This window comes from Callorhinchus milii, unplaced genomic scaffold (genome assembly GCF_018977255.1).
Source record: "Callorhinchus milii isolate IMCB2004 unplaced genomic scaffold, IMCB_Cmil_1.0 Scaffold1, whole genome shotgun sequence".
Lineage (NCBI taxonomy): Eukaryota > Metazoa > Chordata > Chondrichthyes > Chimaeriformes > Callorhinchidae > Callorhinchus > Callorhinchus milii.
Window position 1 is genome coordinate 3,131,482 of NW_024704742.1, and position 245,652 is coordinate 3,377,133.

A 245,652-nucleotide genomic window follows, 5' to 3' on the forward strand; every position below is an offset into this window, starting at 1 on the left:
TTAAGCAGCTGAATTAATAGTGAGCGATGAACTGGAATGTGCATCAATGTATTATTAATGCACTGACCTGTTGTTAGTGGTATTGGGACAACCTTGAAATGCCTCCCCACAGGACAACAAAAAAGGTTTTCAGCCGGAGACAATTTAACCAAAACTGAATTTTAAAAAAATAATGTTCACCGCTCAGGTTGGGTGTTGTTAATTCTTGCAGCACTGCACATATTTTGTCATCTGACAGAACAGAGTGAGGGCTGTAAAGGACAAATTTAGGCCAGGCATCAAGAAATATTTCTTTCCATACACAGTAATTAATAGCAAGCTGCAACACACATTGCCCTTTCCTCTCTTACCCGCATTCTCACTGTTTTCGAACCAAAACACATTCCATTTGTTTTTAAAAAATAAATAATTATCATTGCATTTGATATTGTGCCTTGCCGTGTCATCGAGACATCTGAAAGCGCCTCACAGGATGTACTGCAAAGTAGTTTGACTGTGGATTTTGTAGGTGAAATGTGGCAGCCAGTTGTGCATAGCAATATCCAACAAACAGCCATGGAGTGAGTGAGGGACCAACCAATTTGATTTGGGGAATTGTTGACCAGCACACCAGGAGAAATTCCCTTCTCTTTTCGAATAGTATCACAGGATCTTTAACATCCACCTGAACAGGCGGATGGGACCTCGGTTTAACATATCATCCGAAGGACGGCATTTCCAATAGCGTAGCATACTCCCAGTGCTGCGTTGGTGTGTCAGCTTAGACTGTATGAGGTTAAGTTCCAACGTGGGGCTTGATTCTGACACAGGAGCGAGAGTGCTACCACTGAGCAATGCTGACACACATCTTTGACTGTATCTCACATATTCTCAGCAACTCAAGACAATGAAACTCTTTCGTCAGTTAGTCAAAACAGTGTTCACTGTTTTCATTGGAGCAAAGAAGATTGAGATGGGACCTGATAGAGGTGTACGCAGTTATGAGAGGTTTGACAGAGTAAATTGTGATATTTCCACTGGTAGAGAAGTCAGTGACTAGTGGAGATAGACATAAGAAGAGTGAAAGGAGAGCTTGGGATGTTTCACACGGGGAATTGTTGGGATGTGGAATGCACTTACCAAGTAAAGTGGTGGAATTGTGTCCATTGTGGGTTTCAAGAGGGAAATAAATAGGTATATAACAATATATAACAATATCGGCCTCAATGGCTGAGGATAAAATAGAGCTTATTTGCTGTAAGTGATGAAGCTCACATTCCAACACGCTCAACACATCACACATCAGCATAATGGGATTTTTGGGGCTATTACCAATATTCATGAGGCCAAGGTCTTCTCTTTGTCCTTCATCCAAACATATAAAGGTTAAAAATTAATGAGTGGGCCTCAGTGGAGTCTTTGCCCTTGTGAATATGTAACAGACAGAAGTGCTATGAAATGATGGTATGCATTGTTTCATTGACTGGATAACATGGTTTTACTCCTGTATAATCTACAACAAAAACGCTTTTATTTAAATAAATGTAGCAGGGAGCATTTACACCTTCTTGCCTCTATACAGATTCAGCTTCTTTTTTCATTTGTATTCTTTGAGTAGTTGGTGTCTGTCTCGCTCAGTTGGTGGCACTCTCACCTCTGGGTCCAACTGTTTGCCATCCTCCCTTGACAGGGTTCCTGTGGAGCTGAACAGCGTATCCTGCTTTGCATTGAAATGTCAGAATCGAGCTGGACCTCACGTACAGTGCAGGAAGTCACATCAACGACCATCTGATAACCCAGAAGTCTGCCATTTTCTAATGCGGAAAGATGGGGAGTTGGGGCTAAAAAGCCAGATGTACCATTCTTCCGGTTAGCACACTCTTTTGAGCAAATCCTCATTCAACTGCGGAGTGTTCTAATGGGGCAGCCACGTACATAGTCACTACCCTCGGCAGTAATTCCTGAAAACCTCTGCGCGACATTTTGACATTGTAACACATACAAAAATAGCAAGGGATAGCTGACAAGGCTTTTTTTTTTTTCGCGTGGGAGGAGGAAGGAAATTGAGAATGTGTTGCGACCATCTATATCCTCAGTGTTTCCACGCGGATCTGCTGACAGTGCTGGCTGAGTTGTGTAAAATGGCCGTGTCATCTTGAAATAAACGTGATAGACAGTTAAATCAGTGCTCTGCCAAACCAATCCTGTGAATTCTAATTGACTGATTGATGACTGACTCTCTCTGTTGATGTCTTCACTGGTTTTCAAATGCAGTGATGGATATTTGGTGGAGAGTTTACTACCTACAACACATATTACAATTAAATGGTGACAATTTGGGTCACCGTTTCAAAATTATATATTTGCATTTAAGATATTTAATAGATTGTGATCGTTGGTGGATGCTATATCTCTCCCTAATCTCACTTCAAGTTATTCACCTATCAGGATAGAGGCATTAATTGTCATTCAGGTTTTGCGTTTACAAATTGAAAACGTCCAAGGTTTGGCACTGCGTCCAATCTCCTGCGTGTGTTTTGTTCAAACATGGTCACAATACTTCTGATGTTTAATATTGCCTTCTGTGTTTGCTTACCATTGGCTTTCCTGTCCTAGCTGTGTGCAGCCATTGCATATCCCTATACCCTGCTCGCTCAGACCACATAAGCATGAATAATAATAATTCTTGCATTTAATAAAGCACCTTATCACATCTTAAGACGTCTCAAAGTGCTTCACACAATATACTGTGAAGTGAATTGACCCTATATTTTTGTGGGCGAAACGTGGCAGCCAATTGCGCACAGGAGCGTCCCACAAGCCATTATTTTTTTTAAGGGATTATTATTATTATTATTTCTTTTTTTTAAGGAATTATTACACCCGGAAAAGCAAATTGCCAATCGACTAACAACCGGTTTCCTAGGTAAGCAGAGGCATGTGGAGTAAGGAAACTTGCCCAACGTTCGCCCTGCCGGGAATCGAACCTAAGTTCTCTCGCTTCGCCCTGCCGGGAATCGAACCTAAGTTCTCTCGCTTCGCCCTGCCGGGAATCGAACCTGAGTTCTCTCGCTTGCGAGGCGAGTGCTCTAACCACAAAGCTACAGGTCTCCACGGTCCTGTATGGCTAATCAAGCCAAATGGCCATATGGCTAATCAAGTCAACTGCTGCCACAGGTTATGCACAAGATGCCCTATGGAGGATTTTACTCCACTCATTCAGGCTCCTCATAGGGACTTCCTGATCCCACAATGTAGCAAGCAAAAGCTTCCAAATTGTTACCACTCCACACATCTCCACTATTCGAGCCTTTTTGTTTTCCGCAGTCAATATCCTGCTGTTCCCAGCAAGACAGAAATCCTAATTTCTCATTTGATCGTTTTGATCTCTCACCGAACCAGACAGCGTGTCCCAACATTTCTGTATTTGCAGATTTTTTTAACACTTATTTGGGTTGCAATACAATAAAGGAATTATGAAATAAGATAGCGTTAAGATCTCTTGTGGTAGACAGCACAAAAACTTGACAGAAACCAAACTCTACATCCTTCTAACTTCTCGAAAGAGTACTTCACATCAACTGAACTTTGGCGAGTGTAAGCAGCACCTGTCTGACTTCCTGATGTAAGGATGCCATGTAGTGTGGAAGTAAAAAAGTACAGTGGATTTGCATGTTCCTGCGGAGAAGTGATGTGAATTACAGTCAGCTGCTGAAACACAAAGTAATTGCATTTGCATACGTTAATTACCTTTAAATTGGCCTTTTCACTGTTTTGATCACTCTCATGAATAAAAGTTGGCATGGCATGTTGCAGTAGTTAAAGGTCAGTAAAGCACAAATGCCATCTATTAATTTCACTACATGGTGAGTTCCCAGTGTTCTCCTGACCATCAAATGGGAGGAAGGAGGGGAAAGCAAAGGGAGAATCCCAAAATCAGGAGACTCTTAAAAGAAGACCCTTTCAGACAATTTGTTTCTGCCCTTCCACAAACGCCCTCTTAACAATCTTTTTGCAATCGCTTGCCAACCTGCACTTAATACTTTCTGGAATTAGGTAAGCAGGATGCATCCCTCCAGGGAGAGAGTGGGATTCCATTCCAGCAATCCTTCTGAGATTTCCATGTGTAGGTGGGCTGCATGAAATTCTCAGTTTGGTTTGGATACTCCTCAGCATGCCTTTGGGTTTCCGCATGTGTCAGACACCCGGCTGACCAACAAAAAAAGGATGGGGGATTGGGAGAGGAAGGGAATGTTGATGGGAAGATCAATGTATATTCTGGAGATTTTCTTTGGGAACCAGAGAGTATCCTTGAACAACTTTTCTTCAATATACTGAGGGTTAAAGTCCACAACGGGGACATTACACATATTTTGAAGAATTGGATGAAATGGGCTGAATGTCTTTTGCCCGGGGGATGTTGTCTTGTCACACGGAGTGTCCTTCAGATGAGAAGTTAATCCAAGGTTCCTGTTTTGCCTGTTCCGGTGGACGTTAAAGAACCCGTGGCACTTTTCAAAAAGAGAAGGGAGTTCCTCCCAGTGTCCTGGTCAACAGTCTCCCAAATAAAGGTTTGCATTGGCTGTTTGTGGGACATTTCTGTGTGTAAATTAGCTGATGGGTTCACTTGCAAAATATGCTTTGCAGTATATCCTGTGGCAACATAATAAGGCACTATATTAAAGGCAAGGATTATTGTTATATGTTTTACGCTTGTTACAGTATATAATATATGGCTTGTCTTTGATTCTGTAATGCCGTACATTCGATTGAATTTTATAAAGTTTGGAAAATACACCATCAAAACGTGTTGCTAAAATTAGTAACAATGATGATAATAATAATAATCCTTGCATTTTTTAGTACTGTACCAAATTAATCCATCTGTGCAACTTCCACACATTCTGTCCCCTATTACCTGCTTCGAAGATATCAACGCTGGTTGCTGGAATTTTAAGCTTAGCCCAAGTAGCCAGCAGAAAACCTCTTCTCACGCTGCAGCCTTAGTTGAAAGAGCGACAAATTGACTCTCCAGAGAATAAACATTATGTGCTGGAGCACAGTAATTTACCCACTGTAGATTCTAATCTGTATTGTCATGCTACAGCGCTCCCAAGGATATCTAGTGTTAAAGGTGATTTAAGTATATCAGACTGGGATTAACTTGCTCCCTGTAGTATATACTGAGATTTATTCTGTTTCAAACACGTTATTTATATATATATGTTATATATACAATAATCCTTGTATATTGATATACATCCACGACACGTCTCAAAGCATTTCACAGAATTTACCGTAACACATAGTGGGGGCTGTGTGTTTGGACGCGAACATTTTGATAATAGCAACGTCCCACAAACAGCCATGAAATGAATGACCGATTTTATTTATCTGGGGGATTGGTAGCCAGACACCGGGAAAAATTCCCTTCTCTTTTTGAAGGAAAGCAGCATTCCCCTTGCACTGAACTGGATTGTCAGCCTGGACTATGTGAGTTCAAATCCCAACATGGGGCTGGAACATGCAGGGAGATTGCTACCAACACGTGTGGTAAGCTATTCCACATCACCTTTTATGTAGTTAGCAAGCAATGAAATGATTAATAATAATCATTATATATCATATATCACCCTTATTCTCACCTCCACTGGCTCCTATCCTCCAGTTCAAGGTGTCAATTTCAAATAACTCCTCTGCATAACCCACCCGACCTCTCCGACCTCCTCAAACCACACCGACCCAGCTGCTCCCTTCACTCAGTGGGCATTGCTTGCATCACATACCCTATCCCACCATTGTTGAGTGGGCTTTCAGCCTATCTACTCCCAACTGGATTTCCTCAGACTTGCCCCCTCCCTCACCTCATTAAAGGTTTGTCTCATATCCGACTTCTTTGACTGAACTTTCATCCATCTTTCCCCTCCACAACCCCCCCTTGGATTTCACTCCCAGCTCAGGTGCCAAGCCAAGACTGTCAAGTGCCTTGGGACGTCCTCCCGAAGTGAAAGACACTATAAATGTAAATTTGCATTCTGTATTTGTAATATTTAGTGTGAGAATATTTAACCATCATAAGCCACTGAGATTGTTCTCATTTCAACAGCTTTAACACAAGTCAATGTTCTACCAATGTTCTAAAAATTAGCCAAAGATTTTGCCACGACGAGAACCTCTGACACCAGCCTCACTCTTCCCATCCCCACCCCCACCCCGCCCTGTCACTTGCTTTATTATTATTGAAGCTTATCACTGAATCAATGAACGCTCAGCAGAGTAGAGAGCTTCACAGCAGACAGACTAGGAAGGGAATGAGCAAGATCATTAGGGTAGGGCAGGCTTTACTCAACAAAACATCAAGATGGAAGGCTATAGCGGTGAGGTTATAATCAGGTTTCAGACACTCAGCTAAATGCAAGGGAATGTCACCGAAATTAATGGTGAGAGAAGATAAGAGGGAGAGAAGCTGAATCAGATTTTGGACAGTTCACTGCTAGGGGGAGAAACGGGATGAGACTCTTTGCAATATTGCACCGTTCAGTGTATTTTTGACAGAAGGGATCAGGTTAAATTGGCACCAGGGGCAGAATTTCCATGGTGACACAGGAGCCTTACACAAAATGTAAACATTTTCTGATCAGATGGAGCAGCGAAAGAACTGGTCTGACACAGAGCGAGTTTGAAGCGGGGGGGGGGGGCATCTGGGGGGAGAGAGGTAGTGAGAAGTGTCATCACTACCAATGCTTTAGGAAAGAAATTGACAGACAAGTAGACTTGAGCCTTTAGTCTTTCTTTAGCTGTACTGTCAGACTAGTGACACTGCTCAGCCCAATAGCCGTCCCTGTCTTTGGCATTCGGAGCACCGCACCATGACCCTAATGATCTTGCTTATTCCTCGCTGCTTATAATTGATCCCAGCAAGCTCCTGTTGATGGGTCAAGATCTTTACTCTGTGAGGCTTTTTCGATTACTTTTTTATCATTATCACAGCCTGTCAATGCAAGTTATCCATCGCCAAGCACTGGATGGGTGGGGGTAGTGGTGTCCAAACCTGGCCTTAAAAAATCTAATTTGAACTTCCCTCTAAACACAGCTAACTCACAGCTTCAAAGTATGTGTAGACACACATGCTCACCAATTTAAGTATAGCAAAGTCCCAGTTTTTTATCTGCAGGGTTTTTGCTCAAGACATCTTCTCTTCTCTTTTTAAATGATATGAAAGGGAAAGAAATCATTCTCCCAAAGTCAGAGGAGTGATCAGTACCAGACCCACCATTAAACACAGCCCATGGATCTCAGCTGGAAATCAGGTCCATATAGTCTATGCTGATACTCCAGTGCGGTGCTGGGAATGTGCTGTATTGTCAGAGGTATCATCCATCAACTGACAGGTTAAACCAAGGTCCTATCTGCCTATCCAGGTGGACGTTAAGGAATCCATGGCACTATTCAAAAAAAGAAGAGAAAATGTTTTCTTCCAATGTCCTGACCAACAGTCCTCCAGATAAAAACTGGGACATTGCTGCACTCAAATGGTTTGCCTACACAAACACTACGCTATACAGAAAATCCTGTGAAGCACCGTGAGACATTTTGATTAAGTGAAAAAGCACTATTTAATGCAAGGACTATTATTACTTTGATAGTATCTGTATTGGCATCCATGCAGCTACCTGAAAGGTTTCTGTTTATTCCAAATCCAGGTGCTAGTGAATTCAATGAAAAGCATTAGAGAATGTCCCTAGCTCCAGACATGACAAAATTAACCTCATAAATTCAGGCCTAGACGGAAGCTTTGTGGAGGGAGATCTGACTGACACCTCCCTATTAGACCAGGTATTGCTACGTTTACGCTTGTATCTGTCTGTGATCTATGTAATCAATGTCATTTACTTTTTGTCATCCGAAGCTCACGACTCCAGCGATAAATTCTTCAAAATCAAGCAACAACAAGTGGGCGTGTTCACAAAGAAGAAGCGTCAGTCTGAGCAACGATGGAAAATGGGGGTTGTGGGGGTGGTGTGGCAAGATCAAAAAAAAATTACAGCAGAAATTAAACAGGACACATGTAAGAACGAGGATAGAGCGCACTATTTTAGCTTTTGGATAATTTGAGCATTTTGGGTTTGGGATGGAAACGAATCGTAGCAGAGCCTGGGTAGCTCAGTTGGAAGCCCGTTCACCTCCGAGTCAGAAGTTTGTGGTGTCCAGCAACACATCAGGACTTTGAGCTCATCGTCCAAGGTGACACTCTAATTGCAGTGCTGAATTGTCGGAATTTCTCCTGGTGGTCTGTCTGGCCAACAACCATCGCCCAGAAAAAAAAAATTGTGTTCATTTCTTAGTTGTTTGGGACATTGCTGAGTGCATTATTATTATTATTATTATTATTATTATTATTATTAAAACTGGCCTCTCAATTGAGTCTGAATCTGAAAATCTTCTATGGATTTTTAAGGCAACTTTATTGGAAAACAGTTTCGAAATTAAGGCGAGGCTTAAACATTCATCAAATTCTGAACGCTCTAACATGTCACCTAAATGAGGAAAACTAGACCCAGATGGAATTGTTCTCCAAAAAAGCTTACAGGCAAAGTCAAGGTGGAATTGCAAGCCTTGGTAGCTATCCTCCAGGTAGAGTTATCTAAAGGCAGCAATGATAGTCATTTGGATGTGATGATGTCAGGGTGGAGTTGGAGACAAAGTCCGTCCATGCTGCTGATGAAATGCACGATGCCGTCGGATGGAATCAGTGTTCTTAAAGGGGAACAATACCCAGAAGCGAAGTAATTTCAATCCAAAGCTTCAATTCCCAGGAGAAACACTGCATTTGACAGAAAAAAAGTGTTTCCCATTTTGTCAATCAAAGAGCAGTCTGCTGGAGACCTGTCTGCCATGTCTCCTGGCCAAGAAAGACTTCATTGAATAGAATATCCAGTAAAATCCTTTTTACCTTCTGTCACTAAAGCCGAACAAGGACATGAGTCCTTCTTTGATCTTAGGCTCATTCGTCCAAAGATCTCTTAAACTGAAACCTTTTGAAGTTGAGCCCCCCTCAGTTAATTATTTATGTCACTTTCACTGCCTACTCCTGTTGCTGGAAAACAAAAGAAATCTGAATTTCTAAAATTACCATTGCTGTCACATCTGTCTCACATTCAGCTATTCATATTCTCTATGACTGTCTCACTGAATCTCACCACCTCACTCACACCCTCTCCGCTTTCTAAAAACCTACCTCTTTGACTCCTTCGCTCCCCTCCTTGAGAAGGACTTATAGGTACTGTATCAAATGAAAGGAGTATTATTATTTGTTGAGTAAGGCTGGTCACGATGCCGTAACCGTGCCAATAACTTCAGTTGCTGTGTGCGTAAACTATGCTGAGGGGAACCTCAAGTTACATTATGCCTTCTTTGAGGAAGCCAGTAAATTATGGGAGAGGGATCATTCGGTGGATCCAATTTGCTTGGAGTTCCTGAAGACATATGATCATCTTCTGCAGCAAGGCATTTAATGAAGGTCAAGGCACACAAAGCAATGGCACATAAAGAAACCAGCTGTGTTGAAAACTGGAATAGAAAGACAATAATACATTGAAAACGTTCCGTCGCAGTAGGAGGTTAGGTCTCATTCTTATTGTATCATTCATGAAGCTATAGCATGAAAAGGAAATTCAGTGCTTGGAAAACTCAGGACTTCGGTTGCAAGAGGACACTTTGGGAAATACTAAACATTGAGGCTATGGAAGAAGGTGCAAGTGAAGTAAAATTAAATAGTGTCACCAAGTAATGTGAGCAATCCATGGATGAAGGGATGATTGTTGGTATTATTCTTATTATTCTTATACAAGAGAATTTGACCATTCAACAAGGATGAATGTCAAGCTTTGCATGTTGGTACAGGAAAGGTGAAATGTGTTCACTTCGTGAAAGGCTGTTCATTGGAAAAGGTGGAATAATAATCCTTGCATTTGATATAGCGCTTATCACGTCATTGAGATGTCTCAAAGCGCTTCACACGACATACCATAAAGTGAATTGACTGTATATTTGTGGACGAAACGCGGCAGCCAATTGCGCACAGCAGCGTCCCCACAGACAGCCGTGGGTTGAGTGACCAAATTATTATTTCTTTTTGGAGGGATTGTTTCCGATCTGCCAATCGACTAACAGTCGGGTTCCTACTTACTGCGAGGTAATCTGAAGGAAAGGATCCGGGTGCGCTTAGCGATAAATATACTGAAAGCACACTGGTGATGAATTGGAATGTGACTCAAGGTATTTGACTATAAATTGAAAGAGGTTTTAACTCCTTGGATAGGTCAGAACACTGGGGTCTAAAATGATTACAATTAGTAGGACTCGTCAAGAATTTCCAACTCTTTAATCCAGACAGCAACAGAATTAGTGCGAGGCAATTTATGGAACTCTAATCTAGCAGTGTTGGAAAATAATAATAATCCTTCCATTTAATATAAAACCTTATCACGTTGCCCGGATGTCTCAAAGGCTCCTTCACAGTAGAGATACTGTAAAGTGGAGTGACTGTGCATTTTGTGGGCACAAAATGGGCTCAGAGTGGAGGTGTGTGGGTCAGCGTGACACATCTCTGCTCAACAGCAGGATTCAATACTTGGGCAGAAATCCTGGGGCAGAAATTCCGGTTTGACAAATGGGATTGGAAAAAAGATCTCTGGACAGCGTTTGAGTATTTCTTGGTTGCCAAAACATTAACAGTCCAAACATTCCTCTTTTCAGTGTTTGTCTCTGGCAAACGGCTTTGAAGCGATTTTCAGAACAAGTCTCTGACATGGCCTTAAATAAACAACAAGAGTGAAGCAACGTTATGTTCGAATGTCTCAAATAATACTATATAATAATCCTTGCATTTGATATAGCGCTTTTCACGTCAGGAGGACGTCCCAAAGTGCTTCACAGAACACACTGTAAAGTGAATTGACTGTATATTTGTGGGCGAACGCGGCAGCCAATTGCGCACAGCAATGTCCCACAAACAGTCGTAGATTGAAAATGACCAATTTATTATTGTTTTTTTTGTTTTTTTGGAGGGATTATTATTAGGCGTGTGGAGTAAGGAAACTTGCCCAAGGTTTCGCCCTGCCGGGAATCGAACTCAGGTCTCTCACTTGCAAAGCGAGTGCTCTAACCACTGAGCTACAGGACTCCGAGTCCAACGGTCAATTGCGCCTTAGTTCAGTGGAGGTCCAAGGGCACATATCCATTGTCCTGCCCCTCTACCCTGGAGGAACATGCCATTGCAGTTCCACCCTCTGTCCCTCTCACACAGATTTTCAATGTAGAGTCAGGCTAACTCTATTCATTTTAGAGCTAGGAAGCAGGATCCCATTGAAGGTCAGGCATAGTACAAAGGTTGTAATATATGTGTGTGTGTGTGTGTATGTGTGTGTGAATGATTATTAATCCATTAACTACGTATAAACATTTTGAGCATCTAATTTGTCCTCAGCAATTTTTCTATGGATATGTTTGATAAGCCGGGTGTCTGACACATGCGGAAATTCATCGCCACTCTTAAGAGTAGCCAAACCAAACTGAGAGTCTCTACACATGGAAATTTCCCTGTGTCTGAAATGAAGTGTGCACTCTTTCTCTGGAGGAATGCACCCTGGTTACCTAATTCCGGATGGTATTAGGCTTAAGTTGGTGACAGCCCAGGCAGAGGGACCTCAGCATGTGTGTTAGGGTATGGCTGGATAGTTTGCCATTGAGAATGCTGCCAGGTAAGCTTCTCACTGCTTATCCAGCTTGCAACCACCATAGCCATTTGGCTTGCAGAGCTGAAACCTGCTCCAAGGTGACCAGATAACCAACACATCCCACTGAGTAGCCCAGTGTTCAAGATGGTGAGTGCAGAGAACAAGTTCGCTAACAGAACAATAGGATCTACAAACAGAAATGTCCCAACTTTGTCAGAATATCCTTACTCCCCCTTTCAAGAGAATTAGGCCCTATAAGTGTGCCTTCAATCCTTACCCAAATCTTGGAGCTAGAGTACACAATTTGAATAAAATCAGAAATGTCACTATGTATTCCTATAGTTTCCAGTTTTGTCAGTTTCAGTTTTCCGCCTTATGGGAATGAATGAACACAACAGGATAGAAGGTGATCGAATGCTATGCTTCCAGTACCATTGGAACTTTTGGGGCTGCAGACTATTGTGATACAGTATCGCTAAATAACCAAGATAGAAAAAGCCATCTAGATCGACACGAATGATTGATTCCTGGAGCAACTTAATTGGAGAGGGCTGGATAACTGAATTCTTTAGTCTGAGGTCTGTTGCACTGTAACCCATGACAGAATGTTGTTCTTGCTTCAGTGACACCTATAATGAGCAGTACCACAGTCGCTAACCATCATGGTACAGTATGTGTGGGGGATGGATATGATAGGACGTAAAGAACAAAATATCATCACGGCACAGTATCTTTGTAAGACTTCAATGCTTTGTGGAAATGTCTGACTACGCCACCAATTTCAATGGAATCCATTCTCTGTGAAACGGACACCAAACAGTTCAATGTGTGTGCGCCTCATGCAAATCAAAGGAAGCAACATTGAACTCTTATTGTCACTTTCTGTTTGCCAATTAGAGTGACAGAGTGGGGAAGAGGGCTGCACAACACTGATGTATCCGTTGTTCATGTGTTTCCTTAAAGGATTGGTGAAATGCATCTGGCAGTATTGGAACAATTTTGAAATCCTGCAGCAGAACTGAATAATTTGACAGTTTTAGATGCCACTCTGGCTCAGTCGGTAGCATTGTCATCTCTAGAGTCTGACATTCGGGCCTTGACGCTCCAATCCAATGCTGGGAGTCTGTTGCATTCTTGGAGGTGCCGCCTTTCAGACGCGATGTTAAACCGAGGTCCAGTCTCCCTGTTCGGATCTCATAACACTATTCGAAAAGAGAAAGGAGTTTCTCCTTGGGTCCTGGCCAACAATCCCCCAATGTAATTGATCACTTCCTTCATGGATGTTTGTGAGACAACGCTATATACAAATTGGCTGCTGTGTTCTTCTACAAGTACAGTCACTGTATAGTAAAATCTTGTGAAGTCCTTTGAGACGTTTCAACGACTTGATAAGGCACTGTATGAAATGCAAGGATTATTATTTTTCATTTGACTACATCCTCATTCATTGCTGGTATAATGACATCACATTTTTCTTCAATCCCTCCTGGCAGTTATGTTTTTTTACAGTAATGTTTCAAGTACATATACGGTTTATTGTCGTTTTTATACTCACTTTAACTACAAAGACATGGGCATACATTTGACAGGAGATTTATTTCTTGCAACTTTTATTCCTGGTTATTGTTTAAAACATTATTATGTTTCATTGATTGATTTGAAACCTGAAAGGCTTGAGAGGAAACACAGTTTTAGAAATAAAGCCTAGGAAAATATAACACACAAGTAAAGTAATATATCACCCACTTGGAATATGTCATCTGTGTACTTTCTCTTTGTTACCTCTCCATTTGCAAATCTGCGTGTCATCAAAATCCTCACACAAATGCAATAAACAAGCTGCTGGGAAACCTGACATGTTTTAGTGGGTTATAGTGGATGGGAATCATCGTGAAAGCTTCTTTAAGATAAAGAAAATTGTGTTGGGATAAATCCCTTGTTATGGATAATACCTACTCAATTGTTATGTCTACCAATTGCATTCAGGTCACCTTGAGGGTAATTTGTGATTCATGAGGTGACCTTCCACCCATAGGGAAAACCCCAACAATCCTTTTGGTTACTTTGTCATATCCACTCTCACCCTTCACCCACCTTTAAAATTGGTTGTGTCTAATATGATAGGCTGATCTCTGTCCACTCTACATGAACACATTGACTGCCACTCTAGACATGAGCTCTTCTACCTCTTTTCCTCCCACCTTCCCTTCATTTCCCTTCTGTTTTCCTGAAATTTCCTTTTATCACGTCCTTCCTGATTTTCTTCGCTGTGCATCTTCTACTCCTTCCCGTTTACTCCCCAGTACAACACTTCTCCCTCTCTTATAGGAACACACATGTAGGAAATGAGGCATGGGAGAAAGCTAGTCAGCCAGTTGAAGCTCAACCATTTCTGTAGCCTACGAACCACAACCTTCCCTAGTCGCAGCTGCCTGCCTTCCCAACAGATCCTTTGCTATTTATATCTTTGAATCTGCCAGTAGTCCAGACTATTCTCTCTCCCAGATAACCTCACAATTTCTCAACCTCTGAGTTCCTTCCCTTCCTTCCCATGTTCAATGTTCATGTCAACTCATGCGGGATAGGAATGCTGGGAGTAATGGAAGCATCTGAAATTCTGTCCCTATTTATGCGCGTCTAAATTTGAGCTAACGTTAGCAGAACGAGTCATTTTAGATGATGAAAAGCATCATCTTCAGTGTCTTCAGAATACAGCTTGAAGCCGGATCTTTCAAGGCCACTTGATGTATTGAGAATATCCTGTTTCACTGGAATGTAGATATTAGACAAAGCCATTGATTTCTGTTACTAGTCTACATGACATGATTGCCCTAGAAAACTAGATCAAGGGCACTCAAAGCATTCAATACTGCTTACATGTATTTTAAAATTACCCCAACACTGGCCACTTATTTTGATTCATTCGGCTCTAATTTGTCGACCTGCAAAAACTCTGCTCTGTGAAGTAGGGGGTTGAGGTTCCATAAAATACACGGGTCCTACGGCAAGTAAGGCAACTGATATCATTTGTAGAGTAACCTACAATGATGACCGTTAAATAATTTTTACGAGCGTCTTAAAAGAGGTTTATAAGTAAAGGTAAAAATCGTTGTGACAATTCTTCCTTCTATAAATATATAAAAAGAATTTGCTTCAAGAAGTAAAGGCTGGAGATATTGACCAAAAACACAGCCACAAAATTTTTTGAAGGGCCTTTAGCAGCATAGAATGCTTCACGTCCCCCGCCTCGCTCGCCCCACCATTGGCGGGCAAGCCTTCAGCCACTCTGCCCCCACCCTCTGGAACTCCATCCCGCAGTTTCTACGACTCGCCCCCTCCCTTACCTCCATCTCAAGACCCTCCTCTTTGACCGTGCCTTCGATCACCCTCCTTCCCTCCTCGATACCGACCTCCAGCTTGAGTCCGAAACTCTGACTGTCCAGCACCCTGGGATGTCCTCCCGACGTGAAAGGCACTTTACACATGTAATTGTGTTGTTGTTGTAGAATGTTACAGTATGGAAGAGGACCATTTGGCCCATCGTATCTTTCAGAGCAATCCTTTCCGTCCCACTTACCTGCCCCTTTTCCCCACTACCCCTATAACTCCTTTTTTGGGTATTTAAAATAATAATAATCCTTGCATTTGATACTGCACTTTGTCATTGTCTTCGAGACATCTCCAAGCGCTTCACTGAATATACCGTAAAGTTTATTGCCTGTATATTTTTGTGAGTGAAAGGCTATTTATCCATTTCTCTTTTGAAAGCTAATTTGGAGTCTGCCTCAACCAATGCTCCCGGCAGAGCATTCTATATCCTAACTACTCTGTGTGTTTAAATAAATATGATTCTCCCAACTTCCCCATTTGCCTGTTTGCTAAATATCTTAATTCCCTTGGATGGAAAAGCTCTATATCCTAAAGGCTGGGAGGTGCAGTGGGGGCACTCATGTTCCACCTCTGGGACCTGGATTCAGATCCAACTCAGACTGATGGAATGCAGGTGTCCTGCAGGCTCCATTTATTGTGAGATAAGCTTTGATAATATTAAGAGCTGGAGACACCGGCATAAGACTGTCCGCCACCGAGCAGGAAATGCCATTAAATTGTCGACGTCATTCAAGGAAGGTCACGTTGACGGCTGGTTGTGGGAAGTGGTGCGGTGAGGAGAGAGAGGTCCTTCTGATCTGCTGGTGAAGGCGCATTAAGTATCGTGGCAGAGTGGATCGAGCTTTACTCTACATCTTCCACGTAGCTAACCATGGAGTGTTGACACTGTGGCCTCTCTCCCACCTCCTCAGCTGCACCCACCCACTTCTAGTCTGGCTGGCGGGGAGGGGGGGGGTTGACTGACATACCCATCGGTCAAGCCTTTCTTCCTGCCTTTGCTTTACTTGGAATGTTTGTGTTTTATTTTAAGCCCTTTTTTTAATGTATATATATATATGTATAATTTTATTTCGTGTTATTTTGTACTTGTGAAAAACCTGGGGTTTTCCCAATGACCAACCGCAACAACAACTTGCGCCCTTTCACGCCGTGTAATATCTTGGAGCGGACCAGCGATACTGATACGTATACGCACATCCCATATACGGTATGCCCAACCTTCACTCCACCTAACCAGTCAACAGTGCCCGCAGCTGAATAGAATCGTAGAACCTAACAGCACGGAAAGAAGCTGTTTACGGCACCTTTTCAGGCAGCGCATTCAAACGTACAGTCGTGGCTCTCAAGGTAGGAGGGCTTTAGTCCTGCCCTCGTTAGATGTCCCCTCACAGGGGCAATGTTCTCGAGGTCTCGCTCTCACTGTGTCCCAAATGCTTCCTCTTCCTGCAGCAGTTTGATCAAGTGCGTTCGCCAAATTAGCCCAACTGGACTGGATAACCCGCTGTATTTTGCGGGCACGATCCTCTCTCCAACTACTGCTTAGGGAGAGTTTCTTTATTTAAAAAAAAAGCACAACTAATTATTCTCAGAGCGCTCTATAAAAGGTTACTTTCCTGCTCTTTCTGTGTTATTTTTAACGAGCTTGCCATCACGTGAGATACAAATACAACAGCGTCTGACTCGACGGTGCAAAGTTGGTTTTGGTCCCGAGTTATTGTGTGTGTGCGTGTGTACGTATGTGCGCGTGTGTACGTATGTGCGCGTGTGTGTGTGTGAGTGTGTATATATGTGTGTGTGAGTGTGTATATATGTGTGTGTGTGTGTGTGTGCCTGCGTGAGTCTCCCTCTGTCTGCACACATGTAAGTGCTGGATGAAGATGAAACGAAAGTTGGGATTCCAATCTTGTCCGGCATTCATCCTCAAGGAACTTCAGTTTGTTCGTCGATCTTAATGTTGAGGGTACATGAAGAAGCTTGTAAGAGCACTTCACAAATCATTCTGCAACGACAGCCACCCTGTCATTGCCCTGTCTCTTCTGTGCTGCTAAACATGCCGTAAGCAGGAGCAGGAATTAACCGCGGGGTGTTCTACATTAACAAAAACGACTGGACGGAATTAGTGAGCCACCAGAAGAGGACCTGCTGTCTGCAACCCAATTCTTTTCTGTCTCGTGCAATACTGCATGCACATGTATTTGGGTGTGGGTTGGTGGTAGGATGGTGTTCACTGTGCTGTTCCACTTGAACTTTGTGCTTGAGTTACCTGAGGAAGCTGGAATTGGTGTGTGTGGTCAGTCCTGCAGATTTTAAGCTTGAGGTTAAAACCTGTAGTTTGTTAAGAGGAAGGCAAGACAAGAAATTATTTTTAAAAATATTTTATATACAATATTTATACACGGGGTTTTTATATATATATATATACAGTGTATTTATATATCGCATGTGTCAGACACCCAGCTGACCGTTGAAATTTTCAAGACGGATGTGGATAGATTTTTATTAGTTAAGGTTATCGAGGGATGTGGGCAAAGGCGGATATTTGGAGTTGACATATAGATCAGTCACGATCTTATAGAATGGCAGAATGGGCTCAAGGGGTTGGATGGCCTACACCTATTTCTGTGTTCCTATGGTTTCCTATGACCAAAGAAATATCGTATAGCACCCGATCATGAAAAAATAAATTTCAGAGTGAATGCTGTCAGGTCTCGTGACTGTCTTTGTAGGCAAACAAGGCAACTATTTTTCATACAGATACGTTTCACAAACAGGCACGAGGTGAATGATCAATATATTTGGAGGACTGTTGACCAGGATAAACTCCTTTCTCTTTCGGAACAGGTTATAGGATATTCAGAGTCTACCTGAAAAGACAGACACAATCTATGTTTTATCTCTGGCAATGCAGCATTCCCCCAATACCGGACTGAAGTGTCAGTCTGGACAGTTGAATCCTGAGCCTTAAACCCCACAATCTTACGGTTCGGGAAGCGATAATGCTGCCAACTCAGCCAGCCTGGCAAATAATAAGGAGATCCCCGTCTTGCAGTCCACGGAAAGAATGAATATAATTAAGAGATAATTAAGAATGTAATTAATATAATTTTAATTTGAGCAAATTGGATGAAGTGTGTGTGGAACAAGAAGAGCATGTAGTTGGCGTTTGACAGGCACCATGAAAAGGAAGTTCGGCGCAGCGAAGACCCTAGTGGTGGTGAAAAATGGAAAAAGACATGAATGTTTGAGATGAGGGGGAAGAAACTGGAATTCAGGAATGAGGGAAGCTTCAGCAATCCGATGACAAGCCTTTATTGTGTTGGTATGGGAGCAGCATTCAAGTCCTGGGTGAACTCAGGCTTAATCAAGTGTTATAATGTACAGGGCGTACCATGGAATGAGATGAATACGATTATCTCGTACAGGGTTTTTGGTTGTAATGAGTTTGTGAAAGCTTGTCTTTTCCTGATGGGAGCTCCTCTACCGGAGTGCCTGACATTCTACCTGGAAGTAAGTATTCTTTCTGCATCGTTGTTTGCCACCTCCATGTGAATCCTTTGCTTTTTTTTAATCTCAGAGAAGTCATTTCCCGCGAACAGGTTTCCACAGCCTCTGTACAGTATGAATGTAAAGAAACAAGGAAACAATGAAATGTTCGTTTATCAAAACAAAACGTGTCCTGTTACATGAAAATAAACTTTGGAAGTGATGTTTCCGTCAAAACATAACTGTTTGTTTGTGTTTCGTCCACAAAAATAAAGAGTCAATTAACTTCACAACAGATCTGTGAAGCACTTCGAGATGTCTCGAAGATGTGATAAGGCACTATATCAAATGCGAGGATTGTTATTATTATAAATGATTTAAAAATTTATCACCGTGATATTGGTGCACAGCGTCATTGTGAGACAGTGACATGGTCTTTTCTGTCTATCTGTCCCTCACGCTCTCATTCTGAACAAAACATGCTAACCAAATGCTTTTATACGGTCTTTACCCCATTAGAAAACACTGGGGGAAAAATACACCATGAGGTAATATCACTGGTGATAATATAATATGCCAGGTTTTGTTTCTCCCGTATCATAAGAACATAGGAAACGTGAGACGAAAAAAGACCAAGGTCCATCTGGTTCACCTTCCACATTCCTGGCGTTCGCACGTAGATAGTCCCGAACTCCCTATGTGCTGTCTCCCATAATGTTATTTCCTAAAAGAAAACTATCTAATCTGTGTTTGAAAGAATTAACACTTCCTGCTTCAACCCGTCTCCCTTGGGAGCATGTTCCAAATGGTTCACTATTTGCTCTCTTGTGCTTGCGTAGATTTGTTCTGAATTTAACCTCCTTTCAATCGCAGGCCGTGTCCTCTGGTTTTACCAGTCTGGACAAGTTGAAACAGCCTGTCGTGATCTATATCGTCTCGCCCCTTTAGAATCATGGCTATCTTATTGAATCAAACAATGTGCAGCTTGAAATGGATTCAGTACAGCATCCGCTGCCTCAGTCTTCATGTAAGAGGTGTCATGGTTTGGATTATTGACCAATAGCACTTTTACATCAATCTTTTGCATCAATAAAATTTGGCAAAGTGTGTGATTTACCATCGGACAGGGACACATTTCAATTTCAGGGAATTCGTCCAAAATACATAGAGTAGTGTTACAGCGCAGAAACAGATTGTGCAAGCCAATTAGTCCATGTCAGTGTTTATACTCCACACTAAAATCCTCTCCTACTAGCCTCCTACTCTCCTCTCCTCTATCTATTCCCTTAATAGTAGGAGACGTGATGAGGTGCTGTATCAAATGCAAGGATTATATTATTATCATAATAAAAATAAAGCTTGCATTTGGAACAGCGTCTTTCGCATCGGGAGGACAAAGGCAAACGCTCTCTTATATAAGTATCCAGTTTCCTCTTAAAAAGTTGATGCTTTCTGCTTGAACTACAGCTTCTGGCAGTAAGTGTCATATTCACTCCACCCTCTGTGAAAATTTTTTCTCTTAAAGTCCCATTTAGATCTGTTACTGGCCATTTTAGGCGTATGCCCCCTCATTTTGGACTCACCGATAAATGGAAACATCCCATTAACGACCAACTAATCAAATTCTTTCATAATTTTGAACACCTCCATCAGGTCCCTTCACAATCTCATTTCCAGATAAAACATACACTTCTTGATAGCTGTATCTACTCAGTGCTGTAACATCCTGGTAAACCATGCTACTTTCTCTCCGGTACCACAAAGAGTCCTGTAGGGTATTGGTTAAAGCACTCGCTTCACAAGTGAGAGGAGGACATGGACTTAATTCCCAAGCAGGGCGAAACCTTAGGCAAGTTTCCTTACTCTATTTACCTAGGAGTAAGTAGGAACCCGGATGTTAATAATAATAATAATAATTCATAATAATCCTCGTGTTCGATATAGAGCCTTATCATGTCTTCGAGACATCTCAAAGCGCTTCACAGAATACACTTTGTGGGCGAACCATAACTTGTTGTCGATTGTCGGATCGCTTTCCCGAGGATAATAATCCCTTCAAAAAAAAATAATAATTTGGTCACTCAATCCACGACTGTTTGTGGGACGCTGCTGTGCACAATTGGCCGCCACTACATCTGCAATTCGCTTGACAGTATATTCTGTGAAGCACGTTGAGACGTCTCGATGACGTGATAGGGCGCTACATCAAACGCAAGGACTATTATTATGATTTCGGATTTCCGAGAACGTTTAAAATTGAACTTACTTTGCACACTCTGCCTGGATAACCCGGGGTGGGGAGAGCAATTCAAACACAGAATGACAAAATACGGCCGAGGAAGGAAGGGAGGGAGGTTTGTAGTGATGGTATCAATTAGCAGTAATGGAATCTCACTGCAGACCAGCACTTTTCAGCTAGTTATTAATTATACTTAGCGGATACCTGTCAGTAAGACATTGAGTACAGCATTTTAACCACACTTGAGAGTTCTAAATAATTTATGACATCAACTCACTTGAGCGCATTCAGTGATTTACTAACTATTCTGCCTTTACCATAAGTACAGAACAAATTGCACTAAAATATAAAGGTGGAAAATGTGACACGGTGCCACAGTTATCGCCGGTGATAATTATTACATCACCACCGAACATTGCTGGCGTGTAATGAAGCGGCTTTCCAGCACCGCTCTCCGAGGATAGCATCAGTGGTGGATCACTGCATCTGCAGGCCAAGCCCTTGTGCCAAAGTTCACACTCATCGCACTGCTTTGGTTATCAACTGCTTTAATTGGGATTTCCATCGATGTGATAATTATCACCAGTGGTAGGCACCACCTCACCACAATTTTCACCCCATTTAGTTATGATTCAATACATTAATTTGGGGTGACTTTAAGCTGGAGGACAGAGAACTTCAATACTAAATGCTGTTCACCTCTCCCTCAGGCTGATATGGTTAAGCTGACCGGATTCACAGGTTTTGAGTGTAACGTGAAGTGACTGTGCTTCTGTAGGCGAATGCGGAAGCCCAATTATGCAGAGCAATGTCCCACAAGCAGCGTGGAGTGAGTGACCCATTATATTTTGGGGATTGTTGATCAGGACAGCAGGAGAATCTCCCTTCCCCTTTCGATTAGTGTCACGGGATCTTTAACATCTCCTGAACAGCTCAGCATTTCATCTGAAGGACAGCACCACTGATAATCCAGCACGCCCCAGCACCGCAGTGGAGGGTCAGGGTAGACCATGCGAGCTCCAATCCTGACTGGGAGTCTGCGAATCCACGAGAAGTGGTCTAACGGGTTAGGATGAGTTGGATTATCCACACTCCAAGCTCACTCCAAAAGTTAAGGGTGTCAGAGTAGAGTACCATTGATTCAATGCAACTTACTTCCAGCTTCCTTCTTACGATATCGCATGAGAAAATTGCTACGTGTTGGGACTCTTTGCTAGAAATATATTTATAAGTTCGCATTGTTGACTCTGCCGGCTCAAAATTTAAATGAGTTGCATGATGTGAATCATGCTCTTTATTGAGTTATTGCTGTGATAGTCATGGGGACCAAAGGGAGAACGTTAATACAAGTTCTGCTCCCTGTAGTTGAATAAATTATGCAAATGAGGCTTTCAAATTAAAATCAATTCAATAGTTTGTACCCACCCCCCCCCCTCCATGTGGCGTTTGCAACCTTGTTCCAAAATAATTGGGAAGAAAATGGGAAATGTTATTTAAAAAGTGTTCAGATTATTCTCTGACTTGCAAGTAATTGAAGATACATTTTATGTAATTATTCCAATGATTTTCTGGCAATTTTAATTTAATAATAATTGAACAATTTCCTAATAATTGTAAAACGGTTGTGCGTTGGCTACTGACGAGCTTTTTCCGAAGATGTTCAATTAACATCCAGTCATCCTTTGTCCTCAAGCGATAACCAGTCAAGTAGATTAATCGGAAAAGTCATTTTACGCGAACAAGTGTTCAGAGAGAAACAATCAGTTATCAGAAGAAGAGGAAACAAGAAAGTCATTCAGACCACCAAACCCTAGTGTTTCAACAAACTATGTAACACCCAAGCTATCCTGAACTCGACCGCTGACCTCGACCCCACCTACTCCACCCTCCACCAACCGCTGCCAACGCTGGGCTGGCACCGGCCTCCTATTTGCCCTTCGTGTCCTCCGTTCCACCATCGGTAGCCTTGCCTTCAGCCACTACGCCCCGAAACTATGGAACTCTCTCGATCAATCCCTCCACCTCGACCCCTCCCTCCTCACCTTCAAATCCCGACTAAAGACCTTCCTTTTTGATGGGGCATACGGTCACCTCCTCAGCCTTCCTCTCCCCACCCCCACCCACCACCCCCGGGTCGTTATCAGACTCCGCCACTGTGAAGCGCTCCGGGATGCTACCTCGGACGAAGGACGCTGTATAAATCCAAGTTGTTGTGGTTGCCCACTCCAGCACCAGGCTTCGATTTTCACCCTGACCTGCCGTCACCTTGCGTTTCCAGTCTTGAGGCCACAGATGGATATCCTTTTATCTTTGGGAGTTTAGAGAACGCAGCTTTTTTTGTTGTTGCTTTTGTTTTAATACGTATTTTCGAATCTAAATCTTGAGGGGAGCGGCGAAATTCATGCTCTTCCTGACCCAGGGAAAGTTGTTTCATGATTGAAGTCTGGGACCTCAGGTTCGGTGGAGGGCTCGGACTTCATTTATGAAACAATGGGATAAAGGTTTCATCCAGCGCTATGTATAGTGCCTTCGACAGTGCCTGGCTATAAAGGAAAATCCTTTTGGTGCCCTTTGGCGATGTGGACAATGCTGAACGATTTTTTTTCGGAGATATTTCCCGGACCGTGGTAAGTATGGTCTCCACCTAGTGGTAAATCAGATTAATACGATACAATGTGATGCTCATGATGCCAAACTCACACTGTACACCACAAACCGCAGCACCCAACTCAAGCCAGCGCTAATTTAAGGGATATCACAAATCTTACCCTTTTTCCGAATGTGCTTTCACCAGCAATCTCTTCGAGATTATTGGAATTTATGTCACCATGACTCCTTCTGTTCCAGCAGGGAAAGCAGCTAAAAGAGCTTGACAACTGCACCAAGGTAGCTCAGGATCCAGTATTTGCTGATATGTGATGGGATTGCCTTAAGAGGGAAGCTGCGTTACATAGAATTAGACAGAACGTTACAGCATGGAAACAGAACACTTGGCCAAACAAATTCATGTTGGACCCTACTCTACACGAGCCTCTTCCTTTCCTAATCCCCTCTCCCACACGACTTGATTCACCTATCTGTCTTAAATATGTTGATCCTTTCAGCTTCCGGCAGTGAGTTCCACATCCCCACCTCTCTCTACGTAAATAAATTCCTCCTAATGTTTGGAAGGCCACCCCCACCGATACTCTCACCAGGTCCGTCAAGTGTGCAGCTCACACTCCACTGGGACAGTACGTTGCGTACGAGCAGAGTCTCCACTGGTGGTTTCTTTATTAAAAGGAATCCGTTTGAAATCAGTGGAGATCAGACACAATCGTCTCCTGTTTATGCAACCGTTTTGAACCGGCCCCGTGTAGCTGAATCCAAACTGTTATCCTGTGGACCACATTTTGAGGTATTTCAGGTATTTTAGTAAGGAAATATCCCCAATGGAGAACAAATTTGCGTCAAGGTTCATCTCAATATCAGTGGTTCTTAGCATTCGCACTTCAGTCTGTCGGGATCAGTGTGGGAAGAGATGATGGAATGCAATACAGTACAATTTACACTCAGCTCCCTGCCCAGCCAGAATTGCCGGGAGCCATTCCCGTCTGGACAACATCCCAAAGCACCTGGTGATTCTGGCTGGCACCAGGGCTGAGGGTAAGAGCTGAGAGGGGGAGCAAGGCGGGGAAAGATGACCAAAAATGCAGTCAACGAGGTAGTATGTTTTGAGGGGGAGCTTCAAAGAAGGAGAGAGGGAGTAAGTTCAGAGGGTCAACAACAACAACATCGAGAACAAAATTACATTCTTATCGCGCCCTTTCACGTGGGGAGGACGTCCCAAGGCGCTGGACAATCAGTGTTTCGGAACCGAGCTGGGGGTCGGGATCGGGAAAGGGTGGAGGACCTGGGCATCGAGTTCCAGAGAGCAGGCTGACAAATGGGATGGATGGAGCAGGCAAACTCCTCGAGCAGGCCAGTGTCAGCTGAGTGAAGGCAACTCAGGTAGAACTGGGATTTGTAACACTGGTTCCAACACTGGAATGGTGATCCCTACAAAAAGGAGAAAAAGTGCATTATTGCTGTCAACTGCAGAGCTTTAGATATTCAAACGTCCCTTCACAGTGCTGCAGGGAATTGGCAGTGCAAGTTCATAACTGGATTTATGTTAGATTTAATATGATTTCTGAGAGTTACACAAGGCAATGAAATTGGACAATAATGTCACTTTAGTGGCTGCCTTTGGTACTGATATCAGGTGTTCTTTATGCAAAGCTGGGTCTCATAGCAGACCTTCAAGTCTGGGCTGGCATTAGCTGCTGCTGCTATGGGTCACTTGTTGTTAGTGGTCTTTTGCACCACTTTTATTGTGTAATTCTGTAATTTCACACAGTGATTTTTAACGTTCTTGATTAATTTAATTTGATTGCTGTGCGCGATTGGCTGCCGCGTCCCGCTCACATAATGTACAGTCAAGGTGACGTCTTGAAGACGTGATAAGGCGCTATGTTTAAATGCAAGGATTATTATCACTATCCACTTGAACAGGCAGACGAGACCTCAGATTAACATCTCATCCACAGGATGGCACCTCTGACAATGAGCACACTCCCAGCACTGCTTTTGGACTGTCAGCTTAGCGTGTATGGGTTTCAAGTCCCAACACGTGGCTTGAACCCACAACCTTCTGACTCAGAGGTGAGAATGCTGCCAACTGAGCCAGGGTAGGATTGTTCCAGAAGGTGGGGCATTTTATCCCAGCTCCTCCTCCCCCCTCCCTCTTCTCCCTCCCATTACAGGGAGTTGTTTCGGAGGGGGAATTGTGCTTCGCGTGTAATATACATAAAAAGAAATCATAAATCCTTAAGATCCTTGGGGTGTTAATTAAAAATCCGAGTAACTTGTTTGCAGGAAGCTGATCTGTTCTTCCGAATGTTTATTGTATGTTTAATTAACCCTCGGAATACTTAATAGCTAACAATTCGTATGTGTATTTGTACACTGGGCAAATTGTCTATGTCTGGAGTCGGGTGAATGGGTCTCAAACTGGAGCTCAGGACCTTTTACAAGGCACAGCCGCCTTCGATTGTGCCAAAGGCAGACCTGAGTCTCCATAGGTGAGAAACTGCAACCAGGACGAGAGTTGTTCGATCTATGGAACATTTCAGAGCATCCACAACTTGACAAATTCTTGAACACGGCCTTTATGTTCAAGTCAGTTTTCTGTAAGAGCCCCTGAAAACCGGCTTTAAAGTCGAGAGTGGATTCAGTGCTTTGCCGAATTCTGAACACTCGGAAAGATTTCTCCCCACATGTGGTCTAAACGCAGATCCTGTTGAACCATTGAATATTGGCCGAGCTGAGATCCGTCTCTCTTGACAGCTCGCCTTCTCGGTTGTCCGGTGAGATAGCGTGAGATAGCGTGTTGGAATGTAACTAAGAGGCAGGATTATCCACAAATCCATCTGAAAGCATTCTATTAAAACTAGAGGATGTCAATTTTTCTCCACTATTATTCCCCCATGTCTTGGCACTTGGCTGAACCAAACTGCATGGAGGCACACTCCACCCCACGGAACCAGTGTGGATCCACTGTGCCTATTCACTTTCTGGCACCTTCCTACCTCCCAGACCTCCTCACCCCCCCAATCCACTACCCAGAACCTCCGCTCGACTGGCACTGGCCTCCTACTTGTCCCTTGCACCCTCTGCTCCACCATCGGAGGTTACTCTTTCAGCCACTACGCCACCAAACTGTGGAACATTCTCCCTCAATCCCTCCACCTTGCCCCTTCTCTCCCTTTTTTCAAGTCCCGCCTGAAAACCTTCCTTTTCGACCATGCTTACGGTCTCCTCCCCCCATGCCCCCCGCCCCGCTCAGAGTCAGGCTCCACCACTGTTAAGCGCTCTGAGATGCTACCCTGGGTGGAGGACGCTATGTAAGTGCAAGTTGTTGCTGTTGTCCTGTTTGACTCCCATCTGTACGATTAAACCCCTAATCCATGCTCAGCATTCCCCACCTCTGAATCGCTGCCCTCCATAACTATCTCTGCCCTCGAGCTGCTGAGACCTGAATCGATGCCTCCATGTCCTGTCATGACAACTTCCCAGCTCTTCCCTACACACGATGCAGATGATAGAGAACTATCCTGCACTAGGCTCCGCAAGCCTATCAGTCCCATCCTAGCCCAGCTCCATTGGCTCCCTATCCCCTTAGATGATCGAGTTCAGGATCCTCATCCTCACCTGTAAATCCTCTCAGTTCTGAAGTGGTGCCTTCTTAATTCATCTTCAATTTACCAGGAGGAGAAAAATTGTCAGGTGACAAACTTTTTTTTTAACCACTATGTGTCTCTTGTCCGATTGCCAACACTGAGTGGTTATTACCCTAGGAGCACGTGAAAAATCACTTTGCAACTCGATATGCTTTTATTTTTCCCCCCTCTCTCTCTATCTCTCTCCAATTAATCAGTGCTACTAGATGATGTCCATTTTTTTCTTATAATGTTCTTCCTTTGCTCCTCCCAAGCTTCAATTACACTGTCTTACGCATCCTTACGTCCTCAATGTGCTAAAATAGCTCTCCTTAACTCATTCTTTCACATGGACCTCCTCAATCATCCTTTCCTTCTACGGGCCTTGAAACCCCAAGCTTAGCTTCATCCATTATTCCCTCACATACCTCGATTCTCTGCTACTTCTTTCAACCGTGGCTATGACCTTATCTTAGAAACCTTAGCTCTTCACCTAAGGTTTTTTTATATAAAAACTTAGTTCTTTCAAGGCCCTTTTAGAACAACATACTGACCTACCTGTAGTTCATTTTAAAGCAGAATACCTTGCTGGAATTCTGTCTTATGTGGGAGGAAAGTATTCCTGTATCCGATTTGCACTTTGATCCGTTGTGTGGTTTGTAAGAAATAATAATAATCCTTGCATTTGATATTTGATATAGCACCTTATCAGTCATTGAGACGTGTCAAAGTGTGACAAATTATTATACCTTAAAGTGCAGTGACTGTATTTTGTAGGTGATCACGATAGCCAGTATGCCCACAGCGATGTCCCCAAACAGGCGTGAATTCAGATTTAATCTGTAAGATTGTTGTCCAGGATACCGGGAGAAACTCACTTCTCTTTAGGAAAAGTGCCATGGGATCTTTGGGCAGGCAGGCAGGACTTGGGTTTAACGAGTCATCCGAAGAATGGCACCTCCATCAATGCAGCATTCCTCTGGAGTGTCAGCCTACACTATATAAGATCAAAGTCCCAATGTTGGCCTGGAACCCACGCCCTTCTGAATCACAGCATTATAATGACTACCAACTGAGCCATTATAAAGCAGTTTTAAATATAGTATGGGAAAGTGCTGTTTAAATACCTTGAATATCACATTTTAACTGGCATATTTTAACAGTGTGCTTTTGCTTTAAACAAACACAGATTTCTCCAAAAAATGTCATACAATCCTCATAAATGTACACTAAATTTAAGTTCATCCTTTTAGTTCGGTTGCACGTTCTGTTTACACGAAGCTCAAGCATTAGGAAATGTTTTGGGTCATTGTTCAAACGGAATTCCCGTTAATAGAGTGAGCAATGTGTTGCGTTTGAGGAACTTATTGCTAGAAGATTGTGAGCCTCCAACAACAACAACCACAGCAACAAAATTACATTTATAGTGCGCCTTTTACGTTGGGAGGACGTCCCAAGGCGCTGGACATCAGGGGTCAGGACCTGAGCATGGGGGGAGGGGTGGTGTAGGGGTGAGGGAAGGCAGAGAGATGGGAGGGAGACCAAAGGCACGGTCGAAGAGAAGGGTCTTGAGACCGGCCTTGAAGGAGGCGAGGGAGGAAGCGAGGCGAAGGGACCGTGGGATGGAGTTCCAGAGTGTGGGGGCAGAGAGGCTGAAAGCCCAGCCACCGATGGTAAGACGGGTTGGGCGGGAGACATGGAGCAGCCCGGAGCTCGCTGAACGGAGGGAGCGGGCAGGTTGGTAGGGAGTCAGCAGGTCAGAGAGGTAGGAGGGGGCGAGGCCATGGATGGCCTTGAAAGTGAGGACAAGGATCTTGAATTCGATCCTCTAAGGGATGGGGAGCCAGTGGAGTCAGCTTCAAGTCAATCCTCTGGTAATCTCAATAGACTGGTTCCTGAATCAGACGAGTTGACAGTACTCCAGGGCATTGTTGATCACAAAACAACCGGCCTCGCCCATCGGCAGATTTGGAGGAACGACTAGTCAATAGGTGCAGGGATTTTACCCACTCGACTTCTGTTAAACCTGCAAGCCAAAATCCTAATGGGTAGGATAGCTCTGGGCGGTTGAGCAGTGAGAAACTTGCCAGACAATGCTTTCAATAGCAAGCCATGCGATTCTAGTTGGTTAAACTCCAGCAGTTCCTAAAGCACACTCTGAAAACCCTCTGGGGATAAAAGTGTGAGAGGAAGTACTGGAAGGAACCTAATGGAGAAAATAGGGACGGGACTATATCAAATAAGCAACCAGATGAAAAACAAGAAATTATAAATATAGTCACATCAGCTACAATTTAGCATTGTATAAAGAGCTGTCTATTGAACATACTGTGGAGTCCTGGAGCTCAGTGGTTAGAGCACTCGCTTTGCAGGCGAGAGACCTGAGTTCCACTCCAGGCAGAGGGCGAAACCTTGGGCAAGTTTCCTTACTCCACACAGAGCGTAATAATAATCCCTCCAAAACCAAAAACAATAATAAAATTGGTCATTTTCAATCTACGACTGTTTGTGGGACATTGCTGTGCGCAATTGGCGGCCGCGTTCGGCCACAAATATACAGTCAATTCACTTTACAGTGTGTTCTGTGAATTGCTTTGGGACGTCCTCCCGATGTGAAAAGCGCTATATCAAATGCAAGGATTATTATTATTATTATTACTGTGGGATGAAGGGGTTACAGCCAGAGTTAGTGAAGCTCACATAAATCAGTGGTGCACAGTAACACAGGCTTCAACAGTAATTTATCACCAACAACAAGACTAATTGTGGCAGTCTCACTATGTATAAATATCATCAGGTTTCCAGTATCTGATAAAACATCTGATTATTTGTTGAGGGTTTGTGTTCCAATTCAGTTTACGATTAACTTCGCCATTATTAATATTTACTGGCAAAGCAATTTCTAGCCCTGTCTATTTTCTAATGCAGCGCATATATGCTGTCATAAACATTACAGGTTTAAATATGACCTATTGGAGTGGCGATGCACCATTACATACTGAGATATGGAATACAAATGTAATGCATCAACATGGGCTCGACAGAAAATTCAAATGTACTGCACCTACATGAACTTCAATAGAGAATTTAAATTGGGAGATTAGGCATAAATAATTTTCCTAGTCACGGATGTGCTCGGAATGTATTTAGTTCAGCGACGTTGCTGAAACAGGTTAAGCGTCTTGTTGATTTCCGCAACAACATCGCTCGCTGTTGTTTAAACTGGTGATTGGAACACACGCGTTACAATGCCAGAGTCCTCTGCTTAATTTGGTCTAAACACACAGATGCAGCGCTAGATAATAATAATAATAATAATAATAATAATAATAATAATAATAATAATAATAATAATAATAATAATAATAATAATAATAATAATAATAATAATAATAATAATAACAATAACAATAATAATCCTTGCATTATTTAAAGTGCCGCTCATACCTGGAGGATGTCTCAAAGCACTTTCCAGGTTTCACTGTAAACTGGGTATTTTTTAAGTGAAAGCAACAGCCGACTAGAATCATAGAAATCTTCGACACAGAAGGAGGTCGATCGGCCCATCGCGTCTGTGCCCAATAGCTTTCTTCTGTGCTGGAAACTTCTATGGTTCTACGGCACACAGCATTATCCCACAAACAGCCATGGAGTGAATGACTAATTGTATAGGTGGGAGATTGTTGGCCAGGACACGCAACTCCTGCTCCGTTACCAACAGTGCCATGAGAACTTTACTGTTAGCAAAGTAATAATAACAATCCTTGCATTTGATATCGCGCCTTATCGCGTCTTCGAGGACGTCTTAAAGCGCTTCCCAGGATGCACTGTAGAGTGGTTCGACCTTATGTAAGTTAGCCTTGAACCTACAACATTCCAACTCAGAGGGCGGAGTGCAACCAACTGAGCCGGGTTGACGCCTGCAAATTCTGCCCGGGAGATTCTTTTGAGTGACGGATTGCATACTGGCAGTGAACATACTCCTCCCTCTCTCTCGCCCTCCGAATTTAATCCTGCGCCCCTCCCATCTCCCGGGGGTGCAAGAGGTGGGCTTCCTAAAATGCGTGACTTCACGAGCTGTGGAGGCAATGGAAAATCAAAGATTTCCTACTTTGATTGGTTTCCAGCATTGATTAAGTGCCTTAATTTTTTTTTAGTAATGCATTCAACAGAACGCTATTTGTCACTTGCACCAAACGGCAGTGCAAAAAAACAGCTTTTAATTAGAAAAATGTCCCGACCACTGAAAAAGCTGATTTTCCTCATTTGTTTATAATTTATACTAACAGGTCAAAATTGCCTTTCAATGCTTGAGAAAGAGCGAGAGGGGGGGTGGGGTGGGGGTGGGGGTTGGTGGAGGGCGAAAAGGGAGGAGAGGGGAAGAGGGTGGGGGCGGTGGGAGGAGAAGGAAGACAACGGAGGGGAGAAGAGAGGCCAAAGAAGGAGAAGAGAGGAGTTAGTGAAGGAGGAAGGGGGGGGAGAGTGCACATATCACCATGTGTGAATTTGTTGCTTGCTGCATTGAGACCATTGGGAAATATAACATTCTTTGCGTTATGTTGAATATTTTGACAGCATCGTGATCGGGTCAGGTTGAGCAGAGGCAACGGCAGGTGAGGATATGGACAGCGGAGTTTTGAATTAGGTAGAATCAGGCAATTGGACTTTGTGAAGAGTGGAGCTAGGGAAACCGGCAATGAGGGCATTGGAGAAAATTGAGGCAGGATACCCAAATCTATTTCACTCAGAACCTTACAATCAGCAAAGAGGAGACTTTCAACCATCAGAATCGGTGCCAAGTCCCAGACTTAAAGGTCCATTTTTTAAAAAAACTTTGTACCAACCAGTGGCTCTGTTTCTCCTCTCCCAATTCTCTTCCCCACCCACCACCATCACCCCCAACTTGAGTTCATCGTCCAGGCTGACACTTCAATGAACTACTAGAGGGTGAAGGGGCTGTACTGTGATGTTGGAGATGGAGGAGTCATCTTTTGAATGAGATGTTAACGGTCAGGTGAACACTCAAGTTTCCGTAACACTATTCAAAAAGAGAAGGGCCTTTCTCTCTTGAGTCCTGGCCAACAGTCCTCCAAATGAATCAGTCATTCGTCTAGTAGCTGTGTTGGCCCTCGTTGACGCAAATGGCTGCTGCGTCCACCTTCGAAATCACACTTGACCGCAACACGCTCGTGAGTAATTACCTGTGAAGAGCTCTGAGATGTTCCGAAGCAATAAATACTATGAAAATGCAAGTTCTTTCTAACTTCATTTCATGGCTGCTTGTGAGGAATTTGTCGGGCACAAATCGGCTGCCATGGACGCCTGCAAAATACTGTCACTGCACTTCACAGTAAATCCTATGAAGCACTTTGAGATGTCCTCCTTTATGCACCATGCACTGTATCAAATGCAAGGATTATTATTCTATTCTAGTCCTGGCACTCCCTGCAGCCCAACGGAGGAGGAAGCAGACTCCTGTAGCGAGCTAGAAATCTTTATCATCGGCGGAAGACAGCTCCTGCTTACTGTCAGCTGCAAAATCTATCTCATTGTGCGGAGACATCAAATTTTCCACTACAATGCTTGTGCCGCTACCCGGAGAGAAGCAGAACGCTCGGAAATTCTAACTGATAATGCAGAACAAAATAATTGTTGGGAGAAAGTTGGAGAGACGATCAATTATGATAAAAACAATATTTTTCGGGGGGGGGTCCGGTCGGGTGTCTGACCCATGCGGAAACCCATCACCGTTGCGTAAGAGTTTCCAAAGCCGAACTGCGAATTCTACGGGTCCCACCTTACACAAGGGAATTCCAGAGACAGATTGTTGGAATGGATGCGCTCTCTCTCTCTCTCCCTGGAGGGATGCATCCTGCTTACCTGTATACCGGAAAGTGTTAGGCGCAGGTTGGCAGTTGGAGGCAATCCTTAAGCAGATCGAGACGGAGGGAGTTCCAGTGGTTAGGGACTTAGGGTATCGAATTCCTTAGAATTTGTAAGCGAAGGGCTTTGAGACTTTTTGACGTCACAGGTGCTGTAGACAAAGCCACAAATTCGCAACCTCCGCTGCATGAGACAGCACCGCTCAATTCAGATTGCGGTGCCTGACCGAAAGAGCTGAGTGGGTGGACAAGCTGGTGAGCGGCATGCTCTCCAGTCTAAGCTGCGCGGGTCCTGAATGCTGAGGCTAGTTGTGGAGTTTGCCACAATGGCAGTCAGCGGCGATACATATTGTAGGATTGGATTGATGTGCCAGCGTATCAAAGGGCAGAACCTTTCACACGCTTTACATCAATGCTCAGCGGCATCGAGAAGCTCTCAGCCTTACAGGGCGCTGATGGTGAACGCTGCGTGTTTGATGAGTAATGCATGAGCTTGTGAACTGGCCTGTTACTTCCTTTCATTTATTTAAACGTCCATCGACAGAGTCCGTGGTATTGTCTGCCTGTGGTTCCGCCCACTTCATTTTTTCTGAAAGATTTTATTCTCGTTTCCGCTTCCCTCCGAGATCACGACACGAGACAACGGGGAAAAGACCACCCTAGCCATCCAGCAAGCCCCGTAAAGCTGCCCTGCCATGGACTGCACCCCCAACCACTCCATCTCATAGAAACCGTGCAATTGCGGTGCCCAGAGAGGAGGTCAATGTTGCCACTGCGATGCTTTCTTTGTCAGTCTTTTTTGTTATTCACCTGACTGACTCCTTCCATCTCTGCTTTCACACCCGACTTCTAGACATTCGACATTCGCTTAGTGGCTTTTGTGGGAAACTACTCTGCCACCCTCGCCCGCAAAAACACAGTCACTGCACCGTACGGTGCATCCTGTGAAACGGTTTGAGTCGTCCTCCCAAGGTGAAAGGCACTTTGCCGAATGGAAGGATTATTAGTGTTATTATTAGACCTCCGAGCTCTTCGACTGCGCTATTGACTGTCCAGAGGATCTGAGAGTCCACCTGGTAGAGAAATGGCCAGCGGTGAAGCCTAAGACATTTCCAGTGTCATTTCTCAATGATTAACACACTGCTATAAGGCTTCTGCATGTTCACATCATTCCTCAAAGTGCCCGACCTCCACTCTGATGCATTTTACCATCCAGTGACAATACAGTTTACATTTGCAGTCGCGTCTTTCGCATCAGGAGGTCATCTCAAAGCACTTTTACGTAGCCGCTAAGGCAACTGTAGGGGGGACAATACTGAGGTGGGTGGGGGTGTGGAGGGGGGGGGGGGGACAGAAGGATGACTGAAAGCACGGTCAAAGAATTAAGTCGTGAGAGTTTTTTTTTATTGAAGAAAAAGTCTAATAAAGGAATTTATGGATCATGGTGCACAACACCACTGAGATCGAAAATAGTGGCAGAGAAACGGGACGGTGTTAGGTGACACCAAGCTAACCTTTTGAAGGTACTATTGATTACAGGAATGATTATTAATGGTGTGGTGCACGTTCCCAGAATAAAAGAAATAATACTAATAATTTGGTCACTCAATCCCCGACTGTCTGTGGGACGCCGCTGTGCGCAACGGGCTGCCGCGTTTCGCCCACAAACCATACAGTCTATTCACTTCACAGTCTATTCTGTGAAGCGCTTTGAGACGTCAGTGTGTGCATTTGGTGCTGCTGGAGCTTAACACACTAATTCCACACAGCTTGCCAACTAATTCCACTGGCAAGCTTTCCCGCTGCTTGACCAGCTCGGACTACCGTTAGAGTTTTGGCTTGCGGGGTTAACAGCTGAGCTGAGTGAGAGCTCAGTGCCTTCCCCCAGTGACTGGTCTGCCCTTCCAAGTCCTACAGATGAGTCAGGCTGGGCCGTGCTGTCATCAGCAGTGCCCTGGAATACAGCAGACCCTCCTGACGATCTTCTTTTAAAATTTAACAACAATTTCCTAAGAAGCGATGGGCAGACAAACCAGGATTTGCGTACCTCGGTTGTTCCACTTGTTCCCATCCCCGCATTATTCTCCGTTGCTCTAGTTTAGTGCATTTTTTTTTGTTTCTCATGTGCAGAACTCTTTTTCTTTGTTTGTCTTATTGCATTTGATCTCCTCCGCCGGCCTGTTACACTGCTGGTCTAGTTATTAACTGCTAGTTCACACCTACTTCTCCCTGCGTCCTGCAGTTACGGTTTAATTGATCCGAGTTCTTTGATCTCCCTGGTAATCCTCTTAAATGCCCCACCTTTTCCGTTGGCTTTAGTTTTCGTGGTGTGGGCTTTGAATCGGCGAGCCTGTGCGTTGTGGTGGCAATTGCCCCTCCTATAGCAGAGAAGATGCGTATATAAAACAAAGGACTGCTCTGTTCCATTCTGGACTGGCCCTGCGCTTCAGAAAGTCGCCTCTTAAAGAATGACGTATTATCTCATTTCAGAGTTGGTTAGCCTTCTCTATCTGTATCTGCCTCCCCCGAATGGCAGTCACCTTTTCTTTATTTTGTTGTGTGTCTCTCCCCCCAAGTTCCTGAGCGCATAACATCCACATTCCCATCTACCCTACTCCCCCACTCCCACCCAACACCCCTCTCCCTCCCTGTACCTCACTCAAATGATTATTTTCCATAGCGAATCTCCATAAACAGTGAGCGCTGACAGGATTCGGTGGGGCGGAGGGCGGGGGGGGGGGGGGAAATAGGGAGATCACAACTCAGTCTGACCCAATGCTTACACTTCCATTTTCCAGCGGAAATCTCTGGCTGGCAATAAGTAAGCAGAAGACATGGCTGATTTTCCCTCACCTAACCGTAGTATCCCGACGACTGTCCAGGTTGACCCTCCAGTACAGTGCTGAGGGGGGGGGGGGGTGAGGGGGGAGCACTGCATTGTTGGAGGTGTTGTCCTTCATTTGGTGAAGTTAAACCAAGGATCCGTCTACCTGTTCACGTGGAAGATAAAGATCCTATGGCACTGTTCAAAAAAACGAGTGGAGTTTCTCCTGGTATCCTGGCCAAAATCTCTCAGATAATAATTATCAGTCACCTCACGACCGTTTACGGGACAATGCTGTGCACAAAATGGCTGCCGAGTTGGCCTGCAGGATGCTCAGTCACTACACTTTGCAATAAAATCCCGTGAAGCGCTACCCGAAGTGCCGATCAAAGCAGACAGTCCGGATGGATTTAAGAGGAAGCTAGAGATGCAGGTGAGGGGGAAGGGAGTAGAAGGGTCTGGGAGGGAGTAAGGAGTGGGCGGAGACTCTTGTAAAGTCTGAACGCCCTCAGACTCATTGGGCTGAACGGTCTGTTGTCACGCTGTGCAAATCGAAAAGTAAGCACTTTTAGAAACCACCCGAAGTGGAGCGCGGTTTGTCAAAGGCAAGGATTATTATTCCTGGGGGCCAACCGAGATCAGCTAGCTCAGCGTTGACCAACCAGGGATTACGTATGGCTCAACGCTGAGCAGAGCCACGAGGGAAGCTGACACCGTCCGACTTGGCACACAATTCTACATCTTTCTCTCTCACAACACCCAAAGCACAGTGGGCAGAGTGGGGCCACACAGTGGTAGGATGAGGTGATGCACCTATAATTCCCCGATTTCCCCACGTGAGAAGTTTCTGAGCTGAATTCTGCCTGGCGAGGGGAGCGGGCAGTGGGTGGTGGTGGTGGTGGGGGGGGAGGGGTTGGAGGGAGGTCAGGTATCCCATCACTTACGTACACTTACAAACCTCGGCTCTGACCTTAACAGCGGCTCTCCCAGGCAAACGAGGCGGTCACCTCCTCTGCCATCATTCTCCGAAGCTCCTGAGTATAACAGAGAGCAAAGCGTTCACTTCTGAGCGGGACAGTCAAGTTTCCGACCCTGCCAAGCCATCCATCACCGAACTCTGCTCGTCACCGCGGGCTGGCAGTTCAGGTTTAGCTGCCGTCGCTCAGGCCACTGGAAAGAACAGCCAACACATCACGGACAGCTCAGCAGATAATGTTTCAAGGGCGGCTCCGATAGATTCATCTCCACAGGTGCGTGTGGCAGTCTCAGTCAGGCATCCAGGTCTCGCCCAGTTGATCCCTGTCTTAAGACGATTGGGTGTGTCCCTGGGTGGGGGTGTGGGGTGGGGGGGAATGAGAAAGAAAGAAAATCCAGTCTTAGCGCTGAACGCATTCCTGCTGCAAACAGAGCAAAAAAATTAAACCACCTACAGTTCTACAGGGTGTCCAAAATAGTCGTGTTACCATTGAAAAAATGTCTCATAAATCTTAAAGAAATGATGATTTTGTTTTGAAGATGATAGGCCGGCAGGAAAGTAAGACTATTTGGTCGCCCTGCACATCAGGGTCTAAACTGCGACATTCACAAACCGGATTTATTGCCGGAACTGACTGTGAATATTGGATTTCGCGGTTCAGGCCAATGTTTGTCAGTGACCAATCCTAAAATTCCTACACCGACAAAATCTGTATGTATATATATATATGTATATTTTTTTTAAAAAAGTCCGCCAACAAAACACCAGCGGGCAGACGGTTGGCACATCACACGCCGGCCTTTTCGCGGAGTTGACGCCGGCTTGGGATCTGCGATTGGGTCCGACCTGCCAATTTATTTCACCGAAGAAGCTCGCCCTCTGACATTCCGAAAGCGGACGTCGCTATCGATGCGTTCGGCCCCGTGTGTCGAGAGCGCGGGTTAGCACTGCCCTGCCCGCTTCACCGCACCAAGGGACTTTAAACAGCCGGACGCACCTCGGCCGCCGAAGAAGGTGACATGAGCCGAGGAGCAGCCGCCAGTGAAGAGCACGGAGTTTGACACGACAAGAAAAATGGCCAAGTCCATGTGTTTTATGACTTGGAAATTAGTGACAATAATTAATGGGAACACATTTTGGGGCATAATGCAAGCCACCTGGTTGCAGTCTCCTTAGGTTCTCTCTGGTATGCCCTGAATAAGGCCTGCAATGCACAGAGGAAATGCTTTAATCAGCCAGCTTGTACATTTTATGATCTGTCCGATTAAGAAAGCGAGCCAATGGAGGCCCCAGAAAAGACAATTAGTAGATGCTGTAAAAAGAAAACTGATGCCAATGTACTTGTGTAGTCAGTGGGACAAATTGCTCGGGCGGTACTAAAAACCCGGAGCCAGGATTCGCAGCACTCGGTGAACATGAACAAAAGAGCGCGGGGCTGAGCTGGCGAATCGGCACTGCAGCCGTGAGGCTAACCGGCCGGCGCACAAAAACCTTTCTGCAGTGCGGGAAATTACACGAGCGGGCCTTAAAACGGGAGTTGCTTTCAAGAGCACTTGGCGGAAGTCCTGGCCGCTGACGTCTCTCTGCGTCTTCACGGACTTTGGTGTACCACGTGCTACCGTCATCCTCAAAGAGTTCATAATGAAGCAAGGTCCCCTCCTGTGCAGTTTATTACTTTCTTTGAATGAATGTCTCCTCGCTCCCGTTATTTTATTTTATTTTTAGCCGGTTGATGAATGATTCAATTATTCCCTCAAAGTCTGCTCGCGAGCCCTCCAGATCTTTTTTTTTGTTGAAAAAAGACAACCTCAGTCTTAGTTTTCTAATTGCCGGCAAAGCGATATCAAACGCCACGTACGCTGCTCGTCACTCTGGTGTTCGTCTTGAGGCCGGGAGGTGGAGCTTTCCTGCTGTTGCCATTTTGCCCGCTTTCTTCTCCAAATCGCAAGCTTAAGTAACCCATTTAATGACAGATTATAGTCAGTACCGGGCGCTTGGGAAATAAAGAGAAGGCCGAACGTGAACCCTATCTGAGCACAGCAAGGAAACCGGAGCACGGCGGTGTCTCATTGTCCTGGCTCAGTCGGTAGCACTCTCGGCTCCGAGTCCAAGGGTGGTGGGTTCAAGCCCCACATCAACACTTGGAACCCACATCAATCCAAGCTGACACTCCCAGCGCAGTGCTGTGAGAGTGCTGTATTGTTGGAGGTGCAGTGCTTCTTTGGATGAGACGCTAAACCAAGGTCCGGTGTGTCTGTACAGACGGGACTTCAAAACTCCCGCGGCACCGTTCGAAAAGAGAAAAGAGTCTCTTCCCCGTGCGGTGGCCGACGGTTTCTCAAATTAAATTGGTCATTCACTTTACGGCTGTTTGTGGGACATTGCTGCCATTTTTGTCCACAAATACGCAGTCACACAACTTTACGGTATATACTATAATAATAATAATCCTCGCATTTGATATAGCGCTTTATCATGTCTTCGAGACGTCCCAAAGCGCTTCACAGAATATACTGCAAAGTGAATTGACTGTATACTTTGTCGGCGAAAACACTATGAAACACTTTGGGACGTCCTCCTGCCATGAAGTTATTATTGTTGTGATGATTGTCATATAAAAAGTGGATAATCATTTCTGGCTGCCTCAGAAATGCCTCACCCATGACATTATTCGAAAAGACAAGTATGTTTCTTCTCGTGTCCTAGTCAGCAATCCTTCAGATAATCCCCTTATCACATCAAAACATCTCAAAGCACTTCACAGGTAATTACTCTCAAGTAGTGATTGTACAGTGACCTTGGCATTCAGTTTGACCCTCAGCTGACTTTCCTCCTTCACACTTGATCCCCAGTAAGGACCACATTTTTGCACCTTTGCCTCATCGTCCACCTCCATCCCTATTTCACCCCATCACTGCCAAAAAAATCTCGTTCGTGCCTTTGTTGCCTTCAGACCGTGACTTTTCAACTGCCCTCTTCGCTGGCCTCCCAATTGCTCCAAATCACAGACTCCAACTTCTCCTCCTTTGCACGACCTTGAAGGGGTGTGTGGATAAGGAAGGGTGGAGGGATTACAGCGATATCCTTGCTCTGTCAGACAGTGCAGACTCGGAGGGCCAAATGGCCCATCTTCTGAGCTGTAGGTTTCCATGTGTCATGTTACCCCCATTTAGATCTGCCAATGAGCAAGAGGTGATCATAAGATCAGCCCAGCTATCCAGATTCTAAACATGGAAAGAGCTTTTGACTTTACCTGTTGTGTACCCCACGTACGGTTGCATTACCTTCTCTTGGCCCCCAAAAATCAACCCACATTATATTCTACGTTTCCAAGGTCCGAGCATTAACCTCATGTGCCCTTAACTCTGAGACCTTTATAAAGGAGTTAAAGGGACTTCAGGGGTTATGGGCTTTGGGGGAAATCTTCCCTAAATTCAGAGCATTTTTACCAGGTTTGTTACGGATGTGATCCCTAACTGTAGTCCACACCAAGTGATTGACCAGCACTTGATTCCAACAGTGTCTACACTTCCCAGGTGATGTTCCTTGCAAGTTGGGCTGACTGAAAATCTCTGTTCTTCCAGACCAGACAGATGCTGTATAATATTGCCTCAGTTAATTCACTTCTGGTATCACGTTGTATCCCAGGAGATTCCCTCCTGTGAGAACTTTCAGAGGATAGCTGTCATCTTTATCTTGGCGTTCGCCAACAGATGCTACGGCAGAATAGCTAGAAAGGTGCCATGGTTGTCCAGGCACCCTGGTAGCAAGCACTAGGTCATTAACTACAGCTTCTTTCATTTGGCTTAAAGTCTTTCCTAAACTATGCTTATTCTTCAAGCTGCTGATTCCAACAATGCTCCCATTTTAACATGCCCACGCCCAACTGCTGCTCGTTCAACACTCCCCTCCTTCACCTACTTCTCTGGAACTTGTTCCCTGAAGCCCTCCATCTCGCTCCCTCTCTGTACGCCATCAAAGGCCACCGAGAAGCCTATTCCTTTGACTGTGCCTCTCTCTTCCCCATTCTCTCTGCATGGTGTCTGACACGGTCTCTGTTAAGTGCCCCAAGACATTACTCTGTGTGAAGGGCACAGTGAAAATGCAAGTTGTTACTGTTGTAGATTGAATCACCCGACAGATTCATTTGTTGACGTCCTGGCATGTTTTAAGGCTGGGCGGGCTGCTGGTACCAAAAGATTTTTTTTTAAAAAAACATTGTTTTATAAGATGTATAAATCTTTTACTTTTTCTTTAATGCTGCTTTGATAATTTGTCACATTCCGTAAAAAAGCTGAGAGATAAGATAGCTTTGCTGAAGTCTGTCTACACTTAACATTTCACATCCATTCCTTAGAGAGTTTACAGTCTGCTCTGGGGCTCTATTGACAGAGAGAGAAAATATTAGATCTCTGATCCCCGGTCAAATATTCGTCCAATGAATCATGACGTTCTCCTTCCTGCCTCTTGTTTGGTTATAGAGATTAGAGATTGATAGCGCGGAGAACTTGAGTTTTCATCTGTGAAGCTAAACCAGTCGGAGGTATTTCAGTCGTAGATGAAGTAGATTTTCTAGTGTGGATGTGTCAGCTTGGCTTAGCCGGTAGTACTCTGGTCCCTGTATCAGAGATTATGGATTCAAGCCTTATGTCACAACATTCTGCGTCTAGTTCATTGCTTCATCGAGCAGCCTGATCAAGAACTGGTGAAACAAGTATTTACAGTATTTATATATATACATAAAGAAGTAATTAGATCACATTCCAGGATGACTCTCCAGTGCAATACCGAGGGAACACTGTATTGTCAGAGGTGCCAAACATTAAACCAAGGGTCCATCCACTGTTGAATTGGACATTAAACATCCCATGTCAAAAAAGAGAGTTCTTCTTGGTGCACTAGTTCGGTAAGTTTGGGAGGAAAACCAGGGAAGTTGATGAGATCAGAGCCATAATTGAGGAGACATTGGTGGGAGCTGAGGAGAATAGCTTTGGTCTTGTCCATGTTAAGATGCAAGAAATTGAGGCTGATCTATGTCTTGTTGTCTGACACATGGGCAGGACATCAGAGGCCTTGGAATCAAGAGTAGAAGTGGAAAAGTAGACATGAATGTCTTCGCATGACATGTGGAAATTAATTGGATGTCTGCGGATGTCGTCACCAAGAGAGAGCATGTAGATCAAATGCAAGGATTAGTATTTACTGTATTTACCACGATGGAGTCAAGATGAGAATGTGGACATTTCTGCTATTTCTGTCAGTCGCTTGTTGCTATGTAGTCAGGTTCACATTGCTTTCTCAGGTCTTGTTGAGAACCACAATCCCAGAGAGAATTAATTCAGCAGAAGAGGCCGACAGGTTAATATTAGGGCGTGATATTCTAGTTTTAAATGTATCATTAAACAGTCAATTGTAATTGCATCGGGAGATGAACTGAATTTGCCATTAATTTCGGAACAATTCAGCTGTTTCGAGGTAAAACATAACTCGTCTGATCGGTTTTCTATCTAAGATGAAGGGTTTCACTGTTCTTCAGTCAGTCAAGGCTAGAAGTCTAAGTTACCGAAAGACACCAAAATAAATACATATCCAACAGCAAGTTTGCAGGTGTTTACACGTGAGCATTTGGATGAAGAATAGGTCGGTAAATCAGGAGGCTGGGAATTTTCTTTTTGAAAAAACATTCTACGCCTAGTTCATTGCTTCATCGAGCAGCCTGATCAAGAACTGGTGAAAAAAGTATTTACAGTATTTTTATATATATATATATATATATATAAAGAAGTAACCAGAGGAGGTTGTGTTGCCTTGGCAATGTGTAGTATCCCACACTTTAAGCGACTGCACAGTGAGGTGCCACAACACATTCAGTGACACAACAACATCACCTCCTGGGCCACAAACAAGTTTTAATTTTATTCTCACCAGGAAGCAACGGAAACGGGTGAGGCTGCACTGAGAATGTTTGCTCCTCGGCAGATTCGGTGGGATCGCAGTTCCCGGGGCGCAGGGCAAGTCACCGGGAAGTATGTCTTCGCATACTCCACATAGATCCACAGCCGGAATGGGTATTCAGGAAGTGCCGGGGTGAAGCCAGAGAACTGGACTCATTTAAGAGGTGGCAGCGTGGGTATTCCGGAAGGATAAGATCAAATGGGTCGAACAACGACGACGACAACTTGAATCGTGTATGGGGCCCCTCCACGGAGAGTAGCGTCTCAGAGCGCTTGTATTCTTCCAATTTTATGTGCTGCCAAAGCGAGCACGAAAGGTCTTCAGCCAAATCTCTCTCGTGCCCTCTCCCTCGTTGACCTCACAAAACGGTTGTCTGTAAATTCACCCTCTGAATGTCATGCGCTTTCTCGCACATTTACAAAAGCACATGGTTTCACGATGAACCAGATCCAAATGCAGACACCTCGTCCCTGTCACAGGGAAATCTCGCCTTTGGGGGTTCTACTCCACAAACAATTAGCGGAGAGGGTTGAAAGCGCCAGACCAGTGAGATGCTAGCCGAGAGACTGGGGAGCTGCACAAATACGTGCTGATGGATCTTATACTTTGCGCTCAGGGAATAAAAAAGAACAGCTTTCCATTCAGGACGTCATTACCTACTAATTTCAACAACAATAACCATAGCAAATTTAAGGTGGGTGTTAAAGATCCCGTGGCACTATTCGAAGAGGGAGTTTCTTCTGGTTTTCTTGGGCAACAATGTTGTGTGAAATGCTTTGAGGCGTCAAATTATTACGACGACAGTATTCCAGGAAGCGTTCAGGAATGCTGCAAATTTGACTCCGATTATGTTATTGTATATACTAACCAAGAAGTATATATATATATACAGGACTCAGTAGGCACGTGACTCTGGGTCTAGTCAGTGACTACAGAAATATAAGGCATAAACACAGACGTGGCGATCTTGTAGAAAGGAGTGCATTTTCTTCATAGAGTACATGGGAAATTTGTGGGAGGCTGGGAAATCTGGGAGGAAAAAACACAAGAGAATGCCAGAAGTCTGCAGCAGATCAATCAGACTGCGAAAGAGAAAAAAAAATAGGTTAAAGCTTCTCGCGTGACTCTTCATGACGGGTCCTTTAGAAACTGCTTGACCTGTGTAAGGTTTCCAGGATCTGTTTTTATTTCTGATCATTTCTTCCAGTTTCTTCAAAACCAAGTTAAACACACACACACACGCACACGCACACGCACACAACACTGGAGACAACGATAAACAAAAGCAGTTACTGCAGCGTTACAAATCCCTGTCAAAATTTACGAACGATCATTGTCTCAGTGATGTCTTTGGCTCCGCGGGATTTGACGTGGCTTCTCACACCATTTGCACTGGTCGAAGTGGCTGCAGACATTTGAAAAGGTGACAATTCGAATGGAACAAGTCAGCGCTGGAATAGAGAGAAAGTTCTGCCGACGTGATACAGTGGGGAGGAACCGCAGAGCACTTTCAATACTCTGATTCATGCAGCGAAAATGACAATTATAACAGTGCCTAAAAAAACACCTAGCAATCATTTCACACACACACCCAAAAGAACATGCCCACGACGCATTCCTCTTGCGTTGGTGCTCCACTCACGGAAGAGGAACAGTGGGATCGAACGTGCGAGAGTCACACAGTGATCTGGAACTTTTCGCCCACAAAATACGCAGTCAATCCACTTCACAGTAGACCCTGTGAAGCGCTTGGAGACATCTCGACAAAGCGATAAGGCGCTGTGTCAAATACCAGGCTTCGAATACAGTTCTGTCAAGGCTTTAGCGCACATGCAAGATCAATAAAGGAGAAAGGAGAATCGCAACCAGCCACGTACGTGTTGCAAAAGGGAATGCCTTTCTAAGCACATGCCACAACGGCTGACCAGAAATGACGGGGTAAACAGCTAGTAAAATATTCAAGCGATTTCTAAACGGCTTCAAAGGATTGCTCAGCTGAAGGCGGGCAAGAAGTGAAACTGCACGGAGATGAATGCACGCGGCCACTCGACCGTCTGGATGGAGCAAATAATTATTGCATCAAAATTTTGTGGTCATTCGTTAATTTTATGGCTGTTTCTGGGACAATGCATTTGGACTGCTGCGTTTACCTACAAAATGCAGTCCCTACACTTTACAATAAATCTCGCAAAGCACTTTGGGGTTTCCTCCTGATGTGAAAAGCGCTATATCAAACGCGAGAATTATATGGCTATTTTTGTGTAACTGCGTATGTACCCAACTGAGAGAGCTAGTCATTTTATTGAGTAAAATTCTGCCTGGGAGGTTTATAGTCAGGAGATGTACGCTCACGAGAGTGAGTGTAAAAAAAAAACAGAGACAGTGATACGTAATAAGGTTTCTCTTCTCAATTATACTCACAGCCCAGTTCCACCCGCTCAACTCGCATCACCAGGGATGAAAATAAGAAAGACAAAATGATTTAACTGGAACAAATACATACTCCACTAGAAAGCCACCGGGGATAAAATGTCAAAACTGTGACAAGTGTGGCAGGAGTTGGAAGCCTCTCAAGACTACCAGCAAGCATACAATAGAACACAAATTAAAAACACTAAAACATTATTTAAAGCTACAACCATTTCTCCGACTACAACCATAGACAAGTTGTTAGTCCTGTAGCTCAGTGGTTAGAGCACTCGCTTTGCAAGCGAGAGACCTGAGTTCAACTCCAGGCAGAGGGCGAAACCTTGGGCAAGTTTCCTTACTCCACACAGAGCCTAATAATAATCCCTCCAAAACCAAAAACAATAATAAATTGGTCATCTTCAATCTACGACTGTTTGTGCGACATTGCTGTGCGCAATTGGCTGCCCCGTTCGCCCACAAATATACAGTCAATTCACTTTACAGTGTGTTCTGTGAAGCGCTTTGGGACGTCCTCCCGACGTGAAAAGCGCTATATCAAATGCAAGGATTATTATTATTATTATTATTATTATTAGGGGACCTGGGTTGCAATGAGGGAAGGTATTAAGTGAAGTGTCTCAGAGGATCTGGACTGGGATCCCTCCTGTTCCTCAAATATATATTAATGATCTGGATTCACCGACCCATTTGCAGATGACACCAAGTTGGGAGGAACCATGGAATCAGAGGAGGCAGTAAAGAGAGTGCTACAAAGAGAGCTTGCTAGCATACACATGTGGGCTGATATCTGCCGAATGAAGTCTAATTCAGATTAATGCAAGGCGCAAGATGTAGGAGCCAAGAATAGGAAACACGAGTGCTCCACGAATGGGAAAGAACTTGCTAAAGGGGAAGCTGAAAGAGATCTAGGGGTACTAGTTGACTCGTCGCGCACGCTGTCAACACAGTGTGAGGCAGTAATGAACAAGGAAAACATGATGTTGGGGTTTATTGCTAAATCAGTTGTGTTCAGATGTCATACTCAAGCTGAACAGCGCTCTGGTCAGGCTCAACCTTGAGTACTATATACAGTTCGGGTCTCCTGATAAGACATAAGGGGTTTGCTCAGACTGTAGACATAGTGCAGAGGAGAGCAACAAAAATAATACCTAGCAATACAGGAATGAACTATGAATAATCATCAAACGCACGAGGGCTATTCACTCTTCCAAGGAAATGTCTCATCGGGGACCTCACAGAGGTATATAAAATTTTAAATGAGATTCACAAAGTAAAGCCAAAGCAATACTTTCAGATGCATAAAGGCAGCAGAACAAGGTGACACCGGTTTGAAGTTGTAAAAGACAAATGCAGTAGAGATAGATACCAGTATTTCTTTATCCAAAGGCCAAGTAACAAGTGTTTGGAAGGGCAGTTGAGACCAGGACACTGGACTCATTTTAAAAAGAAAGCTCAACCCAGTGATGGGAGGTCAAACTGTCCGAAATATCTTCTTCATCCGAACCAATTTGACCTTTGGATGATGGTGCACATTGTAAATGTTGCTACACTTTCTACCATGAAGGTTTTATTTTCTTATAATCACATTTAAAATTTAAACCGGATACTGCATCCAACAATAATAATTATCCTTGCGTTTGACACAGCGCCTTATCACGTGGTCGAAACATCTCAGAGTGCTTCACAGGATTTTTGTTGTAACGTGTAGTAACTGTATGTTTGTGAGCGAACGCAACAGTCAATTTGAACAATTTCCCACAAAAACCCATGAAGTCAACGACAAATTTAATCTTGGAGGTTTGCGGGTCAGGACATAGTTTCAAGTAACGCAATGGGATCTTTAACGTCCTCCTGAACAGGCAGACAGGACATCAATTTAACATCCTATCTTAAGGGTGGCACCTCCAGCAATATACCACACCCCCAACACCGGATTGGAGTGTCAGCCTACGACACGAACATATCATATCTAAGCCTTAAGCGGTCCAAATCGGACCACATTTCCAAGTAAACCAAAAATCCCCAATTATCAATGGGCAAGTCCCACTCTCGTCTTTAGAACAAGCAGCAAAAGTAGCTCTGTTTCCTATCAGTTCTATCGTTTGCTGAAATCCGGGTAACAGTGTCCCGATTGCAGACACCGTAGCCCAGAAGAATTCTTCGTCAAATTAAAATGCAGTACAATCAAACAGCAACCTGTTTCCGCCAGTCAGTGGTGATATTTGTTCCCTTACCCTACGATTCAGCAAAATACACTTGATTACAGAGCCACAGATGGCACGCTTGCCAATTATCAGTTTCCCATATTAATTTTGATGCATAGTCCTGATCACAGGAGGGAAGATGGTTGCTGTTTGGATCAACAACAACGTACATTCATATTGTGCTTTTCATTGCAAAAGATACATCCCGAAGCACTTTGCCAAGTGAGATTAATTAGAAATGAAACAAATCTTGTTATGAAAGCAAACTCGGTAGCTAATTTGCACCAGTGATGTCCCACAAACAATGAAGAGATAAGTAGCCAATTCATTTGGATTTGGACGGGGCTTAAATTTGAACAGGGTCAACACTGGAGAAGCATCTCAACATTTCTTTGAGGTAGTAGCAGCGTCTGAACCACAAGGCAGATAGAATCGAAACAGAACCCAAAGGACTGCGGAAGTATAAAAGATGGCCACTTGGCCCATCGTATCTGGGCTGGCTCTTGGAAAGAGCAAACTTAATGATGAAGTCACAAAAAGGGATGTTGATCTGCAAATGGACAATCAACCTGGATGTAATACAGAATGTCCTTGTGCATTCGTGCTGTCACCGATGACATCTTGCAGGCAAATGAGTCTCCCAGGGCTGCGATCCTGAAATGAAGGCTTCACCATTTTCTGCAACATGGCAGAAATAAGTAGGTAGAGATGCATTGTGTGCTGCCAGATACTGTGGCTGGGTACGGTGCGGTTTTGATCGCATGGGATATCAGGTTCTTATCTATCGCTGAGCTCATGCCGCTTTTAATGGCACTAATAAAATCTTCTGCGAAGTCTCTGACTGGCTAGTGGTTTGCAATTTACATTAGGGGCATCGAACGTTCTAACATGTCGGCAATTCCCAACAGTCAGAGGAGAAACCTCAAAAAGTAGCTTCAATAATCATTAGCAAAACGTGTATCAACGGGAGCCGTAGCCTCTACTCTGTACTAAATAATAATAATAATTAATAATAATAATCCTTGCATTTTCTACAGCACCTTATCACATCTTCGAAATAGCTCAAAGAGCTTCACAGACTATACTGTAAAGCGAATCGACTGTTTATTTTGTGGCAGCCACTTGCGGACAACAGTGTCTAGAGCTTTTAATGTTTTTATTTGATTTCACATAAAGGAGGCTGAGCTGACCACCGCTTACAGCTGTCAGCCTCTGCACGCTCTCCTCCATAGCCCTATTATAATAAATGTTGAAACTGTTCAGAGTTATGGCAAACCTCTTAAGAATACATTGAACTATGTAGGAATCTGTTTTAAAGAGGCCCAGTCTATCGCAGAACGCAGGTTTTCCATTACTTATTCTGCAAAATATTTAACTTCTCCGGCCTGCGAAAAGCTGTTTGGCAACCGATAACATTAGTCATGTGAAAAACGTGCCTCCTCAGCTGTGATGGTGCGCTGCACCTCCGCTGGATGCCTCGGTGTTATCTTTTCCCATTAAGCTCTACTTTGCAAGTGCAGGTAACTGGAAAAGTGCCACCTGTTCCGGGCATTCTCAGCTTTTTTCCAAGCCACCGATTACCAGGTTTGCAAGTGGTGGGGGTGGGGGAGTTCACGATAAAACGAATGCGGTGGGAACCGCACTCCAGAGCAAATAAAATACACTGTGAAATGAATCACGTGAAGTGAATGGACTGGATATGTTGTGGACAAAACGTAGCGGCCAATTCTTCGCAAACATTCGCGGGTTTGGTGACCGAATCTTTTTTAAAAAGGGGTTTAATAACCCCCGGAAAAGCGACCCGCCAGTCGACCAACAACCGGGTTCCTACTTGCTGTTCGCTTAACAGAGGGCGTGTGGAGTACGGAAACTCGCCACTGTTACGCCCTGCCGGGAATCAAACCCCGGGTCCTCTCGCTTACGGGGCGAGTTGCTCTTACCAATAACACTACGGAAACTCCACAATATCGCTCTGCTTGCGGGGTTTCACACTGGTCCGACTCCCGATCGACTCCTTTGATCCCTACAGGACTCCTGCGTCTGGAGGACACCAGCGGGAGGGTTCGAGTCACAACTCCGTGCTGGTGCTGTGCATCTGTAATAATTGCGGCTCAGAAGTCTGGAGTCTGCAGCCTTGTCAGCACACCACCCCTCAAGTTGATACCCAGCATGGGGTAGCTGCTGTTACTGCACATACCAGTGCACACATTCTGTTGCAGGCGGAGAGCTCCCTTTTAACATTCTCTAACCAGCACCTTCCTTTTCTTACCAGCCTCATTCGTTCATCCCTTCCATCCCCCACCCCCCCCCAACCCCCCACCCCATCCGTCCCGCATTGAGGTTTGAAGAAACACGTTTCTCTTTGGTTGCTTCAGCGAGGATCAGGGTTGTCAGAAACAAACAGGTCCTGATTTAACCCCGGCCACCGGGCTAATCAAACCCTGTCCATCGGCACAAGGCATCACACAGGCGTGTTGCCTCTTTGTGTAGGGTTTCAGTCTAACAATGACTGCGTTTACTCCGATTCTTCGTTTGCAGACTGTTTTAAAAGCGGACCCAGCCCTATGTGCAGTGATGTCTCATGGCACTCCTTAGTAAGGAGACTGATAGATGTTTACGCTTTGGCTCCCAAGCCATCGACTTTTGGAGCACAGTTTTCCCGTCCCCCCCCGGATCAGCGAGACCTAGTGCACTTCCAGTTCCTCACACTGGGGAGTCATTTGTATTATTCATTGATTGATCTGTAAAACACTGGTGCTAGAGTAACGTCGAGCTCCCAGATATGTCCCCAGCCAACCCTCCCGACCTCCGCACGGCCAGCCAGATCCACCAATCTCCTCCTCCTGCGGTCACAATCTGAATTCCAGGGATTCAATGCCGAGGTTGTCAATGAATGTGCGAGGCAGAGAGCAGAGAGAGAGGGAGAGAGACACGCAAAAGTGGACCACAAGCCATTCGGTTACCGTAGCTCTATATCGGCACTCAAGCAGAATTTCAGATGGTCGGCTTGAGTCACGTTTGGGCAAGAGACAAGTCTGGATATGGTGCAAAACACATTTGGGTGCAATGCTCTGCCCTTTAGCTGTACCGTTCATAAGAACATAAGAACATAAGAATTAGCAGCAGGAGTAGGCCATTCGGCCCCTCGAGCCTGTGCCCCGCCATTCGATAAGATCACGGCTGATCTTCTGACCTGACTCTAATTACCTGCCCTCTCCCCATATCCCCTAATCCCTCTGTTTTTTTAAAAAATCTATCAGTCTCAGCCTTGAAAATGTTCAATACATCTACCGCCGAAGTACCTGTCTCTACTATTGGGACTCGATAGGGAGAGAACGGCAGGCGCAGCCCTTCTACACGTCTCTCACTTCACCACCAGTGGCTGTGCTGTCAGCTACTGAGCCCCAACTGTCTAGAATTCCCGCCCTGAACACACCCCACCCCACCGCCCCACCCCACCCCTCCCCCCCCCCACCCCTCCCTCCCACCCCTGCCCCCCCGACCCCATCCCTTACCCTCTCTTTGCCCGTCTTCATCTCGGGCCCGAAGACTTTGACCTCTTTGACCGTGCCTAGGGCCACCCCCCCCAGCCCCCCTTTCCTCTCCCTGGCTCGTCGTCCAACTCCGCCGCCGTGTTAAGCGCTCCAAGACAACCGGGCACGCGAAAGGCGCAGTGTAAAGCCGAGCCGTCGTTGTAGCAATAACAATAACACTAATACTAATAACAATCATAACAATAACAACAATAATAATCCTTGCGTTCCATGCAACGCCTCATCACGTCGTCGAGACGTCATCCAAACTTTTCGCGGGTCATACGGTAAAGCGGGTCGCGGAACGCGACAGCCGGTAGCGCTCAGCAGTCACCCCCCCCCCACACTTCCCCCGCCCCCACCCCGCGCCCCCCGCAAAAAAAGCCGCGGGAGGGAGAGGGCGACGGCACCGTTTCCTCGCTCGGAGGATTGTCGGGGACATTTTATTCTAAAAAAAAAGACAAAAGAGTGAGAAAAATCACACCGCTGCCTGGTGTCCGGGGTCAAAGCCGGGCGCGCTGTGACGCACGTTGATGGGGAGGTAGTGCGGGGGGTAGGTGGGGGGTGTGGGGGTCGTTGGGGATGGTTGGGGGCTCTTTGGGCAGAGCGGTTTAGTGGGGGGGGGACCAGAAAAAACCTCCCTACAGGTATTTGTTTAAAAAACAACTCATCGGCTCCAGCTCCTGTTGGATTCCGTCCCAGGTTTTCATTCTCTACCAGTGGGACCAAGGCAGGAAAATCCTCAGCATCATTGGATGGTTAAGTGTGTCTAAGACCAGAGCTCTCTCTCTCTCTCTCTCCCTCTTGTGCTTTCTCTCTTTCTCTCTCTCATTCTCTTCCCTCTAAGTGTTTGCACCTCTCTTTCTCTTTATCTCTCTCTCTCTCTCTCATTCACAGTCACACACACACACACACACACAGAGAGACACACACACACACAGAGAGAGACACACACACACACACATCTGGAGTGAAGAAGATCAGAGTTGCAGTAAAAGCTGTTAGAATAAGATGCTCTGAATCAAACACCTCCTCCACCACCCCCTCCCCATCATCATCATCATCATCATCTCCTTGTGGAGGAAGAGTTGGTTGGCAGCTCAGATCATGGACCTTTGCAACAGATCTCCACACACTTGACACCCCTCTCCTGCCATCCAGAGCATTGAGAAGCAGCAGCAGAAGAAGAAGAAGAAGAAGAAGAAGAAGAAGAAGAAGAAGAAGAAGAAGAAGAAGAAGAAGAAGAAGAAGGAGGAGGAGGAAGAAAAGAAAAGAAAAAGAAAAAGAAAAAGAAAAGAAAAAAGGACAGAAAGCAAACTTTTTTTTCTTGGGAGAGAAGGGGAGGAAAGGGAGGGGAGTGTGTGTGTGTGTGTGTGTGTGTGGGTGGGTGTGGGGGTGGGTGGGGAGGGTGGGGGTAGAGGACAATCCCTCTTATTTTTAAGTCCTCTTTGCATTTGGATGAAGGGGAAGAAAACAACCAGAGTTTAAAGGGCTGTGGCATTCGCTCATCCTAAAGAGGCTTTGCGTCCATCCATCCATCCATCGCGAAAGGAAGAACCTGGAACCAGATCCCCCTTTTGAGAAGCTTTTTCTCCACCTCCAAACCCCCCCCCAAAAAAAAACACACAGATGTGCAGATGTGTTTAGGACTTGAACGTATGTAGTGTTTCAAGTTCCTTTTTTTTTCCCCATCGTATTGATCAGCTCTCCACACAGGGCATTTAAAGGGAGAGACAAGACACAAGAGACAAGGTTTTTCCCCTCTTTCCCCCCCCCCCCCCCTTCCCTGGCTTTTTCCTTGTCGACGAGAAGAAGAAAAAATAACCCCATCCATCACCACCACCACCACCAAAAGAAACCACAGACACACCATCAGCACCAACACCAACAAGAACACCATGGGGCAAAGTGGAGTAAGACTGGGACGCCTCCTACCAATGTTGCTGCTGTCCATCCTGACTGCCATCGGGGGACTGAGAGGGAATAAAGGTAAGAGAAGGAGATAACTCAGAGAGAGAGAGAGAGATTGAGTGAGAGAGAGAGATTGAGTGAGATGTTGAGTGAGAGAGAGAGAGAGATTGAGTGAGAGAGAGAGATTGAGTGAGAGAGAGAGAGAGAGATTGAGTGAGAGAGAGAGATTGAGTGAGAGAGAGATATTGGAGTGGGTATGGAGTGAGAAAGAGATATTGAGTGAGACGTTGAGTAAGGGAGAGAGATGTTGAGTGAGATATTGAGTGAGAGGGAGATATTGAGTGAGATATTGAGTGAGATATTGAGTGAGATATTGAGTGAGATATTGAGTGAGATATTGAGTGAGATATTGAGTGAGATATTGAGTGGATATTGAGTGAGAAAGAGATATTGAGTGAGATATTGAGTAAGAGAGAGATATTGAGTGAGATATTGAGTGAGAGAGAGATATTGAGTGAGATATTGAGTGAGAGAGAGATTCAGTAAGAGAGAGATATTGAGTGAGAGAGAGGGAGAGATATTGAGTGCGAGAGAACTATGGAGTGAAAGAGAGATATTGAGTAAAAGAGAGAGATTGAGTGAGATAGAAAGGGGTGGGGGAGAGAGAGAGAGAGAGAGAGAGAGAAAAAGAGCTATCTGAGCCCAATAGGCAGACAACAAACAGCCTCTGTACTGTGCTGTGTTAAGTAGAGCTGGAATATAACTACACCACAGGTTTGTGTGTGTAGAGGAGAGAGAGAGAGAGAGAGCTTGCAGACACACAGCTCCAGTGCAATGAGAGAGAGAGAGAGAGAGAGTGACTGAGAGAGAGTGACTGAGTGAGTGAGATTGAGAGTGACTGAGGGAGTGAGAGAGCCTTTGAGTTGGCTTTTCTCTCTCCCTCTCCAGTGTCAGGTCATTGCAAATGGGAGCAAAGGAGGGCAATGGATAGGAAGTCAGACCTCCAGCAATCATCAGTCTCTCTCTCTCTCTCTCTCTCTCAGATGGCTTTGAACTGTGCATATAAATAGATATACCTTGTATGTGTGTGTGTGTATATATATACATATGTGTGTGTGAATGTGTGGCAGAGAGAGAGAGAGTCCAGTTCACAGAGGGTGATTTGGGATGGAATCCCCATCATTGGGGGGGTGGTGGGATGGGGAAGATTGTCACTGTGTTAGGGAAGAGATATGTGTGTGTGTGTGGTTGGGTGTTAGACACACACACACACACACTGGCTTGGCTGTGTGTGGTGTGCAAGGCTTTGGTGTGGGCTGGTGGGTTGTGTTCAGTGGTGCACAGAGAGCTAAAGAGATTGGGAAACACTGACACACACTCACCCTCCACTCCCTGCATTGGGAAGGAGGAAGATCAGATGGGATGAGTTTTGCCCTCTGTTCCCTTTTTCCCAGTGGAGGGGTAGAGGGGGAAAGAGAGAGGGTGGAAGGAGGAATCCTGTCTCTCCAGATAAATCAAACCCCCTTTTAAACGAGTTTTATTCTCACTCCCCCCAAAAAAAAATTGAATTCTGATTTTTTAATCCTTAATTTTTTTTAACCCCCTCCACCCCCCCCAAAAAAAAATCATCTTGCTTACGTTTTCCAACAACCCTGATGATAATTCTCTCTGGACATCTTGCATTCATTCATCCATTCCCCTTCTACCCCCCACGTATCATCCCTCTATCCACAACTAAACAGATTAATTAAGTAAGGCTTCCTTGCTGGATTTATTATTAATATTAATATTATTATCATTACTATTACCAGCACTGCCATCGTTATAGTGACATGCATCATTGATGGGGGGGTGGGGGGTGGGGGGGGTGAGGCACTTGATTGGGAATAAAAAAAATCTCTCTCCACAGCCCTTCAGTATCACAAATTGACCGATCAGCAATTTGCCTGTGAATTTTGTGTTGCAAAAACAAAAAAACGGGTGCCCTCGCAAATCTTACTTTGCAATGTATCATGTGAAGCGCTGCGAGACGTCTCGAAGACGCGATAAGGCACTCTAGCAATTGCAATGATTATTACTCGTATTAATAGTATTATTATTAGTTGTATTTAATCTACAAGGTGACCAGAAAGTCGTGATACCATTACAATGTCCATTCTAATACGTCTTAGAGAAATGATGAGATTTTAGGGGTGTTTGTTTCACTGTGAGATAACAAGATATGAGATAAGATGACTTTTTTTTGATCACCCTGGTACTTAATCTTAAAGCAAATAGCATTTCCAGCTTCATTGATAAGAGCATTTTCCCCTGTGTGTTTGTCTTACATTGAACGAATTGATATGTGGTTGCATTTTTATGCATGATATATATATACATATATACAATAATAATAAAAAAAACACACACACACAATGGGAAATACATTATTCCAAAGGATTTTTATCATCAGTCGTATAGAACACCGAACCGTCTTCGTGGCTCAAAGGATGAATGAAGTGGTGGAGGGTTGGAGAGGCGAAGGGTTAAGTTGCACAAGGTGAGGTGGGAGGGGGAGAAGAATGGGAGTCAGAGCGAATGGAGCCAAAAAGTAATGAGTATTTAATTGCAATGTGTCAGTACTTTGTTGTCGCTTTACCCTTCTCCTCCCCATCGTTTTTTGGTCAAATTAATTGTCAAACCCCCATGTAAGGGATGTAGAGGAATCCAGGATTGTTGGATGGATGGATGGATGGATGGAAAGAGAGAGAGAGAGAGATGTCTGTCTATTCATTCATTTCATTCATTCATTTCATTCATTACAAGTAGAAGGGCTTTTTTTTTGGAGGGTGGGGGGGGGGCTGCCTGTGGGAAGCTCTCAAACCTCTTTTTTTGTGTTGAAAACATGTAGAAATGGGTCTGTGAGGTTTAGGCGAGTGGCGCCGATGGTGATAGTAATTATATTGGATGTCAGTTTTGTTACCTGATCTTGGCTCCGGGATGGGTGGGAGTGGGGGGGGGGAGGTGAATGCCTGCAGTAACGAGGGAGGGAGGGAAGGAGAGAGAGAGAGAGAGAGAGAAAGAGCCTAATCTGTTTTTTTTTGGATGGGGTGAGGGTTTAAGAGCCAGTGATCAGCTGCAAGGAAGTGGGAGATGCAGAGACAGCCACTTAACCAGTGAATGTGGAGCCCAGTATCTCACCAGCATTGCCGTGTGCTCTAAAGGAGTCAGATTAGTGCAGGAAGGAACACACAAACTATAGAGACCACCTCACACATTGCAGACACAAGCCCTGGTATTAACTCTCTCTCTCTCTCTCCCCACCCCCAGACACACACACACACTAGTTTGGCTGCTCAAGAGGTCAACCAAGGTGAGAATTGCAACCTACCCCCCACCACCCACCAAAATCAAATCCGATACTTCAAAGGTTTTCGCATTTAAAAGGGTTTTCGGATCCCGTCGGAAGGAAACTTTGTGTTTCTTTGCTCTGCAGGAATAATTCGAGTCTCCTAACGTTAGACCTCCGGTGATATCGGAAGACCGCATTGTATCCAGAAGGCGTGAAAAGCGCTATATCAAATGCAAGGATTATTATTATAATTATCATTTCCCTCTGCTCCCAAAACCCCTATCGATCCTAATGTTGCATTCAATCTTTTTTTTCGGGCGGCTAAGCTTAACCCTCTCTTTAATGTCCAGCGTTATATTTGTGGCGATTTCCCACAAATTCATTAAAAAGTTGTAAACTCGTTCAAAACATGGCACAGAGCAAATTCATTGATTACAACGTTATTTTATGCATCAATATTTTTAACAAAGCAAATCCCCCCCCACCCCCCAAAAAAAATGTTTGGAAGCAATAGAAAAAGAGAAAGCGCTCCCTTTACAACTGCCACGATATGATTGATCTACTGTATATCTCTTCTAGTTGGTAGGAATTTTCATTGACTTTTACATAAATGAGTGAAAGAGTAATAAAACGAGTGTTGAACACATAACTTTAAGGTGTTCTGAACCCCAGTACCAATAAGGCACCTTTCCTTTCGCTGTTCTGTATATGATCCATTGCCATTTCCCATCCACTATCTTCCCCCACTAACTTTATGTGAAATCCATTATTTTTGTAGAGTTTATATCTTTCTTATCTGGAGGAGGAGGAGGAGGAAGAGAAAGTATATATTGGCCCAGAAAATGCTTCAAAATAGTGAGCGAGCAACCCTTTAATATCTCCCAACCCTTTAATATCTCCCAACCCTTTAATATCTCCCAACCCCTTAATATCTCCCAACCCCTTAATGTCTCCCAACCCCTTAATGTCTCCCAACCCTTTAATGTCCCCCAACCCTTTAATATGTCCCAAACGTCTCCCAGATGGAGACTGTGGAGCATACGTAGCAATGGGGGTATTTGAGTGAGGTTTAAGGTTTCCCAGTGCGTGCTTGTGTTTCCTACCCTTGGGGCCTGCTTTTTCGTTCAGTCAAGTGGCTATTCCGATCCTTTGATAGGGTTTACAAAAAAAATGAAGGGTGATCAAATGATCACATTCAATTCTCTGAATCAATGGAAAAACAGCCCTGCTCAGCAGTACAATAAATATTACCATAAATGCTGTGAAGCAACAGTGATCCTCTGATCGCCTATCACTTGATTTGACCCTAAAGCCCCCCACCTCCGCTCCCAATTCTGTGTGCGATTGGCTCCTGTTCTTTCCACAGTTGTTTGCACGTATTATCAGCTTATAACAATATTATCTTTTCATATATAAAACCTTGGCAGTAACGGCGTGATAGGTTTCTTTCCTTTGACCGTGCTAAATAATCATTGTTTCAGCCACGCTCCCTGCACCTCGTGCCAAGTGAGTTGGAACCCTCTCCTCGCAAGCGAGGAACGGGGTGGGGGGGGTGGGTGGGGGGGGGGTTCTATTCCCAGTCGGGGTGAAACGTTGGGCAAGTTTCCTTACTCCACACGCCTCTGTTTACCGAGCAGTAAGTCGATTGGCGGATCGCTTTTCCGTGGGGGTAATAATTCCATCACAAAAAATAATAATAAATTGGTCACTCAGTCCGCGACCGTTTGTGGGGACGCTGCTCTGCGTAACTGGCTGCCGTGCCTCGCCCACAAAAATATGCAGTCAATTCACTTCACAGTGTATTCTGCGAAGCCCTTTGAGACGTCTCGAAGACATGATGAGGCGCTGTATCAAATGCAAGGATTATTGTTATTAAGTCAGTGGCTCTGGTTTGGTTAAACAAACTAGCCACATGCACAGTTTGTCTTTCATTACTGGCCAGGCAGAGCAGAGTTTGTGTGTGGTGGAAGAGGATATTTTGGTACCACGTTTTAAGTTACGAATTGCAATGCCTTTTTTTTTTCAAATTGTCTCAAACGGGTCCTGGCGAACAACTGTCTGTTCTACGTTAAAATTGACCTCATTCACTTTGTGGCTGTTTGTGAGACATTGGCGGACGCAAATTGGCTACTGGGTTCAAACCACAAAATACCCGGTAATTGCACTTTACGGTAACTGCTGTGAAATGCTTTGAGGTATCCTCCAGACAGGGACACTCATAAAGTGCAAGGGTTATTATAATAAAATGATAATAATCCTTGCATTTAACATAGTGCCTTATTGGGTCGTTGAAACATCTCAAAGCGCTTCACAGAACACAGTGTAAAGTGCGTGTCTATTTTGTGTGTGTATTTTGTGACTGCATTTTGTGGGTGAAATCACGATAATAAATTAAAACAGCGTTTAGAAAGCTCGGCAGGTTTGGTCTGGTCATTTGTGTAAATTCATTGTTTCTAAATGTCTCTGGAACGACTGTTTGAAGTTTATCGCGAGGAGGTTAGGAGGACAGACCATCCCATTCCCTAACTCCATCTCAGATGCCTGGATTAATCTGTGGTTCTGAATTGATTTTCTAATCCTGAATTTGCGGGCGTGCGTCTGACTGTTGAAAACGCTTCCTCTTCAATCAGGTTGATGGTCGCCTCTCCCTTCTCCCTTGCTCAACGCTATACAGTTGCGAGTTGCTTTTTTTTTGGGTGTTGGTATGTGGATGAGAAAAAGGTGAGGTCCAGATATCAGAGGCTTCAAATGCCAAGACCAGCTGAATGAATGGACTGTTTCTTTAACTCTGTCCACTGTGGATTTTTTACATGTCTAGGGATCTTGTCACTTTAGTGATAGTGTCACGGAAGACAAGCACTATGGTCCGTGATTGATGACTACGGACCCGATTGATTATTAAACACTTAATCAAATAATCATTGTCAGGATTCCTGTGTTACACTGGAGATCCTGTTAATCCAAACAGCCCAATGACAGCTAATACTGTGGCTAATGGTCTGTAATAATACAAATCCATTAGCTGGACCTCGTTGACAAGAATTTAAAGAATGGGTCATACCAATCATTTTTTACAAACACACCCCTTTTCCTTTCCAGCGCTGCCTTCATATTTTCTGTAAATTATTGTTGAAACCTTCTCAGGATCACGTGAAAGTTCAGAGTTCCAGGCTAAGTGCCATGTGATGGAAAACCCGCACAAAGGAGAGAGTGAAAGTTAATTAAAACTATTTCTAAACCCAGACACTCAGTTCCAGCTAAGCTCTTAACGCAACCACTACCATAACTATCTGGTGCGGCGCATTATATCCCTCGCTGATAACAGTCCATTAGTTAAGACCAGTTTAGACAGCGAGCCATTTTGTTTATGTTCTTAAACACAGAGGAAATGCAAATCCTTTGCGTTTCTCTGCTGGGGGAAAAAAAAGTGCTTACGGATCTGTGCAAGATCACAGAAACCGCCTGCTTTTCGTGACCTTTTAGCCTCTTAGTGAAAGAGATGGAATGCTGAGTACATTTGGAGATCGCAGGTAGACTGTACGTTGGGAGGTTAATTCCTCCATTTACCACAGCACTCACAACTAATGAATCCACGTTCCATCAAGCGTGTGTGGGCAAATGGCATGCGTACTTGCCTATCGGTCACTTGGCGAGCTGGCTGTTGGGTACAATTGCCTTTTTTTAAAAAATATTAGTTTCTTGATATTATCTCTCTCGCTTTCCTTCCTGTTTTCTCCCCGTCGGCCACTCACAATCTACGGCGCCGAGGGAGGGAGGCAGGCAGGGGAAGCCTGTTCTGCTAATGCCGGTGTAAATCCGAATACTAGGAGACAGCCCAGGGTCAGAGACAGCTCAGGAAGTATCTCTCCCTCCCTGAGGAGAAGCAAACAGGCTCTACCTGATGTCTTCTCACAGTGGAAAATTGGGAAGTCAGCATGTGAGGTACCAGCATCCTGATTCCAGGCGCTATTACACTATAATGTGAAAACTGTAAAAGTTCTGTAGCTCAGTGGTTAGAGCACTCGCTTTGCAAGCGAGACACCCGGGTTCAATTCCAGGCAGAGGGCGAAACCTTGGGCAAGTTTCCTTACTCCACACAGAGCCTAATAATAATCCTCCAAAACCAAAACAATAATAAATTGGTCATTTTCAATCCACGACTGTTTGTGGGACATTGCTGTGCGCAATTGGCTGCCGCGTTTCGCCCACAAATATACAGTCAATTCATTTTACAGTCTATTCTGTGAAGCGCTTTGAGACGTGCAGAAAACGTGAAAAGCGCTATATCGAATGCAAGGATTATTATTATTATTAACTAATGTGCCATTATACCATAGCGTGAATCTATGCGCCATTACTCTCTGAGGCATAGGATCTTCGTGCCAGCTTCGGAATTGTTTCTCCACATCCGTCTGAAAGTTCTCCTTTGCTTAATCCCCATCACAGCGGGAACAGAAAATCGGTTTTAGATATATTTAATAAAAAGATACGGCATCCTGCCCAACAACCTGTTCCCCGACTCTTCCCTCCCGCCCGGACAGCGAACACGCTTTGACCGCTGTGTGAAGGGATTACAGTTAACGATAGCCCCCAGTTTAGAGTTATGCGCTCCAAGGGACGAGTTGGAGAGATGCCCTTTTCTTTCTCCTGCAACCTGGAGGCTTTTCGCAAACCGGTTCCAAAGTCAGAGTCTTCGTGAAGTAAATTCTCTTTAACGGTTCGCTTCTAATTTTTTTTTAGATAATTTGAGTTTGCTGTCCCTTACAATAAATGGTTTTCTCCAACGCAGCCTGTGTTCGTGTGGGTGGCTGATGATTGAAGCGATGAAACTGAGCTGAAAGTGACATTTGAGTCATTCAAAAGAAAACGTATGGCTTGGGTAGAGAGACACTGATCATTTCTAAACCCTGCTGGCTGATGCTGTGTGAGACATCCTCTCCATGGCATCTCTTTCATTATCCCTTCTCCTCAAAAAGTCCATTTTTTAAATAAAAAAATCAATCCCCCCGTTCATTTGTGTGTGATGATTCCCCGTTTTCATCGCTGGCCTCTGCTTCTCTGACGCCTTGTATGCACTCGTGCTCATGCACACTTTATCACTCTGATGTCAGGTTGGTCAGAACACAGTGCCCGCAGCCCCCTTTGAAACACATTAAAACCTCAGCATCAGTCAACTGAAAAGACAAAAAAAAAGACGTATTTATCTGACAGTGATTTTTGCCATTAACACGGTCTTTTGTCATTGATTTTTTTTCAAAATCCTTTTTGAGGGGGAAACTCACAAATTGAAAGAGACGAACAATATGAGCCCTATTGCGTTTAGGACCCGTTCGTAATTGTCATGCTTTCACGAGAGTACAAAGGGTTGCAGTGGGATGACTGACTGAGGCTCCATATTTGTACTTGGCCACATTCACGTAGAGAGAGAGAAAGAGAGAGAGAGATAGAGAAACGGCAAACGATTTTCATTTTTGTTACAGTGTGCTTTTAGACAGCTGCGGAGGTAAGGCGAGAAGACTCTTTGTCTTCTCTTGAAAAGAGCAAGAAATTGCAGGTGGCTCCGTTGCTTACAAAATAAACTCCATTCAGCCCCAATCCACACATTCTGTTATCAAAATCGGCGCCTGATCGGGAGAAAAGCATTTCAGTGGAGTGCGCGCCCGTAAAGTCACAACAGCTGACGCTTAGTTAGTTGTCAATAAAAGGCAATTGTATGTTAATTAGAGCCAAAGCAACCCTGTCGGGAAGAAATTTTGTTAGATAAGGTTTATCATTTCTTTGCGGGGTTTAGTTATCAGGTGACTCAGTTGGTAGCATTCTTGTCAATGGGTCAGAGGCTGTGGTATGAGGCACTATACAAATGTAATCTTGTTTTTGTTGTTGTTGTATCCAAATCCAATGGTGCACTTTGATGTCATAGGCTGCGTTGGGTCTCCAAAGTCTTAACAGGGTGATGCTCTGCATTGCTACACAATAATAGATAGTAATAATCATAATAATCCTTGCGTTTGATATAGTTCCTTATCACCTCATCGAGACGCCTCAAAGCGCTTCAGAGGGTATACTGTAAAGCGGTTTTGACTCTGTGTTTTGTGGGCGAAACGCAGGTGTCGCAGTCGCTGTCGTTTGGATGAGAATTGAAGCCGAGGTCCCACGGACTTGTCTTCAGGTAGATGCTAAAGATTCTGTGGCGGTGTTTGGAAAGAGATGGGAGTTTTTCTCCTGCTGTCCTGGGCCATAAATTGGTCGTTTTACCTCATTGGCTGTTTGTGTGACTTTGCTATCCACTTGCCCATAAACAAAAAAAGTCACTGCAGACCAGAACTATAAGCAGTACGCACCTCAACCGGAGTAATATTGCAATCAGTTTGAGTACGATGTGCGGGTATCTGAACGCTACTAATTTAGCAATATAGGTCAGTATCTTGTCTGTCTTGTCGGCCTTCCCGACTCCTCCCTCCACAGGTTGTAGATAATCCAGAACTCTGCAGCCCGTGTCCTCTCCCGCACCAAACTCCGTGATCCCATCTCCCCCACTCTCGCCCGACTCCACTGTCTCCCTATCCTTCAGAGGATCCAGTTCAAGATCCTGGTCCTCACATACAAAGCCCTTCATGGCCTCGCCCCACCCTACCTCTGCGACCTCCTAACCCCCTAACAACCTGCCCGCTCCCTCCGCTCAGCCGGCTCTGGCTGCTCCACGTCCCCCGACCCACCCGCCCCATTGGTGGGAGAGCCTTCAGCCTCTCTGCCCCCAACCTCTGGTATTCCATCCCCCAGTCACTCACTTCGCCCCCTCCTTAGCCTCCTTCAAGTCCCGACCTTCTCTTCGACCATGCCATCGGCCACCCACCTTCCCCTCCCCTCCCTTACCCCCCCAACCCCAGCTTAGGTCTGAAATGCTGTACACTGTCCAGCGCCTTGGGATGTCCTCCCGACGTGAAAGGCGCTATACAAATGTAATCTTGTTGTTGTTGTTGTCTTACTCTTTGCTTCCTCACACTGTTTTGGTACAGTGAGCCATCAGTTATCTGAACACCCCTAGATCACTTTCATCTGCCCCTTGGCAAGTTCTTTTGCCATCCATGAAATTCCTATGTTTCTTATTCTTGCATCCTATACGTAATACTGTGCATTTATCTTTATCAAACAAAGAAATCAAACAAATTACAATTGTGTAGCGCCTTTCACGTCAGGAGGACATCCCAACTTGAACTTCATGTGCCAGTTATCAGCTCATGTGCATTTCCTATCAAGCTCTCCTTGTAGGACCTTTGCTGTCTTCTCTGATTCTACATCTCCCCCCAACTTGGAGTCACCTGCAAGTTTATCTATCTTACACTGGCACCTTTCACATTGGGAGGAAAGCTCAGAGAGCTGCACTGGATTTAATGTAGCGTGCAATGATTGTATTCAGTGATTTGTTATCGCAGCAGCCAAGTTTGCACACAGCAATGTTCCACAAACAGCCGTGCTGCCTCACAGTGAATGATAATTTGCTTTGGGGGCTCGTTGACCAGGTCACCAAGGGAAACTCTCTTTTCGAATCGTGCCTCGCTATTTTTAATGTCCATCGGAACAGGCAGACGGAACCTCGGTTTAACGGCACTTCCGGCATTACAACACAACCCCAACACTGTCAATATAGACTATATGGGTTCAAACTCCTGACATGGGGCTTGAACCAGTTGACTCAGAGACGAGAGCGCTACCAACTGGGCTGACACCGAATGGTGCTTTTTAAAAGGAGTTTTAATACTTCTTTATCGTCGGTAAATGAATGTTTCCCTCCACAGATATCTTCTCTTTTTTTATTTTCTCCCGTAAACTGTTAGAACATGTTAAATTTTCCCGAGCACCTTCAGTTATAACAGGTCGCACGGAGACCCAGATATCTGACTTCCTGAAGATCTCACAATATTTCCGTTGAAATACTAAGTGATCCGACGTTTATTCAAGTCTAAAAATAATACTCTTGACTCGATGCAAGTGCTTCTGAACACTCCACCTGTTGGATTGTGCACCACCCGTCTGCGCAACTGTTTCCGTGCGACAGGTAGCCTCGCTGCCTGCTCTGTGAACTCGTTCACTTATTCAAATCCAAATCAGTCAAAGGACAAAAAAAAAGCGTTTCTTCCGACTATCCCCACTCGCTGCACTCTATGAAATAATAGACTTGCGTTGACGGAACTGAGTGATGCACTTCATATTTCTTTTGAGAAAGGAAAACTTTGTTTTGCAATTTTATTTTTTAAATTAAAAAAAACTGTTAAAAAAACTGTGCAGAGTTGGAAGGCGGTGGGAATGAAACATTTCTCCGATTGAGGTTAAAGCAGTGGATAACATCCCTAAAGTGCATTTCCATTACCCGCAAGCAACTGCAAACATAAACAACAAACAAACAAACAAACGAAATTGAATGTGAATGGGTTGAAAAATCTCTTGCTTGCTCACTCTGACAACTATTAGGGTTCCCGAGTTATGGTATTGTGGGTACTAATTGCCCAACAGGTCCGTTATTCTAACATGAGCCACTATGGTTGATTACGATCCCTGTTTTAGTCCAGGTCAAGTGTTGATCCCCTGTTATCTTCCCCATCTGAGATCAGTTAGCTCGCAAGTATTGAACTTGTTAACAGTGCTAACTGATTCGTTCGAGTCCCAAATACTGTGGACTGTTAGCCACGAAGGACGGAGAAAAATACCAGCCTCTGGACAGTCGTTTCATTTTACGGTTTTATTAAACCACTGCTTGTTAAATGAGAGGTAACCAGTGGAAATGTCTGCCCATATAATGGCCGTTTGAATTCGTATAAAGTAGGCTCAGTCGCATTTACTTGTCACTGAAAGAAAGACCCAAGCAACAATTTTGTAGTCAGGGCAGAGAAAATAAAAGACGGGTAAATGGCGTGGATTTGGAGTCTAAATCATGGATTCGCAGCCGACAAGACATCTTAATGATAGATTATTAGAGGTGCTACTGAACTACTGTCTCAGCCAGTGAGGCAGACACACGCCACACAAACGGTCTCCGCTGTGGTAGATGGGTCATGCAAACTCCGAACATGTGCCTTTGCAGATTTATTATTGAGTGGGAAACATTGCTATCTCTCAGCACCGAGGCAGGTGGATGAGTCCTTTCACCTGAGGTGCTCATGGTGTGCTGAGAATGAGCTTGATAATTACTGCCATTTCTGTCTGTGCTTCTTAAATGAATCAATCGCTGCAAGTCATGAGGGTTGCAGCTATTTACTGACTAATACATGTCCTGGGAATAGCATCCTTGAGTAATGTACTGTATTAGTGTATAACATGACGATTGTGCATAGAGTTGAGGAATCCTTAGGGGACATTGGAAAATATATACAGAGAACTGGAAGGTTTTCACTAAGCAAATCTAGGTAGCTTTGGCAAGGTGTCTTCCTTTAGCTCCTGACCCTTGTGGTGAGGTTGAAAATGTGCTTGTTGTTACAGGGAATCTTAGAAGATTGCAGGACAGAAAGTCATCCATTTGGCCCATTGTCTCCTTTGGTTCTTTGAAAGAGCAATCCTTTCAATCCCATTTACTTGCCTTTTCCGTGTATCCCTGTAGATTTTTTTTTCTTTTCAGATATATATTTATAGTTGCCTCTTGAAAGCTAAAATGGGTTTCGCTCTGACCGCCACATCAAACAGGGCATTCTGTACACTAACAGTTCTCTCTGTAAAACAAAATTCCTCCTAATCTTCCCCCCTCTTTTGTTCCTTTGTTAACTATTTTAAATCGATGCCCTCCTCGTCATTCACTCACCAGTGGAAATCATTTCCAGTGAAAATGGTCCAGTCACTGCTCAAAACTCCTTGGTCACTATTTGGAATGAAAAAGGAGTTTCTCCTGGTGTCCTGGCCAACAATCCTCCCGATGAGATCGGTCACTCATGTGGCGGCTGGTTGTGGAACGTTGACCAGAATTTCAACCCTGGACACGTTCCCTTTTCTCACTGAGCGTCTTTCTGACATGAAGTCCGGGATGAGCCATGACTTTCTGCAGGCCAAACGTGATTCTAGCCAGTAACTGTGTGTCTGGCTTAGTTATTCAATCTCACCGGCTGCCTGTTCAGGCTGAAATAGGTGGCGGGTGACCTTATCATTCTGCTTTACCCTGAGTTTAGTTTCAAATCCCACACTCGGCCCAGCGTCAAGACCTCACTTTCATTTCGAGGCCATTGCTTGCTTGAACCCTTACTTCAGCCCCACTGCTGCAAACATCCTCATTCATTCTGCTGCCACCTGAAGGATAGACTTCTCCAGTGCTTTCCTTGCCGGCCTCTCCAGCTCCACTCCACAGAAGCTTCATCTCATCCACAAAACTATGCAGCCCGGGTTCTCTCACACAATATAGTTCAACACCGGCAGCTGGTTTTCGTATTAATACTCGAAGATACAGAAGATACTGGCCGGATTATGAGACCACAATCCAATCAAAAGTTCAGATGACATTGTAAACCACAAGAGCAATGCTGGAGCAGTTTGTTAAGTCACCTGAAGCCTGAGATTGAATTACTTCCTGTAATCCTCCCCCACTGGTATTGTGTCTCTTTCTTTTATTTTATATGTAATTTGTTTTAACCATTTGTGGCTCCTTCTGTTTTTCTGCTGCTACCGTCGTTGGGTGGGAATGTCAAGTGCTTCAGGGTTTCACAAAGCAGTGGGTTGTTGACAAAATAGAATAATCCTTTAATTTGGTATCAATACCTACAAAATCAGAAGGTCTCAAAGAACTTCTAAGATATGTAAAGTGCAGTATAAACATGACAAGTAATTTGTACGCAGCAATGTCGCACATGCAGCCACAAAGTGAATGTCCGATTGATTTGGCCAGGACACCAGGAGAAACTCCCTTCTCTTTTCGAATAGCGCTGTAGGATCTTTAATGCCCACCTGAACAGACAAACAGGATCTCGGTTTATCATCTCATCTGAAGGAGGCTGCCTATGACAATACAGCGCTTGTTTTATTAGCCTCCTTAGCCTCCGTCAAGTCCTGCCTCAAGACCCTCCTCTTCGACCATGCCATCAACCACCCCACTTCCCCTCCCCTCCCTTCTCCCCCTCCCCCTCCCTCCCCCCGACCCCAGCTCGGGTCTGAAATGCTGTCAATGTCCAGTGCCTTGGGATGTCCTCCTGACGTGAAAAGCACTATACACATGTAATCTTGTTGTTGTTGTTCCCCCAACACTGCACTGGAGCGCTAGCCTGGACTGATCTCAAAGTTCCAATGTTGGGTTTGAACCCACAACCTTCTCAACCAAGCGGACAGGGTGCTACTGAGTGGGAAAAGGCTGACAAATTAAGACCTACAAAGGATTTTGAATGGTGAACTGCAGAGGGATAATTTGTACAATACGAGGCCTCTATCTCACAATGTGATCTAACTTGTGGTATTTCTTAACCGAAGTACTTCATGAGAAATATGAGCGGCCCAAAGGGGAAAGGTGTCAACGAAAATGTGTGACTGTTTAGGGTTTTTTTTTGGATATACTATTGTCGCCGGCTGTGAAAGGGAGATCAGAGGACCAGTGAACTGCGAGCCCAGTCCACAGCAGCAATTGGAAGGGTTTAGGGTTAGACCATGTGGGTGTTCTCCTGCCCAGAGATGGCACACACCCCAAGGAGAAAATAATGATATTAACATGCCTTTCCGCTGCGCCCACCTGCCCTGCCAAACACACACACACTGATATCGTGTACAGCAGCCCCGTTGTACAGGCTTATAGGGGACTGCTGCATTGATTTAGGAGGTTCTGTCGAACTCATCTTAGAGATGATTAACAGCCTAAGCTTTTGTAATTCATAGCCGTGCTGTACAGTGTTAGTTGCTTGTCTCTTAACTCTGTTTTTATTGAAAGAGATTCAAGTCCTCCGAGATATAATTGATTTGCTGTGACATTTATGCACTTGCAAAGGATATGGACTTACCATTTTTGTTCTATATATAATTAAATTCCGCAAGTTTGCGAGGTATAATTGCAAGTCCATAACCGCATCAGGCACCTTATAGCTTTCTGTTAGCACCTACAAAGGAGTGGGATGTTGGGGGTGGCAGTGGGTGGGCGGTGGGGGTGGGGGAGATGCTTTTCGTTTAATGCTATAGTGAATGTTTTACTGTGACATGGCTCGGTTTCTCTGAGGATCAAACAATTTATTGATCCAAAATCTGGAACAGCGAAGTAAATAATGCAAGATCTGTGTACTTACCTCGTAGTGGTCGAGAGGCACGGGAACCTGACATTAGGAGATAATGAGAGAAATGCCGGTGCTTATAACATTTAGTTAGTTATCTACTTTTCCTCAGCCTTGGACATGTTAGTGCATTATTGGGTTGCTAGATTATTTGACCACTATTTGTCACTGTAACCATCACAGGACCTTTAAGAAGATGCCAGTTTTTTCTGCTTGACTACATTATTTCAAAGTATCACATTTTTTAATATATATCAATAATACTTGGATTTGATACAGGGCCTTATCTCGTTGAAGCATCTCGAAACTTCACACAGTGAGTTTATTTTGAAGTGTGGTGGCTATTATGTTGGCAAATGCGCCAGTTAATCTTCCCCACGGCAATGTCCCAGAAAACAGCAACACAATCAATGACCGATTAATCTGTTCAGGTTTTGTGCTCACGTTGTGTGCTCGACTTGGATTGGGAAGAGATATTGGCTGCTACACCCGGACACAATACTGCCAGGCGATCTTTAACATCCACTTCAAATATCAAACAAGACTCTTGATTTGGCATCTCATGCAAAGGATAGCATTACTGTGGCAGTTTTTCCTCACTATTGCCTGGCCTACGAGATCAAATCTCGTACTAAAGCTAAAAGCCCACGGCCTTCTGACAACGATTCCGCCACCTGAGCCAAACTATGTCAAAGTACAAATGGAAAATGATAGAACAATATATGATCCAGTGACCTGGGTAAGCGGAGGGCACCCGTAAACGAAACTGCACTTGCACAGTCAGTCGTTTTCTTCTAAGGATCACAGTTTGCAACTCCGCTGGTAAAGCGATAGTGAGCGGGTTTCGGCGGAGTAGAGACAGCACTGTGACTCGGAGAGAAACTGCGCGGTTACAGCCAGTGAAACCCTAGACGGTGATTTAAGCTCTCCAGGGCCTGTGGGAGCTGGTGAGAGGTGTCGTGGTCAAGAGGAACCAGGGTGAGAGAGGTTCTGAACGCGAGTTCGTGTGCGTGTAGCAGTGATCGTTTCACAGAATGGCATCAGCAGGGACCATCGCCTGTCTCCCATTCAACTGCTGCAAAGAGAAGTGGAAATTCTTACTTAAAACCCATAAGCATTGTATTAATGGGGTCTAATATCTCTTAATGTGATTTATAATAAGGATTCGGAGTTGAACAGATGGGGAATTAGATGACTCCGAGCTGTAGGAACACCACTCTGATTTCACTCTGACTCGATCTACTTCCAGACTGGCGTTTCCATGGATCAGTGGGATTTCTAACATGATTCCTTATTCCGTAAACTAGACCTCCTGTTATAGACCTTATTCAGTGTTGGCTGTACTGAGTGGAAGTCAAAGCTAAAAGCCCAGCACCACACACGCATATATATATAATATATAATATATATAGCTTGTATTTCACTGTATAATGGTGCTGATATAACTAAAATAAACACCAGCTAATAGACTCAAATTGGTTAGCACATTGCGTTGCTATAAAAATGGCATAAACATCATAAATAATGTTCGAAATGTAATGCTTGCCAGATTCACTGTCTGTCCGGTATTGACAGCTAGGTCTTGCTTCCAAACCATATAAGGCTGGGTTCTCGCACAGCGAGGACACGTTTCAGCACCGAGTTTCCGAGTCACACAGCAGCACGCAGAGGGTGTCTGCAGGGGAACACAAGTGAGCTGAGTCAGGCAGGGGAGAGCATCCAGGACAAATAGCAACAGGGAAGTTAGATTCAGACAGGAAGAGCGTACCGGGGACAGACAGGGACAAAATTGGGTGGCCATCGGGGTCTCTTTATAAGTTGAAACGTACTTGTTCATTTGCCCTCAAAACCCCCAGCGTTGCAAAAGAACGGTTTACGACTGTTTGTGGGACATTGCTGTGCGCAATTGGCTGCCGCGTTCGCCCACAAATATACAGTCAATTCACTTTACAGTGTGTTCTGTGAAGCGCTTTGGGACGTCCTCCCGACGTGAAAAGCGCTATATCAAATGCAAGGATTATTATTATTATTATAAATGGTTCGGGATTATCCAGAATAGTCATATTTTTTCAAAGCAGGACCAGAGCCTGCAGTTTTTTTTTGGGCTGTTCCCCTTTTTGTTTAGGATGGTGCGTGACTTTTTAAGACTTGATGTTGATGCGCGCGAAGCATTGGGTGCAGGTTTAAATCCCGGCCTGTGTTAGTTTAGCTGATCTCAGTTGGGGCGCGACAATATCCTTTGCGCCCTTTGGAATAAGGAGGGAATGTTCCCATTGCTGATCACTGGCCTGTGACCTCTCCTAGAATGTATTCCACAAGAGGTAAGGGCAGGATTGGCGTGAACAGATTCGTTCACTTTCAAGACCATTTTCAAGAGCAGTGGATACGTCCGCGAGATGCTAAGGAAAATAATAACTTAGCCCGATTTTGCTTTCTTAGAAGAATGTTGGGAAGGCTACGAAAAAACACGTCAGATACAGTACGTTCTTGAAAAGGCAAAGCCCTGGTTCTTGACAGCTCGTTGGAAAGAAAGGTTCGCCACTTCCCTGAGTAGGTGTGTTTTATTCTACATGATGAGTTTCTCACTGGCCTCAAATGCATCACATTTTACCTTAATACGAGCATTTGTCAAGATCTATTAGGGAAATCGATGACTGTTTCAGGATTAATGCAGATATAAACAGAAACAAGAAGGGAGATTTGCAAGAAAAGATTGGAGGGAACTGAGGATTTCTTCTGGCGGAGGCTATAATTCCACTTCTGTGATCTCTTTATTGATGAAGAACATAAAGTGGTTCTGACAGTAAGTGGCAGTTATGAATGATGCATCCTTAAGGCAGATGTTCATTTTAGTTCAATATTTACTGACCCGCACACACTGTACTTCCAAGGTTTTGAACTGGTTAGAGATCAAGGAAGATGGACGAAGCTGGTTTTAGGTCTCCCGTAAAGCGAAGCACTGGTGGCTGTCCGACCTGATTGAGCCAACAAAATTCCACGTGGTTCTTTCACACCACGGTCCGTGAATTCCACCCAATCTTAGCCTAACTCCACCTAATCTTAGCGAAACCATTTTGTCTTAAAATATTTGCAGAATTTGCAAAACTGTTTAAATTCAGTTTCATTTGGAGATCGGTTATTTATTAAAGACGTTAGAGAAACGACTTCTGAGTTAAGACCAGAGTGAAGAATTTTCCACAACGTGTGTGTGATTTAACTTAAGACCAGAAGGTGACCAGAAAAGCTCAGGGGAATTTTGAGTTTCAGATTCATACCTGTCCTGTCGTGAGTGAAAAATGCAATAGAATATACATTTCTGGTTGTACTGACACACACGTTTAATCGGTTTACAAGTAAAATATAGGCTTAAAATTTCTCCTGGTCTCAGCCTACAAGAACACGTTCTATCTTAAAATTTTAAGAAAATGACGGAAAATGCAGTCTAAATTTTGGAAGCCCAATTGTTTCAGAACAACTGTGGAAATTAAACCCAATTAAAACTACGCCTAAGAAATGTCCGCAGTCATGCACAATCTTGCATTTTAAGGCAGCACAATAGTCATGTCGGCTAAGACTGAGTGGAATCCAGCCAATAATAATACGAACAATGGCTCTTACATTCGGTTTGGTGCCCTTCGCGTCAGGAGGACGTCCCCAAAGTTCTTCACGGAGTATACTGTAAAGCGGAGTGACTTGCGTTTTGTGGGCAAAGCAGCCAATCTGCGCCCAGCAACGTCCCCCGAATAATCCTGATCCCAAGGCCATTTTTTCAGTTGGGCTCGAGGAATACCTTGAGCAGAATAGTACTGTGTTCGCCCTGGACTTTCCTGGCCCTTTAACTTGGGAAAGAGCAGTTGACAGGATCCAGGGAGAACAGCAATAACCTGTCTCTGGGTGACGTTTGCTTCGGTGCCGGAGGAAGGGACGCTGGAACTTAGTTCAGAACGATTCGCCATCCATCATACGGCAGAGGACGTAGTTTAGTAAATGTGTCCCTCTTAGGCGCTGATCCTTCTTGTGTAATTTTGCCTCACTAATGGGGTATGCAGTTTACATCAGTTCACTGTGTTTTTATGATGAAGCCATTTTTCATGTTTACAGAGTAAAAAAGATGGATGACACAGGTTGCTCCACACGTTAATGCAGTCATTTATTGATTTAATTCATAAAACCTTCACGAAATTAGGAAAGAAAGCTGAGATATGCAGAAGGCCCTGTTTTTTTTCCTCTCAGCTTCCAGGCAATTACCCCACAAGATACATGACCCCTTTCAAAAGGGAAAGCCTTTTTTTTTTAACCTTTATTGTTTATCGCATAAAATCCGGCAACCAGTTCCCAGGCAGCCTGTTGGCGCGCAGATGTGCTGGGCTGCCTGTGAGTGTTAAGCTCGGGGTGGGCTGTGGTTGTGGCTGCGATCTCAGCAGTTTGAGTTCCCGATCTCTGACGGTACGTCGGTCGGAGGCAGCCAAGTTGCGCGCAGCAGTGTCCCACACGCAGTCAGTCACGGATTGAGTGACTGTTTTTTTTCCGAGGGACCGTTACCCCCGGAAAGCGATCCGCCAATCCACTAGCAACCCGGTTCCTGCTTGCTGCTAGGTAAACAGAGGCGTGTGTGTGGAGTAAGGAAACTTGTCTAAGGTTTCGTCCCGCCCGGGAATCGAACCCGGGTCCTCCCGCTCGCGAGGCAAGTGCTCTTAACCACGATGCTATGGGACTCCACTTCTTTAAACAACAACAACTGATTGCATATTATAATAATAATAATCCTTCCATTTGATAAAGCGCCCTTTCACTTCTTTGAGATGTCTCAAAGCCCTTCACAGAATATACCGTGAAGAGAATTGACTGTATATTTTTTGGGTGGATCACAGCAGCCAATTGCGCACAGCGGAGTCCCACAAACAGTCGTGGATATACATCGCGCCTTTCACCGCCGTAGCAAATGCAAGGATTGTTATATATCAATAGATCTTTAGCAGTGGGCACGCAGTCAGCATTTCCCAACGGTTTAGAGAAATTCCGGGATGCTGGAATGTGCTGGTATCATTTGATACTGCCCTCAGCACACAGCAGAATGTGTTTGATGCAGTACTGCGGAAATCATGCCAGGATCCGCCAGGACACGCTCAAAAGATGTTGGCTTGTCGCTGGATAACTGTGATACGGTTTTTTTCCGCTGTAGATTTAACCCGAAACTACAGTGGTACAAACCTTTGACAACGGCATCAGACCCCAATCAATGCTAAGCCTCAGTCAATGGCAGATTTTATTTCCTGACTTTCCCCGAATTTACCCGTGGGTTTTTTTTTTTCCGTCGCTTCTTTTCCTTCGTTTTTTCTCCCCTCTTTTGATTACGAAATAGAGAGCTCAACATCCCTGTGCTCTCTCACCGAAAACAACACCGCTGATCAGCCACTGAGTTTGTCTAACGATCAAAAAATATCTTTGTATTTGATATAGTTCCTTTGATGTGGGGAGTACATCTCAAAGCTCAAAATCACTGCTTAGCTTAGACTCCTGTAACTTACAACAACAACTTGCACTTATATAGCTCCCTCCACGGAGAATAGCGCCTCAGAGCGCTCAACAGTGGCGGAGCCTGACTCCGAGCCAGTGGGCAGGGGGAGGTGGCTGTAAGCACGGTCGAAGAGGAAAGTTTTCAGGCGGGGCTTGAAAGAGGGCAGAGAGGGGCGCAAGGCAGAGGGATTGAGGAAGAGTATTCCAGAGTTTCGGGGCGTAGCGGCTGAAAGCGCGGCCTCCGATGGTGGAGCGGAGGGCGCGAGGGATGAGCAGGAGGCCGGTGCCAGTCGAGCGGAGGCCCTGGGTGGTGGATTGGGGAGTAAGGAGGTCGGAGAGGGAGGCAGGTGCCGGGGAGTGAACCACTATAGCTTAGTAGTTAGAGCGCTCGCCTTGCAAGCGAGAGGACCTGAGTTCGATTCTCGAGCAGGACTAAATGTTAGGCGCATTTCCTTACTCCACACGCCTCTGTTGAGCGACAAGAAGTTGGAACCCGGTTGTAAGTCGATTGGCAGATCGCTTTCCGGGGATTATCATCAGTTCAAAAAAAAATTCAGTCACTCAATCCACGACTATTTGTGGGACACTGCTGTGCACAATCGGCTGCCACGTTTCGCCCACGAAATACACAGTTAATTCGCTTTATTCTGTGAAACTTTGAGACATCTCAACAACACGATAAAGCCCTATATCAAATACAAGGATTATTATTATTATTGGTACACCCGACCGACCTGCAGATGGGCTATATGATGCTAAAGGGGGCAAATGATATCGATAGAGGCAGAAATCACAGGCCTCCGATTGTTGATCACCAACAATTGGAGTGAGCGACCAGTGGCACAGAGGGAACACTGGACTCTTATCAAGATCTTATTGATTAATTTAGTGCCGGAGTCTACCCTTTCGGCTTCCAGAGCTACAGAAGTCGTTCAGCTGCTAAATAATGGGCGCTCAGAGCTCAGTTACTTATAAAATGATCTCAGAGCTGCAAGCACAGAACCTCTGTGTTATAGCAATGTCATGTGGAGCTGGAGGGAGATGGTGGGGGGGGGGGCAGAGGGTGGGGGTGGGAAGAGAGGAAAAGGGTTGGACTGTGGCTAGTTAGCGTATGGGTCTGGACAGAATCCAAACACTGGTAGCAGGGGAAGGCAGGAGGAGTTAGCTCTTGTGTTTTCCCTGCTGCAGCTCAGTCCTGTTAACTGCTTAAGGTAAACGGGAGTGTGAGAATGAATTAAGATTTCAGGGCTCCGAAACCCTCGTCCGCATGAGGGCAGCTGTTTTGGATACAAGTTGTTGTTGTCGGCGGCGGTGGTGTAACATTCCCCTAAATATACAAAAAAATTACGGTGTTCAAATTGTCTTTCAGGGGGTCAACAGTTGCAAGAGGCAATGCAGTACAATTTACATTTATGTAGCGTCATTCTCATCAGGAGGACATCTCGAAGTGTAAGGCACGAGTCCCAAAACCTTTGCTAAAATAGAAACAAAGTGAGTTTGGGGTTGTCTGGAGAGCCTTGTATCTCGAGACTGGCACGGAACGTGAACCGTTGTGTCTCCAGCTACATTTACACCGCTTTTCCCCCAAAAAAGATCGCCGCTGTCAGCTTCAGTGGTTTTCTCATCCTGGCGTAGGCTGTCATGAGAATAAACTGGCACCTGTTGACTTGTATGGTCTCCCAGGTTTTCCTCAGCCCCCTCCAAGGATAAGATGGAAGCCATCCTCCTTTGGCTTCCATTAACGTCTTCCTGCCTGCGGCTCTGACCTCCTTAACTTCTCCCGACCTGCCCCTGAGACTCACTGAACCTGTTCCACATCCTAGGGAGTCAGGTTTAATTCCCAGCTGTACTTCCTCCAGGCACAAGGTTGAGAGCGATCCGAATAATGTGAAAGAAATATCTCTAAATCTTCGCACTGTGAGCGCAACAAAAATGGGAAGGGTTTCAAGGTGTTTTGTTATTTTGGGGCCACATTTGAAACACTCGAATTGCACGTTAGGCTCATTCTATCTCCACTCCATCTCAAGCTTCTGAGAAAAATATTTTCCACAATTCTCTGCAAATACGATGCCAACCAACATTTGAGCACCGGGCTCAGATAAGACAGGGAGGCTCGAGGGAAGGGGAAAAAAACATAATAATAGTAATAATAATCCTTGCATTTGATATAGCGCCTTATCCCATCTATGAGACGTCTCTAAGCGCTTCACAGAATACACTGCAAAGTGAACTGACTGTATAATTTGTGGGTGAAACGCAGCAGCCAATTGCGCACAGCAGCGTCCCACAGACAGTCGTGGATGAAGTGACCAAATTATTTTTTCTTTAACTTTTTGAAGGGATTATTAACCTGGATAAAGCGATCCGCCAATCAACTAAAAAACAGGTTCCTACTTACTGCTAGGTAAACAGAGGCGTGTGGAATAACGTTTGGCCCTGCCAGGACTCGAACCCAGGTCACTCGCTTGCGAGGCGAGTGTCCAACCATTAAGCTACAGGACGCCGCATAGTTTGAAATGGTGAATGTTTTAGAGGATCCTTGCCAACTTGTGACTGGACATTGGAATGTACTGATTTCATTTTATTTAAAAAAGAAAACTTCTCATAAAAGTGGAATAGGGCTGCTCTTGTACAAATGTTTTGTTGTTTTTGGCCTCCGTCCCTTGCTTCTGAAAAGCCAGATGAAGATTTGTAGTGTTTTGCTTTGAAAAGGAACAGCCGAACTCCCAAATGGCTCTGTTGGTGGAACCGCAGCCCAGGAGTGAACTTGAAATGTGCGGAGTTGTGAAGTCCCGGGTTCAATCGCTTCTCAATGCTGAGTTAGCCGATCTCGGCTGAGGGGCGGCAAATTAAAGCACGTTGCATTTGGCCTCCTGACACCCCTGGGCAATAGAAGGAGAAAAAGCAGGAGTTCCATGCTTCCCATCGTTTCCAAAGAGCTATGTTGAAAAGTGTAGGTGTGTGGACATTGGGTGAGAATAAGGTCAAGCTTCACTGTACCTCAGCACAAGTCAATGCCTCTGGAATGTAGTGATGGGGGTTAGTGAGGAATGTATGACTGCAGAAAAAAGGCATAGTGTATATGTAAGTATGCCCGGCTGGCTCGCTCTCCTATCAGTCCTCTATCTCTCACCACAATACAGGAACTATTCAAAAGAGCAGTGCTAACCCTGTCAAGTCTGCTCCAGGTGTCGGGTCTGCTCCAGGTAATGCCTTATGCCAGATAAAGGCTGTGATGAATAACGGCTCTGAGTTTGACTTCCATTCCTACAAAGCTCGAGGAGTTGGCAGTTACTTTGTAAAAATGCAACTCAATGCATCCCAGAGTGTGCTGGCTCTGACAGAAGCCAGATCTCTTTTTGAGGGGCAAACTGGTTGCAGCCAAGGATCTCTTCGAAATAGAAGAAATAGAAGCTTCTCAAACCTAAGATGAGTGCGGAAACAGTCCATCATCAGGAACCTTGTGGGTCTACGTTGACTTAGTGTTTCAGAGCGTGTAGAACGTGTCAACTTGTTGAATTTCGTCTGATCTTTGAAGAATTTGCAGAAAGTCAGAAGCTAAGTCTGTATTTTTCCCATAGCTTTCCTTCCCGCAGGCGAGCAGGAAGCAGTGAGGCCAACGACGGTCTTCTTCTCCCTGTGATGTTTTTTTCAGCGATGGTTAAAGATTGACTGGGGCCTCGTTAAACAGTTTCTGGGCAGTGACCGCCTTGCACACTGTTAAATACACGTTCACCTCTCTCTGGCTTCGTAACCGTAACCTTAGTATCAGTATCTTCTATCAGCGCAAAACAGAGAGCAATAAAATTGTCAGCCGGGTGCCAGACACGTGCAGAAACCCGTCGCCGTGGCTTAAGAATATCCCAACCAAGTCTGAGAGATCCATGCATCCCGCACATGGAATGCAAGGAATTCCCATGTATCGGAATAGAATGTACGCTCTCTTCGAAGGCAACACCTCCTGTTTACCTAATTCGGAGAGCAATGGGTGCAGGTTAACGAGATCCAAGGCTTGGGAACCCCAGATTCTGGTGTCACTGCTGGGAGTTTAACCAGCTAACACCAAATAGCTCGCCGGCGAAAGCACTATTCTGGCAAGCTTTTCCTTGCGGCTTGTCCAGCAGGAACCTCGCTAGTAGCTAGAGCTCTGGCTTGTAGGGTTAGAAGGGGCTGAGTGGGAGGATTCCCTACCCCCCCCCCAGTAACTGGTCTGCCCTTCCAAATTCTGACGACGCGCCAGGCTGACTGGACTGTCATCAGCAATGCCCTGGAATACCTCGGAAACCGTCTGGCCGAGGAACACGGCCACAGAGGGTGGATTCAGTTCTGACATTCCGTTGCCCAACATGTCTCCTTGGAGCCAGTTCAGCTCCAGATGGATCTTGCCAATCCCTCCTCCAAGAAGGGGATGAATGAAAAATAATAATGAATAATAATCCTGACATTTGATATAGCACCTGTACTGTGGGAGGACGTCTCCGAGTGCTGCACATGATATGCCGTAAAGTGAAGTGACTATTAATTCTCTAGGCAAATGCAACAGCCAAATTGTGCGCATTTCAACATCCCCCAAGCAGCCATAAAAGTGAATAACCAATTTTACCGGGGTGATTGTCGATCAGGACACTGGGAGAAACTCCCTTCTCTTTTGATCACATCTTTGCGATGTGTATTGGTTCTGTTTTCAATTAATATGCTAATTTTTAGTATGTGGCAAACTTGCTTCTATGTCGTTGGCCACCAAGTTAATTTAGTAAGTACCATGCTAATTCATATTTGGAAGCATGATTGTGCCTTCTTCCTGAGGCCTTCAGACATTTGGCACAAATATTAATATGTAATAACCTCACAGGAGTCCTGTAGTGTAGTGGTTAACGCACTCGTCTCGCAAGCGAGAGGACCCGGGTTCAATTCCCAGGCGGGGCGAAACCTTAGGCAAGTTTCCTTACTCCACACACACCTCTGTTACCTAGCAGTAAGTAGAAACCCAGTTGCTAGTCGATTGGCAGATCGCTTTCAGTGTAATAATCCCTCAAAAATAATCGATCAGTCAATCCACTTTGCAATGTATTCTGTGAAGCGCTTTGAGACATCTCAACGACGTGATAAGGCACTACATCAAATGCAAGGATAATTATTATCCAGATATTAGGTTGAGCTCAGGATCTTTTGAGAAGGCTTGTGATGGATTGGTTGTGCTAACATTTCTGCTGTTGACATTTAAGTTTTGAAGCAGCTGCTTCTGAATATTGCGCTCTGCATCCCATTGGCTTTTTCTAACACTTGGGGAGAGTTACATTGAAATACTCACCTTTTTGACGTGAGGGATCAAAGCGTTATATACTTTGCTGATCTACAATGTTATGCACATTATATCCCCTGAAACACACTTTCAAAGACTGGATAGAATGGGACCCCCCACCCCCACACTAGCAATGCCAACCACAAAGCAGTGAGTTTTAAGCTTGTAAGATATGAAAAAAGGTACAAATCTATGAGTTTACCTCTTAAGGTTTAGCAGGTTTACGTTGTCAGCTTGTGCAATGATCGCTTTCACATCAATTCACTGTGAGCTAAACGTACAAGCTTAGCGAAAGATTGCCTTCTCACTTAACCAAGGGCACGCAATCTAATATCTAATATCCTAGAATGGAGCAATGGTTTATATTCGGGGCGGAGGGCGAGTGGGATGTCTTTTAGTGATCTCTCGCCGAAAGCAGAGGCAGAACACATTGGCAGAAAACCACAGGCACAAACCATTCCTTGTAAATGTTGTTTACGGATGCGATATAAAATGTTCATTGGAATTCTTTTAAGTTTAAAGCAGTGGAAGGGGACGTGGGGGGGGTGGGGGGGACATTAAAAGCCAGAGGCCTTTGATTTATGCTCAGTGATAAGGGGGAGTGTGAGCTGTGCTTTCACAGGCTCCCGTCAGCGCAGCTTCTCTGAGTGACGGAGTGAGAGGAGATTAGGTGGCTCTCTGCTATCAGTTCAGACAGACCAAGTGCCTCCCTCTGGTATTTTATCAGCACTTCAGCAGGGAGTGGCCGCTTCTGATGTGCCCTCACTTTGTTTGCTGCTGCCTTAAATGATCTGCTTGGAGAGAAAATTATTTTCCGACGGTTAAAAAGGAGGAAAGGGGAGGGAGGGAGGGAATAAATGCTTGCTGTTCAGTGCTTGTGACAGATATATATGCTGTGATTAAAATTTACAGTGTTAGTATTGAGCTCTCAACCGTTTATTTTGGAGTTGGAAAGTCTGTACCGTAACACTTTAATGTGGCAATTTAGAAGCTTGAGTGCCAGTCTTACCAGGGATATTGGCTCTCAGGTAAGCATTTCTTTGATGAGCTGGGGTTTCTGACATACGGGGAAACCCATCACCATGCTTAAGAGTATCCAAACCAGACTGAGTATCCCGTGCATCCCACCTCCACGTGAGCATTCCCGTCGCTGCTTAACTAATCCCAGAGAGTATGGGGTGCAAGAGCGAAGGCTTAGGGACCCCAGAGTGCGCGTTCGGGTACTGGCGCTGTTTAATCAGCTACCAATAGCATAACTTGCCGTGGAGAGGACTGTCTGGCGAGATATCTGCTGCTGTCAGTCTAGCTCGTACCACCCTACCCATCAGGGCTTTAGCTTGCAGGGTTAACAGGACCTGAAATGGGAATAAATAAATAAGCTGCAGTGTCCAGTCACCGAACCAGGCTTACTCCACACTTCTAGTGTTCCTCTTTTCCTTGTGTTGAACCTCAGGACTTCTAGCTTCAGCTCATGCGTAGCGCGCGGCGGTGAAAATGCAAACATAACTTAATTGAGCCATTGGGGGAACGTTTCATTCCATATCTTTACAGCCAAGCAGCAAGGTGTAGTGGGTGAAGATACCGGAGTCACAGTCTGGATTTGCAGGGATCCTAAACGCTCCATTGCCAGGAGCATTCAACCATGGGAATGTGGGGTTTGCCATAATACAGGCACCAGGAGTTCATGCCTCTGTAAAACCAACCCTCGTTGATAGATACTGTTCATGCTATCACCAAATTCAGTGTGTGTGCACGGCATGAATTTGCTTCAGCAGACACATTCTTGTCGGTCGTTAGCCCCTAAAGTGCGCCCTAATGCTGAGACTTTGCTCAGTGTTGCCTACGTACTCCGCAACACGAGCAAACCTGGAGTCTTTTTCTTTCTCCAACTTTCACCGCTCTCTCCCCGGAGCAATTATGAGCTGCAAGTTTGCTTTGCCGTTGTTTCTTCGTTGCAAAGGTCTGGTAAAAACGCCCTGCTCTACAGCCTGGCAGGGTGAGCACCTGCACCACTGCCTCGCGCTGCCGACCTCGGGGACTTCTGCTGCAGTTTAACTTGTCTTAATAATTAATGAACCAAAAGGCAGGGAACCCAGCATTCGAAGGCAGGGCCTCTCGTTGTAGATTCCCTGGATTTTCCTGCTTTTCCAGAGTGCAAAGAAACCTTGTATCACCTCACCACTTATTGACTGATTTCACTTTCCCGTCTATCCTTTCAACCTTTGGTGGTATCCTCTTTACCTACTTGTCGGGGGTTGGTGGGGTGGTGGGGGGCAGAAATATTTTTTAAAAAAAGCTTGTGAATAGTCTTTTGAGGTTTAAAGAGAAATGACTTTGTTGCAGGTTCAACCCCCAAACCCACCACCTCCCCCCCCCCCACCCCACCCCATCGCAACTTGAGCTCCCAGTAATGGGCTGACAATCCAACGCAGTGTTGGGGCAATGCCGTATTGTACAATCTCAATCTATGACCGTTTGTGGGGCACTGCTGTGTTTTCGCCCACAAAATGCACGGTTATTCCAGGCGTCATATCAAATGCAATAATTATCATTATTACTTACAGGGCGGGAAGCGGAGATCCGACATGAATTCTGAAGTTGGCTTTTGTTCCGGTAAAAAAAATAATTGAAAGTCTTAATAACCTCAATTATTGTGGAGTCCTGTAGCTCAGTGGTTAGAGCACTCGCTTTGCAAGTGAGAGACCTGAGTTCAATTCCAGGCAGAGGGCGAAACCTTGGGCAAGTTTCCTTACTCCACACAGAGCCTAATAATAATCCCTCCAAAACCAAAAACAATAATAAATTGGTCATTTTCAATCTACGACTGTTTGTGGGACATTGCTGTGCGCAATTGGCCGCCGCGTTCGCCCACAAACATACAGTCAATTCACTTTACAGTGTGTTCTGTGAAGCGCTTTGGGACGTCCTCCCGACGTGAAAAGCGCTATATCAAATGCAAGGATTATTATTATTATTATTATGGTTCCTTAGTTTTGGAGCCTGAGATCAAATTGAAGCAGGTGTGGGGAGCTGGTGGGGGTGGGGGGTGGGGGGGGGGGGTGTGGGGGTGGAATTTGAGGGGAGAAATTGACAAACTTTCCATTTTAAAAATAAATCCCAGCTTGAACCTGCGAGCCTTTTTGTCTTGAAATTTAAGGTCACGCAGAAATGTGGAAAGATTCCTCCATCAAGCTGTAGTGTGGAAATGTCTTACAAATGGTTCTTTGTAAGAACTGGGGAACACCATCATCCCCAAATAAAGGTCTTAGAGGACAAGACTTGGGGAAGTTTTAGGCAACAGACTAACTGGTCCCCAAACCAGACCAATGGCAACCCGAGAGCACTGACTGAGCTTCAGAAGTTCCTGTGAAACATTTCAGTTACGTCCCCGACTGTTTATTTTCACTTCGGGAGACATCCCAGATTCAATTACACAAACATTTACACAGCAGCGCTTTGGTGGTAGCTGCTTAAGAGATGGACATTAGCTCCGTTTGTGACATCCAGGAACGAAAGGCATGTTAATGTACCCATTGACTGAGGCCGTGGTTGATGTCACACTGAACACTCCTGTCTCTGCTGAAGGGCTCGATAGCCTCACCAAGGCGGTGTTACGCCACTATTTAAAACGGCCATCCTACTATCAGATAAGAACGGTTTGAGAATCCTTGCGCTGCAGAGTACACAGACATTGCATTCGGCAACTTCTTGCTATAAAGTTAATTTGCTGTTTTACACTTAGACCATAACGCTTTCAGTCGCTGCAGTTAACGCAGCAGGCAACAGCAACAACAACTTAGGTTTACACAGAGCCTGTCGCCCTGGTTAACATCTCGGGCTGTTAAACAATGGGGTGGTTTAATGCTGAGCCGGGGAGAAAGGGGATGTGACCAAGGAGGGCGGCTTCTGCCATGCCAACATTCAGGTGGGACAGAACATTAGTGGACCTGGGGTCGCGGCTAGAGGAGGAGGAGGAATAGATTCGGGTCTCGTCCACAGACGTGTGGAAATCACCGATAGGGAGCAGGTAAATGAGAAAGTGGGGGGGTGGCGTGGGGTTGGGAGGATGGAGCTTTGGGATGTGATGGAGATGATCGTGTAAGGGCGGGAGAAGAAACCATTAGGAGAGAGACAAAATGATGGCACTGGGTCAAGTTGGACTTGAAGTGTACATTCCCCCTTAGTTGAGCCACCTCCAGATAAGCTCAGACCTGATCTAAGCTGAGTCCTCAGCCGAGGCAGTGAGCAAAGCCACTTTTCAATGCGAGGAACAATTTCCTCTCCATTCCCGAGGTGCTCGTGAGCCCCCAAAACAGAATAGCGTACTCTCCGCTTTACGCACCCGCTTATGTTAATAAAACCACTTGCCCGTCTTTCATCAGGATAATTTAGTAGAAGTTTAGCCACTTTTGTTTAAAACACGTTTTCGTTCAGTGCTCTCTGAGGTTTGGGCTTAGATTGAATTGCTGAGTAAATGATTAAATGGCTTGTGGTACAATGGGTTCGAAAACCGGGTGCTTTTATCAGCACTCGAATCCTCACTGAGACATTGCTTGGCAGAGTTGCGCCGTGTTTCCCAGGTTAGGCGTATAGTGGATGTTAACACACTTCCCAGCCAAGCAGAACTTCTCCTTCATAGCCATGGGTAATTAATTACGGGCAATGCCTTTAATGTAGTGATGCAATGATAACAGCGTGTCCAGCGCCCTACTCCTGCACTGTACACAGGAAATTCCACTCTTAAAGGGACTGCGTCTCTTCTCTGAACACAAGAAATTTCACCCTTAAAATGGGGCATCGCCTCGTCTCCTGGGTCCTCTGTAGAACTGCTCCGCTTCCAACAAACACAGCGCCTTTCAAGGCAGATTAGGGTCTCGGAGCACCGAGAAAAGTGGTGTAATTGGACACCGAGCTGGGGAGAAAGACACAGGCCGGGTCGAAGCGGAAGGTCTTCAAAAGTGCGATCTGAAGATGGGCGAAGAGGGGGGCCAGATGGAAGGATCGAAGCAGCGGTTTCGGTGTCGTGGCTGAAAGCACGGCCATGGCTGGTGGAGTGGAGGGGTTGGTGGGGAGGGGTTGGTGGGGTGGGCGGGGGGGGGGGTGGTGGGGTAGAGGGGCCGGGGTTGGGGGTTGTTCACCGAAGGCCCGAGCTGGCCAAGTGAAAGGGGTGGGTAGAGGAGTGGGGTGTGAGCAGGTTGGGGAGGTACGGGGGGAGGGAGGGCACTCGGGCAGGAAATAATTTGTAGGCGATTGTGAGGAGATCACCCAATTTGCGCTGACTCAAATAACAGCCAACTTGCACACAGCAATGTCCCACAAACAGCCATTAAGGGAATGGCTGTTTTACTTGGGGGATTTTCGGCCAGGACACAGGAAGAACTCCACCGCCTTCAAATGCAAGGATTACTTTCACTGTGTTAAACTGGTGAATAAATCAAGTGTTATTTTTTACGACCTTAAATTATGGTAACATAATCCGGAAACATTTTAGGCTTAAGAGATTCTGAACTCACAGCCCTTAAGGTAGAGTAGCTCCACCTGAATAGCTAAGTAGCTAGATCTGTCTTTCTATCCACCTAAATATACGCCGTACTGTAACATTCACATCATGTGCATATTTTATTGTTGTGTTCAATACAAGTACTGACTGAGCAGAGGGTTCACAATGTGTTTTCCTGGGCTGTAAGTATGCACAGCCGAAATGGTTTCATAAAGAAAACAGATTGCACATTGTTTGTTCGTGTTTTCCTTGAACTAACTGTGGCGGAAACAGCATGCCTGGAGTAAGGGGACAAAGAGACCAGGGAACGGGTGTGGGGGTGGGGGGGGAGAGAGCGAAACCCAATACCTAAAGCTAAAAGGAAATTGGATAAATAATTGAGCACTTTCACACTATGATGATGCTGACAAGATGACAAGATGCAAGAAGCTTTCTGAAATAGATCTTTGGTCACATCACCATTACCCCCAAGTGCTCTCTGTTAAATACCATACAGCATTGATAGCATGTCCCCCACATTCACTCCTTATCGACACTCAGTGTTGGTGTTGGAGTCGGCGTATCTTACCCATCGTCGTGGCCGAGGGAGACTGTTATGGGCTCAGGTCTGTTTGTTTGTGGGATTTTGTTTTGCCTTTAATTTTTCTTTTTGATTTTCCCGGGGTATACCTGGCTCGGAGGGACTTCTTCCATGTTCCTCCTTAAAGCCAAGAAATTAACTTGTAGAGATCTGGTGGGCTGTACTCTTGTAGCGTATCGGTTAGAGCACTCGACCTTTCAAGCGAGAGGACCTGGGTGCATTAATAATAATACTACTAATAATAATCCTTGCATTTGATATAGCGCTGTTCACGTCTTCTAGACGTCTCAAAGCGCTTCACAGAATAGACTGTAAAGTGAATTGACTGTGTATTTTGTGGGTGAAACACTACAGTAGTGTGACAGGGATAAACCAGGTCAATGCTTTTTATGGTTATTGGCGCTCAACCTCTACCTCTCCGACCTACTATCCCCCTACTTACCTGCCCGTACCCTCCGCTCCTCTGGCTCCGGTCTGCTCCACGTCCCCCGCCCCAACCGCCCTACCATCGGTGGTCGGGCCTTCAGCCTCTCAGCCCCGAGGCTCTGGAACTCCATCCCCCAGTGCCTTCGCCGCTTCCTCCCTTTGCTCCTTCAAGGCCGGTCTCAAGACCTTTCTCTTTGACCGAGCCTTCAGCTCCCCTCTCGACTCTCTACCCCCTCCTCACTCCCTCCCCTCACCCTGACCATTTCCCCGCTGCTCGGGTCCCGACCCAACTGTCCGGCGCCTTGGGACGTCCTCCCGACGGGAAAAGGCACTCTATAAATGAAATCTTCTTCTTGTTGTTGTTGTAAAGGGAGCTAATGAGGGCTGGACTCCAATCAGGTTTGATTGGCAATCTAGAGATAAGTGGGCTCCTTACCTCTAGGTAAACAGAGGCGTGTGAAGTTAGGAAACTTGCCCAATATTTCGCCCTGCCGGGAATCAAACCCAGATCAATCGCTTGCGAGATGAGCACTGTAACCAGTGAGCTACAGGACTCCTTATAGCTATAAGGTGCTATATCAAATGCAAGCAGTATTATTATTACTGGAAGCCTCCATGCTGCTGGCTTAAATGTATGCTTGTAGATATAATGAGAGAGAGAGTAGCTTTTAGCTTCTCAAAAAACCTTCCCGAGAGCCATCCCTCTTCCCTAACTACCATCCCATCTCCAACCTGCCTTTCCTGTCGAAGATACTGGAATGAATTGTGGCTTCCCACGTTCGCTTGTCCTAATCCTCGTGCTAACCTTGAAATCCCTCCAAGGTCTTGCCCCACTATTCGTCTGTGACCTCCTCAAACCAAACAAATCCAGCTGCTCCTCCGCTCAACAGCCTGCTTCACGTTCCCACCCTATTCTCCATCATCAGCAGTCGAGCTTTCAACATATCTGCCCCCACTCTCTGGAACTCCATCCCAGAATCCTTATGACTCGCCCTTTCCTTCCCTCCTTCAAGGACCATCTCAAGACCTTCCTCTTTGACTGTGCCTCAGGCTCTTTCTCCAGCTCCTTGCTTCCCACCTCCCTTGGCTCCAACCCCCAGCTCAGGTAGACACCATGGTCCTTCCCTCACCTTGGAATGTGCTGCTGATGTGAAAGGTGCTATACAAATGTAAACTTATTATTGTAATGAGAGGCTGGGTGGACTGAGATGATATTCCTTTGAGCAGAGGAGGTTAAGCAGTGAATTGAAGGAGGTATTTAAAATAACGAAAGAAATTGGCAGAGCAGGTAGTGGAGTGTGCTTCACTCTGGTAAAAGGAGCCATTATCCCGGGGTGGGGGCGAAAGGAACTAACATCATAACCAAGACTGTTAACGCCGCGGTCATTTCTTCACGCACACACACAGGCATGTGCAGATGAGGAACACTCCAGCCCAGAAAGTTGTCGAGACGGAATCAACAGAGATGTTTAAAAGACAGACAGATATTTGAGTAGTAGAGGTATTATAGAGTTTGCCGAAAGGCTGTGGCATTGAGATTAGTCAAGATGTCAGTCAAGATCTCATGCACTGGTGGATCAGGTTTATTACATTTGATCTCCTCCTGTTCCTGTTCTCCTACGTTCCGATATTCTCAGAACAGCGCTCTGGCAGTGGGGCTCGGACTGCTAGCCTGCCCGTGTTCAAATTTGCTATGGTTTATTCAAAGCAGGGCTGGAGGTTGTGTGTAAATCACATCAGCGGGTGGACGTGCAATGCCATTTTGCCGCCAACAGGTGTCTCCAGCCGGCTTCGTGGAACCACGCACGAATGACACAACCCTTCCAGTTTCAGGCTTCGCAGGAAGTGCAGTCCGCACGCCCAGACAATGCACGAGGGAGAAGCAGTCAGAAACGTGCAGAAAATACTTCCTGATATCTGTCCCGAAATTACCCCATTTTGCAACGTTCCCCTCTTATCGCGCTGCCTGGCTTCACACTGAAAAGATTCGCCCGCAAAATACAGTCACTGCACTGTACCGTAAACCCTGTCGAGTAATTTGAGACATCTTTGCGATGTGAAAGACGCTATGTCAATCGTAAGGATTATTATCGCTATTGCTCTGTTAGTTTTTGCAACCCTGGTTAGCATCTCATGTAATTCTATAAGATCCTGTCTGTGATATCCCTCTTGAAGCCTGAAGAGCCCTAGCTTAGCTAATCTTTCCTTCGGGCTCAAACTGTCTAACACTGCGGGGAATCATTCTCAAAGTCTCCCACCTAAGCTACCTCCAGGGTCTAGACAGCTCCTTGACTATCAGCACCAGAAATCTACATAGTCCAGTCTGACCGACCAAGTGGAATCCAAGGGAGCTGCTGACTGAGGTCAAAAAACTGAAATGCACCAACACTACCGACCTGTCTTGCATCAATATAGCACCTTTCACACCAAGTAACCCCCCCCCCCCCCACCACCCCCAGCGCTTGAAAACATCAAAGCAATGCAGAGTTGCTGTTTTTTTCCTGTGCCGCTGCCCCTTAAATTCATTCATTCGTTTGTCTAGAAACCTACTGAGATCAGAGGAAGGTTAGGAGAGGCATTCAGCTGAAGTCGCACAGTTTAAGCCCCCAGAGTCGTGTTTATTTTTTAAGCAAGACGTACGTTTGGAACGAAAGTCAGTGATTGTCACCCCTGACCGACTGAGGCTCAGCAGCCCTGAGTGTCAGTGCTAACCTGAGCCTAGGTGACGTGTGTCCTCAGTATCTGCAGCTGCTGACAGGAATATTAATAATAATAATAATAATCCCTGCCTTTGATATAAGAGCCTTATCATGGCGTCAAGACATGGCAAAGCACTTCACGGGATACACTGTAAAGCGACGGTGTGTGTTTTATGGGCAGAGAAAGCTGCCGGTCACATTCTTGCGAGCGGAGCAGACTTGACCAAAGGGGAGTGGGGGAAGTGGGGGGGTGGGGTTGGGGATTGGCAGAAACTCAGTTACACAAGCTTTTGACTCGCAGTTAGATAAACCGAGTGACATTTGCAGAGATTTGGCCAGTGCTTGTGATCCAGAGTTTCTACTGAACTTGTCACCGGCAGGAGCTTAACCCAGACACATGGACTCTTTCATTTCGTGTGATGCCACCATTGTGGAGAAAGCCTTCGAACTAGAAGCTGAGATACTCAGACCTGAGTGTAATGCCTTATTTATTTTTTGTTTTTCGGTCAAGCCTCCTCTCTCCCCACACATCGCCACCGTCCCACCATTCCCAAAGTGTTGGCTGGTGTCCGCACTCGCAAGGTGGGAGTAAACAAACTATAAGTACGACGTGCTCTGCTCCCTCTGTGGATGTTTCTAGGTATAGCGGCCTACAAAAGACAAAATAATTAAGTCACTCCATTTCACAGTAGATCCTACGTGAACGGCACCATATTAAATGTAAGGATTATTCTTCTTACTCTATATATTTTTTTACCAGCTGACTACACTTCCTGTGAAGCCTAAAGCCGGTAATTTAATGTGTCAGAAGGTATTAGCTCTTCGGGAGGGAGGTGGCATGATGTATGATTGCTTTCCAGGTGAAATAAGGAAGTTGCAGTCATGTCTTAATGTACAGTGTCTACATCAAGAACAGAATGGTATCCATGGGCATTTCAGGGTCCTGTTTGCCCTATTCTAGATGGTAGCTGCGCAAGGAGTTATGTATTATGTGTTGGAAAACGCTAGGATTCACAGGATTGCTCCTTAAAAGGCAATCCCACCAGAACCTCATCCATCCATGGGAACTGTGGATCCAGAATTATATTTTGGTTGCAGTGTAGGTCGGTGTGTTATAATTCCGTTTACTGATGAATGAAACCCAGTAGGAAATAAAAATAAGGTCTGTATGAGTTTGGGACTTGGAACTCATATACCGTCAAACCTGTCTTCAGCAACCGCTCAGGAGATTGGGCCAAAGTAGCCTTTATATAAGGGTGGCCTTTGAGTAAGGGTTCATTGGTGTGTATCTGGGACTGCCTGGGCTGTTCCAAGCGATTATTAACACGGAGTGGTTGCTGAATGGAGATGATTGCTTGAACAGGTTTGACAGTAGTCTAAATTAACACTCCAATGCAGTGCCGTGAATGTATTGCATTGTCGGAATTGCTGTTCTTCAGATGAGACGTTAAGCAGAGGCCTCGTCTGCCTGTTCAGGTGGACGTTAAAGATCCCACAGCACTGTTCGAAAAGAGAAGGGAGTTTCTCCCAGGCTCCTGTACCCCAAAATAAAATTGGTCATTAATTTTGCGGTTCTTTGTGGGTCTTTGCAGTGCACAAATTGGTTGCTGCGATTGTCCACCAAGAAACAGTCACTCCACTTTACAGTAGGTCCTGTGAAGCACTTTGGGACGTCCTCCTGACATGAAAGGCGCTAAATAAAATAGAAGGATTATTAGTATTAATGGCTTATCGCATCGTCAAAACATTTCAAGCGCCTCACAGCTAAAGAGTAAGCTAAAGTCTACCGTAAAGTGTATTTCTGAGCGAACGAGGCAACTTTGCACTGCAATGTACCCCAAATAGCCATGGAGTGAATGGCCATTTTTATCCGAGGGATTGTTGGCCAGGACACGGAAAAAAGAAGGACCCCTTTACAAATAGCGCCATTGGATTTTTAACACCCACCCGAACAGGCAGATAGAAACTCGTTTTAACATCCCACCTGAAGAACGTTACTTCCGGCAATGCAACACCACCCCCCCCCCCTCCCTCAGCACTGGATTGGAACGTCAGTCTCGACTGTATGGGTTCAAAGTTCCAACATGGGGCTTGAATCCACAACCTTCTGACTCGGAGGCAAGAGTGGCACCAACTGAGCCAAAGCTGACACACAGCTGACAGGCTAAATACAATAAGATAGTCTCAAACTACCAGCGTTGATAGGAAATGTAGTAATTCTACTCAGTAGGCTCCATCTCCAAATTGATTCGGAGCATGTGCACTGTATATCTGAGACAATCTTGGAAAGAAACTGACCTGGTGGATCTGATTATTCTTTTCTGTCTGAATAAGGCGTATGAATAGCTTGCGACTTCTTCAAATCTGATTAATACTCTCACCTCCTCCGTTAATTAATTTTTTTTAAGCCTGCTAATGGCTATGTGTTCACGTTGAATTAAGATCTCTTTTTCGCAATATCCGATGTGACAGCTGAATTGATGGCAATGGCACTGGTAAGTAATTTGTCTGTGTTTTGAGTTCTCCAGTGCTGCCTTGTTCAGTCAATAAACTTTTCTCATTAAATCAGAAGCGGAGCTGAGGGCTGCTCATTTCTAAGTTGGTCACCGTAGAGTTATTGTGGGCGCGCTGACTTTTTCGTCCGCGAAGCGCAGTTACTGCACATTTACAGTGTGCAGGGTTTTGAGACGTCCTCCCGACGTCTCAAAGCCACAGTATCAACTGCAAGGATTTCCGATGTTTTATTAAGTGCTGCGCTTAAATGAAATTGGAAGGAGGCAGCGGGTGGAGGGTGGTGGGGGGGGGGGGCGGGTGGAACAGTCCTAAAATCAAACGTGGCTTCATACCTCTTCAGTTCCTCAGCAGACAGTGGATAGGGCAGATGAGTCATAGACGTCAGAACAGTTCCCCCTCCAGTGTGCACACGATTATCTTTCTGATTTCCCACCTATTGTTATATGCCGCTCTGATCTTCTCACGCTGGGTGCGGCTCTACATCTGGTGGTTGCCCTACGGTAAGTTGCCCAAGTGTGAGCCACTCGACCGTAGAGAGCATCGCCTGACATCTCCTCGCCGGGTTGTCCTCATGCACGCACGGTCAACAGACTGTTGAGGAGGTACTAGGAGCAGGTATAGCCCTGGGGAAGCCGGGCAGCCACGTCTGGGAGCCCCAATGTGCCCACAGAACGGGAATCGAACCAGCGATCTCCTGGCCCCTCAGCTGCGAAACCTTCTGCTTTCTTAACCGTGGCTGGTTTGTGGCACAAGGAAGACACCGAGAGGAATACGGGGGAGGGGGAACAGTTGACACATGACCCTTGATATAATTTCCTTTTACGTGGATCTACCGTTTCTTTCATGCTTCACCTCTTGGCAACAGACTATGACACGATTTCTCCTTTACAAATCCAGTTCTTCAAATGAAGACACTTCCTCCTGCTATCTCTATCAATCCTGTTCTGCGTAATAATGTTTTGGACGATGGTGTATTCCTGGACAATGGTATATTTATTAATTAAAACTAATTATTGCCGGCGATCGGCGTTCAATTTAAACCCGTGAGTTGGTTTACGGCGACGTCCCAGGACGGCTTGCGGACACTGCACAACAGGAAACAGAGTGAGCTCAGGACTAAACACAGTGCTGTGTGTGTGTGTCAAACGGCAGCTCCTACTGTTTACCTCTCTTCTGTCGTTCCGTAATAGAGTCCAGACCTCCCTTTGAAAGATCAAAACCACTCGGGGGGGGCTGACCAGTTAGAGAAAAAGAAAATCTTTCAGCCTTGCTCGCAGGAAATTGCAAACCTCCCCCTCTCCTGCCTCCCACGGCTAACAAGGAGAATGAGCTGCTGGTGGCATCCTGTCTGATCAATATCTCCTGTTGGAGTATCTGTGCTAGAAAGGCCCCTTGGGGCTTTCTAAACTGTGTGGCTAACAGTGCTAATGGTGACGCTACTTGGACGCTTTGATTGGCCGTGACATTTCTGGTTGCAGACTGTCTCCTTGCATGCGTGCAGACTAATCTCTTGTCACAGTGCTTTAGCAGGCCCGCAAAGCCATCGAACACCGTGCAGGAGTTGACGTGAAATAGAAGCCGTTCAATCCAGGCGTGTAGCAACGAGCTAAAAAAAAAAATCCTAAGTGGGAATTGGGTGCGTAATGTGGTGCGTTTGTGCTTCCCTAAGCTGTTGGTTATAAAATAGTTTAGACATCGAGACGTCTCAAAGCGCTTCACAGACTGTACTGTAAAGTGAATTGACTATATTTTGTGGGCGAAACGCGGCAGCCAATTGCGCACAGCAGCGTCCCCACAAACAGCCGTGGACTGAGTGACCAAATTATTATTATTAATAGCTGTTGGAGGGATTATTACCCCCAGAAAGCGATCCGCCAGTCGACGAACAACCGGCTTCCTAATTACTGCTGAGTAAACAGAGGCGTGTGGAGTAAGGAAAGTCTAAGGTTTTGCCCTTATTACCCGGGTCCTCTCGCTTGCGAATCGAGTACTCTTAACCAATATGCCACAGAACTCTCGATAAAATATAAAATTACATCCCAAAAGCTTGAGAGCGGATTTTCAATGCAACAATGCAGTGCGGTTTGATCCCAAGTGCCAAAGGTGAAAATGCCAACACTCTACACCCTCTAATCCCCCCAGTAATGTGCTTCCTGTTAACTGTTTGATAGGTGGCAGATAGCACCTATTGAACCATTAAATATTTAATTGTTACAAAAATATTATCGTGTTCTCCATTATTACCTTGAATTTCCCCTTGAAACACCAGAGAGTAGTGCTTTGCAGCTGTCCGCCTCTGCCTTGTAAAATTAATATACCGCTTGATTTCTGGTTAATCAGTGTTTATTTCAAATAGATTTCTTCAAGTTAATCACCGGTCTCGCAAAGTGCTGCCCAGTGAGGAAGTAAGGACCTAAGGTTCCTGATTGTGCGGGAATTGTGGCACTGGTCCAACAAAAGTCCGCTGTTCTGCACCAGTCTATCTCTGTCTCCGAACAAGGCTGACAGTGACTGCAGGTTTTTTACGTTGCCGCAGAGTTTTTACCTGGGCTGTTCTTAAAAAAAACACACACGTGGAAGCTTGACTGTGCATTCATGTGGATTGTGTTGGCTTTTGATAGCCATCAAATCACTAAAGGAGGCCTAACTCTGGGACAGTCCCAACATTGACCTTCACTAGATTACAAGAGAAATCCGGATGAACAGAGTGCAAGGTAAATTTACCAGGATGTTACCAGAGATGAGGGGGATACAAGTATCAGGAAAGTTGGACAGGTGGCTGATAGAGGTGTTTAGTCCTCTGCAAAGATTCGATAAGGTGGACGTTAAATAGACCCCTTTCACTTGTTGGTGAGTCCCTAATGAGAGGGGCATAAAAATAACATCGCCAATAGAAGACCTATCAGAGAGTTTGGGAGAAATGTCTTCATGCAGAAGGTAGTGAGGATGTGGAACTCGCCGCTGGAGGCTTTGGTTGATGTGAAAGGCACTATACAAATGAAATGTGTTGTTGTTGTTGATGCAGAAACATTAAGGTACTCAAGATGAATTACATGATGGTGAAGGGACTAGAGGGATACGGGAGTGGGAAGTTGGAAGGATGGGGCTCATGTGAAGTGTTAACACCAGCACAGCCTGGATGGGCCGAATGATATGTTTCTATGAGGTAATTCCGTGTAGGAATGCCCTCTTGCTATTTGATCTCAATTTCAAGAATACCCACTCTGTCACCTTCCCATAACAGTGTCAAACTGCTTCCTAAAAGCTTCAGTGACTTGGCCTTTACTATTCTTCCCACTAACCTGCCCCAGCTATTCATCCGACCCCCCCGCCTCCCATATAAACAAATAAAACGGCAATCTCTTGCTTTGGGACCATTTCCCGCCCCAGTTTTCAACGGGGAAAATGTCTGCAAATAGCCGTTGCCTCTAAGAAGGATTCAGAACGTTTCTGCAGCCGTTTTAACAAGAACAAACTATTGGAAATAATATCTCTCCTTTCGGGCAGCTTCTGTTTACTGTATTTAAATAACTAGCAGCAAATTGCTTGAATCTCATTAAGTGCCTGGTGGGGAGGGAGGAGGGGGAATAGTTTGAAAGGTTGCAAGTTACCCTTTTGGGGATATATCTGATTTAGGGCTCATTTTAAGTGTTTGACTTGATCGAAAAAGAGTATTACTGTGCATAATCCATAATTAATCAGCAATTGATGGATTCCGAACAGCCTTTCAACCAGCGATTAACTGCTTTCGCTCAGGTGGTTTGTGTAAGTTTGATTCAAAGCTACAAGTCGCACGGGATCGCTGTGGATTGCTGTTTTTTCAGCGGTTCTTGAGAACTCTTATGAGGCAATTCTCGAAGTGAAGCATTCTCCGAGAGGCTGGAAAATCAGATGAATTTTGTGTTAAAATGCACGAAAAATTGCATGGAAATATGGAGGTGGCCCAGGAAGGCACCAGGTTCACACTTAGCTCATGCGCTTTTATTAGACTGTTTCTTCCACCTACTTGAAGGCAACTCAAACTGCTTTCGCGAGTGACACGGAAAAGATAGAAAGAGAAAAGCACAGCCAAGCACTGGCTGTCACGCCCAGTAAAAGTCGTAACCGTAGCAACTCTTCCATTACGACTGGATTCTGAACGAAACCCAGTTATGAGAGAAATGTTTGCACAAACACTCCTTGAATTACGGGTGAACAAATCTCACCACCAAACCCAATTGTCAAGCAGAAAAAGAACTTGGGAGATGTTATACGTGCCGTAGAAGCTTAGAATAAATAATCATAATGCTTAATAATAATAATAATAATAATAGTTGTAAGCCTTGCATTTGATATAGCGCCTTATCACGACTTCGAGACGTCTCAAAGCGCTTCTGTAAAGTGAATCGACTGTGTGTTTTGTGGACGAAACGCGGCAGCCAATTGCACATAGCAGCGTCATACAAACAGTCGTGGATCGAGTGATCAAATGATTATTATTAGTATTTTTTAAAGGATCATTACCCCCGGAAAAGCGATCTGCCAATCGACTAACAACCGGGTTCCTACTTACTGCTAAGTGAACAGAGACGTGTGGAGTAAGGAAATTTGCCCAACATTTTGCCCCCTGCCCGGGAATCGAACCCAGGTCCTCTCGCATTCCCTCTTCACCCCCACCTTGGCTCCCACCCTCATCTCGGGTGCCAATCCAGCAGTCTCAAGCGCCTTGAGACGTCCCCCCTCCGAGAAAGGCGCTATATATAGATGCAGGTCGTATCGTATTCGAAATAGGACCTTTCATGCAGGGAGGGGTGGTTCATCGCGTCTCCCAGGATTCGCTGTAAAGTGCAGCGATCGTGTGTTTTGTTCGCTCGCCACTTTGGAAGGCCTCAAAGTGGTTCGTGAGTGATAATTCTCAAGCGTAGTGATTGCTTTTTGCAGACAAATGATGCAATCATCTGCTCGCAGCAAAGCCCCGCAGGTGATATTTGTAAATGAACTGGTGCTGGTGCTCTGGGAGAGGACAAAAGTACCATTTGTAAACACGCCGTGGTGCACACCGCACCGGTCACACTTATCCGGAAGGATGTGGAAGACAGCAAACCCACGTAACCCTGCAAAGCCGTGTTTATGGTTGAGCCCCACACGCATAAAAAACGATCACATTTTTTTAGCGTCTAAAAGGCGGTCGGTCACACCCCAAAGAATGACACTTGCGATATCCGGCAACCGGTAGCCCCCGAAGCGCGAAGCAAACTGAGATTCAGTGCCGCTTTGGGAGTCAAATACTTGCCAGAGTCGAACCACGATGGTGAGTTTTGCTTAATTGACTCCAGGGGGAAGTCAGGGGAAACTATGTGAAAAGGTTCCCCATTAAAATACTGTAGCGCGAGTCAGGTACCTCCATAAACATATTCACTTCGCTTCACGTCTCGTCGTAACGATTCGAGATGTTTCTGTTACCTTGGCAGGCTCTGCAAGAGTTGTTACATGGTGGGGATCTGTACTATAAGGCAGGTTTTTCAATGCTCTGCGGAAGGAGTGGGTATAATTGGTTGAAGTGTCACATCCGTACTCATTTGAGTCCTTAAGAACGAAATGCATTACACTCGGCGAGAATTTACAGACCCGACGTTTCCCACCTTGTAAAGCGATTTTCTCTTAAAACTCTTTAAGATTGTGCATAATTGCAGAAAACTTCCCAAATCCAGTCCTAATGCGGAAGCCAGATGTACGCCATTCTTAAAGGGGCTGCCTTCCGGACTAAGACTCGCTGGAAGGGATTTTTCCCAATTCTGCACCAATTTAAATGATCGAGCAGGCTAAAACTGGGTAGAATCCCAGACCTTTTGTGTCGTCAAAGATCATGCGTCGATCCTGTTTCCTCTCAAAGGGGATGATCGCCTCGCCTGATGTTTTTCTTCTCGAGGGCTACCTCAATCCAGCAGTGAAATACGCAGCTCTCCGCTGCTGGTGCCTGCTTTTGAAGTATATGTCTTTCCCTTTAAATCGGAAAGCGGAGACAACAAGACGCCCCTTTGAGGGGGAAAAACACGGCCCTTCAGTGGGCGGGGGGGGCAACTTGGTCTAACAGAGATCGTGTTTCTGTCCCAGATAATCTGGTCGGTCAGGCGGCCCACGCAAAGTAAAAGTGCGAACACCTGCTAGAAATCAGAAAGCTTTTGGAAATCCACTGCAGGTCAATCTGGGTCACAGCCCAAGCGTTAACCTATATTTCTCTTTCAGACAGGGGTGGGGTGGGGGGGGGGAAAACTGCTCTGGCTGTGGATTTCCAGCGCTCTCTGTATATTGTTGTTGTTAGGCTTTATAATAGGTGAACAAAAAAACATGTTGCGCTCGCTAGAAGCACATTGAGACTTCACGTTGTGTGTATCGTTCTGAAGAGGAGCCAGTGGGGCCGCATTTACCTTCCGCGAAAGTCAATTTCAGGAACATTGCGTGGCCTTTACTTCTGATTAAATCCCAGATAAAAAGCCAAGGGTCGGGGACGGCAAACCACACTGTTTACCATTTTGAGAGACGCGATGATCATTTCAACCGAACGTCCTTTGTTGCTTTAAGAGTACGGCGAGATGAAATCAGGAGTTTATCGGGGCAGGGGCAGCGAGAGTGTAAGTATCTGGTCAGCGATTTGCTCTATATACATCGCTGCAATTGAAAGGGATAAAAAACAGAATGAAAGACTTAATGCAATTCCACCTGGTGCTTCTCTGTGGTTTACCCGTGGGAGATTTCCTTATTTTCAGGCTGGAAGGAAAGGAGCTGCCCAGCAGAGACGAAGACACGTATCTTGTGTGTCGGTCTGGCTCAGCGATAGCATTCTCTTGCCTCTTGAGTCAAGAGGATTGCGGGTTCAAGCCTCGCTTCGGGACTTGGAACTCGGACTCCAATGCGGAGCTGAGGGTGTGTTTCTTCGTCAGAGGTGCCATCCTTTGGACTGAGGCCCCGGCTGCCTGTTCAGGTGGACGTCAAGGATCCCACGGCACTGTTCGAAAAGAGCAAGGACTTTCTCCCAGTGCCCTGGCCGAAAATCTCCCAAATAAAATCGGTCGATTGTTTCGTGGCTGTTTTTTTTGTGGGGACGTCGCTGCGCGCAAATTGGCTGCCATCATCATCTAGAAATATCCAGTCACTCCACTTTACAGTCGATCCTGTGAAGCGCTTTGGGACCATCCTCCCGATGTGAAAGGCGCTATACCAAATGCAAGGATTATTCTTATCACTCATTGTTATTACCGTCGGGCTCTCTCTTCCGTACACGTGACACCCTCACGCAGTGAAATAACACTTGTGACATCCGGACAGACCTAAATAAAAACCCTCTTAAATTGCTCTTTTTGTGGCGGTGGAGAAGCTCCCAAGATTGAGGAAGCACAGTTTAACTGTCTGGTGACACTGTGTGTGCGTGTGTGTGTGTGTGTGTGTGTGTGCGCGCGGGCCGGGCCCTGTTAGCTGTCATTATTTATGCGTAAAACACAAAAGACATGCGGTCCCCTGAGAACGGAAGCGATTACAGTTTTTAATATTTTCTGTGACATTGGTACCTCTTTTTTTATCTCTAACCAGGAGTTCAGCTGCACACCACTGCAAGTTATCAGGTTTTCTCATAGCAATATTGAGCCTATTTTTTTATCGTGTGTGTGTGTGTGTGTGTGTTTGAAAGGGGTTGGGGGGGTGGGGTTCGGGTGCAGTTACACCTCCGAAATTGAAACGATTGGAAAAAGTCACTTATTATTCTCGCTCTTTGATGTGAAATTGTCGGGGAAAGAGCTTTGAACATGTAGAGAAGTCAAAAATAAATAAGGGCAGAGGAGGCTGCAATTAAATGGTTTTAGGAGCGATCCTTGGGGGGACTGAGTAGATCATGGCATTGTTATTAAACACAGCAGCTATTTGATTAGGAATGCAAGGATTACACGGAGCTGCTTCATTGTTGAGTGCGCTCTTTTATTGACAGATTGGATTTGGAGGTGTGCAGGGCATATGGATTTAGACAAATAATGAAGCTTCATCTGAGAGAGAGAGAGAGAGAGAGAGAGAGAAAGAGAGAGAGTTCTGGTGCCGTGCTACAGAAGAGCTCACAAAACCGGGCTTTCTGCCCTTCGCGACGATGTGCCGACCTATGTTTTTTTCTTGACGGTTCAGAAACAAATCCCCCTTTCCGTTTTCCTCCCACTTAGGTAATATTAATAGCCCTTGCATTTGATATAGCGCCTTATCATGTCATCGAAGCGTCTCAAAGCGCTTCACAGAGCGGATTGTAAAGCGAACTGACTGTGTATTTTGTGGGCGAAACGCGACAGCCAATTGCGCACAGCAGCGTCCCCACAAACAGTCGTGGATTCAGTGACCGCATTTTTTTGGGGGGGGAAGGATTATTCTACCTAGAAAGCGATCTGCCAATCGTCTTAACAACCGAGTTCCTACTTACTGCTAGGTAAACAGAGGCGTGTGGAGTACGGAAACTTGCCTGAGGTTTTGCCCTGCCCGGGGAATCGAACCCAGGTCCTCTCGCTTCTCTCGTAAGAGTCTACAAACACACCCAGCATTGTATCCTGTAAAGCACCTTTGAGTTTTCCTGGTGTGAAAGGAGCTATATCAAATTATATATCTATATCTATATATCATGGATTGCTTTGGTACTCTACTAACCAGAAAGGGTTAGGGTTAGGGCTAAGGCTGTCCTTGGCCAATCTGTTCCTTGCCTTTGCCTTGGATACACGGAAGGATCAATAGAAAGGAAGCTTCAGTGGCTTCCTTTCACGTAGCAGATCCTCATCCTCAAATGTCCCTTCCCCCTTCACTTGCCCCACCCGACCTCTGGTCTCCTGGGATCCTACTCCCTTTTGCAGCCCCTTCTGCTCTGCCACCTCTTCGTGTCCCCACCCGCTTTGCTCAGATGAGCTTTCAGCCACTTTGCCCCCTGCCCTCCGGAACTCTTTTCCACAATCGCCCTGCCTCATTCCTTCCGTATTGACTGTCTGAAGCGGGGAGTGGTCCTATCTGTTTCACTCACCTCGTCCTCACCTTTAAGGCCATCCATGGCCTTGCCCCTTCCTACCTCTCTGACCTGCTGACTCCCTACCCATTCAGCGAGCTCCGGGCTGCTCCATGTCTCCCGCCCGACCCGCCCTACCATCGGTGGCCGGGCTTTCAGCCTCTCTGCCCCCACACTCTGGAACTCCATCCCACGGTCCCTTCGCCTCGCTCCCTCCCTCGCCTCCTTCAAGGCCGGTCTCAGGAACCTTCTCTTCGACCGTGCCTTTGGTCTCCCTCCCACCTCTCTGCCTTCCCTCACCCCTACACCACCCTGGCCCCATGCTCAAGTCCTGACCCCTGACTGTCCAGTGTCTTGGGACGTCCTCCCGACGTGAAAGGCGCTCTATAACCCACGCGAAGGGCACAATGTTTTGAGATAGTCCCCAACATGGTAATTCAGCTTGCATTTTGGGGGGGTTGAACGTTGTATGAGCACAGCTGGTGTCCTGTAGCATAACGTTAGCGACAGTCTATATAAAGTACAAATTGGTAAAGTGATGTTGTTGTAAACGTGCCCTGCGGAAATGGATACACTACAGAGGTTCTGTTCCCTTACATATTCAACCGACTGGCTTCTCCCTGAAGGAAACAGCGCACATTTTTACGGAAATACTTGTTAGTGAGGTTGTAAGACTGGAGCGTACAAGTCACTAGACACAGTAAATTTACCGAGGAGAAGTGAATAAGCTTGGAGAGGTCCCGGTATAATACTAATGCGGCGTGCGCTTTGGGGTTCAACGTTGTACGAGCACAGCGGGTGTCTGTAACACAGCGTTAGCTGCAGACTGTACAGACTGGTGTGGGATGGAGCTCTGCTTCATACAGTGTGACCTACAGAGCCGAGTGTAAACCTTTCAGGCCTGGAACTGAACTCGGAGGCACAGCTTACGCACTGAGGAATCAACTCATAAAATTGTCTGAAGAATTACTGGCCAAATATTATTTGTATGCAGGTTTGGCCCAAAAAAAAAACAAGCACTGGCTTAACCAAGGTGCAATATTAGAAGAATGAATTACACCCTTTGACGGACGGAGTTATTTAACAATGTGACCATTGAGAATACCAGTGTATCTCAATTAACTGTGAGGCTGTTGCAGAGTTTATTTTGTTAGGATGTATTCCCAGCAGCTGGTACTCATAAAACCTAGCTGCGCACACAAGCTGAGAAGGTAGCTTTGAATAGGCCTCTGTTTGTTCAAAGAGAAATGACACGTCTGTGCCTTTCGAGATGGTCATTCTCCGAACGGCTGATCGATGGATTCAGGCTTAATGAATAATTGAAAACCCGAGATGTCAGCAGTGAAACGCCGGTGACAAAGCGAGTGACCTATCTGTACTTGGGATTTTGAAAGCAGAGTGAGGGGTTTTGAAGGGGGTTTGGGGTGGTTGGGGTGGGGGTGGTGGTGGGCGAGGCTGTGTGGTTCTGGAAGAGAATTTCAGAGGGTGGCCACGTGGCTAAGGCTCATAAATAGTGGGGCAAAGCGGGCGAGTTAATGAAGAAGGCCTGAGTTGGCGGAGCAGAGGAGGTGCACGAGGGAGTGGGGTTGCAGGAGATCACAGAGGTTGAGTGGGCCTTGGAGATGGATTACAGTCTCGTTCAGCTTACTCAAACAGACTGCTTTTTAGACTGCCCTCCATTGACCCCTTCCTCCTCCTGCACCACAGGCGGATTTTTGTTTCAAATTATAATTGGGCTCTGAAATGCGACATTTGCGAAACCGGATTTGCCTGAATTATTGCTATGTCTTCTGGATTGCGGATGGCGGGTTGAGAAACTGTAAATCACGTTACCTCGGGGCGGCAAAGTCTTGAGAAAAGGCCGGCCACCAATAAGATCGTGCTTCAGTAAAGGGCAAAAACTCTAGATGTGCGTTTATGCATGGTTTATACCCAGCGCGTGATAGCACCTGCACCTATCCGCGATTTAAGCACAGATTGCACACTGTGGACAGTAGACCCCACCTCAGTGATACTTAAAATAAAAAACAAAGGCCATTTGTTTCGTTCAATGTTGTTCATTTTATTCTAAAACAGACTTCGAAATATGTGGTCCTACAGATATAGATGGTAAATACACCTCTACCTACAATCACAGGACACAGTAACAGAGCAATTACTGTGTGTCTTATGAACAATAAAGAAGATGAGAACGATTTTCAACCAACTTGCTGTCTTGGTTTAACCTTAATTCAACCCAAAATAAACAACCCCAGATATTTATTTGTATCAGCAATCTTTGCATTTGATATAATAATAATTCTCGCATTTGATATGGTGCCTCATCGCATCAGCGAGATGTCTCGAAGCTCTCGACCAGAATTTACTGTGAAACGTAGTGACTGCGATGTCTCGTAGTGCTTCGCAGGACTTTGCAGTGGATCCTAGCGACTGTGTATTTGTGGGCAAGTATTTTACCACTTAAAGGGCAATCTTAATGCCGGCGAGAAGAACCGCAGGCCGCTTGCATTGTTATGATGTTGTCATAAGCGCTCGGAGATGCTACCGGGTGCTATCCAACTGCAAGTTGTTGTTGTTGTCACGAGGGAATGAGGCATTTTAATATAATCGTGCCAAAAACTGATCGTTTGTCGAGCGCTCGACATGGAAGCTCAGCGGACGGCGAGCGCAAATTGTGCTCTTAAACCGTTTCGAAGAAGGCGATCTGGGTTTGTTCGCAATTTTAAAAAGAGCTCGAGAGCTCCCTCTGCAGATCTCAGAGATCCCTGAGCTGCCATGTGTACTGCGCTTACTGTTTGAATCCAGAGGGAAGGAAGCCAGCATTTCAGGGAGTGGGAGAGAGAGAGAGAGAGAGAGCATCTGAAAAGCTCCTGTTTATCAGGTGAAACCCGTGCGCCGAGTTTGATTTCGTCGGTCGTTTAGGTCAAACACCAAGCGCGAAAGCAGGAGGACGCTTTCTGCGGGCTTAATTGTCATTTTGAATAATAATAATAATAATAATAATCCTTGCACTTAGTATAGCGCCTCGAACATCGGGAGGAAGTCCCAAAGCATATACTGTAAAGTGGATTTACTGTGTGTGTTTTTTGTGGGCGAATGTAGCAGCCAATTTGCACGCGGTAATGTCCCACGGGCTGCCACGACGGGAATGACCACTTTTCTTATTTGTGCGCTCGTTGGCCAGGACACGGGGGAAAATCTCCCCCTCTCTTAATGAGGGATCTTTAACATCCACCCGAACAGGCAGGTTCAATGTCTGCGCCCGGACAATCTAACACTAGGTGGGTTCAAAGTCTCGATGTGGGACTTGCGCATTGAAACCTCGCCCTTTCGACCCTGAGGTGAGAGTGCTACGAACTCAGTCAGGCTGACACCAGACTCAGCTGGCGAAACCTTCACCCAGCTGATAATGCATGTTACACCAATCCTACCGGGCTTTCAGCGATGTGAATATGTGGCCGATGGCATGCTTCGGAGAGCAGATGATGCCGTTGTCGCTGTGTACGTTTAAGGCTTCCAACAACGGGGTGACGGGTGTGATGTTTGTTAACCGATTTGACGTGTTAATTGCCGCCAGCGCTAATTAACGTTTCAAATCTGTCCAGAAACATTGCGGTTTCCAACCCAATGAGTGCCCACGGTTCGCCAACATTGGAGCCTCAAAATAGAAACACTGCCAAAAAAAAAAAACAGCATCGGCACCACCATCTGAGGAGAATAAATAGCAGGGCTTGGAGCACAGGCGAAGATCTTAAGAGACAATTATTGAGATGAATATGATAGTGTTACTGCGATAACGACATCTCAATAACTTTCTGCTCTCTACCCATTCACTCCAACCTGGAACTGAAACCACTCAGATCAGTGCAAATCTTTCCACTCAACTCACGTTAAACCTGCAAACTGAAGCCCTAACAGGTAGGGTGGTCCGAGCTGGAGAAGCAATACCGTATACATTTGTGTAGAGTCTTTCATGTCGGAGGACGTCTCAAAGCACTTGACCACTGGTGACTGGGCACCCAAGCTGGTGGGATGGAAGCCAAAAATAGGTGGGAACGGGAAAGATGACTGAAAGCACAAATAAATACGTCTTGAGGTGGGCTTTGAACATGGGGAAGAAGGAAGGGGCAAGGATAGAACCTGAGGAATACCGTATGTGATTGTGCAGGGGCGGAGGAGAAGCTATTAGAAGAGACGGAAGTGAAGACACTGGACTGCTCCACAGTTTGATGAACTGAACTCAGGATTGAGTGCAAACACAATAAAAGATTCATCTGACAAAGTGACAGCAGATTCCAAACCCCTTTGCCTTGCAAATATTTCAGATGCTGCTGCTTGCTTCGAGACAACGAGTACTGTTTAACACTGACTTGCTGTTTCTTCCCTCACTGCCAAAGCAACCCTCCTGCTAGTTAAATGGATCAGTTATTTGAGAGAGCTGTCCGTTGACCTTTCCATTCATGATTGATTGCACAAGGAGTGGAGTTTCCAACTTAGAGAGCAGTTGCTTATCTGTCTGCTGGTTCTTCTCTCCCAGTAGAGCACCGGTTCCCACAGAGACCTAAGTGTCTGCCTGCAACAGCCAGCCCAACCTGTTCTGAAACGCCCTTAATGAAGCTGAAAGCCTCACACCACCCTTCCACGTGTCTCGAGGAATTATTTATGAAGCCCAGAAGCAGACTGAATCCTTCGATTCTGCCCAGCAGCCCTTTCTGCTGAATGGTCCGAATTGAAAGGTCCAAAAGTCAAATGACAGTAGCCTCAGGCTGTCAACTCCGTCTTGAGTCTTCAGAGAAACAGAATGAAATCTTTGGAGGTGGAAAGAGACCAAATGTAATGAGGCAACGATGGTGTGAGCTTCATTTTATTTCTAAATTCACCTTGGTTTTAACACGTCCCATTTTCACCATGCGAACCGGCAAAGGCAGTGACAAATCACATTGTTCACAAGTTCCCAAGATTGGTTTGGACGAAGAAAAAATCCCTTTGGCCTATCTGATCTCATGCTTGCACGACACTCACCTGCTCTTACTCACACCCCACCCCACCCCGCCCCCCAACAAAACATTTGCACTAGTCTTGGTGAGACCGTGTTCAATCCAGAGTGTGGTTTCAGTTTTTTCTGCATTAAATATTTCTTGATTTATAATAATAATAAAATTAATAACCCTTGCATTTGGTACAGCGCTTATCAGGTCTTCTAGACGTCTCAATGCGCTTCACAGAATGTACTGTAAAGTGAATTGTCTGTATGTTTGTGGGCGAAACGCGGCAACCAATTGCGCACAGCAGTGTCCCACAAACAGTCATGGATTGAGTGACCAAATTATTACTGTTTTTTTTTGAGGGATTATCATCCCCAGAAAAGCGATCCCCCAATCATCTAACAACTGGGTTCCTACTTACTGCTTGGTAAAAAGAGGTGCGTGGAGTAAAGAAACTTGCCCAACATTTCGCCCCCTGCCCGGGAATAGAACCCAGGTCTCTCGCTTGCGAATTGCGTGGTTTTTTTTTATGGCACGAGTCAAGAAATATTCAATCAAGAACATGTAGATGTAGGGAATAATCAAACTTGGCTCACTGTCAACACGGACAATCCTACAAGGATAACTAACCAGTTAGTAAATATATGATCCACAACTCAGATAGCAGCTCTGCATAGCCAGTTTTGTTGCAGTAAAAGGTCAGAGCACCTTGGAGAGCTTAGTCTGGAGATTAGCGCTCAGATCTTTACATCACGGAACTGAGGTCTGCATTCAGTGGTGTAGCCTGTTGCAGTGTTAAGATAGTGCTGAAAACTGCTTATTTTACATAGATTTACATAGATTGATACGACACAGAGACAGGCCATTTGGCCCAATTAGTGCACGCTGGTGTTTAGACTCCGTTCACCTATAAATAATAGTAATTACTGTAAAGTGTTTCAAGATGTTTTGACATTGCATGCGCTTTAGCCTGGAGAGTGGTTAGTACAATGTGATTGCCCCTCTCGTGGTTTAATTAAGGATCATTACGAAGAGCTGTATATCTGCAGTAGGTATTGTCATCTCTGTCATCGTCGCTGCAGCAAGAGTATATATTCAGCCCGGACATCTGCCAGCTGAAACTGCACGATCCATAAACTCTACATTCCTCCTGTTCCGTTTCACAAAGCAGCAGAGAAGGGGGTAGCAAGCACGATGATCTCTGATCCACTCGGCCACCTATTTAGCCGAGCCTTCTTTTCAGCAAACAGCGACTGCATTGTCGGTTTACAAAGGCCCCATTATACAATCCCAAACGAAATTGATACAACATCCCCTTTAACACTGCCCGGCGTCCTCACAAGCGTTCTTGTAACCTTTCATAATGGGTTGTCTATGATAGTGTTCTCGCTTATGTGTTCATAAGCCTATTAATTCCACTAGATTGGCCCCCTTGATGAGCCCTTGACTCTGAATGGTCGTGGGTTGAAGCTGAACTAACAAGAGGGCAAGTGTCAAGCAGGGAGGACCTCTGTGCCTAGCAACACTCATCTTTTCATTAGCTGCCACTTTCCCAGTTACAGGGAGGCAGAGAATTGTACGCGCAAAACTTGGGCTTCAGAAACCGGTGGCTTTCCTAATCAATGCAGCGTGTCTTATGCGAAACACTTAGTGGCGTGGGTTTGGATGCTCTTAAGCAAATAATAAATAATAATAATAATAATTTAATCGCTCAATCCACGTCTGTTTGTGGGACGCTGCTGTGTGCAGTTTGGCTACCGCTTTTTGCCCACAAAATATACAGTCAATTCACGTTATAGGATATCCTGTGAAGCGCTTTGAAACGTCCCAACATGCGTGTTGAGGCGCTATATCAAATGCAAGGATTATTATTAATTACATCGATGTTTTTTTTTGCATGACCAAAGGCAAACATACCCTTTCCCATTTCAAACATCCTTGTAATAATTATTCAGCAACTTTATGTAGTTGAGTAGCACTTCGGAACACATTGTGCAAATTACCAATCCCTCTTTAAATTATATCTTGCTCACCAGTGTATTTCCTCTGCATAGCAGATGTCCACAGTATGCTTACTGTAATGAGATTACTGCACTACAAAGGACTACGAAGGGATGATGCATAACCTAAATTTAAAACGGACAAAAATATAATTAATCTGTCTCAACTTGTCTGATAGTTCAAGGCATTTCAAATGTACTTCGTCCTGGATTTCCTTGCAGTAAACAGACAGTACTGATGCGCTCTGAGACGCTGTCGAGACCCTTGTGTGAACATAAATATATCAGTGTAAGTTGTTGTTGGGTCTTACTTATTTACTTGGAAAATGCTACTTGAGGAAGAAGTCAACTCCGGCTTATGAGAAGCTTTCACGTGATTTTCGGACGGTGTCTGGCATATTTATTGAAGAGGGAAAAGCTTGTATTTTTGTGATGCCCTCATCACATCCATTTGTAGATCCATAGAAATTTACAGCACTGAAAAAGGCTGTTTGACCCATTGTGTCTGTGCTGACTCATTGAAAGAGCAATCCATTCAGTCCCATTCACCTGCCTTAACCTCAGACCCTTGCATTATTCCTCATTAGATATATCTTTCTAGTTGCCTGTTGAAAGCTAATAGAGATCCTGCCTTCACCAGAGCGACCCGTCAGGACATTCCCCATTCTAATAAATCCCTTTGGTGAACACTTTCTCCTAATCTCCCCCTTTTTGCTCCCTTGCTAACTATCTTAATTGATGCCCTCCAGTCACTGACTCACTGACCAATGGAAATAATCTCATTTCAAAGGCCTTCGAAAGTAATTGCTGTTAAGTGTAGTGACTGTTTTGAGATTGCTACGTATACAGCCGACTTCCGCAAGCATCTTAACCTTGCCTGCGGATTTCTTTTTTGGCGGTGGTGGGGGGGGGGGTGCGTGTGGTGTGGGCGATTGTGTAGAATCCCGGCTGTAAAACGTGCCACGCGTTTCGAAAATAATTCATATTAATTTTAGAGAATTGTTAATATCAAAGCATTTGCTGTGCTGCAGGGTCGACCGGCTATTGCGTGCGCCTCTAATGTGTCAGTCACGGTTGCTGCTGTTTTGCTGGTGTTAGACTTTCTTAGATTCAGCAAAATCTGTAAATACTGTGTAATACTTTAATCTTAGCCCCCTGAAACAATGATTAATCTGCAGATATTATTTAGAATGAAGAGCGGTACAAGCCCTTCGGAGTAAGTACACACCCTGTTTATAGGGCAGCACATTGTTTGAAAATTCACATCAATTATAAATCAATAAAGTCATTTTGATGTATTGATGTGCTCTTGTTCCCAGCTGAATCGCAAGCTGAGACCATACAATTCAGCAGTACAAAGCAGACATACTCAGGTGGGGAGGGAGGGAAAGGGAAAGGGTGATGGATGGTGTGGGGGGGAGGGAAGAGATTTGAGGGGGAGGAAGTTTAATGCACATTCGGAGGTGAGATTTTTACATTTAAAAATACATTTAAAAACACACAGTCATGACACTCCTTGAAATGTAAATCCAGTGAGGCGCTTTGAGTCATTTCAACAACGTGATATAACAAATAGAAGCATTATTATTATTATTATTATTATTATAGCGAGAAGTGAGAAGAATAAGACTGAGTTACAAACCGAAATGTTCTGGGTTGACTTGCTCTATCTTATTTAACACGAGAGGTATTCAGGGAGGATATAGATTGACACTTCAACTTGAGCGTAAAGGGGAAAGGAGAAAAGGTACTGTATCACAGCTCGAACGATTAACACACGCCTTGAGCTAAGCAATTAGCGAAGAGGTTTCTGGCTTGGCACGAGATCTTTATCACAAGAAATGGAAAAAGAAACATTTGGGCAGGGCAGAGCGTGTGGTTTTTTTTTCTGTCATCTTAAGCACAAAATTAAACTAACAAAAGAAGCTCTGGGGGGTGGGGGGGGGGGGCTACGATTTGAAAGCGGAACTCTACTGCATCAAAAATTAAAACCGTGGTGAGAAAGATTCGAGCGAGAGCAAGAAATCTCAAAAGAGTGGTATCGCCGCCTCCTCTGTGGTTGTGCTTATTGATGGAATGTCAGAACAACGGAAAGCTCTGTAGCCCTTCTCAGTAGTCTGGTTCCTGAGCCAAGAGGGAACTCCAGGTTTGGCTCATCAGCCAGACCCAGAAGGTCAAAACCAGTCCTTTGGCAGCAGGGGTTCTTTCCACTCAGCTCCTGTTTTCCACGCCAAGCCCTCGTGGGTAGTGAGGTCCTAGCTGGACAAGCAGTGAGAGGTTTGCCAGGCAGCGCTTCCAATGGCAAGCTATGTAGTTTTAGCTGGTTAAACTCCAGCAGTAAACGCACACGCACTCTGGGGTCCCCAAGCCTTGGCTCTCGTCACCTTGCATCTAATACTCTCCAGAACTAAGGTAAGCAAAATGCCCCCTTTTGGTGGTGGTGGGGGGAACGGGGGGGGGGGGAACGGGAGTGTGCATTTTGTTACAGGCATAGAAATTTGGATGTATATGGGGCGTAGACAAGTGGAACTTTCAGTCTGGTTTGGTTATTAAGCATCGTGATGGATTTCTGCATGTGTCAGAACTGTGAAAAAAATGCGGCCTTCAGTGTTTCACACTGTGTTTGATGTGAACCTTAAAGATGCTTGGTTTCCTATCGTGAAATGTGGTTGTAATTTACTCCCGACTCCACCAATGGATAATTTTACTCCAGCTTCCTGTTTTTAAGGTCACCCAGTGATCTTTTGGGCAGATATGGGGAAAAGCAAGGAGCTCAAGAATGGGTTGATCAAGTGCAATGGATTGAATTTCCTTTTCTGATTCTTGTTCAGTGCATTGATAATCACATCACATTTGATGCAGCCACCACTTGTTAGGAGGACATCTCAAAACACTTCACAGGTTATACTGTAAAGTTCAATGGCATTGTATTTTGTAGGCAGACTCGGCAGCCAATTTGCACAGAGCAACACAGCCACAAACAGCTGTGAAGTTTTATCCGTCAGTAAGGACACCTGGAGAAGTTCCCCTCTTTTTGAAGGGAGTTTCGCTCTGGAAACTTACTCGCCACCAGTCGCCCTGTAAAATGCAGGAGCACTTCTTTGTGTTCAACAGATGAGCTTTGTTACTTGAATCCTCGGATCCGTTTCATAGTAATTGTCCATCTCATCGATTAGATTGGTGAATAATTGATGGTACGCGGCTAATTTCAAGTGGTAATGCACAGTTGCCATGTTGCTGTTCAGCTGACGTATGCAACTACGACGAGGATGTTCACTGAACAGATTGGATATACGGTACATCAAAAAAGACTTGGAGAGGTTGCAGCACTGAGTCGTTGAGGGTGAAAACTGCAGCAGATGTCATTGAAAATACAAGTAGCCGGGGTCGAAGAGAGCAGAAAGAGGAAACCATCTTTCCATCAACAGTTGGATAAAATTACAGGATCTGTTGAATTCAACAGTCTCTCGGGTTCCTGTCCTGTTTAGCAGTTGTGGGTTCAAGCTCCAACATTGGGAGTTTTAACCCCAAATGTCAGCTAATCCAGTGCGGGGGAGGGGTTGCATTGTTGGAAGTGCAGGTCTTCGGGTGAGCTGTTAAAGCGAGGTCCTGTCTGCCTGCTCGGATGGATGTCAAAGATCGCATGGTACTATTCGAAAAAAGAAGGGAATTTCTCTCTCCCAGTATCCTGATAAAATAGGCCATTCACTTCATGGCTGTTTGTGGAACACTCCTTTGTGCAAATTGCCGCCCTGTTTGTCTACAAATTTGTCTGCACGTGATAAGGCGCTGTATCAAATGCAAGGAATATTATTATGATTAAATACTAATAATTTATGTAAATCCTGGGAAGTACTCTGAGACATTTCATGCGAGAGTTATTATTGTTTCTACCGATGTCATCAGGATCTCAGAGCGGGTAATAGAACATGAAGGGCGATTGTTACAGAGATTTGAATTTGATGCTCAGTAAAATGTAGACCCAAGTTGCCAGACAAAAGGGATATTGTTCCTTTCTTTGTGCCCAATGGGAGGTTGACTGCAAATCAAGGGGTAAGAGCCTTGCAGAGCATTTTGTGTCCGCAAGATAGATGGCTTTTCTTTAACAGACAGTGTTGTCAACGGGGAAAAGGCCGGGAACCTATGGCGCTGGGCAGAGTTCTCACGTTCCCCCAGGAGGTGCCGTGCTGGGTTAGCAGGCTGCCCGAGGTTGGCAGGTGGGAACCGGCCACGGTCCCTTGTGCTGTTTAACTTCGCCTCATTGTTCGGAGGTGCCATGCAGTCCTCTTCGTGCATTCTGACAGAGCTGGCCTGGGACAGACCGCTTTCACATCTGTTGTGTGCCGAGGCAGTTGGCGGACGGTGTATTGGAACTCAGAGGGTGTATTTGTGGGCATTCTGGACATGATGCATTTTTGAGCGGCTGCCAATAGTCTAGATTGAAGGTCATTATTCTACACTGAGACTAATCCAGAATATTGTACACCGAGTAAAATCTCTCATGCATCATCAAACAATAGAGTCTCTTTAAAGTAACAGATGGCTGTTTCATTTTTGGTCTTAATCTTTTCGGAGAATGATGGAGGCTGCCAGGGAGCGATTATGCTTTCACTTGAGCGCAAATAAGGTTCACGTTTTGCGAGGAAAAGTATTTCTTCTTGAATTGATGGAGACGTGACTTGGACTTGAAGGGATTTAGGAAAAGTCTTATTCAAAGGTACGGGGAAAGAGTATGGTATTGGCGTTAGAGTTACAGCTCCAGTGGGGGTGTTAGCACCAGTACAGCCAGACTGGGTGATGGTGACCTTATGTGTCATAAACTATTGCCGCAACATTGCCTGCCTCCACCACTCCCTCTCCCCTCAGGCCACCGAGACTCTCTTTCATTCTTTCCAGCTTGTCCACGGCTTCACTGGCTCCCCATCCCCCCTCTCCCTCACCTTTAAAGCCCTCCACGCTCTTGCTCCTCCTTACCTAATAAAACATTACCAAACCTGTCCGCTCCCTCCGCTTGGCAGACACTGACCTGCCCATCTTAAGACCTTGCTGTCGGGCATCCTCCCACCTGCACCCCCCCCACCCGCGCCCCTTACCCTGAACCCCTTTTGACTCCAATTCCCAGCTCGGCTGCAAACCCTTCACTACCCAGAGCCTTGGGACGTCCTCCCAAAATGAAAGGTTCTCTGTTGCTGTTGTTATTATTACTTGGGGACTGTTACAGACTCGTGTTGAAACACGACACAATTTTAGGTATGTTTTGTAACCCAAAAGCCCAAATGGTTTTCCGAAGACTTCTGATCCTCTCAATTCCCTCGAGGCTAGAATAGGAAATACGGTGCAGATCTGCACAGATGAACAGGTAAACAGTAGTAGACAGCACGTCTGATTGCAGGTCCACCACATTACATCACGGTTGGATTAGTGATAAAACCTTGCTCTCCTGATGGCTCAGCAGATTTGTCCTTTTGAGTAGGTGAACCGTACAAATTGGGAGAGTTGGCATCTCACTCTATGCTGATTTGGCTAATCTCAGCCAGGGCAGCAGTACTCTACTGCAATAAGTCTTAGTAACCCGGGGTGAGTCGGGGGAAAATCAGCAAGCGATTGTGCTCCTGATCCAACATAAAATGAGTCAAAGAACCTTCAGGAGGGGAGGGAGAAAATTGATGAGGAAAAGCATTGCTCAGTACTAATGATCCAGAAATAATTGATCGCTGTTGATAACAGAAGCCAAAATATTTGGGAAATAGCGTCTGCGTGCTCCCACTGACAATCATTCAGGAGGTCCCAGGTTCCTCACAAATCCAAGATCATGTACCGCGTGGGTCTGAGATGTCACGCTTGGTACAGTAAAACTCGCATCGGCCTGATTATTTGACAAACACAGTTTAATCAGAAATCTGCAGCTCATGTCCTCTCCCACAAAGCGTATGATTCGTATAGTCGCCTAAGTCGTACATCTGCCCAAGTCCCGTTCAAGAGTTTATATTCTTTGCAAGTTTGACATAACTCATAGTTTGCATAAGTCATATTAAACGTATGGTCCCAATTGATACGACTTATGTGAAGCTAACTGTATTTAGAATATATTAGAATACATTAGAATATGCAGCACAGAAACAGGCCATTCGGCCCAACTGGTCTACGCCACATGAGCCTCCTCCTGCTCTTCCTCAACTAAACCTGCAAGCATAACCTTCTATTCCTTTCTTCCTCATGTACCTCTTGAGCTTTCCCTTAAATACATCTGTGCTATTTGCCTCAACAACTCCCTGTGGCAGCATGTTCCACATTCCCACTACTCTCCGTGTGAAGAAATTTCTTCTAACTTCCCTATTTGATCTATTTGTGACTGTTTCATATTGATGGCCCCTGGTTTTGGTCTCCCCCACAAGTGGAAACATCGTCCCTATGTCTACCCTATCAAAACCTTTCATCATTTTAAAGCCCTCTATCAGGTCACCCCTTATCCTCATCTTTTCAAGGGCAAAGAGTCCAAGTATGTTCAGCCTTTCCTGATAGGAATAACCTCTCAGTTCTAGGATCATCCTTGTGAATCTCTTTTGCACCCTCTCCAGTGCCTCGAGAGCAACATTTATTGTCTGTTAGCTGTCCTTTCGATTGCATCAGTGATGAAGCACTGTGAGACATCCTCCGGACGTGAAAGGCGCTGTGTAAACGTAAATAAAAACTTGTTGTTGTGTTGCTTTATGCACCTTGTCAAGTATGTCTGGCAGCAGCAAAGCTCGCTCTGCAGATTTGAAAAACATTGGCAACAATTGCACGGTGGCTCGGAATATTTAATTGTGTCCAGCCCGATGTGTGCTGCCCAGTTGGCTGATCAGACCTGAACCCCAGCTGCTGCAACCTTTGGTCGCTACAAGATAATTCGAAAGCCTGCATAAAAAGCCAAGAATTAATGTTTCCAAAATACCTTGAAAAGAATGAGTAGGGGAAAGGGGAAAGGATGGAGCAAAGGAATAAAAAAGAATGCATCGCACCAGAGAAGCTATGATCTCAACAGCAACAAACCGGTCTATGTTTCGTTCTATTTGCATCGTCTGTCAGATAAGCAAGCGTAAACATGTTCCCTAAATGGTGAACCTGCCATCTGGTGTGAAGTCATCAGCAGCAGACAGCTTAACCAAGCTATTTACGTGCCTGGTAGCTGTTCTAGATGGGGGCCTTGGTTGTTATTGTAATAATAACGATCCTTACAGTTGGTGTTGCACCTTTCATGGGAGGATCTCCCAAATTGCTTCACAGGATTTACTGTGAAGTGCAGTAACTGCGTGTTTTGTGGGTGAACACAGCAGCCAATGATGTACGAACAGCTAATGATTTTTTTCCAAATGTAGCCCCAGGACACTGAAGCCAACTGTATCATTCTCGCCCCAGGAGAGATAGGGTAACTATTCACTAAACGAGAGCTAGAGCCTGGCATTGTCCTGGTCTGTGACTCAGTTGCCACACACTGGACAGTGTATTTACCCACTGAGCTATTGAGAAAGCGCAGGGTTATTCGTGGACAAACAGGTTAAAACCGTCAAAGAGTTGTTCATGTTAATCGTGGCTCTTTATAGCTTGACATTAGAAAAAAAGGGCATAGCTCTGTTTAGGATGTCTGATGCCTATTTTAAAAACACTAGCCTAATATTCACCATTAAATCGAATTTTTATGCATTGTATAATCTGCAGCGCGCAGCTGCCAGCTAATAAATCCTGCTGCTGTGTTTAACGTAGGAAATGAAATGATTGTCAGATTATCTGGTTCCGTGACATGCCTGAATGATGCTCGGAATTGGTAGCCCACTAATATGCTATTACTCAGAGTCATTAAGCATTGCAGATGAGTGGCAGGCCTGTTTATGGACGGTGCCGCCGAACATAACAGGACGGAGCATGCCGGGAAACTTATTAACGTTAAAGACTTCATCAAACAGTTTCCAAACCACTGGAGCTGAGGGCTGTTCCCTGGTACTTTCTTCTTTTTTCTTTCGTGGGAGAGCGCACAGGGAACTGGACAACAAGGATCTCCATCTAGCCTCTGCTGTAGACGTCCACACGGTGTGTCCTGTAGACATTTACGGTATCCCCAATAGGAGTTCCAATAGCAAATACTCTCTGCCGAGGGCAAGATGGTACCGTGTAAATTAGTTTTAGTCCCTAGCAAAGGCTGGCGAACAATAAAGTAGGATCCACTGCCGGTGGAAGCACCAATCTTGCACTTGAGCGTGTGAGATCTCTCCAGGTTAAATGCGAGAATAAGTCACATTCGACTTACTGTTGTTCTCTCATTGCCGAGGAGACGTTGAAGGAAATTACTCCGTGGCTTGCGTTCACCGGCACTTGGACGTTTTTAATCAGAATTTCCCTCATGAGTTACGAACTTTTAAGAAATGCAAATGGAAATGAATACATCCCGATGCTCCCAAGAGACCCCCTGTTAATGAGTCATTAGCCGATTCCCTCGATGACTTGAAATATTCCGCCTGTTTGTTCTGTGAAATCACTGAATTTGTGGCAGTTCCACCAGCCAGTGCAGAATGATGACCCCAGTACCGTCTGAATTGTACGAGACGCCTGATGCTGGGTGCGGATTAAGAAGCAGAGGATGAGACGAGGTCTTAGGACCCGTCGAGCACAATTCAAATCAAACTTCCTCCTCGAACCAAAATACACCCTACCATGGAATGGACTGAACCTAACTTCCCACATAGTGGTTCCACAAACCTCAAAGGAAACTGAATAAAGATTCCAGTACAGCAGTCCCACCTGTCCCCTAGTACAGGCTGATCTTCTCACCATAGATAAAATGCCTCCCCTCCTCGCCTGTCCCGACAGCACACTAAAGTCATTGTGTCGTGTGGATTGTTCGACCAAAAGAGCCAGAGGGGAGACGAGGAGAGATTTTCTGGAATGCGCTGCCTGAAAGGATGGTGGAAGCAGCTTCGAGAATAGGTTTCAAAAGGGAATTGGATAGGTTATTAAAAAAGAAAAAAGTTTGCATTGCTATGGGGTAAGAGCGGGGGAGTGGGACTAGTTGGTAGCTCTTTCAAAGAGCTGGCCCAGGCACAGTGGACTGAATGGACTCCTTCTGTGCCTTAAGGTCAGTCCTATGATTCTATGATCTCTCTCGACTCTCCACATGGTCCAAGCCTCTGATCTTCAAGCTACGGTCTAAATGGGCTTCGTGATTTCAAAAGGTGGGGGGGGGTGGGGGATGTAGAAGGGAATGAATTATCACAGTTCTACTATGTGCGAGTGGCACAACATTGCTTAGATGCGAATTCCATTATGATGAGAGATGGGAGATCCTTTAGGTGTCCCGGCCAACAACCCCCCAAGTGAAATTAGCCATTTATTTTCTGGCTCTTTGTGGGACATTATTGGGTGTAAAATTACTGCTGTGTTTATGCAATGCAAATTATACTTGTTTGTCAGACATCAAGGCCTGGATGAGTGCAAACTTCCTGCAGCTGAATGTCCCCACCCCACCACCCTCCGCCTCCCCATAGCTGGCTCCAGTCTCCTGATTGTCCTCGTCCCCTCCATTCCACCATTGGCGGCCATGATTTCAGCCACTATGCCCCGTACTTTGGAACTCTCTCCCTGAATCCCTCTGCCCTGCGCCTTCCTCCTTCCTCATTTTCACATCACAGCCGAAGACATGCTTAAAATCACCTTTCCCCAATTGAGTGTCAGCCTCCGCCACTGTTAAGCGCTCTGAGATGCTACCTGATTGGAGGGCGCTATATAAATAAATGCAAGTTGTTGCTGGTGCCTACCCTTCAGGGCATTGTACAAAGTGTCCCTCGTCCCCTCCACCAGCTCATACAGCAAGTAGGTTTTGTTAAGTGGGTGATATCAGAAGATGGTGCTTTGCAGTGACTCTCTGCTCCATGCCTGGTGTTTTATCAGCTTCGTACCACTCTCCTAAGTTTCATTCGTCAATTTTTCCAGCAGGAACTCCCACGAGAAATAGATCACGGCACAGAGAGTGCAGCTCATGTGTGGGATAAGTGATGTTATTAGAGATGACCTTGAGGCCTGTTCTGCAACAGCACTGGCATTTCAGGAAGAGCGTACTTGTACTTTGATGACTTTGGGGGAATTATAAGCTAAGGATATCGTGCCTCGGCTTTAAATGTTCTTCAGAAATGTACAGATGTAATCGGTTTCTTTCAGCGAATATTCAGAAGTACAGCTTTAGAAGTGATCCCAGTGGAAGACGTACAAAGATGACAGAACATTAAACGCTTAATGTTAAAGGTGCAATTGTTTTTTGTTGAAGCCAAACAAATTTGCCAGGGTAGTGCGTACAGCAGAGCTGAGGCGTGTCTTTGTCACATCGATCGCTGAGGAACATGAAAACGAAGCTGGTCACGTGAAATTTGCAGGCAAACAAGGCAGCTAAACTTGCGCACAGCAACGTCCCACAAACAGCCGTGAAATGAATGAAAAAGTTGTTATGTGGGAGATTTTTGGCCAGGGCACCAGGAGAAACTTCCTCTCTTTTCGAATAGTGCCCCGGGATCTTTAACGTCCACCTGACAGGACAGGCAGACAGGACCTCATCTGAAGAACGGCGTCTCCGACAATGCCACAACCCCCACACCCACCAACTCTCGTGTGTCTAACCTGATACTCCGCTGCAATGGAGTATCAGGTTAGACTCTATGAGTTCAAGTCCCAGTTGGGGCTTGAAACCACAAGCTAGAGGTGAAAGTGCTGCCACCTGAGCCAGGCTGACAGTACTGTACGAGTATTGCATGACTTAAAAGGCAGTTAACCAAAGTAGGCACTGAAAACTTGGGAACGGCTTATACAACAATATATACGAACTTCAGTTTTTTTTTGACACTTTGATGGCAGGAGCCTTCAAGATACGGGGAAGAAAGGTCTTGAAGCTTTTGAAGGAAAGAAGGCAAGAAGTTTCTTGATACTTCAAAGAGGAAAGGTGGGGATGTGAGAGGGTCTTCTATATTCCAGCGGAATTTAACATTAAGTTAGAGAGTGATATAGTTGAATCCGAAGCAGGGTCTTAAATCTAAATAAAGCCAACTTTGCAGATATGAGAGAAGATTTGGCTAAAATAGACTGGGAAATTAGATTAAAAAATATGACCGTAGACCAGCAATGGCAAACGTTTAAAGATACAATACATAATTCCCAGCGATCATATATTCTCTTGAAAAATAAAAATACCACGGGAAAAGTGGTTCAACCTTGGCTAACCAGAGAAGTTAGGGAAAGTATAAAATTAAAAGAAGAGGCCTATAATACTGCCCAAAAGAGCAGTAAACCTGAGGATTGGAGGGTTTTAAAGATCAACACAGGAAAACCAAGAAACTGATTAAGGGAGGAAATGGAATATGAGAGTAAACTAGCTAGGGACATAAAGACAGATTGTAAGAGTTTTTACAAGTACATTAAGAGGAAGAGACGATCAAAAGTGAATGTGGGTCCATTGCAGGCAGAGACGGGAGAAATTACAACGGGGAATAAAGAAATGGCAGAGTCATTAAACAATTATTTTGCTTCTGTCTACACGTTAGAGGACGCTGAAAACTTACTGAAAATAGAGGGAACCCGAAGGCTAATGTTAGTGAGGAACGTAAAGAAATGAATATCAATAAAGCAATAGTGTTAGAGAAATTGATAGGATTAAAAACCCATAAATCCCCTGGACATCATGGTCTGCATCCTAGGGCTCTAAAAGAGGCGGCCGCAGAGATACTGGATGCTTTGTTTTTGATCTTCCAAAATTTCTTCTGGATTGGTTCCCAGTGATTGGAAGGTCGGAAACGTAACATCGATATTTAAGAAGGGTGGGAGACAAAAAATGGGGAACTATAGACTAGTCAGTCTGCCATCGGGGGTAGGGAAAATTCTAGAGTCCTTAACTTAGGGACATGGTCGTGGGATACCTAGAAAATTATAACATGATTAGGCAGAGTCAACGTGGCTTTACGAAAGGGAAATCATGTCTCCAGAATGCTGTGGATGCTCAGTCCTTAAACATATTCAAGACTCAGGTTGATAGATTTCTAAAGGATAGAGGGATTAAGGGATATGGGGACAGGAAGGGTGAATAGAATTAAGTTAGAAGATCAGCCATGATCTTATTAAATGGCGGGACAGGCTCGAGGGGCCGAATGGCCTATTCCTACTCCTATGTCTTATGGTCTTAGGAAGGAATTCTATTAGACTCCAAACAAAGAGCTCTCTTACAATCTCAGGTCATGGATATCCGTTTGATTTTTCCCATACACAGTTATTTGAGCTGCAGGTAATGATTTTCAAACAGTGTCAAGCACCACAAATCTCTTCAGAAGAGATAAGAAAATCATCAGGGCTTCTAACGTAAGTAGTAGCGAAAGAATTACGTTCTACCTTCCTTTGAGGGTCTGTAAGAAAGGGCTAAAATATACAGCCAATTCGCTTTACAGTATATTCCGTGAAGCGCTTTGAGACGTCTCGAAGACGCGATAAGGCGCTGTATCAACTGCAAGGATTATTATTACAATATGAATAAACTTAACAGCAAGCGGTTAGCAGAGCGGGAGTGGACTGATTGAAGTGTCTGGATTCCTAGTACAAGAGCCAAGACATTAACGTGGTTTGATGCTGTTATTCCCTGGAGCTGGTTTTTAACAGTTCTGCCTGCGGGGATCTGGCTCTCCTTTGCTGGTGAGTGCTTTTAACGTTTTGTGCTTCCTTGCATTTTAATTTTTTATTGTTGTGCTCTGTTAGTGTAACCTGCAATTGACCCATACAAATGTAATTTGTGGAGCCGGAGCCATGTGTGCTGTACTGCTTCACACCTCGCAAGAATTAAGCCCCTATCTCCAGACGCATGGTGTTTCTAGACGAGCTGTGAGAATTCAGCTTGTCCAGCCGAGTGAAATAAAATAAAACCATGACTTTTTGGCCCGAAACGCTGACACCTAAGCTGATTATGCGCTCCAGATCGGGTTCTTAATTGTTCACTTTTTTTTTAAACAAAAATCAGATCAGGTCTTTGTTTTATTATTAAAGTGGCCAAAGGCAATTGAGCCATTCCTGCCATACACGATGTACAGCCTCCGCTAGGCTGTGTTGCTGGGAGTTCTGCACAAATTGGCTGCTGCATTCACCCACAGTCACTCCGCTTTACAATACATAAGCTCTTTGAAGCACCTTGACGACGTGATAAGGTGCTGTATTATTCGTATTAATCTATATCTAATGTTGTATCTGGGGTCTATATCCTCCGCCCATGGACTTTCTTGGATTTTTCCATTGTCACAGAGGCTCGTGTCTATATAGGATTACATTGATTGTTACAGTATGGAAAGATGCCATTCGGCCCAACGAGTGCTTGCTTTAAGGTTGAGAGTATCGTTTTTATCATGCGGGTAATTCTTTCAAGCACAAATGGTGGTTTGCTTTGGGAATCTTTGGATGAGGGACCTGACGTTAATTCTGACTTGTTTAAAGTGACCGCTGATATCTTCCGAGACCCCTGGAGGAGGAAAGGGAGAGGGAGAGGCAGTTCTGGAGGTTTGGGGATTTGTAACTTGAGTAAACCAGCAAAAGAGAGACGAGCATGACTGCAATTGGAATAAATACGTCACAGCGTGAGTTCCCTGAGCTACATATGTCACTGTAAGAGATGTTGTTTGTCTGACCGGTGACTTACCCACCGGCTCGGTCGCTTGGAGAAATAATAATAATAATCCTTGTATTTGATATAGCGTTTTTCACGTCGGGAGGACGTCCCAAAGCGCTTCACAGAACACACTGTAAAGTGAATTGACTGTATATTTGTGGGCGAACGCGGCAGCCAATTGCGCACAGCAATGTCCCACAAACAGTCGTAGATTCAAAATGACCAATTTATTATTGTTTTTGGTTTTGGAGGGATTATTATTAGGCTCTGTGTGGAGTAAGGAAACTTGCCCAAGGTTTCGCCCTCTGCCTGGAACTGAACCCAGGTCTCTCGCTTGCAAAGCGAGTGCTCTAACCACTGAGCCACAGGACTCCACAAATTAGGAGGGATCTCACCCCCCGCGATAAATCGTAGTGGTCATAGCACCAGGGGCTCAAGCTGTCTTTTCCGCACAATGCGCTCTCTATGTGTGCCAGCTGAGAGATGCTGCTTCTGTGTGTTGCCACCCCGACGCAGAATGACCCCATTTCTCTAAGCAGCCTCTGGAGCGTGACAGATGCAATAGGCGCACAGCCCACATCTGTCACTCGACTTTGACCCAGACGGCAGATCAGAGAACTCGCTGACCTGCCCGACACAGGGGAACGCTTTAAAAAGGAAGGAGGGCCGTGGTTTTCGTTAGGAAAAAAAAACCAAAAGTCTCCTCAGCCGCTGCGTGGGACGAGTTCATCGAGTCCTCGGTTGCGCAAAGACTGAGAACAGAGCAAAGCTCTCACAAACTGGCGACCAGTGTAATAATTCAGCCCGCCTGACTCTTGACAGGTAACAAGGATCAAGGCTGTGAGTTACGGAAGTACCACACAGCCAATTTTTTTGAAGCTCAGAGCTTCAAAGACGAGGACAGATCAAGCTCTGCTTTCTCGGCTGTGAACTTCCCCCCTCTTCCCTCTGCCCCCCCACCCACCCACCCCACCGCCAAACCACTAGGCTCACGTATAAAAGAGTGGTCGTTTGAGCCAAGGTACCATTGGTGGAACTGAACTCAATCCCAACACAAGAACAGCGCTCTCAGGAAATGAGAGGAGAGGCAGTGGTCGAGGGATTTGGGGTGTGATTATGTTCCGCGCAAACACTCACTCAGCAAAATAATAATGATTCAAAGACGAGAGTGCACCAGAGAGGGTTGGAAACGACACGTGATTTACACGCAAGGCAAACGCGCCAAAACGGAACCATTTCTTTTTTTTTCTCGACTTAACGTGTCTTCGGACCAAGTGGAATTTCACAACTTTCCGAACGCAATTAATCTTCACTGGGACCAACCATGAATTATTTATCGGTTGATAAAATACTTAATATGCTCACACACACACACACGCACACACGCACACACGCACACGCACACGTAACTCAAGAGAGTCTGAGCCGTTAACAGCGAGACACTGGCCTCGCGCTGACCCGTGTTTCACTGGTGTGAAAGATCGTAGCGCTCGAACGAGCGGTGGACTGACATTTTCAAATTGTCGAGCACAAAATCCTCTTTAACCCTGGTGCTGCGGCTGCTGAAATATTAAAGAGATTAAATGCAGGTGAATCGGAAATGTGTTTGAGGGCTAAACAAATATACTGCCAGATTCCTGCGGTGTGTGTGTGTGTCGTGTGTGTGTGTGAGTGCATGTGTGTGTGTCTCACCTTAGACATAGAGTGACAGCAGGGGATGGAGCATTACAGAAATTGAAACAGCGTTCCTTTGATTAGGATATCTGTGTGTGTTTGAAGATTTACTGTTCAATATAGCTCTTACAGGAGGTGCCAAGACAGCTCGGCAGTGCACACAACCCCAGGGAAACGCTGTTCCGTTCCAATCTGTCTCTCTGCTGAACTGATTTTTGTGTCTGGATTCCCTCTCCGACTGTTCAGTTAATCCGAAAGCTTTCTTCGTATCTCATTCAGTTCCGAAAGCTTCGGATTTCTGTCCGAGGACTTTGAAAACGTCTGACTTTATCGTTTCAAAAGAGAGTTGCAAGGATTTTTTTTTTGTTAGCGCGAATGACGGGTTGTGATTATTGACGCGGCCAAAACTTTGAGGTTTGAAGTCCCGGATTTGGAAGCTCTAAAAACTCCCTTTTAATTTTGCGATGTTTGTGGAGGAATACCTTCTAGTGAATCGTACGCTTCTAAAAATAACAATACATAATGCATGTCTTTGACGTAGAGCTTTACGCATCTGGTGGATACCTCAAAGTACCTCGCAAAATTTGCTGTAAGTGTAATGACTGCATTTTGTAGGTGAATGCAACAAGTCGCCAATCCGTGATGAGCAATGTCCCATAATCATAATCCTTGCATTTGATATAATGCTTTATCACTTCTCTGAGACGTCTCAAAGCGCTTCCCAGAATAGACTGATAAGTGAATCGACTGTGTATTTTGTGGGGGAAATGCGGCAGCCAATTGCGCACAGCAGCGTCCCCACAAACAGTCGTGGATCAAGTGACCAATTTTTTTTGTGTGGGGGCGGGAATTTATTACCCCCAGAAAGCGATCTGCCAATTGACAAACAACCGGGTTCCTACTTACTGCTCGGTAACCAGAGGGGTGTGGAGTAAGGAAACTTGCCGAAGGTTTTGCCCTAGAGGTGAGTGCTCTATCCAATACATCACAGGACGCAACAACAACAACAACAACAACAACAACAACAACAACAACAAGATTACATTTGTATAGCTCCTTTCACATTGGGAGAACGTCCATTATTCTTTATCCATTATCGACTCCAGTAGTTAGTCCGAATATTAAGGGATGTGGAGGAAATGGCAGGGAAATGTAATTAAAGATCTGCTGTAGGTTTAAAGGCAGAGCAAGCCCAGGGGGCAGATACTCCCCTGAATGAGCTCCTCCTGTTCCTCTGATCCACAAAATGTAATCCAATAAAAACTATTGATAGCTCAACATGATTTCTTTCAGATTTGCTGTAGTCAGTTTCAATTTCAACGTTTTTTTTTTCTTTTTTCTGTTTCAAAGGCTCTGCCCAAGCGTAATTTCCATTTCCCAGTTGAGTCCTGTTTTATATTCTATTTTTATATTCCATATTTCAACGCCTGATCCACTTTGTGCCCCACATCACTAACCGAAGCAGATTCTGTCTCTCAGCTCGGTTTGCAGCTTTCGCCTCTTGTACATTGTTTTCCGTGGTGGATGTGTTCTGCGTCCGTGGCACATTAAAAGGGCTTTCTCCTCAACCCAGCGGGCGCCCAGCTTTGAGGCTTACCTGAGACTTTGGTTTCAGTTCAGCGTCGTGGCAAAACCTTAGCTCAGTGTAACTTTCAGTTCGACATTGGAAGAAAATCGAATCCTAAGCCGAATGGAACCAGCAGGTTCGGCTGCAACTGGGATTGACACATAACGTACATGACCAGTCATTTAACATGATAAATCTGTCTGCCAGTGGAGCAGACCAGATTACTCCTAACTAATAATAATAATAATCCTTGCATTTGATATAGCGCTTTTCACGTCGGGAGGACGTCCCAAAGCGCTTCACAGAGTACACTGTAAAGTGAATTGACTGTATATTTGTGGGCGAACGCGGCAGCCAATTGCGCACAGCAATGTCCCACAAACAGTCGTAGATTGAAAATGACCAATTTATTATTGTTTTTGGTTTTGGAGGGATTATTATTAGGCTCTGTGTGGAGTAAGGAAACTTGCCCAAGGTTTCACCCTCTGCCTGGGATTGAACTCAGGTCTCTCGCTTGCAAAGCGAGTGCTCTAACCACTGAGCCACAGGACAGTGACTAACTGTCACGAGTAGGTTACGATCAGCCTCACAAGTGACGATTTTGATCCTAGTGCATGGCTGGCCGTATGGCATGTTATATTTGCAGCAGTTGGGCATCCAACTTTCAAATGGCAAAGAAATCATCTGCTGCGTATTTAAGTAGTTGCCTCAGCCTTAAAACATCAATCGAAGATGCTTTGTTGTGTCACTGTGGTGTTAGCCCATTGGAACTCTTGATTTATATTTTCACTGGCGTCCTGCGCATCAGTGTCGCACAATATTGGTGACAGAGGTAAAGGCACTTTATATATACTGTGCTGAAAGATTCCCAGCCTCTTTTCTTTTTTTTCGCCTTAACGCTCCCAGAAATCCATTGTCATGCCTTAAGAGTATCTAAACCAGAGTTCCCTCATGTGGAAATTTCACTGAGTTATTTAATTCCTGAAACCTTCTGTTCCTGCCTATAACTGGTACCTGCACTGATGGGATGGGGAGGGGGGGGGGGAAGAGGGGAGTGTGGGAATAACAATAATAATAATAATCCTTGCATTTCATGTAACGCTTGAAACGTTTCTGTGCCAGACATTTCTATAGTTTAAGGACCTGTTTGTGTTTGGCCTCTATTAAGTGCTTCGCGACCACCATCTCAACGCCATCAAATTCCACGTCCTGAGTACAAGTCACAAGATCGCAAAATGTTTCTGGATGAAAAAGGGCCTTTGGCCCATCTCATCCCTCCAGACACCCCCACCCACCTCCCCGTCACAACATCAAACTGCTTTTTAAATGGGTCTAGTGCCTGGCATTTACTGTAATATAACTTGATCTAAATCAAGAGGATGTTATTAGCTTCTTTATTTGTCAATCCAAACTCTCAGTAATCCACTCCTCTGTACCACACACTTTGTCCAACTCCCAGTGTCCTTCTGTGCTTGCCTTTGCTCTGGGACGCTACCCGGCAAGTTGTTGTTGTTGTTGTTGTGCTTCCTGCCCTTCTCCTTGTTGGCCCTTTTGTTAATTGTCAGTTTACTCTTCAAGGATTATCCAACATCGAGCACTGTTCCTGGAAACCTATTCCAATCATTAATTACTCTCCGCGTAAAGAAAAACTTCCTGATATCTGTCCTGAGGTAGCTCTTTCCAACTCTAAACCTATTTGCTCTTGTTCTAATGCGATGATACATCCTGCAATCATCGAATTATACAGCACAGAAGGAGGCCATTCGGTCCATCATGTCTGTGCCGAGAGTTTCCCAATCAACCCCATTCCCCCGCTCTCTCCACGTAGCCCTGCAAACATGTCCTCCCCAAATAATTGAGCAATCCTGTAGCTCAGTGGTTAGAGCACTCGCCTGGCCAGCGAGAGGCCTGGGTTCGATTCACGGCAGGGCAAAACCTTCGGCAAGTTTCCTTACTCCACACGCCTGAAAATAAGCCCGCAAGAAAAAAATAATTTGGTCATTCAATCCACAACTATTTGTGAGACACTGTTGTGTAAAATTGGCTGCCGCGTTTCGCCCACAAATGTACAATTAATTCACTTTACAGTATATTCTGTGAAGCGCTTTGCGTCATCTAGAAGACATGAAAAGTGCTATATCAAATGCAAGGATTATTATTATTACATCTTATTATATTAATTATTTATTATATTATTAATTATTAGTCTAATTATCTAATAATTATCTACTGATCTATGTTTAATTTTCAATCCCATTTAAAATTTTGATTTACTTGAAAGGTCTTTCTGACACACCTTCTGAGGTTCCTGTTAATAAATTTCATGTCTGAATCCTGGAAGGCATCTTAACTCTCAGTGACTGTGTGTGTAAAAAAAAAACATAGCTCCGAGAATGAAATATTTATTAAATAAGAGTTTGCAGGAGGTTCAGTGAAATGGGACATTGCTTTGAACTTTGGAGTCAAGATGTTAGTGTTCGAAAAGATGACTGTACATTTGTATATTTAAGATGGAGCGAGTTTGCATTCTTACATCCCGCCCTGTCATATTTTACATTAAATATCTCCGTCAGTGTGACTGAGCAGACATATCGCCTGGATTTAGGTTCAACCCAGTATCGCCTTAGCATTTCTTAGCCCAGAATTTTGACAAACGGTTAAATTCAGTCTTCACTTTGAAACCGCTTTCCTGAAGTCCTCAAAGGTTTTTTTCAGATTTAAGTCGACGTAATTAAGAATTTGCCAAATTCTGCACACTTTGAAATGTTCCCCCGTGAGTACTTGCTCATACCACACTCCGCTGCCTGATCAATCCCCTGATCTCTCTGCACCGCTGTCAGTGGCTGTGCCTTCAGCCGCTACATACCTAACCTGGGGAACTGCCTACCCTAATCCCTCCACGTCGGCCCCTCTATCTCTCGTTTAATCCCTCTTTAAGACTCGCCTCTTCGACTGTGTCTTGGTCATCTCCCCCTCACCCCTCTCTCCAGCTTGGTATCCCAACAACTCGCCGGTGTACCATTGCGTAGCACTCCGAGACGCTATCAAGCCGCCCTGCGTCAAGGACGCTATATAAATGCAACTGTTTGAATCTTTTGCTGCGAGGCAAACTGAACCGCAATGGGTCTTCAAAATTTAACGCTGTGTGACAGAACCTTGCAGACGTTATATATAACAACTACGTAAAGGGCCTTGTAACACATTGTAATATGATATAGATTGTAACAAAGCAATGTGCGCTCAGTGAATCTGATGCGCCATGTTATTCATAAAAAAGAATGAGTTTTCCCGTTTGTTTAACAGTAAACAGACACAGGCTGTTGTAATCCGGGAGGTCTCAGAGGCTTCGGTGACTTGTGAAACATTAAAACTTGGTACACAAAACTCTGTCGTACAGTGAGGCTTAACTTGCAGTTTACAGGTAATTTGGAGTAGTTTGAGAGTATACACGACACCCAGAGAAAGTTTTATGTGGAGCTGAGATGTGGGTGCTCTCCCCACCCCAATTCTCTTCCCTTGTTTGAGTACATTGTCCTTGTATTATATTACTCAGAGAAATATCCATCTGGACGACCACATCGCTGTCCTTGATGCAGTGAAGTGAGCCTGCAATATGTTCACTCCATTAGCACCTCCGGATGTGTGGGATGATAATGGAAGTGGCAGAGGTGCAGCTGAAAATTGGCTCTTAATATTTTATGTGTTCCAGCGGAGAACGGAGATCGTTCTGTGCTCTTTGGGGAGGATGCAATTTGAATTTTTCTCCTGTGTGTATGTGTGTAAGTGTGTGCCATCTATGTATCTGACTTTACAAACCCATTGACCTCATTTATTCGCGCTAATCACAATAATCTTATCTTTCGGACCGAATAGTAAGTAGTTAAAAATAAAGGCAACGCTTTGGAAAAAGGCTTTATTTCTCGATTGTTTTGGTGCACTAGGCTAGGAAAAGGCTAGAGTGAAAGTAAGCCGAGCCTTTGATTTGTCTTTCCTGAAAACCCAGCCGTAGCGAGTCAGGAGACCTCACCAAACCCCGTCCCTCACACACTGGTAGATCGTGCTGTCTGCCCACTTAAAGTTCCACCACTTAAGGTGCCAACACTTCAGGTGGACCGTAATAACTGGCTTTCGTAAAGGTCATTTCAGGAGAATTAATTTGGTCCCGCTCGCATCCCTGTCATATTGCCTGTAGCTCAGTGGTTAGGGCACTCGCCTCGCAAGCGAGAGGACCTGGGTTTGATTCCCGGCAAGTTTCTTTACTCCACACGCCTCTGTTCACCCAACAGTAAGTAGGAACCTTGTTGTTAGTTGATTGGTGGATCGCTCTTCCGGGCATAATAATCCCTTCAAACAAATAAATTATTTGGTCACTCAATCCATGACTGTTTGTGGGACTCTCCTGTGTGTAATTGGCTGCTGCGTTTCACCCACAAAATATACAGTCAATTGAATTTACAGTGTATTCTGCGAAACACTTTGATGTAGTAAGGCGCCTATATCAAATGTAAAGGATTATTATTATTGCATATGTCCACTGACAGTCAATGATTATCCTCTGAATAAAGATTGCCCTAATTTTACCACTGTAGTAACAACAACAACTTGCATTTATATGGGGCCCTTCACTTGTGGTAGCGTCTCGGAGCGCTTAACAGTGGTGGAGCTTAATGCCAAGCGGGGCGAGGGGGGAGGTGACTGTAAGCACAGTCGCGTGATCTGAAAAAGGGGAAGGAGTGGGCAAGGCGGAGGGATTGAGGAGAGAGTTCCAGTGATTTGGGGCATAGTGGCTGAAAGCACGACCGCTGACGGTGGAGCAGAGGGGACAAGGGACAAGCAGGAGACCGGTGCCAGCCGAGCAGAGGCGGTGGTGGGTTGGGGAACAAACAGCTCAGAGAGGTAGGAAGATGCCGGGGCATGAAGGGATTCGTGAACAAGTGTGAGAATCTTGAAGTCGGTCCGTTTTGTGCAGCCTGGCGAGGACTGGTGTGATAGGGGAACAAAAGTTTTATTCAACATTTGCAACCTGAATCTGTTTGCAATCAGTCTTCAGGCAGGAAAGAATGTGCTCTGCCCACTGAATTTTGCTCAGTGCATTTCCCTGCTGTAAGGAGACTGATTTGGGCAGAGCTACTGGTACGAAGCATGAGACCTTTCACCCTTGAAGATCCAGGTTTGATTCCTGCCCAAGAGACAGGAAATGAAAGTTTCGTGTCCATTGAGAAGCGGCAAAATGAAATTTGTTCTGGTTGTTTGAGTCAATCGAACTTCATCTAAATCCTGCACTAACTTACAGGAGGAAATTCCTCTCTCGTCGATAAGGCTTCTGAGTCAGATTGGTTGTGGGGAGAGAGGTAATCTTAGCTTTGCTTCTGCAGGGAATGAGTTCATGCTGTAAACTTATCTACAATTTCACACTAATTGGTACCAAGTTGGCAGCCCTGCAAAAAGAGCCATAAGTTTGGCTGGCGTAGGAAATGGAGATGTCACTGAGTTTGGGGATTAGACTCATTGTTAGGGCATTGCAGAGTCTTTAATATTCATTAGGCAGGTGCTCTACCTGACCCCGGACTGCTGAATAACACGAGTGATAAAATAAGTTCCCAAGCACTGAAGTTACGCTGAATAAGCATCTTAATAAGCATCAATTTCACCCCTTCTCCTCTCCCTCACCACCACCCACCCCCCCCCCACCCCCCGCCCACACACACACACGCACGACTGTTTTATTGTTAGACGGGATTATGATGCCTGTGGAAATCACGCTCAAGGATATTCAAAGCAAATGGCGAGTTCCATGCATCCCACCTACGCACGGATACTGATACAAAGAAAGGAGTCTAAAAACATTCAGTGGTTTAGACCTTGTGTCACCACGTAGACAGTTCTGCCACTTCTCTCTATCTCTCCTTTCTCAAATACTTTAACCCTTTTGCGCAGGCAAGACAATAATAATTTTTGGCTCCATTTTAAAAACATGGGATCCTTTGAATAAGATAAATAAAATGCTTTAGCTGTATTGTACGAGGGCTGTTTGATCGTTTTCATTCAATTACTGTCTGTTATTAAAAAAATGATAGACCTTTGGGATATTTAATTCGTGTTACTTAGCTATAATAATGCCCTAAAATGTAACAGCATTTTATATATGTATACATATATAATTAGTTGCCGCAGTTAGTTAGGGGGAGAGNAAAAAAATGCTCGACTAAGAAACACAACGGTCTGAACGACTGCAAATTCAAATTAATTTTTTGCTGGCAAGATAATTGAGAAATTCTAATTTTTCCTTTGGCTGCTGGTCGTTTTCTCCTTTGCCGTCTTTACAAAGTCCGTGGCAGCATCTCCGTGGAGAATCAGTTACAATGGAAAATCCCTGCAACTCGCAATTTGCTGCCGACCTCTCACATCCAGCTTTTCTCAGCATTCATCAGCCTCTTGTTAGAGCCTATTCCAGCCAATAAAATAGAAATCGAGAGCTGGGAGTGTTGCCATATGCAGAGCCATTAGGAACAGTCACTCCTCATTTCAAAGATTCAGTAAGGCACTGTAGTCAGTCAACCTGGCCAGAGAACAGAAGGAAAACACAAGTTTACATCAATTAGATTTGTGGCATTAACATTTTTATCCAATTATTCCCTAATTATGACCCTAATACTGATCTTTGAGGAAAAAAAACCTAACTGCAGTGTATCTGCCAGTGCCAAATGTGCTGTTTTCTAGGAATTACTTAGTTTTAAAGGGACACCACTTCTTGTTGAGTGACAACTTATAACTACAAATGTCGACATGGGAAAATGAACGCCCGATTCAGCCTCTGCTCACTCTGCTTCATGACCCCTGTACTAACCCCCCCCCCCCACACCCCCCAACCACATCCACCCCACCATGGTCGAGCGAGCTTTCAGCCATTCTGCCCCACTCTCTGGAACTCCATTCCAGAGCCCTTCTGACTCTCTCCTCTTTCTCTCGCTCTCTACGTTTAAAGCCTCTTCACTATTTTTCCTGACTCCTGAAGGCACCTCTGCCTTCCCCAGGACTGGCCACCCCTTCACTCGCTCGCCAAAGTGCCTGGACACTGAGTGTCAGGAGCCACGTGGTAAATGGTAACGTTTTAACAGGGATAGAAAAGCAGCGAAAGGGATGAACGTACAAACATGGGAAGGCAAATGGACAAAGTCTGTGAAGAAATCTAAGAGAGATGTTGAATATAAAAGTGAGGACGTGATGCTTAACCAACAGAAAGGGGAATCTTCCAGTGTCTCGGCCAAAGAAAACTGGTCATTAGTTTCACGGCTGTTTGTGCGTCATAGCTGTGCACAGATTGGCTGCTGCTCACCCGTACAAAGGCCTTAATAGAGTTCTTTAGTGTTTTGAGTTTTTTTCTTGTAGTCAATAAGGAGAAATCATTTTCATTGGTATCTAGCGAGTCAGTGACGAGAGAGCATCAGAATAAAACAGTTACTAAAGGATCAAAATAGAAGAGAATTGTGAGGCTATGCAATGTCCTGCCGGGTGGCCGAGGTGGGATTCAATCGGGAACTAGATCGATATCTAAAGAGGAGTTCAGTAATAATAATAATAATAATAATAACCCTTGCATTTGTATATAGCACCTTATTACGTCATTGAGACGTCTCAAAGCGCTTTAAAGAATATAGTGTCAAATGAATTAACTGTATATGATTGGGGAAGCAGATTTCCCGTTTAAAGCGCCAGTACGGACACGATGAGTAGCCTTCTCCTGCTCTGTAAATTTCTCTGGTTTGTTGTTCGATGTGACTATAAGGGTTGACATTACAGCTGAATGCAGTTGGTCCAGACTCATACTTTCCAGTGGAGGTCAGTGTACAGTGTGACGAGGAGGACCTGAGTAGATTTGTTTCTGTCTCCCATGTCCTGGAGCCCCGAGGTCAATTGTAACACTTTCAATTACCTCCGTGGGTGAGGCCCACTAACTCAGCGCACGACAGACCTTTCGAACTGTTATCTTGACTGAGGTAATCTTGGAGATGAGTTTCATTTACCGCCGAGCACAAATCACTGGTGCGATATGAGCCGGACATTCAGTTGCATTTCCAGCCGTCTCAAAACGATCGGAGGGGGCATCAGAACTTCAAAACCTCACCAATAGCGGGACGAGACATCGGACTTGCTTTAATCCTCAGAACATTATCCAGCTCTTTGAGGAGCACTCCCAACTTCAAAAGCACTTGACGTCTGCAACCAATAATGACCTCCAAGGCATCTTGTTTACTGTGTCTTTCGCCCGCCAGAGGGACTGCTGCCGCACAGGGCTTAAGATTGTTTTGCCAGCAAAACCCGATAAAGAGGCGTATTTATTGAATTCATTTGAGCTTCGTTTCAGCACCAGGCAGCCTCCGCTGACATTCTTTTATGCAGTTTCATGAAAAATGCAATGGGTTTTGAATCTAGTTTTATTAGGTCCTGTCAGCACGAGAGGCCCTTCCCCCCCTCCCCTCTGTGATTATATACAGTCGACGTATTGTAACACTGGGAAGCTCCTGAGAAAATCATCCACTTACCAACCGAAAATGTGACTGGGATCAATGATTTCCAGCACGTCAGGAGAAGTGCCGTTCGGGAGGTCACAAGGACATCAGTTAGAAACGCCGAACACTCAAAGCAACACTGTTTGATAGCTGGAGGGTCCTGTGGTTGCGTTGGCGATTCGCGAGTTAGAATTAAATTCCACAATCGCGCATATCTCAGTCGGGACTTCCCGAAACACTGCACGGAATATATTGTAAAGCGGATTGACTGTATATTTTATATTTGTATTTTCGCCCACAAAATGCACCGACAATCTACTTTACAGTATATTCTGGGAAGTGTTTTGAGACGTCTCAACGACATGAGAAGGCGCTATATCAAACGCGAGGATTATTATTTATTATTATTGGACAGGTCTACAGCATCTGCTTACATGCTGGAAAAAGCTCCCAACGCTGCCGTTAACTAATGCACTCTTACAAGCCTGAAGTTTTTAAACCCAGGCAGGCTCTTTTATGAGGCAGGTTAAGAGGCTGCTGAGCCACACTATTCACAATACATCCACCAGTGCTCGGAAAACATTCAGTAAGTCCCTAACTAGAAGCCGTCAATTTAAGTAGTTCGTAACTGAGAAAATGGGGAAGTTAGGAGAATTTTTTCGAGCACAGATCAGTAAGGATATGGAAAGGGAGCGCGGTTGAGGCAGAGTCCATATTGGCCTTCAAGAGGGAACGAGACAAATACCTTAGAACGAGTCAGCTACGGGGGCATGGAAAAAGGACGTGCAAATGGGATTGAAAGGATTGCGCTTGAGGGACCTGGCACGGACAAGATGGGCTGGGTGGCTTTCTTCTGTGCCTTTAATTTCTAGGGTTGCATGGTTCTACTTCTTCTGTTGCCACGAAGGTGAGAAGATAGCTGTGCGTTGGCTTCCCACCGTTATTCACAGCGGTATTGATAAGTGGTCTTGAAGAACAGGGTACTGCTGATCCACTGGGATACCGAGCGGGTGTCATCAGAGAAGGCCTCAGTTATTTCAATCAATGTGGCCTTTGCTGATCTAATCTTAGCAGGGGCAAGAGGTGGGGGGGGGGGCTTAGAATGACCTCAGGTGTAAGCTGCTGCCAGCAACCTGTGAGCCTGTCAATATCTGCCCCCTGTGAGCCTGTCAATATCTGCCCACTGACCGATCAAACGAAACATGAAAGCTTTACAAGTATACCAAATGCACCAGCAAAAGCTTCCCTGTAAGATTTAATGTCGGACGTCTGGTTACTGCTAAAAATAACGATCTCAGCAGAGTTCTTAGGAGGGAATAAGGGGTTAGCTGTATAAAATAGTCCGTCCTGCTTGAGTTCGAGGCAGTTGTCGATCTTTAGCTAATGTGAGCTTGCGAGAGTTGAGCCTTAAAAAAAAAACTGCTACTGATTTCTGCATCTCTCCTTGATGTCAGATTCAGACCGGCAATGCACCAAGTTACAAGGAGAGCTTTCAGTGGCCGATCGCTGCGGTTCTGTTCTGAAGGCAGAGCATTGCAAGGCTTTTCGAGGTGACGATAAGGTGCACAGTCAGGAAACGTTAAACAGGGGCATAGCTCATGACAGGGCCAACCTTACTTGTGACCTGCACTTGGCTTACAAACTGTGTGTAAAATAATAATAATAATACAATATACTAAATAGTAGAATAGAAATTAGAAAAAAAAATGTTCCATCAATTCCTATCTGTTCAACTGTATTTTCAGTCAGACCTGCTGTGATTATCGATGCAATCTTTTCCTGGCGTGCTTTCATGACTCTCTCCCAACAAAATTTCTTTCCGCTGTGTCTTAAACCTAGTGCGCTGCACGCACAGTGTGAACTGACAGCATGGTAGTGAACCCATTGAAGTACCCAGCCAGCCGCTGTTTAAGATGAGATTCACGCGAGCCCTTTTTTCTACACAGACTACGGATATCTTTACAATTCTGATGTATCGAAATGCCCACTGTTAAAAATTCCATTTGCCGTTACACCTTTGGGTGTTTGAGCCGCGGCTGCTGTTCCAGTATAAAATAGGGAAGGTGGGCTTCTCTAATGAGGTATTCTCCGATGAGGGTACAGATCTCTGCACATTCCTCGCTTCTCCACGCCAGCATCAGTGGTTGAGCCTTCAGTTTCCTGCCCCCTGAGCCTCTGGCTCCTTCCCTCCACTATTTCCTCTCTGTCTTGAAGTCCTGCCTCAAATCCTACCTTTTGGAACCCGCCAAAGGCCACCTCTCTCTCCCCCCCCCTCCCGTTCTCCCCCCTCTCCCTTGCTCAGTGTCTATCCCCATCCCCGTTAAGCACTCCGAGATGTTAACCTACTGAAGGCTCCTCTCTCTCTGTAAATGCAAATTGTTGTCGTTCGGTAGCAAGGAAGGTGCTCAGTTGACAGGGATTGATTTTATTGCCACTAGTGACCACATTTATTTCGTTATTTTTCTCTCCAGCAATGTCGCCTGTCAACATCTTCCTCAGTCACCTTGTGCCTCGGCTATTTAAGACGTAGCAGTGTTATGTTGCTATGGAACGCAATCTCCCCATTACTAGTGCATTAACGGCACCGAGCTTTCAAGTTGTTAGTCACCTCTATCAACGATAATGCTAAATGGAGGAGACTTTGAAGCTAATCCTAACCCACACTGTTGAGTGTGGCTTCAGAGGTGGCCCTGTGTATTGGAAGAAGCGATTGTTTTGCCAGGTTCATACGCTCCTGCCTTTTTGAAAAAGATACCGTTAACAAAGTAATTTAGTGCTTCAGGTATCCATGGCAATTGGTTTTATAGAGAAATGTTATTCAACGGGAAGAAAGAACACAGTGCAGAATCTCGCTTTCTAGCTGGAATTTAATTTAGTGGTTTGTTGATTTTTTTTCTCTCCCTATCTCTCTGAAGATATGATTTTCATGATAATTTCTGTGTGAAAAAAAAAACCTCTGGGGGAATATGAGATGAATCCTTACTGCAGCTTGCCAAGATACGATTCACGCGCCTGTGACTTTCCGGTCTGAGATGCGAAAATTGCACATCAGAAATTAAAAGAAGTTCTAATATCACTGTGCGTTGAATGAACAGTAAGCTCACAGATTGCCTCGTGCCGGCTTGTATCTGATCTGTATACCTAGAGGTCATCCCACCAACAGCGGGCAAGCTTTTAAGCCACTTTACTTACCCACATCCTGAAATCCCTCCGTTTCACCCCCTCCCCTCTCTGAGATGTGCCGTCCTGCAGATGAGACATTAAAACCGAGGTCCTTTTCAGGTGGGCTTTAAAGATGCCGTGACAGTATTTGAAACCGCAAGAGAGTTTCTCCTGATTTTCCTGGCCAGCAATCTCCCAGATAAAATTGATCATTCGCTTCAAGGCAATTTTGGGGTCGTTGCTAGGTGCAAATTGGCTGTTCAGTTTTTCCTTTACACAGTTAGTACGCTGCACAGTAAATCCTGTCAAGCGCTTTGAGGCGTCCTCTTGGCACGAAAGGCACTGCATTAAACAGTAAAGATTATTTTATTATTGATTGAAACACGTCTGAAGACCTATCTCGTTGATGGTGCCTTCGGCCGTCACATCCCTATATGACCGCAAATTGTCACCGCCAGCCAAACTGGGTGACCTCTCGCTGGTTTTCTTCTGCAACTCATCCGAAGGCCAAAGGGGAAATGTTTGCGCAGGGGACGTTGGAATTCCTGCGGTATCTTGGCAATCACCAGGTAACTTGGGATATCCGACCGACATGAAAGGAGCTGTATAAATCAAGCACTCCGAGACGCCAACCAGCTTGAAGGGCGCTATATAAATGCAAGTTGTTGGAAATATAAATTTGTATTGTATTGTAATCGGTGACATACCTGAGCAGATGTGTGTACGGATTATATATACTGTGGTAATAATAATAATAATGATAATAATAATCCTTGCATTTGATATAGCGCCATATCACGTCGTTGAGACACCTCAAAGCGCTGCACAGGATTTACTGTAAAGTGGAGTGACTGTGTATATTGTGAGCAAGTCTTGGCAGCCAGTTGCACACAGCGATGTCCCACAAACAGCCATGAATTGAGTGACCAATTTTATTTGGGGGGGTGGGGGGGTGGGTTTGTTGGCCAGGAGACCAGGTGAAGATCTCTTCTCTTCTCAAATAGCGCCATGGGATCTTTAACATCCACCTGAACAGGTAGACAGGACCTCGGGCAGAGAAAAGCTGCAATAGTTTGTGAGGATGAAGAGCAGTGAGCTCCACTGTCTGTGCTTTTGGAGTCTGAAACACTTCTCATTAAGAGTAAACACATGTCTGTACAAACACCAACCACATCTACTCAAGCGGACTCCAGGTAGGCAGATGTAGTTAAAAGCTACATCAAATAAATTGATGTGAGCGTAGTACAGGGAAGGTTGAGATGGCTCTTTAGCACAGTGTGGATATTCAGCTTCGCCTTGGCTATAAATTGGAGATTTCAGCAGTGCCTGGGAATCAAAATCCAGTTAATAAACTCCAGCGGAGTCATTGAGGCGAGACTGAAAAATGCTGATCTCCTGTGATTCTGCATCGATTTAAGTTATTTCTTACGATATATCCATTGCTGTTTTTTTTTTCCATTATTTCCCTGATTGGGCTTTTAAATCAACACATGAGGTTCGCGAAAAAAAAACAATATAAATTTCAATTTCAATCTGGCCTGTTGTTTTTCTCAGGTTGGAGTCTTTCTTAAAGAAAACAAATATGTTTCTGGGTAATATCATTTATTTTCAGTTTTGTTCCCTGAATGGATATTGCGGAGGAACCTCAATTGAACTTCACGATATCGGGGTAAGATTTTGCATCGTTCCAAAATACATTCCGTTCCTTAGTTACTGCCAGTGTCTAGTTTAGGAACGATAGTATTCCGATTTGCCTCCGGTCAGTATCTCTTCCATCTCTTCGGGTTCTCAGTTGTTGTGTCTTAGCCAACAATCGCTCAAATAAAATTGGCCTTTCACTTCGCTGCTGTTTGTGGGACATTGCTTTTCACAAATTGACTGTCACAAAATACACAGTCACTGCACATTACGGTAGATCTTAAGAGACGTCAACCCGATTCTGCGAGACATTATGTCAAATGAAAGGAATACTATTCTCCTGCCACTTGCTATAAAATATATTTTAAATTCAAGGTCTGATAAACTAGTGGATGGGCTAATTAGCCTGGAATCCTGCAGTTTAGGGGTTAGCAGGCTCGCCTTGCAAGCAAGAGGACCCGGGTTGATTCCCCAGCAGGGCGAAACGTTAGGCAAGTTTCTTTCCTTCACTTGCCTCTGTTTACCCAGCAGTATGTAGAACCCGGTTCTTAGTCGATTTCTGTGGGTAATATCCCTTTCCCCTTATCACTCAATCCACAATTGTTCGTGGGATACAGTTGTGCGCAATTGGCTACCGTGTTTTCCCCACAAAGTACACAGTCAATCACTGTGCAGCATATTCTGTGAAGCACTTTGAGACGTCTCAACAACATGATAATGCGCTGTAACAAATGTAAGGAGCGTTATTGATTATCTTTCTCCTGTTTTCCTGAATCTTTCTGAAGATTGTTCCATTCTACCTCTGTTGCTGCTGTGGGTTAAGCTCTACGGTATTCCTCCCCTTTCAGCGAGGCTTAGGAAATTGGCCTTGTGGAGCTTGTAAATAACTGTAAAGCAATTTTAATACTATAATTTACTTCTACATTTATAATGGCAAGTTATTTATAATTTAAAATGACATTAGTTATTTATAAGCTACCACTTTCCAATCAATGAGCCATATTATAGTGCATAAACGAAACAAACTGAAGCCAACCTTTCGGGATATGAAGTGTCGGAAAAGAAAGTGTGAAACCCGAGGACGTTGTCGTGTGTATGGAGGCAGAATGATGCCGTTTGGTATTGAATTTCAATGCTGTGTTCTTTGATTGTACGCGTCGAGGGTCTTTTCTATGAATGAAAACAAAATGAAAGTATCATAGGAGGAAGCCATTCAATGGACCCGGCCTCAACTGGCCTCATTAATACTGGGTGAAACACTTTGAGAGGTCCTCCCGATGTGTAAGGTGCTACATAAGTGTCAGTCCGGCACAGTGAGGGGTAGGGGTGCACGTTTACCTCTGAGTCAGTAAGGTTGTGGGTTCTAAGCTCCACGTCAGGACTTTGAACTCATATAGTCCAGTTTGACCCGCCAGTGCAGTGCTGGGCGTGTGGAGCATTGTTGAAGGTGCCATCCTTCGGATGAGATGTTCACATGGAAATGTTTTCATTACCTCTGCCAGTAACAATACTGAGCTTATTGACCCCACCGCCGATTTATGAGCAGAAGGAATAATCTTTTGTTTTCTTTCCTCTTAAAACCTTTCTCAATTCTAAAGGCTCTTATGTGGTTCTGATGCTTTTACTGTATAAAAGTATCCAGAACTGCACAAAGTACCTATTTGGAGTTCTCGAGTGGAGATTTGGAATGCTAAAATACTGTCTAACTTGGATTATTTGGTTAAAATTAAAGTGATATTTCACAAGGAACCAGTGAACTGAAGTCTGGGCGGAGGAGGTTGGACTCAGTGTCAAGTTACTTATCAAGTTATATCAAGTGTCAAGTTATATTTTCATCTGAAAAATGTACACTGTTGATCATTGTATTGCTAAACAATTCACCAAACGTTTTTTCTGATGAGTTGAGGGGAGGGGGAGGAATAAAAGACCGGCTTGAGAAATGGGATCGAAAGTGGGCTATAATATACGACTGCAATCTCAGTATTTGCGCTAACTAAGAAAGAAAAAGGCTCCTAAATAAGATTGTTCACTTTGTGCTATACATTATGCTGTTTTCCTTGCAACTGACAGCAAATTGCTTACAGCAAAGACAGTTAGTGCTAATTGTCTTGCTTAAACAAACAGCGTAAGGGGAAAATGCGTTTTAGCATCTACCAGAATCCATTATCGGCAGGCTGAAGGTACGCAGCCCTTAAGGAAGGAGATGTTGTTATTGATGGGTTTCATAGCTAAAGATCAAGGCGGCACAGAACTAGAGACAATAATAGACTTGGTGGAGGAGCTTTTTAGCTGCTGGAAACAGAAGCTAACTGTACGACTTGCTGGATACTTCTACTTGTCCTTTCGACCGGCGCACAGGGCATGTGGAGGGACCCCAGGGAGTTTTTCCCTACCCCCCCCCCACCTCCCACCCCCCAGCCTTTTGCAGAACGTAGTGGACCCAATGTTAAAACGCAATGGGCAGCACTGTGACACATGCTGTCTCACAGAAGTTGTAATATTTAATACCGATCAGGGCAGTCGTGCTCCCATCGCTGCACAAAAGCCACGTTCTCAATCCTCGTTCATGAGCAGGAAATCCCATCGTAAACAAAACATTTGCCGAAATGCCGTATCCCTCTGCTGAGAGCGTCATTGTAGGATGCAGTGTATATTGGTGCATTTTAGGTTCATAAGGATCCTCTCGCTCATTTTCAAATCACTTTGTGGCCTCGCACCTCCCTACCTATCTGACCTGTTTAAAACCCACTCCGTTCCCCCCCGCCGGCTCGTTGTCAGACCCCACCACTGTGAAGCGCTCCGGGACTCTACCCTGCGTGGAGGGCGCAATATGAATACAAGTTGTCATGGCCGTTTTTGTTGTTGTTAAGATAAAGTGTTGCAATAATACAGCCTGGCTCAGCACCCTCACCTCTTGAGTCAGAAGGTTGTGGGGTGGGACGCGGGGGGGGGGTGGTTAAACCCCACGATGGGACTTGGCACTCGTCTAATCCAAGCTGACACTCCAATGCAATGCTGGGGCTCTGCTGTGTTGTGCTGAGGTGCTGTACTTCGAATAAGCTCTTAAAACAAGGTCGTCTCTGTCCGTTCAGGTGGACGTTAAAGATCCCGCATCGCTATCCAAAAAGGAGAAGGGAGTTTCTCCAAGTGTCCAGGTCAACAGTCCCCCAATAAAATTAGTCATTCGCTTCATTGTTATGTGCAAACCAGCTGCCGTGTTTGCCTACAAATACACAGTCACTACACCTCGCAGTAAGTCCCGTGAAGTTCTTTGAAATGTCAGGGTATATTTAATACCTTTGGTCTTATCACATTGTCAAAATGTCTCAAAAGATTTTACAGGATTTTCTGCGAAGTGGATTGATCTTATTTGTAGACAGTGTGCGTTTGCATGTGGCAATCTTAATTATTTCACTTTGTGTGCTAATTATTCTCTGGTCAGATACAGGAGTGCCTTTTTACCAACTGAGAACCCCAGGAATCATAACAAGGTCCCTTTGACCATTCACAATTAAACCGGTACAGACATATGTGGGTTTATTTTTACACCAGCAGTTAAACAAAGAGTATACACAATCACATTCACAGCAGAATAATTCATTCACTCACCGAGAGTACAGAGAAGTGCTTTGAAAAGGCGAGGATAATTTCACGTTGGTTATGCTCTGAATGTAAGCACAGTGACGCTTCAGGTTATGGCATTGCAGGAGAAAATCGGAGAATCAAGTCGTCTGTGAGTTAATAGCACTGTATAATGGTCATGTATTTTCTGTGGTCAATATAAGCCTTCGGCCATTAGCAAAAGTCTCCAGTTTAGTGTTGATGAGGTCTCAGTCGGGTTACAAATGACTGTGCTCACCGATGCTACTGGACTGAAGATTGACTTCACTCAGTATTGATTGGACTGATGGAAATTCCAAAGTGGTGGACAGCAATAAAACATGATTGTATCCATTTTCCGCACGAGCCTGTTGGGCTTCTGTATTCTTCGATTCCGAGTGTTTCTGTGTTCTGGATTTGATGTGATGTGAAAACCTTTGCTGTCGGAGGCTGCAGCACAGAAGAGGGCTTTTTCCTTAGAACGACAACAACAAGATTTCATTTATAGAGCGCCTTTCACGGCGGGAGGACGTCCCAAGGCGCTGGACAGTTGGGTCGGGACCCGAGCAGTGGGGAAATGGTCAGGGTGAGGGGAGGGAAGGGAGGGAGCGAGGAGGGGGTAGAGAGTCGAGAGGGGAGCTGAAGGCTCGGTCAAAGAGAATGGTCTTGAGACCGGCCTTGAAGGAGGAAAGGGAGGAAGCGGCGAAGGCACTGGGGATGGAGTTCCAGAGCCTAGTTCCATAAAATGAAGCAGAATCCAGTATCTCCAGCACATAAGGAAAAGGTCGAGCCTCGTAATGTTACAGAAACGTTTGAGGTGTTTGATGCACACGTCGTAGATTTCACAGTTTGAAAACTTGTCGTGTTTGCAAAGTCGGGTCTCGCGCTTCTCACGGAAGAGCTTCTCGATCTCAAAATGTTACCCTTAACCTCTGACCCTTCGTTTAATGGATTCCTGTACGGCGCAAACGGTGTCCGTATTTCTCATTTGTGTGTTGCTTTCGAGTGGATTTCCGTTTTAAAAAAGGAACTGAACCTTAGACTGAATGAACCCCTTACATCTCTGTCAGGCATGGAGTTACTATAAGTAAAAGTAGGCTTCTCGTTCCTTGTATCCTCTGAGACCCATTTCTGCTTAGTGCTTTAGTTCCCTCACTCAAGTGAAAAAGAGTTGGGAATTCATTTCCTTCACTGACAAGTTAGTGGCTCTGGGCACAGACTGCTCACCAGGTGAGAGATAAAGTTCTTAAAACTCTTTATTATAATGTGAAATGTGAACCAGATTCTGCTGTGTGACTCCCTGGAGAACTGTACTATTCGCTCTAAATTTCAACACCGGTTTAGATACCACATTTGGTGTCCGAGCCTTCAGCCACACGGTTCCTCCCTGCGTCAACCCCTTTATCTCTAAATCTCACCCGAAGGCCGACTTCTTTGACTGGGCCTATGGTCGTATCCTCCTCCCCCTTCTCTCTTGTTTGGTATCGAAATCTTCCATTGTGCAGCGCTCTGAGACGCCATCCTACGCGCAGGACACTGTATAAATGCAAGTTGCTGTTGTCGCAAGTGTGGAATAATAAGAGATTTGATACACGGAGGCGTAATGGCCTGGGGAAGAGGAGAAAGTCACCTTTAGAATCAAAACCTTCCTGGATAGGCAACATATTAGGACTGTCAAACCCTAGAGAGCAGACAGTAGCTTCCAAATTAAGGAAGAATCCGTTGCTTTTCAGTCAAGGCTGCGAGAAGCTTCCCAGACGCTTGTTGTTTAGCAAATCCCAGTTGATTTATTTTTTCGGTCAGGAGAGGAAGGGGGAGCGAGGCAATTCTCACTTCCAAAAAACGTGCTCGGTCGTAGCTCTCGCGCTCGAATTGCAGAAAAGTCACTCTGAAAAGACAAAACAGTGTCCTTTTTTTTCGCGCAGAGAGAGAGAGAGCATCTGTGCACTGTCACACCGCCAGAACAACCGAGGCAAAATATGAAGTTACCTCCAATGTCTTTACTTGTCGCCTTTTAAAGCGACGTGACATTTGCAAGCGCACATCCGCACATTATCGTGCGTTCCCCAGTTGCCAGGAGCTTGATTGATGAAAAAAAGTGTGGCGCTAATTGAAATTATAAGTGTTTTCATCTATGAAAATGTTTTCTTAACGGAATGCCGTGGGTCTTACCTAGAGATGTTTTGATTAAATTAATGGGGTAGAGATAAGCTTCATTAGCGCTGCTGTTTCCAGAGGGGAATCTTTAGGACCTTCAGTCCCAGGCATGATTGAAGAATGGCTAATTAGTCTGAAACCGGCTGAAGGAAGGAACTTTCATTACTATGCAAATTCGCCAGGATCAGAACATCGATTAATATTTCATGCCTGGCCATCTTAACAAGGAATGTTTTTTGGGGATTACAGCTTGCTTGTAACCAGGCCGAAAGGCTTTTTTTTTTTATTTAGGATTTCGTCTCGAAATTGTGCGTGCCGTGTTTTTACAGTGGTTAACCTCTGTGTGGCAACAAATTTAGAAATTTGACCTGGGCTAAAGGTTGCGCAATGTTGTCAGTCTATGTAGCATTTAATTCAAATCATACTACAAGTAGAATATTGGATTGATTTTTGCCCCTTCCTTATTATAATAATAATCCTTGCATTTGATATAGCACCACATCACGTCAAAACATCTCAGAGCTTCTCCCTGGATTCGCTGTAAAATGTAGTGACTGTATGTTTGGAGGTGAACCTTCCTCTTAAATCTTGTTTGCTTAGATAACAGCCTTTGCCAACATCACAGACTGTTGTATGGGGCAACGAGGGGGCGGGGAGGAAACTTGTGATGTTTCACGCAGATTTGACTCAATGTGAGAGTGCTATGTTTCTGCTTTGAATTGTCATACGTTTTCCCCTGAAGCTGCAGATGTACATCTTTGCTCTCCTGCTGAGGAGCGGTGGTCACTTAGGTTCAAAGGTTACAGGTCGACTGCCGAAAGTGTTGTTCGCGATCTCCAGACACTAACTGTATTGTAAGCTTTTCACTGGGGTTAACAGAAAGTGCAGCTTTGAGGTTGGCTCTGATCCTCGGCACACTGAGTGACTGGCCTCTTTAAAGCAGACCCTCCCAGAGAATCTCAACAGGGCGTCTACCCCTCCTCTGCCTATGGAGTAAAGGGAAATGGAAATGGCCTGAATACTGACCATTTGATTGCATGTCGGTGGAACGCATATGAGGGAGAAAGTTAAAGAGAGAAAAGAAAGTGAATAGAGAGAACGAGGTTCAAGTGAAGTATGAACACTGGCACTGACTAGTTTGCATCTCCTGAGAGAATTGTCTGTATAAATAGTTCCTGAACAGCAATGATAATGAAGCAAACTCTCTGGATCATTCACCCATCTCCTTGATTGAACCCCGGTTCCCATCCCTCCATATACAACATCCATCTCCTACAACGCCAGCATATACAGAAGGTTTGTAAGGAACCAAGCTGATTTTTTACAAACTTTTTACAAAAGGTTTACATTTTTCTTCTCTCCCCCCCCCACCCCCACCACCAGCAAAATGTGCCAACCCACTTATTATAAATAATCCTTGCATTTTGTTATAGCGCTTTTCACGTCTTCGAGACGACTCAAAGCGCTTCACAGAATATACTGTAAGGTGAATTGACCGGTCATTTGTGGGCGAAACCCGGCAGTCAATTGTGCACAGCAGCGTCCCCACAAACTGTCGTGGATTGAAGTGACCAATTTATTATTGTTTTTTTTTTCTTGAGGGATTATTATTAGACGTGTGGAGTAAGGAAACTTGCTCAAGGTTTCACCCTGGCCGGGAACTGAACCCAGGTCTCTCGCTTGCGAGGCGAGCGCTCTAACCACTGAGCTACAGAACTCCACAGAAAATTTACAGCATTATAATGCGTGGACTCGCAATGCATCGTGCTGTCCAGTTCAATTGTGAACGTTGAGCTCCACCATTCGATGTGGGGCGAATTCAAAGATTTCTTCATGGTAGTCTGACAGTATCTTATTTCTGCTCCAATTTCTGTCTCCTGCTTCCTTGAAGCGACTGAGCAGAGCTTCCTGGTGCCAGCTGCATTCTTCCTATGAACCTTAACCGTGCGTGTTGACCTTGGCTTCTCATAGCTGATCACGGTTCTTTCCTTAACCTTCTCAACACCCATCTATACGAAAAAACAAGTTTGTGGGTCACTGCTGTGTGCAATTGGCTGTCGTATTCTGCCCACAAAATGCACAGTCAATTCACTTCAAAGTATATTCTGTGAAGCACTTTGAGATGTCTCGATTGAGTGATAAGGTGCTATATCAAATGCAAGGATTATTGCATGCAAATATTATTATGCTCCACCAGGGTCACAGGATAACCATCTGGAGTGGGAATAATTAACCTCTGTGGCCCGGGGACATTAGAGTGCCTTTCCTGCTGCCACATTTGAGATCAGAGAACACTGCTGACTGGAAATCAATTTCACAATCTTCCACTTCTCCATAGATGAATATTGCGCTGAGTTTACCTGCCAAAGGCTATACAGGGCTACGGGGAGAGAGTGGGGGAGTGGGATTGAATTGGATAGCTCTTTTCGAAGTGCCGGCACAGACACGATGGTTCGAATGGTCTCCTTCTGTGCTGTATAATTCTATGATTCTATGAAAGGCTCTAAATACATCCAGCGTTTAGAAATTTACAGCATCGAAGAAGGCCACTTGGCCCATCATGTCCGTGCTGGCTCTTTCAACAGCAAAATTTTCAGTCCCATTTACCTGCCATTTCCTCGTACTCCTGTACAACATCTGAGAGATTCTGTTTATGTCAGAAGACTTGCTGAAGTGGCCCTGGAGAAATCAAGCCAGCCACAGACCATCCTTCACATCCTAATAGAGATTTTGCTCTCAATTCTCCCTTCACTCGTTTGCAAAGCAGCCAGAGGCCCTCCTTCCTTGGGCCCAGCACCATAGTTCAATGCCTTCATTGCCAGATGTTTCTTCCACTGTGAGAGAATATTGCAATGCTTCTCACACCGCCGACTCTAGCTGTCAAAGCTAATGAAACTCCATGTGCTGGAAAAGGAGCTGCTTGTAAGAACAGTTGTGTGGCATTAGTTTGTGTCTGTGTACTACAGAAAGCCTCGTGCTTGTATGCCAAGATCTCCACAAGCAAGCTGTATTTCCTGAGTGCGTTCTTGTTCAGCAAGTGTCCAGGTGAATTGCAAGGTTCCCCTTCATCACAAGCGCATGGGATCTGAGGGGTGGAGTGCCACAACTGTCAAGGGATTGTTCAGCTCACCATCTGCCAGCAACGAAAGACAAAGCCCTTACTGACAGAAGTATAGCACTTTGAGCCACCTGTACACAAAACACTGGGCTTCAGTGGCACGTGGCCAGCAATTGCTTATTTGACAAACGTGGAGCGTTCTGCTCTCTGGTGCTCTCTCTCCTCAGAGTCGATTTGTTCCCTGCCAACTGATGCTATGGTGCTCACCTTGCTGAGGTCCGTAAGATATTTGCACCGGGTGAGGTTGATAACTGGCCAGCGTGGAATCGGATGACCTTGCCCGCGAAAGTTGGCGTGTTTGCCGATGGCATTGGGAAGCTGCGTTACGTTTCCCCGCCGACGGTCGTGGATTGACTGACCAAACTCACTCGGGGCTTGTTACCTTCCCCTGAGTGCCACCAGATGGAGCCCTGTCTCGAGGCAGTCCATCCCAGCCGAGTTGGGTTGGTGGGGTCGGAGAAGAAGATATCGGTCGCTTCATATTTAGGTGTGTCTCCTCCGCACACCTTCTTTTCAGACACAGGGAGATTTCCACGTTTAGATGGATGCATGGAACTCCCTGTCTGGTTTGGTGATGTGGTGATTCAACTTGGTGACGAATTTCCGTGGTTGACCAAAGAAAAAGTTGCTGAACACGGAGTTCGGAGCAATCTGGATTAGTCTGCGCGACGTTGGCATGGACGGGACTTGTGCACGCTCCCTCAAGCCGTCTCCAGCATCGTTGTCAGTTGCTGCTGCAACGTGCCGTTAGTGTGAGGGGAATTGTCTCTCAGTTGTTATTGCCAGCGGATCAATCGTGTAAAATGTTCGTCAGATTTGGACGGCGGATATTTGATACTTACTTGAAGGCCTCCTAACATTGCGAAAAGCTTCCAGAGAGATAACTGACGAGCTGATGTAAAATCTCCGGGGTGGAAACTGCAATGCTATTTAACGATTCAATATTGTCACTGAATCCAATATGTCATTGGATCTGTTTAGAAACATCACAGTTGCCGATTGATTACCAGGGACTGGCCGTGGGGATGGCATTCCTGCTCCCCTCCCCTTCGTCACCGTGATTAATAATAATAATAATATTAATCATAATCATAATAATAAGATTGAACCCCAAACTGATCCCCCTGTTCAGTACCAGCTTCCTGGAACACCAGTGTCCAACCAGAATGTGCAGTGTTAGTAGAATTTATAATTCGTCAATTATAATCTGTTCAAGAATCTGTTGCGTTTTTCATTCCCTGTGAAACCAACCCGAGATTGACCGGAAGTTCTTTCCAATGGAACAGGGGAGCCTAGACCCTCCCAGGGTAGAACATGGAAGGGGTAATTCTAAATTCATGCCGTTGCAAAGCATATAGGTTCTTCATATTGTTTGTTTTTGCCAGCAGCTATGTATCTCACTTTAAATGAAAAATGTATTAAGCCCATAACTAAAACGGCGCTACACTTACTACAGCTGCGAAGCTTGCGATCCGTGAGTTCGATTTGCATTAATAATTTGCTCGCTCACCGTGCTTCACAAGTACAATCCGCGCAGCGCTTCAGGGACAGAGGAGAGGAATTACTGTGCAAATATGTATTCAGAACTCAATTGTTTCGAGACACCACTTTTGTAGGTGTAAACCCCGAACCAATGCAGAACCCTATTCTTCTGAGCACTTCATTTCCCATGAGATCGCTTGTTTCTCTGTATTAAGCCCATCAGCTTGTCTGCTACTTGGCTTTGAGATGAAGGAACTTGGGAACAAGAAGAGGCCACTCAGCTCATCGAAGTAACTTGATTCTCCAGACAGTTCACAATGAGGAACATTTTGAGATGAAGGAGCAGATCGCAGGAATATAATACTCACCCATGTTAGAACGCACACGTGTTAGGAGCTACATTGAATATGTTTGTTCTATTTCCTCGTCAGAAAATAGAGGGAACTTTTATTTTGCAAATTGTTGTTGTTTTAGTGCATAACACTGTTTGGTATTGCAACCCAGCAAAATGGCAGCAGCATTATGGCTTATCATTATCTCTGTTTCCTATGAAAAGCAATTGCTTCATAGTAATACAATTAAAGTACGTGTAACTTGGGATTGCAGTACATTATGGGAAGCATTGAAAAAAAAAGATGTGGCTTGAGTTAAAAAGCCAACCTATGTGGAGACACCAAAAGCAACACGGTGGTGTTACAATGCAAAGTTTTCTGGTTTTATCAATTTCTGTGCGAGACACACAGAACATCCATCATCTCTGTCCACTGGCCCATGCAACCCCACAGGGGGCAAACTGCTCATATCTTCCTACTATTTCCTAATAATCTCTTGTTTGGGCTGGCCCTCGCGAGGCTGACACAAAGCCCAGTGACTTGCAGGGACAATTAAATTTGGTGCTCTGCTTCAGTTTGTGAGCATCGTTATTGAGGCATTTGTCCCGACCTTGACAAATCAGATTAAGTTTGTGCCTTTGGACTATTTTTAGGTCCTCAGGGAGGCAGATGCTGAGCAGTGAGCGGATTTCGTCCACTAGACCCCGAGGCTTGGAGGGGTTTGGCTTTGAGAGACACTTGACGTGCTCCTATAGGCGCAAGGCTAAAAAAAGGAAGCTTATTTTAGCACCTCTCATTCCACTGCTCTGAAGAACCAGCTTGATGTTCACCTTGTAGCTGATATCCTTTGACACATCCAATAACTGTCCCGTCATCCTTACCCTCAGGCGAGCGTGTTACCAGAATATCTGGGATGTGCTTTGATTTCTGAGAATAGAATAAAAAAAAAACAGCTTCACTGAGAGGCAGAGTTGCCACAGTCATTAGACATCAGTTTTGTCATGTTCCGTCATGTAGATTTCTAAGCTATTAAATAAAATTGAAAACCCTGCCGAAGGTTTGACTTTGTGTTCTGTGCTTTGTAACTGTTGGAAGCTCATGTCAGATATTGCATGGTCTGCTGCTCTGGAATTACCTAACGGGTAATTATATTTAAGAATTAAATAGGTAGATGCGGTTGATGCATTGGCCAAATTCTTTCAATGAAGTGCAAGCGTTATCAAGGGCACAGCCATCTTTTCGTTTCTTGGTTCATTTCCACTGTTAATACATGGTTTCTAATGAAACGGCAGGATTTACTCTGGTTCGAAGGCAATATTATGCGTTTTAAGGAAAAAAATGCTGGGTTTGTGAAATAAAAATTGAAGATTTCAGCATTACAGCCTGTCATGCAGAAGGGGGTTATGGAACTGAATAGAACACAATTTCATTTAGTATTGAACTGGTGGCTGGACTTGATTTCATCTTTAGTCAAGTAGCTTTAGCGAAAGCAATAAGAAAAGGTAGAAAGCATACCTAAAGCTGATGGAAGCCAGTGGGCTCTCTAACCCTTGGAGGGCGGAATTTTCTCCGCAGCTTTCAAAGCAATATATGCAATAAGTGATAAAAATGATTTTCCATAAAATCTTAATATTTCCTAGGAGATCGCCCTACGTTCAGGAACCTTTATTTGTTTTTTAAAAAAATCAAACAAATATCAATCGCTAAGGTTCCCTGCAAAGCCTTAAAACCCTTAATGCGTGAGCTTTAATATTTCCGTTTCAGCAATTGGAACAGAACAAAACAAAGAAAGGTATAATACATATAAAAATATAGATCGTGTACGATACGGGATATAAAAAAAATGTAATCCCGCGCAGAATACATTATAACGTGGAATGCCTTATAGCATGGGGGGAACTCGCAGTCATTGAGCTGCCCTGTTTACACACCGAATGGGACCTGTTTTTCTTCCAAAAGGCTTAAGGAAAACATATGTCGGTTACAAAGAAACTGCCTTTCGACCCCAGTCCTGCATCTGGAATTGAATCCAACTCCCAACTGATGGGATTGAAATCTCTCCGCTCTGACAGCTAGATAAATGCGGGCAACTTTAACCCGGGTCTACGTGAAAGCGAGTCCTCAGCGCGAATTCACTGGTAATCGACACAGTTTTATCGGCCTCACGTGGCTGGTATAAGCATCAGAAATGTAACACTGCGGTAGTCAAGGAGGGGTGCATGTTAAGGTACATACTGGGTCTAATATGTGCAGGTTTCTGAATGAATTGACTTCATGTCGACCAGTGAGAACTTTACTTTGAGGCAACAACAACAACAACAATAATAACTAATAATGTTCCCGCTTTTCGCATTGAGCGGTATCGTTCCGCGTAGGTTTTGCCACATATCTCCACTGAATGGACGAAATTCCCAGTGGGAACGCTTGATAAGGGATAGTTTTTTTAAAATCGTCCGCGTGTTAGATCCCCTTGTTGGGAACTTTACCCTGTGTGATGCCGCTGAGTTTGAGGCTGATACCCTGGATGCAAACAGTGGGCAAATGTTCCTTCCCAAAGCGCAGATGTATTTTTCCTTCCTGAGGAGAAATTGTGTGTTAGGGCGAGAGGTTAAACCGAGGTCCGTGTGCCTGTTCAGGTGGACAATAAGGGTCCGATGGCACTATTTGAAAAGAGAAGGGAGTTTCTCTCTCCCAGTGGCCTGGCCAACAATCCCCAGATAAAAGTGGGCATTCACATCATGGTTGTTCGTGTGAACATTGCGGTGCGCAACTCGACAGGTGTGTTTCCCCCACAAAAACACAAGTCACTCCGTTTTATCGTCCGTCCTGTGAAGCGCTTTGGGACGTCCTATTCACGTGAAAGGCGCTGTTACAGCAAATGCAAGGATCATTATAATTATTATTATTGCGGCGTACAGCCCTTTAAAGCTCCAAACTGCAAATTTATTTGTCGCTGCTGCTCACCGATCCTCTGTGGCCTTAATTCCTAACTCCGTGGAGAGCGACTCTTCTGAATGAAATAGCCTTCAGCTAAGTCAAGCTTCTTTAAGAGAAAGAGCTGTGTGGATAATGTCTATGGTAGCGGGTCACAGATGATGAGCCAGGGCTGCATTTGCTCTTGCTGAGGCTGTTGATGGCACCTCATTGTCATTCATTGCCGGATTTCACTGGGGACACTTTAAAACGAAGCAGCAATTCTACAGTTTAACCTTTTCCTCTGACTTCACCTATCTTCAAGGTAGGTGTGTCGCAATGCTAGGATATTGTGTCACAATAATGTCTGTTGCGATTGCACAACAAACATAATCCTTGCATTTGATATCGGGGCTTCATCGCATCGTCGAGATGTCCCAAAAAGCTTTACAGGATTTACTGTAAATTTTAATGACCATGGCTCAAGTGCTGATGTGAAATTATTTTGTGGCTGATTGTGCAACAGTAGCAGTGGGTCAAGTAGACGTCCCAGAGTTGTGAAGCACGGAGAAGTTTTGCTGAAGTTTTATCTTCTTGTGATCAGTCCACTCCCTCAAGAGGTTAAATACAGGGATTCAGGTGAAGTCCACCAAAGTGGACCTTGTACTGAGTGCGTGGGAGGCTTGACGGGTCTTGTGGTAATTTCTCATTGTGCGCTGTCTTATAATCTTTCGTGCATTCTTGAGGCTGACTTTAAATCATACGAACAACCAGAAAACAGAGCCATAGCTCTTTGAACGGGGATGGGGGAGGGAGGAGGGTGGTTTGGTGTCATACCTGACCTGCCACGTGGAAATTTTTTAAACTTATTATTATTATTATTATTATTATTGGTCAATGCGTTAAAAAGCCATAGTTGCACCTCATTGCGTTTGGACCTCACGTTGCAAGGTAGGAGAAGTCGTGTATGGTGCAGCGAATATCCGTGCACACAGACATCGGCAGCTCTCTCCCCAAACAACCCTGCGTTCTGCCGAGTGAAAAAGCCGCAGAACAAATATTTAATGGGGACCGTGTAATGAGAAGCCCCGAAGAGCTCATTAAGTTCTTCCGCTCTCCGTCTCAATTACTGGAGTTTGAGAAAAAAGTAAAGAGTTCGCAGAGTGGGGTTCTTCATGTCAAGTGAAATGCTTTAAATGATGAGTCTCGCTCTTAGCTCTCTGAGCTGCAGTTTGCCAGCAGTTCTTGAAAGGGCCAGGCAGGAAGCCGCATATCGTAGCAAAGCTCACCGTAGATTGCCGCTCCAGGGCGTAATAAAAATGCTGATTGCGTGAAAGCAAGAAAGAGGGCGGACAGAAAAATAAAATAACAAGGCAAGGGAGAAAACGGCAAATTGAAAAAAAAAAGAAGAAGGAAAATGAGCAAAAGAATAGGATTATTATCGACATTTGAAAAGCCACAAGAGATGAGACAGTGAATTACCCTCTCTCAGTTTAATATGGCAACAGCCCTGCTTTTTAGGAGATTATTATTCAAATAGACGTTCTCGCCTTTTTACTGTTTCTTTTCCTTTACGATTTGGTTTTGAAGCACGCAATAGGATAATGACAGCTATTATTTCCTTCTCTCTACTTCAAACAAGTTGTGGTCCAGTTGTCTTAAATGGGGATTTTTTTGTTTGGCCTAAGGCTGCACAAACACCATATTGTGTTGACACACTACGAGATTTAATAGGGCAGATAAAAAGTAATTTGTGTGCTGCTGGTAATTATCGTATTGTTTAAACCGCCTTCAACTCGGCTCTTTGGTATGAAGTGAGTGCGCCTGGGGAATTGGATATTGTCATTGAAATGGAAACGTATAATCTGGGAAGAGAGCTTTACCAGGGGATATGCTGGGCAGCGGGCTGTATCTGCTGGTAGTGTGCTCGCCGCGTCGACTGACTTTTGTGGGAAAGCAAACCCGGAGGCTTATTAACCTAGCGAGTGCTGTGTTGTCGACAGTGATCCCTTAAGTATTTTGCACGCATATTATCGGGTCATTGTAAGGGCGGCACCATACATATTTTTGCCTTGGTCTTTGTTTTGGTCAGCCGGGGGTGTCTGGCACAGGTGGAAATCCATCACCGTGCTTAAGGGTATCCAAACCCAAGCTGAGATTTCCACGCATTGGAGTTGAGGTACGAATCAGCCGTGATCTCGTAGAATGGCAGAACAAGCTTGAGGGGCTGAATGGCCTACTCCTGTTTCTATGTTCTATGTTTCTATCCAACCTACACGTGGAAATCCCAGCGATCGATTGTTGGCATTTATCTCTGGGTTCTGTCTGCTCAGTTATGGGAAGATGCAGGAAATTGCTTATATCTATAGTGGGAGACAACTACATAGAGTTGCCTGTTTGTAAAATAGGTAGCATTGCGGGAGAGCATTCCTTAGCAGGTGGTTGACACTAATGTAAAGTTATTGACGAATGTTTGTGTCCAATACTGACAATAATCCTTGCATTTGGTATTAAATCCCAATGAAACCTTTGTATCTGGTATCAAATCCCAATTAAATGCTTGCATTTGATGTTAAATGTCTTTGACATTAGGAGGATGCTTACTTAATTCCAGAGCATATTAAACATATGGGACTAGGATAGGGACTGATGAGGAGTATAAATGCCAGGTGGACTGGGTGGGCCTCGTGGAAGAGTTACGTGAAGTCTGAAATTGTTCATAAATGTTGTGGACGGCAGTTAGAATCATTATATCATAGGATATTACAGCACAGAAGGAGGCCACTTTACCCATCGTGCCTGTGCCAACTCTTTGGAAGAGCGACCCAATCAGTCCGAACTGCCCCACTCCTTCCTCATATCCTTGCAATTTTTTTTTTCCTTTTCAAATACCTATGAAATTTGTCAACAAATCTGTTTTCCACCACCCTTTCAGGCAGTGCATTCCAGACCGTAACAACTCTTGTGGAATGGAGCACATCTGCACCAGCAAACCTTAGGGTATCTTGTAGCTTAATCCAAGCGACGACACCAACACAGTTTTTCACCTCTGACATTTGCGCTGCCTTTTGATTTCGCTCAGCGCACGTGTGTTTTGCATCTACAAGCGGCCCCCAGAGGTGAGTACTGTGTGTAATTAACCCTCGTGGCCGATTTCGAAGACAGGATTACGACTGGACAAACAATGGGAAATAAGTCTCTTCAGCAAATTGATTTGGATAAAAGACATCCAGAGAGAAAGGCTACATCACCGCGAAGGAAAGACTGTACCAGGGCCGTTAAAGAACAAAAACCCATCCGTTAGGTGAAAGGTCAAGGGAGGCGGATAGCATTGGAGAGGTGCTCATCCAGCTTGCTGAGCAGTGGCTTTCAAACTGCTTTTACATTCATTCAGGCTGACTTGCTTTGATGAGCGAATGAATGATTGAAGATTTTTTCTCTCTCTCTCTCTCTCTCCACGGTCAATTCTTTGATCGGCAGCTTTTGTCATTTTTTTTTTTATTTTTTGCGATGAGAATTATTCTTTGGAACAGTTGAATTCATGTTTACACCCTCTCCTTTCTCCCCTCTCCCCAAAATCCCTTCCTCCCTGCACCGTCCACAAGGATATCGAAACACGAGGGAAACAAATTGAATCGTGTCGATTTAATGGGATGGGGTATCAAGGGGTTTAGTGGTGTGACAGTCCTCACTCACCACATTGGCCTAATACCTGCTCGCTACCCAATATGAATAACGATCCAATGGTCCAATGATCTTGAAGAGAATAGCGTATTTGTCTGGTTGCTTTGGCTGTTCTGGATATTTTCTTTCCAATGATTGCAGCCATTTTCACAAAAGTTTCTTTCAGTGAAGAGTGTCAAAGGAAACCTCAAAGAAACTATAACTTTGCCCTCCGTTCCAAGGGGGCAAGTCAAATTCCGACCGGTGAAAGGGAACAAAGTCGTCAGTGCTCAAATTCTGCGACATCCCAAATGTTCAATCACATCAGTTTGAGAAGCGCTCAGTAAGAACTGCAGAAGAAATGTACAATTGTTGGGGGGTGGGGGGGGGGTGGGTTTCTGCCACAGTGCGATCCTTGTACAGTGGTACATTGTACTATTTTGTCTCGATTGTTCCAAACGAGTTCTCCTTGCACTTTTCCGCGATCATTCGGATCAGGAGTCCTGGGAACAGTGAGGCAGAGACAGATGTAGAGTTGATTAAGAACCTCAGTGATAGTTGGACAAATCTCACCCGGTCATATGGACCCAGCATTGTTTATGAGAAGCAATTTGACCCATTTCCAAAGACAACACTTTCTGAGGGGGAGCAGTATCGAAGAACTCCGTCCTTTGGATGAGACGTTAAACCAAGGTCCCGTCTGCCTGTTCAAGTGGATATTAAAGATCCCATGGCACTATTCGAAAAGAGAAGGGAGTTTCTCCTGGTCAACAATCCCCCTGACAAGCAAATTTAGAAAACATTCACTTCATGGCTGTTTGTGGGACATTGCTGAGAGCAAATTGGCTGCTGCATTTCGCCCACAAAATACAGAGTCAATCCACTTTCCAGTGTATCATGTGAAGCGTTTTGAAATGTCTCAACGACATGATCAGGAACCACATCAAATGTAAGAATTATTCTTATTATGAACCGTGTAAAGCAAAGACATCACCTCCAGAACCTGCTCATTGAGACACTTTATTTTGCTGAAGGGAGGATGAAACCGGGGCTTGAAGAGTAACTGGCTGTACCGTACTACGTGATGGTGCAGTAATGGGTTTTGTACTTTTGATATGTGCTGTCAGTATCCTCCTATCCCACACTAGTGATCCAGGCATCTGTCACCAGCAGCAAACAGACTGACACAGAGCTATTTGTTTTGTAATACATTAGCATGTCTTTCTTTCATAAATTACCTGTCGTTGCCTTGTCAGGGAAATGGAGAGAGCAGATCAAGCTTGAGTGATAAACCTGTCTGAGGTGCTGATGAATGGCGAGATAAGCTTTACCTTCAGGATAAGGAGGGATTGAGGCAGGCTGCAGGCGAGCTTCGCTTCCAGAGGTCTGGGAAGCAGAGATTCCTTTCCATCTTTACCTTGTTCACGCTCGAGACTCAGCCATGCGGTGCGAATGTCTTCATCTTAAATACTTGGGCTCCTGATTTATTGGCACGAGTTTGGCACTGGGAGGAATACTCTTATTATAACATTCTGCTGCGCGTTGGTGGGCTGTGTTACAGCGCTCGCTAGATACTGGTGTTGAGAAGGGGTGTGTGGTGGGGGAGGGTGGGGGGGGTGGGGGTGTTGGAGGGACCCATGCTTTTGCTTTGCACCCAGAAGAAGTGTGAAAATGTGATGTGATAATTATCCCTGGTGAGAGCTGACACGCCGTGCCATGTTACGTTCCTGGACATGTCCAAACTGACACCTGCCGCGTGGAAACACCTATCTCGCGCCTCCCTCTCGCCGCAACCTCGACTCTGCTGAAATGGTTTCGACCGGAAGACCAAACTCAGGACCCCTATCACACTAGTCCTTGCCAGGCTCCACTGGCTCCTTATCCCTCAAACGGGATCGATTTCAAGATCCTCACACTTGATTTCAAGCCCTTTCATGCCCTGGCACCTCCCTACCTCTCCGATCTGCTTACCCCACAACTGACAACCCACTGCCTCTGCTCGACTGACTGAGGCCTCCTGTTCAGCCAATACGCCCCCAAACTCTGGAACACTCGTCCTCTATCCCTCCGCCTTGCCCCATCCTTCCCCATCTTCACGTCACACCTGAAGACCTTCCTATTCGACCGCGCCTACGGTTATACACCCACGCTATTAATAGGACTTTGTGTAGATCCGAAAAGCAAACACAGGCATCAAAAACACAGCATCAAACCAGTCAGCAAGAACTCTCTCTTGTTATCGTGTAAGAGTCTCCAATGATTTCTGCTGGAGAAGGCAAATAGGTCATCAGATGTCAAGTGTTGGGAGTGTTACTCTACTCTCTGCAGGGGTTTGAGGTTGCGTATGTTGAAATAAATATTCCAGCATGTGATGTGATCACATCGTAAGACCCTGCATGAGGAGAGCTATATAAATGCAAGTTGTTGTTGTTATCGTGCACAAATATGAAACTGTTTTGAACTCACAGGCTCCTGCTTGCTGTAGGGAAGTGCCTTGACTTTGGCGCAGAAGCAGGGATCAAACAGCTGTGATTAAATGCTAATGTGGTTGTTAAAAAAAAACTCATTCCTGTCCTCATCGGTTTGGAGGAAAAGCATAATTAATTTATGAAGTCAAAATCTCTGGCCCTGAAGTGGGACTGGAGTCTTCACATCCTCCCACTCTCACTGACACTTTGTGTGCTATCGTGTGTTTTGCTGGCAGTCTCTGGAGATTAGAGCCAGGTCATGTAAAGGTTTGAATTGAGTGGGGAGTGAAGGGGTTGGGGGTGGGGGGTGGGGGCAATTTACTAATTGTTTTAACCATTAAAACAGAGGCTTTTAACACTCTTGCTGCCTGGGGTCAAAAGTGTACAATCTCGGGACGCACTCAAAAGGATCTGACAACCTCTGGCAGGCAAGAATATAGGTTTATGCTGGGCCTCAAGAGTGCGATACCCACCCAGCTCCCTGTAGCTTTTCAGTTTTCATCGCCGCTGCAAGTAACTGAGCGTTGTTCAGTGCGAGGTGGCATGTTCAGTGTAAGCAGCGTTTATCAAATCAGTGGCAACACATGAGCCACGTGCTTCCCATCTGAACGTTCAAAAGGTCTGAGCTGCCCTCGTCGTTTAACGCTGGCCCGAGACTAAAAGTGTAATAATCCTCATAATTGGTGGGCCATCTTTCACATGAGGCGGGCGTCCCAAAGTGCTTCACAAGATACACCCTAAAGGGCAGTGACTGTCTTATTGCGGATTGCGGCAGCCAATTTGTGCTCAGCGACACCCTAAAAACAGCCACGAGGTGGAAAGAGAATGGAACGTTACCCCGACCGCATCCGTACCATCACTTATGTCCGAGCTGCCTTATTTGTCAACGGCACGCACATTGTTTCACGAGACCGTTGATGAATTGACGAGAATAAACAACGTGGTTGTACTGTTTGTGCAGGAACTTTTTGTGCCATTTTGCAGTCACGGGAACCGCTATCAGATTACGGTCTAAAGCTGCGAGCCGGGTGTCGAGAGCGGGCGAGTAAGCTGAAGAGATACTGCCTCGGCAGCAGATGACTCACTAAACTAGTGTTATTACTTTTAATAAATTGGAATTTTTCTCCCAACATACTGTTCCCTCCTACGCCCGGCCTACTGAATCAAATTCAAATCAGTAAGTAGCTCCAATTTAAATGGAATGAAGCCAGCATCTCCTGGTTGTTAGGCAACATCAAGGCAGTCGGTAAAATTGAGGCTATAGTGTTGATCGGAGTCATTACGAAGGAGCTACTCTGACCGTGTCTTGCAGAGCTCTGAACTGGTCAAGAGTCTTCCCGTGCTTTATACTACAATTATCGGTGTGGCTCACTTGTAGCTCTGGCCTTTGGTTCAGAAGGCTGCAGGGATCAAGCTCCACATTGGAACTCGTATTTGCGTTCCATCCCGTGGCTCTCTCCAACTCACTTCCTCTCTCCCCTCTTTCAAAGCGCACCTCAGAAGGTACCTCGTGTCTCATTAAAAGAGCAGCATCACCGACGATGCCGGCCCTATCTCCAGCATTGCACTGGAGCATCTGCCTAGGCCATAAGTCAAAATCCCTGACATGGGACATGAGCAACCAACCCAGAGGCCAGAGTACCCACCAGCTGGTGCTGGGTGGCATCCCCACCTCATCTGTCCTGGCATTCCAGCACTGAGGTTCCCTACATTCCCCAAAGCATCGCTGTTTGTCTTTGTGAAATTCCGGCAGAGTTTCGGTGGTGAAGGAGGAGGGCTGCAGTCTGCTCCACTGCCCCAGCGCCAGCAATGAGCTATTGATCAGCCAGTATGAACTGAGGAAAAATGGGAGCAGCGTTCCTGCCTGAGAATGTCACATGTAATCTTCACCGACTGAATTAGAATAAGACTGTGTAGCCCCTCGTGAATCTGTACCCGCTTCTCTCGCTCTCCACGCTTTAGTTCTTCCAATGAGGGCAGTGGAATAGCTGGAAATTCTTGAGCACATTTCACCACCTGGATCTCTCTCAGATCAGTCATAAAAAGATGGCTTTGATATTTTCTTATAAATGTTGTGCGTCATTAATCCAATGCCACCTAAGTAGCTTGGAAACGCATCAGTTTCCAAACAAAAAATCTGCCTGTCTTGTCTGCGGCAGACTCAGAAGGCTCCAGGTTGAAATTTACTCAACAGACCACTGCTTGATGTTAAACTACAATTTCTGTTGTCAATGTTATTTAGGGCTTGCAAACAACCCGCAAACCAAAGTAGGACATAGTTGTTCCCTTGACAATTCTCCACAACAATTCCACAGTTTAGTTGAGGTTATTTCTGCTATCTACCCTCAGCCGTCACATCTCCTGGTGTCCTATATAATAATAATCCTTGCATTTGATGGAGCACTTTTCACGTCTTCTAGACGTCTCAAAGCGCTTCACAGAATACGCTGTAAAGTGAATTGACTTTACAGTCAATTGGGCACAGCAGTTGGTGGGATTACCCTGGCAAACAATCCCACCAAATAAAATTGGTAATTTACTTCATGGGATGTGTGTGTGTGTGTGACATTGTGTGTGTGTGTGACATTGACATGTGTGTGGGACATTGCTGTGTGCAATTGGCTGCTGCGTTCGTTAACAAAACACACAAGAGTCACACCACTTTACTGTATATGCAGTGAAGCGCTTTGAGATGTCCTCCTGAGATGAAAGGCACTCTACCAAATGTAAGGATTATTATAGTTGACCTCATCTCTCCACACCTCTCACCCTGACCATCAGCCAAGCTGGAGGTGATGGGCAGGTTGGAAAGACTCCAACCTATGGTACTGTTTGCACATTGAATCAAATGTTCAGTGCTCCTCGTTAACTCTGGACCCATCCTAAGAGCACTCATCCTCCCCAGGGAAGTAGAGTGGTGTACACTGGAACTTGTGACTCTTCCATGATGAAACCAGTTGAAGGGGGGGGTGTGCCTGAGACATCTAGCGCCAACAAGATGCACAGTCAATACAATGTATTCTGTGCAGCATAATTTCAGCGAAGCGTTTTGAGACATCTCAGCGACGTGATGAAGTGCTTGATCAAATATTATTATTATTTTATTATTATTATACTGCTTTTAACGTTGCAGTTCTCAGGGGCTCAGAAATCACAAGTCTGGAGTGATACAGCTCTGTACAGCCTCTGGAGCTGTGAGAACACCTGAGCCAAGTGGCTTTCCATGTCTCGGGATTGCTGACTTCGCATTCCGAGTGGAATCTCTGGTGTGCAGAAGTAATTGGAAATCTGACTTCCGCGTCTGGGGCCGGGAAAATCACCCGTTGTACAACCCTAAGTGCTCTGAGACGTAATCCCACACGAAGGTCACTATATAAACGCATGTTGTCGTTGTGGTTGTTGTTCCAGTTGCCTCTGACGTCTTGCCTCAGGTGACAAGCTAGTCGTGTATAAATGGTATTCAACACCTCAATTGTATTGTATCTGAGATCATCCGGGGGCAGTAGATCCCGAACCTTTGCGTGAAGAAAGATTTTTTCTGGATTCGCTTTTTATCAGATTAGTTCTATTGTTCACCTTCTGCCCCTTTATGATTGGATTTGCTTATTAAGAGAGATTAGTTGTTTTCTGCCTGCCTTGCCTATTCCCTTTATTATTTTAAGTGACTCTGTGGGGCGAGGGTTGATGCATTTGGAATTCAAGCAAACTTTACTGATGCCGAAAGGTACGTTTGTTTCAAACTCAACACGCAATTAGCTTAACACGGTTTTATAACCTCAGCATTATAATAATAATAATATTAATAATAATAATAATAATCCTTGCATTTGATATAGCGCCTTATCACGTCTTCGAGACGTCTCAAAGCGCTTCACAGGATACACTGTAAAGTGAAGTGACTGTGTGTTTTGTGGGTAAACTGTGGGGTACTGTTTGAAGATCTTTGAGTTAACATAAAAACCTTGCACATTAAGTCTAGCCGAGGCTGCGTACTGGAACATTGCATCAGTTTAGCACAAAGAGCTGATGCAAATCTCCTGTGGATTTGAACTTAAACTCAACTCTCCTTGCGGTGTCAGCAGGTCATTTCATTGAACTGATAGGCCGGTGGGAGGGCAAGGTTAGGCCAGGTTTCACGGAAACCCCTGGCAACTTGCATTATGCTCAATTCGCGCCTTTCTGACCCAAAATGAACGCATAACTGAAAGAACGGTATGGAGGTGCAAATTGCACTTTTAGCAGCTTCTGTGATTTTAACCAGGAATCAAAGGAAGTTAAACCAACACTAAACTGCTGTGCTGAACAATGTGAGCTGTGAACCCGACAACAACTTGCACCTGCATGAAGCATGGCTGTCTCGAAAGGCTTCACAAATGTGGTAGGGAGAACCTAGCGGGCAGAATGACGCGTGTCAAAGAATTTTGAAGGCAAAGAAAGAAGGAGCAAAGGAAAGTTTTTTTTTGTAAGACGGTTTCAGGGGCAGTAGATGAAGGCTCAACCACTAAAGGAGGAGTAAGGAATGAGCAACGGATGGGAAACATAAGAGGGGAGCCCACAGGCAAGAGAAGGTTAGAAGAGACTGAAAGGATAGGGAGCAGTAAGACTTGGAAGAGTCGGGGTGACAGCTTTGAAGTTGACCTGCTGGTTTCGTGGAGGCTGGTAAAGGATGGAGTCATGGGTGCGTGGAGCCTGGCGTTGGAGAGAATTACAGGCAGTGGAATTTTGGACGAGTTTGTGGAGCAAGGAAAGCTGGTGAGGAGAGGACTGGAGAAGTCTATCATCGAAGTGAGAAAGTTGTACGAATGAGGGTTTTACCAGTCAAGACATGAGATTTTCACGTATGAGGATAATGTTTCGAAATAAAAAAAGCTGATGGACATTTAGCAGTCTGTGTGGAAGTTGTCCGTCAGACTGCTGATGAGGGTAGGGAGTGGAATCTCAATCGCTGCCTCAAGTTACCTGACAGAAACAGGCACTGACAATTCTCTCCAGCAATAATGATTAGCAAATCTAGGCTAGCTGATGAACTTAAAAAGGTTGGCTCTCGGCTTTTTTTCCTACTCCATTTCTCAGGCACCAGTGAAAGGAATGCTCTAGGATTCGGGGTCTTCGCTGGTGCAAGTGACTACACAAATAAGTCACTACACTTGTTATAAGAGCACTTTAAGTTGGTCATTTCAACTTGATTTGCAGGTTCCTACCAGACTTTCTGACTATAATTCCGACCTCTTAATTGAACCGGTATTACGATGCAGTATTTTTGGTATGACTATTAGTTTAATCCTGCATAGAGAGGTGGTGAGGCACTGCGGATTAAAGAGAGAACAAACGAGAGGGATTTTCAACTGTCCTATCGATTGTAAATCAGCTTCTTAGCTAACAAAATAACTGCTGTCCTGCTTTGATAAAGAATTAAATGCCACTGTATGCATCACAGGTCGCTACACCTGAGAGCAGGATTTGGTACCTTTCTAAGACTGATGGTAAGTAAACCAGTAAATTGTTTCTTGGCAGGAAATCTACAGTAGCTGTATAATTTGCACAATGGAGCATTTGACAGCTAAACCATCAACGGCACTGCACCCTGGGGAAGTGACAGACTCGGCGTGATACAGCCAGCCAAGCATTGATAAAACGGGATCTAAATAGGTGCATCATTTTCCTATCAAATAGCTGAGCAGCTATTTATCCGATCGAGAAAGAATAGACTCAGGCGAACCTGCGTCTCAACACACACATTACCACATTCATTGAAGGAAGGGGAAGGAGTCTTGTCAGTCAGTTAGTTTTTACTTGCGTGCTTCTCTCATGATAATAATGATTAATAATGCTTAGGTTTGATATAGCAATTTGATGTCGGGAGGATGCCGCAAAGTATTTCACCGGATTTTACTGTCTTTTGTGGGTGAACCCGGCAGCCAATTTGCGCACAGTAACGTCCCCCAAACAGCCATGGAATGAATGATCCAATTTTTGGTCAGGAAGCAGGGAGAAATTCCCTTTTCTCTTTGAATACTGGCATGGGATCTTTAACATCCCCCTGAACAGGCAGACAGGGCCTCAGTTTAATCTATCATCTGATGGACAGCACTGGATTGGATTTTATGTCGATTTTAGACAATATGAGTTTCAAGTCCCATCGTGGGGCTCCAACCCACAACCTAATGACTCGGAGGAGAGATTACGACCGTCTGAGCCAGCTCCTGAAGGTGCTGAACTTGCTGGGTCAAAGTGTGTGGGTGCCTGGCGTCAATATGCCTGGAATATCTAGGCTCATTTTCTCTCTCTCTGAATTTTCGAACATTTGCTGCCCTTTAATCCCCAAGTGCAGGTTCAGTGATATGTGTGTGTGAGGGTGGGGAGAGTGGGGTGGGGGGTAAAAACTACTCTTCAGTAAAGTGATAGATATGAAACCTACACCTTTAGGAAGGACATCAGGCCATTGGAGAGGGTGCAAAGGAGATTTACCAGGATGGCACCAGGGATGAGGGACTTCAGTTATCAGGAGAGGCGAGAGAAGCCGGGATTATTCTCCTTGGTGCAGAGAAGGTTAAGAGGAGACTCAATGGAAGTTTTCAAAATTATGAGGGGATTCGATAGGGTGAACAAGGAAAAGCGATGTGGAAGGAAAAGCAGCCAGTGTGTGGTGGCGTGGCTCAGAATGTGGTTAGCGGTCACAAGTTCAACGTGAAAAATGGAATGAAGTACTCCTCAAACCGCTGCTCTCCTTTCTGAAAGCCCACTACCTGAGAAATCCTTGCCAACGTCACACTAAGACTGCCAGAGCCCAGTATAAGAAGGATGAGTTTTACAACTGAGCTGGGACCAAAATATTTATTTCTGCAGGCAAGGACTAGCCCTGTGATCTTTGATTCACTAGGCAGCAATGGCAGACTGGTGTTAAAAGGTTATTGGTAACATTTAACACATGAAAGCTGAGTAATCAGCCTTTAATCATTCAATTAACACCACAGATCATTGAAAGTGCTTTGATGGGACTGGAGTTGAATTAGTTCCTGCTCAGTTGCAGTGACGTATAAGGATTGTAGGTGGTTATGAAGATGGTGGAGGTGCTTCTAAGAAGAGCAAATTACACAGGTCCCGCGCCCCTAGAATTAGTCTGAAATGTTAACATTATTCGCACAGAATACAATCAGGTCTGAAACGCAATGAAGGAGCATTGAAATAAATATCGTACGTTTGCACTCAATGGCAACCATGAATTATTTTGCCAAAATATATTTAATATATTAGAGGGACTGTGCTTTAAATATCTGATTAACAAATCTATAGTCACAGTGTAATTTGGGCAATCACAGCTAACCCATCAACAGCACCACACCCCAGGGAGGTGATTGACTAACCGTGTTGTATTCAGCCAACCATTGATGAACAGAGGCTAAATAGGTGCATCATTCCCAACAAAATAATTGAGGAGAATGTCATCAGGTGCAACTGGATGTTTGATTTTTGCTGTGTTTATTCAAGGAAATAAAGGGTTATGAGTGAGTTTGTTTCCCTCTTGATCTGCTACTCAGGATAATGGATTCAAGAAGGCGCACAGATATACTTTGGACAAGTAACAAGGGAACCAAGCTTAGACAGCTCAGGTTTAGTTTGTACTGATTAAGACTTTCATTAAAAATACTATGTTTTGCAGTGTTCTTATGGGAACGTAAAGCACAGCCGTCCAAGGTTCCACAGTAATAACTATTGGTAAAACAAATGATCGCAGGAATGAATAGGGCTGAAAGAAGCTTTTGAGGTCCATTTTGTACATCTCGAAACAAAACAAATCGGAAATCCTACACTGCTATATCTCACACTTCTTCAACAAATAACTAACTAATTCCCTCTTGAGTGTACGTGCTGCAAATTAATGTAAGGCAACTTGCTGTGGTTCAGTGCTTTGTTACGGTAACCACGGTACAAGATGTATGATAAACAACAATTCTTGCATTTGATAATAATAATAATAACCCTTGCATTTGATATATAGCATTATCATGTCATCGAGATGTCTCAAGGCGCTTGACAGGATATGCCGTAAAGTGTAGTAACTGCGTATTTTGTGGGCGAATACAGCAGCCAACTTACATGTCCCACAAACAGCCACGGAGTGAGTGACCAATTTTATTTTGGGGGTTTGTTGGCCAGGACACCAGGAGAGAGAAACTCCCTTCTCTTTTCGAATAATGCCTTAGGACCTTTAACGTCCACTTGCACAGGCAGATGGGACCTCAGTTTATCGACTCATCTGACGGTTGCGTTGCCACATCACAGAAATGTCTCAAAGCAATTCCCAGGATTAACTGTAAAGTTCAATGGCTGCACTTGTAGGTGAATGCAGCAGCCAATTTGTGAACAGCAGTAATGCCTCATGTAAATGATTCTTCACGTCGCACATGTCAGCCTCACAAGCACTGAAACAATGTGTGACTTCATTCCACCAACTTCATGTCATGCCAAATTTTACAGAGCCCCAAACACTGTTATAACACTGCTCCACTCTATTAAGACATGACGTCCTGAAATTTCTTGGGCCATCTTTTTAGATTTAGAAATAACTTTCAAGGGCTCATAGTGAAGCGAGGCTTGTGAATCGAAGTCAAATGAGCCAGAACCATCTTCTGAAGGCAAATCGAGCTGCTCTGGTCACCCCTCACCCAGTTGTTCCTGCAGCACAAACACTCTATTATGGTTCAAACTGTTGCATCTCACTCAGGAAACCAATCTTTTCTCTAGCAAATTGAAATTGATCTTAAGCCGACTCAAACTGAGATGGAGGCAGTGCCAAGTTGCTTCAGTGGCCAGCCGAGACTCAGTTGAAAACCCACCCGCTGAGGGGAATAAATGGAAAGGCCCTTGTGTTTCAGACTTGGGCTCTCAATAGGAATCCACTGAACAACTAGCCAACGCAGCATTGTCTAACTGTGAAGCGTCAATTTTTGTCAAAGCGACTGGTTAACCAATGCAGAAAGAAAAATCGATGGTGTGTCCTTATCAATATGTACTGCCGTACTGTGAGGGGAATGTATGGTACCATCTGTCTCCTGCTTCGTGAATACATCAAAATGAATTGATTTGATCCAAAGGCAGGAGACCACAGAGCATTGATCAGAAACTGATTTTCAGGTTGTAAGCTACATTTCTAGTTCAATGATTTGAAGAATATCAGAATATCTGATTGCCCTGTGCTTCTCAGGATGTTTCAGCAGTGACTAATCCTTTAGGCAGCAGACTCCGTGAGTAACGAGGTCTTTGACTGAATCGGATACGAAAAAGTAGAAGTTGAATCATAAGTGTAAACTACCTACTCTGGGCTGAAAATCAGTCATTTTCGGTCTGTCATGAAGACCCATTACTGATCTTATAATAATAGTAGTAATTAATTCTTGCATTTGATGTTGCGCATTTCATGTAGGGACAATGATGGCAAACATGCAGCCAGTTTGCACACCGCAATGTCCCAAAACAGCTATGAAGTGAAGGACCAATCTCTTTTCCCTTCTCTTTTCGAATCGTGCTATAGGATCTGAACAGGCAGAAGGGAATCTCAATAAAGAATATCCAGAACAGTTGGATTAAATAAATAATAATTTACTATTCCCAGGTGAGACTGCCTAAAGTATAAGTTAGATAAGCCGAGCAACCTGTTCTTATTATATTTGTAAAGAAATTAGAATTCTATATTGCAGCAGAGGATACGTGAAGGTTTTGATCAGAGTGTTAAAGTTCGATAACATCTCCTGAAGCATAGTTGCCAGTTGTTCTTGGTCATTACATTGAGAGGTTCACGCCTGCTGGAAAGCAGAAGTGTGTCATACTGACCTGCAGGATCAAACGAGGACTTCAGATGAAAAAGGCCTGTCGGCCCATTTGATGTCATCCTTCCAGAACACCCACCCTACTGTCTACTTATCACAACATCAAACTGTATATTTAAATGAGTCTAGTGTCTGGCCTTCACCAGTCTTACTGGTAACCTGTCCCAGATGTTAATTACCCTCCGGGATAGAGAAATACTTCCTGATGTCTGTCCTGAAATTGCCTTTGCAACTCTAAACCTGTTCATTCCTCATGCCTTCTTGTGCAATGTTCTCTTAAACCATTACAGCTTTCTTTTACTCAATGAGGCTGCTTGCAACTCAGAGTCTGGTAACCTTGTGCACAAGAAACTGCAGTGCGATCAAGAAGTGTGGAATGGTTTGTATGTAAATTTAATACTAAATCGTTCAGTTTCAGAATCTATGGTTTGCTTCTTTAGACTCATTCCAATTTTGGTCTTTGGATGTAAAGCTCCAACCCTCTTTTTTCCAGAAGAGAAACTGCCTGGAGATTGTATTGCATGTGGGAAAAAGTGCAACATGTACTTTCCTTACCTGAAGATAATGAGGAGCTAAGATATAAGTTACTCTATTACACAGAGGCACCAGTGGAGACTCCATTCTTCCTGTTGCCCCTGTACAAATAGGTCCATTTCAAGCATACAGGATACTAACCTTGGTTTGATGTTGAGCTAAAACCAATAGAAATTCACACACAATGCAATGGGCATTTGCAAAGAAAAAGTCAGGAATGTAAAGGCAAATTGAGGGACATTCCCAGTAATTCAGAGCACGTTGGAACATCCCATCTCCTTTAGAATTGAATAAAAGACATAATAATGAAATGCAGGGGAGCTGCTCTGATATTCTTAACGTGTGTGACCAGAGCATAGATGTGTTTTAACTCTTGTACTACTTGTTGTAATTTGAGTCATGTATTTGGACTTCTAACTGGGGGCTCAGCACATTGTCAGGAAAGGACTAGACTTGTTCCCCAATAGCCTGAGGCCACATTTATGAATGAGCCTCACAAAAGATTTATGAATCAAAGCTTTATCCACCTTAATTAGTAATCCGGGTTAAAGGCTGGTTAAAAGGCCTCTGGCTATCTTGCTGACTGATAAGTCAAAGAAGAGGGAGGTTCATACTGACAGAGAGAGACTGGGCTTTCTTTTTAAGGTACAATAATTCTGCGACCTTGAGTCAACCATTAAATCAACAAATGACCTTAGCAAATGCCTNAAAAAAATTGAGAGAGGTGGGGGATGAGATAGAAGGATTTCGGAAAGAGTTTCAGTGCGTTGGGACAAAGCTTGCCCATGGTTGGGTGGGGCGAGAGGGCAGAGGGCATGAAGTAGGTCGACGGAGAGAGTTAGGGGAAGTTGGGTTGCTGAAGATAGATTGGGGCAAGGCTGTCGAGGCATCCGAGGCTATAGACGAGGTTAAGGCTACCAGACAAAAATGTAAAAGAGAATGCTGGTCGTTTGGGGCAGAAATACAAAGTGGTTTTGAGAGAAGGTTGTGTGAAAGTAATTGACGGAGGTTGGGAGGGGGTGGGGGGCGTGTGGGTGAAGGGGTGAGGAACAGCATTTGAAAATATAGACTTTGTGTTATCTTACAGGATTAGACATGAGGCAAACGAGGGATGAGGAGATTCATGTGAAGCACCACTTAAGTGGGGATATAAGAGTCAATCTGTATTGATTTAGACTGTATGGATTTACTCGGGATTAACCCATGTCAGTCCCATTGCTTTGCTTATTTACAAACCTGTCAGTGATTCGGAATGGGCCTGTTTTAATTTTTAAACTGAAGCTTAAAGTCTGAGGATAATGTCTATGTCATGACCCATATGTTGCCGAGTAATTCACACAAGGGACCAGCACTGTGTAAAACGCCTGGGGAGCCACATCTAAGGGTCAGAGTGGGTTAGCTCATTTTAAATGTAGAGTGAATCTAGTTTTACAGCAGGATCCTCCCTAGAGTTGGGCATAGGAATTTCTCAAACGGGAATAATCTCCTTGTCATTGTTTGAGACGCCAAATTTCTTTCTCTTGGTTTCTGCCTTCTGTTTAGGTGTCAACCTGGATCAGTTGGTAGTACTCTTGCCTCTAAATCAGAGGGCGACGTGGCTGGCTACAAACCCCATTTTGGTCTTTAACCCTCCCACCACCCCTCCCATTCCCCCCCCACCTTCCCTCCCGCACCCCCCGCCAGTCCAGGCTGACACTCCATCGCAGCGCGAGGGACGTGCTGCGGTTGTTGGAGGTGCTGTCCTTCGGGTGGCGTGTTAAACCGAAGTCCAGCTGCCTGTTCCGGTGGACGTTAAAGATCCCACTGGATTATTTCTTTCAAACGTGGGGCAGGTGTTCTTTTGAATGGTGCAGTGTGTCATTGTCACCCCTAGGATAAAGAAATGGCAGATGAGCTGCGGTGTTTGATCTGAAATGCGAAGGCACATCTTGACATGGATCCCTCAGCGCCGTCTGTAATTACCTCGGAGGATTGCAAAAACACACATCATGTTTCACTGAGCCCCTGAAATCTTTGCTCGCTAATTCCATTGGGTCACACAGGCGGGTTTGTAAGTGCCCTGCAAGGCCAACGGGTTTGTCAAATTCAAATACGAAACTTTCAATCTGTACAGGATGTACAAGGAACGGAGGTTGTGTAAAGGGCACGAGGCTTTGTAAAGTTATATATGTGAATGTGAGGACAAAATCTTCTTACTCACCTGTGAACCAGTGGAGATTCTCACAAGTGCAATACGTTTATATTGCAGTGGAGGGAAATAGCACCACAACCGAGATTCAATCCATTTTAGAACATCTGGAATTTGACAAACTGTTCAGTCTTAAAGTCGAAGTTAGTTTTGTTTGTGGTTGTAATAAGAACTTACGGAAAAACACGTGTAAAAATTTAGGCTGTAATTAAGAATTTGCCGCGTTTGAAAGAGTGCACACATTGCCGGAGAGCAGTTTAGGTAAACAGAGTACAGACTCGATAAGCAGTCTAGGATGAAATGCGTATGCTCTCCCTGGAGGGAGGCATCCTGCTCTCGTAATTCCAGAGAGTATTAGGCACAGGTTGGCAAGAGCAAAGCTCGGGGACGCCAGAGTGTGCTGGAGTTTAATCAGCTAAAATCGCATGGCACAGCTTGTCATTGAATGCATTGTTTAGAAAGATATTCCACAGCTTGGACCACCCGACTCATTAGGACTTTGGCTTGCATGGTTAACAGGAGCCGAGTGGGAAGAATTCCTGCTCCCAGTGACCAGTCTGCCTCTCCCAAGTTCTCCAAGATAGATAATAGTATCCTAAACAACAGGGAGGAAATTCAAGTGTTTTCATCAGCATTAGCAGAGCACCTAGATGTGTTCAGTCCTTCATATTGTTATCGCTGTCTGTCGGTACAATTGAGTCCTCTTAACAGCCCATGAGGAATTTTGCAGGTTGATATAATAATAATAATAATAATAATAATAATAATGATAATAATAATAATGATAATAATAAACATCTTTGCATTTGATATAGCACCTTATCATGTTTCAAAACATTTCACAGACTGTACTGTAAAGTGAATTGACTATACATTTTGTGGACGAAACGCAGCAGCCAATTGCACACAGCAGCGTCTCACAAACCTTCGTGGATTGAGTGACCAAATACTTATTATTTTTGAAGGGGATTAGTACCCCCGGAAAAGCGATCTGCCAATCGACTAACAACCAGGTATCCACTTACTGCTAGGTAAGTGTTTCGTCCTGCCAGGAATCGAACCCAGGTCCTCTCGCTCATGAGCTGAGTGCTCAAACCACTGAACTGCAGGACTCCACTGCATGTAAGCGCGTGCGTGCAGAGGAAAGTGACTTGCCTCATCAGGTTTGAAAAATATGATTTAAACTGCGCTGACAATAGATTATACAGCAGTTCACAGGATATTACAGCGTATAATCTACAATGGGTTATACAGCAGTTCCCTGTGAATATTCCAATGTAGTATCAGTGATCAAAATTTATACCAAGATTCCCAAGCCACTGCCCAAAACTGTAGTCATCCTCACAGCCCAAGAGCATTGATGTCCAGCACTCCACATGCCTTTTGGTCATACGTGTGTGACCAATGGGACCCATTGCAATTTGGAAGATGGCCGGCTTAGTAACGGCCAATCATGATGGACCTTTTTGAAGTCGTTTGCAGATGCGAATGATTCAAGACATAAGGAGCGGTGTGGATTGGAATTTGAATGCCACTCTTGGTGCTGGAGGAGAGCTAAAATTGTTAACTGTGGTGTATTTGTATTGTCAGTGATGTGCTGAATGATTTATGAACTCCCAGAATTTCATTTTACCGTTGTTCAGTCGTGATTGCAAACAAGCATTTTCTCCTACACACTGCTGGATCGCTTCACATGTCTTTTTAAGTGGCACCCATCACTGCAGATTGATATTTTGTACTTAGGCCCTAACGTGATTGATTGACATCCGTAAATGCAGAGGACATGCAGATAAAATATTGTTTGCAAATGAGATCTCTCCAGGATACCTAACTCAGTTTTCGAATAAACTGAGCCTTTTGGAGTATTGAATCGAATCACTGGTGTTGCTGTCGACAGCGTCTGCAGTTTAACAATGAATTTTGAACATCAGTTGTGAAACTTGTTAAATGTGAGCTTTTACTCCGTAGTATCTTGCTTGACTCCTCATATAGTATTGCTTCGTGGGTCAGTTGCATGGCGAGTGGCTGATTGTGGCCATTAACACACCGATCAGTGCATCTGGTGAGGCTTAGGGCAGACCCTGCAAGGCTGGTAAGGAGAGAAGCACACCCTTGACTTCATGATACTTGCCGTAACATTGTAAGCAATGCGAGCTTGCCCCAATGCCAGCTTTGGCTCAGTTGGTAGCACTCTTGCCTCTGAGCCAGAAGGTTGTGGGTTCAAGCCTCATGTTGGAATTTTGCACCCAAATGGCTCAGCTGACACTCCAATGCAGTGCTGGAGCTGCCGTGCTTCGGATGAGATGTTAACCCGAGGTCCCATCCGATTTTTCATGTTAAGATGTTAAGGATCCCATGACAACAACAACTTGCATGTATATAGCGCCCTTCACAAGAGGGTGGTGTTTCCGAGTGCTTATACGACACTATTCAAAAAAGAGAAAGGAGTTTCTCTCTGTGTTCTGACCAACAATCGCTCAAGTAAAATTGATCATGTTTTTCATGACTGATGTGGGGACGTTACTGCATGCAAATTCGCTGCCTCTTTCTTCTAAAAAGAATCATTACACTTCGCAGTAAATCCTTTGAAGCGCTGGAGACGTCCTCCCAGTGTGAAAGATGCTATATCAAATGTAAGGATTATTGTAGTTTAGCACTGAAATGTGTGGTGGACTGAGTCAGATGGTGAGTTTCATTCAGCAGAGTTCTCGGTGAATCACAATCCTTCTTTATGACCTAACGGCATAACCTAGGGATTTCTAGCCATTATTTACAGTGTTTAGAAAGTTATTATTGAAAGTCCCAGCTCTCGGTTTCATTAATGATTTGCTCATTATTGTTAAAGATGCAAAGTGTTTGTCTCTCTGGTGTGGGAGTAGAATATAATACTTCAGCTGTTAGTGAGAAACTATATACTATCGTGGAACCCCGTCACTGGCTGATGGTGACAGACTTCAGGAAATACGTCCCCTGATAATTAGCCAGAAAAAATGCAGGTGACAAAGAGTCAAGGAATGGTTGTCATATTAGTTGAACACAATGCCTTTTTATCTCTAAGACTCAGGTCTGATCCTGTCTGTTTGCTATAAAATTTCTATGTGAAACGAATCTCATTTTCGTTGCACAAAGCTGCCTCGCGCAAACGCCTTTCCAAGCCGCACCTCTGGACCCTGACGCATTCAGCTTTCTCTCACCTCTGCAGCTGTGTCACTAACGCTCTCTTTGTCCGATTTTCTCCCTGTTTCTAAACCCTCCCTGTGACAAATTGTTAAAAGCTTAAGACGGTGCTCGTCACCTGCCGTGTCGGCTGGCTCGGGCCTTCTGCACGTCCCCTGACTCTCTTCCTGCCTCTGCTTCACCATCGCAGGCCGTGCCTTCAGTCACAACCCCCTGACCTTCTGTCACTCACACCTTCCACCCCTCAGGATGAGAGCTGCTGTGGATAGTTGCCATGAGAATATGCAGCATGCTACTGTACCTGAAGCCTGAATTATGGTCTCAACATCAGTGAGACAATGAACAGGAGCCTTTAGCCATATAATAATAATAATGATAATAATAATTTAGCCATATCATGGAAGCATAGAAATTTGCAACACAGAAGGAGGCTCTCCAGCCCATCCATTCTGCACCGGCTCTCAAAGCCAACTGTGTTTTTAAATCACTTCCTCGCCTTATCACAATGCCTCTTCTCGCCTCTACCTTTCATATACCTGTCTACTCCCCTCTTGAAGCTCACACGGCACTCTGCCTCTACCACCTTACTTGGTCGGACATTCCACATCCCAACAACTCGAGTAAAACAATTTGTAGCTCATCTTATCTTGATTTCTGAAAGGACAATCTTTTCGTTACATCTTTAGAATGGAATGAAGGCTTTGTGGAAAGAGTGACCCCTGTTGTTGCTTCTCTTTTCCAACGGTGCCACTGGATCTTTAATGTCCACCTGAACAGATAAGACGGTACCTTGGTATAATGTATCACGAAAGGGCAGAGTCTTGAACATGTGCGCAATTGGCCGCCGCGTTTCGCCCACAAAATATACATTCAATTCACTTTACAGTATATTCTGTGAAGCGCTTTGAAACGTCTCAAAGATGTAATAAGGCGCTATATCAAATGTAAGGATTATTATAATCCTGAGCTCTGAGTGGCAACAAACACTAAACTTGAGGTCCTCATTCGCTACCCGATTCAGCACTCCTAAGACCCCAAATCTGCATGAAGAATGCTATATAAATGCGAGTCGTCATTGTTGTTTATGGGGTGAGCTGTGAGCAAGGTTACGGAAGTTAGCAGTTCACTGCCGTTGACTTACTTTCCTGTGTTTTTTATTCCATTTAGATTTTGTCGACCTGTTTCGAACCATAGGATTTTAGCAATACTTCCCAACAGAAAAAGTGCACTGGTTCTTCTCCCGCAGAGAGCTGGGCGTGACAGTTTTTTGGGATTCAAATGATTGTGTAGTTAAAGATTCACTGTAACAGTCAATGGCAATGATGCCCTGAGTTGGGCAATTGGGAAAACAATGGCTAACATCAGTTCTGCTGCTGTATCTGCTCTCATCTCTTCACCGTGTCTTGTCTTGACCGCTTCGCACAATTTATCACGGCTTGACTGAAGTAGACTTGGGCTTTCTGTGTATTAGTGTGAAATGTCAACTGGAATAAATGAGGCACCAGAGGACTAGACATCAAAACGAATATGTCTGTCTTTTGATCCTACAAGGCAATAAATCTCGTAGCAACGATTGAAACCGAGTTTGACACTGAACTTTCCGTAGAAGGGTAGTGTTATTGCAAAGGTAAAGCACCTGACACCAGTTGCAGGTTCAAAGCCTGGTCTGTGCTGTGTCTCAGCCGGAACATAAATTGGAGTCCTGCAATTGGTCTCAGTGCCCCTCTGTTATAGAGGAAAATTAGCCGGGATTCCTGCTCTTGACTGCTGTCCTCAGATACTCTACTGGAAGAAAAGTGTGTGTGTTTGTGTGTATGTGGACATCCAGTGAGAACAGGATTACATTAGCTGTGATGCCCCAAGCAACGTGGAAATGCTTGACGACACACACTGCCACTCACTACCAAGGCTAATTTATAAATGACTTGGGGAGGTAGCGGAGAGCGGAACGATATCCCAGAAAAAAGGATGGGAAGAATTCAAGTGCTTCTTTCAGGAGGGGAAGGGAAAAATAGGCAAAGGGGAAAAACATAGATCTTCATTCACATTGCTGCGACAAGCAAGAAATCCAAATGAGGATGTCAAGGCCAATTTACAATGTAATCTCAATATGATAGCTTTGAACTTTATTTCCAGGTGAATATTTCAATAGGAATGGGGAAGAGGAAGGAAGAACAATCAAGTCCAACTTCCTTGCTGTCCAATGTCTATATACGTTCACGATTCCAGCAGGTATCACTGGAGGAAGAGAAAAAAGCCCAGGAACCCGGCACGCCTTTGTATTTCTCCATCCTCTTCCCCATAGCCCAATGACACCCAGTAACGCTAGGTTGGGCTTTCAGTGTATCTGCCCACCCCCACCCCCCCCACTCTGGTACTCCATCCTGGGATCCCTAGAATTTGCCCCTTCCCTACCACCACACCTCGGCTCCCACCTGCAGCTCGGGTGTAAACCCTGGACTGAGCCATGCGTCGTTCACCAAACGGGAAAGGTGCTGCGTAAATGTAAATTTATTCTTGTAACATTTCCTTCCCATAGTCAGAAAAAAAAAGGTCATGGATTTGATTCTTATTCCAGTTAATTACCCGGCTCACGTGAGCTTCACCGTTTATAATAATAACAATATTTTTATAATATAACATAGTATACCATTCACATTGCGAGGATGTCTCAATGTGTATCACAGGATCCACTGTAAACAACAACAACAACAACAAAGCGACATTTGTATCGCGCCTTTCACGTCAGGAGGACGTCCCAGAGCGCTGGACAGACAGAGTTTCGGACCCGAGCTGGGGGTTGAGGTCGGGGAGTGTGGAAGGCCGGGGAGCTGGTGGGGGGCGGGGGGAAGCAGGGCGATCGTAAAGTGTTGTGACTGTAGTTTTGTAGGAATATGTGTGATAAGGTGCAGTGTAAGTGCAGGTTCCTTTTTTTCCTCATTCAACTTGTAACGTACATTCTGAAATGTGACGATTATCGCGTGAAATGTGTGGATAATCGCGTTGGCCGCTTTTTGTTGACTCCCGGCTTCCTCTGTTTTCGTCTGCAGAGGACGACCTCTTCGGGGAGCTTCCCGAAATCTTCCCCTCCGACCCTCCCGAGCCCCTGCCATATTTCCTGAATGAGCCTGAAGACGCCTACATTGTGAAGAACAAGCCAGTGAACCTCTACTGCAGAGCTTCCCCTGCTACCCAGATCTACTTCAAGTGTAACAGCGAATGGGTTCATCAGAAGGAGCACGTGACAGAAGAGCATATCGATGAAAACACTGGTGAGTGTCGAATAATACCCTGGTCCTTTTATCATCGTTAATGCTTCTACTCTGTTCAACAGGCTGTCCGGTGGTGTGGTGCCACCGTTAGACCTGCACTAATGGTGAAAGACTTCCGAGCGAAAGATGCTCCCTAGACTGGTGAAAAAGGGGGCAAATTAACAGGACGCTTCATTTTCATGAGGAGAAAGCAAACTACAAAACCTGTACCTGATAATAATTGGAGTGGGTCCGTGAGTTTGTGTCTCTGGAGATATGGGGGTGGAGGGAGCGGTTCAGGGTAATATTGGAGATGAGTCTGTGGTCATTTTTGTTGGGTGAGTCAGGTGTCTTGATACTTAAGGAAACCTGTCACTACATTGGTAATAATCAGGTTGAGGAGATAAAATGCAATCTTACAAAAATGCTATTATTGTAGGTGGAGATAGGGTTTAGCATTTTAAAGAGAAAATCGCTGACGAGCTTCCCTTCCCTTTTCGTTGTTTGGACACTCAAATTCTGCGTCCGTCCGTTGTCTTCTCTCATCATCAATGTCGCTGCACCTCAAGCTGTATCTTGTTGACTTTCTGCTTTCCAAATTAGAAATGTGTGAGAGTTTTCATCCATTGAAAGCCTAGATTTTGTTTCCTCTAACCACAGAGATCTCCAGACAGATCACTGACATGATGTGGTCAGAAATAATGCCAGACATGTTGGGTGTCATCTGCATTAGATAGATAGATCCTCACGGTCAGAAAGGAAAGTGTGAGATAGGCTGTGAGCGGAATGGGGTCGTCTGGGAGTGAATAGCATAGAATTTGTACAGAGAATCTTTAAATTTCATGTCCACCAAATAGACGGATTATTATTATTATTATTTATACCTCAATGCGGCCGTTTGCTTTGTTACACGTCTCAGTGAAAGGAAAAGAGTTCTGAAGGATCGGACCTTGACGAATATATCAGGTTTCATCAAAATCTAAAAGAGACTCTTATACACATTGCTCGATGGAGCAGCATTAGGATTAGCAAAACAAGGATGAATTCTTACAGTTTCACTCTTGCTGCCTTTTAAATATTGGTTATTCAACACAGAAAGTGTCCTCCCAGCATCTATTCAGAGAGCGCTAATCTGAACCACTTGCCGTCATCAGCTATATTCTCTCTTGTCACAAGTAGTTGGCGGTCTCTAATTGCTTTTCAGGACTAAATCCATACCAGTTCGAGAAAAACATTTGCAGCACCAGTAGTCGCAGTTCTCGGGCACAGTTCTGTTACTAAGAGGTCAATACGTTCAACGTGTTTATTTGTAGTGGGTGGATATTGTTTCGGGTGGGGGTGGGGGAGTTTATTCAGTCAAAGTAAACAGGAATACCAAGCTTCCTTTTTAAATGTTATTTACTCTCTCCCCTTCTCCTGTCTTGAGTTCCCTTACACCACCAGCTTAATAATAATAATAATAAGCATTGCAATTTCGATATAGTGCGTAGTTGAAACATCTCAAAGTGCTTCACAGGATATACTGTAAACAACAACGACGACAACTACTTGCATTTATATAGCGCCCTTCGCTCAGAGCAGTGTCTCAGAGCGCTTAACAGTGGCGGAGCCCGGGGAGGGAGGAGGTGACCATAAGCACGGTCGAAGAGGAAGTTCTTCAGATCTAAATAAGGGGAAAGAGGGGAAGGTAGATTGACTGTGTGTTTTGTGGGCAAAACAGCTGGATGGGTACGCTGTTGTGTTCTTGCAGCTGGGAAACTTATCAATGGGAGGAGAGTGGCCCTAGCTGGGTTTCCTCCGCTACCTCAAACGCAAGGATTATTATTACCTGCGAGAAAAGGTCTGACCTCTGCTCAGCTTCTCACCGCAGCAACCAGAACTGAGCGTAGAAAGAATTAAGAGCTCAGGCCCTTACATAAGCCTTATCATTGCACAGCGCAGAACCTCTGCAGCAGGTTTAAAGTCTCAGCCAGGGCTCAATCGGATCTTAAACATTGCTCCACATTCTCTCTGGAGCTTGTCTTCACCAAACAATCATTATGTTATCCACCGCGAACTTCTTTTCTTAACATTTCTAATTCTTGCCTTTTTTCTTCGTTGCTTTAACCTGCGTGAAGCTGAAAAAGTTAAGTATGGGCACGTTAAAGTCATTTCTCACAAAATAGGAGCGTTTTACGCCCCTCGGGAGTATGGCGTCGCAAATGCCTTACAGCACCTTCTTCGAGTGTGTTATTTAGGTGTGTGATAGTGAGTGCTATTAGGCTATTTAATTGCAGGAGTTGGGCCAAACAGCAGAGACCATTCCTGGTCAAGCCATCACCTGATGTAAATGCGAATAGCAGGAGTCAATGGACACTTCTGTTTTGTTCCTCTCTAACTTAAGGCCTTGAGACCAAATCTATTGCCACTAATGCACCTCTGGGTGAGTTCAACCGACTCTGCACAGAACAGGTTTCAAACCTGAGGCCTTCCACATCTATAATGACTGAATAACCTCAGTGAGCCAAATAAGGAGCGCTTAATCAGCACTCCACCTAACCGCGAAATGTTGGCCCAGTGGAGGCGCTGAATAAAAAGTGGGCAGTAAAAGTTTTATTCTCCTGCAAGGCCATCTTTTACTTTAACGAGCACCAGAAGGGAGCAGCTTTAACCGTGCAGGAAGGAAACTTCCAGAATTATCACAAGGGGGATACGGTACAATCTGTTCACGTGACATGGTTAAACAATGCTCATTTTCCAGTTAAAATATTTCGGGGGTTTTCAGTCTTTTTCTCATGTCTGTTACGTGTATCGGAGAGCTTCCTCGATTACTTCAACCCCCCACATGCGTTCCAATTCCCTCCACTCCGCCAACTCAGATCTGCTGCACGTCTCCTGCCCCCTCCGCTTCACTATTGGGGGCCGAGGTTTCGGCTCCTGTGTCCCTCACCTTAGAACTGCCTCTCAAAATCCTCCTCGCTCACCCGCACACCCATTTGTTTCAAAATCCTTCCCAAAACTTATCTCTCTCCTGCCCTCCAATGCCTCTCTCCTATATCCCCCTATTTCCCGTCTTGCCTGGGTTTTCACAGCATCTCTGTGAAGTGCTTCGAGACCCTATCCCGTGTCTCAAAAGTACAATGCAAATACAAATTACATTCGTGTAGCGAGCTGGCAAAGTGCAGGTGGGCGTTGTAGTCAAGAGAAACTTTGTCATTGGTTGACGAAGATACGTGGCAATGTCAACCCTTGTCGGGTTCTGTTAATGATTAATGTGGGGTGTGTGTGGGCGCGGGGGTGGGGGGGGGAGCAGAACAGTGGTGTAGGGAAGTTCACAGAGAAAGACCAGCAGTGCCAAGCTCTTTGAGACGTTTTCCTGGGGTGAACGGCACAATGTAAGTTGTACTGTATAGGAAGGTGATGGAGGACGAGGACCTTGAGATCATTCTGTTGACAGCCGCAACCGCTGATCAGTTCCACATTTCGTCAAGCTCTTGAGAGGTACTCAGCAGTTTCTTTTACCACGTTCGCTCACGGCCTGGCTGAGACCTAGAGCTCACCGGGTGAGATCTTTCCGGAGCAAGCTTGCATCCTGCTATAATATGCTGGAGCCAGACACGCGCTGCCTGGCGCTAGTCAGAGGTGAGAACAACACGCCGACATTTTTTCTTTGGTCAGCCGCATGTCCGTCTGGCACGTGCGGAACCCCATCGCCTGACTTAAGAGTATCCAAACCAACTGAGAGTTTCACATGTAAATGCCCCGACACATGGAAATGTCCCTGCGTCTAGAATGGATTGCACGCTCCCTCCCTGGATGGACACACCCTGTTTACTGAATTCTCGGGAGCGTTGGGTGCAAGTTGGAAACCGTCAAGACTTGGACTGTCTCGGAGTGTGTTGGGGACAGCTGGAGCTTAACTAATTGAAACACTGCTGCTTGTCAAGCTAGGACCACCCTACTTTTGAAGGCTTTGGTGTGTGGGTTTAACTGGAGCTGAGCGGGAAAAATCCCCGCTCCCAGTGACTGATCTGCCCTACCAACTTCTGCCGATGAACCAGGCTGACTGGGCTGTGATCAGCCACGCCTAAAACACTGAGATTTAACAAGTAGCTCGACATTAATGAGATTTCCCCATTAAAAAGACAGAAAACAAGTAGGTTGCTGCGTTTAGTGATCAGCATTATATAGGACCCGATGTCTCAGATATACCCTCAGGTTGCTAAATAAATAGTTCCATCAATATTGTTTGTTTTGCTGTAACTGTGCTTCTCCTGCCGCCACCACCTGCCCTGCAAACTAAACTACTGTCACTTGGTATCCAAGCGAGTTGACGTGTTTTGGTTAGTTCACCAGGTTGGAATTATTACGAATAAAAAGGAAAAAATAGTATTTACATGTTATTGTTCGGTGTGCTACCTGCAAGGATGAACCAAGTGAGCTTGTTTGGTACAGAAGCTTGCCCCACGTCTTTCCACTTCCTTTATGATGCTTCGTAATAGTCGTGTGCCAGAAGATTTGTATTTGCGTTCGAAAAGCCTTGGAATCATATGAATCAGACCTACTTTAAAAGCACCATTTCAGCTATTAACAAATGCTGCTAGTCTTCGAGATGTCAGTCCTACTATATATGTACATGAATCTGACTATGTAGAGTGTGTCAGTGCGACTGCATATTTCACCAGCGGGAAGGATGTTGTGTGGCTAAATTTGATGTATCTATGAAACTAGATATTGTATAACTGTATGACTACAAAACAGAATGCAACTGGCTGTTTAGCCCTTATGTCTTTGTGTGTGTGCGTTAGTGCATCTGTCTCTTTGTATGTGTGGTGCGTCAGTCGGACTCTAGATTACATTCGTAAAGTGTATTGTATCTGGTTGTTTCTGACTATTATATTATTGTTTTAAGTTGATCCTTCTACCTATAAAGTGAGCATGACTGACTGATGTTGCGTTGTCTTCTTATGCAGTGTACCTGATTACTTTAGCACAACTGTAAAGTGCTATTGATTGGATAGCGTTGCTACTTTTACACATTTATCCCAAACTGTTAAAAGGTGCCTTATCACGTGGGCAAAAAAAACAAAGGATAATTTATCATTTTCAACTCGTCCAAATACTCAGAAGCGTGTTGTTATGAAAGGAGGGGAGAGGAGGGATTTAGAGGGGAGAGTGTGCGATAAACAAACAGGAATTTTTTTTTAAAAAAATCTGGGAAGGATTTTCTGATTTGCAATTCAAAAAAACAAAACAATTAATATGTAATGAGAAGCCATAGGCATTTTTCTGACAGTTGGGTGGGTCATGCGAGAATAAATAGGAAATGTTGAGCGTACTCAAAACGAACCTAGAAAATCTGTTTACCAGAATAAACGTGCACATTCCACCAACCTGGATTCGTTGCAGCTTTAATGTCTGTCTGGCTCAGTCAGAATACTCTCACCGAGGGGTTGTTTGAAGGTTGTCGGTTCCAACCCTTCAAGACTCGAATTCACAGTCCAGGTTGACATTCCAGTTCGCAGGTTTGGGAGCATTGCCTTCAGACGAGGTGGTAAATGAAAGTCCTGTCTGTGTGACCCTCCGGTAGATGTTAAAGGTCGACTCGCACTTTTGGAGAAGAGAAAGGAGTTTCTCCCAGTTTCCTGGCCAGCAGTGCTCCAGTTGAATTGGGATTCACTTCAAGGCTAATTGTGGGACTTTTCTATGTGCACGTTGGCTATCAAATTGGAACCTTTCCACATTATAGGAGCTAAACCAAATGCAAGGATTTATTATTTATAATTTGATCTAATGTATATAATAATAATAATAATAATCATTGCATTTGATATAGTTCCTTATCATGTCTTCGAGACGTCTCAAAGCGCTTCACAGAATATACTGTAAAGCGAATTGACTGTATATTTTGTGGGCGAAACTGTATAAGATGTAAAACTCTCATTGTCTTGGTCAAATCACAATTTCTGTACTTCTTCCAACTAAAGCAACTCCATTCACAACATGCCCTGTGGCTGATAGAGAGTGACAACAACAACAACAACAAAATTACATTTGGATCGCGCCTTTCACGCCAGGAGGATGTCCCAAGGGATCGGAGAGGGTGGAGGGCAGGGAAGGGAAGAAGGGTGACCGGAGGCACTGTCGAAGAGGAGGGTCTTACGACGGAGTTTGAAGGAGGCAAGGGATGGGGCGAGGCGGAGGGATTACGGGATGAAGTTCCAGAGCGTAGGGGCAGAGTGGCAGAAGCCCCTGCCCGCCAATTTTGGGGCGGGCGAGGCGGGGGACGTGAAGCAGGCCGGAGCCCACTGAGCGGAGTGAGCGGGCAGGTTAGGAGGGGTTTAGAAGGTCGAGGAGTTTAATGATCTGTGTTAAATCAACGGCTGTAATCTCTCCAAAAACGCTGAGGGTGCTGGAGGGGGAATCATAGGATAAATAAAATCTGCTGAAGAATTCCACCTTCCTGTGGAACAAACGCACCCTTGAACCCTTTCATGAACCGAATCGAAAGGAAACCAGCAAGCCGAAGATTGTTTTGAAACCTGGATATTTTATTGGTCATTGTTGGTCAGTTGCAATGTCCGTGAACCTTCTGGGGTGTTATTTGAAGGACTGACCGGTTATTTTCAACACGCACGCACCACAGTTTTAACAGCAGGAGCCAAAGTTAGCAGTGCTCACGATTCAAGGGGATGGAATTTCAAAAGGGTTGACTTGGTCTTTCGAAGCCTGTGGTAAAAATCCCTGAAATACAATTGGAAACATTCGCACAACACCTATCACTTTGTAATCCCATTTCTCTGGGCTGCGTCTCAGTTTCCTGTTTTGCCCAGCAATGATGACAGTGCTTGCTGGGAACTGAGTTGATAAAGTCACATTAGCTGCCAGGCTAATGCCCTGCTAATCTTCTCTCAGCAACGTCGAACGCAAATGGCTCTGCTGCGAATAATCCCGCAACCCTGGGGAGGCCTCGCTGTAAAATCCTTTCCCTTTCACTTGTGTAATCTGCTTGAGGTGCAATGTCACATATTCCTTTTCAGCAAGACCGGGTCCTTGTACTTTCAGCGGCAACAAGGATTCCGTATTTAGACAAAACAAATGCTCGGCTCTGTACAGTTGTGTTACACCAAATGCTCGGACTGTTTTCAAGTCAAATGCTCGTACGACTGTGAAGGCACAGCTGCGCAAACATTAACTAGAGTGGTTCGAATGGCCTTCGGCCCATTTTATCTCATCCTTCCAGAATTCTCATTGCAAGGTCGAGCTATGGCTTCAATGAACCCCTGGCTGCCAAGACCTGTTCCTGGCAACCTGTCGTAGCTACTTTTACACCCTGTAAACAAATACTTCCTGGTGGCTGTCCTAAACATGCGCTTCACCACACGGAACGTTAAATGTAAGTGTGCGCAGTTTTTTTCCGAGATAGCGGAGTGTCACGTGTGAGTATTTAAGCTGACACTCCAGTATCGAGCTCACAGTCTAGTTGCTGGTAATGTTTCACATTGTTGGAGGCGCCATCTTTCAGATAAGACATTTATCCGAGGTGCTCTCTTCCTGTTAAGGTGGACAGTAAAGATCCCATGGGCAGTATATGAAAAGAGAAGAGAGTTTCTCTTTGTGTCCTGACCAACAGTCCTCAATATAAAATGACAGTGTTGCATCAGCATAAAGGAGAAGCACATACACAGATCAGCACCTGAACCAGTAAGCAGTTTCACAGCAGGAATTAATGTTTACTTTATGATTCCTGTAAACCCTGAACACAATTAATATTTGATTGTGTCTATTAAATGGCACATTCCCCACCCCCAAACGTTTAACCTTTTTATAAATAATGGAGGCACTTTAGGTACAGTAAGTCCTTATTGCAATGATGTTATCCGTAGTTCAGCGATAGCGCAGCAATTATAATTGCAGTAGCTGTAACACGGGCACGGCTTTTTTATTGTAGGCGTAATATCAAAAGGATTTAACATAATAAGAGAAGTATTTAAGTATACACCGGCAGCAGAATGGTTCTCAAAGCCACCGCTTTGGGTGACATTTAGAAACTCGCCAACAAAATACCAATGAAGGTCACGAGTAGACAGACAATTGCGCCCGGCTTTGTGTATGTTCATGAAAAGCTGTGATGTAAAGGAAAAAGAGAGAAAACACAGATCACACTTAATATTCGACGGTCCGACGCAGAATGAAACTTGCTCATTGTCACTGATGCCCTTGATACACAGTACCCAGACAACAAGTGGTCTCAGCATAGAGCAGCCCGGCAGGGTTTTCGTTGGGCAAAGTGGTATGGCAGTACACGCGCATTATAGTACTGTGCTTTGGTTACGAAGAGAAGATGCCTAGCGGCTTGGATTCCTGGTTTCCACCCAGGTGGCCAGGTTCAAGGAATCGCATGGGCCAAACCGTTCTCCACCTGAACCAATCTTGTGACGGTCCGACCTCTTACCACGAAAGAAGCAGATGACACGGATGCATTCCCGGCTCTGCTGCTGCTCTCTGACACTATGATGCCGGATCCTGAGGTCAAGATTCACATCAAACACAGGCCATGCCCTTCCTTTTAGTACATGGTACTGAAAAGCTTGCAGCTGCTCGTTTCAAAGAATCATAGCCTGTGTCAAACACACACAGCGTCAGTCTCAGTGGCTTTCCATGACAAAGCAACAGATCTTCTCTATCTGGACGTTTTGGTGCAGCGCACATTCTCAATGTCGAGTTGTTTGCTTTTTGGTCAGTTGGGTATCGTGATGCGCGTGGAAACTCAATACCGTATTTAAGAGTCTCCAAACCACCTGGAGTTCTGTAGCGAATTGGTTAGGAGCGTTGCCCCACAAGCGACAGGAACCCAGGTCCGATTCTCAGGCAGAGCGAGACGTTAGTCAAGTTTCATAAACTTTTCATGAACCTTAGGCAAATCCTCCGTGTGATTGTGTCTTCGAGACGCCTCAAAGCACTTCACTTGGAGCCGAGCGCACTGATCAATACCCTACAGGACTCTACGTAGAGCCCCTCGGATGATCATGGAGTAAAAATGTTCCTTTAGCTCGAAGCAACGTTTTTGAAAGCGGATAACTAGCAACGCATAATATTCAACTAAGTCTCTTCATGTCATAGAAATGTTTTGAGCGCAGGATATGTTTTCCAAGTAAGATTGAGCTGTTTAAGTAACAGCTTATGCTGTAGTGGGAAGATGTAAGGATGGGTGTTCTGGAAGAATGAGATCAAAGTGATGTTCTCAGTTGTTAATAATCATAATCCGAATCTTTAAAAAACCTTGCATTTGGTATATAGTGCTTTCACATCAGGAGGTTGTCTCAAAACGCTTCACAGTGTTTACTGTGAAGTGGTGTGGCTGTGTATTTGAGGGCAAACGCACCAGCCCAATTGCACAGGGCAATAATAATAATAATAATAATAATAATAATAAGTGCTTCACAGAATATACTTCAAAGTGAATTGGCTGTATATTTTGTGGGCGAAATGCGGCAGCCAATTGGGCACATCAGTGTCCCACAAACAGTCATGGATTGAGTGACCACATTTTTTTTAAGGGATTATTACCCCCGGAAAAGCGATCCGCCAATCGACTAACAACCGGGTTCCTACTTACTGTTGGATAAACAGAGGCGTGTGGAGTAAGGCAACTTGCCCAACATTTCCCGCTGCTGGGAATCGAACCCAGGTTCTCCAGGCGAGTGTTCTAACCACTAAGCTACAAGATTCCTCATGCCCACACACAGCCATGAAACAAATGATCAGTTTTATTTGGGGGCCTGTTGGCCAGGAGGACATCAGTAGAAACTCTCTTCTCTTTTTGAGTGGTGCTATGGGATCTGAACGGGCAGAGGGAACTCGGACTAACTTCTCATCTGAAGGACGGCACCTCCAACAATGCAACGTCCCCAGCACTGCACTGGAGTGTCGGCCTAGACTAGGTGGGTTCCAAGTCCTGACGTGGGGCTTGAACCAACAGCCTTCTGACACAAGAAGCGAGAGTGCTATCAACTGAGCCAGGCTAACACGCTTAAAAAGTCGGTGCAAGTTATTGCATACAGTGAGAGAGATTTACGTATCATTGGTTGTGTTACTCCGCAGCACAGTTCCTCTCGTGTACTGATTGCAGGACCTTCCGCAGCAGAATGACTGATTCCCTTCTTGTGATTAACAGGCCTCGTGGTGCGTGAGGTGAGCATCGAGATTTCCCGGCAGCAGGTGGAGGAGCTCTTTGGGCCAGAGGACTACTGGTGTCAGTGTGTCGCTTGGAGCTCCGCTGGGACCACAAAGAGTCACAAGTCTTACGTTCGAAATGCATGTGAGTGTCGAAAGAGGTCGATTTATAACAATTCCTGAGTAATAATAATAATAATACCAAAATTAACCCTTGGATTTGATATAGCACTTTTTACGTCTTTTAGACGTCTCAAAGCGCTTCACAGAATATACCGTAAAGTGTACATTTTTTATGGGCAAAATGCGGCAGCCGACCGCCGTGGGTTGAAGTGACCATATTTATTGTTGGGTTTTATATTTTCTTGAGGGATTATTATCAGGTGTGTGGAGTAAGGAAACTTGTCCAAGGTTTCAATGGTCTTCCCAGGGAGGCTGTTGTGGGTGGACGTACTCATCTTTTGTCGGTTCTGCATATGATGGAAAGTTCATACTGACTACGCTTTAACCATATAACGCAGCCAGGGGGTGACACTCCCTGTTACCATGGCAGATAGATTCTCCGTTAGTGGGTATAGCGCACACTAAGCACTTACAGCTTATATCATACATAGCGTATACAACACACCTACTTGCTTTATACCAGATCATCACAGCACAGAGACCCAATTTCTCCCTCCTCCCCGACCATTCCCCCCCCCCCACCCCAGGGCTGGTGACAGATGTCCAAATAGTAGCAATCGCCTTCTCCCGACAGGGATGCTTGATAGGCTCATTACTGTGTCAGTTCCCATTTATCCCAACTGGCGAAGGGGCTGGACGCTGAGCAAGAGAGGAGGGGAGGGGAGGGGAGGTCGGCATAGCTGTGGTCGAAGAGGTACATTTTAAGGTGGGAATCAGAGAAAGATAAAGAGAGTGCCAAGGCGGAGGGACCAAGGGAGGGAATTCCAGTAGAGACGGCAAATAGCGGCTAAGGCACGGACACTGATGGTGCAGCACAGCTGAGTGATGTGGCAGGCAGTGGAATGGGGGTGTGAGCAGGTCAGAGACTGTACCAGATCGTGTTCCGGGAGCGGGATTACGACCGTCGGGTGGGAAGTGTCACACTGAGTGTCGGAATTGTTACTGATAAGAACATCTCTCGGGACAAGCATCCACTGGCTGTAATTTGCAATCCAAACTGGTCTAACTGGTCCAAACAGGTGGTTAGCTTAGGGAGTGAATCCACTGCCCCCACCCAGGCTCGGAAATCTACCAACAGTTGAATGTTTGGATCCCAACTTTCGGCCTGTTAATAATAAGAATCCTTGCAATTGATATAACCTGATCACGTCGTTGAGACGTCTCATAGCGCTTCACAGAATATATTGTAAAGTGACTGTGTATTTTCTGGGCCAAACGCGGCAGCCAATTCCGCACAGGAGTTATAGCTAGCTGTTATAATTAGTTCATTATAATTATAACGGGTGCCAATAATTAGTGAACGTCGAACGTCTCCTTCTTGTTTAAAGCCATGATGTCAAATCGTGTTTATTTTTAATTACGGCTTTCAAATTGTCTTTAAAATCTGTACTTTCCATAAAAGATGTTCCTGTTTAATAAGAAAAAAATGCAAGTCAAAGGGACTCTTAATACATGTTTGTGAATGTCTAGTCTGGTATAGCTCTGCATATTCTTCTTCCCCCAAACTTTCTGTCAAAACAAGTCATATACTGGAATGAAAGTAACATACACCCGAGACTGAAATGGGAAAATGAATTTATCTTTATGACAGCAATACTACTTTGTTCTGTGTATCTGGTTTGCATCCAATTTCTCCCTATTCATTACTCCACGTGCCCATAGCTCTGCCTTTAAGGCTTCCAATGTCTCTCAACAGATCTTTCAGACACGACACAGGATATCCCTGAGGTTCTGGCTGAACTGTCTGTGAAACCTGATTCATATCATCCGAATGAAACTCACTGGCAAGGCCACCGTCTGTAATTGTACCAGTTAATGTCAGCAATGTCTAAAGGCAGAGGAAAGGTTCAACTAATGATTTGACTCGAGTAAGCAATCTGACAGCACTCGGCTAATTGACGAGGCTTTAAAAGAGCCTTGTGCTATAACTAAAATAATCTGACATCCAGAACCAGACTGAACGATCTGTGACACTTTCTCTTGGAATAAAAAAAAAGTAATAGTAATTATTTTGTAATTTCAATTGCATCGACCTGATCATTTCCTTAGGTTGCCAGCGCTGTCCTTTCTGAATTGGACCTCCACTTCCTCGGTAGCATTGGTGTTGTAATACTATAACCTATGTTTTTATGTGTTTGTGTGTGCGTGCGTGCGTGTGTGTAAATAATAAAATAATTTACAAAATTGCTTAAAATGGATCAACTGGTAAGTCCGCTGCCAGCAGGAAATTGTTGAAAGAGTCACCCTCCAAGCACACAAAAAAAAATGGCCTTGGAAAAAATACTTTTGATTGCTTTGGAAGAGGGAAGAGAACCATCTTCATCACAGCGGCCTCACATCTCAGCTCTGTGTTGGGAAATTCACGCCCATGAGTTTCATCTCTTAAGGAAATAGAGGGCTTTAGGTGAGGGGATCAGGAGAGGTGGGGAGCAGGGAGTAGGAACACCAGCACGGACTAGACTATTCATCCACAGCTTCGGGCAGTGAGTTTCACATTCTCCCTACCCTCTGTGCGAAATATTCCTCCTAAATTCTCTTTTTAAGTCCCCGAGCCCTGATCTTATACTTGTGTCTCCTGCTTGTGGACTTCCCAACAAGGTTTATCGCAAAGAGCATCTCAGCTGTAAGGAAAGAAAAGGAAACCGTTGAGGCAGTGGGGGTTCCAGAGGCAAAAGGGATCGCGGTTTAAGGCACAACCACTGCCGGTGGTCCGGAGGGGTCTGGGGAATGTGCTGCAGGCCAGCGGCAGCTGAGTGAAGGGGTGGGCAGAAGAGCTTGCGATTTTTAGTGAAGGAGCGTGTGACATTCAGCAGTCCAGCTCCGAGAGGAATGTGTTGTTTTTGTAAGTAAACATTTCACATTTTTTCTTGGTGGGCCAGTGGGAACCCCATCTACCTTGCAGACAGCAGTCAGATACATCGCACAGCCGCTGTGGTAAATGTTTCAAATTCTCACTCCTGCGCAGACAGTGTATGGAAGTCGGGTTGAAAATTCAGATAATAATAATAATAATAATAATAATCCTTGCAATTGATATAGCGCTTTTCACGTCGGGAGGACGTCCCAAAGCGCTTCACAGAACACACTGTAAAGTGAATTGACTGTATATTTGTGGGCGAACGCGGCAGCCAATTGCGCACAGCAATGTCCCACAAACAGTCGTAGATTGAAAATGACCAATTTATTATTGTTTTTGGTTTTGGAGGGTTGTTCGCAACCAGGATATCGCGGTGCTAGGTTGGGATTTCTGGTTTGCAGATTAAACTGCACGATTCGCTTCTGGGTTTACGGAGTAACGACAATTTCCCAAAGCGCATTTAGCCACTGGTGTTTGCCTCTCCCTGTCGGTTGTCGGAATTTAGAGGCCCTTTTTTCCCACCCAAGAAAGAGCCTGAAAAGCAAAACAAGGCGACTTTCCAAGATTTTCAACCTTGGAGTAAACTGACATTGGAGCCTAGCACTCAAGTCCATCTGTTCCTTTCCTCTCTGCCACTCTCACCCACTTCCATCCCACCGTCCAGTGCAACAGCTGGACACGTTAAAGTAACACAGAAAATCTATTGGTTCATGTGTGCGCTGACCCAACATGACACAAATAACACAAGTGTTTTTTTGGCTGCCTAACAGAATAAACAGGGACAGCTTTACCACATCCCGCTGTGTACATTGCTAGTGCTAAGCTTTAATAATAATAATAATCCTTGCATTTGATATAGCACCTCATCACGTCATTGAGATATCTCAAAGCGCTTCACGGAGTGTATTGCAAAGTTAATTCAATTCACTGTGGATTTTTGGGGTGAAACGAGGCAGCCAATTGCACACAGCAATGTCCCACAAACAGTCATGAAGTGAATGACCAAATATTTTTTGGGGGGGAGAATTATTACCCTGGAACAGTGATCCGCCAATCGACTAGCAAGCGGGTTCCTACTTGCTGCTAGGTTAACACAGGCGTATGGAATAAGGAAACTTGCCCAAGGTTTCGCACCGCCCAGGAATCAAACCCTGGTCCTCTGGCCTGCGAGGCGAGCGTGCTAACCACTACACTATGGGACTCCTTCATGAATCCGAACACTGTACCGTCCCAGTGATACTTGATATGTGGGAAGGAAGAGGTAGGAGTGAAGGCAGGCGATGTTTCGGAGGCAAGGGAAATCTGAGTGGGTGAGAGCACGGTGTGGAGTTTCCTCCAAGGTCAGAGTCGACCCTCTCGGTCAATGGATCAAGGTATTCAGAGCTCTCTTCAACCTTAATGTCGGGGAAGGCTGGCTGCTATTTACAGTATATCTTGCATACTGGTGTTGGGACATCTTCCTGATGTGAAAGGCAGTAATAATAATAATAATAATAATACTTCCATTTAATATAGCACCTTAGCACGTCTTTGAGGCATCTCAAAGTGCTTCACAGGAATATACTGTTGTGAATTGACTGTATATTTTGTGTGCGAAAACAGTACACCAAATGCAAGGATTATTATTATCACCATTATTATTATTATTATGATGATTATTATACCCAACGCTCTGTGACTCTATCCTTCCTGGATGGCACTGCGTAAATGAAAGTTGTTGTTATCGTTTTTGCTGCTATTGTGAAGTCAGCAGTTTTGTGACATTGATCGTGTGATCAGTGGAGAATCTTATTCTCACTAAAATGACAGAAAAATCGTGTGCCGACACGCATTCTAAAGCAGCGTGGCTCGCTTTTCAGCTCCGAGCGAGGCTGTGGCACTTACTTGCACCTGCTTGCAGGCAGGGCGAAACCTTGGGCAAGTTTCCTTACTCCACACAGAGCCTAATAATAATCCCTCCAAAAAACAAAAACAGTAATAAATTGGTCATTTTCAATCTACGACTGTTTGTGGGACATTGCTGTGCGCAATTGGCTGCCGCGTTCGCCCACAAATATACAGTCAATTCACTTTACAGTGTGTTCTGTGAAGCGCTTTGGGACGTCCTCCCGACGTGAAAAGCGCTATATCAAATGCAAGGATTATTATTATTATTATTATTATCATTCCTAGACGCTTGAGAGGTTAACAGTATGTATGTCTCCTCTGTTGTCCAGACCTGCGCAAGACCTTTGAACAAGAGCCATTAGGGAAGGAGGTATCGATGGAACAGGAGGTCCTGCTTCAGTGCCGCCCACCTGAAGGTATCCCGTTGGCTGAGGTGAGTGTCCGTCAAGGCGTAGCCTGGTTTCGATGGGCGCTGAGTGGATCTGCTCTGATGCAAATGCGGGGCCCACATTTCAAACAAGTGTAGTGTGATTAATGGGTTGTAATAAGACGGTGCTTTTGGTCGAAGGAGGTTGATTGGGAAAAACGAGTGGCTCTGCATCCCTTTAAAACATGCTGCTGAGCTGTTCTTCAACCACCATGTTTCTCCCATCTAACAAATTTAACGACTGGGCTCTACACGTTCCGTTTCAGCGGTGGTGACCGAAGGCAATGCTAACAGCGCTCCTGCTAAAACTGCTCGTGAATCAATGGCCGATGAGTGTAGGGTTGCTCCAGCATCGTTAAGGCGCTGCGGAAGGTATGCAGAAGTCACCTGACAAGTGGCAATTGATTAGGATTAGGAAATTGTAAAAGTCCAATCCAGAGTTTGAATGCAACGAGGCGAGTGTGCCATTAGCGAGGAGTGTCCCAACAATCCTCCAGAGACTTAGACACATACCCATTACCAGCCCTCCAGGAATCAAATGCATTTACACGCTTTCCCCTCAAGACCACCAGAAATTGGCCGCAAAATAGCCTTTCATTAGGCTATTGTGGCTGCAATCCCTGTGCACCCATTACACCTTCATCCGAGGTCATAAATAAGTGCTGAGCTGACTCCATAATTTTCTTAATTCTACACGAAGACGCAGATTTGGGCAATTGTACACAAAGGATATTAATTCTTTGACTGTTGAAATCCTGGAATTGCATCTAGACACTGCTGTACATTAGCGGTTACAAACTAAAACAGTAAATATGCTTTATTACAGGCAGTCTGTCCCATCAGCAGAGAGACAAGAGAAATTGGACCTACTTTAACTGGAACAGAAAAGGAAGAGAGGTGACCTAGTAGAGGTCATTTAAAATGATGAGGGGTTTTGATAGAGTCGATAGGAAGATTTTTTTCTACCGGTCAGTGATTTATGGGCCGGAGAATATCAATGCAAGAGAGCAAGAAAGCAGAGAGAACTTTAGGAGGAATTGTTCTACACAGAGGGTTGTCAGAATGTCCTGATGGGTGTGGTGGATCTGTAGTAGCTTTAAAGAGGGAACTGGATAGACATTTAAAAGGGAATATATTGCCCACAAAATAGACAGTAATATCCTGTGCAGCGCTTTGAGAAGTTTAGGCGACGTGATAAGGTGCTGTACCGAATGCAAGGATTATCATTGATTTGCAGGAGGAAAGGCAAATAAATGGGACTGAATGGATTGTTCTTTCAGAGATCCAGCAAGGACATGATGGGCCAAATGAATTTCTTCAGAGCTGAAAATATCTATGGTTTTCTGGTCTAATATCCTATTGGGATAGTCTTACCTTAACAGTTTGTAATGAAGTGAGCTGGAATTTATGAAATGAGCTGTTTGTAATCTGAAGTTCTGTTGCGTAATAATAAAAAGATATCTTTTTGATTATAACACCTTATCACACATTGTTGAAAGGTCTCAAAGTGCTTCACAGGATTCTTACTTATTCTGTGAAGTGCAGTGACCGTGTATTTGTAGGCGAATGTCCAAAACGCTCCTTTTCTCTAGATTGGTTTGATGTTGGGGGTCTAACTTGTGGTCTAAATTGTATTCCCATTGGAAACCCATTACCATGTTTAAAAGTATCCAAACCAAACAGAGAGTTCCATGCAAAAATGCATGGGAACTTCCACATGTGTAGATGGGATGAATGGAACTCTGTCTGGTTTAGACACTCATAAGCATAGTGATGAGTTTCTGCATGTGAAGGACACTCGGCTGACCAAAAAAAATGATCTCCTAGGATTCTCTTAGAGTACACGTTGACATCCTCTCGTGTATATTCAGTAATTCCTGTATAGGCGTGTTAATCTGATGGTGGACCTCTGCCAGAGATTCCAAAGGAGTAGAGTGATCCCAGCAAGCATGCAACAAAAGATCAGAGCAATGACATGTAGAATTGTTGGTGCAATAGTTGGTCGAGTGTCAGTAGTTCAGGTCAAGCATTGAGCTGACAGGTTGCGTTACCTCAACATAGGCATCACTTTCCGTTTTCAAAAATATACAAAAAAGGCTTTCTGTTAGCTTTCCTGTGGTAATTGTTCAACTTGATCTGCCATTAGCATATAATAAATATTGAAATCTACATCCTAACCCTAAACCTATCAATCTTTGGCGCATGGGTACAGTATGGGCTCCGCGAGCGCATATTACTAAAATATGAAGACCATTATCTTTTCCCTATTGAATGAACAAATTATATTTATTCATCACCCAGTTCATTAAGTGTTCGTGGATACGGAATTCAAAAACGGAACAGGGGTTTGAATGATTAATAATTTAGAATATCACTCTATCCATATATTTTCCTTCCACCAATCGGAACCGCTCTGCTGCGGTGGATGGCCAGATGATCCTGGTCGAAAAAATACACCTGGGAATGTTTACACTTAACTTTTGAGGATAATCGGACAATTTGCTGTGCATTGCTGGCAGTAAATCATCTCGCGCGGTGTATCAACTTAGTGCACTTAAAGAGGTGCCTGCCACATTTTTCCATGTGCGTGGGTTTTACTTGGAGAAATGAATGTTCGATACCCGTCAGCCAAGTTTACCCAATTGGGCGAGTGCAGGGCAGCCCTGTTATAACTCGACGATCAAGTCCGTAAGCTGCGAAAGAACGAAGCATGAAAACACGGCCACCTTCCAGGTCATCAAGTGGCATCACCTCCTGGTGTTATGGGCACGCGCACGACGTGCAGGAAGCCCTACTGACATCACTTGCTTCACACAGTGACATCAACGGTGCTTCCTATTCATCTCGTACCGGCGTAGCCCACAGGAAGTGAAATCTTTTGACAGCCTGACGATCCGGGAGACGGCACTTTTTAGCGCAGAAAAGCAGGCAGCAAATTGGCGAGCCCGAGCTCTACCAGGTCGCGTTGTAATGAGGTCACCTTGTTACTATGGCGTGCAACACAGATCGAGGCAGACCTCTGCCTGAAGATTTGGAAGTAGAAGACGATATGAGGCGCAGATTATTCATGCCTTTCAAATGCAGTGCATCATTCAAATTTAAACAAGATAATAACTGAACAAGGCAGTTTCTTCTTAAGCATCAGGGGTTTGATGTATCGCCATATGCATCGTTGTCTGAATCAGTCTGAATCTCAGTCTGAATGATCGCAAGTGGATATCCACGAACTGGATGCATGTTCCCGTAACATATTGACTCAGTCGCATATCCATCATTCTGGTGTGAGGGACTGGAGGCATATCGTCCTTCTCCTCTCTCAGACTGCAAATTCTACAAATTCAGCGCTCCGAGATGCTGTCCGAGTGAAAGGTGCCATATAACTGTAAGGTGGTCTTGCTAAGCAGACTGAGGCTTATTTGATGCTGATCAATAATGCCACTTTGGAGCTGCTCATTAGTTAGCTCTGCCTGACACTGAGGACTTCCTCTCACTTTTACTGGAGAAAGTGAAACAATTCAGTGAGAAGCATTGAGGTACATTGGATCATCAATGTCTTGTGCCACAGTGTTATGAGGAGCTCACGCTCATCATCTCCCACGTTATGAGATTCCTCTGTCCATCATGCTATATTGAACAGGTACCAGAAAGGGACCTCTCTGGGCAGCAACAGGGGAGTGTGTCAAAGAGGCACATCTCACACGACGGTGACAGTTAGGAGCAGGTTCCTCATGTAGTGGAACTCAATCCAATGAACACTGGGAATACTTAAGGCATCATGTAGGACAATACTAATAAATCTTGCATTTGGTTTAGTGCATTTCACATTGGGAGGATGTGCCAAAGCTCTTCATAGGATTTATTTGTGAAATAGAGTGTAATGGAGTATTTGTAAGTGAATTTGGCAGTCCAATCGCACACAGCGATGTCCCACAAACAGCCATGAAGTGAATGACTAATTTTATTTGGGGGATGAGTGGCCAGGACACTGGGAAAAATTCTTTTTTATGAGCAGCACCATGGGATGTTTAACGTCCACCTGAACAGGCAGCGGAGACCTCGATTTAACGTTTCATCTGAAGGATGACACCTCTGACAACGCGACGCACCCCCATTGGAGTGTCAGCCTAAGCTATGGGAGTTCAAGTCCCGATGTGGGGCATGAACCCACGACCTTCTGACTCAGAGGCAAGAGTGAAACCAAATGAACCAAGCTGATGCCTTGGGAGGAAGTCGGTCAGGTGACTAGCATGATGTCTATTTAAACTAGGTACAAGGCAAGGTCTTGAATTTTCTCCATGGTAACCGATTCCAATTGAATGCTTTATTAGAGCTGATGACAATTAGCACTTTTCTTTTGAAATTCACTCTACATATTACATCCAATTTCTTACTTTTGAAGTCACAGAGGAGATCAAAGACAAGAACCTGGTAAAAGCATCATAGCTCTCCTCTACGGCCATAATCATTACATGTGATAATGTAAAATCCTTAATAACTATAAATATCCTAAGTGACAATTATTGGTTCAATTTGCACAAGTTGGAAGATCCATTGAAGATTACACAGAAAATGGAAAAACGTAATACCAACATCTGCCTCCAACATCTGAAGATCTGAAGCTCAATGTAATGAAGTCGACTTCCCCATATTATTTTGCCTTGTCTGAAAAAGGGTATTCCAAATCATCATTCTCATTACGGTTGCTCCGAACATGGCTGTAAAAAGTGCCGCTGTGTGTTCCAGTTAACTGTTGCAGTTTCGTTTTAGTTTCGTGCCTCTGACATTTCGCTGGAGATAAACAGAGGTCCGAAATAATCCGCCACCCCACCCCAGCTCCAAAATACAGTCAGTTAAAGTCAAACAGAACCTGAACCTGCAATGGAATAAGAAAAGACTGTTTAACCTATTAAACCAGTTCAATCCACAAAGCCGCCCAAAGCCTTCCCCACTCTCCCATTCCTGTATCTCAGGGAAATGTTACTCCCTGATTCCTGAAAGAAGTATAACCACAATATTCATACTTCTTTCACCGGCAATAGCTTCACCCCTCTTCACTTGCCCCATCAATTATTTTTTTGGCTGGGAATGTGTTCAACATACAAATGAATCTGCAGTGAAACATTCACTTCCAAAGTAATAAGAGGCCAGGACTCTGAAGCTGTTACCAATAATAATCCTTGCATTTGACATAGCGCCTTATCATGTCTTTGAGACGCCTCAAAGCGCTTCACGGAATGTACTGTAAGGTGAATTGACTGTATGTTTTGTGGGCGAAACGCGGCAGCCAATTGCGCACAGTAGTGTCCCACAAACAGTCGTGGATTGAGCGACCAAATTATTATCATCATTTATTATTTTTTGAAGGGATTTTTACCCTAGGAGAAGTGAAATATTTAAGAAGCAGTGAAATATTTAGTGTAGTGAGCATTCTGAAAGGGTGAGATCGAATGAGCCACAAGACCTTTTTCATCCAAATCTCTCTTGTGATCTGGTGACCTCCTCTGAGTGCGTTCAAGTCTTACCAGTTTCAAATCCTTGCCCGCAAGGTACAAGTCAAATTGTCCGCTTGTCCAATTTTCTCATCATTTTAAAGAGTTGTTTCACGCGACTCTCGATTTTTTACAGCACATGGAAAAAAAACAATTTCAGTTCTTCTGCAAATCTCGCTTCATAGTTTGGAGCCCAGAGGCCAAGAATCATCTCTTGGCCTTGAAAATATAGGGTAAATATAGGGTAAATCTCTGGAACTACCTTCTTCACCCTCTCTGCCTTGACCTTTCAATGCCCATCTTCAACTCGCACCTTCTTCTTCAATTGTGCCTCCAGTCAACTCCCCTTTTCTGGCCATTGCTCCACTTACGCTGCGCTTTTCACATCTCAACGCTTTTCAACTCCACAGTAGAATACTCCGTGGTTCAGGATCCCGTCCGTTGTTTGATTTGCTTTGTTGGCCACTTGGGCCGAGTGCCACCGAGATTGGAAGGTCCTGTATCATCAATCTTGAAATGCTATGCATTAGCTTAACCAACCCCGAAACAGCGAGAAAGCAGAACTTTAAGTGCAACATAATTCAAAGAGCAATAGACCGACTGAGGTAGTCCAAATTCTCTTTAAACAAAGGGTTTTGCCAAACACAATTTTGTGTGTGTGTGTGTGTGGGAGGGTGTGGTGTTTGGGGGGGTGGTGGAGGGAGGAGGGTAGGATCTACAATAAAGAGCTGTATATCCCACTAATTCGGACAAATCTCATTGTGGATATTCAAATTACCTGGTTATCAGGTCATCATGCAAAATACAAGGTGGCTGCATTGCTAACGAAACACTTCTTCTATCAGAAAATCTGGAGTTATTCTGTCTTTATAGCGCCACACTCTTCCAGAGCTTTCCTCTTTCTCTCTCTCTCTCTCTCTCTCTGTAAAATTCTTTCTCTCTCCGAGTCTGTTCCTCTGAGCTAACTAAATAGTAAACTACCTTAACTCAGAGGTTAAGTGCAACATCACTGAAAACGTACTAATCAACTAAAATTATGAAACAAAATGCTGTGAACAACTTATACAGATAAACGTTAGTGTTGTGTTCCGTGGCAGCCACCCTTTGATTCTAGCACTTGATTTTTTTTAGAGAGGATTGCGGTGTTTTCTGACAGACCCCGTTACATTCTGGGCATCCCTTTACTTGTAGGTTGAAAACTGTGGCTCCCAAATACTGGTTTATCATTCAGAATACAGTACATGGAGCCTTCTAAGCCACACGAGGACTTACAGGAGGATAAAAGTGAGCCATTTGCTTGTAGAGCTGGTAGTTGCTGATTGATATTAGCCCATGTACATTGTATAATTCAAATAGGAGTGATGTTCAGCTTTGTTTTACTTCCTGGGATCAATAAATACAGCCTTGTATGTATTGAGCACGAGCACCAATATGAAGTGCCCAAGCTCCTCATGTACAAGGGAATCTTAGTGCTGCTACAAAACTAGGGGCATGCACGTTTACAATGCTAAGTTTCAATTACAACTGAGCGCGATGGCATTGCGAGGCTCTGAAATCCATCTGCCTTTCAGCACAGATTGTCAGGAATACGACAAAGCACATATGGTCATTTATGATAACCCGGGAGAGCGAGTTATGGACAGCTTCACTCACCGAGATATCGTACCGCATGACTAGTCGAGATACATTCTATATCTGGAATTGGTTCACTTCACGGCTGTTCATGGGACATTGCTGTGCGCAATTTGGCTGCTGAGTTCAACTACAAAGTATACAGTCACTGCACTTTAAACCCTGTGAAGCACTTTGAGGCATTTTGGCAATGATCGGCACCAAATCTCATGGCCTTAAGTGAAAGAGAAGAGCTTGTCCTTGTTTCTTGTCCAGCAAATCACCCCACTTTACATTATATCATGCGAAGGCACTGAAGGTGCTGAGGGCTTATTATGATTGTTATTATTGCTCACAGATTTCACCAAAATTATTATACGGTAAATAAAATTAAACATAAATAACCTCCATCGATGCTTCTAAGAGGAAAATCAATACAAACGCGAGGGAGGAGGGTATAAGCGTGATATCACGGGAGGCTAGGAAAGAGGCACGTGGGCTCGTGGAGCGTAAACACTGGCTTAGACTAGTTGGGTCTGTCTCTGCGATGTAAATTCTGTGTAAAACATGGCCCCCAAAAATTTGTGCGTGCGTTACATGGAATTTATAGCACAGAAAAAGCACAGCATCGTCAAAGTAAAACATGCACAAAAAAACATTTTTCTTGCAGTATTTCATTTAGTGCCCACCCCCCCCCCACCAAAAATACTCTTAAAGGGAAATTTAAGACGCATTGCTTAGAATTGCACCGATTCGAAGGGAAAGAGTTGTGAGCAGACTGCAAACCAGCTATGTTTCTGCGCCAGGCTGGCTCGCCAGAGCCCTTTACTGGCCAATGTGCTAACTGCACGCATTATCGTCTTATATTGTTGAGTTTCCAAACACACAACTTAAAATAATAATAATCGTTACGTTTGACATAGCGCCTGATCACGTCTTCGAGACATCTGAAAGCGCTTCACGGAATACACTGCAAAATGACTTGACTGTGTATTTTGTGTGCGCGGCAGCGTCCCCGCGATCAGTTTGAGTGTGACCTAATTATTATTATTTTTTAAAAATTTATTTATTGTTTTGAAGGGATTATTGCCCTTGGAAAAGTGATCCGCCAATCGGTTAATGACTGAGTTCCTACTTACTGCCAGGTAAACAGCGGCGCGTGTGTGGAGTAAGGCAACTTGCCCAAAGTTTCGCCCCCTGCCCGGGAATCGAACCCAGGTCCTCTCGCTCGCGAGACGAATGCTCTAACCACTGAGCGACAGGACACCAAACTGATATGCATCAGAATGTCCAACCTCCTAGAATATTCCACCTAACAACGGCTTATTTTCCTCACATTTTCCCCCGGTGAGGGACAGGTGGGTTTTGCCTAATTATCTGCTGATCGGAATTCTGAGAGGTGTTAACATAAGCGGCACATTTGTCCGAATTAACTGAAGGAAATTGCCACACGTCTTCAAACAGTCAGGGTGAAAGTGCAATTGTCAGTGTGAAAAAAATAAACCAAACACTGACCCCCATCCCCCTCCCCTCCAAAAACCAATCTAAGTAACCTGCAATGGGCCGTGCCTTCAAGGGCTTATGGTTGTCTGATTCTTTTGAACGAGCACGAGACCGGAATCATTACGTAAATAAACAAAAGATTCGAGTGGTTTGATCAAGCCAGTAATTATTTAACTCGGTGATGCTATTACATGCCAATTAAAGAGCCGGGAACCTCAGGCCTGGGCAAGAGCGTTGTAGAGAAGGTAACTCCGTTGGGGATAATAGAGACAAACCGTCGAGAGGAGAGAGGCATGAGGCTTGCGTAAATGTCAGGCGGTTTGGAATAAACAGCATCCAACACTGTCAACGGTAACTAACTTGAGTCAAGCTATGAGGCAATAGGATGTGTTGAGCTGCGTTGTTCACCAGGAAACTCGTAGGGAGTTCCTGGTACCCATCATCCACCCGGTGAGGGCTCAAACGCAGGCTTGTCGGAAGCCAAAAGACCAACTAGCGACTGTCGTCCTGGAGGTGGGTGGGGGTGGTGGGTGGGGGGAGAGGTAAAGGTGGGGGGCTTCTCATTGGAGCTGAACTGTATTATTTTTATTATTTTAATATATTATTATTTTAATACGTTAAAAATCAACAGTTATTTTTAAAAAATCAATGTATTACAAATCAAAGCATAGTTAAAAGTAGGGATGGAACTAAGCGGGATATACGAAAGCAGGATGCAGTAACAAATTAAATGTGTCTTGCGGACAATAAAGAAGATGATAAAAGGTTTCAACAAACCTACTGTCCCCGATACAACTATAAGAAAATGTCTCAGAGGTGCCCTCGTGGAGGTGTATGAAATTTTCAATGGGATTGAAAAAGTAAACCCAGAAAAATACTCTCGGATGCACCAATAACCCGCAAACAGCCAGTGAGCGAGTGACCAATTTTACCACTTGGAGGACTATAAAGAGAAGTCGCTGGGAACGCGCAGCAGATCAGGCAGCATCTATGGAGAGAGAGAAATGAGTTAGCGTTTCAGGTCGATAACCTTTCGCCTCCACAGCTGCTGCCTGACGTTGCTCTGCTGTGTGTTCCCAGCGACTTCTGTTTTTATTTCAGATTCCCGGCACTAAGCAAAACTCCCTTCTCTTTTCAAATTGTGCCAAGGAATCTTGACTCCTGAACAGTCAGACAGGGGCCTTGGTCTAAAACCTCACGCAAAGGATGAGACCTCTAACACTACCGAGTCTCCTGGGACATTACCCTGCGTGAGGGGCACTCTGTAAATGCAAGTTGTTATTGTTGTTGCTATGTTCTTGACGTACAATCACACCTTAAATCAGGGCTGACCAGATAGTGATCAGGGGCAATAAACCAGCTGGTTATTTCCTCTCCCCAGCCTGGGAAACTGAGACTAATCGTGGCCATCATGACAGCCTGAGATCAGATAACTCAGCACTGACTTTCACTCAAACTCGGGACCTTCCCGGTGTCGACGTTTTTTTATTCCCGTTTACCCAAACCTGTTGCGCCCGAGAACGTTCGCTGGCGAGTCGAGTTGCGCCTGCGGGCGGCCGCAAACCAGCCAGTCCTTTTACGAGCAATCACAGCGGGAATCGTGTCCCTTTTCTTGTGTTTTTTTTAAAAACCGACGAAGGTGGAGTGGTTAAAAAATGAAGACGTGATCAACCCAATGGAGGACCGTAACTTCTACATCACCATAGACCACAACCTGATTATCAAGCAGGCTCGCCTCTCCGACACCTCCAACTACACGTGTATTGCCAAGAACATAGTGGCCAGGAGGAGAAGCACTACAGCCACTGTCATTGTGTACGGTAAGCTGACACCTGACTGCGCATCGGTGGGTAAACTAGCACCTTGACGCATAAGAAGAATAATAATCCTTGCATTGGATAAACACAGCGCCTTATCACGTCTTCGAGACATCTCAAAGCGCTCATCGCGGAACACACTGTAGAGTGAATTGACTGTATGTTCTCGTTGCAAAAAAAATTATAATCCGATGCTTTATTGTACGCCCGGGACATTTTATCGTACAGTGACGTAGCACTTTATTACGCTGTGATGCAGGACTTTATTCTGACTGACACTTATGCTGTACGTTGATGCATTGAAATGCTTAAATCATAATCATAATGTTGTCGCTCAATCCGCGACTGTTTTGTGGGACTCTGCTGTGCGCAATTGGCTGTATTTCTTATATTACAGTATATTCTGTGAAGTGCTTTGAGACGTCTCGGAAGACCTGGTAAGGCGCTGTATCAAATGCAAGGATTATTATTATTATAATAATTCCTTATCACATCTTCGAGACGTCCCAAAGCGCTCAAAGCAGTGACCCAATTCTTTTTTTAATTTTATTTTTGAAGGGATTATTACCCCCAGAAAAGTGATCCGCCAATCGACTAACAACCAGGTTCCTACTTACAGAGGCCTGTGGAGTGAGGAAACTCGCCTAACGTTTTGCCCTGCCCGGTAATCTAACCCAGGTCCTCTCGCTGGTGAAGAGAGCGCTTTAACCAATACACTACAGGACTCCATTTTCTACTCAGAAACTAACGGGCAAGAGGGAGCAAGTGCTAATAAAATAATCTGCGGCTCCAAATGAAAACAAAAACCTCTCAAGCAGTTTATGAAACTCGCTGAACTGCTCAATGAATCTTTTTTTCTTTTCTTGTACCGTAATTAATGTTTTTCCATCAACTGCTTCTCACTAAGCAGCTATGCGATTGCCAATTTCCTTCTAACTTCACCGGGTGAAATCATTCCTTGTTACCAACTACTCTCTGTGTAATTGACTCTGAACTCCCTGTTGCTCTTCATGCAGCCATTCTCTTGGTGTCTTATTGCCATCCAGGGAGATTGCGCCGGCAGATTGTGGCCGCACACCCAAGCAGGGATCAGATAACTATCTGGCCGAGAAATTGATTGAATTGTATGTGAAATAAAGTTGCGTAGCGTGATATAATACCTATTTAACTTCCAGGCCTGATAGATCCTCAAGGCTTTCATCGCTTTCTAGGTTTCGCCCACAAAATACACAGTGGATTCACTTTACAGTATATCCTGTGAAGCCCTTTGACACGTCTCGAGGACGTGATCAGGCGCCATAGCACATGCAAGGATTATTATTATTATTAATATATATATATAAATAAAAAAAATTAGGAGGACAAAAGGCAGCTTGAAGCATCAAAGCCTCATCTCTCTGTGGCTTTAAGTCTCCCATCATATCATTTAATCACATTTAACCCCAATGGTTTTTCTTATGTTACTTTGTTTGATAGATTACCTCAAACATTTATCACTATTTCATTAAAAATATCCCTTCTGGTATCCTTTCCACTCCAGATAATCAAATATGAGTCATTACGCTTGACAGCCATTCTCTGTGAAGCACTTTGAGATGTTTCAACAATTTTAGTGCTATATCAAATGCAAGAATTATCATTAATCACTTCCATATAGAAATTTACATTACAGACTCACTGTGTCCAATGTCTTCATTATTCTCTGGCTAATCATTCCTTTTGTCTTCATTACTCTCAAGGTAATCACTTCCATTCCATTTTCCAGTGCCTTGGGATGTCCTTCCCATGTGAAAGATTCTATATAAATGCAATTTGTTATTTGTTGTTGTATTTTCTCTCGAGGTAATTGCTCCCATGCTTTCATTGCTCCGTACAATACAACACAAATTTATATTTATACAGTGTTATTTTACATTCGGAAGATATACGAAGCTACTTAATAATCTTGGTTTGGCACCCGAGCTGGCCGTGGGAGCCAAGGGGGCATTGAGGAGGAGAAAGCTGACCGAAAGTACAGTCAAACAGATAGTTCTTGAGGTAGATCTTGAACAAGGTGAGGAAGGGAACAAGTCCCAAGGATTCTGAGATGGAGTTCCAGAGAGCGATAACAGCCGATAATTCCACTCACAACCATTTCACTCCCAGAAAGATAATTTACCGCAAAAAGTATCGTGGATTACGACAGGAACCATCTGGATTCTCAACCTGTTGAAAATGATAAATTGACATCCTATCTTCCCGCACCTCATCTCTGACTGTTTATTCCACTCGTCTTTGTTTTGATTAAAAACTGACATGAATTGAATGTTTAAAAATGCTTTAAACTGCATCAGAGCACTGTCTAAAGCCGAGGCTATTACAATTCTCTTTGACTTGTGCCGTTTATTTTCTAAGTCAGCTGGTGAGTCGATCATTGTGGTGCTGTCTCAGCGTCTCTCATTTGGACCCTTGGTAAAATGATCACTCAACCCAGAATGACTTTAATGTTTGACTCATATGACAACGACGACCTGTTAAAATGTGCAGCCGAGAACAAGAGTCCTCTCACAACTCTGCTAGTGTTCCCTGTTGGTGTGGCTGCGTATTCCCAGGCAATGAAGAAACACGTTGGTTCATCAGCCCAGGTTGACCTTGAGCTAGTGACCAACCGTCCAATTCACAGTGAATCTTAACACTGTAAAATGATCAACTTTCTTTCAAATGAATAAAACAAGTTGTGGCATGGGATTTGCTGCCGCAAGTCGATGTCCAGTACTGGTCGAAGGTTTCACGAGTCGCTGCAGAAGTGCTCTGGGATGCCACCGTGAGTGAGGGGGCTTTAGGTAAATGCAAGTTGTCGGTGCTGTTGTTGAGTCAACTGTGTGGACGCTCCTGTAAGGCAACATCGAAAGAAATTGCGACTCTGAATTGGGCTTTCATTTGGTTCCAAATCATCCATTTCCTGAATTAATTCTGAATGTCTTATCTTCACGTTTCTCCCTCTCCCTCTCCCCCCCCCCCCCCCCCCCCACCCTCCCCACCCAGTTAACGGTGGCTGGTCAACTTGGACCGAGTGGTCGGTCTGCAACAATCGCTGTGGAAGAGGCTACCAGAAACGAACACGGACTTGCACCAATCCTGCACCGCTCAATGGAGGAGCCTTTTGCGATGGTCAGAGCGTCCAGAGAATTGCCTGCACCACCATGTGTCCTGGTAAATGAGAAATCTCAACAGTTAGCCGGATTTAACTTGATTTATTGCAAAAATCCTTTAACCTCTTGAAGCATTCTCTCCCAGCTTCTTGACCTAAAAACTATCTTGTAGTTCAATAAACCATAGAATAGTACACTCATTGCCACTTCATGCCTCTGCTTTGTTTTACGTGAATGGTTCATGACAATTTAATGTTATGGGATCTTTCTCTCTGAGAACTGGGCTGATACTGTTCCCAAATCATTTTACTTTAGTCCTGACAGTCAGCAGAGTGAGAAAAGGTTTTTATCCCGACATTTTGGACTTGGGTTCCAGAGACCAAAGGACATTGCGTTAATCATCAGCACAGCCTCCTTGTCCACTCATCATTCATTTAGATAGTATCAACCCAGTTCCAAGCGGGCGCAGGCACTTAGCACAGAACTGCTGCCAAATCCAGCGAAACAAATAGCACCAAATATCCCCTCAAGTTCAGACAGTCCTGAGGGAAGGTTGGTGTAGCACGTGGAAATATCACATTGATTCAGTAGGTGCTCATCTTCTGAGTTTGGGGTTTGAGACACAATGCTGAGAATCAATAGAAAGGAGCAAATAGGATGAATGCAAAGGTCTGCTCAATATTTAGCAGATTGAGTGAACCAAGTGATGTAGATCGTGGACTCACACCAGTTATGGGAATGACTGCAAGCCTGGTATTAGATCTCTAGCTCGTGTGTCCACTGCTGTAGTAAGATTCGTTGTTTTTTTAAATCAAAATGCAGATAATCCTGCCAACCAGTAGTGGAAAGCAATGAGGTCAGATCAGTTGCTCCAAGGCTGGCTTTGCAGACTTCCCTATTGAGAATGGTTAGCGGCGGTGATTTTAACACACATGTCGGAGGCCCATTTGTTGTGCTAAACTTTGAACGGGCAACTAACATGACCCCAATAGAAAACACTCCAGAAAAAATGAAATTAACAGGAATTATATGTGTTTGCCTAATAGGTAAATTTCGTAAATTGCTAAGGCTATTCGCTTCTCAAGGGGATTAAAGGGACAAGCTCAATGGATTTGCGCTTAAATCATTTCACGTAACAAAATTATTTGCTTAATAGAAAACCCAAAGTCCTAAATAATTGAGATCTGAGGTGCAGTTAACTCTAGTGCTGAATTGTGTTTCTATCTTTTAATCGAAACTGAAACAACAACAAATTACATTTGTATAGGGTCTTTCACATCGGGAGGAAGTCCCAAGACGCTGGACAGTCAAGATTTTGGAGTTGAGATCAGTAGGGGGGGGGGGCGCAGGGGAGGCCAGGGAGGGTGGTCGTAGGAAGGTAATTGAGGACACGGTGGAAGAGGAGTATCTTGAGATGGGTCTTGGAGGATTGGAGGAGACAAGGGAGGGGAGGAGGTCAAGGGAGCGTGCGATGGAGTTCCAAAGGGTGAGTGCAGAGAGGCTGAAGGCCCAGCTGCCAACGCAAGGCTGTGGAGGGCTATGAAAGCGAGGACGAGGATTTTGAACTCGATCTTTTCAAAGAAAGATCTGCTTCAAGGGGATGTTTCATACTTCCAGGCTTTGCTAATTTATTGGAAAAACAGGTGACCAGAGCACTTCTGGGTTGAAATTCCAGTCGGTCTTATACAGAGCTCCTTGGTGATGCCTAATTATAATGGGGGAATATCCCATTAGTGTCTGACATTGTCAAAGGAGCTATCCATTAACTCCAACTGGATTTTCTTTCCAACGGTGCATATGGAAACATGTAGGGTGGGATGGGGAGGCATTTATGCGTCCCTGGACCACATGCTACCCTTAGTTGAGGCTACAGACATCATCACTGAAGCTCCCAATAATAATAATAATAATCCTTGCATTTGATATAGCGCTTTTCATGTTGGGAGGACTTCCCAAAGCGCTTCACACAACACATTATAAAGTGAATTGACTGCATATTTGTGGGTGAACGCGGCAGCCAATTGCGCTCAGCAATGTCCCACTGTCCCACAAACAGTCGTAGATTGAAAATGACCAATTTATTATTGTTTTTGGTTCAATAACACGGCTCAGTTGACAGGATTCTCACCTCAGGGTCAAAACATTATGGTAAAGCCCCATGTTGGGGCTTGAGCTTATAGAGCAGGCGATACTGGCAGTGTGCTGCATTGTCAGAGGTGCTATCCACTAATGATGAGAGTCTCTCCCAGGATCCTAGCCATCAAATCCTCCAAATAAGTTGGCCACGTGCTGTTGTTAGATCTCGCTCTGCACGAATTGATTTGGGTACAAATGCACAGTCACTGACCTCGACACCAATTACCCGTGAAACACTTGGAGACATTTCAACGTTATAGGCGCTATGTGGAATGCTAGGACTGTTATTAGTGAAATTCGATTGCCCTGACTGCTGGGGACAAGTTAGTTAGAGATCTGATTTCCTTGCTTCCTCGACTCCCGGCAGTGTTTCCCTACAGTGATCCTGCCGGAATCAAGAGAACTGAGGAAATCAAACGTGTGAGCCATCAATCCGTACTGTGAGCACTGCTACACTGAGCCCTCACACAGCCTCTGGGGAAGATTCAGTCAGGTTTGGGGTCAGTGATTTGTCAGAACTAACAGCTGTCCTGGTCAAGTGCACAGAGCCCCTAGATATCAAGATATTAAGCACTTGGCTGCAAAGCCCCTGTGTTGAGTAGACGAATAACACTCACTGCGAAGGCTCATTCCTAAATAATAGATCGTTTGTTAAGGAGCCAGAGTAGAGGCCCGGTTCCCCTGGAACCGTGGCTCAGTCGAAGGAAGAAAAAGAGCTCAAAGCAGAGTTCGTGAAAGGACCAATAGAGAAACAAAATTAAAGGAGAGAAAGTGACCGAGTTGGAAGGCTGTACTGTTTGGAATATGTTGGATTGGATGGTGCAGGTGACACTGTACCTGCTGAGTGTTGGAGATTGTAGTTTGTAACTTTGGGTTGATAGCCATTAACGTTGCTAGCTTCCCTTGAGGGTCAGGCAGAAATGTCACACCGATTCTCATCTTGGTTATTCCGCTCATGATTCACCACCTCCCTCAAGATATTAAACGAGTTGGGGATTTGTTACTGCTATTTGCTGCAAACAAAAGTGCCTTGATGATATACAATCCCGTTAGAGCGATGTCAGGAAAAGCTGGCTATTTTTAGCGATTGGAAATATGATAGATTCCTTTTTGAGTAGAGCACAGCAGGTTGTATCTGGTTTGCTGAAGGAATGAATTTGAGGGCTGAATGGCCTTTTCTTGTCATAGTTTCTAATGTTCTTACATACAAAGCTGTTTCAAACCTAGAGGGTTCTTTAAGGTAGTATTGGGGAAATCATAGGAACATCATGAACGGGAACAGGAAGAGGTCATTTAATCCACTAAGTCAGTTCCATTAGTTTGTTAGGTTTTAGCAGATCTTCTAAACCTAACGTCTCACCCTTTTACCATACCCCTTAATACCTCTGCTCTCCAAGTATCTGTCTCTCTCACTTTTACGCCTCCCTATTGGTTCCGCCTCCACAGTTTTCTGGGCCAGAGCATTCCACATCATCACAACCCTCTGTGTGAAGAGATGTTGCCTGACCTCAGTTGTGTTTGCTTGGCTCTGCTTTTAAAAGAAATCTGCAATCTCCCTAAACTGCGGCTGTTGCATTAATCACAACTTGAGATTTGTGACCTATTTTCATGCGACGTTGGCGGTGAAATTCGCCTTTCGGTATCCCCAAGTTGGCTTGATCCATAACAGATCCTCTGGATTCCAATGGGAATGACTGTAACAGATAGTCTTCTGTTCCGCTGCCCTCCTCTTTCTCTGCTGCTGTCAGATATGTGCGGATAGGTGAGGGAAGAAAACAGAGCAAGGATAGAGAGAATATCTCCTTAGGATGCTATTTTAAGAAAACACAAGTTGGTATAGTTTTTACTCTCCAAAATTGGTATAGTTTTTTTAACTTTACAAAATTGGTTTGTGAATATCATAAATTAGATCTCAACTTCTGCATTGAACCTATTATGGTCCGCAAAGGCTTCAGGTCTCTTTTCTCGTTTGAATCCTGATTTACGCTGGCTCCTGAAGGCTGGCTTGTTTTCCGATGTGGAGTTTGCCCTGTTTACATTTACGCCCTCATAAAGAGTTTTTTGAGGAACACACACTCAATTAGATTTTTTTTTCGTCATGGTACTGAGTCACAGAGTCATGGCGCTAAAACTTCCCTCCCTCTCTGGAATTCAGCTGTTCCGAATTTCAGTTTTAATCAGCGCTGTAGGGATGTTTTCCGCCCACAAAATGCACAGTCAATTCACTTTAAAGTATATTCTGTGAAGAGCTTTGAGACATCTCGAAGAAGTGATAAGGCGCTGTATCAAACGCAAGGATTATTATTATTTTCGGTGCTTCTGTTGAAAAATTTACTTTTTGCGTTTTAATCCGCAGCACATTAGAATTTATTTCCAAGATTCGAGCATCATTAAATCCTAAATGCTTTATAATAATCCTAAATGCTCTTTAATCTCCATTAAAGCATAGGAACTAAAGCTGGTATGAAAGCTTTTATCAGCAGAAAAAAAAGGGGCTTCCCTCCAGTGTGTGAGTGTGTGTGTGTGTGTGTGCGTGTTCGTTTGTGTGCGCGTGTGTGCGAGCGACTGTGTGTGTGCGTGTGTGTGTTCGTCCGTGGTGCTGGGCTCCAGGAGGCTTTACATCCGCGATTGGTGCAGCTGTTGCCTGACCTGTCTATTGATGCTGTTCTCTTGTCAAACCTTAGTTGATGGTGGGTGGACGGCATGGAGCAAATGGTCTACGTGTGGGACGGAATGCATGCACTGGCGGAGGAGGGAATGCACGGCTCCTGCCCCCAAAAACGGCGGGAAGGACTGCCCTGGACCCGTGTTAAACTCCAAAAACTGCACCGATGGCTTATGCATGCAAAGTAAGTGAGGACACGGGCAAATCCGACTTGAGTTCACCAGCTAAAAACGGTTCTTCAGTGTGACCTTTTCGGTTTCTAAAGGAGGAGTAGAGCCCTGAAGGTTTTTTTTATTCCAATCTTATTTCGGTGTTATGTATTATTGCAATGAACCCTCCTGTGACTTACTGTGTATGACTATTCTGGTGAACACTAGCAGACTGTCTGTCATTTATTTACTTATTCTGAGCTGACAAGCAGTTCACATGAAGGTCTCCCAAACCTTTTTCCGGGCACTGGAAAGCATAAATATTCACACTTCGCGGAATAAGAAAGGAAAAGCAGGCCAGTCCTGCCCCCCAGTGTGGTAGGAGACAGACTCCTGACTGATTTTTTCCCCCTTCGCCACATTAGTCAGTGAATAGACTCAGAATGTGCCTGGCCTGCTGTTTACTGGTTTACTCAATCCCATGGGCTATTTGCAAAGTGCCCATTAGCCAAGACTGAAAGAGCAGGTCCCCTTCCTAATTTTTTATCTGGGGAACCATACATCCCAGGGGAAAGATGGGATCTTAGGGATGGGAGAGGGAAATGTGTTTGTAGAAACGAAAGTCAATGTTTTGGGATATGTGCTCTGCTTGTGTGCATTTTAACGTGCATCTACTGTGAAGCAATTTTTATCGCAACAGGTGTGCGAAGGTTTTTGAGGTAGATGCTCTGGGTATGCCGGTGGGAAGTTGTGTCGGAGGAAAGGTTCAGTGTATTTGGGGGATGGATACCTCTGATTGTTTAAAGCTCCTGTTCCAGAATGACTTCCAGTCACTTCACTCCCGAGCACCTCCTCCTACCTCTCCAACCTGCTAACACCCCGCTCTGCTACCCACCTTCTCCGCCCCACCATCGGCAGCTGTTCTTTCAGCCGCCACGTCGGGAGGACGTCCCAAGGCGCTGGACGGACAGAGTTACGGATCCGAGCTGGGGGTCGGGGTGGGGGGGGGGGGTGGGGTGTGGAGGGCGGGGGGAGGGTGGGGGGGGGGAGCAGGGAGATTGAAAGAATGGCAGCAGGTCATACAACAGAGGGGATGGGAAAACCTCAAAGCCACGCCTGATTCTGTCCCTGGCCAATGTTTAGACACCCGCACTTTCCATCAGGGGTCTCTGAATAACAGTCAGAATCAGGGACTCGAGCTGATTCAATCCCACCCCCCCACCACACACATCCCTAGGGACAAGGATTATCATCGTTGCCTCCAAATGCGTCCGACTCAGATGAGCTAACGCGACACAAACCTGTGACCATCCAATCCGTGTGGAGCAGCAAAATAATTGCTGAATAAACTCTCCGTGCCATTCAGAAAGCCAGCCAGAGACAAGCGTTTAATCCTCAGGTTATCTCGTTTACTGCGAGTCCCTGGATTTTTATAGCTACTAAACTGCACATTTCTGTAACCAAAATGTTGTGTGGCGGAGTTGAATTCAGTTCAAAAAAAAAAGCGAATCCTCCTTCTAAGTGCTGAGCGTTCTGAACTTCTTTCGGCTCCTGTAAGGGGTTCAAATTGGTCCAACCTTGTCAGTTCACACGCAGCGGGAGATTGCGTTTGTGCCTCTGTGCGCGAATTGGGCGGCCGCCTTTCCCAACAAAGTGCACAGTCACTACGCTTTACAGTGAAATCCTGTGACGTCCTCCTCCTCCTCCTCCTCCTGGCGCGAAAGGCGCTGTATCAAATGCGAGGGTTATTTTTTTGTTGAGATAGCAACCGCCTTACAAACAGCTCCAGTACTGGTATATGCCTGATGGTGGGGCTGCTAAACCGTTTGCACCCATTCCCCACTGTGATTTTAACGCCACCACCAGGAATCTAGAGGTACCGATGTCCCGAGAAAAAGTTCTCTGCTGTGAAGAGATTGAATGCTAAATAATTTTATGAAACGCAAACCTAATCAGAGATTTGAGCACATGAAATGTACTAATGAATAATGACTAAACGGATTCACCGCCCCGCTCTAGCACCTCCCTACCTCTACCCGAACTGCTTACATCTCACTTCAGGACCCACCCCCTTTACTCAGTTGTACGGCTTTCTCCACGTCTCTCGGCCCTTCTGCTCCACCATCGGTGGCTGTGCTTTCAGCCGCTACACCCAGAACTCTCTGCTTCAATCCATCCGCCTTGCCTCCTCCTTGCCTGTCTTCAGATCGTGCCATGAAAACCTTCTGCTGTGAACCTGCCCCCTCTCCCTGGCTCGGCATCAGGCCAAGCCACACATGTGTGTCACCTACACGTGGAAATTTCTCTGTGTCTGGCAAGAAATGCACACTGTCCCCCTGGAGGGATGCATTCTGTTTACCTAATTCTGGAGAGTATTAGGCGCAGATTGGTAAGAGCCAAGGCTTGGGAACCCCAGAGTGTGTGTTGGGGTACTGAGGGAGTCTAACCGGATAAAACCGCGTAGCTTGCCATTGGGAGTGCTGTCTGGCAAGCTTTCTTGCTGCTTGTCCAGCGAGGACCACCCTGTCTTTCAGAGCTTTGGTTTGCAGGGTTAACAGGAGCTGAGTGAGAAGAATCCGAGCCCCCAGCGACCAGTCTGCCCCTTTACTTCCTGCCAAGCTCAGGAACTGGAAAACCGAGAGTGCCACACAGTGGTGACTCGATTCCAATGTCACTTGGCCAAGCCTGTCATCTCGGAGCCAGTTTGGTTCCAAGGAGACCGCGATGAAGTCACCTCGTACCAGCTGCCTCATTGCTGGCGTTAGGAGAGGGTGAGAAGCAGATTAAATCCCATTCCTGCAGCCTGCCCTACAAGCTGAGCCATGTAAAACTCCATACCATTGCAACAACAACAACATTACATTTATATTAGCGCCGTTCACGTCATCGGGCCACTCCAGACATTTTCGTTTGCGTTCTTTGAAAACAAAAGGACGAAATATGTAATTTTTCCAAGGAAATCACTTTGGGACCTGTTCAGCTCCATTAAAGCCGAACTGTATTCAATTATCCTCACGTGCAGTCCTCTTGGAGTTGAACGGGGTCCGAGAGAAAATAAATCAAGAGGATCTACGAGCAGAAGCAAACTTTCTTTGAGCTGTTTGTTTTTTTCTCACTGCTGGAGATGGCCACTGAATGTGGAACAACTCGACTGGTGTCTGTGGTACCTGTGTCTGAACAATGAGTTTCGGCAGATTTTTTGACTGTGGGGAGAAGGCCTTGGGAGGCAGTAGAAATCAGAATGCCCGATATTTATCCCACTGAGCCAATAATGCTATCATCTCAATAATCATCTCGGGGTTAGCTGAGCAGACAATGAAACCTCCACTGGCTTTGCAGGCTCCATACCCATTTCTGCTCCATACCTACCAAAGGAAGAGGATGAGAATTAAGAAGGTGTGGCTTTGGATGAGGGAGGGCAGTCGGGGTGGCTGCTCTGGAACAACAAGCGGCAAGTGCCGAGACGAGCCAAGATGTGCCCTTACCCACACATTTGTCACCCCACACTCCCCCGCCTCGATTCTTCCGATGCCCTCCTCACCGGTCTCCCCAGCTCGGTCATTCATAAACCCAATTGATACAACACTCCACCGCCCAGATCTTCACCTGCACCAAACTCCACCCTGGCATCACCCCATTTCCTTGCCAGGCTCCCTGGCTGCCACCTGCGAAACGGTTCGATTTCAGGATTGTCACGCTCATATATGTACAAATCACTTCACGCCCCTGACCGACCTGCTTACACCCCCCCACTCCACTACCTGCCGCCTGCGCTCAGCTGGCTCCGGCCTCCTACACATCCCTGCCCTCCACTCCACCGCCACCGCCTGGCTCAGTGTCGAGCTCCGCCACTCTTAAGTGTTCCCCCTGTGGAGCGCGTGGTATAAATGTAAGTAGTTGTTGTTGTTGTTGTAGATGCACTAGTGATTGCCTCATGTTAATCGGCCAAACAGCTAGCAACACAATGTGACCTGGACCGTATGACCCAGTAAACCCCCACCTCCTGCCCCAGCACCCACGCTCGCACCATTCACGGCGATAGGAAAAGCGGACCGTTCCCCGGGCTGCTCCCAGAGGTCGGCAATAAGCTTGAGAGCGATTGAGCGTCTGATTTCCGCTGACGTCAATACCAGCTGAGCTTGATCCTCACGGTATATGAAGTGATCCGGAGATCCTCAATTGAACCAGGGCTTCGTGACTCACTGCCTGACCATTTATAATTCAGCCCAGTAATAATAATTGTAGAATTCACTGCAGCGGCGTGGAGCATGCTGCTTTGGCTACGAGCGTGACTTTAGGGAGGTTTCCCAGCGATTTATAGACTCCGGCATTTCTGTCTCGTGATCCAAACGGAATCTCATTAAACTCTGGTATCTGTCTCCCAGGTTACCTCGAAGCCCGTGGGAGGCTTTCGTTCTTGCCTTATTTTCTTCCAACAGACACGCTCAACCCGAACCAGAAGCTCTCTTCCTAATATATTTTCTTAATAGCTGCGGTCCTTTAACAGCGGCGTTGCAATTGCATCGCGTGCTTCGGAAGGAATTAAAAAAGATTAATTTTTTTTTCTCTCTCGAGTACAAATTGTCAGAAATTTCACGTAATGGATTAAACCTTGCGTTCTTTGCGAAATCCTATTAGATAGCCATTAAACGTAAAAGGGAAGTAGTCCCACAGGAGCTATGCAAGAGGGTTCTTGTTGATGACGGGCATTTAACCTGTGCCCAGAGCCATCAGCCTTCTGCCTGCCCTCAGCACTAAGTACAGGCCAGTGTCAAGCGTGGTGATTACATTGAATCTGCCAGGATTATTCCAAAATGTACTCAGGGACGTGGAGCATATGGTTGCATTTGGGGCCTGAAAAAGCTTCTGCGTATGATAATGTGCATCAACATTTATAGCCTCTCCATCCATTAAGGTTCTCCATAAAATGACAATGGGCCTGAGCTGTCTCCTGGTGTTGGGAGTGCGATGGTGTTGCATTTCAAGCTGTAATACAATCAGTCTGGCCATTATTTCTTAATGGAACACACTAAAATTCAATCAGCGGCCTCCGTATCTCTGCAATCTGCTGCAGCGGAGATCGGTAATCCTGCATTTGAAGCTTATTGTCGTTTCTAGTGGTGGTATTTTTTCTTCTTTGTTTATGAACCTTTTTTTTTAAACTTTTATTTCCAACCTCTTTTTCTTTTGTGTTCGTTTTCTTGAAGGTTTATTTTATCAAATTTCCACAGAACAGAAAGCTCGCAGCGACTTTGGATATTCCTGTAAGTTTTGTTTTCTTCCTTTTTGTTTGGAGTTTATGTGCGGATTATAATAGGGTGACCATAAGTCCTGATTCCCAGGGACAGTCTCCGGACGAGGTATTGCGTCCCTGGGACCAAATTTGCCCCGTCTTGAGTTCAGCCACAAACTGAGCGGGATCAATAAAATTCTAAAACACGTTCGCTCATCAGAGAAACACAGCCACACGGCCGTTAATCCCACACGCCAGCTAACCTGCGCCGAGAGCCATCAGCCTTCTGGGCAGGCAGAACGCTCATGCCCCCGGACACAGGTTAAGTACCATTCGTCAACAAGATCCCTCTCACACCATCAGCAGTTGTGGGTGAGTTAAATTGTTTTATATACACGTCCCCGGATTTGGTTTACAGACCATGGTCACCCTAGATTATAACCCTTTCAGTTTGCCTTTATTTTTATTTTGAGTTTGGTTTCTTCGTTTCGCAATGTAAGTGCTTAGAGGACACCTCACTGCCTGCAACTAGTTGATACAGGACACACGGTAAGAGGTCTCATAAGCACTGAAGGGGTCTTACAGCCTTCTACCATGTGAAGATGTAGAACCTCTCAGCCTTCGTTCTAGCTTTCATACTAATAATTGGGGGTCACTCAATCCACGGCTGTCTGTGGGGGACGCTGCTGTGCGCAATTAGCTGCCGCGTTTCACCCACAAAATACACAGTCGATTCGCTTTACAGTAATATCCCCTGAAGCGCTTGGAGACGTCTCGAAGACGTGATAAGGCGCTGCATCAAATGCAAGGATAATTATTATTATTTTTACATTATTCTGAGGCAAACGTCTCCTTAAAGCGGAACCGCTGTCTGTCTGTTCAAACAGCGTCATGAGATCTTTAACTCCACCTGACCCTGCAGATTGGACACAACTTTAACGTCTCGTCCTAAGGACGGCACTTCTGACGATGCAACCCTCACCCCCCCAACCCACCCCAGCACTGTGTTGGAGTATCAACCTAAGACTAATTGAGTTCAATACGGACACGGGGATTAGCGCAGTCAACACGCACTCAACTCAGCGTAGACTGGGAGTAGAACATTCCAATCTGTGAGGTCCAGGACTGCACCAGATGATGCCCCTATCAGGACGCACTCTGTACCCGATCCTTGGTTCCCATTTGAAGGATCTGTGAAGGGTTTAACTGAGAGCTTGACGGGTGTGGAATTTTAAAATTGGTAAATTGCGCGAAAGAACGCTCACGTCGTTTAGACCGCACCAAAATCTAACCAACCCCCCCCCCAGTGCTAAACTAGCATAGCAAACGTAATGTTCTGCCGAAATGGTTTGTAAACGTTGGGTTTTGGGCCTTGTTGTCTGAGTTAGTTGAAGGACGCGACAGAGACATCAGTAAAAAGGGAATGGGAGATCATTCCTCTGTGACTGAGGAAATTGGTGCAATCCCACAGACTATTTATACGGGGAAAATATTATTCTGGGATGCTTAGGCTTGAGGTAAGAGCAACAGTGCCTATAAAACATACAGTCACCACACTTTACAGTATATCCTGTGAAGTCCTTTGAGGTGTTTTCCTGACGCAAAAGCCACTATACCAAATGCAAAGATTATTATTATTATTGTCATTGAGGCATCATCACATTTCATGCCCCAACAGATACATTTTTATGCATCAAAATTAATGGGTAATATATTCCACACTCGAAATAACTGCCTGCACTTTGTAATTAAGAAATATTGTGGTGTGATTTGATGCATCTCTTAACAAATTCTTTAACGGAACTTGTCGGTATTAATTTCCAGAGCATCTGATTTTAAACTCACCTCACGCACGTTTGGTGCTTCAGAAAATCCGATAATTGCACATTTCTTGCTGAGAAATACAGCAAATAGGATTCCAGTGCGAGGTGGAGCGTAGGAATCTGTCGTTGATAAATGTTCGCAGTCAGGACTGAGGACACAATGGGGCCCAAGTACAGTGCAGTTCAGCTCCAGGGAAACTTTACGTCCTTCCCTTGGAGAGGAGGGAAGGAGTAGACCCACTGATATAAAAAATAAGTAAGGAATAATATTTGAACAAAGTATAGCTGGTCCCAAGTCCAGGGTTCAACCAATTGAGCAACTGCCGCGATGCATTTCCTTCGCTCCAGTTCTCAGAAGTAGGGGTGTCCAGAGGTCCCATCGGCTTTTGTGGTTCCAATTTAGGACCCTTTCCTGTCTCCGCAGCTGCGCCAGGGTCAGATGACGTGGCTCTTTATGTGGGCGTGGTGGTGGCGGTGATCGTCTGCCTGGCCATCCTGATGGTCGTGGTGATGTTCGTTTACCGAAAGAACCACCGAGACTTCAATTCCGACATCCGTGACTCCGCAGCTCTCAACGGGGGCTTCCAGCCCGTGAGCATCAAGACGTCCAGGCAAGGTGGGTGGTTGGGTGGGTGGATTGGTTGGTTGATTGGTTGGTCGTGGTTTTATTCGTAGCGTTCGGTTTGATAAGGTGGCCTTCTGACATCTCCTTGTGTTTGAGAGAATCACACGTTACATGCTGAGCTGTGCTGCGGATGCTATCATTCTGGGGCATTGGCGTATTTTCTCCCTTTGACGTGGATTTCCTTAAGTGCCTTAAGAAAGCATTGCTGCCAGTTCAACACAACAACAAGAACAGCAAATTGAACTCATAGGGCGTCTTGCAAGTCGGGAGGATGTCCTGAGGCGCTGGACTTTCCAGGGTTTGCACCAGCCCGGGCTGGTGGTTGGATTCTGGGTGGGGAGCAAGCGGGGGTGGGAAGATGTCTGAAAGTGTGGTCAAAGGGGAAAGTCATGAGACAGACCTTGAAGGAGATGAGGGAAAGGGAGAGGCAAAGGGACTCTTAGGATTCCTAGGATGGATTTCTAGGAAGTGGGGACAGAAGGGGCTGAAGGCCCAACTGCCAATAGTGGGGCAGGCAGGGTGTGGAGTATGAAGGTCAGAGAGGTGGGGGGGAAGAGGTCGGGGGGGGCAAGATTGTGGAGAGTGTTTAAATTGAGAATGAGGGTCTTGAACTCGATCTTCTGAGGCATAGGGAGCCAGTTGAGCCGGACAACGATGGGGTAGATTGGCGGGCAATATTGCAGAGTTGTGGGAGAAGCTGGATGGGTCAAGGCATGGACGTGGGGTTTAAAGGACAGTTGAGAACAGAACAAGACACTGGTTTTGTGAAGGGGAATGCACTTCCATGTAGATTGATGCTGTCAAGCCAAGTAGGAGAGGCCTCTGTCTTGTCAACATTCAACTGGAGAACGCTAGCTCTCATCCAGGACTTGGTGACCGATCGGCAATCCGTCAGGACAGCGGCGGTCCTGGAATCGAGGGAGGCAACAGGACAACTGTGGAGCAAAGTTCCATTTGGGTCTCGATTTACTCTGTTTATGTGACATTTTAACCTGAAGAATGTGGCAAGTAAGTTGAATTCAGTCTGAACGTTGATGCTGGTTTTCTGTATAGTTTTTAAAGAAACCAGCAGAAGATTAGCTTCAAAACTGAGGCTGTGTTTAACAATTTGATAAATTCTGGAAGACCTAACATGCCACATTAGAATTGACCCAGGAGGAATTCCTACCAATTGGAGCCCAATATTTACAGTGTGGAATTAGTAACAAATGGAAAACTGCGTTCACGTGAAGGAGAGATCCCTGGCTACACGTGATAGGATCGAGACGTTTAAAATATTAAAGGGGATTCACAATCAAAAAAAGGCAGAAAAAAAAGGGCTCTTCGCTCCAGTAGGGGAATTAAGAACATGGAAACATAAGGTTAACATGAACAACAATTTGCATTTACTTAGCGGCCTTCACACGAGCTCACGTCTCAGAGCGCTCGAACGAAAGGGAAGACGGTTAGAAAGAAAGCCAGAGAAACAATACACACAGAATCAATGTCAGTTCTTGGGTTGATCGACAGACACTCTTGAAGGCAGGGAATTAGGGGCAACGGAGAAAAGGCAGGAAACGGGATTAGAGCCAAAAAGAGCTACGATCTAATAAAAGGGTGGGACAGGCACAAAGGGATAAATGCTCTTTTCCCACAAGCGCAGTAAGTGCCGCTTGAGTGGAGAAGGCCTCTTTATAAAATGATGGTCTTATTGTTTCTCCGTCCAGATAACTCTCACCTGCTCGGAGTCCAGCCTGACCTCACAGCTGCTGCCGCCTTGTACCGGGGTCCGGTCTACGCATTGCACGACATCGCAGACAAGATCCCGATGACCAACTCGCCGCTGCTCGACCCGCTGCCCAACCTTAAGATAAAGGTCTACAATTCTTCCTGCGGCATCACGCCGCAAGAGGAGACGGTGGACCTGGCGGCCAAACTCTCCCCACGCAACACCGAGTCGCTGCTCGACAGTGAGACCCAGAACCTCAAGAACCAAAGAGTGGTCGAGCAGAAGGACCCAACCTGCAGTGCGTTCGGGAGTTTCAACATCCTGGGCGGCCATCTTATAGTGCCCAACTCTGGTAAATCTCCCTGTGGTTTTATAAATCTAGGTAAATCTACCTACCCGTGATCGTACAGCTCCGGTAAATTGGTTCCACTCTACCGCAACTCGATTGCCGTGATAAAGCACCAGACAATCGGCACACGGATAGCATTTATCCCACAAACAGCCACACAGCGAGTGACCTAGCTTTATCTGGGAGATCGGTTGGCCAAGACACCGGGAGAAACTCCCTTCTCTTCTAGAAACACGCAGACTGGATCTCAGCTTAACGTCTTATCTCCGACGAATACAGCACGTACGGCAATGCAACCCAACTGTGTTGGAGTCTCAGGCTAGGCTTTTGTATCATTGCACCATGCAACAGGGTTAGGGTTAGGGTTGGGATTTAGGCACCGCTGTCAGTTCAAGATAGTGGGATCGTACGTACGTATTGTATTTCTTCACAAAAAATATTCCCCCGCGTAGAAATTCAAGGATAATAATAATAATAATAATAATAATCCTTGCATTTATATAGTGCTTTTCACGTCTTCTAGATTTACACATTTACTATTAAATAATCTGTTAAGAAATACAATAAATAAGATCAAAATTCCCCCCCACACCCCCCCCCCCCCCAACCCCTTCCCTTTGCCCATCCCTGGTTGATGATCACATGGTTGATATCCGGTGCCGATGTCAGCCTCAGCTCCTTCGCTACGCTGGATTTGCTTAGAACGTTCTTCTGTGATTGTTCCTAGGAATAAGCTTACTGGTGCCAGCAGGAGCCATTCCCCAGGGCAGAGTGTACGAGATGTATCTGACTGTACATCGGAAGGAGAACCTGAGGTAACGGCGCTCGTTTATCCGGAGGCGTTTTACAAATTTACCTGTCCGTGTTCGAGATGTTTGTGTGTGCGTGTGCGTGCGCGCGTGCGCTGGTGCCTGTGTCTGTTGGTTGCAGTGCCTACCCTATTCAAGATTTGTCAAGAAATGCAAATGCATCTTTTTCACTGTGTTGCGTGTTGTAAGGGGACTTTGTATGCGTTATTTAATTAACGATGAAATGAGCCCACGCGCAAATTGGACATTAAACAGTTGATCCCTTTACGTTAGTTCCGCAGTCAATGATTATACAAAGAGCAAAGCCCCGACTGGGCTGTCAAGAAACAAGTGTTACCGTATTTCCTGAGAGCAACAGGCAGCTGAGAGTCAGACAGATCTGCATCTGTTCCTGACTGAACTATATATTTTTATACCTGATTGGGTACTGTGTAGTGTAGTGTAGTGTAGTATAGTGACTGAGCGGCAACCAATTTCTTTACAACAATGTTCCACAGACAGCCATGAAGTGCATGAGCAATTTTATTTGGGGGATTGCTGGCCAGGACACTGGGAGAAACTCCCTTCTCTTTTCGAATAGTGCCATGGGATCTTTAACGTCCACCTGAACAGGCAGACGGCACCTCAGTTTAACGTCACATTCAAAGGACAACACCTCCGACAATCAACAAGTATCTCCCCCTATAACTTTTCAGACTTTGAGGAGACTCTTTCAACTTTTTCCAAGGGCAGTGTCGCGGATCTCTAAGCCTCAGTTGTGCTACAGATGGCAGTGACTTGCCCAGTGTACTTCTTTAGTGTCGTTAGGCTAAAACCTCCAGGTTCAACAAGTAACTGTGGACCTGAGATTGAGTTGTTGGTGTTTGTTGACTTCCCACAACATCATGATGACAGACTTAGGTTTGTAATGGGGCCTTGAGCCTCTCTGCCCCCACCCTCTGGAACTCCATCCCACAGTCCCTTCGCCTTACCCCTTCTCTTGCCTCCTTCAAGGCACGTCTCAAGACCCTTCTCTTTGTTCGTGCCTTCGGTCACCCTCGTACCCCTACCCTCCCTGCCCTCCACGCCTCCTGAACCCAATCCCCAACTCAGGTGCAAATCCTTGACTGTCCAGCGCCTCGGGACATCCTCCCGATGTGAAAGGTGCTATAACAAATGTAATTTGTTGTCGTAAGCAAATGCGTGTTACTTTTTCATGCTGTTCAAAGAAGCGGCCTTTAGTTTTGTCTCATTCGCCCCCACGCACATCCCCCAATTGTACAGATAATTGTTATAAAGAGTTCCAACGCACAGTAAAGCCTATCTGCTAAGACCAGATGCATCTCCACGCTAATTGGCCACTGGTGGAGTTTCCGGCTGGATAAATCTGTGCCGTGGGTTTTACTCGTTTAATGAGCCCCGAAAACTTCCCTGTTACAGGGCACCTGCCTGTGGGTCTAGGTCTGCGATTATAATTGAGATTGATAAACCCTGAAATATCTCACTGGGGAAAAACCGCGTGAAATGTTGCGTTGTCAGCACAGTGCCGCTTTGCGCTGATCAAGGTGATTCCGATCTTTCCCGAATGGAAGGGGAGGAGGGGGCAGAGGAGGAAGATTGCGGAAGAGTGCCCTCTGCTTCCCTCGGAGTTTAATAACTCTCCACCTTGCCCCCTCATTGTCCATCTGCGGATCGCGCCTGAAGACCTTCCTCTTCGACCGTGCCTGCCATCACCTCCCCTTCCTCTCCCCTGCTCGATGTCAATCTCAGCCGCTGTTAAAGCCTTCCAAGAAGCTACCCTGCGTGATGGATGCTATGTAAGCGCAAGTTGGGGCCCAAACAGCAGCTCATGACAATCTTCCACAGCTCCGTGTTCCATGTTTTTATCCGTGCTCCTCCAGTCATTTCATTCAGGCAGTTACACTGTCAGACGCATCAGACCGTTGAGTTTTCAGCTCTCGGGTCCCATATTATCCCTTATAGCACCTGAGCTTTACTCACGTGGTTTACGGCCTCCCAAACACCTCTGGAGTGAAGCGCCCACGAAATGAGATGGATGGGGGAATGCAATGTAACTCGTGGTTTCGCACGGGTCTGCTATTCCCTTCCTACCCTAGATCCACGTTTAATTCTCTCAGGCCTCGATCAAAGTAAGACCTTCTCCAGCTCTCTCAGCGTTTGCTGGTGCAGTGGTTTTCCATTCCAATACCTGCCGGTGCCTCCCAAGACGTGTCTCATCAAGTTCGCGCTTCCTTATTCCACTCCACTGTCTCCATCACCAGCTCCCGGCTCTGCGTAGCTTGGTTGAATGTTGTTTCTTTTTTTCTCTACTCAATTGCTAGAAGTAAGAACCCGACGTCAGCCTTTCCCTCACTCAATCCTGTCATCCCCACCCCTTTCTCTTTTGCCCTTACCCTTCTCTCCCTCCCCCTCTCCTTTCTCTCTCTCTCTCTCTCTCTCTCCCCTGTCTCTTGCCCCACCACTCACCTCCGCCCCTCGGTTCATCCCTCCAATTGCATCGTTCTTCATCCCTTCGACTCATCCCCTTCGGACGCAAAGGCAAGAGTGCTATCAACTGAGCCGGGCTGCCACTAACGAAAGAGAGAAGGGAGTTTCTCCCGGTGACCTTGCGACAATTGGCCATTCATATTTCATGGCTGTTTGCTTGTGGGCTATTGCTGTGTCGCATTTGCCTACAAAATCTAGGAATATAGGAACAGAAGTAGGCCATTCAGCCCTTCGAACCTGTTCCGCCATTCTATTCAATCATGTCCGACGTGTATCTCAACTCCATTTACCAGCCTTTGCCCCAAATCCCTTGATCTCCTTATCTAACAAAGACCTATCCACTTTTGAATGGCAAACCCACAGTCATTACACCTTACACTAGATCCTGTATTTGAGACAAACTCCTGACCTGGGAGGCACTGTACCGAACGTAAGGATTATGAGCACAAGCTCACCCCTTTTTGAGTCGATTTAAAAACTGCGCCTGAAGCAAGAAGCCTTTTAGCCCACTTTTGCCGCGGACACCCAACCCAAGGCGGATTACTGCTCGGAGACATCAAAAGACAAAACGTTGCCGTTCTGAATCCGGGATCAAGTTTGACGTTTTGCGAACCCGTGAGACTGGTGTGGAATGTCTAACCCGTGGTGTGCGATACCCCTTAGGCCGTCGCTCGAGGGCAGTCAGACGCTGCTGAGTCCGGTGGTCAGCTGTGGTCCTCCAGGCGCCCTGTTGACCCGTCCTGTCGTCCTCACCATCCACCACTGCGCGGAACCCAACTCAGAGGATTGGCTGATGCAGCTGAAGAGCCAGTCTGGGCAGGGAAGCTGGGAGGTGAGCGGTCGAGCTACATTATTGATGTGCGAACCTCCTTGGAATGCGGTGGAACGCTGTTAAAATGCTTAATATTTAAACAACTTTAATGGCATTTTCTCCTCCTCCTCCTCCCCCTCCTCCTCCTCCTCCTCCTCAGTATCTTGCTGCCAAGTCCGGGTTGAGCAGCCCCTCTCCGTCTGTCACCGTCCCCTGCCAACCTTCTGGGTTCCAGATAATAAAGTCCCTGTGAGTGCTGACATTTTCCTGGTTTGTCCGACTCACTCTCACTCCCTTGCCCTACCCTCCCACCCTCCTTACTCCATTCACCCTCCCTCCCTTCCCACTCCCCCCTCTCTCTTCGTCCCCACTCCTCTTTCCACTCTCCCTCTCCTTCACCCCCCCTCTCCCCTTCCTGCCTCCCTCAATCCCTCCCTCCATGTCCCCCCCCCGTTCCCCCCCCCCGCCCTTTATAGGACAAATTACAATAATATTCCTTGCATTTGACCTTACACGTTATTGCCATCTGAAAGCGCTTCACGGAGTATACTGTAAAGTGAATTGACTGTATAGTTGTTGGGCGAAAGTTGAAAGGATTGTTTGTTGTAAATAAATTCTCTGTTGTAACGTTCACAGCGAAACAGGCTACGGTACCTCACTCTGGACTCACAATCACCGGGGTTTCAATGAGGCTCCAATATAAATTGCCCGGTAACCAAAGCAAACCTGTTCAGAAATAACAGAAATAGGAAACAATTACAAGTGAAGGAATCCCGGAGCTGTCGGTGCGAATGAGGTCCTTTTTTCGACCATATTTTATTTAGCCTTTTGAGGGAAACGATACGTCCCGATCCCAATGCTTCCAGGTCTGGAGCTGCAAACGGAACCCAACCCTCGGGAGACGCCGGGAATTTCTGCTCTGTGCCGCCATCTGCTGGCGAGTGCAGGGCTGGTTAGCCGAACGCTCCCTGAATATTTCCGGCAATTTGCACGTCATTCGATTTTGTTTTGTTGTTGTTGCTGTTGTGGGTGGGTGGACGCGTCAGCCGACTTGCGCACCGCGTCGCCCAATATCCCACAAACAGCTGTCGAGTGGATCGCCCAATTTTGTAGCGGGAGCTGATGGCCGGGACGTTCGGGAGAAACTCCCTTCTCACGTTTAGCGGCACGAGATCTTTATCGCCCGTTCGAACAGGCAGGCGGTTTAAAGGTCTCTAAGCAATGTCTCGTGCCCCGTGCGTTACATTGGAGTGTCACACAGACTATATGAGTTCGAAGTCTGGACCTGGGGCTTGAACCCACAGCCTTCTGATTCAGAAGCGAGAGAGTGCTACCAACTGAGCCAGGCTGACGCACGCATGTCTTTCATTTCACTTCCAACGTCCAACTAGTGTTGATCAGTAACTGTGACAATATCGTGGTGAGGAATACAAATGAGCGATGAATTACCTGGAGCACATAAATTTCCTACAAGAGGAAACTTCACGTAAAGAGACTGCGTCAAGAGCTCCGGTAGCTCCCTCCAGCTCACAAAGCCAGTGAAGAATCCGATAATTACTGATAATTCATTTTGCTATGATTGTTTTGACCTCCGCTCGCACACTTCAACAATAATTCAAAACCACATGAAGTCGGAGGGATAGTGGGGGGAGGATTGAACGGATATCCATGGCATTTCCATACTTAATACAGGTTTCACACTTGACAATATATTCTGTGAAGCACTTTGAGACATCTCAACGACATGATAAGGCGCTACGTCAAATGCAAAGATTATTATTATTACTATCATTATTATTCAAGGATAATGCCACTGAACAGGTTACCCGGCACCAATAATGCCTTATTGGTGAGTCAGAGAGGAGAGAACGTTAGAAGTGATTCACGGCCTGTGCCGCTGAAGGGGTAAGGGTAGCAAGCACCACCGACGGCTTCTGAGAGGACCTGAAGTGTTCTACGCTGTTGTTTTCGCCCACAGGATGCCGTGGTGATCGGAGCAGAGACCCTCAGCTCCTCCTGTTACGTCCAGCTGGATTCCCAAGCCTGTCACATTCTGACTGAGCAGCTTGGCACCTACTGTCTAGCCGGGCGATCCATCAACAAGGCAGCTACCAAGCGGCTGAAGCTGGCCATATTCGCCCCGGCTCTGTGCGAGTCCCTCGATTACAGCATCCGTGTCTACTGCCTGGACGACACCCAGGACACCCTGAAGGTACGTGTTACGGCTTAACCCACGAGCACTCTTGCTTTTAGTCGCTCACTGCTCGTAACCTAACGGTCGTTTGTGTCCTTTAATAGCCTGAACAGCCCGGTAACCATTCCACTTGGATCTCGATTCACTCTACTTTCTTGGTGTGTCAAAGAGTCGAGAAACAATTTTAAACGCGGACTTAATTTCGTTAGCCAGTTCACTGTTAAGTTTCTCTTCATGGGAAACGGCAGAAAAATGGTTCATGTTCAACAATTTGCCAAATTCGATATAAATAAATCAATAAACGAATGGATGAATGGATGTATTACGTTTAAATAAATAGATGCTATATAAATAAGGTAAATCTGGACCAGGATGAAGTTTCTCCACCTATACCTGGTATAGTCTTATAGAGTTATAGTCTATGAATTCTAATAGTTAGAGAATCAGCATAGAAGTAGATGATATGACCTATTGAACCTGTAATTGGTGCCAATAACCCCACTGGAGCTCTTTCACAGAACAGGAATGTTTTACAAGAAAAGGCTTTACGTGAATAAAGTACAAAGGGCACTGAAAACAGTACATGAATGGCGTGGAGAATGGCGACGTCACTTTATTCACGTGAAGCTTCTGAGATTTCGGTCTGATATCTCAAAGGGCTTCTATAATACGTTGCTTCGGACCACCGCGACTTCTGTTTCCAGGCAATTATTTGCACCAGAAACATCCTTCGAACAGCCATAAAATCAATGTACAGATTTGTGTACACCCACACCCATGCCATGACCATCCCTCCTCACTACCCCCCCCCCACCTCCTCAATAATGCCCGTCTCCGCCACGATCTCTTCCCTCAAGCTACCGAGACCCTCACCTATGCTTTCATAACCCCCAGGCTTGACAATGTTAAACTCCCTATTCGCTGGACTTCCCAACACTTCCCTCCCACAAGCTGAAGATTACTCAGAACTCTGGAGCTCCTGTCCTCTCCTGCAACAGCCTCCGTGAGCTGATCTCCCCCGCCCTCGTTCGGCTTCGCTGGCTCCCCGTGCCCCAGACGATTAGAGTTTAAGATCCTTTTCCTCACTTTTAAATCCCTCCATGGGTCTTGTTCCTCCAAACTCTTGTGACCTATTAAAACCTTACCGATCTGCCCGCTCCCTCTTCTCGGCAAGCACAGACCTACTCTATGTCCCTCACCCTTCCAGCCTGACCATCAGCAGTCGGGCCTTCAGCTTTTCTGCCCCAAAACTCTCTGGAACATAAGTCCCTCCACCTCACCCCTTCTGTTGCCTCCTCTAAGGCCCATCTCAAGATCTTCCTCTTTGATCGTGCCTTCAGTCATCTTGCCACCCCCGCCCTTTGCCCTCCACCCCTCTTGATTCCAACCCCCTGCTCGGGTTCAAACCCTTAGTAGTCTAGCGCCTTGGGACATCCTCCCAACATGAAAGCATTATAATAAGGGCAATTTGTTGTTAATGTACGATTAATCGGTGTGTGACATTGTTTTTTTTGGATGAATTTAAATGAGAAAAGAAGAGTGGTCTGGGCACCAAGAGGAGTCCCTGCTCTTCAAAGTCCCTGCCATGGGACCTTTCTCATCCATCTGAACATTTAGAACTGGCATCCAGTGCCTCCATTTAATATCTAATTTAAAGGAATGAGCACCCACTCTGTGGCCCTAATGAACGAGCGTCGATAGTGATTTTTTATTCTGAGTCCTGCGGAGACCATCGATATTGCCGATCGCTTGTTGAACGGGTTTGATCGAAGTCCTCGACTTTGTCCGTAGGAAGTGATTGAGATGGAGAGGCAGTTGGGAGGACAGCTGGTGGACGAGCCAAAGACCCTTCTCTTCAAGGACAGTACCCACAACCTGCGTTTGTCCATCCATGACATCCCTCATTCCCTCTGGAGAAGCAAACTGCTGACCAAGTACCAGGTAAGAATTCTATTTGATCCTGGGTGAAGTAAGTATTGATGTTATATTTGCTGCGTCATAAAGCCCTCCGGGGCGCTATGAAAGGCGCTATATCAATGCAAGTTGTTGTTGTTGTTGTGCTGTGTCATGGGTTTCTGATGTAGAACCATGGGAATCGAGCCCTCTGAACGTCTAAACTCGAAACATCCTGTTTTAGTGACACGTGGAAACCAATACGAAGCCATAGAGAACTGTAGAGATGAGCCATCGTGTCTGTGGCGGCTCTTTCAAGAGCAAAGCTTTCGCCTTCCAGGAACTCACAAAATGGGCTTGTATTGCTGGATCTATAAGTCTCGACACCATATGACGGAGATTTAATCGGGTCACAAAGTCCCATCAATTATTTGGAGGTCTTAGGTCTCAGAATCAATCCTTCTGTAACGTCGCTTCCTTTGAGCGCAATAACAGAATGTTGCCCATCATTTCTTGTCACCTCGGGAAAAAGCATCAATACCTGATCCCAGTGTGATCCCAGATCCCACATGTCCTGTGATCAGTCTCCATGATCTACATTTGACCTTATTAACTCCTGCGTTAAGCAGGTGTAAAGCCATTTAAATTTGTGACCCTGTGGTGAATTAAGGACCGACACAAATTCTTCCAATCAAAATTCACGTCAAAGTTATACGTTTCATCAAATCAAATGAATGCTCACGAACAGGTTAGTAAAGTTCACTGCAGTGAACGGGTCAAACTAATACAGTGGCTTTGATGAGGAATCGGCTTGTTAATCCGCGTTGATTAACGCTTCTCTCTTTACTTCTGTGCAGGAGATTCCGTTTTACCACATATGGAGTGGCTGTCAGGGGAGCCTTCACTGTACCTTCACCCTGGAGCGTTTCAGCCTGCTCACCACGGAGCTGGTGTGTAAGCTGTGCGTGCGGCAGGTCGAAGGCGAGGGACAAATCTTTCAGATCCAGTGCACCTTGTCTGAGGTTTGTCGACTTGTTTGTGTCCGCGATCGACGGGGAAGAAGTCCAAAGTAGATCAGAGTAGTAACAGGCAGAGGGGATCGTGCGCAAAACCGATTGCGACCTGAGGTGGAATCCTAGAGCCAAGGTCGCTCGCTCAGGGAGCGGAGGCCTTAAAGTCTTATGGGGCGGGGGAGGCAGAGGAGGTAGAAGGAGGGGGGCACGAGGTTGTAGGAGGAAAAGAGTGCTAGAATGAGGTCCCGAGGTTACTGGAGTGGGTGCCGGGGTCTGAGTGGCACATGTGAGCGCCTGGTTGTGGGACTTTGCTGAGCAGAAATTGGCTGTCACATTCGACCACAAAAACACAAGTCACTTCACTTGACACTAATCCCTGGAGAACGCTTTGAGGTTTTTTTTTCACACTGTAGGCGCTGTGTCAAACGGAAGGATCATTAATGTTAGGGTTGTTGTCTTGCCCCCCCCACCCCCCACCCACCCACCCCTGCAGTGTTGAAAGTTTTACCAGTGCACTTCATCCCTGTGTGTGTGTGTGAGTTGATGCTTTTAAATGCGCAAAAATGCGTAACGATGAACCAGGACAACCATTGCAAAAGGTATATAATAACACATGTGTATATATCTAATTGGCTGCCGCCTTTCATCCACAAAATATACAGTCAGTTCACTTGTTCTGTGAAGGGCTCGGAGACGTCTCGAAGACGTGATGAGGCGCTATACCAAATGCGAGGATTGTTATTATTATTATAAGAAGAATCGTGTATGGTATGATTTGCTGACTGAAGGGGGGGGGGCGGGAGGGGGGTGGTTTATGTATCTCCTCTCGAGTGCGAGCGCGAGGAAACAGCCGTGAGCTCTTAATCGAAGGCCAGCACCTGCGAAACAAGCTCGCCGGACGCGAAGGTCCCCGGTCGGGCAGCCAGACACACAGTGAAAGCGTGCGCTTTTTACCCCTCGTTAATTAAACGAATGCCCAACTCTGCGTTAATGAACGACCACAGGAATTACAACCACCAAAACACCCCCCCAACCCCCCCCCCCCCCACCCCCGCCCGGCTCGACCCCTTTAACAGGCTCTGCAACGGCCCTTTCCGAGCTCCAGTAGCTTCGCAAACGAGACGCGGCTCGGCAGAGCCGGGGCGAGGTGACGATAGGGATGTGCCCTGAATCTGTCAGTCACGGGCAGCGAGCGCCGATCACTTCAAGGGGCCTTTTGTCAGCGAATCTCCAAAGGGTCTAATTAGTACCTGAGGAAATTAGTGGATCTGTCACAGCGGACGTTTTTTGGAACCGAATATTATTTGCACAACTCAGGCTTTTATCTTGTGAAAGTGCCCTTGATACACTGCCAGGCCAGACAGACACACAGACAGACACACAGACACACAGACAGACATCCCTTACATCCACAGCGAACCAAGCCACTGGTAGATTAAGAGGCGACAAATAGAAAAGACATTAAATCCTCTTCAGAGTCGGGGAGGGCGTTGGGGGCGTTGGGGGCGTGGGGGGCGTGGGGGGGGGGAATGAGGGGGTTTTTTGTCATTAAAAAGGTGTTAGTTTGAGCCACGGTGTATCTGTTTTTGTTTGTAGTGGGAAGCACAAACACTTAACGCATTGCTCTTCACATACACACACACACACACACGCACACACACAAACATACACACACGCACACACACACAAACACACACACGCACACACGCACAAATACACACAAACACATGCACACACACAAACATACACGCAAACACACACACACACGTTCCAGGATTCGCCCTATTCCGAAAGGCATATCGAAGCTGACTGTGACCGTAGAGTGAACCTAACTTGGTGGGGTTGCAGATGCTTGTGACACCCTGCCAGGACCTGCCTTGTCGTGCAACGAGACTTCCAGCACTTTCCCTGACCCTACCCCCCCCCACCCCACCCCCACCCCCCACCCCCCACTATCTGTGACGCAACACGGAGCGTGGGACCAAACCAGGCTCTGAGAAAGGGGAGGATGAGAGGCAAAGGGGTTTACTATCGTTGGATTTAGTGGCCACGGGAAGAACACACTGCGTCGACAGGACACTCTGGTCTAATCACCTGCCTCTGCCTTTTGTTCGAATTACAATTTTCAAGTCTTGCTTTTGCAAAGAATATTTGCAAAGAATGCGCAGCACAGAAACGGACCGCTCAGCTCTCATCAGTCCGTGCCGGTGTTTATACTCCACACAACTGTCCGCCCATTCCTTTACTCCCTTAGAGAATGTTTTACAAAAGGCAGATTAGTTGCATTGCATAGTTATATAATAATAATAATAATAATAATCCTTGCATTTGATATTGCGCCTTATCACGTCTTCGAGGCGTCTCAAAGCGCTTCACAGGACATACTGTAAAGTGAATCGACTGTATATTTTGTGGGCAAAAGTCCCGATGAGTGGAGGTTTATGGACGGGAGAGTAAGGAGTGAAACTATGTAGGGAACGGGAAGATAAATGAGACTGAAAAGAGTGCTTTAAAAAGAGCCAGCATAGACACGATGAGCCGAACGGCTTTCTTCTGTGCTGTAAATATCTATGATTCTATGAAGGTCAGGACAAGGATCTTAAAGCCAGTCACTGGGCACTGGAAGCCAGTGGAGTCGGGCACAGATAAAAGTACAGAACCTGCTACAGGAATCCGGATAAACAGCAGTGCCCCCCCCGTTTGTGGGGACGCTGCTGTGCGCAATTGGCTGCCGCGTTTCGCCCACAAAATATACAGTCAATTCCCCCCGCAGGGTATGCTTCTGAAGCGCTTTGAGACATCGCAAAGACGTGATAAGGCGCTATAAAAATAATAATAATAACAAAAAGGTTATGTCCACTTACCATAACAAAGCCAGGGGAGACATCACAGCTCTTGTGTGGCAGCATATTCCATCCTGACAAGATTGTCCTCTGCATCTCACAGGACCGCAGACCCGTGGACGCCTTGCTGATGGAGCCAGCGAGCAGCGTCACCACCTTGATGGGCCCCAACGCTTTCAGAATCCCATTCTCCATCCGACAGAAAATCTGCAACAGCCTGGATGCCCCGAACAATAGAGGGAACGACTGGAGGCTGTTAGCGCATAAACTAAAGTTAGACAGGTAAGTCTGCGCAACCTGACCTTACTTCCTCGTGAGCCAGTCTCGGTCAGTCCACCGCTGAGTGCGCGAAAAAACCACGCAGTGTGGCTGGAAGTTCGCTTGCCTGCCACGGATCATTCTTCCCGTTCTCCACGCTTGTTTAGGCTGAGCATCCCAACCAGCGGGAAAAATACAGCTGACGAGGTCATCGTTCATCTGAGTCAGTGAGTCACCTGTATCCGTGTAAAACAAGACTGAAATGTCACGCTCCCCCGAAGCAACAGCGTATTCAGTACCTAGACAGAGCTGGATAGAACCAACAGGAGGAAACAGGGCACTCAGACCAACTAGTCCATGATGTTGTTTATGCCTCACATGAGCCACCCACAGGAGGGGTGGGGGGGGTGGTAAGCAGGCACTCCAGGGGGGATTGGAAAGTTCACCCTGTAAGCCAAAAAGCTGTAGCAAGTTGGACGGTCCTACCTGGACAAGCAGCGAGAAGACTTGCCAGACAGCGAAATCAATGGCGAGTTATGCGGTTTTGGCCTCCAGCAGTATCACCGTCACACACTCTTGAATCCCCAAGCCTTGAAACTTGCCAACCTGCGCTTGATACTCTCACTCGCAATCAGGTGGACGGGATGCAATTCTCCAGGAGGAGAGCGCACGTTCCATATTCCAACGTTTTGCGGGTCAGCCGGGTTGCCTGGCCTGTGGAAGCCCATCGTCGTGCCCTTAAGGTTATCCAAACCAAACTGAGAGTTCCGTGCGAAAAAACATGGGAGTGTCAACATATATGTGGGTCGCATGGAATTCTCAGTTTGGTTTGGATGCTCTCGATCGAGCGTGGTGAGGTGTCAGGCACCCGGCTGACCCCAAAATATAACCAGTTGATGGCGTTGATTTCGATGAAAACTGTTAAGTCTTTTCAGAAACAATTCCCTCAAGTCATTATACTATCCGGAGTTCCACAAGAACGGGCGAGCGCTCGTTGCACGTGTGAAGGAATTTCTTTGCCCATTGAAATGAAAACGTGGCAGTGTTTTCTGGCACGGGTGAATAAAAACGGTTCTGGTGTCTCTGTTCATCATCCTCCTTCTCATTCTCTCAGCGTGGAATCCACTGCCGTTGTGGACCACCGGAATATGACTAGGTGATAATAATGTATTTATTTATCCTACAGCTTTCACATGTGACAAGTTGTTTGCAGCAATGTTGTCTTGATTGCTGGAATCATGTTTGCCGCTGCTATGGCCAGGCAGGACCACGAGATGGCACTAGCCACAGGGCTAGTGGGCGAGACTTCTGTGTTATTATAAGAACCACAAGCGGAGCTTAAACATTCGCTGAAGGTCAGAGCAGAGTTTGTCTTCTGCCTTCCACAGGGAAAATTGCGTTATATTTTCGTGAGCGAGTGTCAGGAAAGATTTTATTTCCAACCTCCCGAGTCTTCATCAGAAACCAGTTGAAAATGAATTGAGCAGTTCAAATTTGTCGAAGTTAAAATGCTAACCCTGCGAAGCAAAGGGACCGAAGACCTTGGAACCTCACAAACTGAGAGAAAAACACATGGAAACGCCTGTGGAAGAATTGATTGTCCAGAAGTTGGGAGGTGGGAGGGGAGTGATTCCCAAGCGAGCCATTAAAAACACACTTTAAAGGCACAATTTAACTGCATTTTAAAGCCAGTCGATAAATCTTCCCTTGACTATTACCGGCAACTATAAAAGGAACACATTTAGGGGAAATGTCTGTTTTCCTCGTCCTCGTCCTCTCAGAGGCGAAAGCGCTGCCATTGCAAATATCATTCAACAAATAATGTATTTATCCTGAAGCAAATCCTGGCCGCGACCACATTTGTCCCTCGATCGTAAATCTTGTTTACCTAAGATGCCAGGATCAACTTGTTCCAAACACTTTGTTTGAAAGCCCTGAATCTTCATGGCATTGGGTTGTGTGTCTAAATGGAAGTAACGGCAGAGTCTGAAAAACATCATTTGGAATAATGGTGCTGCAAACTTCAGTTAAAACTGAAAAAATGTAGTTAAAAGTGAGGACTAAACACAGTTAAGAGGCCATGTAGTAGAGTCAACAGGAAACTGTGCATCTTTGGACAACAGAGATAGCAATGCCTGCTGTCATTTTGAGTTACAATACACCTTATCCAAGCCTGTGGAGGTGTGCGTGCAGTAACCTGCTAACACATCATCAATTTTTGCTATTCTTAGCGACTTTAACAATTTTTTTTACACTACACCTTCTCCTTTGAACCCCTGGCCAAGATACAAGAAAAAAAACATATGGGTGGCCCTTATCTTCGAGCCTCCAACCTCTGTTTCTCCATTCCAACCCTCTCTTGGCTTTCTCTCTTCTATTGTTAGCTGTTACCATATTCCCGGGTAGGACGAAACCTTATGCAAGTTTCCTTCCTCCACACTCAGTAATTAAGAACCCAGTCGTTAGTCGATTGGCAGATCGCTTTCCGGGTGTAATAATGAGTTCAAAAAAATAATAATAATAATTTGGTCACTTCAATCCACGACTGTCTGTGGGGACGCTGCTGTGCGCAATTGGCTGCCGCGTTTCGTCCGCAAAATATGCAGTCGATTCACTTTCCTGTGAAGCGCTCTGAGACATCTCGAAGACGTGAAAAGGCGCTGCATCAAACGCAAGGATTGTTATCAACCGTAGTAGTAATCTCGCTGCTCTTTCTGTGGCTTTAGGTACCTGAACTACTTTGCCACCAAATCCAGCCCCACCGGTGTGATCCTGGACCTGTGGGAAGCCCAGAACTTTCTGGACGGGAACCTGAGCTCCCTCGCTGCCGCCCTGGAGGAAATGGGAAAACACGAAGCGGTCGTCTCCCTCGCGTCGGAGATAAAACGCTGACCCGGCCATCCGACAGCGGGAACAGAAGATGATGGGACAGCAAGTGGCATGAGCTGATGCATTCACATCAGATCAGACCAGGTTGTTTTTTTTTTCCTCAAAGAGACTTACCCTTACAATATCATGTGTACACTTCTCACCAAGGTTAAACATTGTGTTTGCATCTCTACCCAATATCTCTCCACCTATTTACGACTGTTCCTTTTTTAGCTTGGCTGTACGCAGCTTGGTACAGGATTTTTATGGTTTCCTAGGAAACGGACTATTTATCCAAATGTATGGATAAACTCTCTTTACAATCCTGGTTTCTAGGTACTGTAACGTTTACACCATTTTTAGCACGGCTTTCTTTCTGTTGTGACCACAGAGCTGGCGATTAACTAATGCCAGAAGCTTCAATCCCTTTGTTATTCCCCCCTCTTATCCCATCCCAGGCCCCAACTCCCCCCCCCCACCCCCCCACCCCACCCACACCCCCACCCCCGTTTCAGCAGGTGACAAAAAGGAGGAGGGCGGTGAGAAGAGGGAATTTTTTTGACAAAAAAAAAGTGGTTTTACACACAGAATCCCCGAGCGGAATTCATTTTTTTTAATATATATATAAAAAAAAGAAAAAAACATCCCACCCCCGCCCCACCCCCCTTCCCCCCCGCCCCCCCCCCCGGAAAAAAAAAGTTGCGCGATTTGACACTGTTTTTTGGGCCTTTTACAAAAAAAAAGCAAGAAAAGTCGGACTTTTATATCGAGAGAAAAGCAAAAAAACTTAACGACATCGTTCGCTCACTGGAACGAGCAGCGGGTGACGTGGTGAGGCCACTTAAGGTTTACGATCGCAAAAGGGTTGCGTTCCTCCTGATCCAGCCTCCTTGCCAGAAGTCGGTCGAGGGATCGGAAGGCGGTCTTTTCTTCCCTTAAAAAAAAGGAATTCTTACCGACGTCGGATTCCCAATCGACTGGTCAGAGAGCAGCTGTCGGGCAAAATAGTACGCACGCCTTTAACGGCCGATGTGGAGGTGTGTTAGCTGTGTTTCCTTAACGCATAGTGCAAGGGATGCTATGAGCAGTTCTGACAGAATATGTATAAAAGTTTTATTGTAAATCATACATTTGTATCAAACACCTCAATGCTTATGTGAATTCAGATTATTTTTTGAATAAATTCTGCATTTTAAGAGCTTAATTCGAGGAACATCTTTTTTCGGCTGCGTCGTACCCTCCTCATTACACCACACCTCAAGAGGAGGACCAAAAATGACTGACGGTTGCAGTGTATCCTATCATAGAATCGTAGAGCTGTACAGCACAGAACGAGGCCATTCGGCCTATCGTGTCTGTGCCGTTTTTTTGAAAAGAGCTAAACAAATCAATCCCACTCCCCCGCTCTCTCCCCAGAGTCCTCCCCGAACAATTATCTACTTCCCTCTTAAACGTTGTTATCGAATCGGCTTCTGCCACCCCTTCAGCCAGATCCCAACATGATGGAATATCTAACGAGAGGGTGGCTGAGAGTGAATATGGCGCTGTATCAAATGCAAGGATTATTATTTTGACGGTGTGTAATAAGAATAATATTCCTTGCATTTGATATAGCGCCTTATCACGCCTTCGAGGCGCCTCAAAGCGCTTCACAGCGTATACTGCAAAGTGAATTGACTCTATGTTTTGCGGGCGAAACGCGGCAGCCAACTGCGCACAGCAGCGTCCCCACAGACACTTGCACCGATTGGACCAAAAAGCATTGAAATAGGTTGCAAGGCCGTGTCTCTCTTCAGAGCTGCAGCAAATGCGATAAGATGCAAGGTGCAAGCCTTTTTAAACGCTGTCTAAACCCAAACCATTTGGGGTTGGGATTCTGCCAAGTGTTAGTTAATGCTTCGACATATACATCGTTTTTGTGTTTATGTTTCTTCGGGGTCTCCTGTTGCATTTTACACTCAAACCCTGCATATTCTCTCAGTGCCACTGCTCTTACAGGTGAGTTTCCCTGTGCAATGTCATGCCAGGTGACAGGAAGAGGAGCATGTATAGAACATTAGTGATAACAATATGATGCACATCTATTAGGGTCAGCTTATTTGGGGGGGGGGGAGAGAAAATGAGGAAGAGTTCTGAGAAATAATAGTTTTTTTTCCTCCTGTGTCTGCTTTGTGGACGAGTCTCAGAAGAACTGATTTGGGGGGAGAATATTGCTTATTATTTGGAAATGTGAGTGTCTGTGTAAGTGTGTGTGTGTCTTTGTGTGTGAGTGGTGTCCACTCTGCATTCCAAAAATGTGTGGGAATATGTTTCATTTGCTTTAAACGTTTTATTTTAATGACGCAAAGCTGGAATGTGGTGTCAGGGTACAGTGTTCTCAGTCACCCCAACAAACTTTACCGTATCACTGATGGGTTTGATGGACAGTTTAGCCTTTGATCTGGATCTGCAAGGAGGAAATCTCAGGTGCGGTAAATGGAGATCAGTGAAGATTATATTCTGTCGAGGGCATGAAAATATAAGTTCGATAGGAACTACCGAACATTAGGAAATAATGTCACAATTTCTCTTATTCCTGCCTAAGATGACGTTGCACTGTAGTCCTGCATGGTTGGAGGTGCCGTCCTTCCATGAGTTGTGAAACCCAGGTCCCACCTACCGGTTCAGGACATTAAAGATCCCATGGCGTTATTGGAAAAAGGAAAGGGAGTTTCTCTCGGTGTCCTGGCCAACAATCCCCCGAATAAAGTTGGTCACTCAATCCATGGCTGTTAAACCTCATTATTACTGTGGTCTACTTTGCAAAATTCAAACATAGTACTGGATTGTTGGAGCTGCTTGTCCTTTGCTGCCCAATATTACGCTCATCGCAGCTAAGTCAAACACTTACTGAAACCAGGTTTATATTGATCTGTGCTGCCCGAACTCTCCTGTGCTCTACGGTCTGGCACAACGTCACCTGAACGGTTGTGAAAATGCCTGGATGGGGCTGTGGACGCAGAATGGATTGGGATGTTTGCAAAGCAGATGGACAGAGAATCGGGCACGTGACAATTGAGGGATATGAGGAAGAGATCAAGAAATAGAAATTAAAAGATCTTTTGTGAAGTAATGGCATTGTGGAGGAATGTATTGCAGATCTGCGTTCTTGTTCTTCTATTTAGGACATTACAGGAAGTCCCTTGAGGTCAAAAGTAAAGGAATGTGTAGAGAGCCATCAACTAAATGGAACACTTGACTATTAATGTCACCTTTGCCCCTTGGAGGCCACCCTAACTTTCCTGTTACAATTGCTTGAACAGAGGGATTTGTGCTGTAGGCAAACTAATTCCACTGGATGGATCTGAGATGCTTTGAAAAAAAAGGGGCAAGACAATTTTAAGCGCCTCCTATGCAATTTGTTGCGTTCTGAAGATCTGTGCATCAAAATAAAAAAAATGTGCAGCTTATAAGAGGATGATTAAACCTAAATAAAAGTGTACCACTGGACATCCCACCAGAAGCACACAAGGCACACTGTGCCCATTTACAAAAACAACTTGCATTAATTTGTGCCTTTTCCCACCGGACGGTGTCTTGAACTTATTGAATAACTATTGAAATAGATATTGCAGTTGCAGAAGCAGTTCAAGCTTAGTTGAGTTTTCAAACACCCTGATGTGGCAAAGCATTCAGTGAACTGTTGGATGTAAACAGAGCTTTTCGCTATTAGCACCTCATTTGAATCAGACCCTGGAGCTAATTTATTTGTGGGCAGGTTTCAGTCACCGGATTCACTGTGTAGCGTCATGTATGGACAGGAGATTCCAGAATTCTCTCCCCACTCCCACCCCCCTCCCCCCCTCGTTCTAATCACTCAATGTTAAGTTAATGTGGTCAGGCTGTAACCAGCCATTGACTATGCTCCCTCTTTGCAGAGTGACTCAGGCTGGTCTGATTTGCTTTGTGTGAATACGTAAGGCATTTTGCATGGATGACAAAGCTGTAGTTAATTGAAGGGAGACCTGGGACTTTTGCTGTTCCCCATCCTCCTGGGGGTGGGGAGTGGGGGCAGCTAAGTGGGTCTTCTTGGAGCAGAACTGGCTCCAAAGTGACATGCTTGGCAATGGAATGTCAGAATCGACCCAGCCATCTGCGGCGATCTCGATAGTCCAGCTCCTGAGCCGGGTGGGTCCGCAGTATACCAGGGCACTGCTAATGATAGCACAGCCCAGCCTGGCTCATCAGCAGGACCTGGAAGGGCAGACCGGTCACTGGGGGCAGGGAGTCATCCCACTCGGCTCCTGTTAAACCTACAAGCCAAAGCCCTAATGGATAGGGTGTCCTAGCTGGACAAACAGTTGGAAAGTATTCCAGACAGTGCTTTAAATGGTAAGTTATGCGTTTTTTAGCTGATTAGACTCTAGCAGAACCCAACACACACTCTGGGGTCCCCAAGCCTGGACTCTTGCCAACCTGCGCCTAATACTTTCTGGAATTAGGTAAGCAGGAACGCGTCCCTCCAGGGAGAGAGCACGAGTTCCATTCCGACAACCTACCTCTGGGATGTCCACGTGTAGGTGGGAAGCATGGAAATATCAGTTTGATTTGGATACTCTTGAGCATGGTGATGAGTTTCTGCATGTGTCAGATACCCGGCTGACCGAAAAAAAAAGTTACCAATCGACATGAAATATTTGGAACAATTTCTAAACTATTGATTAAACTAAATTCTGGGCCACAAGGAAGAATGTCTGAAACTGCAGATGGACGTAGATGAAATAGCACAATGGACAGATAGATGTCATATACAGTCTAATGTTGAGAAATGTGAACCAATGTAGTACATTTTAAGTGAAAGAACAAACCCTAAATGACATAATTCTAAATTGATGGTGAGGTGAGTACTGGAGATATTTATGGGTCTATAAACGTGGGATTGCAGGTAGAAAAGACAAGTGAGATTCTTGTGTTATGCATATCCTTAGCATAAAGTAACATATATTCACAGTATATCCTGTGAAGCACTTTGAGGCATCTCAATGATGTGATAAGGCCCTGTATATAATGCAAGGATTGTTATATATTGGGCAAAAAAAAAGAATCTATATTTCAGTGGAAACCACTTAAACTGGGCACCAGTTATCCCCTGGACCAAACACCCTGATTCATTTGCATCCTTATCTATTTTAAATAAACTGGTTAATTTGGGCAAAAATCCGGTTAATCCGGATAAAGTGCCACACTGGACGCTACTGTGTCAACCTCACTTGCACGGCTCCGGGATTGAGATGGGGGGGGAGTTGAACTGTGATTGATTGACAGCGGACTCCGGCCGTACTCAAGAGGCTCAGGGCTGTCAAATCAGTGAGAGCGCGGGGGAACGGGGAAGAAAACAAGGGAATGTGAGGAGTCAAATCGCGATTGATTGGCAGCTGGAGCTGTTTGTGAATGTCTGGAACCCATCCATTCACAAGAGGCTATAGACCTCGGAGCCACTGCGAATTGGTCCCCTTCGCGTCCAACGGGAACGGCTTTGAGATGGAGAAGGTGCCCACTGGCCACTCTTCCGCTGGTTGGGAGGACTTCAGCTCAACTCGGACACCACTTAAACTGGACAAAATGGCCTGTCCTGAAGTGTCCGGCTTAAGCGGCTTGTATTCTGTCAGGACGAGTCTGACCGTTTGTTCAGAATATCACAGAATAGCCATCACACAATTCTCCGAAAAAAGCTAACAGAACGCTTCCAGGTCTCTGGCATCGCTTTCCTTTCATTAACAGATGCCTAGCAGCTTCACGTTCAAAACCATCAAAGCACCATTAGAGTTTTTAGTGCCAAACTTGCCAACGCAAAATGTTACGGCTCGGTTTGTGGGTTATTCCATGCGATGCGAGGCGTTGCCGTATGATTAAGCAGATCTTGCAATCGGTTAACAAATTGGGCGTTCTATAGGCTATAAAAAGAAAAAGGATGTTAACAATATGTAGTGAAAATAAATCACAGAAAATAACAGCTGAACTAAGTGACGGATTTTGCGTCTGCTTGGGTTTGGCAGGAATAATGTTGGCAAATCTGCTTTTTCTTCCAAGCAAACATCGGCAGCAAGTAAATGAGTAGGTGTTAATGAATTTCTCTCCCTTTCCTCCCCCTTCCCTTCGCAGGAGTTGAAACAATTGGACGAATTGACTTCATGTAACTCGGGCTGTTGTAAAACCACCTGCTTTAGTTCAACCTGTTTGCGTGCGTTTGCGGGGGCGCTGCTGTGCGCAACTGGCTGCCGCGTTTCGCCCACAAAACACGCGGTCAATTCGCTTTGCAGTATATTGCGTGAAGCGCTTTGAGACGTCCCGAAGACGTGATAAGGCGCCGTGTCAAATGCAAGGATTAATATTACTCTCATTGTTCTCACTGCAACATTCAGCCTTTAGACCAGTCTTTAAATATTGGGCAACTGAAAATAACTCCGAAAAATAAGGTGCGCGCAGAAAACGGGATTCCCAGTGCATTACACATTAAAGAAGCTGTTGAGTCACATTTTAACCGCACGACATTGGGATTTCATGTAGAGCAAGGTAAGTAAATTGTCTGTCTGCAATGAATAAGCGGCTTATCCTTTTTCTGGTAATACAATCGCACGACACTGCATCAATCTAATTACAGTATATTCTGTGAAGGGCTTTGAGACGTCTCGGAGGATGCGATAAAGTGCCGCATCAATGCAAAATTACATTTGTATTGCGTCCTTCACGTGGGAGGGTACCAAATGTCACGCTTATTCTTGTTATGATTATCATTATTATTCTCTGCACCCAACTGCTGTGGCATTCCAGCAGCCTGAGCAACTTGAAACTAGTCGAAAAAAATCCCCTCGAGCTTCCCAGTTCACAGCCAGTTACATCTGTTGCAAATTATGCCCATTACCCGGGTCAACCAAGAATGCAATTGGATTGTTGCACTTAGTATAAATTGGCCATTATAAATGAGCTGGTCAGCTCAGTGCCAATTAGTCCTGAACTGTAACCGTCTTTCCCAATGCACTTTACACCCACTGGGAATTGGGTTGAAATTGTCCAAGCTCTTTGCGTTTGTGGTTTTTATAGCCAGCGAAGAGACCCGACTTTAGGCCTAGTAGGGATTGCACCTCCACAAAACAGCAACTTGCATTTATGTAGCGCCCTTCGCATCGGGGCAGTGTTTCGGAGCACTTGACGGTGGTGGAGCCTGCCGCCAAGCCAGGATGGAAAGGAGGTGACCTGGACTCCTGCAAGGTTCAGTCTGCTTGCTCCAACCATAACCTTCTGGAATTGGTTTGAGCTTCGTTCACATTTGTGCCCGGAAACTTGGTTCAAATTCCGTCCTTTTACCTTTAAGGACTAGGATCTAAATTTTGCCATGCATGATAATAAAAATAATAATAATCTTTGCATTGGATATAGCACCTTATCACGTCGCCGAGATGTCTCGGAGCACTTCACGGGATATACTGTCGTGTAGTGACTGTGTAAATGGGCAAAATGAATGACCATTTTGATTTGGGAGAGTGTCTTAAAAGTCCGCCTGAACAGGCAGACTGGATCTCGGAGCAAAAATCTCATCTGGTGATCGACATGTCTGACAATGCAGGAACCTCTGCCATCTCCCCCCACCGAGCAATGTACTAGAATGTTAGCTTTGGCCATGAGCTCAATGTCTTGATGTGGGGTTGGGCTACACTATCTTCTGATCTCTTGAACATCATGTGGGAGGCAGAAATGAGACAAGGGGATGAGTGTGGGGGTGGGGGGGCAAGTAGCCCATCATAAAAACATTCACTTTCACCATTGGGTCCCTTGCCCAAGGGTTCCTTCATCCCCCAGTCGCCTTCAACAATGCTGCCCATGTGCCCTATTGAGTACAATTCATAGCACTTTTATTATCTCTATAAAATAACACAAATATCAGAATGAAACAGGAAAATAGCCACAGCAAGTCAAGTGAGTTGGAAGTGTCTCTGGAGTCAGAATTTGTTTATTAAGGAAAAGTTAAACACAGTGCATATTTATAGCATATACAACTAGTATTCTGTCTTCTATTTCCTCTGATTTACAACTATGTACAGTTTAAATAAGGCACTGTTTTCCAGTGAGTTGAAGATTTTTTGTTAAAAAATCTTATCTGTACAGATGTCGAAAGAAAATGGAGCAGTTTCCAGTTCTACAAGCGAAAAGAAATGTCGTTTTAAGGATAACCAAAAATACTACATTCTCTGTAAAGTTTCGCTGTTCCCTCTGCCTGTCCTGGAATTCAACTTTCCTCTGGTAGATTCCAGCCAACAACAAATGATTCCCTTTCTTGTGCCTTGTGCCCTCCAGGTTAAAAGTTTTACAAGCTGTGCAGGACAGAGGTGAGGAGGCAGCATAGGGTCTGCTGCTGACCTTTGCTATTCACTCCGCAGCTGCCCTCTCTTTCCCCCAAAGTCCTCTGTGGGTCTGTAACTCGGAGGACAGCCTGGGGCAGGAGCCTGGGTTATCAACACATCAACTGCTTGCTGCACTTGAAATCGATCTATGCTGAGGCAATAGGCCGAAACTAGTTAAACACGGGAACGGCACACTTGTTTCTTCCACGTATACCCCCTCCCCCCCCCCCCCCCCCACTCCCACATAGAGGTAGCACTAATCTGCACATCGCCCAGATTCAAGCTGACAGATTGGGGGGGTGGGGGGGGTTTGGGAGAGAAAGAATAGAAGCAAAGTTACAAAAGCAAGATGTGTTTAATATTCCAGGAACTGTCAAGAACAATTCTCTCAAACGCAGTGGGGCAAGCAAGCCAAAGGTTGAGGAGAATTCCTCACGGAATCCTGTAGTGTGTTGGTTAGAGCGCTCGCCTCGCAAGCAAGAGGATCCGGGTTTAATTGCCGGGTAGGGTGAAACCTTCGGCTCGTTTCCTTACTCAACATGCCTCTGTTTACCTAGCAGTAAATTGGAACCCTATTTTTAGTTGGCGGAATATTAATTCTAAAACTACAGACCAAACCATGGACTCGCGATTTCAACAGTTAAGTAAACGCTCCTCAGGACTGTGGCTCTCAATCGATTGTCCAGCGCAAGCACTTGTTCAATGGCTTTGCAATGACAATGAGTTTATCGCGTCCGAATTTAGTGTTTCTTTCCATTGCTCAGGCTCCATTGCTCAGAATTGTCCGCTAGTCTCTAAGAGCTAAAGGTTTCCTGTAATCGGGAACAGTCCTCAGAAACCTGACTATTGGCAAGTTGAAATATTCCGCGTACTATTGTGTTCATAGATGAATCTACCAATTTTCTTTCAAAATCCCTATTTTGTAGCGTGTTAGTACATTTCTTACCATTTCGTAAACAGTCAAAGCAAATGTTCGGCGTGACCTCAGCAGAACCTGTTCAGAGAGTGTGGAAGAGGAAATGTGTTCCTGTCAGTTACGTCACTGACTTGGGAGGCATTTCAAGTGAGCGATCGGGCTTCGAAAGAACTAGAAAACTGGGAGGTGCAAGATTCTACCTCAGATAACTGTTATCTGAGCCTTGGGAATTACACTGTTAATTAGACATCTCTCCAGCATATTGTATTGATTAAGGGCACATACTAATGATCTCTGGACCGGTTGTTTCTAGTTGGTTTGGAGTCAGCCTTGCCCTGCAAAGTGATCTCCCTCACAGACATCGCACTGTTGATATTCAGTGAAGAGAGATAACCAACTGACTCGTCTCATTCCTCCACCCTTACAGCAAGAAAATGATTTGACGTCGAACTCCACAGCCAGGATTATGTGACGGCAAGTTATTGAAATAAAAATGCAATTTAAACCAGGTGTTGAACGGTGACTTTAAACTGAACCTTGTCACCAAAAGTTAACTGTTAAAAAAAAAAAAGTTTTCGGAGAAGCCTTCAAAATGATCTGCTAGAATTCACGTTCATGATTAAATTTATGGATGAAATGGTTGGAATTTGGTCTCGGATTGCAGGTAACCTTTGCTGGTCCAGTCCAGGCCAATGTTGTCTATAGTCAGAACTTACTCTACAGTGGACAACTTACAAAGGGTACTGGAGTTCTCCAGGAAAATCCTCTTATGGATCAGCAGCCCTATCGTGAAACTTACTCTGCCTCCGCAATAGTGAGTGCTATCTCCACAGCGGGAAAGGGTTTTCTTTATGGCTCGGCTCAGCTCCTGGAACGACCTCTGCTCTGAAAAAAACATCCCGCAGAGCAGACTGGAACCGGTGCAGCAAGCGAGCTTTGCAGGCTGACTTTTTAATACTTTCATTTAAAAAAAAATCATATTTTTATTTGAGCTTTTTTTTAATTAAAACAAAAGATTAAAAATGATAAATTAATAGCAGCAGACATAATCAGCAATGCAACGGTGCATCACACCTGCCCCTATTTACAAACCAGGCAAAAGCGTCTCGAGAGAGACTCTTCGTACCTCGTCGACACCGTCCCTTTAAACACGCTCAGACACAGGAAAGTGTTTTGAAGCGTGGGAGAAGCAAAGTTAAAAGAATGAAGGGGAAAAAAGCGACAGAGATCGACAGTTACATAGCGCCTGTCACATCGGAAGGACGTCTCAAAGCGCTTCACAAAGCTGACCCAAAGTGAGCCCAAACTGGTCGTGTGGGGGTGGAGGTGTTGGGAGAGAAGAGGATGGACACACATGGAGCACAACGGGAAGCAAGAATGACGTTGGCACCGAGTCTAAGATGTGTAAGCCATTTGTGACAGAATGCACCCTTCCCACGTTAAGAACTTGTCCAGTTACTTGGTGTTGCTCCTCTGAGGTGAAGGTATATCTATGCCATAGTTAACTGGTGCACAATCAGATCTGGGATCAGCTCCATGTCTCCAACCCAACAGTATAGCAATGCTACACATCTCGGAGACCGCTTTCAATGCTGCCACCCCCGCAGGTGAAATGCAGTACAACTGATTCCCAAGTCTTGATTCCCCATGGGCAACCCTCCAA

At 45.2% G+C, this 245,652-nt stretch overlaps 1 protein-coding gene across 2 annotated transcripts; it reads left to right on the top strand.

Annotated features, from left to right (window-relative positions):
* The first annotated feature begins 52,718 nt into the window (after positions 1-52,718).
* On the top strand, positions 52,719-235,165 carry LOC103184493 (netrin receptor UNC5C). 2 transcript variants are annotated; one of them, XM_007902522.2, is made up of 17 exons: positions 52,719-52,861; positions 175,571-175,792; positions 185,928-186,071; positions 191,183-191,286; positions 201,523-201,703; positions 204,725-204,892; positions 209,652-209,816; positions 214,989-215,045; positions 217,262-217,453; positions 219,169-219,522; positions 220,247-220,334; positions 223,479-223,647; positions 225,605-225,838; positions 227,612-227,761; positions 228,571-228,735; positions 231,673-231,851; positions 234,554-235,165. In XM_007902522.2, exons 1-17 carry the CDS (start codon positions 52,771-52,773, stop codon positions 234,717-234,719), a joined length of 2,829 nt encoding a protein of 942 aa, XP_007900713.1. In that variant the 5' UTR covers positions 52,719-52,770; the 3' UTR covers positions 234,720-235,165. The 2 variants fall into 2 exon arrangements, with proteins under 2 accessions (XP_007900713.1, XP_007900714.1); XM_007902523.2 differs by lacking the exon at positions 214,989-215,045.
* Positions 235,166-245,652: the final 10,487 nt, after the last annotated feature.

Coding starts and splice junctions, on each gene's coding strand:
- LOC103184493 (XM_007902522.2), top strand. CDS start 52,771: ATGGGGCAAAGTGGAGTAAGACTGGGACGCCTCCTACCAATGTTGCTG. Junction 52,862..175,570: donor GGGACTGAGAGGGAATAAAG/GTAAGAGAAGGA, acceptor TTTCGTCTGCAG/AGGACGACCTCTTCGGGGAG. Junction 209,817..214,988: donor CGATGGCTTATGCATGCAAA/GTAAGTGAGGAC, acceptor GTTTTCTTGAAG/GTTTATTTTATCAAATTTCC.